This window comes from Vidua macroura, chromosome 5, assembly GCF_024509145.1.
Source record: "Vidua macroura isolate BioBank_ID:100142 chromosome 5, ASM2450914v1, whole genome shotgun sequence".
In the NCBI taxonomy this organism is placed as follows: Eukaryota; Metazoa; Chordata; class Aves; order Passeriformes; family Viduidae; genus Vidua; species Vidua macroura.
Window position 1 is genome coordinate 7,635,189 of NC_071575.1, and position 243,793 is coordinate 7,878,981.

A 243,793-nucleotide genomic window follows, 5' to 3' on the forward strand; every position below is an offset into this window, starting at 1 on the left:
CATAATCACAGGATGAGCTCTTCTAGTTGACAACTGCTCTGCAAGCCAATTACTAGAGAGCAACCTCATTGTTTTCAGACTAGGGGGGCAATAGAGCTTACTGGGTTTGTGCACATCTGTACACTTGCAAAACTACTCATCCAAATAACCAGAAGACCTAGTTAATAAAAGTCAACTACTATAGCCACTGAAAGAACAATTCCCCTTCTGTGTCACAGAACCTAAATTCAAGTATTTGTTGCAAAATGATACCTCTAGCCCTTTGTAATTCTGAATATCTCTTTAAAGTGCTCCTAAGTGATGGTGGTGCTTTGGGTCTGGTAGTCAGTGGGAGACAGAACACTTTTATTTGTGTTTTATGGGATATACAACAAAATGACCATTAGCTCTCTGGGAGTGGGTGGCAAGCTAGGAATTAAGTAATGACTCCTAAAGCAACAGGAGTGACAAACCAGAGTAAAGAATTGGTGCAAGCTGTTGTGATGTGTCTGAATGACTTGGACAGCTTCAAAGTTGGAGTTGACAGATGATTGGCTTTAATTAACACTGATCAAAAAGCAGGACTGGTGCTTGGAAAGCAGTGCCAGACTTTCCGACGCTCCTGTGAAGGAAGTGCTGACCCAGTGTCCTTTTTCCTGGTGTTACCAATGTCTCAGACCTCCAGCTGCAACCTGCTTGAGTGACAGCTCCCACAAGTCTGGACAAACTTGCAGTCTACATGTGTGATGCTGGTTTGTGGTGCTCTGGCCTTCATGAATAACACGGTCTTTCTTTTCTAGTTCTTCTTCTTCCTTTTTGTGATCTTTGCCCTTGAAATTGCTGCTGGGATCTGGGGATTTTCAAATAAAGAAAAGGTAGGTTGCTCTTAAAAGTAGGGAGTGGTGGGATGCTGGAACAGGTTTCCCAGAGAATCTGTAGCTGCTCCATCCCTGGAAGTGTCCAAGGCTGGGTTGGACTGGGCTCTGAGCAGCCTGGTCTCGTGGAAGGTGTCCCTGCCCATGGCAGAGGGGCAGAACTTGGGTGATCTTGGAAGCTCCTTTCTGACCCCAAACACTCCATGATTCTATGAATGTGCCCACAGTCAGCAATCTGCTGACATCTGTACTCTAGTACAAGTCAAATCCTTACTTCCCAGGAAATTTCAGGGAGAGGAAAAAGGCTGATTCAAGCAAAACAACACAAAAAATCTAACTGTAATATTTAAGCACGAGACTGTAGCAGGGAAGCCAAGAGTCCAAGAGGCTGTTGCATGCTAGAGGTGCCCTCCAGAGAGTACCTGACCAAGCTGTGAGGTGAAGCAGGCTGGCCGGGAGGCTTTACCACTTCCAGAGAGGAGCTGGATCAGCTGACAGCTGAGTATATCTGCACCTGAAGCATTACTGATGTGGCCTCTCCCTCCCAAGCAGTCAAGATTCTGTCCTGTTTCAAAATCACATGCCTGGTGACCAGGGTTGCTTTTCTGCTCACATTGTATTAGACAATGGGGAAATATAGAAACTTCTGGAGTATAGTAGAATAGGGAATATTTTTGGGCAGTCAATGGGCAAAGACTTGGTTCTCTCACTTCTCTTAGAAGGTCAGAGATTTGGAAGGGAAAACAGTCTTACCTGTTTAGGTGTGGCTATTAAAGTAAGTGTACAGTTATTTCTCACCTGAAACAGGTGAGCCTTCTGTCCACCCTCTATTTGTACATGGGAGGAGAATGGGTGTTGTAGGCTGCAGGAGTTTTGATGACTGGCTTGCTGAAAGCAAGTTTTTCATAATTAATGCAAGGTACAACACTAACACAGCATCAATACACAACTCTTTGCTTTTCCTTAGATTACTGATGAGTTAAAGGAGTTCTACATGGACACCTACAGAAAGAGAGTTCAGCCAGGTGCCAGAGACACCCTGAAAGCATTTCAGTTCGCTGTAAGTATATGGTTCTGCTTAACCTGGACAGGAATGCAGCTGCTCCTTACACTGTTCTTCATGCCACCTAGTCCCCTGTACAATTTTTTTACTCGTTAGAAGAAACCAAAGATTGCAGAGAAGTTTTTGTGTAGTATAAATGAATTCAGGATGCCTTTTTTTTTTTGTCCCTCTGAAGTGTCTAGAACTAGTTCTTGTTTTTCTAGAACTCAGCAGCAGGCTGGGAAACCATGAATCTGTGCTACTGAGCTACTGGCACCCTAGTATGCACACGTGCATATCTGTGAGGGGTTCAGCCTTGTGTCTGTAAGGAGCACAGGCTGTTGCCAAAATGATTCTGTGTGTACTTAAAGAGATATAGCTCTTCATTTCAGAACCTTCTCCTTTAATTTAATAAAGGCTTGTTAAAATTAGGTTTATAAGCAGTCATGTTGACAGGACTTGGTCTGTAATAAAAGCTAACGTAAATTATTTATTCCTCTTTTTTTTACCAGATTATTGAAGAAAAATAAGGATTGTTTAACCTGGGTCTCTTTTTGTGTTTTCTGTTGCAGCTAAACTGCTGTGGCCTTACTGGAGCTATAGAGCAGCAGTACATGGACACCTGTCCAGCAAAGACACTGTCTGAGTCATTCTCTATGAAGGTAAAGCTTGAAATAATTCACCATCAGCTCTGCCCAGTGGGTAGAGTGAGAAACATACTTCAGGAAACCCTCCCAGTCCGTGGGAAATGCCCATGTGTGTGGCAGTCTTTGTCTGTGATCAGGCTGGTTGTGGAAAACAAACCCACCGTTACCATGGAAAGAACAAGCAGGAAGTCTGACCTTGTTCAGGAAATGTGCAGTCTATGTGTCACAGACTCACTGCTGGGGTGGGCAGTGGAAGATCAAAAGTTTGCCTAAAAAAGACCCCTCACAGTGCCTTGAGAGCTCTGTTCTCCTCAGTGCATCTTCCTGGTGCTTGCTGGGAGCTGTCAGCTTCCTCCTGGTTAGGGAGAAGTAGAGCTTGGGGTGGGAGCAAGTCTAAAGCTTCAGCAAGGACAGGGATGGGGGTAAGGTGTTGGTAGCCTGTTCAGGTGAGTTGGTGACTGTGAAGGCAATTCTGTGAATCAGGTTGCCCTGCTGGAGTATTGCTGCAGAGGTGCCTGTGTACCACAAATAACAGGAGAAAACAGCTTTTGTAATTTGTTGACTTCATCTTGTGATGCCTATTCCCAATTGTAGAAAAACAGTGGATAGATTACAAGATCAAAGGGATGTAATGGAGCGTGCCTCTAAGAAGCAGTGCTGTGTTGGCATTCTGATTGAACTGACTCATTCTTACCAGTATATCCCTTTAATCTCAGATTCAGTCTTTCTTTCTAGACTGGATAAGGAACAACAACAGAAAAAGGTAGCTTTCAGCAGCTCACTGATGTTTGCTGCTGGAACAAGCAGAACAGAAGCTGGGATGAGACTTTGACCATCTTCTAGGCTCTTAAAGATTTATACCCCTGTAGAAGTGCCTTGTGCTTTTTATTGGCCAGCATGTGTCTGTTCTGGGGAAATGACTATACTTTTTTTTTTTAGTTGCAAGGGTAATTCTTTGTCCTGGGAGCATTAAACTGGCCCCTCTATGGATCTGCCCATAGCCTAGGGTATCCTGATATTCCCATGTACTGTGGGCTCATGAGGTGTCTGCAAAATTACAGTAGCAATTGGCAATATCAAGAGTGGCTTTAAATCTCTTTTGATATGGGATGAGCAATGCATCAGCTGAAGTGCTGACAGCCAGTAGTAACAAGCCAAGCCTGATAAACTGCATGTTCAGATTGAGAGGGGAATCCTGCTGTAGTCAAGGTGCTGTTAACAAGTCTGAGGTACTTGAAGAGTAGATTTAAACTTCTCTACCAACTCTTGTGTAGGACCATCCCTGGCTCTTTTTAAGGATGCAACAGTAAAGGCCTGATCAAAGCAGCTTTTAAAAGATGAGTCTTCAAATGAACCTTGTGTGTGTAAAACACTGATGAAGCATCTGTTCCATTTCAGTCCTGCCCTGATGCCATTGATTATGTCTTCAAATCCAAATTCAACGTCATTGGAGCAGTTGGCCTTGGCATTGCTGTAATGATGGTGAGTTTCCAGATTATTTAAAGGGTGCTTAGAGGATACACAGAGCAGAAGTCTTGTAGGGCAGTGCCTAGCCCTGCAGCCCACAAGGCCATTCTGCTGAGGACAAGTCCCAGCAGGATCAGGGTGTGTGCAGGGCCCTGAGGCAGTGCAAGGCTGGGATGTCTCAGGCCTCCCTGCTTCTGCTTTGGATTAGGATCTGCCTCCTTGCACTTTTAGCAATGGTGAAATCTTATCAGTGATGTGTGCATATATGGAGTGAAGATCTATTGATCATGTTGCTGGCCCACATCTTAATCCTAATACCTGTTGGGGATTCTTCTTCTCTTTCCTTTACAACAATTACAGGCTCTGCTAGAGGGCTGAAATAACAGGGCTGATAAAAAAACTTGCCCTTGCGTTTGACCTCTCTGGAGAAAAGCACATGCTGGGATGATCAAAGCTTTCTTAGGAGATATGGCAGTGGTTTACAGCTGCTGTGCTGAGCCAAGGCCAGAAGTTGGACTTGAAGATCCTTGTGGGTCCCTTCCAACTTAACATAATCTGTTTTCAAGTACTGAGGTGAATGGGATTCCTGGGAATGAACTTTGGGGATTGGGAGGTGGGGAATGGCAGAGTAAAGTGTAAAAATACAGAATAAATGTGACCTCTGGGCTGTGAAGAGCAGCTTGTCCTCATGCTGATAAAAGCACAGGCTTTATCATGCTTCGCTTTCCTGATTTCTAATCCGTTTGCTTTCTTTGCAGATTGTTGGCATGATATTCAGTATGGTTCTGTGCTGTGCCATCCGCAGGGAAAGGGAGATGGTCTAAGAGCTGCAAACCCAAGAGTCCTGCACTATAAAAATCCTCACCATTAACTTTTGCGTTCTGAGAGCATTTCTAAAATGTTATATATTTGTTACCTTTTTAATGCTTTATTTGGTACTGATGTAGGTTTGCTTTTTACGTTACAGGTTAAAACGATAAAGGTTTATCTGACTCAAGACAAACATTGTACATAAAATATCTGACTTTCTTGAAACTTAACATAATTTGGATGTAATTTATGTTGGAGACAATTTGATACTTAATAAAGAGTAAGATGTATTGTTTGTGGGGGAGAGGAGATGTTGCTATGTTGATTAATCCCACTGTTTGATGCATAGCAAGGAGTTGAAGTTGCACAACATGTTAAGTGTTTTTGGGATAAAGCAGGAAAGCACTCCTCTGCCAATGTCCCCGTGTTGGAAGGGAATGGGAGATGCTGTCAGAGCATGTCAGGGAAGGTGTGGTCATTTCTCTTTCCTTGGTGTGTGTGAATGAAGGCAGGTCTTAAGTAGATTCCTAAAATGTCACTGCTGTAACACTTACTGTCACCTCCCTGGAGGGTGGCAGAGGCTGGCTGTCACACAGGTGATGTGCAGGCAGTGGTAGCTCAATGCAGCCAGGCTGAGCTCTGCCTTGGGGCCAGCTGGGCTTCCTGACATCAGCCTGTCTGCTGCCACAACTGTCCCCTGGCACCTGGCATGGCCTTGGGCCCTTGGCAGGGCACATTGCCTAGTGAATGCTCAGGATTTTTTCACTGGCTGGCTTGGGGCTTTGTTTCCCTAAAGCCAGTGAGATGCAGTCTCAAGGGCTTACAACACGTGCCAAATCTCAGGTTTCCAAGTGGAATAAACCTAAGTTGCATGAGCAGTTGTGTCCAGCTCTGCAGTTGCAGAGTTGAGACTGTCCTGTTTCAGTTTAAATATGGGTATGGGAGAGAGCAGAGACACCAGTGTGGAACCCTTAGCCTAAGGAATTACCAAGTTGTCCAGTATTTCTACTTTAAATGGCTTTTAAGTGGTTTTTTTCTCTCTAAAATACTTCCTGGTGGGGGGTACCTATGGGCTTACCAGCAGGTTGATGTGCTGTTCCTGTACCTGGTGCTTGCTTACTGTACAATCTCATCTGTGTTCTTGGAAGCTTCTGGTCTCTGTCCTTGGGGTAATACAAATGTCTGAGTTGTCCTTGCTTGTTCCCCTCTTTCTCCAAGGAGGTTGGTATTTATTATGAGAAATAACAGAATTGGTGGGTGTCAGGCTCTGCTGATACATGAATGTATTGTCACCTTTGTGTTACCCACTGTCACTTGTCTAAGGGAACCATGCAGCTCTCCTCTGTAACACATTGCACTGTTCTGTGTTCATGGGCCTTCTTTAAAAAAAAAAAAAATTCAAAAAAGTCAAATGGTAATCATGCTTTTGTGTGTCTTGCAGAGACTGAAATTGTTCCAGAAAGGAGCTGATCTAATTTTCTTTTGTGGCTATATGTGACAGCCTGGAGGGGAAAATCTCACATGGGAATTTGAGGGCAGCCATGTCCCCACTGAGCTCTTGCAGAACTGAGAAGTAGCATTTTTGTCAGCTGAGTAAATCTGGGGATGAGAATGAACCTGGCACCTGGAAGAGCTGGAGTGAATCACTGTGAACCATTAGGAAAGTTTACTGCTGACTGTTTACTTCTTGTTCACAGAATCATTTAGGTTGGAAAAGGCCTCCAAGATCATTGAGACCAACCTTTGACCAATCACCCCCTTGTTAACCACACCAGGGTGTTAGGTCCAGTTGTTCCTTGGACACCTCCAGGGATGGGAACACCACTCTTCCCTGGATAGGCCCTTCCAGTGACTAATCACCCTTTCAGTGAAATTCCTCCTGATGTCCAACCTGACCCTCCGCTGGCACAGCTTGAGGCTGTTTCCTCTTGTCCTGTCCTGGTTCCCTGGGAGCAGAGCCTGATCCCCCCCCAGCTGTCCCCTCCTGTCAGGGAGTTGTGAAGAGCCACAAGGTCCCTCCTGAGCCTCCTTTTCTCCAGGCTGAGCACCCCCCCCCAGCTCCCTCTGTTGCCCCTCATCAGAGTTCTGTTCCAGACCATTCCCCAACTCTTTTGCCCTTCCTGGACATGCTGCAGCACCCCAATATCTTTATTGAACTGAGGGGCCCAAAATGGATGTGGGATTTGAAGTGCCAAGTACAGAGGGAAAATCACTGCCTTGGTTCTGCTGGCCACACTTTTTGATGCTGGTGCATGTGTTCAGATGGCCAATATCTGCTGTGGCTGAAGTCCAGCAGCTTTTGGCAGAGTCCAGGAAATTCCAGCAAGTTGTAACCAGGGGGAAGAGAACTCAGCTGTAGGCTCAGCACCCCAGATCATGAGGTTTGGGCAGTGGCTGCAGAGGCAGCTCTTGAGCTGGCATCCAGGTCAGCTGAAGATCCAGAAATGAATACCTGCCCCTGTTCTTGTCTTCCACAGAAGATGGGGAGGGGTTTCCTGGGATTTAGTCTTTAGCTTGCAGTGCTGCTGCCTTCCCCACAGTGTTTATGCCACACTCTGCCTCTTTGATACCCACCCTCAATCCACATGTGGTTTTTAAGTGCTATTAGCCTGATCTTTTACCCTTCTTTTGAACATCTCCTGCATGTGGGTTGGTGTTTTCTGAGGAATCAACAGATGGGTAAGTCTTACTTTACATGAGAGGGAAGAGCTGATCTTTATTACTCAAGTATTACTTTAATTAAAAACGTGGATTACAGATGCAAAACCTGGTTGCACTCAGCCTCAGACCTGCAGGCTAGTCTAGAATGAGTACTGCTTCAGTAATGAATATTGATGAGTTACACGTCAAGTTTCACCTTCTGTGAGTGATTGTGGTGAAATTTCCTGAAGAACTGGGATCTAAAGAATGGCAGCCCTAAAAATCTGAGTGTGTGGCACTGACTAAGCAGGGAGCAAGTTCCTGTCTTTGAATTAGGTCAGGAGCAGAATGTGATTTGTAAGGTTAATACAGAGAGGCAAAAGGGGCAAAAAGAGATTGTTCTGGAAAACAGGAATGGGGGATTACAATATTGAAGGGGAAACTGCTTAGGACAGTGTTGGAGCTGTGGCAGGAGTGGCTGAGTGGTGAAATATTTGTGGAGGGAGGGAGAGAAGGATCCCTCTGAGGAATACATCTGCTCAGATTCAGAGGGTCAGCAGAGAAGCAAGTATTGATGCTGGGAAAAAAAAGAAGGAGCAGGGAAAAATTATTCTAGAGATGGCATGTCTTTTGGGAGGAAAAGATAGGATGGAGGAAAACATGCAAAAGTAAAACACTTTGTCTTTTCCATGTCATCCTTCCCCATCAGTAAACAAAGGTGCAGCTATGTTAAGACCTTAAAGCCTGCCAGGAATGTGAGAAACCACTCCAGAAAGAAAGAGGGCTTAAGCAGCTTTGTTTCCAAACAAAAGCAGATTTTTCCTTTACACACAGGTGCTGCTAATTCTTTGTTGTAAATCTGCTTAAAATAGCTGTGGTTTATGGCCAGATGTGACATTGTATGTTACAGTATCTATGGGATGTGTTTGTGGATAGCAAAGAGCTGTGGGATATGAGCAATCCTGGTCTAGATATTTTCTTGGATTTGGATGGTAGAAGAGGTAACTGGTATTGTAATTCCTGTAAAGGACTAACACTGCCTGTAAGTCTGTTAAATCATGAAATCACAGAATGGTTTGGAGTGGAAGGGACCTTAAACATCATCTCCTTCCAACCCCCCTGCCATGGGCAGGGACAGCTTCTGCTATCCCAGGTTCCTCAGAGCCCCATCCAGCCTGGCCTTGGACACTTCCAGGAACGGGAATTGCTCCGAGGCTGCTCTCAGCTGTGCCCCTTGGCTGCTGGGAGGAAAAGAAGAACAAATAAAACCAAACCACTAAAAGATGTGGCTATGTATTTGTTGTAACAGCACCGTGCAGAATATGGGAGTTTGTACTGGGAAACAGCCGGAACAAACAAGCTTAAGAAAGTAAGTGTTTGACTAAGGGGAAGTACATAGCAGTGAAGTCCTGAAGAAGGCTGTATTTGGTTATCTACAAAGTAATTTTGCCAGAAGAAAGATTTTTAGACTTACTTTGGAAAACTGGAGCTAGCCTGCCTCAGGAATGGAAGGAGTCTCAAGCTTGCTGCATGGTCAGCTCTGTGAGAAGTGTACCAAGGTAGGGAGAGCCTGGTTTTCCTGAGGGACAGAGTTTATTGCTGGGAAATGTCTTCCTCTACAATGGAGTTGGGAAAGTCATCTGTGGTACAGCACATTGTCATTTTACAGCAGCCCTGGCACATGAGCACCATAATTGAGTACAGGGAAAATATGACAGTGGGCCCATGAAGTGGGGAAAGGGTGTGGGAAGCAGCTGGCTAGAGTGGAAGGAGAGGGGTGGGCCTGACACATTGGGAGGGTTGGAATAAATGCTTTCCTCTTGTACACTTCAAAAATTTAAATCCCTATGTTTCAGCAATTAACAGTCTTACTCATAGAGGGTGTAGAGATGTGTTTGCAGAAAGGGAGGATGCCATTACCTGCAGGATGACTTCCAAAAGAGCTCCTAAAGGAATTGCTCCAGTCAGAAAGAAAAGCCTGGATTTATTTGACAGGCTCTCTAAGTCATGACTATACTTCTCCCTTTCCACCCACCAAGAGAAAAGAATAGCAAGTACTTGCAGACAGTTTTTTAGGAACTGCCTGTACCTCTCCACAATTTTTCTTCAGATGAATCTCCAAGCCCAAGCAAACCTTGCAGAAGGTGGATTCAGAGCAATTGTCCTGGAGGGGGGGAAAAGCAGTGAGGCCTAAAATCCCAGTGATAAATGCGAGGCAGGCACCATTTCCATGGGGGATGTGCCTGAAGTTCAGGCTGAGCCCTGCCCTGTTCTCTTGCAGGTATTTGCAAGCCTCTGCTGCCCAGCCAGCATGCATCTGCAGGCAGGGATTAACACACTGCCAAGGCTCCCTCCAACTGCTCCAGCATCTTTTTCATCCTGAACTGCCTGAGAGGGACTTGGGAGTCCTATGAGGGATGTCCCATGGGGACCAGTGCCTGCTGTCCCTGGTGAGAGAAGCTGCTCCAGCTGCAGAGCACAAGCACAGCCCAAGCTGGAGTTTGTTGGGTTTCTATGTTTAGGGGGTGGTTTATGCTTATGGCCACCGTATAATTATGATTATAAAACAGCCACCTCTTCAGTTTCTGCCTCTTGGCAGCTCTCAGGAAATGACCTAATTTGAACTGCCAGCAGTGAGGACCTTGAACCCTATCAAAAGTCACTTTTAACTGAACCTAGAACCTCTAGACATTTGCCAGACACTGCTGGCAGTGACAAAAATAGTTAAGTGATTTTTCCACTGCTGAACACAGGCTTCCACATGCGTGGCTCCCACAGAATGAATCCACAAGGCAGCCATTCATGGCATGCTGAATGCCTCCTCTTCTCTCACTGCCGATTTTGGGATCAATAGAAATTCAGGCTGGGGCTGAGAACTGACCTTTTACACCTTGTTCTTACGCTTGCCTTTAGTCCTTGGCACTGGGCGGCTGCTCTTCTGCTCTGCCCCACCAGCACCACCCCTCCCTTTCCAACACCAGCAGGGCAGGTCCTGCTGGTTGAAAGGAGCTGCCATCTCCAGCTGCTGCTCCATGGCTGTGTGTGAGGAAAGAGCAGGGTGGAGGAGAGCTGGAGAAGCTGCACCACGGGACAGGTTTTTCAGCTTCGGGCTGGCTGCGCCTCCAGCTTACGCCGGCATCGCCTCTGCTTGTGGAGAGCTGGGGCAGCCCTTTCCAGACCCACAGGCTCACCTCAGCTGCAGGTCTGTAATTAAACAAAAAAACAAAACAGCTTTAAATATCCTGGCAGTGGAGATGCAGGGCAGAGTGAGTTCTCAGCAGGGACTTTGACATGGCCATAGCTCAGGGGATGTCCCACCATCGTCAGCAGCACAGCAGAGGAGACGTGAGGCCAGCATTCAGCAAGTCAGGATTCATGGCTTGGTCCACTTGCACAGTGTGAGTGCAAACAGATGGGGAAGGCTGCAGTGGGTGTTCAAAAAAGCTCCTCTTCTTTTGTGGGATTAGCCACTCCTTTGCAGCTCTCTCTTACTTTATGCTGTGTGGGGCAGAATGCAGAAAAATCAGAGGTGCCATATGGTCTGTCACTGTTTTCAGGTAGAAGCCACATAGCTGTGCTGTGCCATGGGAGGGGGGGGGGGTGGCTGCTCCACAGGTGGGGAATGGCTTTATTTGCATTTATTTGCAGAGTTTGAGGGACAGCTGCTTATCCTGATTTTTAATACAAGGGGATTCTGCCCTTACAGGGTGGCTGCTTTGTAGCATGGGGCCATTCTGATTTGTACACCCTCAATCATTAACATCACTGGACCACCAAGTAAAGAAAATTATTTTCATTGTGGTTTTACTCCTATTTTCCTTCTTTTTAAAAGTTTCCTGGAAGACCTATAAACATTCAGCCGTTAGGTGAGGCACAGAAAGGGACTTCTTCCCCTCACACACAGTCTGTGGCTGAAGGTTTGTGCATGGTGTGCACATCAAAAATGCTCTAGAAAAGAAACCAGGGCGGCAAATATGGTGCAAATAGATGGAAGAGGGAAGACTGAGTCAAATCACCTCCCTCCTGATTGTGCAGATCATGTTTTGATGGCAAGTGTGTGAGGTGAATGAGTGAGGCCTTTCCTCCTGTTCATACCAGGGTCAGCCATGAAGTCAGAGCAGGTTACTCAGGGCTGCACCTAACCCGAGCTTGAAAAGCACTGAGGATGGAAACTGCACAATCTCCTGGTCCTCTACTGGGCTGGTGTCCTGAGGAGAAAGTTTCTCCTCCTGAGTTTGAACTTCTTGGGTTTCAACCCATGCCTCTTGTCTTGCCATGGTGAGCAGCCTGGCTCTTTTTGGTTGTCTCCCCGCAGCTACTGGAAGGCTGCCATGAGCCCCCTCCCAGCCAAACCCCCTCTTTTTCAGGCTGGACAAGCCCTGTAGCTTGATCATGCTAATGCAGCCCAGGCTCTCATCACTGCCTGGTGGCCCATTAGTAGCCAAGGTCAGAAGAACTTTATCAGGGGAAAACAATATGCAGTTCCTTTGGTGTTTTATGGCTTGGTGAAGGAGAGTGTGTCCTCTTCCAGCACTTAATTGTGGAAAAAGAAACAAAATTGAAGGTAAAAATGGGGCAGGAAAGCTGAGCAACCAGCAAACACCACTTGGCAGGTTGTTCCCATCAAGGACTGCTGATCCCACGTGCCAAGGTTCCCTACACAGAGGGAGCTGCTACTCCTTGCTCCACCCTTGGCTTGGCACTGCAATTAGGAAAAGCTGATTTTTGCTGCCACCAGTTCCCCTTCCTGAGCCTGTTAGTGCTCAGTCTCGTGAGCTGCCACCTCTGTTTTTCCAGCCCTGTAGACACAAGTGACCACATCCCTTCCCAGAACAGCAAACCCCTTGTTCACTGCTGATGGCACCTCCTCCCTTGGGCCTGCTGGCAAAGCTCCCATCTCACTCCTGGGGAAGATTTCTATTAAACAGTGTAGGTTTTCCATCTATAAATGGTTTGTTTTACAATCTAAGTCACATTTATCTGTAAAATTAGCCCTGCAGCTGGTCCTAGCAGTTCCTCCCTGCTTTTTGTGATGGGACTGTTGTCAGCACCTCATTGTTTCCAGAGTTCAAGTATCTGGGCTAAGACTTTCGCTGCTGCCTTCCTCAAGGTGAGTGGAGGAATTTTTTTTTTTTTTTTTTAATGTACTGAAGTATCTTTGGTTACTGCCAAAATTATTTTAGCAGAAAAATGTTGTTTTGCCTGTACTTAAAAAAAAAAAAAAAAAAAAAAGCATCAGCCATTTAACTTGAAGCTCAGCCTCTGTTTTGGAAGCAGTGCCTGAGAGTTGTGGATGATTTCTGCCTTTTGTTAGAGAGGTGCCTATGGCTTTTTAGAAAGGAAGTGTGAGCTTCTGGGAAACACCTTCATCCATACAGTCCTCATTGACCAGGAGGGGAAGTCACTAAAATACCTGGGCACCTAAGCTTGTCCTCAAGAGCTTCCCCTGCAGTCAGCCTCCAGGCCCTGGAATGTGCAGATAGTCATCAGGCTCTGCCTGGGAACAGGAGCTGCTCCCTCATGCAAAACAAATCTCCTGAGCCTGGTCAGAGCTGAGTGGCTCTTGCCTCAGGCTTGCCCCCAGGAGGAGATGCCCTCACCTGCCTCCCTGGGAAGGTCTCCCTGTGTAGGAAGGTGCTTCCTCGATGCTTATGGACAGCTATGGACTTGCCTGGAGGATGGGATGTGGTGTAGATGCTCGAGGCAGGTTTGTTCAAGGACATGGCAGGAGGAAGTGCATTTTATAGAGCAGATTCCCCTTGTCTGCCCAGGGAATGCATCCCCCTCACCCTCTCTACATGAGCACCCAAATTCCTTCTCCATGTGCAATCAGTGGAGGAGACCAGGCTTTTCTTCCTTTTTCACAAGGCTCTGGTTCACCCAGGTGTCCTGCACACCTCCGCTATCAGCTTTCTGTGGGACACTGTGATGAGCAACAACCTGAAAGCTCCAGACCTGGCACAGCCCAACAAGCAGGAGGCCCTGTGGAACAAATCTATGAATTCAAGGAAGAGATAAAACAGTTTTGTGATGAAAGTACATTGATGTTGTCCTGCTTCAGGCCCGAAGCGATCTGAGGCAAGTCAGAGGTTCTAGAGCTAAAAATAGTGTTTACTTACCAGATCAAATGTGCATAGGCACAAAAGAAGCTGAATAAGAAAAAAAAAAAAAAAAAGTTGTACCTTCCTAGCAACCTTTCCTAATTTTTGAATTATTGACTGATTTTCTGCATTTTTTGAAGTGAAACATTTACACTTTTCAAAGTGCTGTTTTAACCTCTAAAAAATGGCTGTGCTAGGGCTTCCTGTCACTTCCTGCTCCATGGAAAGTCTCTAAGTTGGGTTTTGTTTGCTGCCTGCCAGCTCTGTTCCAAGATATTTTCCATTTTGCATGCAACTGCCAGTAAAAAAAAGTCCCAGAGAATTCCACGCGTGCCTCTGCACCTCTCCAGATAACAGCTCCTTTTTATGTTAGTGCAACTATGTTGGAGCTAATTTTGTGCAAATACCTTTGAGGCCAAAATGTGCTCCTGAACCAGAAACTCAACTGAGTTGGTGCAGTGTGGGCTCAAGAGTTCCTCACTCATTTTCCTCTGGCTAGGTCGGGTTTTGCAGATCCAAGAAGTTAAACAATTCTTATTTTAGTATTTTATTTAGCAGCATCACATTTATACAGTCACTTTTCAGAGCAGAATAAGGAATTCCCTCTTTTCTTCTTCTTCCTCCTCCTCCTATTTTTTTTCCTGTGCTTACAGTCCCTGAACCAGGGCAGGATGGAGGGTGTTGGTCTGGCACTTCATTGACCAAGAGTTTTGCCCATGGGAGGAGTCCTGCCACCAGCCTGGAACCTGCTCAGGCTCCAGAGTACACACGCCTAAAAACAGCTTGCACTAAAGCCAAGCCTGATGAAGAAGCCATTGCCAAAAACAGCAAAAAGATTCCTTAAATCCCTGTAGAACTCAGCAACCTTCCTCCAGCCTGGAGAGCAGCACCTCTGTGCTCTGTGTTTTCACAGATGCAATCACCTTCTTCTGCAATGCCAGACGTGCTGCTGGAGACTCTGGCTCACAGCAGCCAAGCAGAGGAACGATGTCACTGAAGTCTGCACCCACACCTCCACAGAATCCCAGGATGGCTCAGGCTGGAAGGGACCACAGTGGGGCAGCTGGTCCCAACTCCTTACTCCAGCAGGGCCATCCCAGAGCAAAGGACACAGGATTGTGTCCAGCTGGTTCTGGAAAATCCCCAAGTGAGGAGACTCCACACCCTCTCTGGACAATCTGTTCAGTGCTCGGGCACTGCCCAGGGAAGAAGTTCTGCCTCCTGCCCAGGTGGAACCTCCTGGGATCAGTCCCTGCCCGTTCCTCTGGTGCCATTGCTGGGCCCCCGGAGCAGAGCCTGGGCCCTGCTCGGAGCCCTCCCTGCACACAGGGACACCCAGGCCTGAGGGCCCCTCTCAGCTGGGGCTCCTCTCGAGGCTGGACAGCCCCAGCTCCCTCAGCCTTTCCCTGCCAGAGATGCTCCAGGCCCTAAATCATCTCCGCAGCCTCCGCTGGCCCCGCTCCGGGAGCTCCATGGCCCTGCTGTGCTGAGGAGCCCAGAGCTGGACACAGCTCTGCAGATGTGCCCAGGGCAAAGCAGAGGGGCAGGATCACCCCTGACCAGCTCTTCCCAATGCACCCAAAGTTGCGTGTCCTGTCCATCCACCCAGGGAGGCTCAGTGTAGCTCAGCCTTGGGGCACAAATTTTTTAATTGCACAAGGAATTGTCAGAGAGAACTAAACCCATTCCTGCAATTCCTAATTTGTACCATCTTTGACCAGCCACATACTTCCCACTTCACCCTCACCTTTACCCAGTTGCTTCTTAGCCACAGTACAGAGAGAGATACATATTCCTTCAATTACTCACTCTTCCCCAATAGAGAGACTCTCCCATGGGAGCAGCTCAGCACCGAGGGGCAAGTCTCACCTATAGGGAGGCAGGTAAATGGGGATTCCCTTTCCATTTCCTCCCTTTGTGCAGACAGAGTTTAAAACAGTGTTTACAATCAGTGGGATGACTCAGGAAAGCAGCTCTGGCAGGGTGGGGAGCCTAATTTGGAAAAAAAAAAAAGGCAATGACTTGTGCTTTATGATACATTGGCTGATATTCAGCCATCAGTACACAAAGGGCTTTTCTTCCTGAGCCATTAGCTAAATGAATCAGCAGAGATTTCCAGCAGTGTTTCTCCCAGCAGAGTCCCATCTCCTGTTCTCTGCAGGCTGGGAGGGCACTCTGCCACTGCAGGGACAAACAGGACACAAACAGGAAGGTGTCTTTTCAAAATGTGAGGTTACTGTAAAAATAAATCATGACTCTTCTGCGGAGAGCAGCAAACACAAATTATGGGAAATATTTTCAGCCTTTGCCATTGCAAAGGGAGCGAATGTAAACAGCCCAGCTGGCACAGCAGGCTGACACCAGCTGTGGGATGGCTCACAGCCCTGCAGCTCCAAGGCTGCCACAGTATTCCCAGTGTTCCCAGTGCTGTGGTGAGGAGAGGACAGCCCCCTGTGCTCCCCAGGGCTCTGCTCCAACCAGCCCAGCACACCCACAGCAGGGCCCAGACTTCTGGTGGGGATCTCCCCTGTGAGGGTCTCCAAATAATCTTAATTTCAGTTCCTTTGTTCCCAACAGAGGCTGAATGACACAGCTGTCCAGAAGTCATTGGAGCACCTTCACTATGGAGACAGGCTGGTAAAACTGGGGCTTTTCAGCCTGCAGAAGGGAAGGTTGGTGTGTGGATACCTCACAGAACCTTCCAGTAACTGAAGGGGCTACAGGGAAGCTGGAGGAGGACTTTCCATCAGGAGCTGTAGTGAAAGGGCAAGGGGAATGGCTTCAAACTGACACAGAGTAGGTTTAGATGGGATATCAGGAAGAAATTCTTCCCTGTGAGGGTGCTGAGGCCCTGGCACAGGTTGCCCAGAGAAGCCCCATCCCTGGAAGTATTCCAGGCCAGGCTGGATGGGGCTTGGAGCGACCTGGGACAGTGGAAGGTGTCCCTGCCCTTGGCAGGGGAATGGAAAGAGATGATCTCTAAGATCCCTTCTGACACAAACTCTTCCATGTTTCTGCGATTCTAAGGCTCCCAAGGCACCAGGAAGGTTTTGGGCACCTTCTGGAGCCTTGTGTGCTGCAAGGAAGAGGCTGTGCCCAAGCCCCCAGGCAGGCAGGTGGGATTGACATGGGAACATGCAAGTCTGCCTCCTCACACTCCCAAAAAAGCAAAAAAAGAAAACAACACCCAGCTTCCCAAAGCAGCTGGGTTGAGATGTGACTTCCCTGCTAAAGCTGAGAAAGGCAAGGATGAAATCATCTTCCCACTGAAGAAAGGGAGATTGGTTCCCCTCCCCAAAAACCATGGTGAGGCTTTTATCTGTCACAGCAGGGAGTGCTGAAGGATCTGGGTTCTCTCTCTGCCCCAGCACCAGATGGTGAGATGGACCCAAGTGGCACTTTGCTCCAAATCCCTGAAAACAATCAAGGCACTAATTTCTCCACCTTGTTTAAAGTACTGTAAAAACCTATAATGAGCACAGAGGGCACAAGAAGTATCCCAAGGGGATGGCTTCTATCCTGTATATAACTGGAACTTTTAAACTCCTGGCTATTTACAGCTGCCTTGCTGTAAAATCAAACACTTCTCAGCAGTTCTTTTCTCCAGCAACACCCCTTAGGAAACAGCTATCACAGCCCTGGGCTCTGAAAAGCTGTTGCCTTAATGTTCAAAATTACCAACTCCTTTTTCTGATGGATCAGGCCGATGTGGGATGTGGGATACACAAGACCAGGAATGTATCCCTGAAGCTGGTTTGATGACTGAGCCGTGCAGGCTCACCTGGCAGATGCATTATCAGTGCTGAAGGTGTGATTATCATTAAGCTAAATGAGGTTTCACAGGTGTTTCCATGCTCAGCACTTATCTGTGGAGATGGAGGGCACTGGCAGGTGATTGATTTGGGTTTGGTTTGGTTTGTGGGGGTTTTAATGTGTTCTGCTTAGCACAGCTTCATGAAGGGAAATCAAGATTTACCACCCAACAACAGATGATTGTCTCATCTGATTTGTAGCAATCTTTATAATAAATGCAAAAAATCATTCCTGCTGTTGAACTAAATTAATGCTGATACTTCCTATTGTATCCCACCTTACAGAAACTAAGAGGCCTGTAAGAAAAGGTTTCTCTTTTTTGCTCTTGTAAAACTGAAGAGTTAGTTCACATGAGTTCATGTACTTTCATCACATAAAACAGGACTTGTTTGTAGAAAATAGTGTCTTTTTGCTGGCCAAGGCACACAGGAAAACGTTAATATACCAAATTTACCTGGTTACATATCAGCTATTTAGAAGTGGCAGAAATTTAAAAATTAATTATGCTAAAATATGCAAATAGGGGATAGATACGCACATATGTGCACTGTCATATGAACAGCCACAATGTGGGCAACTGGACAAAACCTCACCATGCTTTTCTTCTGTGAAAGTAAGTTTGTGACAATACCCTCACTCCCATTTCCAGTCTTACAGCCACGGTACTTCATGAGTCCAACAGAAATACATCTACAATCTGCCCTGTCAGCTCGAAAAACAACTCAAAAAACCCCAGCAACAGTTGGTAACACACACAGCTTTCTCTATTTGCACCAAGTCTGACTCACTTCAAAATCCTGACTGCTTGGCACTTCCAGTTCAAACGACGATACAGAGGCAAAACAATTCTCCACACTTCAAAGGAGGTTCCAGTCATGGAATTCCGCCACGGAATTTGGAATTTTGATCCTGCTCGCCCTAACACAATGAGCCTTCTTGAGACTTAACATGAAAAGGGAATAGCTAATGAAAGCACCCATGGTGTCTTGTCCAACACACACCTAATTGCACTACAAATTGCAGCAGGGAGAACAGCACGAGGAGCCTGGAATGCTGGGATTCCAAGAGGCCAGTGCAGCGTGGATTGCAGATGCAATAGGGAGGATCATAGGAGGATGGAAGGCTCTTCACCTTGGTGGGACACCTGCCACATGGTCAAGGGCTGTCACTGCCTCTTCCAGAGGCAGCACTGGGAAAAAAATCCTGCCTGTGGTTAACTCTGGTTTGGCTCCAAAGCCAGCAGGAGCACAGAGAGGATGAATCTGGCTGTCCGTGTACTCTCAGGTACCCACCCTTTCCTCCTCTTCCTGATAGGAAAGAAATCACCATTCAAACGTCCAAGCCAATTGTACCTGGCAAGTTTAATGTATGAGCATGGAAATAAAACAGACCATTCCCAGAAAAGTTTATGTTTTACCCAAAAGCTTAAACGCAAAGGATTGGCCATTTCAAAAACTTCACTGTGCTCATTCACTCCCCAAACCTTTTGAGATTGCAGCACATAAAACTCGGTGCTTAGTGTCACATTTGGATTGGGGATGCTGTAGACAGATGATGTAACCTGGGGTGGGGACTGCCACCAGACCAGATACCAAAAGCCTATTTCTGAAAATGTGCATTTCTCAAAAAGCTCACTGAATTATTTTCTTCTTCATTCTAGGAGAAGGGGCAGGTAGGGCCAAATAAGCTGGCATTTTGTTGGTTTTCCTCCTCTTCCAAACCTGGAAGGGCTGGTTTGGGATCCAGGCAAGATTCCCAGCCACTCCTCACTATGATGAATTTTGTTGTCGTCACCAGGAACAGCTTTCAGATTTGTAACTGCAATGAAAACTCCTATTCACACCTCTTGGAAATATTGGTTTAGGCTGTTCAGCTGAGGATGAGTGAAACAAGTGTGAACGAATGCACATTCCCAACCATTCTCAGCTTATTACAGGCAAGAACTAACTTGTGCTGTAAGAAATAGAAATTCTGGAATAGCCACCAAAGCTGTAGACTCAAAATCTGTTCCTGTCTAAACTGCTTAGTCTTTCAGTAGTGTTCAGCCACTGCCAGACATAAACCAGTGTTTTACAGGAGGAAGAAAAAGGAGAGGAGCTGCAGCATCCAGCTCCTGCCAGACACTCCACGGCCAGACTGCAGAAGAACTGAAACAATAGGCATTACCAGGTCTTATTTCACAAGGTACAAGAGGGACACCCACGTCACAGTAAATATAAAAATGATTTGGGCATTGTCTGTGTCTAAAAGCCAGTGGAAAGACTCAGGGTTAAACACAGCAAGTAACAAAGGAAATGCATGGCCCTCTTCCTACAACACAATGGTCCTTCTTCACAACAGAGCCTGACATCCATTTTAGCCACTCATATTACACATCCTACACATCCAGGTGGGTACAGCTCCTCTGGGAAGCACAGTGCCTGGGGACTGCAGCTCTCAGAATGAACAATCTCTTCACTGGAGTCCTCTGCTGCTTACCACTGATTTTAGAGACACATTTCATTTGTTTCCCAGGCAAAGCAGGAGGCAAGAGGATCAAGCCAAGTTCAAATGGATCAATTCAAATGGGATGCTAAAGCAATTAATAATAGACAGGGTTACACTGCCAGCATTTGTGGTTACAGTCTTGCTGCTGTTTATTGTTATAGTTTTACAACAAAAATAGTTTTTTTAGAAGTAGTTCAAGGCAAGCACCAAATCACTGGTGGACTTCCAACGACACTTTTTTTGCTGTCTGAAGTCCCAGTTGCTGGAGTTTCTCCTCCTGTTTTGCATATATCTTATTCCTCCTGGTTTATCTTCCTGTGTATTCCAGGACAGCAGTCAGACCTTCTGACACTTGCATGATCTGGAATTTTCACCCATGGGACTCTGGTTCCTGCATCAGTTCTCTCCTCTCAGAGGGCTGGTCAAGATTAGAATTTGTTAAGAAGGATAAAGCCAGGAGATTTGCAAAAAAAAAAAAAAAAAAAAAAAAAAAAGCTTTTATTGAGTGAAATATCCCTGCTTCTTTCTTCAGCAAGAAAATAATCATGGTAACAAGAAAAAAAATACAACCAAAAAAAGAAAAGAAAAAAGTGCATCTGTTGCAAATAATATTATCCTTGTCTCTTTTTGACTCTTGTTTTGCAGAATTTAAAATACAATTTTTCCTCTTCCTTTTTTTCTCAGAGTGCAGCATCAGTCATTAGTTTCTTCTTTAGTTTCTGAAAAAAAACCCCAGATTCATAAGAAAATGTGACACAAAATACCTTGAATTTTTCAAATGTTTTATATCTCAAAATTAGATATGCACTGCCCACAAAGACACCCTTTCAAAGAATATTTATGTAATATGACACCTTTCAACAATTCTAGAGTAAGGTAATTCTGTTTCCAAGATAAAAGCCTAAGAATCCAAACAGAAAACCCTTCCTTCCCCTTCTCCCTTCTTGGTGAAGATTTGCCTTGAAGAGAAGTGTTCATGCCTCTGGAAGTCTTAGAAATAATCAGTTCTGTGTAGCCATACGGCTCACAACAGATGATGTTTGAGAAAATACAGAACTTTTCTGTCCCCATTTCAAAAAACAGATGGATCTAAGAGCTAGGTATAGGAAAGGTGTAGCATCATGGGAACTGTCTCAGGCAGCAGCTCACAAAAAACAGTTCACACCACAGTTTCTATCCTTCATTCAGGGGAGCTACTGCTGTCTTAGAACTCTTTCCCCTCCTCCTTCTCCAAGAAAACATTTAGCTGGTTACCAACAGTAGTCTCTCCTTTCTTGCTGCTGCTCTCTAAGTCCTCTTTTTCAGCGAGTGCTGCCAACTCTGGCTCTGTTTGGTAGCTCTGGTAGGAACTTTGCTCTGGTGGTGTCACTCTCTTTTGTTTTCCAGTCTGTGGCATGGATTCCAGTACTGTTCCATTGGCCACTTGAAGGAGATATGGCTCTGTGAAGTACTGCCCTCCTGCCATGCTAGAAAAAGGCATTTGGGAATGCAACTGATTGGAGAAAGGAGCTCCCTGCATGCAGAAATCACTCCAGGGCACAGCTGGATAGGCAGGGATGTCTGCTGAGGGAAAAGCCACCAAGAAAAGAAGAATAATGAAAATAATGGAAGCATGTCTATGTACAAGATCTGTGTGTTGTGCTTTACTCAGTGCACACACAGCACTACTGTGCAGCAGACACCACACACAGAGCAAGGATCACTTTGCTTTTTACACTGCAGTGTATTTAACCAAAACATGGTTCTTAGGAAGAAAAGCTTACAAAGTTCATAGCATTGTTATAATCTAAAAAAAATCCATGCCACTCAGCACTGATCCTGAGGGTATGTAATGACAGCAGAGACATCCCCCCGTTTTTTTTTCCAGTCCCATTTTCCAAGTTAGCTCTGCCAGGCATAAGATGGATACTTAATCTTCACTTTCATTTATAAAAGCTATAAACCAGGCATGTTTTGTTAATTAATATCCATAATTCAACTAAGCTGCTCACTTGCTTATGTGCTGATGTAAGACTCACAGTTGTGCACTAATAGACTGGTTTCCAGCCCTGCACTTTGGGAATCCTGGAACCTTTTCAGGAAGAAATTCTTCCCTTGTGAGGGTGGTATGGCACTGGAACCCAGAGGAGTTGTGGCTGCCTCATTCCTGGAAGTGTTCAAGGCCAGGTTGGATGGGGCTCTGAGCAACCTGGGATAGTGTAAGGTGTCCCTGTCCATAGGAGAGGGTTGGAACTGGATGAGCCTTAAGGTCCCTTCCAAACCAAGCCATTCCAGGATTCTATGATTCTGTGAACTTGGTCATCCCCACTGCATAACAGAAAAGCCATTCACTGCTGACTGTGTTCTGGACAAAAGTATGGAGTAAGAGAATATAAACTCTGCCTCTGTTCCTTCGACAACCTTCCAACTTCACCAGCTTGCACTTTTACACACCCCTTGATGCTCATACAACATGCCCCAAGGAATGCAACACACACTTGGGCATCAAGCTAGAAACACATTTCATTTCATGCAGTCTGGGGCACAGCCCTCTCATTATTTCTGGCACTTCAGACTAAAAAACCACAGAAAATAATAATTATACCTTGGAACTAGAGCAGGCAGCAGGGCCAAGTGTGTTAGATAGCATGGGTGCTGCCAATCTGAACAATGTCAGCTCTGAAGAGTGGGGACGGGAGCCAGCTCGCAGCCTGATGTGAGTCAGACTGAGTCACTCTTCCCTCCCTGACAAGGTCCACAGAACTGGTACAAAAGCAGCAGCAGCATCTGTGGGCTAAAACTCTTTCCTCCCTCATGTCTTAAGACAAGGGATGGAGCTTTTGGAGCGTGACCTTAATTTAACAAACCTGTCAGTCCAAATGAATTAACTACAACGGTTTGTCATTTGGTAATACTTGGGCTTGAATAACTTCAAAATACAAAGTCCAGACACAAAACAAGGAGATCAACAATGCCATTTTTACCTAGGAGGGGTTTTTTTTGGAAAATTATGCTGGAGTGCCTTCATCTCAGTGCTGTTGCAAACTCAAGTCAGAGGAGGAATCTATGTCCATACTCTGTTATGTCTCTCTCTTCTTTTGCACTACCCTGAGATACATAACATGATTTCAAACTGGTTTCTGCAGAAGCCAAACAGTGAAGGCTGTTTTTCCTCACTACCTCCAACTATCCCATCTGCTGTGGCACCTTTTCCACTTTGCACCCTTAACTCCCACCACATGCAACGAAGGGATGTTCGTGTACACAACAGGACACTCCTGGAAAGCAAAAGTTACTTCTCCAGTCCAGCCAAAACCTCTGCACTATCTGACACATTCACATTTTATGCTCCTCCTGACATGTGCAGTCTGGGTAATAGTAACTTTTGATTCAAATGAACAGGTTACTCAGTACTTAAAAAAAAAAAAACAAGCATACAAGGAAATTAAGTGAGAAAAATGGGCACATCTATAGATTTGTGCAGGCATGTGGACCATTCCTTCTTTTTGTCACAGTCATCAGTGAACCCACTGATCATGCTGAATGTTTCAGGGTATTATTTAGTTACTCCAGAGGAGCGAGGTGCCAAAACAACTCAGAACTTTACCTGAATTGCCACTTGGTTGCTGTGGCATGACTGGTCCCTCCGTGTGGTTTTGTACATAGCCTTGTGTGGCTCCATAGGTTATGGCTCCACTGTTGCCAGGTAAGTCAGGGAAAGCTGGATGGGATTCCAGGGGTGTTGGAGGAGGAAGGTGGTCCCTGGAGAACATATTGCTGGCCAGGTGACCTTGGTGACACAACTGGGAGAGCTGATAGATTCCCCCCTGGCTGCTGTACTGACAGTAGGTGGTCTCCAGGTTGTCTGCAGGCTCCAGCTGCTCCGGATAAGGGCAGGAAACTGGTGAACTGAAGCTGCAGAGAGCAAGGAGAGAGGCAACCCAGAGACTGAAGGAGGGTCAACAGCTACACCAACCTGTCCAATTAACAACTGTTTTATTGCCAACCCTTCCTCCCAAATGGCAGGCACAGGACAATGACAACAAAAGCCACTTGAGCGAAGTGCTTTCACAGCAGGATTCTTGAACAATGGGTATTAGTAAGGGATTATCTTCTAACTCTCCAAAGCAGCCCCAAACCATGAACACCCTCACTTTCACTTGACAGGCATGCAATTCTGAGAGCACTCCGAGTACAGGTATCACCTGTCTCATAGCAGGCACCCTGTCCTATTATGCACATTATACAGCTTTTCATACTCCCTTTAAAGGATATTCTCACATCTGCCTCTCCCTCTTCATTAACGCTCCCACCTAATTCCCCATCCCCTGTCCCACATTCACGCTCCCAAGGCTTCTCCCAGGGGCTGCTTTTTTCATCTCTCTCAAAGACACTCGCATCTGCCCCTACCCTTGATTCTGGACGCCGTAAGGGAAGGCTTCCCTGAAGCCATTTTCCTGGCTGGCCAAGCTGCATTCACTGCTGGGTGTGTCCAGCATCAGGGGACCAATGTGGCTGTGGGGGTCGAAGGCCAGGCTGAGCGCCAGGCTGGCCCTGCGGATGGGAGGAGGGCTGGGAAAATTAGGGAAGCACTCCGCGCCGCCGCTGGAGTTGAAGTGCAGCTGCGGCAGCGCCTTGCTCTGAGCTTGCGCTTCACAGGGTGCCACCATTCCTGCCACCGAGGAGGCTGTGAATAAAACAGAGACTGTCACACCGGGAATCTGCAGGAGCAGGCAGAGGGAATGACAAGAGGAGCAGGACAGAAAAGCAATATGCCAGTCAAAGAGTGGATGTTACTGATGGGAATAAAAGTAAATGAGTACCAGCACTGCTGTTGAGAAGCAAAAGGGAGTAGTAGCAAGCTCTCTGGAACACAGGATGTTTATTGGGTAAATAAAATTACCTTTGTGATTTCAGTCTCTGCATACTATCTTTATCCAGCTCTCAAGAAGGCAGCCAAATGAGGCAAAGTACTTCTTGGAAAAGAGCCAGGAACAATCCCCCAGTCATCTTCCATTTCTACTGTCCTCTGGGAGGAGTGTGCTGCACAGATCATCCTTTAGAAAAAATGAACTGTGCTTTGAAAGAAACAAAGCTGTGCCTTTACAAATCCACTCTCTAGGCTGTTTTGAAACACATTTTCACTCTTGGTTTGGCCTCTGATGAGTCATGCCAAAAACAAAAATTAAAAATGTAGAGATGGCAGCTGAAGGTCCTTGGGAAAAAGAAGGTGGGAGATGGGAAAGGCAACCAACACTTTTTGGTTGGTAGAATCTTCAGTCTCCTCAGTCACTGCTGGAAAAGGAGAGAGGCACAGTTTCCTACAGAACAGCCTCTGTGGAAAGACACAATAGAGGAAATCAAATATCAGAATCAGGTATGCTGGTGATCCAGAGTAACAATTATACACGAAGCTCAGGAAGCTTGGGCATGGTGCAAGAAAATGAGCTTCTCTCTTATGGCAATTAGCAAATGGTTTCTCTCTTCACAAATGCAACCATCATGTGTGCAGGAAGCTGCAATTTCTCCAGTCTAGCTAGGCTGAACCAGCTCAAGGATGAGGAAGAGAAGAGAAAATATCACCAGCTGCTCAGGTGAAGCTCTCCCACACATGGCAAAGCTTTCAGGGAAAGTCTGTGGCTGCACTTCACCCTTGCAGGCATGGAGAGTAACATTAAATGCACTCCACCAGGTGTGACTCAAAGGCCTTAAACACAAACATAAAGATGCCACAACAAGTATTAGCAGCCTTTAGAGAACTTTGGAATGCATGTCCATAAAGCTGATGAGGAGTTTCCACTTCAATATCTTGCAGCACTGTTTCTCAGATTGCCCAGTGTGCTGGGCAGTTTTGTGCCTCCTATTGCATCTTCCCACATTCTGTTTTTTTCCAACTCTCTGCAGCCATGGAGAGAAGGAATCAAATGTTTCAATGAAAACTTTTCAAGTTTTAAACAGCCTTGATTTTAGGCTCAGTCAGAAAACTGAAGCAAAATCTAGGATGGCATCTCTAAAGCATTCACTTACCCAGGCAGTTCTCAGTGGTTTATTTTTTCTGTTTGAACACATTATTTATCCATGCCAGGCAGCATCTCGGATGTACCTGTTGCATTCCTGGGTTTTGGCTTGGCCAGAAATGAAACTGAAGATCTCTTGATTTTTTTAAAACCCTTCGTTAGAACTGCTTGTCCTGACCACTGTGCCTCAGAATGTTCACACAAACGTTATGGAACAGCAGCCATGGGTGGCACAACTTACCTGAAAAGCAGTCAATATCCAGGTAAAGCTCCAGTTCAGTAATGACAGCTGTTCTGCAGATGGCCCTGCTCTTCCTCAGGATGAACACAAGCAGCCCAGGAAATCACTTCTAAACCCACTTCCATACCTACTAAGAATAATTTAAATTTTTAAAAATATTTGCATCACTTAGTGCAGGTAATTTGTGGATCATGGCAATAGGATCCCCAGGCACTGAGACTGTGAGACAGCACCCTCGATCTCCAAAGAGCTGGTTCAGCCTTTTCTAAAGTCTCCTCTGCTTCTCTGTCCTTTCAAAGAGACACTGACATTTTGTCTTCCAAATAAAGTCACAAATGCAGTAAGAAGAAACAATTCCCAGAGAAATCATATCTGCTGAATCTGACATATCTACAGAAGATTCCAGAGTTGTTCCATGAAGTATTCTGACCCCTGGTTTGACATAATGCTTACATTGTACAATTCTTTGGCTCTTCCTGATGCTGATGTAGAGAGAGAGAGAGAACCTCAGAAGGCTTTCCAGTGAACAAGGGAATGTAACAGTAGGATTTTTAGTTCTTGCTTCCATTACTTCTGGGTTCTCAGTCCATGAGACAACTTTGGGAATTTCTGGAGAGCAATTTAATCATTTACACCTTCAGATCTCTGAACCAGTCCTGGCACTACACTTGACTTAACTCTAGAATGGTTATTCTGTTTCCAGCCTTTACTGGAATCAAGGGCCATCACAAAGCTTTTGATAGATTCATCCTCATCTTGAACTTATGAGAGAAGAAATTTGTTCAAAATTTGTTGGAAAGCCAGAGTCCTATAAGTGAAGTCATTAGAGCTTGTAATTTATTTACTGTTCTTTGACAAGCCATATCCAGCTTCATCCAATTGCTCCCAAGATTTCCATTACAATCCCATCTTTGCCAGTGAATTTAATCACTTTGCTATTTGCTTAAGTTACGTGCACAGGCTGGGCTCCTGACAGGTGTCCTCAGCAAGGCAAACACATGAAACAAAGGATTTCCTGCAAAAGCACCAGTGGGGCAGAAAAATTTCCTCCCACAAACCAGAGGCACAGAAAGGAACTTTTCTTTCTAACTTTACTTAACTCTAAAGAAAACATAAGCCAGTGAATCACAGATACATATGTATCAGTAAGAAATCTCAGAAGACCAAGAAAAGCTTCAAATAATTGCCAAATCAGAAGCCATAACTGCCAGCAAGGTAACACTCATCTCAAATACAACTCACTGACATTTTAAATCAGCTTGTTTGGAGAACTGGTAAAAACAGTGGGACATTAAAAAAAAAAAAAAACAAACCCACATACCAACAGTCAGAAGTGCTGGATAGAGCAAGGAAAAACAATGGAAATTGCAGCACTGAAAACTCTGCAAAGGTCTCATGCACTGAAGTAATTTTCTTGTCCTGCTTAAAGTGATTAAAAAAGAAAGCACCTGAATAGCCACTCCAGCAGGTCACACTCTGTGGGCCCAACTGCACCACAATGCAGAAATCAGAGGCTTTTGCTGAAACCATCCATGAACTGTTTCCACAAGGGACACTATTAAGCAATTGGTTTTGCCTCGTAAATTGATAACCTTTTTCATTCATCTGTTTCCTCTTTTGTTTTGCACCTGTTAATTTGGATTTTATCCTATCCAAGTTTTGTCTCCTTCATTTTCTGAGATACTCTAATGAAGAAAGCAGGCAGTCCATGGGTGGCCCTATTTCTAGGCAAGCTTTTTGTCTGAACAGATTCAAGTCACGTTGACTTTCATTTTCCTTCTGTTTCATTTTTTGCTTTTATTTTTAAAGAGAAGAAGTCTGACTTTGCAATGGTAAACAACAACAAAAAAGTGAGTTTCATTCCTCACAGCTGTGTTATCCTGCACCTAGTAAGGCAAAACTGCAACTGGAGCTTTCCAGGTGATTGTGCCATGCAGATCTCTCTTCTACAAGGAGTCTCTACAAGTAATATCAGTCTTCTCTCTCAGAGAGGACACTTGCCCTTTTTCTTCCTTACGCATTGCACCAAGAATTCAGATGGGACCTTTCTTTCCTATCAGAAAGAATTGCTTGTGTTTTCCACATGGAGAGCTGCATCCCAGTGTGCAGATCACCCAGAAAGAAATGGATCAATGCAAGCAGAGGACAAGATCATGTCCCTGAATTAAACTATTTCTCTGACAGACATTATCTATCAGGGCAAATAGCTTCAAGCTGAGAGAGAGTAGGTTTAGGTTGGATAATAGAAGGAAACTCTTCCCTGTGAGGCCCTGGCACAGGTTGCCCAGAGAAGCTATGGCTGTCCCATCCCTGGCAGTGTTTCAGGCCAGGTTGGATGGGGTTCTGAGCAACCTGGGATAGTGGAAGGTGCCCTTGCCCATGGCAGGAGGGATGCAATGAGGTTATATTTAAGGTCCCTTTCAACCCAAATCATTCTGTGATTCCCTGATATTCTCTCCTGACTAAACAGTGTGTCAGCAGAGGTACTTTAGGAACTGGGAGAGGTTCCTAAGACATAAAAATCAGAGGATACTTGGTTTGTTTCCTTTAAACAAATTGTTTCACAAAACCTTAGTTTCTATCCAATTAAATACAGGGCTCAACAGACTTCACCACTTCATCACTCTGAAAGCAATTAATTACTCAAACACTTTGACCATATTTAGTCTGTTGCAAGAAGTGGAAAAACTGGAACTGACTGAACTACAGTTAAAAAGGTCATTGGATTGACTAAAGGAGTCCTTGCCTTGAGAGGATGACAGGCAAATTTAAATGACAGAAGTACTAGATTAGGTTATAAAGAAAGTATCTCAATTACATTCTTTTAGCAACACATGAAGCATTCTAAGCTTACACTTGCTTTCCACCATACCAAAATACCTTTAAGGTAAAAGCACTATTAAACAATTTGAGTAATTCTTAGAAAATGAGTTGCAGGAACTGGCCTTAATACTGACAACTAAATACTGATATATTTAGAATACAATGAGAGGACAGCCATAATGGCATGAAATTCCAAAGAATTAATTACGCTGGGAAGCAGGAAAACACGCACAGCAGTACCACATGTCAGCACATCTACTGCTTGGGATATCCATCCCTAAGGAAGTGGTGGAGTCCTCATCACTTTGGAAATCTTCTCATGTTATGCCAACTTGGAAACACAAACGTATCTAGGAAATGCTTTAGGGAGCACTCCTGACTCTAGGGAATGCTCTTGGACTGCACACATCAATAAACAATTAGACAAATCCTCTCTCTTTCATTGCCATCAATCTTTTAACAGAGCTCGGGTGGAAAACTGGTTGAACAGCACAACCTACTGACTTAAAACTCCACTGCAACAGTGATTAAATTCAGCCCTCAGCTTCGGAGCTCAGCTACTCTCACTCCCTCAAGGTCTTGCACAAAATGGAAACCTGCCCTACCTGGAGAAGGCAAGGAAGCCCCTTTGGATGTTTTAAGGTGTGGAGTACCTGATGGAGCCTTTAAAACACCAGCAGTTCACAGAGTGCACCTTCCTTACGTGGTTCACTTGGCTCAGGCTGTAACCAGAATGTTTCCATCTAAACCAGAATATGGGGAGTGTGTATCTGCCACGGAGAACATCAGAACCAGAACAACACTCCCCATATCCTTCACAGGAGCAGGACCAGTGACAAACAGATGTTATGGAAGAATGCCCTGCTCAGTTATCCTTATGAAGTTCTACTCAGAATTCCTTGCCAGCTTGTGCTAGGACAGAAACAAGGACTGCAACTCTGTCTCCAGAACTAGCACAGAGGCACCACCAGCTGGTACATAACTGGTAGAGACTCAATCAGCAGTGAGCTGCCATACCTACCATCATAGAATCATTGGAAGAGACCTTAAGGACCACCTCATTCCACCCTCCTGCCATGGCCATGGACACCTTCCACCTTTTTCCCAAGGACCTGAGCCCAGGTGGCTCAGAGCCCCATCCAACCTGGCCTTGGACACTGCCAGGGATGTGGCATCCATAGCAACTCTGTGCCAGTGCCTCACCACCCTTGCAGGAAAGGATTTCTTCCTAATATCTAACCTAAATTTCCCCTCTTTCAGTTTGAAGCCATTCCCTCTTGTCCCACCACTACAGTGCCTGATGAAGAGTCCCTCTGCAGCTTCCCTGTAGGCCCCTTCAAATACTGGAAGGTTCCTCTGAGGTCTCCACAAAACATTTTCTCCCTCAGGCAGAACAGCCCCAACTTTCTCAGCCTGTGGAGTGACGTGGTGTCACTTTTTGCACTGATGGCATAAGGCTCTGACATGGCCTTTCCTAAAGCCTTTGGGAACCTCCCAGCTCCACCAGCTAATGCTGCAACTGTGCAAAACACACATGCTGGTCGGGGTCTCACCTGAGGCAGAGGTGGGTGATGCAGGGTGTGTGCTGAGTAGGCTGGAGGAGTTCCCAGCTCCAGGGTCTCCTCCCAGCACACCAGGCTGGTCTCCAGCAGCATCAGGCAATGGAGGCACGGGCAGAGGAGGTGACCTGCAGCAGACACAGAGGACAAGGCAGGGCATTATGACCAGTCATGCACTCCTCTACCTGACAAGGGGCAGATCCTACATCACCAGCAGGTGCAAAAGGAAAGCACTGGCTATCTACAAGTGCAAGGAATGCTGTATCAAAACTCTTTGGGGAAGCAGCCCCAGGTCACTTGAATAGGAGAGGCAGCAGGAACACTGCAATGAAGTAAGGTGCTCTCCAATCTTCCACTTTAATTTCTCCTCTTCCACTTAATTTTTCCTCTTTCCATTCTGTTTTCTTCATAAGAAGAGACTCACTCCAGATTGCCACAAACACATCCCTGTGGAGATCGATTTCTCCCCTCACACATTCACCATCCCTTGAAAGACCATCTACCCTCTTACATATTCCCTTTCCCCCTATTAATATCCTCTGCTCACATATGAAAAGTGCTACCTTGGATTTCTTCAAAGAAGTCCATGACTTTCTAAGACTGATCTAAGCAAGCAGCATTTCCATCAACAAGTGAAAAATCCATGGAAATGGAAAGTAGTGGTGGGAGAACTGGGTTAAAAGAATCCCCAAGGACAACCAAAGCACCTGGCTGATGCATTCACAGAAACTAAAAATGAAGAGATGATTCCATAAACTTTTCCATCTCATCTCTTGCTCTTTACATGACTTCAGCCAGAGCAATTTAAATTGTTTTATTTCAAAATTAATTTGATTAATCTGTGTTGCAGGTTAATCAAAAGGACTTTTAAGAGGGTCCATCACAATTTGCCCAGAAATCTGACAGGCTACCTAGGTCCTACTCAATGCTCAGCTGTTCACTGTTAAAAGGTGAAGGGGAAATGGCAAAAGAAAATATTTCATTTCTTAGGTATCAATTTTGGAAAAATGAGAAAACAGAGTAAGTTCCTTACCCATAGCCCTCTGATCCAAAGGGGACTGACAGAGCTGATGATGCTGGATATTTTCTGTTGCCTTTTATACTCAACTTCTGCAATTTCCGCCATTTTGCTCTGCGATTCTGAAACCAGACCTGAAAAATGGGAAGAAAGGAATGCATTCAGGAAAGAAGCCATCTAGACATGGGGACACTGACAATGTCCCAGTCCCTGCCCATCCCTTTTCTGCACAGAACCCACAGGCAGCACTGTCCCCCAGCAGGCATTACCAGGATACGCTGTGGTGTCACACCAACCACAGCTGCAATCTCTCTCCTCTTCTCATTGTCAGGATAGTGGTCTTCCTGGAACATCTTCTCCAGCTCTTCTACTTGCTCTAGAAATGATGCATTATCCAAAGAGAGGGAGATGGAAAGTATGTGACAAGAAAATAAGAAAAAAAAATTAAAAAGAGAGGGAAACAGAAAAAAAAAAAAAAAGAACATTTCACTATACTAGAAATACACGAGTAAAAAATGATTTTTAAAAAATAAACCACAAAAATCAACAAAAATCTTCTTCGGCTGTTTCAAAAGCAAAGAGCATTGCTAGTGATGCTTCAAATGAAAGACACTCAGCAGCTTTTATAAGTGGAAGTGTTCACACACCTAATGGTATGGAGTGCAGTACAATACCAGTTAGAGCAGATCAGCACTGGGAAGGGAACACCAAGTGCCACTGGCACTGCCAATGTCACTGTGTGCCCTGGGATCTACCTGTACTATAGAAGGTGCGGGGTTTCTTCTTGACAGGTAAGGATTTTTTTCCCTTGGCCACATCACAGCTGCCTCTGGACTCCAGGACTGAAGAGCCCTTGTAGGAATTCTGAGCTGCAGCGCTGGCTGGAGCACCTTTGGATTGGTGAGGGGCCAGGCCGATCTCCTCCTGCCTGCAGGGAGCTCCAGCCACTCCACTGGATGCTTGCTTAGTATTTTCCTTCTTTGCCTCCGTTTCAGTCTCAGCAGGGCAGTAAGTCTCAGAGTGCTCTTGTGACCCTGACTGACCTGTGGGCTCCTGTGCTAATCCAACCTTCGTGTCACCGCAGAAATCCGATGGTTGCTCACATGCCGAGGCAAAGTCGTGCTGGCCATCAAGGACAACGGAGCCTTTGGAAGATGACCCAGTTGCCTGCAGGGTGCTGCATCCCCCATCTTCTTTCACCTTCTTTACAGAGCTATTCCTATCTTCTAGTCCCAAGTTATCCTCAACTATTTCTTGTCTGACTGTGCCTGGGAATGCAGGCAGCACACTGCTCCCTGCACCGTGGTCACCAACAGCATCAGCATCCACCACAAGGTGCTCTGTATTCAGCAGCATGTTCTCCATCTCATCCTGGCACTCTGCAAGGCAAAAATGGGGGGAAAAAAACCCAAACCCCACTCCACATGCCCGTTGCCTAAGCTGGATGTGCCTGGATTGGGAGTTTCAGTTATGGGGGAAGGAAAAGCCCACACAACAAAACCCAACAGTGACAAGAACCAGAGAGCTCAAAATAAAGACAGGTACTGCCAGGAAAGCAACAGCAAAGAACCTGATATGGTCAATATGGAGATATTCAAATGTGTGATGAGAAAAGCCTCATTTTAAAAGCAAACTGTAAACTACAGAAGAGGGTCATTCCAGACACAGAGAACAAAGGGAACCTTGCATATTACGAATACAGTAGTGGGAAAACAGCCTCAGGGATAATACAGGTCTCTGGAATAAGCAAAAGAACAAAAATCAATGACCCGACAAGATCCTGTCATCTTATTAAAATTAGCGAAAGAAAGACAGAAGCAAAATTCTACTGTGTCAGCAGGGATTACCTGACAAACGTCATCACTTTTTTACTTTTGTAGAGTTCTATCATACCAAAGCTGGCCAAGCAAAATACCATTAATTGTACAAACTTCTAATAACTGCCTTAAATTCTTTCTCTGCAGCTTCAGCCACATTTCTGTGTAACACTTTTACAAGATAGGGAGTGAAATAGGGGGATAAGGACAAAATTAGGTACAGAAGTCCAACTAAGTTTAACAAAACCCACAAACTGTGTTACAATAAGACAGACTAAATAGTAGAAGACAGGTCAGAAAGAACACAGCAAGAGAAATAATTAAAATAGGCAACAGAATAATACAGAAGCCTTATAATTTCCCAGCTGGCACATACATTTCCAAATAAAAAGTTCCAAAAATCTCCCAATTGGTTCAGAATGTGCGAGTCTGTGTGATTTCTGCTACCTAAATTTTTTTAAAAAGTGATTGTTTCATAAGAATAGGAAGTCAAATAATAAACCCAAACCCATGTATTTTGAGCAGACTGTTGGCAGCATTTCAATAGCAGATGACAACAGAGAAACTAGATAGTTTAATTTTTTGGGGAAAAATATAAAAATAATTTCATTTCACTGTGCTCTGCTTTTGATATATATTAATGCAATGCCAAAATAAAGGATTTGCTTCTGCCTTGATGTCTCTTTCTGAAAAAAACTGTTAATCAAGGAGGAGCCCCACAATTCCAAGCAGACAAGAGAAATTTCACAGAAGTATGAGGGGATGGCAGGCTGCTCTGAGAGCATCTAATTGGCTTTTTGTAGGACTAAGAGAACCAAATTAGTTGTAGAGGAAAGAAACAAAAGCAGGCAACTATGCAGCTATAACAATTTGATCTTGTTAAGCAGCAACAAGTTTCCATTGCAGTTAAATGAGATGAAATATCCTGATAGGGAGGGTCAAGAACTCAATGAGGAAGATGACATCTCTGGTCTATATAATTCCTTTTTCTACCATCCTCCTGGTTGCATCTGAGCTTATCTCACTCACTATGTAAAAAAAGAGTATTTTCACATTATTTGAGCAGGGCTTTTATTTGTTTCTATGCAAACCCCAGTATGTGTTTACACCACAAAATAAGCGTCCAAATCTTATGTGGGTACCTTGTATCTGTAGAACAAATGGACACCTGGGAGTTTAATAATCTTTACAGAAATAGTCCTCCAAGTGAAAGTAAACTGCCGTGTTTTATTTCTAGAACAGATAGCAAAGACCTCACAACCATTTGGGACTGCCAGGGAAAAGAGCTGAAATGAAAACCAAGTTTGGAGAGAAAGACAGGCCTTCCTGGTAACAAAGGGAGTTATGAAACCACTCCTTTCCCCCATCATTAAGAGAACAGACTGAGCATCACTTTGTCCCACTTTTAGGAAAACAGAACCTTAAGCAGAAGGGATTTTAACAAGTGGGAACATCAGGAATAGGTATTCTGGAACACCTGGTGCACTTGCAGCAAGCCAAGCCCCCTTTTCCATCTCACAGCCACCTCCTTAGACATTCCTCGGAAAAAAGCCAACCACTTGAACCTAAACGTTTTTAGGGTTGTTTGGGGCATTTGGTACAAAGCCACCTGAACACACAAATGGCAGGGGAAAAGGAACAGCCTCCGAGGTCCCGCCACACACGGAGGGCGAAAACTGGACAGCGGGGGAAGGTGCAAGTGAGAAACCCCGAGGCAGCGGGAGCCGCTCTGTGTGACACAAAGACAAGACCCCGTGCCCCTGCCCAGGTGCTTTTACGAGCAGGGGACACGAGGGCCGGGGAATCCATCATTCCCAGCCGCGAGGCCCAGGACATGGAAGGCTAATGAGCGCCCAGATAACATCGCTGAGGAGCGATTATCCTCCCCCAGGGCTGCTCATTAGCCTCATTGCCGGGTGCCTCCCCCCGGTCATTAAGGCGAGCCGGCATCACTCATGCCCCCCTGCCCTCATCCACACCCTTACCACAGCCCATTCCAAGCCCTCCGGCCGCCCGCTCCAGCTGCCGCTCCTCGTCCGCCCCGTCCATGCCGGCTCCTTGGCGAGCCCCTCGGCCCCGGCCCGGTTAATGCCCCGCCCGGCGGCCCGTCCTGCCCGGCCCCGGCCGCCTCATCAAGGGCACCTGGGCACAGCGCGGGACGCCGCCCTGCACCCGCAGGAACCGCGCTGGGCCCCTGTCCCCCACACGGAATGGTCCAGCCTCGGTGAGGATATCGGGAAGAACGCTCCCCGTGAGGAGATGGCTGAAATGTCGCCGTGTGCGCTTTGGTGTTGCAAAGCTGGTCACCCGTGGATGAGGGGAACCTCGTTGTCAGGAGTGCTAGACCCAGTTCTGGGCTCCTCAGTACGAGGAGGACAAGGAGCTACTACTGGAGAGGGTCCTGTGAAAGGAAACAAAGATGATGAGGAGTCTGGAATGTTACAAGGAGAGACTGTTCTGGCTGCGGAAGACTGAGAGGGAATCTTACAATCCATATAAATAATCTTTAATGGGTAGCATGAGGATGGTGCCAGACTCTTTTCAGTTGTGGCCAGCAACTGGACAAGGAGCAATAGCCATGAGCTAAACCACAAAAAGTTTAATCTCAACGTGAGGAAGACCTTTATTCTGTAGAGAATGGCAGAGCACTAGAACAGCTGCCTGGGAGGGAATGGAGTTTCCTTCTCTGGGGATATTCCAAACTCATCTGGACATGTTCCTTTGTCACCTGCCCTGACTAGACCATCTCTAGAGATGCCTCCCAGCCCTAAGAATTCTGTGATTCTGCTCTTTTCCTGTGGCCTGGCAGGAAGACATTTGTTTTATGTGTTCAGCAGCGGGGGCTGCAAGGAATAAATGGCGCTTCCTGACTTTTGGGTGCTGTAATTTGTGTCCTTTCAATGCTTAACAATTTTTAGTAAAAAGAAAGCTCCTAAGAGAACAGCACCAGTCAGTGCTTGCATGAAGAATGAGACTTGTGTTCTGATGCACCAAAACAGAACATCCTTCATCCTCCTCCTGTATATTGGCTCATCGTCGTGTTGCTGGCACAGCACTGATCTCCTCTGGATTCAAAATTCCTGTCTTTATTTCAAGGTCCACTTTCGGCTTCTAAGGCTTTGCTTCTGCACATGCTTCCACCAAGAGTCATTTCATCAGGTTAAACAAGTGTAAGCTGAAAGACCTGTGCCAACATTTTGGAGCCAGTATAATTGGTCTAACAGTGCACCGGGTTCAGCTATCAGCTGCAAGAAGTTGGGGCTAAAATGGCATTTAATTTGTTAACAGGATTCAGCTGACAAGACACAACATCTTGGAGGGTCATGGGACCTCTTCAATATTAGAAAAAAATGCAAATGCAAAAATCACTATCTGCTTTAAAAGTTGTTTCTGAGCAAGGTTGTGTTTATTTACAGAACTCTGGTCCTAATATCACCTTTTTTGTGAAAATAATAACTGTGGAGAATGCTTTCATTTATTTTCCTTGAGCAGGGACCAACGCAGGGACCAACACAGGTCTCCAGCACTAGGAGTTTTTGGGGTTTTTTTGAGCCATACATATATGTGTATATTTATATATATATATATATATATATATATATATATATTAAAAACCACATTATATATATACACTTATATATATATTAAACTACTTTATACTTATATGTATTTTAAACTACATGTCTAAATGTCAGCAGTCATAAAATTTGATTTTCAAACATACACCCTGACTTCTCAGCTTCTCAGCAAAACTTTTTAAATGCAGCTCATGCTTGTACTTCATTGCTGTCATTTTCACAAAAAGAAATTAGTGTAACTGCCCTCTGAGGGTTGTCTTTAATTATTTCTTTTTTTCAGAAATCCTGAATTTCTTTTGTCCAGATACACTTTGTATCAGTCTCCACAGGTTCCTGGGGAAGATACAGTGGCACCTCTCACAGAATCTTTGCAAATAGCAGTAAAGTGTTGGGATTTGCATGACATACCCTATGCTTCTGTTTAATATTGATTTTCTGATAAATCAGGTAATCCACATTAGATAATGTGGGGAGAAATTGTGACACAATTAAGACTGTCAGAGTACACAGTAGGCGCTTTGCTAACTTGATTCCTGTATTGTGAACGTGCATTTGGGAGGGATATTGTACTAGTGTTAAGTTTGTACAAATCAAAGATATGTCAATCAGTTTCAAAAAGCACTTCAGCGTAGATTTGTTTGTGGATTTTGATGGCAGGATGGTGCTGGGGCTAACAGTTTAACTAAATAGTGAGAAGTTGAGACCTGCCTGAAATGTAAGAAATCAAAGTAACCCGGGGTATGAGCACTTGTTCTTAGAAGTGTAAGCTGACCTTTAAATGCTCTTCAACATACAAAGGCCTGACTTGAGGAAATAAAGGCTGTACCTGTGACAGGGACAAGTTAACCTTTGATCCAACTAGTTAAAAAGTATAGAAGTGCTGTCAGTCATGACAACAGTACCCTTGAAGTTTCCTATGTCAAGTGGAATTTTAACAACATATGGAATTAAGCATATATTAATGCTTAATTATGCTAAGCATAATTAGGCATGAATATATGCCAAATTCTGTACAGGAGGCTCTAATGAACAATCTGCCTGCTTGCTTTCAAGAGCAGAAGTTGAAAGAGTAAAGAACTCTCAACCTGAGTTGTTGAACAAGGTGACTTCTAATTTAGAATGGGGATATGTACGGCTGGCTCCTCCTGGAAGAAGCTGAAGTGGATGTGGGATGCCTCAACTGTCTGTGTGAGATGACCTTACACAGACATGCATGGCATCATTCTGTGTCCCACCTGAGACACTGACAATCCTGGGGACTTGGAACTGCTTAAATTCATGACAGCCTAGGACAAGCAGGCATTTGGGATATCTGGATATTTTGGGTCTTGTGGAGGATTATAACCCTTCTTGTGTGAGTCTGAAGTAGAGCTCTGCTTTGGCTCTTAGTTCAGGACCAACCCCAGTCCTTCTTGGGGGAGGGAAAAAAAAAGTGTCAGATTGTTGTCTGACCATAGATTAAAAGTTGAATGAGTGGGTCCTGTCTTTCTGCTCTAGTGGGCTGGACTCCCATTTTCTGTAGTTCATCCCTTCAGCTTACCTTCAGTTATGGATGACTAACACCACTGTGGAAGAGCTGCAGCATCAGCTCTCTAAGGCTGGGGATAATACTGAAGAACCTTAAGGCTGGATAAACCCAGCTTTCCTCACTGCCTCTGCTAAAGAGAACTCTTTGTACTTAACAGTCACTTAGAAAGGAAAATTATAGCAAAAAAATACTGAATGTATATTCAGTAAATTAAATTACTTACATTCAATAGGAAAACCTAAGTAGCAAGGCAAGCAAAAAGCTTTTTAACTGGAGAAGTGCATGAGTTTATTAGGACTAAAAGCAACTTTTTTCTTTTAATCCAGCTAAAATTATTGATATAAATAGGCCATAATAAGCTATTCTAGATACAATGTAAGTGGGATTTAAAGGCAGAATGTTACAAAGACAGAAAGCTGGAAATACACAGGTAACTAATTCTTCAAATATATTAAATGCAAGAGGCTACACGTGGCTGTCTTTGGTGTATTGATTCTTAAACTTGATCTTGCATTGACTGAGCTGAACACTTTAACACAGAAACAGTATTTTACAGTTGAAGGCATATCCTCAAACAGACAGGTTTTGCACAAATGCATGTAAACTGGACTTAAAACCAGAGAGTCCTTAAAAAGAACAAAGACCCTGCTGCATATTTTGACTTTATCTACAGTGGCTAAATATCTCAGTGTTCTCCATAAGTGTGCAAAATGGTGCATGCAATACCACATCAGCAATCAGAGTAAGAGCAGCAGTAAAGTGCCACTTCATTGCATGTGCCTAGTCCTGGTTATTCTGTATGGGGCGTGTACCAACATGAAATATAAAACTTTGTCAAAAGTCACTGATCTTCCAGGGGGAGGCAGAGTAAAAAAAAAAAAAGGTCAGTTCAGATGGCTTGGTGGGATGCTTGATCAGAAGAGACGTGACCTTTGTGAAGCAAAGTCCTTAGCATGATACCTCTTACGTGAGGGAAATCATCACAGCAGCTTCTGAAAACTCTGCATAATTCCAACAGATTTTGTAATGCTGTCAAGGACTCTTAACAGCATTTGGGTACAATGAAATATTTGCCTATCTAAACCCCAGTAGACTTGCATGATCTATTACATAAACTGCCCTAAATGGAAATTACACTATGGAGATCAAATGCCATGAAGGTATCCAGAGGATATTCAAAGGGAATATTCTCCTCAGCTCTGTTGTGCTTTGCACTTAGCACCTTCCTTCTCTGGAACTTGAAGCTCTCAGGGCTGCTAATACTAGTGAATTTAGCCTCACAACATGCAGTGAGGTAGGTAAGTTTACCCCCATTTTGCAGATGGCAAAACTGAGGCAGAACTCTGAAGTGACTTGCATAAGGTCCTGCAACTTGTCAGTGGCAAAACCAGGAATATGCTTTCAGAAGTCCAGACCCGAGACCTCTGTCCTATTTAAGTCCCTCCCTACTACCACAAAGCAAGCAATACATGCAATCTTTATCCCTCCTCTTGCTGCCGTAGTCCTGCTGACACAGAGGAAGCTTTTCCTGATTGAATTCCCGCTTTCTTTGGCAAAAAGCACCCGGTCCTGTCAAAGTGCTGTGTATTATGCTCTTCACAGAGGCATTTCTTCTGAGGCACGATAGAAAAGCCATGGTATCCCCATGGCAGGGAGACTGTACAGGTCCAAACAGAGTCTTATTTCTTGCAGAAAACCTGCTGCTTGGCATTCTTCACCCGTTGCTCCTCCTTCAGGTTCTTCTGCCGCACGTGTTTGCTGGAGATGTTTTCCACGTGTTCTGAGGGGAACCAGCCTCTCTCCCGGTCTGAGAGTTTTACTCCTTCTATCCACCCTGTGGTGTGGGGAAAAGCACAACATGAGGCAAAAGTCATATATTTTTTTTCACTGTTTCCCATAAAAAAGCCCCCTCCAAAAAGACCCTAAGAACAAAGGAAAAGATCCCCTTTCAGCTTCCAAATAAAGCATCCTGAAGAAGATGAAGAATCCCTCTGTCCTCTCAATCCTACAGTTTAAGACAGGCACTGTTCGTTCTGCTCACCATCATTGCTGTACTGCATAACCATGATGATATCTGCCTTCTCCAAAGCCAGCTCATCATTTTCCCGAGCCTTGTAAGTCTTTATGCACTGAACCTGAGGTGCATCTGAAGGGGAGGAAAGATCACATTGATATATTGGAAAGCAACAGTAAACCTGTGGGCATCAGCTCCCGAGGAGGTGAAGAGTAAGGAGCTGCCCAAATAAAAAGCAGAGAACTGGAAGGGACACTGCAGGTCCTCATCTAAAACAAAGTGTTAAAACATGTAAAATAACTGGCAGTACCCTGCATTGAGGGAAAACCCATGAGTATGTTCTTTATCTACAAAACCCCAAGTATTCTGCCTTGGAATCCTTCTGGGGTGTCCCACCTCACAGTGCCAGCCCGCCCCCATTGCTGCAGCAGGGGAGCAGTCTCACCAGGGCATTCCAGGAGGTCCGGTTCTCCCCGCGGAGGAGCCAAAGCAGAGATCCACCTCAGCTTCTCACTGCTGGAAAACAACACAGAACAGGTATCAGCATTCAGTGTGAGCAACAGCAGTCTGGTGACTGAAATGGGGTGGGGTGGAGGGTGTTTGTTCACACAAAGGGAAGCAGAGAAAGGAGGTGGGAAAAGGCAAACATTCCCATTTTTGGAGGCTGATGGTATGACATAATGTGGTGGTATTGTATCAAGCAGCTATGATGAGAGAGCAGGAAGGTGTTTCACAAGGAAATAGTTATAGCAAGAGGATGCTTTTCAAGACCTCTGCTCAGCAGTTGCATTTAGTATTTCAGCATTTGAGTAGCTGAGGGACAACCATCAGGCTACTAGGAGGTGTCTGGCCATGGTAACGGGATATACCAGAGGTAAACTTGAGCTCTTACTGTGTCTCTGTCCGAAACAAGAACTCCACTCTTTTTCCCTGGTTGTTCTGAAGCAGAAAGAGACGGAACAGATTCTTGTTGGCCCCGTGGAGTTTCATCTCGCACTTCTCCCCGCGCACGTATGAGAAAGCAGCGTGGTCAAACACAACAAAACGTCCACCCCTGGAGGTCAAGAGGAGGAACAAAACAAGGTGTGAGTTTTAAGGTGATGAGGGTTACATAGTGAGTCATGTAGTCTGCAGGAAAGCAAAAAGCTTTTAATGAGTCTTTGTCTGCTTCAGACATCCTAAGCAGTGCTCTTGTCAGAAGTCTCAGAAGACCAGAGAAGAAAGGATTTAAAAATGAAAAGGGTAGAAATATTCTGTCCTGTCAGAATTTTGTTTGGTAGCTTACAGCTTAAAAACAAACCCACCACCCTCAAAACCCCAACACAACTAACTAACAGCTCTTGACAAACCAGTGATTTGCACATTCACTAGTCCTTATACTGTGCTTTAGGAAGAAATTATTTACCAATAAAACTAGAATAAATGGTTACTGTTCAAGTGTTTCACATTGTAGAGATGCAAAGGCAGAAGAGAAGTGTTGTGCTAGGGACCACAAGGTATGTTTTTGTATTACAATACGTAATTAAGAGTTGGGACTATCAATTTCCATATACTTGCATGATACTCACATCAGGTCGGGACAGGAGAGTGACTTGACAAAGGCTGCCACTTGCTGGCAGGCAGAGGGAAAGGACTCTGTCATCAAAGCACAGACACCAAAAGAGACAGGTATTTTAGAAGGGGCAGCAAGAATTGTGTTGAAGCACTCACTCCTTGGGCCGAGACAGGAGCAGACAGTCATTGAAAAGGTGCAGGTAGATGGGCCGGGTCGTGACTTTCCATTTTGGACTCAGGTTGTTGAAGTCCAGTGCTGTCAATTCACCACACTTCACAAGTCGCCTCGACTGTGAGATGAGTGGGAATATCTGCAAGACAAAAATAAATATTTATGCACAAGAAAAAGGGTCCCTGTGAGTTTTGGATTTGCATTTCTGCCTTTCTCTTGAGGAACTGTGCTTTCAGTTCTCCAGCTGGAGAGGTGTAAGTCATGGCAGGCACCTTCATGAGAAGGCTGACATGAATGATTGGGCAAGGGAAGCACTGATGTAGAGCTGGCCTGTGGATGATGTTCTGGTTCAACAGCTGTGTGTATATCTGAGAGGAGAACAAAAAGTGGCTTTGTGGGGAAAGACAAAAAATACATTAGGGTAGAGCAAGGCCCAGGAAATGGATGAGCTCACCTTACACTCAAATTCAATCTTCTGGCTGAGGTAGATCAGCTCTTCAGTGCTCTTCATGCGCTGGACATTCTCATTGCAATCCTTGATGAGCTGCAGAGGAAAACAGATGAGCAGTGAGGTGGGAGCAGAACTGCATGGTGGGATCAGTACTACTCCCAGGAGCCCCTCAGCATAAGTGACAAATTCCTTAGGCATCCTCCTGCAAAAAAAAAGTATATATTACAATCAGAGAATATTCTGAGCTAGAAGGCACACACAAGGATCATTGAGTCCAACTCCTGGCCCTGCACAAATGCTCCAACAATCCCACCCTGTACCTGAGAGCACTGTCCAAATGTGCCTGGAGCTCTGGCAGCCTTGGGGCCATGACCATTCCCTAGGGAGCATGGGCAGTGCCCCAGCACCCTCTGGGGGAAGAACTTTTGCCTGATATCCAACCTAACCCTCCCACGACACAGCTCCAGCCATTCTCCGGGTCCTGTCCCTGGTCACACAGAGCAGAGATCAGAGCTGCCCCTCCTCTTCCCCTTGTGAGGAAGCTGCAGAACTGCTGTGAGCTCTGGCCTCAGTCTCCTCTTCTCCAGCTGGACAGACCAAGTGACATCAGCCACTCCTTTTGTCTTCACGTCCAGGCCCTTCATCATCCTTGTGGCTCTCCTTTGGAAGGTCAAATCATCACTAGACAGAACAATCCACCTTTGGAAGCTGTACAAATTTTAGATAACCATTTGTCCCAGAAAACTTTAAACCTTTTCTCTATAATAAAACAGGATAAGAGGAAGGGATGCAATAGAGTAATGCTATGGAGTTTTTTAAAGCAACATTTTCTTGCAGGGGCAAGGGTGGGAGTTGATGACTAATTAGAGACAATGGTAAGGCTGCAGAAAGGGTAGGCACCTTTACCTTTTCAAGTGCATCATAGGCCTGTGTTGCTTGCACTTCCTCCTCAGACTTGGGCCGAGTTCTTTTCAGGATATTCTGTGTGAGAAAAGATTATTTTCATGAGGCAAACAGGGAAAGGTGGACATTGCCACCACTGAAGAGTTCAATAAATAATAAAGCAGAAGTAGCTGATGACATGTGGAGACAAGAAAGCCAAAAAATTGAGATGCAGAATGTCACTGTTAAGTCATACTGACCATACTGTAAATCTAAATTGTATTAATTATCACATAGAAGTTACATGGCATAGGAAGCAACCACTAGTTAAACCACAAATGGATGTATGAACAGAAGAGAATTGTCTTTTTCTCCTATTAAAAAGAAGCTCAAATAATCAAAAAGAAGAATTTCATAGAAACAGCTCAAATTAATTCTTTAGGGACTGCCTGATTCCCTGTCTGGATGGCTCTTTATCAGTCAACTTTGCAGGCAAAGCATAGACACAGACTGTCTTCTAGAGGGCAGCCAAGGAACCCTTGCTTTGTTTTCCTAGCAGGAAGCCAGAAAGTTCAATAAAATGTAAATCAGCATGTTCTGAGAAGACTCCATAAATTCTTTACTGGGGTACAATTAAAGTAGTGTCACAACAAAGCCCTAAATGATTCACCAACAGCAATACCTCACACAGTGCCACATCCATCGTTTCCTGAACACCTCCAGGGATGGGGACTGCATCATGCCCCTGGGCTGCCCCCAGCCCAATGCCTCCCAACTCATTCTGGGAAGAAATTCCTCCTGATGTTCAACCTGAACCTTCCCTAATACAGCTTGAGGCCATTTCCTCTTGTCCTGTCCCTGTTCCCTGGGAGCAGAGCCTGACCTCCCGCCGGCTGCACCATCCTGTCAGGGAGTTGTGGAGAGCCAGAAGGTCCCCCCTGAGCCTCCTTTTCTCAACTGAGCCCCTTTCCCAACTCCCTCAGCTGCTTCCAGACACAGCTTTAGGCAAACTTGAGGGAAGGCAGAATCACCAGAGTTACCTGTAGGAGGAGTTTGAGTCGAGTGATGCGCTGGAAGGGGAGGATGAGGAAGGATTTAAGTGAGAGGCGCTGGCACACTGGATCACTTTCCAGTCTCTCCAGGACTTGCTGGAACCCTGCATTTCCATTTCTGTGTGAGTGACAAAGAAAAAAAAAGACATCCAGGTATCAGAGTAAATAAATAACCTTTGCAGTATCAGATTTCAGGGAATGCTGGAGTACTCCCAACAGTCAGGTTTTGTCCCTGGAGCAACAGGCGTCAAGAAACTGCATCGCTCTGCTGCTGAAGAGCAACTATGGGTTTCTAACAGCTACAGGATGGCAGTACAGCTGTTATTATCTCTCTCCTCTTTCCACAGGTCTCTGGAGTAAAAGCCAGAAGTAACATCTACATTTCAACTCCCTCTATCAGCAGTGCTCCTTTCATGGGGACAGTGGTGGTTTGCACTCTGGTTCTCAGTGACCAAGACTGAAAACCATTATCCAGGACAGTCATTTTTGCTCTCTTCAGTAGAGGGCAGACAGAGAACAGCCTGCAACAAGATCAGATATTACATATTATTTTCCTCTCCAATGCTATGGGAGAGAAGCCTGCAGGAGCTCTGTCCTGACGTCCCAAATGACACTGAATTGAAGAAGGTTCTTCTGGGGGCGTAGCAAGAGCACTGCTCAACAGCCCATTCCTGCATATTCCCCATTGTTTGAAAGAGTCCATATCCATGGAAATAAGGAGAAGAAGGGTGCAGCAAATGAGAAAAACTTACAGGAGCCTCTGGAAGGTTTGTTCCTGATATGTCTGGTTTGTCACATATGGCAGATACACCCGGCGGAAGTCGGGGGCGTGTTTCAGAGCCACGTCACACACACGGAAGGTGAACATGTCCTCTTCAAATTTCTCCTCCAAGTCAAAGAGGAAACTGCAGCACATGGATGTGGTGCCAAAAAAGGAGAGGGAAATATCAGTGTCATTTAGTCTTCTAAAACCCTGACAGCCCACAGACAAGCAGAAGACAGCTCTTTCGTTCTAGAGAGAGTGTAATATCTGGATAATGACAATATAGGGCTTGGTATCAGCAAGGAAAAAGCAGAGGCAAAAGACCTCTGTTCTTGAGAGGTCAGGCATGGTCAGGAAAGCTGAAAACTAAGACCTCACCAGAATAATCTTGCTGGTAGAAATGGAAAAGGTAGCAGCAAACCTTACCAGCTTAGTGACTTATGTAGTCAAGCCTTGCAGGAGGAAAAGCAGAACAGAATCCTACAACATACAGGATTCCTTGCATGTGGGGTCACGTCCACATTTCATGAATTACGCTCTATTGATTCACATTAGTTTCTGCCAAGTGATGGTTGTAACTTACTGCTTTCCCTTTTTTTCCCCCCCACTTTTCATCGGGGCTCATGCAGCTGCTCCTTTTGTCTTGTATTTGGCAGAAGCTTGGGGTTTGGGTTGGGGTCTAGTTAGTCAAGTTTAATTGTAGTTGAAAGCAGTAGCACAAGGCTACATAACCATTTGGATCCCCTGCAGTGTGCTCTGTGCACAACTGAGCCATAATATCTGGGATTTAACACCAGAATTCACGCTGCCCTGTCACCTTAAAAGGTGAATATTCCTTTCCAGGCATTGTTGGTGTGTCATCACTAGGTGCTGTATCTGCCTTGAACAGTGAACATGCAGAAGAGGAGTGAGAAACGTTCCTGATGGAAGCACCATGTGCCTGTTAGACCTGGAAGCAAAGGGCCACGTCTCACCTGGCGCTGACATCGCGCACATCGGAGAGGCGGGAGAAGAGCCACTGGCGCTCCTGGTTGGTGAGCATCGCCTGGAGCTCTGCCGAGCGCTGGAAGTGATCCACTGCCACATTCAAACTGCGCAGGTAGGAAGCCTCAGATATTATCAGCTCAAACTTGGCCTTGGGAGAGAAAACAAGGAAGCACAGCATCAGTACACTGTGCAAGTCTGTGAGGAATCTTACAGAGAAGAGACAGGGCAAAGCAGGAAATCCTCCCAGCACATCTTGCAAGGACGTGTGTAATTACAGAAGAGAGGCTTTAGAAAGGAAGGGCAAGCATGCTATTATAGACTTTCTTTAAAAAACAGACTTGTGGTATGACTTAAAAATAGCTACTTGCTCTCATTTTACTTTTTACTTCCCCTCAACACCACTTACACAAGCTCCCATAAAGTCCAGCATCCGTACCACACACCTTTTCTCCTTCATCACGCTTCCCATGCCATCGTTTTCACCTCTTTCTCTGGGTTCTCCTGTCCACTTCTCAGATCCTCTCATTTTCTTTACCCAGTTTCTCTGTACCATTGTGCTGAAGCCATACATCTCAGCCCTGCAGCTCACACAAGTCAATTTGCTAAACTCATATTCTAACACAGAAAATAGAATTTACTGTGGTTTTATTAGCATTTCTCACAAGCTTATGTATGGGAGAATGCTGCAAATCTTCTACTTTTGCACACCCTTTTGCATTGAGTATACTCAAAACTCCTTATCTTGTTCCCACTTTTCCTCATGTCTGTTTTCTTGGAGTTATTTATACAGTGCAGAATCCATCCTTCAATGCTGCTTTTCTCTAAAATTCAGCATTTCAGCATTGCTGTACTTCACACCCCATGCTGCTTTCAGGGGTAGAGATGACCTCTGCCTCAACCACCTGCATTCCCACATCACAGATTTTGCTCTCTGCTTTAACCCCTCTTCCAGAGACTCTTTCTTGACTACAAGATCACCCATTTACTGTGTCACATCTGCCCCTTACCTCTTGCAGCCTCTGGTCCTCACGGGACATGTTAAGCAGCATTCTGCTGCCCCGTATCACGGGGATGTCCTGCCAGAGGGATGCGTTAGATGAGACTGACAGACGTTGCAAATATGAGTCCTGGGGAGACAGTACTTTCCTCCGTAGCCTCGGGGAACTTGGGAAACTTGACTCTATATCCTCTGGATAATCCACTCTCTTCTGGCTTTGGATGGCCTTGTTCAGAGCCACATCACTGTACTCCTGATACAGCAATCTTGCTGTGGAGAAAGACACATATATTTATCTTTTCTATAGTAGCAACTCACCCTCTGCTTCAACCTGGAGAAAACTCTGCCCCGGACTGGGACAGTCAAATTCAGGCAAAGCTCACCAGCTGCCCGAGTGTACTGCAGGATTCCAGCTGCTTTCCCTGCTCTCTAACACTACACCCTCACAACCACCACGTGGCAGGAGTCCCTCTCCTTTTTGCTCACTGCAAGGATGAGAGATGCTGGCAGAGAGGGGACTGCCACAGCACCCCAGGCAGGAGGTACTTACAGGAGTTGATCAGTTTGGAGTGCCGGCGCTTGAAGTTCTCTGTTGTGTCTGCAGGTTTCTTCTCTCTGCCAGGGAATAAGGATTTCAAAACACAGAGTGAGCAAAGGGCACAGCACCAGAGATGGCTTGTCCAAACCTTAGAATCTGCTCTGCCACAACAGGGAGCTCTTCTTTTCCAACAAGCTCAAGCTCCACTTGTGTCAAGCTTTACTTGACACAAAGGGAAAAGTTTGACTTAATGGAAAGGCTGTCCTGAAGGCACAGAAAGACCTCTGTTGCAGTAGGGTCCTCCTCAAGAGAGCATAGACTGAAACACAGGCCTAGGGCATTTAATTAAAGTTTTCCACTCTTTATCATCATCTTTGATAACTCAGAAACAATGGAGGTGTCTGTGCTGCACAGGGATTGGGGCAAATTCTAAGGGTCTTTGAGAGACTCACCGCATTATAACTGTTTCTGAGCTGACTGGTGGTTCCCTGTGTGCCTTGTGAGCTTCTTCCTCTGAAGGAACAGAAGAAACCTCTGCATAGAAGACAATTGGAAAGTAAACACATCAGTCAATTTTTAGACTTAATCTACAATCCAAATGACACACAGATACCACTTACCTATACCCCACCTAAGTGGCAATCTTGAGCTGGAGTACAGGTGCCCTCATGGCATTTATTTCTGGGTCAGAAACATTCTAGTTTTAATAATCCTTGACATTACTTACACTTTACATGTGTTAGCCACATTTATTTTTCACACAAAGAAAAAGGTGACATTTTAGGCAGTGACAGTAACTCTTAAGAGCTTCCCTCTCCAGTTATGCAAGCAAAGACATTGCCTGTGTGCCCTGTTTGGTGCTGTCCTTACACTTTCAGCTACTAGGGCCAGGCATCAGGAGATCAGTGGAGCCAAAGTGTAAAATTGGAGAAGTCCTTTTGGTTTGTGAGGGATTTAATCAAATAAGGTGTGAAGAAATTCCAAATCTGAAATAACTGGAAGCAGAAAAAGGAAGAAAGCCCAAAGACTGAGCTGCAGTTATGGATAAGGGGAAAGACAATACTATTGTCTTGAATATTCTAAATTTTGGAATCAAGAAATTACAGGTGAAACATATGAACAAATCTTGAGATTCAAGTTCTGCCAAACCTTTTTACTCCCTTCCATATCACATTCCTTTTCCTCTGTGCCAAAAATATCAGAGCATGTTTCAGAGCTTCAAAAATAGATTAAAGTAAGAACTAAAAAGAAGCAATTATTTAAAGTTCACATAAGATATAGTAAAGAACAGACACACATCCTGATAGCAAGTACTGCTGAATGAGCTGCATTACAGAAGATGCATGTTTTCCACTTGTGACATCAGTGATTTGACTTCTGTGCAAGCTGGGACCTTGGGTTTGACAAATTTCCATTCTTATCTGAACTCTCAAATCTTGTGCTCACAGGAAAATCATCTTTTTTAGAAGGTCAAGTGGGAACCTAAAAGTGCCAGTTGCAAAATAAGGGGAGGCAGCAAATAAACAACTGATAAGAGATATGGGCTACTGAGGGTGTATGCATGGCTCTTCTTTACTGCCTCGGGGATCCATGAAGTAAGTTTATTGTTGCAGGTATTAGTGTGGAATGAGAAGACTGAGCCCCAGACTACATCCCTACTCAAGGGAACAAGCAGGATACACAGGGCAGCAGAGAGGAAGGAGGGGACAGCTGGAAAGGGAAGCTTGGGGCAGGATAGGAGAGGGCTGTAGGGTTGGAGCAGGGAGTATCACCAGAAAGGCACAAGAGCCATGCTAAGCTCTCAGCTCTCATGCCTCTCCATTACACTGTCTATTTAATTTAATCCTGCTTCTTGATAACTGTTCTAAGTTGGAGGGAGGAAGGAGGAAGGGAAATGGAAGAGAGGACTCACGCTGCAAGATGTCTGGTGGTACTGACATCCTCTTCAGGCCCTGACGGTGCCAGTCCTTGGTTTTTACTCGGCTTTTAATTGGGTTTTCTTGATTGGCTGCTGGGTCCTGCACAGCTACCCCAATAGTTTTTTTGTCTGGCCAACTTGATGATTTTTCCAAGGGTGCATGTTTGGCCCTTTCTGCCTTTGGCTGGTGTTCTCCTTCCAGCCTTTGCCTGACCCTCCTCTCACCTTCTGTTTTCTCTGTGACTGCCAGTGGAGCCTGGATGTTCTTTGTGTCCCCACTGAAGCTACCTGTGGGCTGCTCCCATCGCAGCTCCTCGTCCTGGCAGGTTGTTCTGGTGGTTGGTGGCGACGGAGGGCTGAGCTGGAGGAAGTGGATAGGATTGGTGAATGCAAGCATTGGAAGGAGCTGTGGAGAGTCTCTGCTTTTGGAGTCTGGGGATGTTATCAGGCCTTCCAACGAGGGCCAAGAAGGGTGGTCAGGTGAGGATTTTCCACTCTCTATATCCATATGGGGATCTGCTGTTTCAGGGCTGGTGTCAGAGCAGCCAACCAACATTTCATTTCCAAGAGCCAAAAAACTTTTGGTCACCAAACTGACCCCTGAGTCATCGGAAGTCTCTGTATCATGGGGATCTGCGTCACCAAGATCCCACTCTCCACTCACTGGAACAAGGTCGTCTCTCTCTGCTAGACTTTCTCCATCAGAAGCAGAGGCCACGGAGTTGGCATCAGATGCAGAGGTGGCAGTTCGGAGAGGATGGCTTGGAGGAGGGTGAAAGGCTCTCAGCTTACCATCATCCATCCCACAGCTGAGGGGGGGCCTGGAGTGCGGTCTAGGAGCCAGCAGCTGGTAACCTTCAGGGGCTGGAGGTGGAACAACGTGATTTGCATGGAGTGCAGGGGCCTGAGCTTGACTGGGCCTTTGGACATGGGAAGGAGGATGAGGAAGCTGTTTGGCATCAGACTCAGACACCAGAGGTAGGCTTGAGTGGGACACAGGGGACAGAGGTTGTCCTTGCTGGTTCACAGCAAGGACCATATCATCTTCGGAGGGCCACGTTAGGGTGCTCAGCACACTGGAAATTCTGGATCCAGGCTCTTTTTGGTATAAACTGCAGTCAGGCTCATCAAATAAAGGCACTTGTGTTTTACGATCCGCATTTGCTGCCGTTTCTTTTCCTTGTATAATGGCACTTTTTTGGGGAGAACTTTGCTGAATTGTCTCAGGGTGGCTCAGGGGAGTGGAAGTCCTTCCTGGTGTTTGAGATGCTTCCAGAGGCCCTACAATACTAGCCACAGACCTCCTATCCCTAGGAAAGCTCCCTTGCAGAGGAAGGGAGCTCGTGTACATTACAGAGAAAGAAGATGAGCCACTAGGGTCCTCATGAAAGCCTTCCTCAGAAGTAAGGAGTTCATGGGAAGTCTTGGCCTCCCTTGCACCTGTCCTTACAACAGTTTCTGCTGGTGTTGGGTCCCACCCTTGTGCAGGAGCAGCTTGATTGGGTGGCTTCCCTGCAGAGTCTGGCAGCTCATTCAGGCTGGTGCCAGGACAGTGTTCAGGGGTCACAGAGGCTATTCTGGCACCCTCCTGCTCTGGAACAGACGCTGATACCGCTGAGGTGATCTCTGAGGGGGAAGCTGGAATGAGGTCCCAAAGCTCAGCTTTTCCTGTTATAGGATGAAGATCTATAAGATCAGGTGGCTCCAAGTGACTGGTAGCAGAGGAAGGATGTGCTGGAACAAGGGCCTCTGGGTTCTCTGCGCTAAAAGGTGCTGTTACCCCTTCACAGAGTGATGCAGCATCTCTTTTATCAAACCTCTGGACAGCTTTTCCATGACCATCACTGTGCTCATTCTCCCTGCCCAGTTGTGTCTTATCATCCCAGTGAGCTTCTCCAATATCCTGACCACGGATGGAAAAGTGGCCAGAGTCCTCCAGGTCTTCTGCTTGGTCAGAGACATGGCACATGTGTGGAGTTTCCCCCCCTGGGTTCTGGTTTTTTGAGGACAGAGGTTCGACTGCAGGTGGCTGACATCCAGAACCTTCTTCTGTGACATGAGCTTTCAGCAGCACGTCCTCACCAGGATGCTGATCCACAGAGACAGGTTCCCCAGGAGGAAATGCTGATCCTGTTTGCTCAGACAAAGAACCATACTCCAAAACACATGCATCCAAATTATGCCTGGGAACAGAAGGTATCTCTGACCCAAAAGCTGATGACAGAGCCTCTGGTTTCAAGTCTTCCCCCAGTCTGAGCTCTTCCCTCTGCAGTTGCTCCTGCTCATTTTGTTCCTTGTTTTTCTGATCTTTGAGCTCCAAAGGTTTGCCTTCTTCTGGCAGATTCTGCTCTTTGCACTCTTCCTCCTCCTCTTCTTGCTGAAATTCAGATGCTGCCTCCTCCCAGGCTGGCTCCTTATGCTGTGAAGCATTCACTTCCTCTGTCCTTTTAGCAGTACTCTTTCCTTGGAAAGCACTCTCTGCTGAAGGGGCAGGTCTGCCCTCAGTTTCTCTGTGATCATCTTCTAGATTAAGGCATTTGGAAGCAGATGAGTTCTCTTCAGGAACCATTCCCTGGTCTTTGACCATGCTGGTATTCCTTGTTTCACCAGCTGAGGTGTTTCCCTCTCGTAGTGAACTCATTTGGCTGTCACATGTTAAGGTGGAAGAAAACTGATGGGAAGAGGAAGATTCTGTATTCTTTTCCAAACCCTGGGGTGCTCTTAAGCTTTCCTGAACATCTTCAGAAGTGTAAGGTTTAGCTGTGTCTTCTACTGCTCCCTCTGAGGTAGGCTGCTCATCAGGTGCTGGTGCCAACTTTTTGGTGCTTTGCTCCTGCTCTGCACCAGCATCAACCTCCTGCAAAGAATCCTTGGAGATGTTATCCAGAAAGGGTTCAGCCTTATAATGCCCTTCTGAAACAGTTTTACACACCAAAAAGCACTTAGGTGTCTCTCTCTGAGAGGAAATGGCATCAGCCAAAGGGGATTTTGTTTGCTGAGGGTCTGAGCCATGAAAAGCCAGTTCTGCCCGGAACTGAGGAAACTCAGTGCTGAGCTTCACAGCCTGCAGGACGGGGCTGCCAGGGGCTGGCTCATCCTGGACTCTGCTGTGAGAGGAAGGGTCCTGGTTGCTTTCCAGGTCAACCAGTTCCAATTGCTTAAGTTTCAGAGAATAATCCAGTCCACCCTCCTCTAAAAGCATTTCTCCTTCCAGTTCTGAGAGTCCCTTTTGAGGCTCTGTATCCCCTTGGCCTTGTTCCAGTCCTGCTGGCACTTTTTGCATAGGGTTAGAGGGTCTGCCCAGCATCTCTGCTGCTTTCCCTGGAGCAGCAAGGCAGTCCTTGGGCGTGTTGAGCTCTGCTCCCTTTGCAGAGTTAGATGGGCTGGTGCTCATTTCAGCTGCTGTGTGAGTGGCATGATGCTCTCCTTCCACAGCTGAAGAATCCCAGGCTTCCCCAGGGATGCTGCTGGCTCCTGGGGGAGTGGTACCTCCTTCGCTGGTTTCTTCAGACTCCATCAGTGACACATCCTGCTGAAGAAAAATGTATTTTTCTGTTACTACTTCACAAGGATACGATGGATCTAATTCACTGCTTCTACTGCAGGTGAAAAAAAACAAAAAACAAAACCAACAGCACATACATAGTGGGTGATAAGAGCTGGGAAACAAACACAAAGACTGAGAACAGGCAAACACCACATGTAAGCTTGAAGTATGAGAGTAACACCAAAATAAGCCCACTGGTGTCTCTTTAGTTTCATATGCAAATGCAGAAAGTGACTTTGGTCGAAGAGCAGAGCTGCTGAGCTCTCTGCAATGGCCACAGGGCAACTTATGGAAAGTGGTGTCCATGGCTGGTTTTCTCAGACCCAAAAGGGGGTACCAGAAGGCATCCAGAGAACAAGAAAATTTTCAAAAATCTCCATTGATTTTCATGGGGCAAGGTGGGCAAATACTCCTGGCCTCTTCTAGCTGAGTTTAAAAAGTTCTCTCTGATTTTTGTCTGTTCTTTGGCTCTCTCTGCGGATCTCTATGTAGGTCTGGAACTCATTGCAAAATGATCACAGAAATTAATTAACAAAACATAGGAACATAAGAATTTGATTAACAGGTAACTAGGACATGACACAAGACACAAGCTATTTGAAGGCTGTAAACCACATGGGTTGAGAGGAATAGCTCTGGTATGTGTGGACTAATCTACAGACTATAAAGAGAAACTACGTCATCATTTAGTCTACTCTTTTAGGGAGGGAGAAAGGAAAAAAAAAACCATCTCATGATTGTTGGACAGTTTCCCAAAGGATATAGTGGAATTTCCCATCCACTATTGCATTTGAAGTTCAGACATGACAAAGCACTAGGGAATGACAAAGCACTAGCACATTTGGGGTATGTCTGTTCAAAGGACAGAAGAATCTGATTGACCACTTTTATCTCTTTGTCTTCTACCATGACCCACAAACCCTACCTGGAAAAAACCTGAGAAAGAGGCAAACTGTTGTGGCTCCCTCTCTTTTCTTCTATGGTGACTTCCTTGTGCTAGAGTGGCTCTGTAGTCACAAGTAGCAGCCTCTGATCCCACACAGAAAGTAAAAGCAGTAAGGGCATAATTACATCTGAACTAATTGTCCCAGTTAGCTCCATGGCCAGGGCACGCCTGGCCTGAAAGCTGGTTTAGCTTCTGTTTTCCCTTGCGTCAAGTGAAACAAAACACCTGCTCTGAAGGCAAGGAGCGCATGATCTGGAGTTAGAACTGAAGCATTTATACACCTTCATAACAGAATTGTATTGTCATCACAGAATGGTTTGGGTTGGAGGGGGCATTAAAGATCACCCAGATCCAAGGCCCTGCCATGGGCAGGGGCACCTTCCACTATCCAAGGTTGTTTAGAGCTCCTGAGCAAAACGTGGCCTTGAACATTTCCAGGGATGGGGCAGCCACAGCTTCTCTGGGCAACCTGTACCAGTGCTGTATACCCTCATATTAAAGGATTTCTTCCCAATATCAAATCTAAATCTCTCCTCTTTTGGTTTAAAACATATCCCCCTTGTCCTATGACTACCTGCCCATATAAAAAGTAGCTCTCCCTATTTCTATACACCCCTTTTAAGTACTGGAAGGCTGAAATGGGGTCCCTGGAGTCTTCCCTTCTCCAGGCTGAACAGCCTCAATTCTAAAAAAAATTCAGAAAATAATTGAGTTAGTTAATTGATTTTAACTCATCAGCTAACTACTTCCTGTGTATGTTTTCTCATGTAATCTTTAATTTTTGTTTATAGTGAAAAAACAGTCTTTCTTGCAAAACCAGGGGTTTTCAGCAATTTGGATTTTCCCTCCCAAGCACTGAGTAGTTGTAATAGCTGTAATTTTAACAACCAGTTTGTTTCAAAGAGGTAGGTCCATTCAGGGAGTTCCCACGGAGTTTCCAGCTGCTGTCAGCTGCTACTAAACTACCTGGATGCTGCTAAACTGTCTTTTCAAAGGTTCCACATCAGATCACTCTTGTGCTACACTGCTCTTTGCTCTCCTGGCTACCCCATCTGAGTCTACTCAGCTCCAGGCCTAGAAAAGTACTACTTCTCACACCTAATACAGACAGTCTTCAAAAACAGGCTCCCCAAGAGCAGAGAGACTGTTTAGGGAGACATAAGCTGCTGGTTAAGGAAGATTTACTATTACTAAAGGTAGGATGGCTCATAAAGATCTGAATAGTAAAGTGCTCAAATGCAATCCCACACTTTGTCAGGGGAAGAACACTTGCTCACTGTGCTGTTTCACAGATGTACACAGCCCTCAATTTCCTCTTATTAAGCTCAAAATGCCAGTTTCTACCTCCATGGCACTGTTGCAAGGGATTTGGACAGGTGAAAGGACGAGTTTAAAACTGCATTTGGAGCAGTTCCATGATGATACTGGGAGGCAGAATAGAGGGAGGTGCACAGCACATCAACACTGGAAGCTGCCAAGTGAGATTTGTCTCATCATATTACTGCCAGGTGTTTTGCACACCTCAGGGAGAGCAAGAGAGGAGCTTTGAGAAGTGAGGCAGGAGAAGGAGCAGGCAAACTTTCTGCAGAGACAGGAGGGGAGGACTTATGCATCTTGCCAGGGAAACTGTTAACCTCCAGGTTGAAGGCTGGGTGCACCATAGTAGAAGACACATGTCTGCAATAAGAATTTCATTGAGATGGAAAGGGAAATAATAAAACAAGACTGACAGCACCTGTAGTCTTTGCATGCAGAGCAGCTATGTACAAGAGCCCAGCAATTACCAGAAGAGAATGTCTGTGGAGCACTGTCATGTTAAACTCCCAGTGCAGGTCTGCTCCATCAGAGGTGGGCCCAGGAGACCCCCAAGAGCTCAGCTACCCAAAGCAAACTTTCAATTAGCATTTTCAGCAGGGCCAATAATATGACAGAGCAGCAGCACACAGGACCTATCTAGCCTCTGCCAGTAGGCAGGATATATAAACTCTCAAAGATAATTCACTGTTTCCCCTTTTGGGGCTTACTGATCTTTCACATCTCTCACTGGATCAGATGATCAGCTGGCTGTCACTCCCTCATATGCTCTGTCTTTGAAACAAGGTAAACCGATGTTCCCTGTTGAGATAAAGGCACGCAGGCTCTTCTCTAGAGAGGACCTAGAAACACCAGACTTCAGCTGCCATGCACTCAGCTTTTAGGTGATTCTGGGTGCACAGAACCCCTCCAAGCTGGAACAGTGAGAGGGAGCAGCTGGGCACATGCCAGCACGAAAACAGAGGGGCAATGCTTGGACCTGCTGCAGCCCAGGCACAATATCTGAGAGGAGAAGGGTGAAGGAGGTGGCCTGGTGAGCAACAAAAGGACAGCAGTGAAAGCATGAGGGCACAATCCATCCACAGCTTTCCCAGAATACAAAAGGCAATGTGAATGTCGTACTTCCTTCCACTGTGGGTTAATTCACCTGGACGGAGATGACAAACACTTCTGGTTTTAAATAGAAAGTACCTCACCTTCCCTCCCCCCCTCCTCCAACAAAGAAGAAAGGAGCAATAACAAGTACTATCAAGCACAGACAAGCCCTTCAGCTAGCCAGGAAGCAAGGCTACACACAAGTGCAGCCCTGAGATCCTCCTCCTCCCAACGCGGGGAGAGACGGAGCTTTCTGGCCGCCACCTCGGCCCTCCCCGCGCGGTGCCGGGTGCCGCCCTCGGCCCCGCTCCCCGTCCTGCTCCCCTGCCGCGGGCCTTGGGGCAGCCCACACGCCCGGGCTGCTGCGAACGCGCTCCCGGCAGAGAAACTCCTGCCCTGCGACGCGGGGATGGAGCTGCTCCGGCCCAGCTGCCGCCCTGAGCTTCTGGCAGCGAGAGGAGAAAGGCGTTCCCAGCAATGTTTGAGCGGCACGGGCGAGGACACCCTTCTTCCTCATTGAAACAAAGGGTTTCCCAAGTAGTCCCTAGTTTGGGCTTATCCTTGCTGGTGCAGCCACAATCTGGTGTAGAAATGCGAAAGCTGGCTTTAAGGACTTCAGCTCAGGCAGGAAAGAGTTTCGTGTTTGGCTCTAACAAGCCGCCAAAAAAACAACAAGGCTGCCCTGAACCTTTTCCTGCTATCTCAGCTTGGTTTAATCAGCTTGGTCACACAGTTCAGGTACACTTTACAAGGAGCTGAAAGAGGGGAAATTTAGGTTAGATATTAGAAAGGAATTCTTCCCTGTAAGAGTGGTGAGGCTCTGGAACAGGTTGCCCAGAGATGTGGCTGCCCCATCCCTGGCAGTGTTCCAGGCCAGGTTGGATGGGGCTCTGAGCAACCTGGGATAGTGGAAGGTGTCCCTGCCCACAGCAGATGGTTATCTTTAAGGTCACTTCCAACTCCTTATCATTCTATGATTTGAATCAGCTCAGAGCCAGCCCTTCTCCTTACAAAATCCAGAGCTCCGTGTGCAGTACAGCACCATCTCTCCCAGGAAGCCACACATTGGACTTCAGTTAGGTGAGACACCCAGGAAACTGAACACAAAGCCTGCCCTGCCACAAGCCTCAATTTTTATATTTTCCTCAGCTAGTCCTGCCATGCTTAGGCTGGTTTCCTACATGTCCACATGAGAGATTCCCACTGCCCATATTCCCCTGCAAAGAAACAGTCACCAATTTTCACACACCACCCTGGGCTGCTCTATCGCTGTACAACCCATCAAGGGAGGTGAAGGAGGCTGGTCAAAACTCTTGAGCTCAGGAAGAGATAACACAGGGTGCTAGAGATAAGAAGGAAGGAGGGAAATAATGTAATGTGGAGTCAGCTTTGAGGGCATGGAGGAAAAGATTTAGATGGAAAAGCAAGGTGATCTAAAAAAGCAAAATAATGTAGAGCCTACTGCTGTGCTACACAGTACTGGTAATGTTCTGGGAACCAGGAGCTGCCTCAGGTGTCTTAGGCAGGGGAGAACAAAACACAGCTGCCATTAGCACCTGAACTCCTGGAAAATGCATCTGAGCTGCTACTGAAGCTTGAGAAACAAAAGTGAGACCTCCCAGTCACACCAGTGTAGAGTGTTTGCCCAAGTTTTAACACACCCAGTTGCAGCTTTCACTTGTCATAGGCACGCTCAAGATACACTGAGACTATTAATTATCTAATGACTCACTGAGGGGAAAAAAAGAACAGGATACTTTTCCATACTTTTCTTACATTGGTTGCTATTTAAGTAGATTATAATACTTAATGCTAACAAAAAAAAAAAAAAGTGTCAGAGAAACATAATTTTGGGTTGAACACAATTTCATCTTGGAAATTGCTACTGAACATTTGGCAAACAGCAAGTGATGAATGTGGCTTGGATTGTACATTGCACTTCCCAGAGATGCAATAAAAGTGATTCATTCTTAAGATAAAATGGGTCACCTGTAAAGCAAAAAAAAACCAGCTCACTCTAAGCAGAGGTTAAGTTTATATTCATAAAAGTAATGGGTAAGCCTTTATATTCTGCAGTTTTCTAATACGACAATAAACAAGAATAGTGTGTGATTCTCACTGCTAGAGCTCAGTAGAAAGATAATTGACACTGCTTGGTGAACAGCAGAATTCCCACAGAGGAAGTAATGTATTGAGTCACTGCAAGTTGCTCTGTGCAGGCCTCTCCACAAACTCTGGGGATGGAGACACAAGTGACAGAAACATGGGGAGCACAGAAGAAGGCAAGAACTTCCCAAATTACTTTCCCCATGATATTTTATGCAGAGGTGGCTGCTAGCAGCATGCTGTACACATTCCTAGATGGCATGTCTGCCATGAACCCCAGGAGTTCCCAGTTCCTCTTTGAGCAGGATGATTCAGGACCTTCATGGGACAGAATTTCCAATTAGAGGCAGAAATCTCAGAGTCTCTCACTATGCTATGGATGCATGAGCCAGAATCCCACACTGCTGGTTTTGAGTCTCAGATTAAAGAAGGCTCATGTTTGCACCAAACCATTCTGACAGATGCAAATGCCCTTAAGACATCAAAGGACCTGGAAACACACTTGAAAGCTTGGCCTTGCGCAGCCGGGCCATTTGTGTTACCTGTACCCGTTCTGAGCACAGTCAAGCTACAGACAGATAAGGATGAACAATATTCAGCAAATTGAAGTGGGACAAACTGTCCTGCCCTGCAGAGAGGCCCTCCAAAGTTACCCTGTCTGATGCAAACAGGTAATAGAACCTCTTTCACAGCCAGATCAAGTTCCATCTGGAAAATTGTCAGATTTCTGGTAGCTGTCAGAGCCCCACAGAAGATAAAGCTGGAACATTTTAGCAGTGTGGGATGACTGACAAGCTAAACACCAATATATATATATATACACCCAGCCATAAATATACTGGCAAAATCCTGCTTTTGTATCAATAGGTAAAGCACACCCTATACAACTAAAAAAAAATGCTAAAATACCCATAAAACTGCACTTTCCAGGGTAGTGATAGCACAGTGTTATCAGCCATAACAACAGCAGAAAACTGTCATTTTCTGGCTTCAATATTGTACCATCAATTGGAAAGAACAATAAAAAAATGTCGGATTCAGAATCCCATGAAATAGCAACCACAACAACAAAATCACACATTTATCCTTGTGCTGTGCCCTCAGAATGCATGTTTTCAGCCTTAGCTCCTCATATCAGTTTTAATTACCTTATGACTCCAGCAATGAGATTTATTTTTAAAAGTTATGAGATTTGTATCACAATCAAATCACAAAAATACTTGGCAATACCGTAGCAGTGATGGAGCTTTGTACTGAAAATTGTAGCTAAAGAAAAAAAAAAAAATCCATCCAAAAGGGATGTAGGGATGTATGTGGGAAAAACAGGTTTTGGTACAACCCTCCCCTAACCCAGCTTTTCAGGGAACAAATCATTTTTTCCTTGGAAATTTAACTGGTGTCTTTAGATTGAAGAAGCTACCACGAGACAAGTTTGGTATTGGAAGCAAAAAGTATTAGTTATAAATGAAATGTTATAAGAAATGTAAATGTGGGAAACCACCAGCAAGGACCCCTTCCCTCTCCCTCGTGGAAAAATAGCTTCACACACCCAAAGCCACAGGAATTGTGTGGGTGCTGAATAGGAAGGTACTAATGCGAACACACGGAAAACTTGTTGTTCCTCACAGTCTAGGGCTTGTATGGCCAACTGGCACAGGTTTATTGTGCACATCACAACATTTTCTGTTTCTCATACAGTCCCACTTCCTAGAATCATGTGGTTATGTGAGAGCTTTGGCTTACAATTAAGAAAAAATGGATGTATGGCCTTTACTGGGCATGGAAAAGGCCAGAAAAACTAAGTATGACTCAACAATTAAATCTCGCTGTCTGGGTTCATCTTAATTTCTTAATCCTAAACCTTAATTTGTAACTAAGGAGAGGAAGGGCAACTCCCCATTCCCTCTCTGCCTGATCCCTGTTTTTCAAAGACTGGGACTCATGACAATGCCAAATATTTAGGCCTGATGCAGTGAGTTACATGAGCTACCAGAAGCTAAAAAAAAGGCAGTGAAATACACTGTGATATAACTGGGTTAACAAAGATTGATAATCAAATTTGTCAGGCCAAATTTAGGTATTTGCAGATATCCTGCAAAGCTCATTTGTTTATATTCCACTCCTTAAAAAAAAAAAAAAAAAAAAAAAGGAAAAAAGCAAAAGGAGAGTTTCTTCAATTCCTTCCACTGCTGACTGTACAAAACTATCCCACACCACTTGGATCTCAATAAATCTCAATTAAGACCTGACATGGAACCCTGAAAATCCAGAACAGACCAATTTACTATGCATCCAGGTTGCTGCCAACATCTCCCTCGTGCCAGTGCACACATGACCATGTATGAGCCATCCCAGGGAGTTGTCGAGCCAAAAAAAAGCAACAACCCAGGAGCAGAGTGATGTGAGCAGCCATAAAGGTATGACACAGGAGAAAAGGTAAGTAAGTAAAGGCAAATCTGACAGCCTCCTGCAGTAGTTGTATATGGAATCAGAGAATGGTTTGGGTAGGAAAGGTCTTTAAAGCCCATCTCATTCCCACCCCCTGCCATGGGCAGGGACACCTTCCACTATCCCAGGTTGCTCAGAGCCCCATCCAACCTGGCCTGGAACACTGCCAGGGATGGGGCAGCCACAACTTCTCTGGGCAGCCTGTGCCAGGGCATCACCACCTTCACAAGGAAGAATTTCTTCCTGATATCCCATCTAAACCTACTTTTGAAGCCATTCCCCCTTGTCCTGTCACTCCAGGCCCTTGTCAAAAGTCTCTCTCCATCTTTCCTGTGGGCTCCCTTCAGGTACTGGAAGGCCACAATGAGGTCACCCCAAAGCCTTCTCTTCTCCAGGCTGAACAATCCCAATTCCCTCAGCATGTCCTCATATCAGAAGTCCTCAATCTAGAAGGTCCATGTCCTGCATGTGCTGGGACCCCAGAGCAGCTGTACAAGCTGCACAAGAGGACAAGAACACAGGGCTGGGCAGCAAAGGAGGAGCAGGAAAGCAGAAACCTGGACTTAGCCCTACGTTCTGGTGAAACCACACCCAGGATCCACAGGCCTGTCCCTGCCTCTCCAGCGTAGGTGTCTCTCCAGGTGTGACTGCCAAGCACTCCGCACACAGAGCCAGGTGCTCCCTCGGCAGCCCAGGCACAGCAGCAGCAGGAGAGCATGGGGTTTTGCACCCTCAGTCCTGGCCCTCTGCTAGGAACACATCTGCTGCCCTCCCAGGTGAGAAGTGGGCACCAGGGGAAGCAGGATCCACAACCATTTCCAAATGAGCCATTGTTTTTATGGTTTAATGTTTCCTTGTCTCGTTATTGCCACTGACTGTGCCATTCCGGTGAACTCACAGCCAGCCTTCTCCCCATAGGAAAGGGCTGGCTCTGAGGGGATGTTGCATGGAAGAGAGGTGAATTAGGAGACAGCTCCTGTGACCAACTCTGAAAACAAGTAACAACATGTAGGAAATCCTTGGAAAAGCCCTGGAAACCTCCTCAAACCATCTGCAAAGTCTACAAGGGAAATACTCCAAAGGGAAGGGAAGGGGAAGACATTCTTGTGACCTTGTCTTTCAGATCAAGCTGTGAAAAGTTGTATAAATGAGGGGTTTAAATGCTGTAACTGATATACATCAGTCTTAGAAAATGCTTTTTATAACCAGCTTTACCAATTCGTACTACCTTATTTCAAAGTTTATAGTAGTAATTACAGCCCATAGATGTTGTAGTTAAGATTTAGCATTAGTTCCTAATACTGTCATTAACACAGCATATTATAAAAATTAAAAAAAAAACAAAAAAAACCCGTAGAAACGTAGAGCCCTACAGGCACAATCTTTAAAAAATTAAGAAACAGCACACACAGATGAACAATGCTGACATTCTCTGTTTCAGTATTATTTCCCCTTCTTCATCAATGCGGAAAATGACATCCACGTACTTTCATGTTCAGTACACCTCCAAGCGTGGATTAATTTAAAGCATTCATTTTATACCACCTCAGAAATATTACTAATATTTCTTTGATGCATTAATATCGAAGTAGTGACCCTTGAAGGGAGAACAGCGTGCTCTGACTCCATGTTGTAGAAGGCTGAATAAATTGCCTTTATTAAGCTAAATTATATTACATTAATACTATACTATACTAGAACTACATCATACTAAAAAGATACTAAAGAAAACCCATGACTGTCTCCAGACAGTCATGACACAGTTTTGACTTAATTGGTTAATCAATCTAAACAACCATCACCGGTGTCCAATTAACAAATCACTCTTTGGTAAACAATCTCCATAACACATTCCACATGTACCAAACAACAGGAGCGGTGAATAGAGATAAGAATTGTTTTCTTCTTTCTTTGAGCTTTTTCACTACATCTCGCAACTTCCCAGGAAAAACCCTGGGAGAGAGAATCATGTCCCTCTCTGTTCAGAGAATGTGAATACCACACATTAATTAAAATATTGTTTCCCATTTTAATAATTAAACAAGTTTCAATGCATAAGGAACAACTAGAGATATTTTCATCCTTCCTCCCTCCATTTTCATTTTTCTGCATATGAATGAAGGAGCAGAGTCCATTTCCCACCACCACCCTTGCAGAGTCTCTAAAATCGCACTCCTTGATGGCTTCATGATCTTCAGATATTAGCTGAGCAATCAGGATCATAAGATTGCCCTTTGGGAGTCTTTCAAGACATCAACTCTGTATCTTCTTGACTGGCCTACGGCTTCCTTTTGCTCAGCCCTGTGGCATGTAACACCACCTCTCTCTTTCCCCTCCCAGGTCCCACCTTATCAGATGGCAATGCTGAGGAGTAAAATATGGTCTGTGTGCCTCAAATTCACCTCAAACTCCTGAATTCAGTGTGGCAGTGAGAAATCAAGAGGATGAGGCAACTTAACAGTGGCCTGTGAGTAACAGTGGAAAATCGAGCCGATAACATTTCCTTCACCTCTTTTATGACATGGTCACAAAACGACAGCTCTGACTGAGGAATGCAAAGTCCTCGCGTCCCCCGGCCTACGCAGGCGTGCATGGCATATTCTAATTGGACTGGTGCATACCTTCCCATCCATGAGAGACTTCCCCTGGGAAGCCATAGGCACCAGGCAAATGAAATCGGAGACTCAGCGCCTTCCCATTACCTGCAACACGCTTTGATCTGTGGGGCATAAATAAACACGTAAATGTCCCATCTCTGCCAAGGTCAATGAGATGCAGCAGAGTTCCTTCAGTCACCTAAAGGAGTTCATTGGACTTGGGATGGGGCAAATTGCTTTGCTGTGCTTAAAAAAAAAAAACCTGGATGGATGTAACAGCCAAGGGTATGATGTGGTGTGACCACTGTAGTTTGGGAAAGCTAAGACAAATGGACACCCTGAAGGGTGAAGGGTTGGAATTGTCAGTGGACCATGCCCAAAAAGGAGGGATGAGCCAGAGCTCTCCTTCTTGAAATCCTCTTCCCAAACACCTTCCTGTATGGAAAATTTGGTCTAACCTTTGCCAGAGTGATGCACCTGAGGAACCCAGCTTTCAGCACAGATGTTTGCTGCCTATTACTGAAGCCAGCACCTCACTTCTTCCACTTGTGCCAGCGAAGGTGCATTTACAGCTATCCCCACAGCAGGACACGAAGCATTGCTGCTTTTGATGCAAACATGGGGAATACTCCAGCATTCCAAACCTTTGGCTATTCCTGCACTTGCCCTATAACAGAAGGTGGCAAAGATGCACCCTGCTGTTTTAAGTCTTGCCCCTCCTCACGGCTAGCGCTTATGAGCAGTTAAACATGGGTGCAGTCACTAGAAATTTCAAACCAGTGGGGCCCACAGAGGATAGCTGTTATCACCAGTAACATAATCCAGGCTGGAAGGGGAACACACATTAGGATACCAGGAGCTCTCCTTCCTGTGCCCCACTGCAGTCATTCACTAAAAGGAGTCTCTACAGAAGACTTAGATTGTAACCGGTTTTGGTGTATTTTTAGGGCAACCAAGAATGGCCCATCCAGCAGAATTTCCAAATCTGAATTCTCGCTGTTTGCAATAGTTTCTGCCTGTCTGAGGGTCATCTGTGCAGCTGGGGTAATAGCAAACCCTCCTACCTCTCAGCCATACTCTGAGGATTATGCAGGGAGTGGCCGCTCAGTGTACTGAATATGCAAAGGCCTGTTATAAACCTCGTATCTGATTGCGACCATAAGCAAAGTCTTATTTAAGCAATCCCTTCCCCAACAAAAATATATCAGCTGCTCACTCTGTTCTTTCCTTCCGTGTCTTCTTGCCTCCAAGTTCTTCCAGATAACAAAACACATTACTAAGATATTTTCCTTTTGTGCTGTAAAGTTGTTTACTACAAATAATAGAGATTTTTCCCACAATGTAGTGTACATACTTAGTTGTTTTGGCTCATTCTGGTATCGCACTTATACTGGAGGAGTCTCACTGCCCAGTCAGTGAAAGCCCCACTCCCATAATCTCACACATGTCAGATATTCACATTCCAATAGACGTATCTAATAGATATGTCTATTTCTCACTGTGCTCACATTCATGGGAGACCCCTTCTCCAATTCCATCAATTTTATCAACTTAGCACAGAGAGCATCAGTTATTTCTTGCTCCCACTAAACACAAAACCATATTTCTCTACCAAACCATAGTTTAAAACCAAGCTGGTGTTTTTGCACATGCTTTGCTTGACACTTCTGTATTTGTCTCCCACATCAGTTAATACCTTTTCTCGCCTTTCAGTGCACTTTGTTCATTCTTTTTACCAGACACAACAAAACCTTTTACAATTCCACCTTTTAAATTAAGCTTTCAAAGGCAACATTCTAGTAAAACACAATTATGATACATTTCAGGGCAGATTTGCTTCCATACTGCCTTGCTGAACGTGAGATTTCTGATCACGCCAGTTTTCACTGCATACAGAACGCAGCACATCTTGCCTTTTCTTGTTCTGGTCTCTTTTAAAGTCATGACTATGACTGTCAGAGTCAGAATCAATCCATTTTCCCCCTTTTACACTCAGATGCTTATTTTCATGTCCGATATCACTGTTACCACCTACTCAACAACTGGATAGGCAAAAATGATGCTGGTAGGGAATGAAGGAAGAAATGTCTGTGGTTCATCTGGATAACACCCATTGGGCCATTCAGCTGTCATGATTCTTCTAGACACACAGACACAATTTTTAGCTGCTTTTCACAGCCCTGACCCTCCCTTGTGACAGAGCACACACTACAATGACATAACTTGCATGCCTGGCCTTGCTGTTCCAGGATAAGACACACATTTCATTGCTCCAGCATACCTCCAAATTGCTCATCTTCCTCTCTCTGCCCTCTCCGAAATGAAACAGCTCAGTTCACTCATTGTGCAGGGGCAAAAGACAAGGTGAACTGTAGGAGTGATGTGAGAGGACAACTGCCTTCCCAGATGACACCAAAACAAGCAGTGTTCACCCTGTGCTTACAGGAACACCCTACAGCCTCCCTTTCAGCCTTCCCCACATGCCCTGACAGAATATTCCCTCTTCCCAGCTGTGCCCAGGGATGAGAAGAGAGTGACAGTACAGTCATGTATTCCCTATACACATCACCAGCTGCTATTAAGAAATTACTGGGTGACTTGAGGGGTAAACCCATCTCCCTCAATCACTTGCACATTTAAGAAAACATGCCACAACCTGTAATTTGTTGTAAAAATATGGGATGGTCCCACTTCCCTTTACCTGTCTCCCCACATCATCCTCTCTCTGCCCCATGTTTTGTCACAGCACAGAATCATGACAGGGCTGTGTGCTGTACTGCAGCCTTGCCAGTGCTGCCCATCCTGAAATTCTGCTTGCCTGTACTTGGGACATGTCTGTCCAGGAGAAAACACCTTGCCTCAGAGTTGGGACTTCAGTGATCCTTGTGGGTGCCTTCCAAATCAGGATATTCTACAGTCTTGTGGGGAGGAGGAGAGAAAGGAGAGAAAAGTACACCATTCTCAAAGCACTCTAAGGCCTACCACCTCTATTGTATCCAGACTCGAGCCTGGAATATCTTCATGTGCAAAGCAAGTCACAGAAAAAGAGAACAAACAATGAGAAGAGTTACTTGGGCGATGAGCCATACCAACCATCAGGACCGAATCCTCACTGTTCTAAATACTGTACAATGTTCCTGTCCTGAAGAGCTGGCAGCATACTCAGAACACCCTTTCTCCCCTACATCCATCAAGAGAATGGAAATAGACACCTTCACAACTTCACCAGCAGCCTAGCAACCCTCACCTGTAAAACCAGACTGGATCTCGGAGCACCTCAGAAAGGAGAGTGACTCAAATGTTGCAGATGGATTACATTTCATAGTCTAGAGTTACCCTTGGATGCCTGCACTATGGAATACCTACAGGAAAACTTCTGCATCTAAACTTAGGCTTAATCCAAGGATTTAGCCTGGAACCCAGACCCACTAAAGACATCTGATGCTACAGCATCAGAGCTTTGCTAGGCACTGCTTTGGCATCTTTTTCCTGTGAAAGCTATACTCTTCCCAAGTTTCCATGAGCCCATCATCACAGACAGCAATCTGCAGTGAAGATTTAAAAACCCAAGTAAGATTTAAGCTATTCAAACAATCTGTGTAGGCATTTTTGATCATTATACTTGTGAAGGTGAGTGTAAAGCACATGTACCATATAACTTACCTTTAACTAGTAATCTGTAACATCCTGATTTTTTGCAGCTGCCCAGCAAGATCACAGGCAAAACATTTTCTTCTACTCCTCCCAACAGTGCCTTTGGGCACTGCTTAACACTTTGTGCACCTTTTTCTATTATCAAGTGAATATGCAAGTGTAGCCATGGCAGCCAGTTTGTGGCAGATGTGAACAAGGACTATGTCCAACTAGTTACAGGTCTGCTTGTAACCCACACTGGTGTCCCCTGATTATCCCTGGGCTTCTGCAACCTGAACAAATCATGCCCTAACATGACCAGGATCCTAATCCCCTCCCCTGCCTCCAGAGGGGTGTATTTTGGATTCATAAAATCTACTGCTGGATTCGTTGATGAAGCAGGAGCTTTCCCTCCCCTCACCTCCTCCAGTCACACCCTGGGTCTGCTCACCAGTACACAGCTCTGCTCTGCCCATGGAGGGGATCACCCAGCTCATGGATCCCACTGGGCACCACTCCAGCCTGGCCCTGGTGGAGATTTGGGAATTTCTGTGTATGATCAGCATTAGGAACCGCAGTGCTTAATGACTCCGAGCACCAGCAAGGCCATGGGCAGTCAATCTCACACACTGAGCCCCTGCCTGCAGCTGGGTGTTCAATCTGAGATCACAAAAAGGTGGTTTGGTGTCCAAATGTCACAGACTTCTCTGTGACACTGCAAAAAGGATATGTTTTCAGGAAGGGAATTTGTGGCCATCTCTGCTTTAATGCAGTATTCTCCCAGCAGCAGGTTCCTGTGCTTCCTCCTACCTCAGTTCCCTCCTTGTGTACTTTCCAATTACAGTTTCTTCAGCCACTCCTCCTCAACCTCTCCTAGCATCAGAACACCCTCTATTTTGTATACATTTACGTATGTGTGTCTATTTATCTACGTACATTTGTACACATGTCATGGTAATCACCTTCCCTCTTCTAAATTTTTCCCACTATCAAAACCAATAGCCCTCCCCCTGACCTTGCACTGAACTTGTACTAAAGTCATGGGAATTTCTTCTTCAACTTCATGTCACTTTTAATCCAACCCCATGAGGTCAAAAACAAGTCCCCACCACAGGCTCTGTTCCTCATCCTGCAGTGTTCTGCATGGGACTTGAAGGAATGGTGTCTAAAAAAATAGATGGGGAATGGATTTTGTCTCAGCAAGCCAATTCCACTCAAAGGGCAAGAGAGCTGGAGTCACTTGTTAACGGAAGAGACGAGATTAATGAAGCTTTCCCAAAAGGGCACCCCACCTTGCTCAGCACTGAGAACTCACATCTAGAATGCATGAATGCATTAACTTAGAACTTTGCTGCACCACTGAACCCTTCATAGGTAGCAGTGTGTCACAGCCAAGGCTCAGATCATCTTCTTACACTAAATGCTCTTTCCCACACAAGAAATTTCAACATGCACTTCTTGACCAAAGACATAAAAGCAGCTGACCTAAACCCACTCTTGTCTAAACCCAGTTCTTCCAAGCCACACAAGAGAGTTAACCTGCACTACTGAGTAAGTCAGGGCAGCTGCTCTCACGTGTCAGCTGCAGAGGGAGGGCAAAAAGATACACTGCCTTCTGTGAAGATTTAAAGGTAAGGCGTGCTTGTGACAACTCCTAGTTTCACCAACTCTTCAGCTTGCCAAAAGGAGTTCCATCCTCTGCCCTTTCTCTCCTGGTGGCAGAGGTGCATGTGTGGTCTCACAACAAACCGCAGCAAAGAACCAGCAGAGATGACAACAGGCAGGCATGACGGCTTCTTTCAACAGCAGTGCCCGCTGAGAGGATTTGTGCAACCACAGCCTGTTTATCCAAGCACAGAAATGTAAGAACTAAATGTGTGATTCCCTCTGGCATCTAATCCTGCTGTTGGAAGCAGTGGTCCTTCACCACATTTCTCATGCCCAGTGTCACACTACACTTCTTCAGCAATCTCTCTGGCCACAAGGCAGGCTGATGCAACTTCTATACTGTTTTTCTGTAGGGAGGGGGGAGCAGTGACTGGACTGATCTGAGGCCACTAGGTCACCAGAGCTGATCCAAGGGAAGCAGCAGGAGCTTGCAGTCAGGACTGGATGGGAACTGGATCGTTCCTTCAGCAGGAGCCTTTTGTGCTGCTGGGCTGCTCATCATGTGAAGCCCAGATCCAAGCAACACAAGTTATTCAATCACAGTTCCCAGGAAGCCCTGCCTGCAGAAAGACACCAGGTCAGGCACTCTCCATCACTGCTCTAAACTACGCTGATCACCCAGACTTCACCTCCACGGCTGCCTCTTCCCAGAAGGAAGAGCTCAGCACAGCTATCAGCCACGGGTTTGCAGTACAACAGACCATCTTTTAGCTGGAACGTGTCATCCTGGCAGCAACAGGCTTTCATGTCAACCTGGCATGAAAACTTGTAGCAAGACGTTGTGGTTAGGACCCAGGCTGGACAGATGGAGATAAGAAATTAGTGAGGGTAATCAGCCATTGGAATAATTTACCCGGGGAACCAGTGCAGCCTATCACTTAATATCTTGAAATCAAGACTGGGTACTTTTCTAGTAGAATTTCGGATTCGATGCAGTGATAACCAGCTGGGAATGTAAATACCTGCCAGGGGTCGGGTGAAGGTATCTGTCCCCAGTTGGCTGATACTCTGAACATCAACTGTGTGATTACCTCAGGAAAGAGGGAAATGACCTCTCTGTAGAGCCCAAGCATCAAAACAATAGAGCACAACTGCATTTGCACTGAAGTCATTTCTGAGTACTTCATTAAGAGATTCAACAGGAGTTCAGTGAGGAGCTGCAAAGCGGAAAGGAATTGCAAAACTTCCGAGGCATGACTACTGAAATAAACTAGCTGTGGATAATTTAGCCAAACAGTAACTAAGCAAACAACATCAACTGGAAAGATACCAGATGACAGAAAGCACAGTAAACACTTATAATCAAACATCCTTGGAAAAAAATGTGATTCCAATTAAGAATTGGAAATCCCTTGTGGGCTGTTCCTTAAATTTTGCCTGGGATAACTATGGAGAGTGAATGTAATATGAATACAAACTAATTAAATAAAACAGCCCACTTTAAACAAGACTCCAAAGTAGATTACATTAAAAAGAAAAAAAAATCATCAGAAACTATAGCATAATTTGACTCTTTCCTGCTAGAAAGCACATAAGAGTACCATAAGAAAGGATAAGATTCAAGAGAACAAACACAAGAACATCCATCTAAAGTTAGCAGAACAAAAAAAAAAAAAAAAAAGGCCTGCAGAAGAGACTTACCGTCAAAATCTACCAGGATGCACAAGAAGTTCCCAGAGGAAGTATCTGTGTTCCACTATTTCAGAGAGCAGGAGCACCAACCTCAAGCCCAGTCGCCCGCTGTCACAAGCAACTGGACCATATAACCGCACTGAGATTTACCCAGACCACAAGGCTGCTGTACAGGCAGCACAGGACAAATGCCACCCTCAATCACCACCTGGCAAAACAAGGTTCTACACAGAAGCCAGCTGAACTCTTCCTAACATTAACAAAAACTAAGAAGAACTCACATTTGTTACAACTTCAGGTCTGATTATGGATGCCTCCTCCTTGCCCAATTCAGGTGCAGTTCTGAAATCTGGGTCACTCATACATTATTCCTCCAAACCAAGCCACCTCCCTTCGGTGCAATCCTTTAAAAGGACTCTGCCCTTATCCAAGCCATCTCCAAGTCATTTAGGCTATGAGAAACTCCAAAATACCAAGGAATCAGGTCACAAAACTTCCAACAACACATTACACATGTGGCTTGGTCCAGGAGGAACAGGCACCCAGCTCCAGGAGAAGCCAACACGAGCATCCATATCCAGCAGCGCCCTGGCAAAGTCTGCAACAAGTGAACACCGATAAACTGAGCTCAGACCTCTGACATCATAATTCCTACCAGATTTGATGCAGTCTTAGCCAATATCTGGGAATAAACGAAGCATCGAGCAACGGCAAGCATGGGTGCTGGGAGGACGATGGGTCAGGTGAGAGCCGTGGGAGCTCCGAATCCCCCCCTGGCAGGTTGGCTGGGGCGCTGGGGTTGCCATCGGAGCTGCTGCGGTGGCCGGGGCTGCGGGAATGAGGCAGGAAGCGAGCAGCAGGCAAGGATCTCGCCTTTCGTTCCTCTGCCTTCCCTCCGTGACAGGCCATAAAAGTCACGAGGCAAGGAGGAAAACAAGGAGGTGTCCAGAGTTCAAGCACAGCACCTCCGCGACTCCCGGGCCGCAGCTCCCGGCGGGAGCTGAAAACCCGGCGAACACCGTGGGATCTCGCTCCTGCGTGGGAGGCACCATTTCTGCGGGAAGAGGCTCCTGCTGCTGCTTGGCAGCCGAGCCTGGGACCGGGCCTGCGCTCCGGGCCCTCCCTGCTGCCGGCAGCGGGCGGGGGAGCGGGGGGCGGCGGGCGGGACGGGCGCCGCCGTCGGGGCGCGGAGCCCCCGCCAAGGATACGGCCCCCAGCCAAGGATGCGGCCCCCGGGGCTGCCCCGGGCCGGGCGGATCGGAGCCCCCTTCGCTAACCCCTCGGGGGGCACTGGCGCTCCCGCGGCGGCCGCGAATCCGCGGGGCTCCGCGCCTCGATGGCGCCCGCACCGCGCACCCGCACCGGGCCCGCCGCGGGAGGAGCGACGTTCGCCTTCCCCGGAGATCCCTCCTCCCGTCCCCCTCGGGTCCTAAAATGGTGGGTCGGCCGCCCTCCCTCCCCTTCCTTCTCCCCCTGGTCCCGTCCTCCCCCACAACCCCCGCTCCCGGAGCCCGCCCGGCCCCGCGGGGCAGCCGCCCCTCCGTCCGTCCCGGCCCGGGCTCCGCGGGGATCCGGCGCCAGGCCCGCGCCTCTCCCGGGAATACGGCAACGGCGATCCCGGGAATACAGCAACGCCTCTCCCGGGAATATGGCAACGCCGCCCCCGGCGGCCGCCCTTACCTGCGCCGGGCTCACATCGCGGGGCCGGGGCCGGCAGTGCCCCCCCCGGCGCCCCTCGGCCGCCGCCTCGCCGCCGCCCTGCGCGGGGCCGCAGGTATGTCATGAGTGCCGAGCGCGGCTCCAGGTGAGCCGGGCACACCTACAGGAAGGCAGGCGGGCCGCCCTGATTGGCGTGCGGGGCCGGCGGCCGCGCTCCGACGGCACCGCGGCGGGGCAGGGCAGGGCAGGGCGGCCGCAGGGCCGCGGCAGACACGGCGGCTCTGGCCCCGCTCCTGGCCCCGGCCGGCCGCTGCTCCTGACGCGTCCGAGCGGAAGGTATTTTCCTTAATTTTTTTTTTTAATTTTATTTTTTTTTTTATAAATTAAGTAGTAAGAATACGGGTGAAGGTCCTATAGAGGGAAAGCCATACGAGGAGCGGCTGAAGTCGCTCGGTTTGTTCAGCCTGGAGGAGACCGAGGTCAGAGCTCACAGCAGCTCTGCAGCTTCCTCACAAGGAGGAGGGGCAGGCCCTGAGCTCTGCTCTCTGTGACCGGGGACAGGACCCAGGGAACGGCTGGAGCTGGGTCAGGGGAGGGTTAGGGTGGATTTTAGGAAATGTTCTTCAGCCAGAGGGTGGTCGGGCAGTGGTCACAGAACCCAGCCTGCCAGAGCTCCGGGAGCGTTTGGACAGTGCTCTCGGGTACAGGGTGGGATTGCTGCGGTGTCCTGTGCAGGGCCAGGAGTTGGGCTGGATGATCCTTGTGGGTCCCTTTCAGTTCCAGACTTCCTGTGATTCTGCAGTAACTGTGTCCCTCTCAGGTTTGGACACAGCACTTGTTTGCTTTGCCTCTGGAGTGCACCTGACCCACCAGCCCAGGTCTCTGGACCAGTTTAGGACTCAGAGGTGCTTTTTATTTTTTAAGCTTCCTTCATTATCTGAGTCTCTTGTTTTCCTACTCCTTAACTTCACATGCATGAGCCCTTTGTGTTTCCCCCCAGCAGGCAGCTGGGGGTTCAAGGAAAAGTGTTGGATTGTCCTAGGCTTTATAGGATTACAAGATCCCAGGCAGGATTACATCCAAGATCATCAAATAAATGTAAATTAATGAAACACCTGAATTCAGAAGAAATTGGCCAGGCCATGGGTAGAAAAACTCTGTAGTCTGCATTAAAAAGCTGAGTCCACAGCTACAATTCCTGGGATTTCTGTCTCTTGTAAGTACACAGGTGCTTAAAGGGATACAGGATTTATGTGAGGGTGCACTTTGCCATGGTGTATTATATAGGTCTTTGCTCACCAAAATCACAAAGTGTGCAAAGAATTATCTTAGACAGGTGGCTGAGGAAGGCGTTACCTATATTATATATTCTGTCTCTTCAAATTGATATCTAGAGTTGTCTCTTTGCTAAGTCTGCTTTTTTCTCCTAATCATTTCCTGAGGCTTACAGGTGTGTATCCTCCAGGATGTGCTCTGAAGATTTCAGCAAAAGAGAAAGAAGGAGCTTGGCTCAACCAGAGAAACCCTGCAGCCCACACCCAGGCAATCCTGAACCCTCCCTTGCCTGCGAGACCCATGCGGAGTCTCCCAGGCAGGAAAACTCCCCTCAGAAGTGGCACACTGAGAACTCTCCCCAGCCAGCCACAGAATCATCCTTGTGCCTGCTGCTGCCTTCTGATTCAATTGCTCCTTTCATTCGTTTGTGTGGGTGCCTTTTTTCAGCAGAGTGGATCAGCTCCCGCAGCTGAGATTCCCATTCCACATCACTGCATTTACAGTCAGATGCAAGGAAAGGGATGCTTCAAATTCCCAGGAGCTGACTCTGGATCATGTCTCTCTTAGTTTGTTGTCAGACCTCTGGGACATTATATAAATAGCTAGTGCATCTTCCCACTGCATTTTCTAAGTTCCTAGCAGCTGGCAGCGGGTTGGTTGGTCATCCTGACTGGAAAACTGCTCCTCTTCTATCCAGAAAAGGGCAACTTATTGTCTGAGATGGGCATAACCTCTCCCCCTGTCCTTGGCACCTCCAGAAGCTGCAGAGGCAGTTTTCTGTTTGATTTTGTGAATCATATCTTGAGATACCTTGCTTTCTCTGCCTGCTGCACAGAGTTTGAGTGCCTGAACACATCTGGAACCCAGCAGAGCGTGAGCAGGAGAGAGCTTGTCCCATGCTGTGAGTATCCCACGTGGATCGGGCTGCACTGTCTCTTAGCCCACCAAACTCTGGGCTGCAGCAGCTGAGTATGCCCCTTTCCCTTCAAGGACATACCTCCTTGGTGTGTATACATATAGATATATATCCCTGGATATATATCCCTGGTATGTCCCTTCACTGCAAAGAGGCCCAGCAGTGCCAAGAGCAGGCCCCTGTACCCTGAAGTGCTCCTGCTTCCTGCAGTGCCTTGTGCTATGTCGGGCTGAGGGGCAGCTGGGACATTAACCTCCCACTCCGACATCCTCCTCGTAAACATCCCGTCCCACTCAAGTCCTGTGCTGTCACATCCTCTCTGCTCTGCCCAGACGCTATTCTGGGTTTAGTTCTATATGCAGAGCACACAGCTGGGCCAAAATCCAGGCAGGCAGCAGGACAGAACAGTAACTTGGTTCAGCTGCTGACATATTACAAGTACTGCAGAGGAGGAGAGTTGTTTAAAGGTCTTCTTAGAACTAAAATCATCTTCTTGAGCCCTCCTTGGAAAGCCAGTTTGCTCCCCTAGATGTGTTCAGCAGCTGTACCTTACTCCAAGCAGATGCAAACATGTGCATATGGCATGAAAAACCTTGGTAATAATGGAAGGGAGCAGAACAGAGAGCTTGGAAACTGCAGCACAGTAAGTTTACACAAGCAGCACGTACAACACCCATCCCCGGTGAGTCAGTCCTGGCCGTTTCCTTCATTTCCTCCAAGGCTCGCTGTGAACATCCAGCAGTAGCGGCCCTTCTGAAATCCAGTCATCTCCTTTCCTGCCTCTTGTTTACAGCTTTCCTTCAGCAGGGAGCAGAGTCCCAGCCTCCAGCACTACATTTTCACTGCAGCAGGCTGAGAGAAGTGCAGACCCCCCCCTGGCCTCAGCTCAGCTTTGGTACCACAGTGCTCTTGTTGCTTTTGTGGGTGCCAGCACCCTCTTGATCTACAGCAGGTGCTGAGGCAAGAGAGGAAAAAGTGTCACAGTTGCACAATAGGACTTTTTTTTTTAAATCTTGAATGCAGCTTTATCATTGACAGAGGTTCTTTATCCCTACAGCCATACCTTTGGATTCAATCTGGTAGGGTAGAAAGAATGCAGTGGGGGATCAGGTTGTTTTAAGTGTGCTAATCATCCCTCAGAGATATGGGTTGGAGCTTCCCTGCTTCGGATTGAGGTGTATCTCATGCTCTGATTTCCCCACATGACAGCAGCTAGGGAGGAGGACTATTTTTAGCTTTTGTTTCTTGGTTTGTTTACAGGAAGTTCTTCATTTGTGGGCGTGAGCTTGGGTCTGTCTTAGTCTGAGAATCCACTTCAGTGCTAGTTGTGGATGCAGTTACAAGGGTGAACTGCTGCTGTTGTCTGGAAGAGGCATCATTTATCCCAGGTGTTCAAGAAACTATGGGCTTCACACAGACAAATACTGATTTCTGGGATATTTCCTGAAATTTGTTCAAGGAGATGTCCAGGCAGCTGTGACAGAAAAGTTGAGGAAAATACAGAACTGGGAAATTCTTTTGGGTGATATGGATAGAAATGCTTTTCTGTGTGAAACTAATTATAAATCTACATTGCTGCCATAACCTGAGTTAATAACAATAGCTCTGAGACAAAACCCATATTGTCAAAGAAATGAACATCCCAAGACAAGAACAGACCTAAATGGGCTTCCCCCATTTCCTTCTCAAGTGCCTTCTCCTGGGAATTCCAAATAGCCTGCAGCCAACAAGTGACCTAGATACAATGCTTTGTCTGCTCTTATGGAGTAAAACCAGGAGCGAAATAATCCACCCAAATTATATATCTTTATAATCCTTATTCAACTTCATCCAGGTTTGTTTTTTTTTTTCCATACAAAAAGCAGTAAGAATTGTTTGTACAAATGGATGCCTGCATATGAACCATAAAGGGATAATTTTTTGTCATGATGAATTATATACCAGTTACAGTGAAGGTGTACATTGGCTGGATTAAGTGTGAATGGCCCATTTCATGTGTTGTACAAATTTTTTCCAAAATAATTGCAGTGCCTGGCCTGATGTGCATGTCAGGCCATTGTCCTACACAGCTAAATTCCCTTTTTTTAACAGGGTCTGCCAGGAAAATTTAAACAAATGGACAAGGCTGCAGACTGTCTTGAGACAAAGGCTACTCTTAGGGGCATGACAGTAAGGGATGGTCTGGAGAGTCCCTGCCTGTCAGCCATGAAAGGTGGTAAAAGGATGTTTTTATTTGCACACATTCTGTAGCCTGACATTGCCCAACAGTTCACTTGATTATAAGCTCCTGCCTGTTCTAAAAGGGATGAGGTGGTTCTGAACTTGTGGATGTCGGCCTGGGGGAGGCTGATGTGCTTTCCCAGCTCGGTTTATAGCTGGGAAATCTTTCTTGATATCTTGAAATCTATCTTGATATCTTTTTCTTTTTTGATATCAAAATGACTGCTCATGTCACAGCTTCAGAACAGTGTAGGCTGCACATGTGCAAATGTTGGTTTCGTTGACCTTCCCTGATTTGGATGGAATTGAGGGTAGGAGTGGCCAGCCTCAAACAGCAAAAGCAGGCATTATTGCCTCAGATGTTACTTTGGTTTTGCCAAGGATGTAAAAAACGTCAGCTAGGCAGAAGGGAAGACAAACTACTGCTCAAAGCATAGCTACAAACCAAAGAAAGAAATCCCCACAATGTATCTCCTGCTCAAGATTTCACATAAACAACTGCAGCAAAACATGACTGAAAACTTCACATCTACTTGCTTATATACTGTTTTTCAAAAGACAGAAGGAAATAGCTTGAAAGTTAGTCCAATTCCATTAAAATCCTTTTATTTGGAATTAATAAAATATGGATTCCTTTCACAAGAAAGAAGCTCCTTTGAATAAATATTGGGGGGAAATTGAGCTGTGCTACAGGGGTTATAGTCTCTGAAGCAGTTACCACCCTTTAATGGTGCATACTGTGGTTAAAGCAACCTGTTTTCTGCTCACCAGTAGCATTTGGCAACTAAGTGATGGAATTCTCAGTGGAACATTTTTAGGAGGATTTCCCTCAGCCAAACTTGCAAAAATTGCATTTGATATACATAATGCAGTATAACATCACATTCTTTTCTTCCTGTTGAATATATGGCTTTTTAAGCCCTATTCCCACCTGATTAATATACGGAGATTTATATGGGAGTGTCCGTGCAGGTAAATAACACAAACTTGAATTTAAAGGGTTTTTTTTTTTGAAAATATATGGTGCAGGGAAAGGGTGGTTTATGAGCAAGAACATTAATGAGTGTATTTTTCGTACTTTACACTCAATGTCAGCAGTGTGTTTTACTGAACAAAATTATTGCAGTAATTTTTGGTCTGGAGACCACACATATCAGGAGGTCCATGGGCTACCTGAGGAGGATCCATAAAAGATACTGAGGAAACACAAGGCAATACCCATAAACAAGGATCCAAAAAAAAATAAAAGCAGGTTGAAAAACCCCAGTGCTTCATACTATTAAGATGCCTCCAAAAGGGCAGAAAGACATGGAGAAAAAAAAAAGTGTACTGGGGGAATGAGTAGTCAGACAAAGAGGAAGATAGGAAAGCTTTTAGTGGGCTTTGGCTTTTCTCCATCATCCAAAGTTTTAATTTTTGGTAATCCAGGATCACAACATTGATACATCCAGAAATACCACACACAAATTTTGGAAAATCTTAATGAGAACTGGTTATGCAAACATTTCCAAACAGCTGTTCTTTTACAGCAGTCAATGTAGGCAATTCCAAGTTCAGTTCCAATTTCAAGGAAATCTTTGGGCTTATCGTTTTTCTGCCCTGAGATGCTCCATGCAAAGCATACCCCAAGTTGCTTGTTCCTGGCAGGTGCCTTTCCCAGACTGAAATCCCCAGTTGCAGCTCAAACAGAGCCTTTGGGAGGCAGCTTTTGGTTTCCTGTGGCACTTTCCTTTTCTGTGTTGTGGGAATCTGAACTCAAAAAACTGGATTTTCCCCTAAATCCTTCTGTGATTCTTCTGTTGCAGCTAAATCCTTGTGCAAATCTGAAGCAGAGCCTTCATGCTGCAGTAAATTGTTGCCCAGCCCATGCTGCCTTTCACATCCATTTGCAGGTAATAGCTGGATTGGGGTCTCAGCCTTACCTGCACCTCACTGATGTTTCCCTTCCTTCCTTAGCAATGAGAAAGAGCCTAAAGAGAGAGGATCCAGGATAATGAGCATTGTCTGCTTTTCCCCTTTGAGAAGTCCTGGAGAACATTACTGGGACTCTTAAAATACTTCTACTTCATTTGGAAATGCTAAAGCAAGAACTTCATCAGTCTTCCTGTGTACTTTTATATATGGGTGATGGCAATAACTTCAGTTGGGCTGGTGGGGGTGAGACTCAAAGGCTTCTGTAGAAATGATTCTGAACAAATCAGTCCACTCGCTACCGGAACATCTAGAACATTTCATTGTGCCTTTCTGTTCCTTTCACATTCAGGTAGGCCACTTACCCTGTGGTCATTTCTTCAGGCTTTCTGCTCCAGCTATGAACTCTAGAAATAAATTACTGTAAGGGAAAGGTGGAATATGGACAAAGTCATACCACTGCAGATACTCTTATTCTAGTCCAGACATGCTGAAATAGTTGGGACCTCTACAAAACTGAGCATGGAGAGTAAAAATGAAAGCAGCATGCTGCCTTCAAGGGGCCTGCCAAATATTCCTCTGGTTTCAGCTGAAAGGGAGATGTGGCTGTATGGGAGCTGCATGTGTGCAGGCTTTTCTACATGCAGGCAGCTGCAGTACCTGAGTGAGTGCAGCCAGGTGGGAGGATGATACTCAGCAGCTTTGCCTCATGCTCAGAACAAATGCCTCTGCCCCAGGCCCATCCTGCCCACCCCTCTGCACTCGGAAACCATGGTGCCAGGAAGTCACTTCTTCCTAGCTGAGATCCTCATATGATTATGTCCATTTAAGTGTTGTTGCTTGTGGTGTAGGTCAGTAGTAATGACTCAGGCCAGCCCTTCAGTTTCCTTCCTCTTGCTGGCTAGACACAAAATCCAGCCCACAAATTAATCTGCCCCATTCGGCAGTAAAGAGGATCGATCCCCTGTTCATTAAAAAAATTGCATACAGAAGTCCTTAGTTTGTATTAAGGTCCTCTTCAGTAACTGTGAAATCAAGCCCCTAAAAGTTCGGAAATCCCAAATTCTTCCTGCATTCCAGATTTATGTTTGGGATTTTTGTTCCAGTTCTCTTGGTGGACAGAATTACACATAGTAGTGTAGCTTTTAACCCAATAAACACAGTAATTCTTCATCATCTTAGTTTTTGTAGAGGAGGATAAACAAAGCTGAAATGTACTTCCTTCTCTGTTCAGTGTCTTTGTACAAGTCCTGGAGGTGGAGATCTCCAAGCTGGATGTGTGATAGTGTAGTGCCCCCTCATGGGAAGGTGTTCCTGATGCTGATTCCTGACTGCATCCAGGTGAGAAAATGTGAGCCCAAACAGCAGTTTGCTGTGCTTGCTCCTCTATGTTGGTTGTTGTCACACCAGCAGGTTTAGAGAGCAACTTCTCTTTTCCTCCCTCGGGTAGTTTTTGTTTTGGGCACTGGATTACTGTTAAGGCTTTCTGTCAGAATGTTCAAGAAATGTCCACCATTTTATTATAGTTTCACCTTCTTGAAAAATAAAATCTCTGAGATTTTAGGCACCCAGAGGTGGTGCCTTTCCTGGAGGCCCTGAACTTACATAACATGAGTCCTGTAATTAGATAACCAATCTCATAATAGAAAAATGAGCACATATTCCTGAATCACCTCCATGATGTTGGCCTGTTGTTAACTGAGAGAGGATTCCCTGTGCCACTCACTCCCCTCAGTTCTGCAAAAAGCAACCTTTCCATAGATGGATTATAATGATGGATGTGAGCTTCACAGAAATAAAATCATGCACACAGGGTGGGGAAGCATTGTTTGTTTGGAGTTCTGATGCTGTTGTTGGAAGGGCAGACTGAAGCAGGATTGTTTCCTATGAGCAAAGGCACGTTTTTCATGAATTGAGCTTTTGTTCTTGAAACACAAAAAGGGCCTTTTTTGTGATTCACATTGTGTGATATTTTCACACAATGTTTCCTTTGCATTTAGTTAAGAACATCACAAGAATAATCCTGCAAATAAAACATAAAAGCAGAATGACCCTATAAAAAGAGTGGGGTTTCTGCCTCAGCAAAAAACTTGCTGCATTACTGTGGAGGCTCAGGGTGTAAAGTGGCTGTGGTGGGAGCCACATCCTTGTCCTGTGGTCAACATGCATTGGCACAGACTCTTTCTCTTCTGACATTTTCACACCGCCTGAGACAGGTGAGTTGAAGTCCTCAAGGAATCAGAAAATAAAGAAACAAAGACCAAAAGGTTGTTTAAAAGGTGCCTTGTCACAACCATATGAGGCCCATCATCTTAGTAGGGTGCTCACATCCAACCCCTGCTACCCCTGTGTCCTGGAGCACTGTCACATTGTCCTCTGTGGTCTGGGGGTTGTGCCTCATACTCCCTGCAGGATTCCCTGCAGTGGCTTGGATATCTGTGCCTTTATCTCACCTCTGGTGCTGGAATGCCTTCCTGGCACGTCTCACTGAGCACATTTCTTTGAGGGGCTGGTTTCCTGCTGAGGTGCTTTCACTGATCTGAGTAAGGAAGGGGTGAATCCTGGCTCCAGCTCTTCTCACTGGGAGCAGACAGATCAGGCTTTTTCCTGGGATCAACCAGTGGATTCTGAGTCAGGTCAGAATTCCCATCAAAACCCTTTCCACATACATGCCCTATGGGAATCTGCCCAGATTGCTGCAGCTTAGATACCCATTCATCAACTCAAAAAAACCCTAATTCTATGTCCTTTAGGTACTCCATTACAATAAGATGTCCTGGTGGCCTGAATTACTCCTGACAGACTGTGAAGGTCAGAATGACTCTCTATCTTGGGAGTATTCTTTGCAGTGGATCCCAAAAGAACCATATGGTCTGCGTTTTCTTCCAGTGCCTGGGTTTTCTTCCAGTGCCTTATGGCCTTATATCATCAAATGGTGGAGAGATGACTCTGTGGTCTTGCTGTGTGACTGGCCCAGCCCACAGACATTTCAACAGGAGTAAAAGTGCTCCACAGAATATAAAGTAGCTGGTGCTTCTTTATGTGGGAGCAGGATATAACAGAGGAGAAAGGTTGGTTGCAGGAAGGAGGTGCCATGGGACAGAAATAGCACTAAAAGGTCTTGGCAGCATTTACCTGCTCAACAACTGCAGGTTTCTTTGAGAGGAAAGATCAAAGTTTTCTATCCAAATAATGTTTTGAATTTGAATGCCTGCATTGAAATCAGGATTTGTAAATCTATAGTAGCTTTGTTATCCAAATGCAATACTTTACTCACCAGCCATATGTTTAATGATCCATGTGACATGCATGGGTGGTTTTTAGTTTATTTTTGAAAAGGGTAGATGGATTTTTGCTTTCAAAAGGCTAGCTTGGGGAATAGCTTGGCAGTTCATCCTCTACTGAGAGAGCATGGTGATGTCTGGTTAACTTCTGGTGCAGGGGGTTTCACAACCTCCCAGAAAATATTTTCCAGCTCTGGCTTACACAGAGAAAGTTTTTGCAACATCTGATCTTGTTCTTTTCTCCTGTCTTCTTTTCTTTCCTGGAAATTAAGTTGGTTAGATCTTATCTCTGTCCTTCCAGCAGTGTAACACTGCCTCCCTTAACAGCAACCTCTCATGTACTGCAACTGCACTATCATGTCTTGCCCTATTTCCAGCCTTCTCCTCTAGACTCAATAAACCCAGTTTCCTGCTTTCTTCCCAGAGGTTGTTTTCCAAACCTCTTATCGCTGCAGATGTGTTCCCACACCCAGCCTACACCAGCCTGGCTGTTTGCTGTTCCCTGTCCCGTGCCAGTGCTGGCTTCTTGCTGCTCCCTGGCTGTGTTCTGCTGCAGCCCCTTCCCTGTTCCCAGTGGCTTTCCGCGGTGGGGTTGGCCAGGATTCCTGCGTGGGTGTAGGGGCCCTGCTGGGCCAGGTGCAGGGAGCAGGTGCCAGGCCCCCAGGCCCTGCTGAGCACAGGAACCGGCATGTGCAGCTCACTTCTTGTGCATCCCAGCCCTGCCAGGAAACCGGAGTCCCTGTGGCGCTTTGGGGCTTTGTCCTCAATTCCCAGGTTTGGGAATGTCACCAGCTCTCTCCTCAGGGACTTCAGATTACAGCATCAGAGAATGGTTTGGGTTGGAAGGGGCATTAAAGGCTCATCTCATTCCAACCTCCTGCTATGGGCAGGGACACCTTCCACTATCCCAGGTTGCTCAGAGCCCCATCCACCCTGGCTTTGAACAGTTCCAGAGATGGGGCAGCCACAGCTTCTGTGCCAGGGCCTCACCACCCTCACAGGAAAGAATTTCTTCCTCATACTTAATCTAAACCTACCCTCTGTCAGTGTGAAGCCATTCTCCCTTGTCCTGTCACTCCAGGCCCTTGTCAATTGTCTCCATCTTGTCTCCTCTGCATATTGAAAGGCCACATAAGGTCTCCCTGGAGCCTTCTCCAGGCTGAACAACCCCAACTCTCTAGGCCTGTCCTCATAGGAGAAGTTAATTTCTGATTTATTTCTGGTAATCTGCTTTAGAGACTCTCCTAGAGGGAAGAGGTTCCCATTTTCTAAGGAGTGTGAGCATTTCAGGAGCTCCTGAGGAGGAAGGGCTGCCAAAGAACAGGTGTAAATAATCTCCTTCATTTTAGGAGCACCAGCTTCCAGGATCAGTTGGAGTTATGTAGCCTCCTTGTCTCAGCTATTCAGTGAAATCATGGTCACGTGCAGTGTTACAACACCAAATCCTTCCCAGTCTAAAGAACACAAACAGTATCTAGAGAGCTTGTTATTACCAATAGTCTAATTAATACTTTATTATAAAATTGGCACATTCATCTGTCATTTATTTCACTCTCTTCCCAACACCCTTCTCCCCCAGATTATCCTTATATCATTCCCATGTTCCAAACAGATTCGGTGACCCCAAAGCAGCTATTTTATTCCTACTCCCTGGACAAGATACCACTTAAAATGCCTAAGAGCATGGACAAGGCAGGTTCTCCCTGCTGATCCTCCCATGGGGATGCCAGTAAGAGCTCTCTAGTGCACCTGGCCACTGATCCCTGGCTACCAGGAGCATTGTTCCCTGGCTGCAGGAACATTGACCCCTGGATGTAGGAACCTGCTCATCTCTGATTCCTCTAAATGCTTGTATTTGATTGAAATAAGACAGTTGGTTCCTAATGGGCAGCTGACAGTGGGATAAAAAAAGCTGTATTCCTTCAAAAACTAGAGGAAAAAACCATCCCCAAGCCTGTCAAAACTACACCATGTAATTAATCCCCAAATCTGAAAATATGTATTAAAATCAAAGAGAGCTTCTGAACTGTCTTTGATTTTGAAACTTCTTGGGAGAAATGGACACTGTTAGGTGGTGCTTCATCTGACCTGTTTTAGGTGTCTACCTTTAAGAATCATGCCCTAGAAAGGCTGCTTCAATATTTGAAAAAGGGGGTTTCCTTGTTTTGTTTGATGATCTATTCTCAGTTTGTTATTACTTATAATATTTTACCATTTTTTTTAATACTCAGTTAATCTTTGCTCAGGACAAGGATGGGCTGATAATATCTCTTTCTCTGAGAACTGTGGTTTCAAAAAATCAGCAGTTTCACTCCTGTGATTTTGCAGTTTGTCTTCTGGAAGGGATGTGTGGAATAGAAACAGTGAAGTCGTAAGACCAGAGAAGACAGAAGCCCAGAGGGGGAAAAGGTGAGCAAGTCAGAATCTGAAACAACAGAGTCAGGAAACGCAGATGATGTGGTTTCTCTAAAAAGCTTGTTGGTTCAGTTAGAGGAAAAGGGAATTTGTATATGTATAGCTGTAGTTTTGCTAACTGTATATGAAAAAGGGAGATAAATTTATTGCACACACTATCCAATGTCATTATATTAGATATTATACAATACCAGGATATACTGTTAGATATTTTGTATGTGTGTGTATGTCCTGTTGTAGATTCCAAATCTATGTGCAGAGCAGCTTTACAGAAAAGGGCCTGTGTGTGGAAAGTGGTGGAATAATTGATTTTTTTCTTACATCCAGTGATCCAGCTTTTTTAAGTTGCTGAGACAACTCTAACCCTTCAATATAGCTAAGAAACACCTGCAGATAGGACCTCACTTAAGGGATGGTCCACTAATGTAAAGTTTTATTCAGCGAGACATAGACTTGAGCTCTAATTCATGTTCCTGTGGTTGTCTCCCAACCCTAGGCCAGGTTTAGAGGTTCTTCATCACAGATATTTTATTCTCTGTGCTTTATTTGCTTTTGCCTCCCACTGAGCCTTTGTCAAGAGCAACTAATGAGCTGTATTTAGTGTTCTTTTTAATGTATAAGCTCTTATGAAAGCTGCATTTTAAAGTAGAAATGTGTTCATAAACTTTATATGTGAAAAGGGTGATAGACTGAGGGATAAAAGTAATTTCGTTGGGCAGAAGTTAATTCACAGTAGATGAACATGCTGTTATTCAAAGTAAACAGCATCCAGGCTATTCATAGAATGGCATTTGTCTTCAGTAAATATTTTACATAATACATGCAAGTTATTCATGGAATGGCATTCATTTCTCATAGAAGTTTTATGTAATGCTGGCCACTTGGGACTCCCAGGAATTAAAGATTTGATAACAACATGGTCTCTCATCTTATTTTCCTTGATTTTGATCTCAGAGCTACAAAAGTGGTTGTAATGTGAGGGTTTTGTTTTTTTTTTTTTTTAATTCCAGACCCCCTGAACATTTCCAGTCAACTGCTGTACATGCAGGCATACTAATAAACCTTTGCTTTCCTCTGTGGCCTCTCACAGATCACTCGGTATTTGTCTTAATGCCCTCCTCCAAAAAATAAGCAGCTTGTACATTGGGAATTTGTGATGTGTCTGTGATGACTTCAGTTTTGGGAGGTATGGGATGCTATTTTAAAGCATAACTTAACTGGGAGGGCTTTCTTTGTTGCAGGTACTGATGACAAATTCCCCTGCAGGCTCAGACATTAATCCTCTGGAAAAGTGAGTGTCAGGAGCCTGGTTATGGAGCCATGGGGCCATTTATGGACAGCCTTTGCTGGAGGTGGGTGTGGGCCACAGCAAACTTCAGCCAGGAGATACTTTGCCTACTGAGTCATGGCACTAAATGTGCTTTTTACAATTATTAACAGTGAAATTCAGTGGAAGAATGAATCAGGTCATTGGTATTTAGTCTGAACCAGAGTTGTGAAACTTCAGGTGACTGTGCAGGAGGGAGGTTGCCATGATGATGTGCATCATCCATGGAAAACATATCCTTGTGCTTACACCTTTCCTTGTATTTCTTCTTGCTTATGTAAAAAAACTGTAGGTATAATCACCTGAAAGATTGAAAGGCTTTTAAAAATTTCCTAAATGAAATTGCTGCTTGTCATCCCTGGATGCAATTCTGAGATAAAAAAAGTGCCAGTATTTGCACAGCTTTGTAGAATTTCCTAGGACAATCCCAAAATAAGTGGTGAAGTGGTGGCTTTGTCCAGATTTTTAGAGTGCTGCTGCAGTCATGGTCATCATAAAGAAAGGAAAAGACACAAATGGACCATGCAAAGTAAGATGATTTCTGGTTGGACTTAATGACCTTAAAGGTGCTTTCCAACTTAAAGGATTCTGAGTAGTTTTGTTTGACCTCATTGTGGCCTTCCACAATGAGGGATCTGAAGGGAGCCTACAGAAAACATGGAGAGAGACTATTTACAAGGGCCTGGAGTGACAGGACAAGGGGGAATGGCTTCACACTGACAGAGAGGAGGTTTAGGTTGGATATTGGGAAGAAATTCTTCCATGTGAGGGTGGTGAGGTTCTGGCACAAGTTTCCCAGAGCAGCTGTGGCTGCCCCATCCCTGGAACTGTTCAAGGCCAGGATGGATGGGGCTCTGAGAAACGTGGGATAGTGGAAGGTGTCCCTGCCCATGCAGGGGGGTTGGAACCAGATGACCTTTAGAAGTTCCTTCCAACCTAAACCATTCTAGTCTGTGAATCCTTTCTGTACTTCTGCCTTTGGATGGAACAAAGTCGTCATGGAACAACATCCCCACCATTCCCTGCCCACAGCAGCAGTTGGTCAGGCACCAAGGAGCATGTCACATGCCTCAGTAAGTGATTTTAATTGACTAAATAGATTTTTTTGCTTCTGAATAAATCTCTAAATTTTTAATTATGCTTTCCATCTTTGTGTCAGAATCACTGTCTGTTGGTACTGGCCAGTATTTAGCATGTGTCTCATGGTTTTTGACCACTATAAACACATTTTGTACACTTCTGGGTAGCTGCTTATGGTTGGTGTCCTGGCAAATTTTGGTCTCTGCAGGACTTGACCTTTAAATGTGCCGGCTGGCCAAACTACAACAGGCAAGGGAGCTGTGAGGAACCCTGGCTGCTTTGCCTGCCAGCAGACTTGTTCAGGCTCCCTGCATTCAGCTTGCCTTGATTCATGCAGCAAGGGGCAGCTATACCAGGCACAGGGCCATTTCCTTTCTGTGGCACAGACTTGGGAAGTTCCCTAGGCTTTGTTGCTTACACAAGAAGTAAAACAGGGAGCTGTAGAGAAGTTTAAATAACTGCTGCCAGGCATTTAGAGCAATCATTCATGATTGTGGTTTCCCATTTGGTACCAGTGATGATTAAACTCAGCTAAGCCTCTCCTCTGTTTCCCTCAAACATTTTCCTCCTGTAACACTGACACAGCTGTTTGTGTGTCCATACAGATTGGATTGGATTGGATTGGATTGGATTGGATCAGGAACTGATCCAGCTAAAAATAACCAAGGGTAGACTGGGAAACCATTACTTTTCAGACACTGAAATTTCAATCTGCATCCTCCTGCAGCTGCACACAGAGCTGCACTGACACCACAAACAGAGCTCAGGAGGAAGTGACCACAATTACACACAGAAGAGGAGATGAGGCTTTTGGAAGTAAAGAAGGTGGAACCAGAGCTCCAATGGGATGAGCAGAGTAGTAAAACCTGGCAGCTCCACTCCTCAGAGGTACTTAGCAAGAGATAAGCACTAATTCCAGCTATGTGACGTCCACTTGGAAGAGATGCCTAAACTGAGCCTCTTCTGAGGATACTCCTTGTGTGCAAAAAAGGGCACATTTCTGTTCAATGCCTTTGTTCTGTTTTCTCTTAACTCCCTGCTGCTCCCCCCAGGCTCCTGTTTGATGGCATGGATTGCATGGTGGCATTACCAACTTGAGGAATCCCGAGATGTTTGTTACCACCTGCCAACACTGCAATTTTCCCTCACTTGTGCCAGCCTTGCTGTTTGTGGAGGTGTGCTGAGCACTGGGTCAGGGAAGCAATCCAAATTAAAAATAACCCAGTGCCATGGCTGGGGGTGGCAAGAGCTTTAGCCCTCCAGGATAATCTGCAGTCACAAATCAGCAAGAGCTGCTTGCCATTTCAGATGCCATGAAAGCCCAGCCTCAGAGATACCTATTTAATACAAGGAATATGGATCTTCCAGCGAGTGAAGGAGCCTGGGGAATGAGGAGGCAGGAATCCTTTGCCCATGTTCATAAGGGACACAAGAGCAAACCTCAGTGTGCCCAGATGGCAGCACAAAACATCTTCACACAGGCTTTGTTTCAGCAGTCCTTCACATGATGCTTTTGGAACAAAAGTTAGTGGCAGTGTGTGCCATTCCACTGATGGATGTTCTTTATTCTCTGGATTAGGGAGAAAGCTACATGGATTTTTAAGGGTACTGCAAATATGGGGGCTGTGCTATCACCAAGAAAGGGAATAAAAGAGCCTTCTTCACAGACAGCTTCATGGTACAGAGTGAAGTAACAATTCGTGGATGCATTCCAGAAGAGGATGTATTCCTTTTCTCCACTCTAGAGAAACAATGCCACTGCTGTAATGCACCAGCACTAACATTCATGATCACACCAGCAGTGACATCACTGTCACCTACTGACAGACTTGGAGGAAGCATCTGTAATTAGTCATTCTCTCTTGTATTCCAAGCCATGTCTGGTTTTCTTCTGGCATCTCTCTTCAGTTCATGGTTCATGGCTCCTGGGTTGAGTTTTTTTAAGTACCAGTCATTTCCTTTTTCTTTCCCTCCTGCTTCTGACTTGGCACTTCAGCTCTGCTCTCCCCAGGAATGTTCCTGCTGGGAGGTGACTGACTTGAGCACTGATGGCAAAGGTGGTGAATCCAGAGACTCAGAGCCTGAGGAGTTTCAGGTTCTTCTCAGGTTACATTTCTAGAGAAAGGAACTCACTTTGTCTCCACATGCATTCGTGGCTCTGGTCACAGCGAGGAGGAAGATGCAGGTGAAACTCACACTCACATCGGCAGCTGCATCCCAAATTAGCCAAAGGAAAGCAAGTGCCTGAAGCTTAGGGCAGGATGTGGCTGCCCTGAGGCAAACCCTGAGTGCTTTCACAGCAAGCCCTGTCCTCAGGACAGCCCTGACAGGTAACATCAAGGCTGACCATGCCAGGGAACTTGGATTCAAGGGTCAAGACCAAATACCATCATGTTTTACTGTCTTCTTTCACCTCTCTAAAAATATAAGGAGTTGTGTTCATTGATCTTAATTCTTCCTTCTCTAGACACAGGGAAAATGTTCAGTTTCAGCCCCTTGATTCCTGCATTCCCATTGCTGCTTCCCTTCTCCCAATAATTTTAAAATACCTTTTTTTTTGGTAAAGCATCTTGTGGTTCCTGTTTTACCCTACGTTCCCATAAAGGCTTGATCATATGTCCAAAGAATTGAGAAGATGCTTGAAATCCCTCTAATGTGTACTATATGTAAACTCTGTTTTTCCTTTTTTGCTTGGTATTTCTGCCTGAAGGCATCAGGAGAAATCCAAAGGTCATCTGTTAAAGAAATCAGGCAAGAAAAAAAAGCAATTGACCAGCAAAGAGGCACCTTCTTAAGCTCAGGTGCAGAGCTGTGGGAAGAAACTTCCCAGTCCCTGTACTGGAAAAGATCTGCTAAGGCTGGGAAAAGGGACATGGAAGGACACACACAGGCCTGTCAAAAGCGCTGCCATCTGTAAAAGCAGATGTGAGCTTGGATGGACTCTGGGGTAAGCAGGGCAGGGCTGCCCTTTTGCGTGGGGAGACACTGACAGAACAGGGATGGACACAGAGAAGTCTCCTCTTGGTTCTGTGCTTGAAGATGGGAAAGCACAAACATCTCAGCCACAGGCAGGCAGAGTCCAGCAGCATTGTGGGAAGCTCAGCTGGAGGGAGAGACAGCAGAAAATGGCCCAAGGCAACACACAAGCAGCAGGGCAACTGTAAGAGCTCTGGAAAGCAAAAAATAAGCAAGTCCAGGGATTCCCCCCATGAGGGATCAATGGGGTGTCTGGAAAGTTGTGACCCTTCTTCCACGCAGCTTTTATCACCCCCAAATTACATTTTCCCAGCAGCTTCAGGAAGTCCAACCCTCCCCCAGTCTTCCTAGTTGTTCATCCCATTTCAATCCCTTCTGCTCTCCCTTCCCCTCACATGGTGGCCTGGTTCAGCCATTCATCACTACAATGGCAAAATACTTTGGGACACCTTGACTTTGGCTCTGTTGCCTCTTCTGGCCTCCCTTCGCTCAATCTTCTGAAATTTCCTCTAGTTCCTTTTTTTTCAAGAGTTGGGGGCTTCTGCTGATGTGTCTCTGGCTATTCAGACCAGTGTTGCTGAGGTGAAGAAGAAACAGAGCCTGAAAGAAAAGTCTCCTATGCTTGCAGGGACACTTTTGTTTGTTATATCTCAAAAAAATATTTTAGAGAATAGGCATAGAATACTTCTAAAAATTTACTGAACACACAAAACACAGTCCAAGATTAAAAGAAATCTGTTTTTCCAGTCACAATGAAGCAAATAGTGGCAAATAGAGCAAAGAGAGCAAATAGTGGCAAAGAGAGCAAATAGTATTTCAGTCATTACTATTACATGTATATTTTTCCTAGCAGTGGACTGGAAAACTGGACCCCATATAACCCAAGTGGCACTGAGAAAACAACCTCCTCAGAACCAGGCTCTTCTACCAGCAGGATGGTGTGTCACTGCAGAGAAAAAAAGACAAACCACTTTCCCTTATAAAGGAATGGTGAGCACTGAGTACCCTCCTCTGGCATTTCAGATTCTTTCAGAAATGGGAGAAAATTAAGACCAATTCCAAGAATGTCCCTCAGCTCCAGATTCTTGGGCTGAGAAACTGATGGGAAACTCACTCTGGGGAAAAGAAAAAGCAAGCAAGAAAGGGAGGGAAAGGAATGATAAAAAGAAGGGAAGGGAGAGAGAGGGGGGAGAGTCAGGATAACAGCACCAGGGTGACAGATTTTATTTCAGAGATGTCATTCATCCATTTCTCTCTCTCAGGTATTTCTCAAGTGCCACAGTCCCACTGCAGGATCTGAGCACTGTTAGCACAACAGAAATTTACAGTATTCTACATCCCACAGCTGGCAGGAGGATTTGGGCACCAGCTGTCTGACATGGAGTGTGCTAGGGATGCTCTGCTGAAATTAAAGAGTAGCTAATTGGCTTTTTCCAGTAGCCTCCCACTGGTCCTGAGGGAGGAGGTGGCTGGTAGAGAAGCCAGTGAGGTGGCTGCTGTCAAAGTGAACCTTCTGATTCTTTCCTTGTTGCACATCCCCAGTATGTTCTGAATTTGTCTTATGAGTTCATGCTGCCCACAAAGTGATTAAATCCCAGGAAGAAGAGGAACATAGCCTGTAACTTCTGCAGCAGGGTTTCAGATTCTCCTCTCAAGCTACATGACCACATAAAGGGCAAACAGGCCAGGGGAAATTAATTATTTCAGCCAAGTGACACTGAAGAGGCAAAACTAACAGTGGTTGTGGAAAGGAACTCCAGAAATGTTCCTAGGCTGGTGAGCAATCCCAACCTAGCTGCTAGGGAACAGCTGTGAACCCTAAGGCCACTTTCATCTGGCATAGTTCAAAATAAATTAGTAAAGATCTTAGAAATAAATCCATGTCAATCCTTTTAATTTATAGAGCATTGCTAAGTATACACAGCACTTCACAAAGCATGGGGAAAGGAAAATAAATGCCATGAGGGTTGATGTGAAGGGGCAGACACCTGTCATGAGGAAGGGTGAGAAAACACCTGCACCTTGGCCACGTGGCAAATGGCATCTGATTCTGGGATACCTATCTACATCTGGCATACCAGGGAAAGAGGATGGCTGGGCTTTGGGATGCAGAACTACCCCCCTGGAACCCCCTGCACAATTCCAGTCCATGCTGAGGGTGTGTTGGGGGGAGGTGACTGAAAAGCACAGTGTGGGCCAAGGGCATCACCGTGTCCAGCTGTCTGGAATCCAGGGGACCTGGTGTGGTCACACCCTTGTCCCCCCACCTTGTACCTCAGGCCGGGACCAGGAGCTGCACCTTGGCTCATGCCCAGACCACACCCAGGGATGCTGCCAGCACCCGTGCCCCTCTGGTGTGACATAAGGAGAAGTTGTGACTGAAGCCCTTAACGCAGTGGCAGCACCTGAAAGGTTTCTCCCCCAGTGAGCGAGAGCAGAGCCGTCACTCAAGCAGGTCCCACCGCTGGCTCGCTGCTGCCCCACAGCATCCCTGCTCCTCTGAAGCCTTTCTGGGATCGAGTCTCCGGGAGAAGGGACACGTTCCCGTCACAGCTTGGAGGAGAAGCTGCCCTCATGAGAAAGTCCCCACAGAGCTCTGCTGGCCCCGTCCCGTCCCGCTTTAACACGGGTTAAAGACGAAATTGTTACTCTTTCATTCCTCTGACACCATTTAAATGGCTTCCATTTAAAATGGGAAATCTCTGCTTTCAAGTATAATTAGTCTCTAAACCCAGGTTATCTTCTATCTGCTGTTCTTACTCAATTTCTGCTAAATCAAACTTTATTGACTAGACTTGTTGGGGAAGGGCTATTTATGATTTTGTTTATGTTTAAAGTAACTAATTAAGTGCTATTGATTTAAAGCATCTGTGCGTGGATTTAATTCCTGTGTCTGCTGTACAATGCAAAATATCCACAGTATTTATTAAGGTTTCCAGAGAATTTAGGGGGGTACCAGCACATTAAATAACGTGGGGCTTTCAGAGGGAGGATGGGCACAGAGGATGCCTGTGATAGTTTGATTTCTTGCTTTCATACCTGCCAGGGAACTTCTTGGATTTAGTTCTTTCTTCAAACCCAGCAGCAAAGCTGTGACCGCTGTACAAATTTTCCTGAATGACAAACATAGGGTGAATATTTTGAGTCTCTTTGGTTTTGTGCAGCGTTCCCTGGTTTTTGCTCCTGGGGGCATCCCAGCAGCACCACTGGAGCTTATGTTGTGCTGATACTCACCATAGCTTTTGAAGTCTTTTCCTCAGTCTCTGCTTCCAATGATAGATTCTCCATTCCTGTAAGTGTGGTCTACCATCACAAAGAATTAAATCCTCTGCCTCTGAAAAATTCACTTCATTATCCTTCCTTGAAAAACAAGAAAATCCTCAAAACCAGGGAGCCTGCCGACGTGCAAAATGCATCTACAATATACTACCCAAACCAAAATGCATGGAGTAAAAATAAACGTGGTAAATCAAGCTTTAATCCCAGTCTTAGACCCCTTTGATGCTTTTCCAATTGTTTGTTCACCCCAAGTTTGCAAGTGTTTCCAGGAAGCATTCATTCCAATAGCCATATTGTGTGTAACCATGCTTTGTGCCATTCCTTCATTTCCTTGGGAATATGGTGGGCTCTCTTTTGTCCTGAAGATTTTGGAAAGCTGAAATTTGGGCCATATTCAATGACAAAAAGGCAAAACCATGCAATAAATCATGCTAGAGTTTATTCGCTATGAAAGTGCTTCCCATTTGAGGGAATTGCCTTAATGCTGCTCTAGACTGAAAGTTGTTTGTGATAGGAAATGCTGTTTCACTTTGTATTTGTACAATATCTAAGTGCAGCTGCCTCTGCCCAGTTCAAGGTCCCTAAGAAGCTGCTATTGCATAAATAAAACATAGTTTTAGATCCCCACCTGCTGGGGTTTTTGCATATTGCTGCTAAAATTAGACTGAACTACTGAATTTGAGAGGAAAAAGTTATTTTGGCCATAACTCCTGCTTGTAAAGGAAAGAAAGAACTGTATATAATATTCAAGCTGATGGATTTTTATCCTCTGGTGACCATGCCATTGAGATCTTGGGCACATTCCCAATAGCTCTGCTGAGATGGAAAAGCAGCCACTTTGGCCTGGGTTGGAAGGGTCCTCAAAGATCATCTAGATCCTGCCACAGGATCCTCATCAGGGAAGACAAGCTGCAACACAGCCTTGTCTCTGCTCTGTTTAAGCTCTGTGTAAGCGAGGGGCAAACGTGCAGCTCCTTCCCTTGCTACTGTTTCAAGTTTTATGATTTGGCTGAATTTTTCAGAGATTAACAAGAGAAGGGGATGATGAATTGGAACCAAGGCTGCCTAAAGAAACAGCAACATATCCACTCTCTGAGTTGGAATCCCTGCGCAACCAATTTGACAAAGTGCTTGTTCCACAACAACCTCTTATTAAAACTGAACGAGGATTTGGAAGATGAAACATCTCAAATTACACAAAGGCAACTGAATTGTCTAAACTGAGAAGGGAATATAGCTGGGAATGTGCTGAATTTATCTGGAACTGAGTGTCGCATTACCATCCATAGTGCCTTATCCTCCACAGAGGAGGCACAAGCTAAGACAAAAGAACTAAGTGATCAAGCTGGAGAATTATTTCAGTCTATGCAACCACAAGCCTGGTTTGATGGATTAGAACCTGGATCATGGGTTACTACCCTGCTAAAGCCTTTAGGGCTTACAGGCCAGAGAAAATGGTTAGCATGAGTTGGAATTGCAATTGTCACTGGAGTTTATTTTTAAATGTTGGCATTAGCCTAGTTAAGTGCATGATAACATGCTTATTTACCCTTGGCATTTTCTACTTTTCTATTTTCTCTCTTCCTTTCCTCCCTCATGAAGAAAAACATAGGTGAATGAATGCTTGGATCCCAACATTTAATCTCATTTGTGTTTTAATCTCGCTTTTACATGTGTTGAGAACCTAACTCCTTTCAACAGCTGTGGATTCAGGCAAAACTTGCCTTTTTCTCCCCAAGAGAGTACCAGAAAACCCCAAAACTGATGCAGAGTGGATGTGTCTTCCCCATCACCACTAATGAATGATTATTTCCCGCCCAAAAAATTCTGCACTGAAGACCTTTGTAACTTTTTGAATTAATTAATATCTTTTGTGCAACCACATCACAAAAACCACAATGTAACTTAGCTGAAATAATTATCCTTATTTTACATGATTAAGAAATCAGGATCCAATCCAGATTAACAAGGCTAAAAACCTTTAAGGACTGCTGGACCACCAGCCACATCAATTTTTAAATTTATGGATCCACATTAAGACCTCCTAAATGTCACCCAGGATTAATATTTCACATTGGCTGTCTCTTTTTCCAGAGCTCTCTTGCCATAATAAATTGTGTGATTAAGGTGTAATATGGGGTTAAGTGTTAGTTCTTTTTTTTAATTATTCTACCTGTTGACCTCCAGAGAGCTAACTGCTTCAGAAACTTCCACTCACAACAGAAACACCTCAATTACCTGAGTGCATAATTTCTTCAGATGCACTTTAATCAGCAAACTTTTTCAAAATTCTCTCCTGCTGTCAGCTTAGTAAGAACTTCATGAGTTATTTTATTTTTCTCTGATGAGAAGAAAATGCTTCTGAAGACTAGAGAGGTTAAAAGCAAAATTGGGCAAGTTAGTGCCAGTTTTACATATCTGGAATTCCAGCTGCTTCTCAAAAAATTGGTCTCAATTTCCTGTATTTCAGATCATTATTTCTTATACTTGTACCATTCCATTGTTGTTATTATTATTATTCAAAGAGAAGCAAATGGAGCCAGGACACCTCCAGATTTGTGATCAGCAGAGAAAGGGAAAACCCAGACAAAAGCTGCCAGGACCAACAGCTCTGGCTGGCCTTGGACTCCCAGGGGCCACCTCTATGTCATATTTTAGGAAGGACAAAAACTCACCAAAGATTCATTTCTAACAGGAGTGGAATGTTTTAATAATGAACACCATAAACCCAACTGAAATACAAACTACAACCATTGATTTCATGAGGGAATTCTGCTTTATGCAGAATGACATTAAACATGAAAAAAAGTTATGAACAGTACCCCTGAGTTTCCAGGATTCCAAAGTGCTCAACTGATGGAAATTACAGTTCAAAGATACCAGCACAAAATCACAGTGAAGGGATGCCCTTTAAGGCCTGTTCACATGGCTTAAATTAATATCCTGATGAACTAAGACTAATCCAAAATGCCACACAGCAGAAACAAGTGTGTGATTCTCACAGTCTGTAGTCACACAGCAGAAGTGACATACCTGACCAGTTTTAGCTTTGGGACAGACTGTGACATTCTGTCAACAAGAAGAAGACTTGTTAAGAGAACCAGTGTTTCCCATCCCTAAAATCTAAACCTTATTTCATTAATTACAAGGAGTGCATCCTTTTAACAAGGTAACATAAAAAACACAACTACAAACCACAAAACCAACCATGCACAAACACAGCATCAGTTCAAGAGAAAGACTTTCTGGCAAAGGTACAAGCCCAAAGTTTTTTTATCCCAGTTCAAGGGTAAAGGAACTTTTTTTTGCACTTTTGAAGCTTAAAGTTCTGAGACTGCCCCAAGTCTGTCACTGATGGAACAAGGTAGACCAGACCAACACGTCTTAAAACTCTGCACTTTCCAACCCTGACAGGCCCATTGTCAGAGTCCTACAGGGAACAAAAGAAAAGAAAAAAAAGTTGCTTCCTCTGCTGTTTTCACAAGATGACGCACCCGAGCCTCTCAGAGTTCATTATTTGCCCTACTCCTACCCCTAATTAATACGTAACAGGCAAAACCACATAATAATCCAAATAGGTTATGACAAAGTAAACCCAGGCTCAACTGAGTTCACCTCTGAACAAAAGAAGGTGAACTTTTATTGCCCTATAAACCAATTTGGCTTTTCCTCATGAACTTTTGGTAAGCAAGGTAGACCTGAAAGGTGGTATTTTGTTCAGGGTTTTTTTTGTTTGTGTTTTCAGTTAGGGTTTTTTTTTTGGGTGGTGGTGGGAGGGTTGTTTGTTTTAAACAAAAAGCAGAAAGTATTTTTTTCTGTTTTGAGCAGTACTGCTGGCCTGAGAATCAGCTGAGTCAAGGACACCTAATTTAAAGACTTCCTAAAGGAAGGTAGCTTTTGCAAACAGATGCTGGGAACAGGGGTGCTGTTAAACTGAACATCTTTACATAAGCATCTTGCTTCCCTCTATATAAATCAGACTTAACAGGAGATACTTAAATCATCCCTGAGGACTTCATCATTAGTTTCAACTCATTAGGAGAGGTACAATTGCCCAAGTACATGCTGAAAGACATACCAGGTAAGAAATACACCCAAGTTTGATGAATTATCTTGTATATGAATGTTGCACTTCAGTGCATCCCAGTGATAACGATCTCTTGAGCTGCCTCAAAAAAGGTCATTCCTGGCCAAAATCCCTGCAGGCTCCAGGGCAGGGATTTGATCAACTGCTGCTTGTTAATGCATCTGAGTGTACAGTCAGCACCTTCACAGGTACAACAACTGCAACAGCACAGCCCAGAGGTCACCTGCCCCAAGTGACAGAATGGTCCAGAAGAGTCACAGATGTTTACACTGGACACGTTCACAGCACAATGCTGAGCAAGCTGCAGAAGCCACAGGATCTCGAGAGATGGGGAGCTGAGGTGCAGGCAGAGCTCCAGAGGCAGATGAAAGGGATAAGGCACTGGCACCTTCACAGGAGAGGAGACTGCTGGGATTAAAAAGGGGGCAAGAAATGGACGCTGCAGCAGCCGCCTGCTGTCCTAGCAGGAGTCCTAAGCTATAAACATTGGAATTCAGGAGAGCATTGCCTGGGAGCAGTGTATTCAGTTGCTTCTGAATTTCCTGAAGCACCTGCAGCTGACTTCGCTGATTCAGGAGAAGCATATCCATGTTTTCCCTCATTTTCTTCACTGTACAAAGAGAAGGGAATGTTAATGCCTGCTATGTAAAACCACGAGGCAGTTCAGAAGTCTTTTTCTACTTACACTCTTCAGAAACAAGATTCCAGTGATCCATCTCACTTTCCTCTGCATCACACCTTTGCTCTTTCTGATGCAGAGATGTAAATTCAGGTTGATTTGCATCTAAAAGGAAGACACTGCAAGTCAAAAGTTGCAAGGTCTGCATTCCAAACATAGCAGCTCAGCAACAACCCTTCCTCTCATCCACATCTTAAAATTCAAACTTAATTCAAGTCACACGGTGGTCCAAAATCAAAGATTAGATAAATAAACGATTTTTTTTTTTTTGAGGAGGGGGCACAGAGAAAGGAGGAAGCAAAGCTGAAGCAAGGGATCTGCTAAGGAAAGGGGAAATTGAGATTTAGTAAAAATATGTTTGTGTTTGCACACTTTCTTTAGACATAGGTACAGTGTTAGACTAATCTGATACTACTCAGTGTCCAACTGAAAGGGCAAAAATGAAACTTTTCTTCAGGAATTATAAACTCTTCCATCTGAAGAAAAAAACAAGGTTTAGGAGTGTAAGGTTCCATGCTTATGGTTCTTAGGCCACCCCTCTGTATCTATGGACTGAGAAGCCTCAAACCCTACATTAAGAATTCAGTTTTGCCAGTCCATCACAAACCTGATTATAACTTCATCATTATTCCCATTGTTAAGGTGAAAGGCTCGGTTTTTTTTTTTTTTTCCCAGAAGAAACAAACAAACAAAACCAAGTAAAACAACTCCAAACAAACCAACCACAAAAACCCAAGAAAAACCTCACACACAAAACACCTGCTTCTCATGTCAACACCCACAACAATCTGTGGGTGTCTAGGCAAGACCCAAGATGAAAACTTAAAATATTTTTGACCAAGGATAAAGGGACTTCCCATGTAAATGTACAACAGCAGGGAGAAACACCCCACAATGCCAGTTTTTATCCCTGAGTTTCAGGTCATTACTAGAACACAAAATATCCAGAAAGCTCCCTAGTTGAAACAATCCCTTTGTCTGTCAGTCTGTGCTGTGCTGAGAATATTCCAGAGGCTTCCCACTGTAGACAACAACAATATCCACATATAACAAAATTGGCTGCTAGAGATGACCAAGGCACTGTTTACAGCCTTTTGCAAGTCAAAATTCCTTACATCTCCCTAAGCCTAGGGTTTTGGTGGCTGAGCACTTCTGAAGATCTAAGGCTAGACATCAGGCAACATTATGAAGCAGGAATTAGTGAGATCTTTATTATTAGTGGGATCTGAGAGCTTTGGGGAGTCTAAAGTGTCAGGCAAAACTTCAGCTTTTCCAAGTAACTTCCTCAGATGGCAGAGATAAATATTAAGAGATGGGGGGAAAAAAAGTAACAACCAACCCCCAACGCTCATATTCACAGCAGAGAGGGAGAATTGTTTAGGAAGAAACAGAGACCAGAATATTTCATGTATCCCCTGAGATTTTGTATAACTTGAAATAAACACAATTCAGTTACCTGCTGTGTGTTCACTGGGTCTCTCTCTCAGATGTTGGTGTCTGATGAAGTTTGAGCTCACACTGAAGCTATTTCCATGCTCTGAATGCCTACAGGACTTCTCATCTGCATGGACTCTCTGATGCTGCAGCAGAGCTGTGTTCCCACTGAAGTTCTTTCTGCATATGGTGCAGGAAAATACTTTCTTTTTCAGATGGGTTTTGTGGTGAGCAAGGAGGCTTGAGGCACGGCTGAAGGTTTTCTCACACTCCTTGCACTTGTAAGGCCTCTCCCCTGTATGGACTCTCTGGTGAGCCACCAGGTTGGCCTTCCTGCTGAAGCTCTTCCCACATTCTGCACACACAAACACCTTTTCTCTTGTGTGGATTTGCAGGTGGGTCAGAAGCCTGCAGTGCCCCTTGAAGCCCTTCCCACATTCTGGACACTTGAAGGGTTTCTCTTCACAGTGCAGTTTCTGGCCATCAGTGCCAAGGATGACTTTCCTGGAGTCAGTCTCTTTATGAGGGGAAAAATCACAGGCTGTGCCCCTCTCTGGGCTCTGGGCTTCAAGTACCTGAGGCAGCTCCTCTTGCTTTAGGTTTTCAGGAAAGCCTTTCTCCTCCTCACTGTCCCCCAAAACGCAGTCCCCTGATGGAGTAAGAGACCCATCTTAACACTCCTCTTTCCCTGAGACAGATAGGCTTTGTAAATAGAGATAGTTCTTTGTAAAATAACTCAATTTCTCAGGCCTACCTTCAGCTTACACCAGATTCCCTTTTCCCAAAGAGGAATGGAAATTCTAAAGACTGAGACAAGAAGGGGGAGGAAAATGGCAAAGGGAAGAAGAGAAAGGTAAGAAATGTTCCTCTTCTCTTCCTTCCTCTCCCCGTTTCCTGGTACTTCCCTTCAGAGAATGGCAAAACAAAGACTGCCAAGATGAAGGAAAGAAAGGAATATGCTGAAGCATCTCACCCATCCCAAATATCTACTTTTAGCTATTTGTTCCTACAGACTTAGCTCAAAAGGCTTCCAGCCTGCTAAATTATCATTAACACACTGTTTCAAAGCTGGGCATTTGGGTGGGGATCTTTCAGCACAAAAGAACCCATGCAACCTTCACTAGGCAAGGCCAGCAGGGAGATTTGGGCTGATTCTCACTTGTGCTAGTTCCTATTTACCAGAACTGATTAAATGATGTGTTAAATGATGTGTTTTGTAGGTTGGCACACCAGGTTTTTTTTTCTCTATCACAACAATAGTTGTAAGTACTATAAGGATACTATATATTTATGAATCAGAAGTCAAAAGGCTCTTTATTGATAAAAAAAAAAAAATCAGCTAATTCCCAATAACTATTACGATCTCTTTTCATGGCTAGATCTAACACAACATTTACTTTCCTTGCAATGACAAGCCAAATAAATTGCATTCTGACAAAACACACCAGAAACATTTACAGCTGTTCAGCATTAACAGAATTATAAGGATCATCTAATAAACACTTAGCCAAGGTTGATTTTTGCAAGCAACTTCAGGTGTTTACTACTAATTCAAGCAAAGGATTTAGGAATTAACATCTCTGATATAGCATTGAAATAGTACTTACACATTTAACACACAAAAAAGTTTGTTTAATCCACTAACAAAACCGAACCAAGCTTTCTACATTCAAGATAAAACTCTGCAGGGCAATTTCAGTCTTACCTCTATGATGCAAAGAATAAAATTCTTAAGTAACATGTCCTTGAAGAGGCAAAATGCTGTGTTTACATGGACACAGCTACCAACATCTAAATAGCAGCAACAAAATAAGCAAACCTGCTGAGAGAGGGAGTTCTCTCTCTTGTATCAAGGAATTACACCCAGGAAGAGCTTTCTCCCAGAGGGATGAAGAAGGCTCTCTCTGGCAGGAGCCCTCATTCCTGACCCTTCAACCACAAGGCTGATTGTTCCCCGAGAGCCTTCCAGGTCCCTGACAGTGGCAGGGAACCACGGAACCCTCCATTCCCACACACACCCAGAGCTGGGCACTCACACACTTTGGATTTAGCTCCACAACTCCCTCAGACCCTCCTCACCCGTGAGAAACCCTGGAAAAGAGGGGTGTGCTGGCTGCCCATCACTCCTAATGAATTGTCTTATTTTAGAAGAGGTGCTGGAAAACCGCAGCAGAAAGAAACTCAGAAGACCACTGCAGCCTTGCCTCGGCCCGGCATGGCATCCCGGGGATGCAATGCTGGCACCACGCTTCCCTGCGGGACTTAACTAGCAAGAGTTTACACCTCACCTGGATATCCTGCTGCATCACTCCTCCCGGGGCTCTGGAAAATGGAAAATATGGACTCCATTGCTGGCTCCATCTACAAGAGGAGAGGACAAGGAGCGTGAAACCTTTCGCAGCAGATGGGAGCAGAAGGGGAGGGGCAGGCGCTGGTACAGCACACTTTGGCAGGGCCCGGCCTAGGAGGCGCAAACCTGCCCAAGCCACCGAGGCCCCCGGGACAAAGAGGGCAGCCCTGCACAGAAACCCGAAGCTGGGCGAGCCGTGAGCTTCATCCAGAAACCAGCGCGATAGGGAGCGCCTGTCCCTAAGCTCGGTCTCCCTGGGAAGCACGGAGCAGCCCTCGAGCTGCGGGGCCCTCTCACCCACCGCACCTCGTGTTTCCTGCCACGCTTTAATCCCCTCCCGCGGGGCCGCTTCGCCCTCCCCCGAGCCCCGGGCCTGCTCTGCCGGGCCCTCGCCTCGCCCCGGCCCCGCCGGCTCTTCCCGGCACAGCCCAGCGCTCCTGCCCGGGGCCGAGACCCGGCCGGGCGGTCAGTGCCGCTCCCCTCAGCCCGCGGGAGCACCGGGCGCTCCTCGGGCTCGCCCTCCGGCATCGCCAGCCGCTGGAAGTGCGGCGGGAGCTCTTCCTGTGCTCCCCACCCCGCGCTCCGGCCACATTGGCTCGCTGGGCTCCCCCGCACGGAGCTCCGCGTCCCCGCTGGGCAGCACAGGGCTGGGCTGGCAGGGGTGCAGCTTGGCAGGGTGAGTCACGGAATGGCCATCGTCCTACCCCTCTGCTCAAGCGGCGTCATCCCAGAGCACACAGCATGGCACCTGGATGGTTCCGGAATGCCCCCGGCGAGGGAGCCTCCGCAGCCTCTCCGTGCAGTCCGGTGGCAGTGTTAGGAATAAGGTGGAGTGATGAGCCCGTGCAGATGAGGAGGGGTTATTAAATATGGTGGTGGCTTAGGTTGCAGTGCGAGATGTGAGCAGGGCTGTGTGTGCTATCGCTGTCCAAGTGGGCAGTTAGCTGCTGTTAATGGGCCATCGAGTCTCACTGCAGCAGTGATCAAATTACATCATCCCATTGGGAGAGGCTCTGCCCAGGGGAAGGAACCAAGCATTCCTACCTGGATGGAACCCCACAGGCAATGTTTTCCCACTGGATTCCCAGAGGAGCAGCCTTCTTTCCCGCTGCATTCCCAGAGGAAGACCAGGCCCATCTACACCACCACTGGATCTTCAGAGGAAAACTCCACCCTTCTGCAGGGTCACTGCTCCAACAGAACCACAGCTGACACTGCAGGAGGACTGCAGCCACCACTGAATGGGACTGCTACCAACACCCTGACCCACAGGGTGTCATGTCGTATTCTGACTCTGACAGTGTTGTTTTGTGTTACTGCATTTTTATTTTATTTTCCTAATAAAGAACTGTAATTCCTACTCCCATATATTTGCCTGGGAGACCCTTAATTTCAAAATTATAATAATTTGGAGGGAGGGGGTTTACATTTTCCATTTCAAGAGAGGCTCCTGCCTTCCTTAGCTGACACCTGTCTTTTCAAACCTTTTTTCTGTTCTCCCTTCAATCCTCCCCTTCCCTTTGTGTGCTTGCAACCTGTGCCAGGACCTCATCACCCTCACAGGGAAGAATTTCTTTCCGATATCCAATCTAAACCTGCTGTCTGTCAGTGTGAAGCCATTGCCCCTTGTCCTGTCATTCCAGGTCCTTGTCCAGAGTCTCTCCATCTTTCCTGCAGTCTCCCTTTAGGCCCTGGAAGGTCACAGTGAGGTCACCCCATATGTTCACTCCTCCAGGCTGAACAATCTCAATTCTCTTTAGTGTTTTCTCATAGAAGAGGTGCTCTAAATTTATTTAGGGAACGTTAAATATCTGGGTATTAACAGATCCTAGGGACTCTGAGAGATAAGAAACTCCTAAGACAGCAAGACCTGTGGGCCAGTGCTGGCTTTCCAGCTGTGTCCGTTTGGCTCACTGCAGTTGTTAATAAAGGATTGTGGAGGGACTCACAGTCCTTATTTCCCAGCTCCAGAAGCTCTCCTTTGCTGTGCCAGCCCTTTTCTGCCCTGTGGGATCATGGCTGCTCCTTTCAGACCTTCTCTCTGCTCACGCACACACCAGGGCCATGGAGCAGCTCTTTGACGGGGATATCCTGCAGCTAAGGGCACAGCTTTAAGTCCCATGTGCTTTCAGTGGCAGCCACTCATTGGTGCTGCACTAAACTAAGGCAATTCTTTCGTTTAACTTCTGGTTTTCAGGCAATTTCCCCTTATTTGTCAGGATTAATTTTGGTTTGGGAAGAGCTGGATTCCATGATCCTTGCGGGTCCCTCCCAATTCGGGATAGTCTGTATTCGATGATGTGACCTTGTTTTATGGCAGTCTCAGGTGCTGCTCATTGAGCAGGTTGAGCTTTTCCCTTTCTGCAGGTGTGTGCTTTGGAGGATAGAGGTGTCCCATCCACAATAACAGCCAGTATTTTGCAATAAAACAGGATTATTTTCCCTGGCCTTCAGAGTCCATGATATAGATGTGAATGAGCTTGTTGCATTAGATGCTGCTGGTTGTCAATAGACCTTTATGGTCTATTAATAATAGACCAATAGTCTATTAATAATAGACTAATAAATCACATTCCAGCAAGGTCTGTTCTTCCCTGCAAGGAAAAATGGAAGCCTGGATTAACTGACTTTAACGTATTAGAAGTTGGTGTAATATTAATATTCCTACTATCTAAATGAATCTGGCCTATAGACACTGAAGTGATGAGTGTCACAGAAAAATTAATTAAGAAATGAATGATTTTCTTGGCCCAGCAGAGCTTGAACTGTGTGACATGATAGCTTGTAAGACCACTAGGTAATAGAGGTGCAAAAAAGATTGTGAAGAGTTTTCTCACTCATCCCTCAAGTTCACTAAAGAAAGCAGTGGGTCTTCATGCAAAAATAGTGTGCAAGTAATAAAAGAGCCTGTTATAATACATGAGTAGGTTAGAACACATTGCTATGGCATTTTATAATTTAAAATTCTTGAGTTTGGGAAACTAATAATAATTTATATAAAATTCTTTCAAGGTTGTATATCAAATTAGACAAGTCCATGTTAGATGTCCATGCAAGTATTTTTAATTTGAAAGACCTCATTTTCACTAACTTAAGTAGGAGCCTTGGGTTTCAATTTAATAGGAATATTCTAATTAGCCCTGTCCCTTGCACTGTCCACAACCTTCCCACCTTGAGGTCAAGGTTTTAAAGAGCCTACTCTCTATCCCAGCATTCAGATCCTTAATAAATCTGTTTAATCCTCTCATCTGGGGTTACACATAATATAATTTCCCAGTTTAACACTGAATTGCAAGTAAGTATTGTGATTTTCTGTCAGGTTTTGCATTAATTTTGCAGTGTTCTTGCCTCAGCTTATTAGTGAGAATGATCATGTGAGATAAAAACCTTTTAAAGCACAGACTGTATGCCATCTCCAACTCCTCTGCTTTTAACAATGCCTCTCATTCTATTGTAAGAGAAAATTTGATGTGACATAATTTGCCTTTGGAATTCCACACTATTATTCTTTTCCTTTTTAACTACTGTGTGACTGCTGAGTATTGTTCTTGTACTGAAGTCAGGCTCACTAAAAATAGTTCCCATGTTTCTTGTCCTCTTGTATTTCCTTTGTGTTTCCTTTGTCTTCTCCAATCTTGTCCATCTTTCCTGAGCTCTTCAGGATATCTACCAGCCTACCTCAGCTTGCTCCAGCCTATAGGTGACATAAAAAAATCTAAATTAAGTGCTCGGTAACCTCTTCTCTGTCTGCTCTGAGTTCTTACCCTTTTGATGCTGATCTTCTGTTTATTACATAAATTATGCTAATCTTCCTAGACACAGATTTTTTTTTTCTTTGTCGTCTTCCAGTCAATAACATTATAGAATGTTTTTGGACTGTTCTGTGTCCCAGTTACTTAGTTGCTTAGCTGTGCTTTATTTATTTCTTTTTTTAATACATTATTTTATGTAATCTGACCTACTTGTCACCTCTGTGCCATTCCTGTTCATGATTTCCAACCAGTAGGGAAATTTATGGTTTGTCAGATTTACTCTCTTAACCTTTTTTCCCCTTTATCTACTTGGAGACAGTACATTCTTTAGCAATTCCTTAAAGGACATTTAAGTGCCCATCTTCCCACAGGCTGTTCTCCAGGGGATTTATCTGCCTTGGGATCTTACTGCTGGTTCTCTGAGAGGACAGACACCCGATTTCTGGAAATACAGTCCTTTCTTTTGTGGTGGGTATTCAGTTCTCACCATCTCTTCAGCAGAAGTGAGGAACAGGATTTTGACTTGCTTTTCGTGCCCTGGGGTAGTGGATGTTGCCTGGGATCTTTTTTCTCAGTATTTTACCTCACTTCTAAATCCTTGTATTTCACAGTTATCACATGATCACTGATGTTGGAATAGACCTCCAAGGAAATAAGCAGAACTTATCAATGTTTCAAATCCATATTCATCACAGGACACAGCACTTCCAAATAAAATTCCAAATGCTGTAATAGAGCATTTTAAACAAAAACTTCTCAGCAGATAAATTCTTGCTTTACATACCAAAATATATTTACCATTTTGTATTGCTCATTGACTGATTTTATGCTTTATAAGGCTAAACAGTATCTTAATTAGAAGAAATACTAATAGAAGATAGTTGGCATTTACTGCATGTTAAATTCTAGCTAAATCATTTGCTTGCTTTCACATTCTTATTGTCAGTAATTATGAAAATGAAGACTAGGAAAACTATTTTTTTTTTCTGGAAATATTAATCTCACCCTAATGCCAAAGATTAAAGAATGAATAAAATAATGTAACTGTTGCTTTTATTACCCCACCACTGGGATTGTCATCTATCAGATGCCTAAACTCACATCCTCTCTCCCAGCTCTGACTGCAGAGTGCCAAACTTGTGCCTTACTTGCCTTTTCAAGCTAATTTACCTCATTAGTCTGTTCACTGCTGAATTTGCCCTTGCTGACTCAATCTTACCTGGCAGCCCTTTGTTTATCAATAAAGCTTTCCCAGAGGTGTTAAGTGGTAGCAAACTTCCCACAGGCAGCTGACATTTCTCTTTCCCCAGACCAATTGTCAGCCTCGGCTGGGGGGGAAGTAACAAAATGTGCTAAAATGACCAATAATCATGGATTGTGGAGAGGACACAATTTCGCCTTAAACTCAGTGTTGCATAAACACGGTCATTGTTGAACAGGTTAATGCTGTTCACACTTTCAAGCAGCCAGTTTTATTTATTACTCTGCTATTACAGTTGTGTTTTTACTGTCTGTAGTTTTAAATTTTTCGTTTGTTCCTCAAGTTCCACAATGCCTCAATTTTCAAAAGCCTGAGGCAAAGAGAAAGATACATTTAAATTCACCTGCCTCTCTCTGCAAGATCGTGCCATGCTATAAACCTTCTATTACTTGCTGGTCAAAAGCTAACTGCCAGAGGCACTGGGGTACTTGCCCGAATTCTGGGGGCTCTTCAGTGTCTTGCACAGCAAATACTCGTTGACAAAGGACAGTGGCAAAGGATCTGTGTTATCAGTAGCAAAATACCAGTCTTTGTGTGCCTCAGATCTTGCCTATTTACTGATCCAAATACAGTTACAACCTCTTTCTACAAACATTTTTGCTGGCATTTTCACCAGCCCTGATTTCTCTGGCCAGTTTATATAGGTTTAATCCAATGAATTATGTTTCATTAATCAAGGAACACCAAGGTGTTCTCTGGAGTGGTTATGAACCGGAGAGGAGGAGCTTGCAGTGAGAACTGATTCAGAAATACAGAAGTCAGGACACAGGCTGAGGTGGGAATTCCTGTTTGAAAGCCCTCTGCAAAGCTCTCACCATACCTTGTTCAGGGAAAAGATGGATCACATTGGCAGCTCCAGAGCTATTGTCTTGATCCCCTCTTGCCTACTCTTAACAGAAGATGCATTTTGTTGCTGTGGTTTTTACATCTGGGGCTGGGTGATACCTGCTGCTTCCCTGGAAGGAGCAAGTCACCTCTGAGACTGCAGTGCAGGCAGCTGCAGGAATTTGTATCATCGAGGCACCTGTGACAAGAGAAGTAGATGAGCGTGTGGCCTTCTCCTGACTCTGGATGGGCTCTGGGTTAATTCAGCTTCCTCTGCTGTGGTATCCATTCCATTGGTAGGGCATGAGTCCAGAAATCCAGCTTTTCCACAGCACATTTCACAGCCAAATAATCCTGTGAGTTAGGAACTGGGACCTGTGCGCTCAGTTCTTAATGAACACCAGGTTGTCCTTAGCTGAGGGAGATGGGGAAAATTGAAAATTGCCTGGGATGCCTTCCCTTGAGGCCTGGTGCTTATTCTGTGTGACCTGTGGTGTTATCAGCTAAGGATTTATCCTACTTTACATCATTTCCCCCCCCCCCCCCATTTCTGCTTCCCTTAAAATATGAAAATGAATGCAATTTTCCTCATTTATTTATTATTTGCCTTGATAATACTGGGCAATTAGAATGTCAGAAGAAAAGCTTTAAATATTGAAGACTGCAGGTTGACCTTAAAATCTGTTCCTTGAAAAGAATTCGAACTTTCTTGCTGATGGCTTTAATTCATTGATGCATCTCAATGGAAAATTGATTTTTTCTTTTCCTTCATAAAGATCACATTTACATATAAAAAATGGAAAATTATATTTTAAGGAAAGATTTGCTAACAAAATGAAAGTGGCATCTTTGATGTATGCCCTGGGTTTCAGGATTAGAAATAATTTTCATTAAGCAAAGGGTCATGATAATGCTGTTTCTTTTCCGCTCATTGAAGTCTGCTATATTGCAAGGAAGTGAGAGATAATTACTAGATATCATCTACTCTTGCCTGACAGAAAACTAACATAATGAGGTGAGGTCTCTATACTTAAAAACTAGAAATTTGGGATAATATACTCAGGTACAAATGGGATGTTGTTCGGGGGAGTTGGCTGGGTTACTCCCAATTTTCCTTTGCTGCAGGCCTGTCCCTCTGAGTTTCCACAGGACACTCATCACAGCAGGACCTTTCAGTCTTCTGTATCGGGGTTCGAAGTCTCACTACTGCAGCCTTTAAAATTTGTTTCTCTCCTGTAGGTGGGGCTGCCGTTCCACCGACAGCTGTGCTGCAGATGTGGGCAGATGTGCTGGAGAGGCAGCCTCTGCTCAACTGCAATGGCCAGCAAGCAACCACCTCCTCTAGAAAACCAAGCAATGCAAAGTGACCATAGCTTTAAAATATTTTGTTTTATTAAATGTTTCAAATAACATAAACATCATATTAACAATTTTATGGCTGAGATTCACGCAATTTGTGGTTTGACCATTTTATCTGATTTGAGAGCTCAAAAGGTTACGCCTTAAGATTAGAAACTCTGTAATTAAGATTTATAACAGGAAGTTGTCTTGCAGCTAACAAGAGGATAGAAATAGCAGATAGAACCGTAGAAACTCTGGACAGTGGGAGAGTACATATTTTACTATAAACTGGGGTCTGCCAAGATCATGTAAGGACAAGAAACCTTTTGTAAGTGGCTTCATGTTCATCTGAAAAAACAATTCGTAGTTGGCTTTTAAGCAATAGAGAAAAGGGGATAGTACATCTTTAATTACTCCCCAAATACGCTTTATTTTCTGGATTTTTAATTCTCTCTAAGTAAATCTGTACCACCTTCACACCAGTATTTAGCACCATGTAGTGAAGTGTTCACCACTTACCTTCTGGAGAATGTTATTTGCTCTTGTGCTAGAATAAGGGGTCCAATTGTACTAAAGTTGTACTGAAAGTTCATCCTTGCTTTCAGCAGTAGAACGTCAATGCTGGAAGAGCAACAGCATGCTTTCAACCATGAAGCTGTAGCTTATTTACAAACAAAAGGATGCCCCCCTCCCTCTTTTCCCAGTTGTTTATTCATGATAATGACTCGATTAACAGCTACAGGTTAGGTTCCCTTTACACTGGAAACGAGTGTATGTTTTAGTTGCTTTGTGGTAAACTGAAGTGGAAAAGGGCACTCCAAACAAGCACAGCCTGGCATTTCAGGATGAGCTCCACTGCTTTTACCATGTTGTCTGGTGCTGGAAGATGCAGCTGTACACACAGGCAGATGTACTGATGTTTCCTTAGAAAATGTAAAAGAACACATTTCTGCAGGAGGTGGGTAATGGGCCAACAATCTGTGATTTATCAGTGGTTCTGTTACCGCTCCCTCCCTACTGTGGAAAAATTGTTTCTTAGCATGGAACAGAGGAGGGTGGAGGGGTAAGAAATTAATTTTTTTTAGTAACAGGCATGCTAAAGATAAACAGCTTTGGTTGTTGTTCAAAAGGGAGTTAAAACACAGATTAACTGTAGGGGTTTGTTTGTTTGTTTTGTTATCGCTATTTAATTTTAAAAAGATACTTGTTAATTGCAAGGTTCTGCCCATTGCTGATGGTGAAATGATATTCAGTATTTTCTTTCAGGTATCTTCCCCAAGGCTTGGGTTTCTTCAGAGCACAAAGAAATCCACTGAGGAGCACAAAGTAAACCATTGAACATCAGCCACTGCTTGAGGTGAAAACAAGTTCTTATGCCCAGCTCCCCATGATGACAGTCACAACTGGCACTCAAGGGCCACTGCAACACATCAGCCCCTGCACTGAGGCTTTCTGAAACATGTCTGTGCTTCAGACAATCAGCTGGAAACATCTCAGGCCACAAGAAAATGGATTAAAGATTCAAGTTGCCCTTCATGTTACGTGTGTGTTAAAACAAACTAACAGCTTGATCCTCCCCAGGCAAGGCCAGAGCTCTGGAGCCAGCTGCTGGCAATGCTGTGTGAGCTATGAAAGGTCTTCAGAAGAGCAGACACCATCTGCAACAGCTCTGGTTTTCCAACCCAAACAACTCCTGCTGTTTTTTCGGGGCTGAGTGGCTTTTCTGTGCCTGTTTCCTTCAGCAAAACACTGAAGAGCCTTAAAATGTCACACCACCACTATTCTGAGTGCAGCACCTTTTTGTGCATTCAGAAAACCAGGTCTGGATATGCTCAGAGGAGCAAAAAATACACCTCAGACTTGGGAAAATACAGCCTGTGCACACAACTGTGAATGCCTACAGGCATATTGTGAGGAATTCCTGGCAAGAATAGGGAAGGGGAAGAAAAGGTGGGGCACTTTGCTCTCAGGAGAGCTGACTGATGTTGTAGCAGCTTTAACTTTTCTGAGACCCAAGCCTTTTTCTATCATGTGCACAGCTCAAGACTTATGATCCCCTTTAGTGTTGCTTCTCTTTGTCCATAAGGCAGGCAGTTAAAAAGACTTTCAGGATAAGTGTTGAAATTATTTCCTGATGTTTGAGTGGAAGTTTGTTTCAAAATGATCTACAGTTTTGGTTTGCTTTGTGTTTTAGCCTTTCCTATGAGGACTGCAAGCTGCCTAATGACCAGATGATGTAACTGAGGGAATGCACTCTTCCTGGAAGAATCCCTGCAGCAACCTGCCTCAGCCCCACCAAGGTAGCAAAGTACAATGCCACAACCTTCTCCAAAATATTGCTGTGGAAGCGCTGGACAGGGAACACTGGTCCCCAGCCCCTGAATGCACAGCTCCAGGTTTCCCAGGTGGTGACACCTTGCACAGCATGCCCTGAAGCTGGAGAACACGCGCCCAACAACCAGTTCCACTGCAGGAAGCACATTTCCAAGGCAAGAGCTTCAAAATTTCTATCTTTGTAAACTGGGTGCTTGACCTATTTAAGCACAGATCAAAAGCAGTGTGTGACAAACACAGAGGTCTGTGGCAGGCAATGCCAGAGCCCTGCCATCCTGGACACCACATTTCTGGTCAGGTTCTGCTGCAGGCACCCTTTGGCAATTGCTTGGAATCAGACCTCTGGGGTGTACAAGGCAAGATTAATGCCTTGAACCTATAGAAAGATTTCTGAACCAGCCTGAAGTGCTCAGATATAAATACACTGACATAATCTGCTCTTACCTTCACTAGCAAAACCAAGTATAATTTTTGAGGAATGCCAGGTTTGTAAATTCTCTGCTCTTCTCAGTTCACAAAAGAGCAACTGTGTCACTTTGTTGTGTTTTTTTTGTATAGCATTACTTTTTCAGGCACGACACAAGATTAGAGAAACTGGGTGCTGCATTGAAGACTGATCATCTTAAAAGTGCTTATTCAGTGTTATCTGAATAAATAATATTTCGGTGTAAGATCTGACTCTGAAAATCTGACAAGGCAGTAAGTTTGTTGCTGTTGTTGCACCAGCTACTTTCAAGAAGGCGCTCCCTCTCTGCCCCCACAGGAATTTACAATTTACAAGAAACAAGGATCTCCAACAGCCATGAGCATTGGGAAGGTCCTTGAGGAATCTTCTTGTCAAAGATTCTTCTTGTCCAAGAATCACAGAGCTGCTTAGGTCAGAAAAGACCTCTAAGATCATTAAATCCAACATTTAACATATTCTCAAGAAAAACAAGTTTCAGAATTTTTAATGCCTCCTGACAGGAATGGCAGCAGAACAGGCCTAATGATGTTTCCTCCATGTGTGTCTTTACACTTTCTTTGCCACTGGAAATTATCAACTGCAAAGTGATTTAGCTGTAATGAAAGCTCAGTATCAGGCTGGTTTTGAGCTACAGGGAGAGAGATTTTCTCAAGGGGAAAAAAAGACCCATACTTCAAAAATAATGACAGGTTTCTGCATTCTTACTCCTATTTTTATGAAGTCTTCTCTTCATTCTCAGGGTTAATACAACAATTTTCAAGACCCCAAAAATGTCCCAAACAAATGTGATAAATGCAAGACCAGGAATTTTTAATAGACTGAAACCTTAACCACAGGGAGAAAAGAAGACCTCTCTGTAAGAAAGCAGATTGTGAGTGAGCAGAGTTAACACAGGTGCACAAATTCTATGTGTGTCTTCAGGTATGGCTTGAAAGCATCAGTCCTCAGCAGCAATACAAGACAAGATCTGAAAACTGTTCTGTGTGTTCACTGGCCTCATGTGACTGATGTTTCCCCCTCCTAAGTTTTGAAAAACTGAGAAGGTATAATCTTGTTTTTTTTTCAGTAAGGTACCATTTCACTGAATGAGAATGAACAAACAGCTGCTTTAGGAAGACCTCTTACAGGTTAATTTCCTCAGCTGGGTCTTCTCTGGTGGCATCCTTGTCTTCCAAGGTCGTGCTTTGAATTTACCTCTTTTGGGGAAGAAGATGGGATTAAGATAGCCTAGGAGTAGTACATGGGAAGACAATGACTTTGGTTAATCCTTACTCTTGCACATCAGACTTTAGATAAGGGGTCCCAGCTTGACTTGTTCCTAAAGCTTCAGTTATGGCTTTAAAAATTGGCCTGGTCCTATGGAAGAAAGACCATGTATTAAAGCATTAGTTAAAATTAAACAGGTGAGCATGTAACAGTGTACAATAAGTGCCAGCTGCTGTTGGAGGGAGTGGATTTTTCTGCTACTTTCAGACCCCAATGCCCACAGTTGCTGATTAGAGGAGATGGAGGTCCTTCTGGAAGAGGCTGGTTGCTGATGGATGGCTTCAGTGTCTGAGGGTGCTGGATGCCCTGAAGTAGGACAGGAACTTGTAGCAGAGGCTCACCACAAAGTACCAGATGTTTCGAGCCATCTGCGACCTCGCGATGAAGATGCGCCAGATGATCACGAGGAGGGTGGTGTTGAATGCGTATCGGATGTTCCTCAGCCTGGGAAAGAGGCATCTTATCAAGAAACACACAAACAACGAGAAGCTCACCAGCCCCCAGCATGTCCTACAGGTAATTCAGGAATAAATCCTATTTACAAGTGGACCTTGGGCTTTTTTCATTCCTGTTTTAGTGGAGATGCTGTGCTGGAGTCCTTGGTCTTGCCAAGGACTGTGCTGAAGCGGGAGCACAGTGAATAGTTCATGGTGTAGGTGGAATAGCTGTACTGGAATTCACTCTTGCTCTGTACTCTCATTTCAAACCAGAGCGAAGTCATATGGAGAGGTTTTTCTTTAGGACAGTCTGTGTCCAATACTTTCTGCTTTGGTTTCATATATCTCTCACTTTGCAGGATTTGGGGCAGGCTAGAGAATCTGACAGGAGTTGACAAGCAAGGTTCTCTTATTTGGGTGAAGCCCTGTCTTTATAGTTGTGAAGTTACACAATGATCATAAATGGTCTTCACTGTTGCAATACTGCAGCACTGGCATATTTTATTTTTTATTTTTTGGGGCAAACATTGAAATCAATTTCAATGGTATTACTGAATTTTTCAGATTTTAATGATCCCGTCTTCTTTCTGTCAAGCAAAAGTTTCTGCAGTTCTCTAATTCTCATTTTCCCAGTGCTTGACCAAGGTCTAAAGACCTCAAGACTTGTTTCATTTTTGTAAGAGCCCTTTTAAGGTAAACTTTTATCACTGCATCACAGTCCACGGTCTGAGGCAGTCAGCAGTCCATTCCTGAGGTCCCTATAAACTTCCTAAAAATGATCCATGAATGATGAACTTGTTTAGTTCATGATGAACTAATGATGAACTTGTTTAGTTCATCATTTAGTTCATCATTAATTTTGCTATGGCAAATGATCCCCTTATTCTATGTTTGTAAATACTGACAAAGTGCTGTGGTAAGAAGTAAGTTATTTATCTCCATTTTAATCAATAATAATTTTGCAATGTAGCTAGACTTATTTTCCCCAAAGGTAGCCAGGAGCTCTTCTCTTTGTCCCTGGGTGTGACTTACTTGCGTAGATGCTGCTTCGCTGCTGGAATTCCAGCCATGTCCTCGTTTAGCAAGTACTTCTTAGCACCTATGCAGTAGCTCTCGATGTACTCTGACCAGTGCAGCTGGCGAACATCAAAGTTGTATAACTGGGATTTAAAGACAAACAGTGAAAGCTGAACACCGGAGTTCAAAACCAGTTCACTTGAAGCATCAATTCTTCATTGATCTCTGCTCCTGACAAGGCCCTCTCTCTGAAATTCTCAAAGCCACTGAGCTCCCAAGCACTGCCAGACTGTGTTTCACAGCTGCTGATTAATGAATGTCCCACCCAGCTGGGAATCTGGGCAAAGCAAGCAGAAATGTAGTGCTAGCTGGTAGAAAATAAAGGTGTTTATCTTTCAGGTGGCAACTTTTCCATTAATACATGTATTTATACACACACACACACACACACACACAGAGAGAGACAGAATCATGGAAGAAAAATGGCATTCCACACAGACAAACAGATTCAAATAAAACCTCCATGCAGTTTTAATGTGTCACTAAAATGATGTGTAAATAAATTAACTGGACATTGAGTCAACAGGTGCCTCTGCATCAGTGTTACTCTCAGCTGTGCTGCATTCTCTTTTTGCAGCTAGATCAACAGAAGTCCAGGAAATGGATCACTTTGGTGTTTGGCATAAACAAAATCTTGTTGCAGAGCCAACTACCCCAGTTCATTTTTGGTGCTCATACTGGACAAATTGTTAGCAAGCTCTCAGGCAGCTGTCTCTTGGAGCAAAGAAAGGCTTTGTAGAGAGGAAGAAGTTTTCACAGAATAGGTTGGGTTGTCAGTGACCTGAAAACATTCTCCTGTTATAAATGGAAAGTTCCTGAAATAAATAATTTCAGACTAAAATCAATTCCAACCATCTATATATCATTTAAAAGCTCCACAATACCCCAAAAATAATTGCTGCAGATGAACAGAATCTGAGATTAGCAACCCATATTCAAGACATATTTACCTTTCTGTCCTCTGTGTTAAGGTGACTCATTAACATATTCATATTATCTGAAGACCAGCTCCAGGACTGGGTGGAGAAATACTGCAGGAGTGTCATAGACTTGTGCAGCCGATTGATAATCTTCATCATTCTGAAACAAAGGGGCAGCATCAGAGGTGAGCATCAGAGGTGAGCAGGAAGTCTGACTTTATGTAGAAGCTGCTGGCTTGTGTTTCCACCAATCCAGGTGAATAAACATTCCAATTCCTCCTGAGCACTGCCCTGCTACTCACTAGGCTGAGAACTTGCCCAGCAAGTCCCATCTGCTCCAGCTGAGCTCGATCCTAGAGCTACCCAGTTTTTATTGTTGGCTCCAACACGGGAGCCAACATCATTGCCACTGATGTCCAACTCACTGGTCTGACCTAAGCAAGGGCTGGAAGCTGCATATACCTCATGTTCCACCACTGTGGAGGGAAGAGCCCATCTGAGCTGGCATGAACTCTGCACCACAAGGGTACAGTGCTGCTGTTCCCAAGGTGGGTACTTCTCTTTCTGCCACAGGAATTTTCTTCTGCTCCCAAGCCTGAGTTGTGTACTGAAGCAAGGCTCTGATTTTTGGCATTAGCTCCAGTATTTGGTGACCACATCTGCAGTATGGACACTGAGCTCAGCAGTCATTTGCTCAACTTCAGTTTTCAGACAGAACCAAACAATCAGAGAGTAGTTTGGATTGGAAGGGAGCTTAAAGATCATCTTGTTCCAACCCCTGCCATGGGCAGGGACACCTTCCACTAGCCCAGGTTGCTCCAAGCCCCATCCAATCTGGCCTGGAACACTTCCAGTGCTGGGGCAGCCACAGCTTCTCTGGGTAACCTATGCCAGGGCCTCACCACCCTCACAGGGAAAAATTTCCTTCTATATAATCTAAATGTACTTTTTTTCAGTTTGCAACCACTCCCCCCTATCCTATGATTATGCTCCATAAGAGTCCCTCCTCCTCTTTCCCACTGGTCTGCTTGAAGTACTGAAAAACTGATACCAGGTCTCCCATGTGCCTTTTCTTCTCCAGTCTCAACAGTCCTGGCTCTCCCAACCTGTCCTCATAAGGAGAGGTGCTCCAGCCCTCTGACCACCTTTATGGCCCTGCTCCGGACCTGCTCCAACAGCTCCAAGTCTTTGCTGTCTTGTTTCAAAGGCATAACTGCTTAAGGACTTAGGAAATGTAGACTTAGGTCCTCTGATGTGACTTTGCTTTTTCTTACTAATTGTTTTATACAAAAGTGGATGACAGTAATGCTGTCCTACCCTGCAGGATTATTTTAGTTGTCCCAGTGGTCATGAGTAAAAAAGGCCTCTGGCAGTTGCTTTAAAGTGTGATATACAGGGCTCGGTCAATTCTGAGAAGACACCACATCCTCTCAGAGTGGGTAAGGTCAAGAGAAAGTATTAAAAGGCTGATTTTTGTGGAAAACAGAGCTGTTTTCATGCAAAATATTGTGCTGCCCAGGGGGTAACACAGTTTCTGTGACAAATAAAAGGTGGCAGTCTGTGGAGAATGGTGCCAGGATGGCCTCTCCCTGCGCAGACGTGACTGCCACCACGATAAGCACTCAGCACAGCACAGCAAGACACAATGAGTCCATCAGCTCACAGCAGAACTGTGCAGCTGACCCAAAGCAACTGGAAAGAACACTAAAACCTCAGACAGGCACTCCTTCTTAAAGTAGCTTTCATTTTAGAAGCAAAGCAGACCATCAGATTAAACAAGCCTTCATTCTGAATAATTATGTGCATGTCAACTGAATGCAGTTTATCTGAACTGCTTTAAAATTATTTCAGATTAATCCTCCTGTGTAGGGCAAGCACCATGGGGCAAAGCTTTGTGAATATTTTAATACATTTTAGGAACTTGGGAAAAAGAAATGCAGCTAAATTGGAAAGATCTGAAGCTGCCCCTCAAGCTGACTCCCCGAAATCTTTAAAGTGCTTAGGACTAATGGAAACTTAGAGAAAAAAAAAAGAAAGGATAAGAGAACCTTTAGTATGTGGAAAAAAATCTTCCCTTTGAGGGCGGAGTGGCCCTGGCAAAAGTTGCCCAGAGCAGCTGTGGCTGCCCCATCCCTGGAAGTGTCCAAGACCAGGTTGGATGGGGCTCTAAGCAACCTGGAATAGTGGAAGGTGTCCCTGCCCGTGGCAGGGGTGAAACTAGAGGATCTTAAAGCTTCCTCCCAGCCCAAACCAGTCTGTGATTCTATGATCTGAAGAGGTGTGTGTGAAAACTGTGTTTCATGTCAACTGTCTGAGCTCAGTTGATGTGACTACATTCAAAATACTGACTAATGATTTGCATGAAGGAAAGGTCTTCTGCAAAAACATCAACTGAGTAGAAACATGGCAAAGATTTCTTACAGGAAATCTCATTTTCCACTGTGGAGGAACTGAGAGGAATAAATTGAGTATTAGCTCTCACTGTGGCCACACTTCAGACATGCATTTTGTCTTCTAGAAAACGGTTTACAACAATGATTTCTTTATTTGCTGCCATACAGAGCCTTGCATGAGCAGATCCTCAGGTGAGACAGGATTGCCCCAGGAGACTACTAAGGGTATAAAACCACATTATGCTCTAAGTCATGGATGGATGTGCAGTACTCACAGGAAACCACTTAGGGCAGTTTTGCTTGATATCTGGAAATTTATGTGAAATGAGCTTACACCTAAAAAGACTTCTTTTTTTTATTTCATGTGGTTTACTGCCCTTAGACCGTAAAGGTCTGATATTCAGGTATCTGGGAAAAGAAGAAACGATGAGCTGCTACTGTACTTTCTACCACATTGCAGCAATACTTGGATGAGCTGAAGTAGTGTGTAAAAAGAAAAGGAGAATTTTATTAAAAAAAAGGAAGACTTGGAGAACCCCCAACTTCACTGGTGAGCCATTTTTGCTGAGGCTGCAAATCTTAAAGTTCAGAAGATCATGCTGAGTTCTGTTTGACATTTAACTGCAGCATTGCAGGCAGTGTCCACTGGTTAATTATGCCAATCAGCTTCATGAAAAGAAATGTCAATTGTAGTGGCAGTGCCAAGATCTTACTGCTGCCCATTTCATCAAAGATTGGGGATTCCAGCCTAATTTTCAGTTTACCTCTATTTCTAGGGTAGTTCTTTCTTCCTGGATAACTGGAAGTCTTTTTATGGATCAATCTGCCTCCGAAGCAGAATGTCAGGGATAAATCAGAGCAGCTGACATCAACCCAGCGCTGGCATCCTTTTCTCACACTGCACAACAAATCCTCCTCTGTGGTGGCAGGGAGTAAAGGAGGAAAATGTCTGGAGTAACGTTACTTACAAGAGGATTCCTTCCACATGGGACATGGATATTGCTGTTCCTCCAAGCCATACCATTGCCAGGGCTCAAATACCACCCATAATGGTGAACTGCCCTCCTAAATAGAATTAGAATTTAATCATACTCAGAAATGATTGCTTCCTAGATTTCAGACCACTGCTGGAAACATCTACTTAGGCATCTAATTCATGGGGGAAAAAACACAATAGCTGGTATGTTCTAAACCTTGCCAGACTCAAGTCCATATGCAAGCTCATGCCAGATAGGTGTGATCCCACTGGAAAGCTGAAGTGGTAGAGATCTGGATGTAGAGAAGACAGAAGACTACCAGTCCTCCTCTGCCTTGGGAACCTCTGAAGTGTGTAAGACTGAGTTCAAAAGATGTGCTGTTCTCCAGGTGGTGGGAAGGGTGCGAACCGTAGGCTGTGCTTAACTACAGCCACGCATTTCCTCATTTTCCTCAAGCGAAGGAGACAGGAAGACGCTCAAGGACTCCAGTTCTCATCACTGGTTCAAGCTCTGCTCTCCACAGGAGTGGCAGGAATGCAGGAGGCTGAGAGCACCATTCCTTACCTGGGCTTTCTCCCCGTGAGCCTCATGTACAGGTCGTAGAGGATGGCAGGTGCCTTGTGGCTGACAGTGATCCAGTACTGGTTTATCAAGTAGCTGGAGGTCATGTGAGCATTGGGTGTTCGGAAGGCCTGCTCCAGGGGGTTCCTTTTGAACGTGGACATGACGTACTGCCCTGCAAGGGAACAGGCATTTTTCACTGGCAATCACTCACTCCCAGCTGGGCTGGAAGCACGGTGCAGCACAGCCCAAGTTGTGTTTCACACCTCTAGCCCTCCGCTCTCTGAATTGTGTCACCAGAGCTTGGACCAGGTTGCCCCTTCTGCCATGAAAATTGACTCCATCTATTGCCTGTTTGAAACCTGATCCTACTCCACACTTCACATTGGCAGACAAAAACCTCCTTGTCAAAGCACCTAAACATAAAGGAGGAAAAGCAGGCAGCTCTAAGAGCTTCAAGGAGCTGCAGTTCTGCTTTCACCTGCAGCAGATGTAGAAGAAATTGTTAAGTGCTAACATTTAATTAGATCACTGAAAGCAAACTTTGATCTGCTAGCATAAAATAAAAATTACATTTCTAATTTTCAGTCAGATTTTCCAGTGAGCTGATGTCTGAGTTAGTCTGTTGCTTACACAGGGTGATAGCTTTAAATGACTTCATTATATCCTTTCAAACCACATCTGACCCACACCACCAAATGTCTGCCTGTTTTCAGAAGACCTCTGGTTGCTCTAAGGCAGCAAACTGTCTTGCATTCTTAACTCAAAAAGAAATGATAGGGTGGGAATCTTCCCTTCCCTTTGCATGTTAAGGCACAAAATACACTGGGTCTGATTCTGAGCTCTGGCAATGGCACAGTGCCACAAAGTGGTTTCTAGATGTGCATATCTGGGACATTTGCATACTGCAGAGGCTTAATAGAACTGCAGTAGTTGAGGGTAAGGCTATCATCCTAGGGACTGATAAACAGATGGTGCTCCTACTCCTGAGCACCAGCAAGCTCAAGAAAGAAGAATATGTGGGCTTTTTTCACTTTCTAAAAAATTGATTTGAGAGTTAACGACATCAATCTGTGCTCATATTATCATTTAGTCTCTAAGCTTATGTTACAAATAGAAAATCAGAGGAGAATTTGCAAGCCACAAGAAACATCCAGATCATCCTCAGATAAGCAGATTCCAATTGTAATGTTCAGACAGGACTCTCCAGTGTCTGTGCTCAGCTCATTACTGCACTTCAAGTAGTGACTTTTGCTGTACTTCTACTAAGAACCCCAAACCAGAAATTTGTCACCTCTAGGAGCTACTGCAACGACTTAGTGAGTGGGTGGTATCTCCCTTCCAACCTCAACAAAAAAATGCAACAGCAAATCCTACAACTCAAAGGCAGGTTCTGCAGGGGGAGAATTGGACACAGGTCTCACCCAGGTAGACTAACAAGAATAAATTGAACTTAATTTTTGCCATGCTGAACACCATCTCCAGCCTGTTTTACTGTTTAGTTTTGAAGAGAAACTGCAAAATGTACTTCACAAAGTCAGACTAACCAGATTCTCATTGCAGCAAAGCAGAGTATGCTTCTTCAGAGAAAAATTTAGTTGTTTGACCACATCTTTGGAAAAGCAGACGAAGTACTGAGAAAGTAAGGGAAAACAAAAACCCCAAGGCATAGCATTATTTGGAAAAGAAATAAATCAGTTAAGGTCCCTTTTAACATTAGGAGATTTTATCTGTGTCTGAGGAGCTTTAGAATGAACTGCCTTGCAATGGGTGTTTAAGCATGAAGTCTCTTCTAGATCTCTTTCTCCTCCCTCCCTCCTTCCAAGCTCATCACTCACAGTGCACTCAAAGCATCACCATCTCCACCACTTCTGTTCCCAACCCTTGGTATCCTAATCCAGCTTCAATTTCTCTGTTTGATCTTTCTCCCCTTGAAAAATCCCTGCTTCCTTGTGTACACCTGTCACTCCTATGGCAGGTCCTGCTGTCACCTGGCCTAACCAGGTAGCCCAGGCCCATCCCTCTGCAAACCCCAGGTTTGCTTTCCACTAAAATGCTTAGTCCCATGCCAGGTGACTCCCATTTCCCTCCCTGGTTTCTCAGCAGCTTCCAGACACTCAGGACCATCCTAATGACCAGTCACACACACACACTCCTTGAACAGAATTATGTCTATTTACCAAAAAGAAATTGGTAGGAGTCTGAAAGAGGATTCAGACTGGATGCCTGCAGTCATAACACTGTGATGCAGTAAATCTTTCCCAAACTAATTTCTTCAGCCATGCAACATTTTTGAAGGCAAAATTTTGCACTTTAATACTCCATCCTAATTCTCTGCAGCATGCTGCTCTCAGGAAAACTGTGGCTACAACGTGGGGTAGAAAGAGCTTCATAGTGTCACCCAAGGAGAAAATTTTGCCTTCAGTTCCACCACACAGCTCAGCTGCTCATGGAAGCTGCATGAGCATTTCATGGCTAATTCCACAGTTATTAAGCAGAGGAACAGAATAAAATCAATGACAATGAACTAAATACATTGCTGTTTTCATCAGTAAATTTACACTGAAAAAGGGTTAACACCACTCAGAAAGTGGTGCTATGGTGGCTTTTGCTGAAGTAGCAGCCTGTGAAGAGCTCTGCATTCACTCCTGTGAAAAAGCCACAGAAGATCTTGACTAACCACAACATTTCATCTATCATTAAAAGAAAAAAAAAAAAAAAAAAAAAGGAGCTTGATGTGATGTCCTCAGCACTCAGCCAATTGCTGAAACCCCTTCCCTGCTAGGCCACGTGATCAAATATCATGGTTAAGACATTTACTCTGTAAATGCAATTATGGTCTCATTCTCTGCTGACTTAGTTTGCCGTGTAAATACAGTAAGGGGAAAAGCAAAGGCTGAGAGATGGAGTAGCCAGCCTCCTGTATATAAAGCACAAAGGTATGAATGCAGGGGTAACAGAAAGTAAACCAGGCACAGTACATCTGTCCATGACTGTACTAACTGTACACAGTATTTCACAGTACACAGCTGAGACAAATTTTGCTGCTTGGCTTCAGCATGAGTTTTTCCCTTCAAGGGCGTCAGGATCTGTCTCCCTTTCTTTCACCCCTGCCTTGGAATTACATCCACTTGAAGAAAAGTCAGCCATGAAAATAATTTTTTTCCCCCACAGAACTCATGATCAAAATACAAACTGTTCTTGAAGCCCACGTGTCATCTCAACATTTTCCTCCTCAAGTGCACACCTCTTATTTCTGTTCAGAATTTTCTGATGGACAAGAAAGATCACTTTAATATCACAGAATCCTAGAATGGTTTGGTTTAGAAGTACCCTTTACCTCACAGGACCCTCACCCAAAATGCAGTTTGAATGGCAGACACAGAATGCCACCTAAATTGTGGAAACTAATTCTTCAAAGTGTAAGGAACACTATGGATGTTCTCCATTTAAATGAGACCTTACCCATTTCTCCCCAGAAGAAAGGGTTGATTCCCCCTGTTGTGCAGTTGTACACCAACAGGTTTTTTGGTCTGGAAAACAGAAAGGAATATTATTTTGAGATGTGAAGAAAAACTATTTCTTAGGGATGAGATTACAAAATCAATCCATTTCAAGTAAATTCCCAGTTTAATACCAAACAAAGCTTGCATTTTTTGGTGTGAAACTAAACATGGATCACACATTTTTTATTTCTTCCTTCAACATAAATCAAGAATTAATCAAACCATTTTCTTGACCTAAGCCTGCCTTGCCAAGGGTGTCAAGTGATTAAATCAATACAGCATTTTTCTTACTGTATACTTGAAAACTACACAGTTTTGATTTGGTGGATTTCTTAATAATGCTTTGAGAGGAAAGCTGGTGAGCTGCTCTTCAAGGTCCTTTTAGGATCCATATTTAGCTCACTGGATGTAGCTCTACCCTCAGCTCAGAGGGCTTACTCTGTCTTTCAAAGTAAAACACTTCTGCCTTTTATTTGCCTGGGTTTGATTTCTCAGAGTTGCATAAACCTCCAGAATAATTCATGTGGTTTATTCTCTGTACTCCTACCTAATGAATTAAAGGCCAGGCCAAAGATTCACAGGAAAATACCTTAAATCCTTAGTATCACTTCTACATACTCTTCTCAACAATGCAAAGTAGGGAGATTTTTTTAGATCATATAACCTATAAGCCCATAATATCTTTACATTGTGCAGTGTTTCCCAAGGAAAACACACAGAGCTTTTTTACCAAGAAAACTCCAGAAGACATTTGAAAAGCAACTCAATGAAAAGGAGGCCCAAAAACCACTGCTGCAAAACTCTTGGCCTTCAGAAGAATGACTTCTGAGAGACAAGAAACAGGTCTCACCCGTAGCTGTAGAGATTTCCTAACTCTAAACCCTGCCTTTATTGCGTCTCCTACGCTCTCAGTCCTTGCCCACCCACAGGGAGACAACACCAATCAGAAAATCAATCAACCAGCCTCTTGCACTGGCTTTTAATCAGCTCCTGGTTCCCTTTAAAGTGCTGGTGCAGGGAGCAAATATTCCAGGTGTGTGGCCAAAGAGGAATGCTACGAAGAGGGATGCCCTCCCACCTGTGCACGGCCGTGTACCACCCGGCTGCCAGAGTCAGGTTGATGGCGACGTCGACGGGAATCATGTCTGCCACCGCTTCGTTGTTGGCGATGACGGTCCGCAGGATCCCTTTGCCTGCCTGTGGGACAGGGAGACAGGGAAACAGTCACCCACTCCAGCCTGGGCTGAGATTTAACTGGCAGGACTCCAGCAGCGTGCACTGGGTCAGCACCGTAGCAAGTTTTTTCTGTTGCAGATTATTTGGTTTCTGTGACAACAAAGACGGATCTCCCATGGATCCTGCTGCCCTGCATTTCCAGAGGACGCCTGGAAACATGATGATGTCTGTGCTGTGTACAACAAGAAAAGCTTGGACTCTTAATTTAACTCAATAGGAAAGAAAATACCCAAGGAGAGAAATGTATCTGAATTTGCTGCTGTAAAGTGCATGCCTGAAAGTTACATTTTCTCATATGACACAGGCAGACAGAGGTCTTAAGTATACCTCAGAGACTGCAGTCACTTTGGAAATGACACCTGTAGGATTTTTGAAAAGTTGACTACCTTTCTTTTGGATGTATTCACATTCTCCTCTTTTCCAAAGCTGTCTGTTAAGCACAAAGATACAAAGGATGGCCCCTGCCTTGACGAGCACATCACCCACCAAAACTCAGTAAAGGGAATCAGTGCAAATACAAAGTACTGACAACCAAAAAAAAGAAATAGGCAAGAACAAAACATTTTCATTGCTTTAGTAGAAAGTGCATTTTTCAGGGGATCAGGCTCCCCAGAATATGTACATTTAACCTGAATGCTTATCAGTGGGTTTCCATGATGACCAAAGAGGCTTTGGAGGTTCCACAGGAGAGATATGCAACAACATGGCAGACTGGATTAGAGAGGACAAGGCAAAATACAGAAAGGTGAGGGTGAAATGGGGTGAAGAAATTTACTTGGTGTGTCACGGATGAGGGCTCAACAGAGCACCTAAGAGAAGAAACCCTACATGGCAGAGTCATGGCTGCAATCAGGTTCTTTCTTGTGTGGGAAACAATGGAGTGAAGCTGAGGAATCAGGGAAAAATCTGAGAGGATAAAAGTGCTGGCGAAGCAAGGAAGGATAAAAGCTCTTGTAATTCAGATCTGTGCAAAAGCAGAGGGAAGGGCTGAATGAAGGAGCAAAAGAACATCTGCTACAGATCCATCAATATTTAAAAGGTGGGGCAAAGGAAATGTTATCGCTTCTCTTAAATTATTTTCCTACAATCTGAAACTTAAATTTCATTATACAATAGATTAAATTTTTCTACAGCAACTAAACAGGAAGTGCCTAGTTGTGGAAAACCCCTTGCCTGAAATCTGAGGAGAGAAAAAAAGTAATTAAAAAAGCATTTAAGACTTGCTATTAACTTGTAAAGCACATAGCATTGTCTAGTGGATTTTAAGGGACACTGTATCCCCTCTTTGGCAGGTGTTTATCTTTTGGGGTCTTTTTGGTGGCTTTTCTCCTCCTCCTTTCCCCATCTGCAATCAGATGTGTTTGTTGCATTTCACAGTTTGCAAGTAAGGGAGTAACACTTCTGACTGATTTAATTTTCAGGAACTAGGACTTCTGAGCAGTCCCATCTCATCCTTGGTGCATCAGTCAGAGGGATCACAGACTCTGACACACACAACAGTGCAAGATTCCCTACATGGCTCACTCCATCCTCCTCAAACCTGTGTCATGCATTGAATTCTGCTGCCCTAAGCTGAACCATGGTTAGGCTCAGACACTAAAGCTTCAACTTGCAACATCACTATGATTTCCTTTGTGTTCTTACTACTGGGTTTTTTCAAAGGGAAAAAAAAGGGAGAAGGAAACAAAGGAGGCAACCAAACTCAGCTCTGAATTTTCCACTTCTATGAACACATGCTCACTAGAGACTACTGTGTGATTAACTATCACATTTTCACACTAAAAAACTTTCTGAGGTCTTCCAAATGAGGATGTTTGATGGATCTGCTGCAAAATGTGTTCAGAGCAGCATGTGATGGTCATACACACATGAATGGTTTCAAGATTTCCTATGTTTTGCATGTAACAAAGGCTTGAGGTTTAAGTTTTTAGGTTACTTTTTACATCAAAAATGGTTCAGTGGCACTTCCATCAGGTATGGCTTGGTTTCTATTTACAGATACTGACATTTTTCTCTTTAGTGAAATAGAAGCTACTGCAAAGTGAAGCCTCCAAAATAATTTCCTGGCCAGAGTCTGATGTTTCTGGACAGCCTCTCAGCTGAGGTGCTTTCAGGCCAGTCACTGTCCAGATCACAAATTAAACCAGTTGTACCCTACAGCTTCACTGCCTTGCAGGGAGGAAGGTCTTTGCATGTAATAAGGCATTTGTCTTAATTAAGACAAAATGCCTTAATTACACTCCAGCAGAAATGTAATTAATTTCATTTTGTTCCTCAATCAACAAACACAGCTCCCCACAGCAGCTGGAGCAACTTTAGGCAAAAGAAACATAATTAGATTATCAAGAACAACTTGGACTCCCATATTTCATGAATATTTAAAAGAAATGTGTCTATTTATGGAATGAAATGATCAGACTCAAACACTGCAACTGAGGAAAGAAGTCTTTGCAAGAACTGAAGTCCAGATTCTGTCCAAGTGACATCAAAGACCATCGGACCCAAATCTGAATCTGAGGGATGTTCTCCCTATAGGATGAGCTTGGTTAGAAGTTGAAAGTAAGTATTTTGGTAGGGAGGGACACTTCAAATGCACAAAACCAAATAATGAAAACCACTTCCCTTTTGCTTTTTTCAACACTTAATTAAAGCAAATAAAGCTACTCATCTAATAATCACAGTTTAAAATACATTTGGCCAGGAGAGCTGGCTGTACTGACACAACTTTCAGGTAATCAAACTGATGCATCACTCAGATGTTTAAGGGTTTATTTTCAAACAACTCCCCACATTCAAGAACATTAATTCATGTACTTATTAATTCCCCCTTTCAGAAGAAAAAAGTCTCTTGGGTCCCTAACAATAAACACTCTTCCCTTCCGGAAAACATTCCAAACAACTTTGTCTCTACACCCTGCATCCTTGTAATTTTTTTTTGTCTTTTTGTTGGCCAACTCTCAATGTAGTTACAGACCACATTTCATCACCCAAGAGCTCAGTGTAGATGACACAAATTTCATAGTCTCTTCTACTATACTGAAAAACCTCAGAGCTTCAAACCTGGACCAAAAAATACCACCTCTTTTTCAAATCTCAGCGCAAGTCTAATCTTTTTGTATAAAAAAAAAAGCCATTTCCCACAGTGACCCTAGAATCTCATAATCTTTGCTCTTCATGGAGCTAACTTGGATCTAAAGATACAGGCTGCATCTGCATGCAAAACCTGGCCCACAGTTTCTTGCAAACCAGTTCTGGATAAATGGTGTGACAGACATAATTGAAAGTTATGATTTAAAAAAAAAAAAAAAAAAAAAATCAAAAAAAGTCCAAAATAAAATTCATGTCATTACAAAAGGTAGAATCTGACACATGAAAATGTAAGAAGTGCATCTGCAAAATTAAGGAATTGCAAAGCATTCCCTGATCTTGATAACATCATGAAAGAACCCAGAGACCAGCACAAGATCCTGGGACTAGAGCAGAGAGGCAGTACAAGCTTCTTGAGTTGTCACTAAGGAATAGAAATATTCTTTTTTTTAAAGAAACTGTGACATGATTAGAAGTCAGTAATTTGTGAACAAAAATTGAATGCCTGTGAAATGTACAGATGGGGCTCACATGAAAGCATTATTTGTCCTGTGCATTCCATAACTGTAAGTTTCTATTTATGCTCTACTTCAGATATAAATGAACTTTTTTAACAAGATCGTATTTGGATTTTATTCTGCTCTCCTATGATTGCAGATCACTAATCCTTTTATACACTGCAGCACGCTGATTAGAACATAGTTTTGACAAAGTAATGAAGCTGGACATACACGAACATAAATATCTGCCCAGAGCTATACAGCACTATGGACTAACAGAGAGACCTAAGACAGTGATTTGAGTTCAGAAAAAAAAAAAATTAAGGCAGGAGAAAAAGTATGCAGCTTTACTCCTTTAATATATTAATTGTAATGATTATTTTCATCTTACAGGGAATATTTTATCAAGTTAGGAAAAAATATAGTGAATTGTCCATGTGACTGGCAGAGTCTGAATCAATAATACACATTATTTAGGTGTAGTCTGTACAGGGAGAAATCCTGTACGAAGCAGTGGCAAGTGGGAGCCAGAATCTTTGGTATTGTGGAAGTATAACAAGTTATAGCAGTAGATTTGGAAACAATACACACAGAGACAAATGGAATGATAAATGCTGCTGCCTTGTATTGACAGTGTGGTAACCTGGCCTGGAAAATAAAGTTGTGTTCAAAGATTCAAACTGTGACACCCATGAATTACCCTCATTTCAAGGATACATCTTTTGCCTTTTCTTTGAAAATCTGGCTGAATGTGTCCAAACCTTTAGTTTTTTCAGAGTTTTTAGGAACTGCAATTCACGTTTTAGCAAACTAGCAACACGAATAGTCTCTCAATGTCCTTTTTTGAGCTTAACACAAAAAGACCATCCTCTGGGTCCTACCAGCTGACAGATGTGTGACAAGTGGGTGACATCTTTCTCCCAGACTCAGAAAACTCCTGTGGCCCTTTACTGCACACAGTTTCCAAGTGGGGCTGTAGAGTAACATCAGAATTGCTATTTTAGTAACTCAAACTCCACTCTAAGGGAAGCTTAAATAGTAACCAGACGTACCGCAATAAATATTCCGCTGGTCCCATTGAAGTTGTCAATCCAACCCTGTGGAAAAGAAGAATGATTAGTGTTCCTTTCAATGATGTATTGCTTAGACAAGCTTCTAAATGATGACAGTGGTGTGGTGTGGTGTAGACAAAGAAGGAAGGAGACACCAGTTTAGATGGATGCCAGCCCATCTAGGACAGCTGCCAGGATGTCAACCAGTACCAGGGGATGAACTGCAATTTACTCATCAACAACAGAATCTAGGTTTGTTCTTAGAAACCACTTCTTCCCTATTCCCTAGCCTCGGGAATAAAATCTGGTTTTAAACACCACAGTGTCTTGGTGCTGCCACACTTGCTGAGAAAAGCTGGACTGATATTTACCCTTGACAGACAACATGCATCTGTCACCAAGGGTGATTTGGTCACTCCAGCTAATTTCTAAAGCAAGGAAGAATAAAACCCCAAAACCAAACCACAACACTCCTTTTGAATCCCATCCCACTTCAGGTCAGGGAAGCTGCCACTTGTGGGAGCTGGAGTTCAGAGCAGTGATGAGCTGTTTGACCTGGAACACGCTGTGACACCAAACAGAACTCTTTGTCTTTCCAAGATGGGGAGCTTGGCCCAGAGCCTTGGCTGTATCTCAGCCATCTCTGGCACACTTCAGGCTGCATGAAAGCCAAAGGTGACTTTGTGCTGCCTTTCCAATTTGGCTGCAATGTTAGGGCACGTTATTCCTATTGGTATATTTAGCTTAATGAATTATCTCATTCCTAAGTACAGCTGCATTTAATTACAGAGTGCCTGACATTTGTACCTCAACCGCAATGCACCAGGAGTACAACTGACCCTCAGATCCCATGTTTTGACCACAGAAACTCCCCTGCTGTGCCTGAATGGACAACCAATTGCAAATCCAGCATTCTGCACCATAACTATCCCAGCTCTTGTTATTATTGCTTAAATGTGGTCTTTTCACAGGAGTTCTAAGGTGCTGAAGAAGGCTTGATGTTCTACTCCAGCATGGGATCTCCACCTCTTCCACACATCTCCCTGTGAACTGTGGACACCTGTTTCTCAAGACATTGCTACAAGGAGGGACAGATTCCTGACAGTACCACAGCTCCAGTTGCATCCAAAGGCTCTTGATTAGGAATTGTGTATTCATGCTTACTGGGAAAGGCTCATGCCAGCTGGCTCCCACGATGGATGGCCTGATGATAGCAATGTTCAAGTTTCCTTTCTCTTGCTGAATCAGGTACTCTGACAAGGCTTTGGTGTAGGTATAAGTGTTGGGCCACTCCCCAAGCAGCTTCGGTGTGATGTCTTGAATTATAGATTCATCCAACCACCTACAAGTAACAAGGAGAACATCATCATCCACCATGCAAGGAGAGAAAAAGATTCAGGCAAAACAGACCAGTGAGACAGAAATCCTCACCTGAAACAGAGGATAAGCCAGTCAAAGATATTTAAGGTTTGGATTTAAAACTGCTCTGTGGGAGAAAGTTACTTTTGTCTTCAAGGTGCAAAATAAACCCTGGTGAGCTTCATGCTACAATGCCCCGCTGCAATTCAGGTACCTCTAACAAACTCACTTCAGAGCAATCTCTTGCATGGGTAATGCTTCACTGCAATCTGTAACATAAATATTGCCATGGTCTACAGCCTGATGGAGCTCTCCCAGCTAGGAGAGTACTTATTAATTCCCCCTGGCAGTTCTCATGCTTAGCCAACACAGTCCCTGTATACTCCCAGATATGTTTCAGGATATTCCTGGTAACCTTGAATTAGCAAGTCACACACAAAGGTAATGACACAAAGGTAACAACACAAAGGTCTCAAAAGCTGGAAAAACATCCTACAGGGATATTATTCCAGCAGTGGATTTCCATAATTTGCAGTGTTAGATGCTCCTTCTAGCAGGCTTACCACAGGTTTGTTCACACAGGAAACTGCTGGTGCTTAAAAAAAAACAACCAAAACCAAACCACCAAAAAAACCCAAAAGAACCCAAGTTGGTTTTTATTTTTTGAAGGTATTCAAGAATCTAATCCATGAGAAGCAGTTATGCAGATAGCTTTTAAAAAGCAGCCCTTACCACCATGGAGCTGCAGGAAGGGCCTAACACCCAAAGGCTCTTCCCTGGCACAGCACCAGGACCTCATAGGTCCTGCCAGCATCTGGGTGTAAAGGACAAGAACTGGCTGTGCTTCCAGAGCCCTCGCTGCCAGTCCCTGACAGGCTCCCAGCAGCCTGGTGTTACACCACAGAATCAAAGATTAGCTCCTATAATCCAATTTGTAATTAAGTCAACAGATTTACAGTTCAGTCTGAAGGCGTGGACTCTTCCCAGGGGCACTGCAAGGATACTGCTTCCTGCAGATCCTCAATTCACCCCTCCTTGTCTTGAATTTCAGAAAAAGGCAGAGGTCAAGGGCAGAGAAATATGATGCCGACTGCCACACCTGAAAAATTGCTTGATCCTGTCAACTTTTCAAAGATGTGGTGGCTCAGGTGGCACAGCACTTTTCAGATGACTCTCATTGGGCACAGATGGGAAATGGTTGTATGAGAAAGCACTGATTCACGGGGGGGGGGGGGAGATGCAACAAATCTCTCAGTTTTGGAATGCATTAAAAATCTGACAATTTGTAGTATATAGGAATTTTTTCTTTAAATAAAAAAGTGCTATGGAGGCACAAACACCTTCCTTTGCAAGCCTGGCTGGTCCTGTGCAGCAGAAACAAGGCAGAAGAAAGCATTTAAACATAAAATATGAACTATACAGAGGTTACAAGCAGCACATAGTATTGACATAATTTGCAAAGCTGCTTAGGCAGCCATTGAACCTCAGAGTCTCAGCTAAACTGCTACTGTTTGAATCTGTGGAGTAGCTAATTACCAAGAGGAGATGGCTATTTCTGCAGAGCCTGGAGGAAGATTAAGTTCATTTGGGAACTCTGGTTAAGCTATGTGCAAGTCTTTTTCCCCTTCTCTTTTGATTTTTCAAATTTTCATAATAAGCACAAAGCAAAGACAGGTGTAGATGTACGAGCAGAGGTAATTTCCCCTTGCCCTCATCCTTCCAGAGAGGTCTCTGCATTACCTGAGCACCTGTCCCAAGGGCACCAGCCTGCCAGGTGATTTGATGGACCAATATTCCCATCAGGGAGGCAGAGCTGACACTTCAGCAAGGAGAACTGCTCTGTGACCTATTTGAAAGATTCTGGAATGCTAACTCACAAAAGCTGCTGCTTCTGTGAGTTGGCAGAACTTCACTGCTGCATCTGCCCCTTCCAAGCGAACAATGCAAATTAAACAATTAATAACTTCTCCATTATATGCACCAAATTACTCTGCCACAGGAAAACAAACCTTTCTGTGTTAATGGCTTTGCATTAGTAAAACTCTTTCTTGTAAGCAATGATGGATCTGTATTTTCTGCAATAACCAACCCACAGCTTCAGCCAAGATTTTGCTGTGTGCTGTGTTCCTTACCTCAGCACACCCTTCAAAGCTGATTTCCTTCAGCTTTAGATTAAGGCAAACCATGCTTGATGCAGCAGATTATATGTTTCCCCTATTGGCCTGGCAGCACTTAGAAGTGTGACTTTTGGTTTACACAGCTTAAACCTCGGGGTTTACTTGCAGGTTAAATACCAGAATAGTGAAAGAGCAAGATGTAACAGGAGGAGAAGAGCAGAAGAAGAAAAAGCTGGGAGTCCTCCTTGAGATTTGAAGTGAATAAGTAATCATAAGCATGTATCAAGTGCATGGCCAAAAGCACTGTTAAATGGATCTGTTATTGCATCCAGTTGTTCAATTATTCCTCTTAAAGCACTTGCAAGAGCAAGACCTTAAGACAAGGGTTGGCTGTGAAAGGAATCTTCCACAGCTGGCTGATGCAAAAGATAATCTGTATCTCTCCCCATTTTTGAAGGCAGTTTATATTTCCATGTCTGCGTCCCCTTCCTCCTCTTCAAAGGTAAAATTCTGATACCTGTCACTCCCCTCCCTCTGAAACCTTCTGTACCCTGATATCCACACGCTATTTCTTTCTCTTACATGGCAAATATTAAAGGTGCATCTCAAACATCATCCCCTCTGCTGCATTTTCAAGCTATGATATATATATATACACATAAATTCTTAGTGTTTTATAAGAAGCAGCTGAAATAACAATTTCTGAGCCAAGCCCTTCTCCACATTTCTGACTAGCAATCAGACCTGTACTGCAGTCTTTTTTTAAATCTGAGCCATCAACACTAATTGTTTTCAGAGTTGCAAGTGATGGTAAGCTTTTTGGGACTGTGAAATGGAATCTTGACAGTGATGAACACCAAAGGACATAAAACTGAGTCTGTGGGCAAAAAGATGACAGAGCAGCTTCACTTTTAGGGAAAAGCAGTCTATCAGAACTGGTGTTATAAGTTGCTGAGCTCAGAACTGGCAACTGTAGCTCAGCAAAAGCTCTTGAATCACAGCAGACAGCTCTGAAACCTCCATGTCAGTGTACTTGCAGCAGGCAAAAAAAAAAAAAAAAATCAATGAAATGCTGGCCATCATCAGGTACTCAGAATGAGACCAGTGGTGCAATTTTGAAGCTATTTAAATAAAACTTTGACTGGGAGTACTGCATGAAGTTCTGTCTGACCCCCAAACCTCAGGGAGGGAGTAGAGTTTAAGAACAGGTAGAGAGGAAGGACAACTAACATCAGCACCAAGACAGATCCATCAGCACATGAGGAGACAGTAAAAAGGCTTAGACTCTTCAGGTTTCTGTGAGGGGAACAGAAAGGAGTATCCAGGCTGGTGCAGTTACCCTAAATAGCATCTCTCAGTGACAGTCTTGAGGGCAAGATACTGGGCCAGGGAGCCCATTGCTCTAATGCACTAAGACATTTCTCAAGTTGTTTATCATGTTCCACTTACTGCATAAATGATAAATGATTGATGACTACTGGCTGGAAGTAAACATATCCAAGAATATGGGCTACTAGAGAAATTCAAATAGAAAAACTAGTTTGTACTAAGTTTTCTGGAGTAGTGCTTAGACAGTTAAATTATTTCTTAAGAGAAGCATTTTTTATTAAAAAAAATCAGTGGTTCTCTTAGTGGGCATTAATTAATTTCATCTTTCTAATTCCTAATCTTCCCATTACCCTAAATCAAGAAGAATAAAGATTTTATACCAGCTCTTTGTGTTAACAGATCACAGATCAGTTGCTTATATCACCCACTAGAAAATGAATGAAAACACATTAACAGTTGTGGGAAAAATTTTTAAGGAGAATGTCTCCTAGGACCTTTATCAGCTGATTTTGTTATTCTTTCTAATTATTCTTTATTTTGGTAAATTCTTTTAACCAAGCTTTTTTTGGTGTTTCATCAAAGCCCTTATTCCTGTCCAGATTGAGAGGACATTGCCTCATGCTGTACCAGGAGAGGTTCAGGTGGAAATCAGGAAGATTTTCTTCACTGAAAAGGTGGCCAGGCATTGGAAGGGGCTACCCAAGGATGTGGTGGAGTCACCGATTTATAAGTGTTCAAAACCCACCAGTATGTGGCACTGTGCTCTGGTTCATTTAACAAGGTGGTGATCAGTCAAAGCTTGGACTTGGTGATCTTAGAGGTCTTTTCCAAACTAAATGATTCATACTGAACTGTCTAAAAAAGCCTGTTTCTTACTCATCCCCATATAACTCCAGTTAAATACCACAGGATTTCTGAAAGAAATGGAAACAACGTTGGGAAGCTGAAAAGATAAAAGAAAAAAGGTGTATGGAAAAAAATCAGTTCTTATAAGGCTGACTGTTACAGAAAGCAGCAATTCCATTCCTGGCAGAAAATGCACTCCTGCAGAAATTAATATTGGACTCTCATGAAATCAAAGTCTTTAAAAAACCACAAAGAAACAGAAGTAACAGCACCTCTGACAGATTCTGTGAACAGCTCCCAAGTCTGCCACAGGATGAAGGGAAGCCAGCACTGGAAGGGGCAGTGTGGTTCCTACTTACTCTACTAAATCGAAGAGCTTCTGGGGCTCGGCTGGGGGTGGGTAGATGATCTCCTCAATGCATTTCCGGATGCAGTTTGCATAGGCAGTGGAGATGTGGATGAAGGCCTCGAGGTTCCGCATCTGCCGGGCCAGCTCGAGGAGCCGCTGCGTGCCCATCACGTTCAGCTGCAGGGCATGTCTAAGGAACACAGGGGGAACAAGCAAAAGGCTTTTCAGTGGGAAGAACGTATAAAGGCTGAGCTTTATCCAAGCCTCTTCATGGAAAGGGAAGTCAGGGAGAGCAGAGGGCACGGTGGAGCAAAAAGTGTCACTGAAATGCAAATGTGAAACCAGCTTTTAAAGCAATGCTGTTGGATTTGCTGTTCTGGACACTGAATGTCTCTCAAATATTTTTACTTAATTTGAAGGGTCACAAGTAAGATTTCACTAACATCTCTAAATGTGACATGTTGGCCACCCTTCCCTGGAACATGTGTTTCTAGGCACGGTGGTTCCTATGGTACACATTCAGTGCTCTCTGGAGGGACCACTGCTAAACCAGAAGAACGCACAGTTTCAGAAAGCAGGAAAGGGTCATTAGGCCCAGAAAAACAGATTCACAGCATCACAGAATGGCCTGGCTTGGAAGGGACCTTAAAGATTGTCCAGTCCCACTCCCTTGCCATGGGCAGGGACACCTTCCACTATCCCAGGCTGCTCAGAGCCCCATCCAACCTGGCCTTGAACACTTCCAGGGATGGGGCAGCCACAGCTTCTCTGGGCAACCTGTGCCAGGGCCTCAGGACCCTTAAAGTAAGAGATTTCCTCCTAATATCTAATCTAAACCTACTCTCATTCGGTTTGAAGCTACTCATAATCAAAGAAGACCATTAGAGATAACAGCTTAAGTTCCCAAGGAATGGAGATGAGAGGTGATAAGCATAAGAGAAAGAATGTCCTGGTTAGCAAGGCTGACCTTCAAGCACTCAGCATAGCTAGAAATTGTCCTAGAGACAATCTGCAACACATCTCAACCAGCAGACTCTGTTGCATGGTTTGTACTGGAACAGAGACACGTTCCTTCACAGAAGGGACTTAGGAATATGCAATCTGCTCAGCCCAGGAGTAGAAGCTTTCAAAGACATGTACTATGTTAGGAATTATGCCATCAAGCACAGTGTACACTAAAAAAACTTAATTATGTTGAAGAGAAAATGTAAATAGTCCAAAGGAATGAAAACATCAACTGAAGTGTATAATCAATATTTGGATCACTGTGTCTAAAGCTAGAGATACCTTTCTTTTTACATGCTGCTATTAAAGTGAAGCATTTTCTGTAGATTTCTATTTTCTCCTGCCCTTCTAGCAGGATGAATACTTCTACCTGAGCTACCCTTCAGACAAAACTTACTTTTCCATGCACATTTCTGTTTGACTGCATCCCTCCTGAGAAGCAATGAACAGAACTGTGCTCATAATACAGGCCTAGCATGGATTTCTGCTGAGTTGCTCAGAGTTCCTTTAGCCATCAAAGGGAATATCATCTAACCCTGGCAGTTTGTTGATTGCTTTGTCATTCTTTATTTTTTTTCTATTTCTATTAAACCACCATCTATTAATATTTCAATATTACACAATTTCTGAGATTTCTGCCCTCAAGAGTTCCATCTGGAGAATTCCCTAAATGTACTGCATGTTGATGTCAATAATTAATTTAGTATCTCCACTGCTGCTTCTCCAGTGTCTTCACAGCAATGCTTTTGCCCCCTTCCTTATCTATTTGCTTTACATATTCCGTTGTAATCTTGGAGCTTCTGCCACATTGAAAAAATAATTTTATTTGTGTTATCATCAAGTTGCTGCTCAAAATTCTTAACTAAGCAGCAATATTGTGCTTTCACATTTAACTTGCTAAAACTTTTACCCATCTATTTTATTATTCAGTCAGGAAAAATTTTGAGTTGAAGAACTTCTCATATTTTGCCTTCTAATCATCATTTTCCTTGTTCTGTTAGAGAGATTTTGACAGATCACATACAATCAATCTTTAGTTTCTCCACTGCCTGTAAGCTGATGACCTTTTAAACTTTTAGCTTCTTTCTGGCTATCCTCTATATTAAAAATGTGGTTTCCCTTTGATGTTTCATGCCACTGAGACTTATTTTTAAAGTGGGTTCATTTGTGCATTGATTTAAGAACATTTGTGGCTACTTACATATTGGCTCAAGATCACATCAAGAGCTGCTTTCTTTCTGGTGTTTCTCTAATTAGTTGTTCTAAAAAGCAAATATTTATGGTGGACATAGTGGATATCTCTTTAGCCTATGAGCAAATAAAGATTGATATTACGAATTGTGTTTTCTACTATGACAGCTTTAGTGCTTTTTCAAAAGACTATAGGATCTGGCAATGCAGATCATCCACCTCGGTTTGTTGAAACGGATAATCTGCACAGAAGCATTTACACATCTAATCTTGTTTCAGTGGCTCATTTCTGCTGGTATTTCTAAATGGAAAAGCCTGCCTGGACAGGCACTCCCAAGGGAACTCCTTCAGAAACCGAGCACTTATTGCAAACAGTTAATTACAGCAAGAGCTGGGTGTTTTAAAGGTTGTGATGGGCTGTTTTCTCAAACCACAGCTAATTTTCCTCTCCAGTTACTCAGTGACAAAGAAAGGCCATTAACAACACCAGCTTTAGAGACCACACAACAGTTTCACTTCAAGCTCTCTGCAGCTCTGCCAAAACATCTCCCTGATGACCTAAACCACACTTTTCCCCACCCCAGTTTTAGGTCATACTTAACTCCCTTACAGTATTACAACCCAATCCTGCACTTCTTCCTTCTGTTCCCGTGGGACTGTGCCAAGACAGTTCCCTTTTGACACACACACACAGAGACACACACACACACGGCATTTTCAGAGCACACCACCCCTTCCATGTTCAGCACAGAACCATGGGGAGCATGAGGAACATGGAAGGGGGAATCAGCACTGCAGCCATGGAAGGGATGCTCTGGGCAGTGCCATGGTGCACCCTGACCCCGCTCAGGAAACACAGAAAAGCAGGACGTACTTGAGGGGCTCGTCAAAGCGAACTGTGGCTGCACAGTGGAAGACAACATTGACCCGGGTCAGAAGCTCCTCCTCATCTTCAGCACTGATGGCCAGCTTGGGCTGAGTGAGCTCAGCATTAATAGGCTTAATCTTCTCGTGGAAATTAGGGCAATCTTCTCGGACCCTGTCAAAGACCTTGAAGCACAAACAGAGAAAGATCAGGTACCGAATTAGGCTGCTGAGATCGCTTTGATTAGCAGCCAGTCTGATTACATCAATCAATGCAACTGGCACAAAAGAGAATTCCTGTCTGGGGCCACACAGGTGAGATGATAAAATAGTCCATTCACTTGTTCCCTCCCAAGGGAGACAGAACAAAAATATAGCTCATAAAGCATTGCTCTGAGAAGATTAATGAATCTTCTCTGCCACCACTCATTTCCTCAGACAGCCACCAAAATTCCTCTGTGTCCACATCTGCAACCACTTGCTACTTGACCTCGAGGGCTGCCTGTAGGACCAAAACAGGAGCTAAAGAGCAAGAGGGCAGGGTTTGGAGTGGGAAAGCCTGTGCAGCTTTACCCAGGCTAGATGGTTCTACAAAGGATTTGCAGAGAGGAGGGAAACTGGGAGGGAAACTGTTGCTCCTCCTCCTCCTTTGCTGTTCCTTGTCTACTGCCACTCTTTGCTCATGTCAGAGGAGTCCAGTGGGGACCTGCTTTTGGGATGGAAGGATGGGGTATCCCAGTAATCCCCACTGCTGCAGCTGCTGAGTGTCACCAGCAGTTTTGCATAACTGAACATGTGTGGAGCTGGTTGGCGTCTCAAGCCATCTTCCAGCCCTTTTTTTCCTACAAGTATGATCCCTAGCTCTCTCCAAGACACATTTCTGCATAATTATATTTGAGCCATTTCAACTGAATTAATAGAAACTGTTAAGTACCAAAAGATCCTTCCCTCTTTTTTTTTTTTTTTTTTGGAGGAGGGGTGTGGAGTAAAGTGACATTGTGAAAGGTAGAAAGAATCAATAGAATAGAATGGCTGTGGGATCTGAAGAGGTATTATCTAGATTCCAAAGGATAATCACACCTCCAAGGTAACAAGTCTACTGTCAGGAACACCTAATACTGAGAGAGATTACTGAGGGATACAAAGGATGAATCACACCACCTTTGGACACCTTTAAGAGCTGTCTAGATCAGCAGTGCCAGGAAAGGCAGGGAACAGCTGAACCTGCCTTGGGGAAGGAGGACAGACCAGCTGACTCTTCAGTAGCTCTGTGTTTTTGGGCTGTTTCCCCTCTGTAGCCTACACACCAGTATCACTGAGGCGTTTGAAAATATCATTACTACTATGGCCTCTTGTTTTCTTAAGAGTTTCTTCTGCATTTCACATGCCCGGGGCTCATGTACAAGCAGAAATTGTGTGACATAAATTAAACACGCTAAGAGACACATGAAAGATGAAATTTATCCTAATAGCAGTATTTTTTTTTTGTTTGACCAAGGGATTATCATATTTCCGCTTATCTGATAAGCAAATCTAGATAAACCTTGAGGTTCTTAGGGATAAAGAGGTGATAAAAGAATCACTAGCCTTCTCCATAATGCACTGCACTCTATACTTATTTAAAATTGCCACACAGCTGCACATCCTTCATAAACATGAAACTTCAGCCCAAGTTAGGACAAGACAAAACCATTTCACTGTTCTCAGCTGCACCTGAGTGCACACATCTTTCATCAGTGTGGCTAGGCCAGAAAATAGATCTCTAGAGAGAGTTATTAATGGGCAAAGGTGTTGCTGAGAGCTGGCTGGACTGTAGGAACTGAATTCCCAGGCACCGACAGCCCTAATGTCTGCAAAAAGCTTGTTTTCTAACCAGATTCTACACTGGCTCTTCAAACATGCATCATCTCCTGAGAGATGACAGCAAACCCTAATGGGACACAAAATAGAAAGGTTTCTCAGAGAACACATGTGAGACCAAAGCTATCTTGTGGGACTCTCAGAAATATTCGTTTGCATTTGTTCTGTTGCAAAGAGAGCGCAAAATGCCATGAAATGAGAGTTATTTTCTTCTTGTTTGGCATAAATAATGCAAAGGCAGAGAAAGAATAAACCAGCCCTTTGTCAATTTCTGTCACGGCATATAAAGTAAGAGTAGTATTTCCGCAGTGCCAGCCTTGGCCAGCTAAATTCTTCCTACATCTCCTCCTGATACTCCCACTGCAGATAACATCCCCTTCGGCTTCTGTGCCTGCTGCTGCCACATGGCACTCAGCTGCTGCAGCTTTTCATCCCCTCCAATGATTCACTGCATTCCTCTGAAGGATGAAGGCAATTTCCAAATGCAAGCACACAAGTCAGCGCACTGCTTTGGAAACCTTCTGCACCACAGGAACATTCAGTACACTGTCACCATTAAATCAGATAACAGCAGCAGCTGTTTAATCGAAGTCTGCTGCTTCTTTTATGGAAGCTGAAGGGTTCAGACTTGTCAGTGCTTTACAGGGAAATGAGGGAAGATTTAAAGGCAAAATAAATGCAGCTTATTTTATACTGCTTCATGCAGTTCAAGGAGTACTTATTATAAAGATGATGCTTAGTCTGAAGGTAAATTGTAATTGCATCTCTAAATTCTGATGAACTCGCCAAGAGCATAAATGATAAATCCCCAGTAACTGTGTAAGGCCCAAGGATGTTCTTTTTAGAAGCCATATGCAAATATAAAACACAGTCAGTGCACTGGCCTGATGTACTGTTGAAATTACATGTAAAGGCTGGCCAGGTCAGCAGCACTTCTGAAGGGCTACAAGGATTGCCACAAAATCAGTGAAGAGAAAGGAAAGGCCTTTGACTTCAAGCTGTCCAACATCAATGAAACGGAGGGAAATCAGTAATAACATTACCCTGATTTCAGTGCCTTTTTGAGCATCCCCTTGCTGCTATTCCCATTTTTAACCTCAAAATAGAGGTAAGTTCAGCAGGGGCTCTGCTGCCCCTCAACAGAGGGGAGAGTTTCTTACTCTCATTTTATAATCAGGCAATTCCTATTTATAATACTAATCAAATCTCTGTGTTTTCACTATACATTGTCAAAAATGTGTAAACAGGACATCTGGAATTTCTCCCAACATTCTAGTTGAGTGTGTCTGATGGACACTTTACCTATTCCTGCCCTTCTAAGCTCTGACCTCCCTTTCCAAAGGACATCTGCAGCTCTTGGTGTTCCCTGCTCTTGCTTTGAAGCATATAATAATTCAGAGAGATTTCTGCTTACCAATCCTTCAATCAGAAATTTTTCCATGCCACAAAGACACAAAAACCTCAAAGAAAGGGCAAATTGCACATCTATGGAACAGCACAGCTGAAAAATAAAGGAGCCAGCGAGCAGTGCAAAATGCCAAAGGCTTTGCATCTTCCTCAGGAGGCACTTTCAGTGAAGCAAATACAAAGTAATGAGAAGTGCAGTGCCTAAGCCATGGTCCACTTTAAAAAAAAGAGCTTGCACAAGTTCAGTCTTGTCAAAGCCTTCTCAACGGCCTGGGTAGTCCTTTTTTTTTTTGGACAGTACTCCTGGATCTCCCTCTACCCCACTGCACTGGTGGGCAGTGGTGACTGACCCAGAAAACATCAGGTTTTTAAATGTGGCCAAGATTGGCAGCCTTTTTTCCTCAGGTGTGTTTAACAGGTGCCAGGAAATCAGGCTTCTCTAGGAGGATTTGTAATTTACATTACAACATGAACATTTCAAGGCATTACTGTATGACAGCCTTTAAAGTGCAGAAAATCCAGAGAATTTCCACAAAATGGAACTCATAAATGGCAAACCAATGAGAACATTAAGGTTGAGAGAGCTCAATTAAAAAAAAAAAAAGTACCCAAAGCTTCCACTTCTCATATAAAGAAATGGAAGGGATTGCTTAGCATGATTCAGGAGAATATAGGTAAGAATTGCTCCTTGTGAAGGAAATATATAATTTATCCTAAGAGAGACACACGTCAAGGGCAAAAATTTCTTTAAAGAAAAAGGTATTCACTGGCTGTATAGAGCAATTTTAAACCCAGGGTGTTTGAAATCCCTCTTCTGAAAAGAGCAGTGGTGTACAAATGCAGGGGAACAGCCTATATATAAATATACAAAATAACACCCCCCAGGGTATGCATCCATCCCCCAGTAATTTCAATGACAGCATCATAATTATACAAGTGATCACCACAAATTTAAATTATTGAAGGCACCAAAGTCATGCAAATAACTCTCAAAAAACACCTGATCTCTGCAGTTTAGTCCTGCTAAAAGGGTTTATCAGACTTGTGTTTGCCATTGATAAAATCCTCCAAGACATTTAAGGAAGGAAGGTACACCACTGTTTTAGAATTGCCATTGTAGCAAATTTGAGATGCAACTGGGCAGCTTCAAAGTAATTAGCCAGCAATTAATCTTTAGCCTGGTAGATTTCCAGCAATAAACACCAGGATTATTCAGTCAAGAAATGTGTGAAAATCAGATCAGGGAGCTTTAATTGGGACAGAGCCTTTTCTTCCCCCCTTTTTTGCATTCCCTGCCTCATTTCCTCTTCAGAAAATTGCTTTTAAGTACAGTTCTTCTCAAGGCAAATAAAGCATAATTCATCTCATCAGTGGGAAAGCAGGCAGCAGAGAGTTCCTCATTACAGAAAAACAAATGGCTTATGCTTCAATCCAGAGCTATTACTTTCCCCTGAGCAGTGCTAATGTAGTGGAAATACAGGACCCATCACCAACTCCTAGTAAACAAAACAGCTGATTACTTAAAAATGAAGACTACAGAAACAAAGTAAAGGACAGAAAGTTTCAATAAAGGTCAGCTAAGACTAATACGTATATCCAGCTATTTGGGATGTGGTTTTGAATAGCCAGCTCCCTTGAAAATTGGCTGCTGACCAAGCCTGCTGTTTTCTAGCAAGAATACTCGAATTACACAGCAGCGAATCTGGAACACTTTCCAAGTCAGACACTGTGGACAGGAGCATGAGGGATTTGAGAGACATGGAAAAGCTTTCCATGGTCTCTAGTGCTATCTTATATGTGGGTGGACGAGTCGTGGATAGAACAAGGAGTTTTCTGATGTTTACCACAGATGATCTTGGTGCCTCTGGGTGGAACTTTGAGATCAGCATCCGTGTTTGATGGGGAAGAATGTAAGTGCAGGGAAGGAGATCAACACTTGGAGCTTTTCCTACAGGAACCACTGAAAATGTTTCTTCCCACTCATTTCCTAGGACTGGTTTCCTTCTCACCCTTCTCCATAACTATGCTCCAATGAGGCCATGGGTCAACAGGAGTCAACTGCCAAAGCATGTCAGCAGTCCCAGCTGGAGTCAGATCCCTGTGCCCTTGCTCAGTTCCTGCTTTGCAGAATTGATTACCACTGGCTTTGAGAATCACTGTATGGACTTGGAAATATCAGTAAGTATAAAGTTATCCAGACACAGGATCTTTATCTGCTTTTCCATACCCATTGCCTTTAATCACAGATCTTCAAAGTTTCACTGCCAGATTTGCTTGGACACCCAGGAACTTCAAGAGTGTTTGTTGAATTCCTGAGGATAACCAGCCAGGACTAAGGGCTGTATCAAACACAGACTCCTACTTTTTGGAGATGTTGTTAGAAATTACCAAGAAAGACTTGGGAAGATATTTAAAGAAATTACCAAAATCTACTTTCTAATTTGAGAGCATATTGTCTGTCACACAGACACAGAGGAGGCAGCACTGTATAAAACACAGTGCTGGGATGCAATTCCAAATTTTGCTTCAAGGATAAAACATCTGAGCCATTCAGCTCCTAGACAAATCTTAAGATGCAGTCTTCTGAACTTGGGTCCCTCTAGAGAGCTCCTCCAAAGGAATGGCAGCCTAGGGTGGGTGTCTTGCACTTCCTCACCCTGCTCTTTTCTGAGGCAGAAAGCACAGACCGTCACCATTAAGAGAACTGGGGTAATGTGGGCACTAAAGTGCACCTTAATTACAAGGGTAAAGGGAGCTAAAAATCCTTCCATGTCACACACAGCAGAAGCTGAACAAATAAAGAAAAATGCATCAAATATTTAAAGCTACTCAAATAAAAGACAGAAATTCTTCAAACATTGCAATGAGAGGGCACTCAAGTGTAGAGAGCTGAACACCTGGGAAATGAGTACAGTAGAATAGTAATTCACTCTTCTAGAATGAACTGTGCTAGAAGATTACCAGAAAAAAGAACAAGTCACTGGTCACAAGTGAGGAGTTAGCCTGGAATTAGGGCTTTTCCCAACAGATATCCTACCTGTGGCCATGATGTCTTGGAAGGTAAGAAAGCTTTCTGGCATGAGTGCAAGCCACTTCCTGCCAGCTGGTCTCAGTGACTGAAATTCATGCTAAGAATATTGAATTTATGGATGCATCAAACAGTACAATCAATTAAAGATGGAAGTTTTGCAGGAGGTTCCTGGAATGCGTTGATGAGAACTTCCTTCTCTAGGTGATAGAGGAGCCAATGAGGAGAGGTGCTGTGTTGGACCTTGTTCTCAGCAACCTCTTGTTCTCATCAGATGGGATTTTCTTGGAAATTCCTCCCTGTGAGGGTGGTGAGGCTCTGGCACAGGTTGGACAGAGCTTGCAGCAAGCTGGTACAGTGGAAGGTCCATGGCACGGAGTGGAACTGGATGATTTTTATGGTCCCTTCCAACCGAAACCATTCAATGATTTTATGATTTACCTAGGACAATTTCTCATTTCAGCATTTTTCTTCTGTGCTCGCATCTGACACAAATATTTTGGCCTTCTTATGTCATCCCACATATATTTTGTTATCTTCATCATGACAACATCATTTTTTGAGGGGTGCTTAAAAGAAAAGCCCTCAGTTTGGGTACCCCAGCCTGTTAAATACCTGTCTTTTTTCCTTCCTATCCCTTAAGTTGGACCATATTCCCACAGTCAGGCTACAGGCAGCACACACAGTGAGAAAACAAATGGGAAAATCCCTGAGAGATTATCAGAAGCTAATGCAATTTAGAAGACTGATAGGAAGAGCAGGGACACTACTAGAAGTGAGGGTGCTTGTGAACAAGAGACCAACCCAGTGAAGAAGAAAACAGTTGATGCTCTAAGAAAACATCTAAGAAAGGATGTCTTAATCATTGTAAACTGATTTTCTGTAGTGTCACTATTCCAAGCAAGCAAGGAAGTAAGACAGTTACAAGTCATCCTTGATTTCCATCCAAGGAAGCTTCAGCTTAGGGAAATTAAAACTTCTTTAAGAAGATAGAACCATCTGTCCAAATAGAGCCAGCTACTTACAGCACAGTCCGGCTCTGCAAGTACCCCTGCTACTGGAGACAAACTGTAACCAATGCCTCTGATAATGGCCAGTTCTCAGAAGAATCCATAGAAACATTTTGGATATAGTTGCAGAAGCCCCTCTAGAATCAGAGCTCAAACCTTTTCTCTGAATCCAACCTCTTTGGATGTTATTCAAAATATGGACTTATTTTTAACAATGCTTGGCTCAATTAGTTCTGCCTATAAAGAACATTCTTAAAATTCACTAATTCCTGGCCATGGGTAAAAAAACAAAACAAAACAAAGTTATTTAAAAAACCAATTCCACTGAATTTTGTCAAATTATTTGGATGTAATGAAAAGACAGAGTTGTCCCAGGAAGTCTGTAGCAGCCTTTTGGCATGCAGACTCCCTTTTCCAGTCACTTGGGTCTCATCAAGCAGGAGGTGTTGTCTTGTTTCACAACAAAGATACCTGTTGTCAGGAGGGCCATTTCCCGTCAGCCTGCGATAGTAACACGTCTGCCAGGAGCAGATGTCGCTCATTTCCCCGTACAAAGATCAGAGCGTTGCCACAGATGGCTCAGCTACACCCTCTGAAGTGTTTCTGCTTCTCCTGCCATTGCAGTTGCACCCCCCTAGAATGTTCTGACAGGCCTGATGGTAAAAGACAAGTCAGATGATGTTTCACACACCTGGCAAGACTGCTCCTCTTTAAGTCAGGGAAAGACAAGTTTTGTCTGCAGTCAGGTAGGACTTTTATCTGTGTTTTGTTGGTTTTTTTGGTGTGTTTTTTTCTGGTTTTTTGTTTGTTTTTTTTTTTTTTTTTTTTTTTTAACAAGCAAGAAATCTAATTATTTTAGTATGGAAAGAAACACACACACATTTTAAACAGGATTCAGAAAGCCATACCAAGTGTCCTTCAGCCAGGCTCAGGTTTTAGCTTGCTTTGGTACCTCAGAGACTACTGAAGGGTAATCAAGAAGCCGAACTTCTCATCTCTGGCACTCTACTAATTCTTCCAGCTAAAGCCAGAATATTAAGGCTTTCTGAGCACAGGATTTGTGGCTCGAGACATCTTTCGCACTTACATGCATTTTTCAATACATCTATCAAGAGAAAAGTTACTTTTCTCTGCAAGTATATTTTCAACTCATACTGCTTCCAAGGGAGATCAAAGAGGATAATCCATGTAAGCTGAACTGGAATTCATGCTTGCTGCCTTTAGCTTCCAGCTCTAGGTTGCACTTACTAATTTTATGTTACACAGTCCATACAAGGCAGAAAAGTGAATACTTGGGCTAATTATGCTTCAGGTGTAACAAATCACTTGGCCATGTGTCACCAGAAAGAGCAATGTTTCCAACCAGGTTAAACTGTGCAGGGCCAGGAGTTGGATTTGATGATCTTGTGAGCCCTTTCCAACTTGGGGAATTCTATGATTCTATGAACAACAAAAAGCTGTTTGTACACAAAAGCCTCCCCATCTGTCTGAGCAGGGATTACCAGTAATGAGCCTGTGTCCTTGGCTGTGGTCCCACGAGGTTATAAATTCTTTTAATGCTTTAATCTACTAGTGAAAAAAAATGTGGCAAAAAGAGTGGAGGAGAAACAAACAGAACATACCCCAACCAACCATCCTGAGGTACTGAAATGCACCTCTCAGCCCACACAAGTAAAAAATACACAATGTTTGCAAATGCTACTTGCATGAGGCTATCCTATATATCCTAACTATGTATTTAAATGAGGGAAGTACAGGTCACTTCTCCACCTGTCCTGCTACCATCAGTAGAGGCAGCCTATTGGTTTTCCAGATTCCCAGGGGAAAAAAACCATCCCAGTACTTAAAGATCTGCCCCAAACTACATGGTTGTAAAGTTAGGATCTCTAGAGCATACAGTACAGCTACCACAGTGTGATAAGGTGTATGCAGAAGGTCCTGATGGAGCACCAAGAAATGCTTCTCCTGAGAATGAGGAAAGCCATTACAACAGCTCAAGGACAACAAGCTGCAGGAGCACAAAAACAGAGTGTGACAAATGGGCTACTCTGGTGCTGTGTTATGCAGGCTATGCACAAGAGGAGAAACTTCTTGTGTTTAATTAGAAGTGGGTAGAAGAGTCAAGAATAAAATAAAATTGTCTTAGTGAGTGAATATGGTAAACAATATGATGCCAGCACAAACTGGATGCTGGCAGGGGAGTTTTGTGGTGCAAAGTCTTCAAAGTCACCTGTACCCAGGCAACCATGTAAGTAAAACTATAGAAATCAAGACTGCCTGAAGAACAGCACTGAAAACAATCCACCAAACTGGAGTACGAATACAGCAGCAATGGGACCAACTGGGAGAAAAAGTAACTGGTGACAGATTGTCTGTTTGAGAGGATTTCGGATAGAGAAAGTGATGTGCAAACGTGGTCCAAAATCCAAGCATCCAAAAATAGAAAATAGGAAGATATAAAGATATAAAAAAGGAGGACATGATTTTTGGTGGGTTGTTTTTTTTTGTTTTTGTTTTTGTTTTTTTGTTTTTGTTTTGGGGTTGTTTTGTTTTTTTTTTTTTGGTTGTTGTTGTTGTTGTTTTTTTTTGTTTTCTTCTGGAGTGTGGACACCTACAAATGGTGATGAATTCAACCCACAGTGATGTCAAAAAGACCCCTACTGGATAACCTGCTGGAGTTGTCATCATGTCTTCATCTGAAAGGAGCTGGTGTGAGACAGTGGAGAAAGGAGGAGTAGAGTTGAAGTGGTTAAGGAGATAGAGTTATAACTCAGCAGGAGCTCAATGTGATTCATAATAATTGAAATTATAATTAGTAGCTTTATAGTTGTGTGTGCTTTTAGATTAGGTATCATTTAATTGCTGTATTGGTCTCTTCACAGTGTATTGCTTAATTTAGCATCATCATGATCTCTTAATTCAGGTTATGTCTCAAACCTGGACCTCGAAGGGCAGAGCCAGGCTCATAAGGTAACCTATAGCCCATAAGGTAACCTGCTTTGGCTCACCAGCCTGAAAGACCAGCTCTATCCTTCAATCAACAGGGACAGCCTTCATCCCACCTCCAGATGGATGCTCAGCCTCACACCCAGCCAGTCTCAGTCTCCATCCTCCCACCAAATCACACCTGCAATTCCAAAGCACTCGTAACAGAATGAGAAAACACTAATCTCAGTGTTCTCAGATTTTCTGTGCTCAGCTCATGACATTTCTGCTTCTCACACTTGTACAGGAAAATGACAAGCCCACTAGTGTGTTTTGATTGAAGAGAGATTCTGGAATTGTTTTGTGGTGTCATCCCTGTCAGCCTGAGGGAACCATGACAGCACAAACACATCTTCACTGCTGAAGTCATAATTGTGATGGGAGGACTCTCATACTCCACTGGGCCTCCACCTTCCTCTGCGCTTTTCTTTTGCAGAACCCATTTTTGGCGTTGCCATACCACTGAATCTCCACCTCTCTGGGACCCTTTGTACCACCCACAAGTCAGGATCTCCTGAGCAGCTGTATGGGTGCCCAAGCAAGAAAGGAGAAATACTGCTGTGCTGCAGCTGCAGAAAATGACCTCTGAAGTGGCACGTGCCCCAGTGGTGAATGTGTATTTTGTATTCTCCAGCAGTATCCGAGTCAATGGCCAAGTATCTCACAAACAGATTGCTCTAACTGCACAGATATGCTGCTTTTAGACTCTTTTTCACAGCAAAAAGGTTTTAGCTCACCAGGTCAGCAGAATTATGACAAAAGGACAAGGAACATCCTAGTCCATGCCATTTTCCTTATGTGAAACATTTTATAGCAACTCACCCCTTTCAAATGAAAGGCATTCAGTTTTGGCATCTTCTCTCCAGGGATAATAGCACAGCTATTATCTCCCCATCATTTGCCCAATTCATCACTCAGAGCATTTCAATTTTGTCTAATTCAGAGAGAGTAAAAATGTACTAAACCAAGAATATCTTCTTCCTTTTTACACTGGAAGAGATGACTCTCCAAAACACTGTGCTTCCTTCCCTCCCACATGCCTAAAAGCATCTCTTGAAAAGGTTCAATTTATGTAATAATATCTGATCATCACTCTCTGAACCAAGAAAAATAAAACAACGCTGGAGCTATCTGTCTCCTATAGGGTATGAAGATCAGTGGTGTGCCACCATAAAAACAGCAGCTCAGGAGATCATCTCCAAGATTAAAGCCCGATTCCAGAAGGATGCCAAGCTATATTCAGCATTGCAGCCATGGAAATCTGCATTTGCTTGCATGTTGCTCAAAAGACCTTGCCAGTTTAGGTATGATTTTACCAGGACAGATTCAATTTCTGAAACATTATTGCTGGATGTTTTGTACTTAAGGATAGCCCTTAGCCCTGCAGTTTAATATCCGTTATTGTAGCTAAGAATGGTTTACAGCATTTAGAGTAATTTATTTTAAAAATGGACATTTTTACTGTAATGCCAAAGGGAAGGAGAATTTAAGTCTCAGACTGCTTAGCACTGCTTCTATAAAACCAAGTGAAATTCTGCCTTGTCTGCTACATTTTTAGCAGCAGAGTATCCTGGACTACTGGTTAACATAAGAGGTTGAGAATTCCCTACTACACTGCAGTCAGCCCTAAAAAAGTTTGCCATAGATATTGACTTCTAAATAATCTCCTCTGAGCTAACAGACCTAAAATTGCATTTCAATCAATGTAGCAACCAAAGAAGTCCTGAAAAAATACTGCCATATAAGAAAGGGCCACTCCATTGAACTACTTTAAGATGTCATGCTGGTAAAATTGAGATGCTAACTCCCAGCTGGTGGGATTGTTAAACACCCTGAAAATGAAACATCAGCATATCAAATGGCTGACAAGGAGCTCTTAAGAGATTACTCACGACTGAGCAGTAGCCCACAGTCCTGGGTACTTCTTTTGAAGAGGAAAACCTGTTTCATGGGGAGAGACTTTAATCCACACTCTCAGACATTGTTCAGTATTGGTCAGGAAAGTCATTATCTGCACCAATAATTAAACCATGACCTTTAAGGGATAAGTGTGTTTTTATCAACATTAGTGGACTTAAATGAGCTTAAGGGAAGAATTTGTCCAACTGTACATATTGGTGGGTCTTCCATCCTTGATGGTTTCCATCTGAAAGCAGACAGACACAAATGTGTGGATGCAAAGTTTCTCCTAGTGCAGAATTATTTGTTTTCATTCTGAGTTTTGAGTGTCTGGTTTTCTGGACTCTTGTGCTTAATCATAAATACATTAGCCTTTGAAAAAGAAACAGCTTAGAGAATCCCTTCCATAAGAGAGCTATTAAAAAGCAATTTCTTTACCAGGGAGAAATACCGCTGTCAAGCGTACAACAGACAACCTTCCTTCATCGTTCATTTTTGCACTTGTATTATGGTTATTTTTCCTATTTCTGCTCATCAGCAAATCAGCTTGATAGATTAATTCTTTTTTGAGAGTCGGTCTTAGTCACTGGAGTCTGTTCACCAAGAACCATCTGTTCCCCAAGATCTCCCTCCCACACACCATGGCAGAATTACGCCTACAACCAGTTTCTTCTATTAGGAAAGAAATGACTGTAACAAGCTGGGTGACATGAGTCCCCAGGGAGACAACACACGAACTCGTAACTGTGTTCATTATAATTATAAAGCAATACCCATTGCTCAAGGACTGACTCTGGAAGATAAGTGAACCCGTGAAATCCATTTCCTCCCACTCTCTTGCTAAAATACCAAAAGGTCAAGACCTGTCCAAGAAGTGGGAATGGGGAAAGACTGGATGATGTCATGGCCACCCTTCTTCCCCTTCCACAGCCGGGGCCCCAATTTCATGGAGTGTGTTTAAATGGGAGTTAGGGGTGATGCTCCTCAAATTCCTTCCTCTGCCTCCAACCTTTTCACAATCATGCAGAAGTCTCCTAATCTTTCTGACTCCAACTCATCCCATCTACCTTACCTAAGTGACTGGGAGAGTTTAATCAGATTAAACTGAATGAGCTAACAGATCTATTATGAAGGGATCACCTCACATCAAATCCATGACATCTGCCAAGCAACAGCAATGAAGTGGAAGCCCCATCCCAAGTGCAGGACACAGACATGCAGAAGCTGGACTGTAGCCTGTGCCAGGCATTCCAAGACCAGGATCAAGTGCACCCCTGGGTAGCTGTCACCTTCGCTTCTGTCACTCAAATTGCCAAATTGCAGTGGAGGAGAGAGTGAGTAAATGGATGCCTTACCTTCCACAGAAAATACTCTCTCCTGGGAAGAACTGAGAAAGGCAATTGCTGTTTTCAGGTTAAAGACAGCACTTCTCTTCCCTCTCACCTATACAACATTTTCCCTTAGTCCCTAAAGTGACCTGCTGAACCAACTCCCTCGAGGTGTGCTGTTGGCCTCAGAGAAAATCTCATCTCTTTTAACAAAACATTAATCTGTTCAGAAGAGAAATGTCATTCCTTGCCACTTCCTCTTTTCAGTGCTGCAGCCCTGAAGTCCTGGCAACTTCCCAGTTCATGGGCTCAGCTGTGCCTTTGGAGCTGGAATCCATCTAGCCTTGCTGGCAGAACAAAAATTAACGAAAAGAAGGGAAAAGGACCGGTGACTTAATTAAATGCAGCTCCTGTCAGAGGACGGGAGCACAAAAGCAGGTGTAGCCAGAGAAATTATCCAGGGGCACAAGAACTATCACACAGGAGCAAAGCAAAGATGTATTTGATTTGAGCCACCATCTGACAAGAGCTATAAAAAATGTTTCAAAGAAAAATGTAATTCAACAAATTACATCCTCCCAGTCAGGTCTTATTGTGGTTTACAGAAGGAAGGGAGTGGTTTAAGTGTTTAATTTACAACATTATCTTTATATATATATTAAAATATGTACTTTTAGCCATACAAATGTTTAGTACAGCCTAAAGCCTCATTTCATTGACTAAACATCATACATAATTAATTTAAAAATCTAGCTATTATTTAGTAAAATACTCTTTCCTTCTTCAGCACTGAATTACTTTCACTGAACATTGCCTTTCCTGGACACTGGCTTATCTTACTTCGGGTTTATTTATTTTTAGCACAGATATCTCTCACCACTCTGGTTTCATGTTCTGCTGATTCCTCTGATGCCAGGGATTTGAACATCTATTAGTACCTGAACAATCTGCAGACAAGCACAGAAAGCTGACTGCTTTCCTAGAGAGCACCTGCATTCCAAGGAACTCACTGCTTCCATGGGTGCACACAGAAAGCAAACTGAAAAAGGATGGTCTCAAAGTTCTATCAAGTGACCAGGGAATGACACTGATTAAATGTCCCTCAACCTCCAGATTAGATATTAGGCAGAAGAGAGAGAAGGGTAGCTAAAGGTCTCCAGACATGTATTTTGGATTTCAAATAGTTTTTTTTTTTATCAAATATTCCATTAATACCTATGACATAATCTTCTTCATCAGTAAGTTCTTTATAAAGAAGAGCCACATAATTTTTCACAGGAAGAAAGAGACACATAGATTTGAAGTCACTTACCCAAGGCCACACAAGTGGAAGGAGACCCTAGCTATTTTAAAGACCTTTAGGAGGCAATATGCTTTCCTTAACCAAATGCTTCTCTCCTGAGAGCTGCCTTTTGAGGGTCAAATTAACACCAAAATTTTGGCACTAACTCAAAGCCTGATCTATGCTTAAAAAAAAAAAAAAAAGAGCAGCACGTGTTTAGGCTTGGGAATATTATCTCTCTGTAACTGGATAATAAATTTTGTTTAAGAAAGGCAAGATTCATTGGGGTGAATAGTAGAAAATTTGGGTAACAGACTTGAATGCCAGCCCCAGAGAGTACCTACCAGCCCTGGGAAAAGATGAAGTTAACTGGAGATTGCCTCTTGCCGCCAAGCAGGCTGGGAACATCACTCTTTCCAGCTCCAAGCTTACTAAGAAAGGATACAAATAACTGCTTTGCTCTTCATGCCTTTCCTACCCACCATAAATTGCTTTTGATCTGTTCTAATCAGGGGCTAACATTTATCTGGAGTAAACTGCCCAGTCGCAGCAATCCTGATGTGTCCATGGAGTTAACATGGATAAGAAACACAGAAATTGCCATTTGATGATCAGGGGCTTTCATCTGAACCAAAGGAAAGCAGTAAAACCTGTCCTCAGAGGACACATCTGAGAGGGACTAAGGAGTGGGTGACGCGTGACTAAAGCAGACACTGGTAAATGGAAAAAATTCATGGATAGCGACTAAGGTAGAAAATCAAAATAATCTTCTCTGCAAGGCACAGATGAGCACAGAGGAAGCTGTATCAACTCTTGTTTGATGCAGCACAGACCCCAAATCAGTGCTGAAATGGTACATGAAAAACACAGACAGAAAGAGTCACAGATCTCAAAAGCACCTATTCCAGAGCTTCTCATAGAGTCCATTTTGTGCAGATGGAGGGGTAACACACAACTGGATGAAGTTAAACATGTAATACTGCTATAAACAGCAGCAGGGAGCGATGCCTCGGGATTGCTGGTGCTTGTTTTTCCATGTCTGCTTCTGCAGGAGGTTAATTTTTATCACAGACATAAGCACGGCTTTAGTTTAGCCACATCTTTGGGCCTCTAGCACAAAAAATGTTTGGTCTTACAATAGTTTCTCAGTCATCCCCTGCTCTTATTCCAAATAAACAATCCATCACATTCTCTAAAATCTGGATCCTCCCAGGAAAATCAACATTACATTTAATTTTGACAAATTACATACCAGTGCATTTCTTCTGCAACTGATTCTATCCAGCACAACGGGTAATTTCACAGCATGTATTTTTTGTGTAAAAGTTGGGACTTCTACATGAATTATTTGCTTTCTCCTACTCTTACTAGAGAAATGTTCACCTTTCAATCAAAACCAACCTACAGATCCACAGGAGCACAGAAACATATCCCATGTGCACCTACTTCAGGTTATGCCCTGCTATTTAAAATACACAATGGCACACATGGAGAGTTAATATCACATACAACTGGCTTCTCAGTTAAATGGAAAATTTAACATGAGAGAATATGGTTTTCAGCCCAGTTTCCTAGGAAACATTTCCATCTACTATTGGTGGAGGCTACAGGTTGACTGTCAAGCCCATGATTTCCTTTGTTCCCAGTCCATCCGTTTGATTTCTTTTATCATTTGGTCTTCCCTACTGAAATACATCAATTTCAGGGGGAAAAGTTCCTAAATACATGCAAAATAACCAGTATTTCCCAAACAGCCTCCCTGAAAGAGAGACACAAAGTGATTAAAGAAGAATAAATGAAATGAAGTTACTTGAATTAATTTAAAACGTGATATCCAGATTTGTATATGTTGAGTCTGCACAATGTTGGTAAATATCTGCTAGAGATAATCTACAATTTTACTATTTATCCCTAACAAACAGATGGGCTTCCACACTACCATTTACAAGAGTATAAACACATTCTGAAAACAAAAATGAAACAAGGAAGAATTTAGGAATATGTGCACTGGTTTTTAACCAAATGTGCCGTTACTTAGATGAGATTTTATAACCCTTTAGAACACCTGCATTTTCTAAAATTAAAGCATTACAGACAACAAGGACTGCAGAAAATCTGTCCTGAATGACACTTCTCTTTGAAAACAAGAGACAAAACACACTGGAGTATGTACAGGAGAGAAAACAGGTTCCAGCCCCAGAGACAGGCACTGACCTGGCACAGTGCCTTAGTCTGGAACCTTCCTGGCTTTATTTCTCACCAAAAAAAGTGATTGCTCCAAAGAAAGAGAAAACAGCTGGGTATTTTCAAGCATGCAGAAATTAATGAAATTATGCAGACTCAAAGATATATCACTGCTTCTGTTGTCACTTACATTTCTGCTCGCTCTTTCTTTGTGTCTTGGCAGGGAAAAATATGGACAACTGTGGTGGTTCCCTTCTTCTTCCCTGGTGGAAGGAGATTGGATCCTTCCCTTCTTCCCAGGACATTCACATGAGCTCAGACTGCAGTATTTTTGCAGCTCCTCTACCTGTTCCAAACCCACTGTAGTGGGAGGCAGCTGGCATAGCTCTTTTTAAGGATACTATTAATAGCATCCTTCAGACACCAGAGAGAATTCCTAGGAGCTATTCCATTTATGCCTATGGAATGCCCAATCTCCTTCCTCAGCTGTTTCAGTCAAAAAAAATGGGCATACAAGCAGGTACTGCTCTTGTGGAGGTTTTTTGTTTAACAGACAACATTTCCAGTGTCTCTCCATCGTACTTTAAGGACTCCTTCAGCTCATGAAGCCAGTAATGATTAAGGCAATCAGGAGCAGAGATTAAAGACTGTGCTTTATGTTAATAAATGGGTGATGACCCAGGCCTAATAACTTCAAAACTGGAGCAAGACCTGCCCTGCTTGTGTAGAAAGTACAAACACCAATGCTGCTACAAGTTGAACCTGCCCTTATGAAATGGCCTCCTTGATTCCCACAGAGCAACACTTACTCCATGAATTTTCCCTTTAGATGTCCGTAATTTAGGATTACATGGATAAAGGTGAAACTTTTCCAATCATGTCATTGAAACAGGAATGCCAGAACACCGTAAGGGCTCACCTTTGCCTCCTGAGCTAAACTACCTGAAGATATTACATCATTATGAAAAAACTGTGGGTAGCACAAGAGCAGTATAATTTTTTGGTACTAATCAACACTGAAATTGTTGGAGAAATAAAAAGCTGTCATTTCACTTAAAGCCTGCGGCAAATTTTGCCTAGTTGATAGTGAACATCACAAAGGTTAATTAACTGTATGCATTTCCGTTCTTAGCACGACACACCTTCTATCCAAGGATGTGAATATATTTGCAGTGTACCTCAGGACATGGAGTATGTCCATCAACGTATTCCACTGTTTATTTATGGTTAATATTTTACAGCAATAAACATTATATATGTTCCTATTGGATTAGGTAACAATCTGAGGCCAATACCTTCCCTTTTGAGGCTCCCCATAAAATGATAACCTTTGAAACACATCAGCTGCCTGATGTAAAAACTGAGAATTGTCTCCATCAAACAACTCAATAACTGATCCATATCTTTATGACTACAACTTCTCATTATGGAGATACAGATACCACCTAAACCACTTCAGTAAGACACAAGCAGATGTGGGGTTAGCTCAGCATATCAACACACTGATATGAAGAAGTTCTGTTGGGAAGTCTTCCCAGCTGGACAAGTCCCAAACCACAGACTATTTTGCTGGTTGGTATCCAAGGGCTCTGTGGCTAATATTCCTGCAGTGTACTTCAGCTATGAACTGGAAGAGAAGCACAGAGAAAACACAAGAAAAGAAGAATAAATAGTTAATCCTATCTGGGGAAAGGGCAGGCACTCAGGAACAAGAGGCTTGTATTATGCTGAGAGGCAGCAAAGATATACAGAGGGGTAGGGAATAAAGAACTTTGCTTCCTAAAAGGAGATGACCTTTAAGATCACCTGGTTTAGTGAAAGGCATCTCAGCATGGCAGAGGGCTGGAATGAGATGAGCTTGAAGGTCCCTTCGAACCCAAACCATCCCATGATGCGAAGATGGGACTGAGCAGATCATGGTTCAAGGATCTGCAGATCATTTAACAGATATGAGCAGCAGAGCTGCACACTGGATTTGGGGCAGAGCTGACTTGGAAAAGATGCAGCTAGAATTGCCTCAGATTGAGTGATGTTCTGATGAAAACCTTCCCTGGAGATTTCTGGGGTTAGTGGAAGGTGGGGAAATGGGTTGCTAGGCCCCAAGGCAGCAAATCTTGTCTGTCAGAAAGAAATGGAAGAAGTGATAGGAGAAGGGCAGACAGAATGATCATCCAAGCTTCAAAAGGAAGGGCTGAAGGGCAGAATTTTGGAAGGATGACAAAATGATTCACTGCTTCCATGCCCTATGGAAGCTCAAGGTCTCCATGCTGCTAAGAATGGTTACTGTCCTCTCACTCAATGCACTGGGCACATAAAAAATCTGACAGGGAAGAATCTAATTACCATTCCCTAAAGGCTCAGAGACTCTCCATTGATAAAACTCCATCAAAATCATACAGGCACAACATTAACAATTCTGAATTGCAGCAAACTTGATTTATTCTGCATTCCTTTCCTGTTCAGGCTGCAGTGCAGAATCCTGATGCCCTTTGGACATCCCAGCCCATTGCCTTTGATCAGTTTATATTTCTGCCCACCATGAAACAGAAACAAGCAAAATCAGTACTCAGGATTTGTGGAGACAATAATTTTTTAAAGGATCAGGTTTAATGGGTTAAAAATATTACAATGAGACTCATATCTACATGCCACAATGTATTTTTAGCACATATAAGCCTTCACATACAAGAATTTCCCCCCCTCTGAAATTCCATGCCTTGATCTCTTGTGCATCCTTTCTTAATGTAAATCCTTTAAATAGATTAGATTTAAAGAACTACTTATTTGATGCTAGGAAGAGATGCTAAAGCAATATTTTGGCAGGTGTTTATGAAGTGATTAAAATCTCCTATTTATTCTACACAGATATAAAAATAGATGGCCATTTATTTTGCTAAGTGATATGAAATGGTAAGGACTAGAACTTTAAATTGGTGGAAAGACAGAAATCAGAACCTGATGGTCCTTTCTTCATCAGACAAAGCAAGAGCCCCATGCAGAGAAAATCCCATCCTTGAGGAACCTGTATGGTGACAACATGAAGGACATGGATGAATCAAAAAGGATGGAGAAGAAGAAGAGAGTCTTATCTCTCGGTCTTTTGAGCAAGCCTGTATTTCCCCTGCTTATCTTTCTGGATCACTCCCAGTGATGTTATACCTCCCACTCCAAATTCTTATCTACAATACAGCTTTCCTCTGCAGGCTATTTGTATGTTTCACCACACTTATTATGACATTAATAGTTTAATGGACATTTATTTCTTCTTCTCTGCCCTTTCTGTAAAATAAACCAAACAAAACTCCAAACAAACGAACACATACCCCTTAAAACAAACCAACCAAACAAAAAACCCCAAACCTATGTCAGCTTTTCTAGTACCTTAACACCAATAAAATAGCAAACCCTATTTTCACAGGGGAAACCCTTGGGTGTCTCAGAGAAGGCACGTCCTGGGTTTAGGCCTTACCTCTCAAAAAGATGCATCACTTTCCCGACACCACATGTGGAGAGAATGTGACATGGGAAGTAGTCAAGTGACAATGACATTTTACAAGAAGAAGTTACAAGCCTCACCTCCATGTTCTTAGAAACTTGGGTAACTTGGATAGTGTACCTGGAAAGCTGAGCTGCACCTTGGGCATGAAGTTTGGTAGAGAAACCAGCTGCCAAGAGCATATTTGAACAAGCAGTCACATGAATGGGCTCTCAAACACATCTCTGGCAGCACAATGTGGAATTTTCTGGCTGTGTTAGAACTTCTACCCACAGCAGGGGAATAGATTTCACAGCTTAGTATTCTAGCTAGGGAAGATGAACCCTGCTCTTACAGGTCTTTGGATTAAAAGAAATCAGGACTCATGAGACACAAGCTCCTTGCTTGCTTTCTGCTGATACAGGTCAAATAAACCTTGCTCCAGGAAAATGCCTAAGTAGGTATTTTATTTAAACACATTTGTTGAAATGGGAACTCACTGCAGATTTTGTATGTGCTTCTGACACACTGCATCTGTAAGCTGCACATCTGGTTTATCCCACATTAAAAGAGGGAAAACAATTTTCATTTTTTTTTTTTGATAGAAGGGGTAACTGATTAATCTAGATATTTAAACAGTTGTCCTGAAGGAAGAATATGAGATTTTCATGTATTTCATATCTTCTCAAGTCCTTCTTCAGCTTTCTCATGGGCCTCCTTTAGGCACAGGAAGGGCTATGTCCTTCCTAACCTGCTCCCTGGGTGGTTGAAATCCCCCATGAGGACCAGGGACTGTGAACATGAATATTAAATGCTGCAAATTGCACTGCCTCTGTTTTAATCCCTTTGCTGTCAGCCACTCACTTGCTTCACTATCATCAAGTGCTGTAATTCCTGTGACTTAAAACACCCCACCAGGACATGCTGAAGCAGCTGGAAGAACTTATCTCACTAAGGTTTGTTCAGGGAGTGACCTCTGGAACACAAAACTTCCTTGTAATGAACACTGCCCAGCAGAGGCAGAACAGTAAAAGCCAAAGGACATATAAAAAGACTAGGAAACCTACCAGCACTCAGGAGCTCAGAAATCCAGATCCTGTTTCCCTTCTCTAGCTTCCTAAGTTAGATATCACTTCACAGCACTGCCAGTTACCAGCAGAGCCTGTGGCATAAAGAATGCACTACAACCTGGGAGATTTTTTCCTTTTTTACAGTACTAAACAGGATAAGTTCCCAGACAAACCCTTAGGGAATTCTGCTTGTAAGTGACCTCCAGGCAAAGCATGAACCATTAAACCCTTGCAGTCTGAATATCCAGCCAAGTCTCTTTTCCCCCACCTTGACTGTACCATCCTTATCTGCGTGTTGGCAATCTGATGGAGACAATGCTGAAAGCTTTGCCATTGACAAGGTAAATGATGCCCATGGCTTTCCCTTCATCCACAGATTCAGTCATTTTATGCCAGGACCCGACTGGTCCAGCTAAGTGTACCAAGGGTAAATCATAAAATCATGGAAGAGTTTAGGTCGGAAGCGACTTTAAAAATCAGGGATCCAGGGGCAGCCATAGCTTCTCTGGACTACCTGTGCCAGGGCCTCACCACCCTAAAAAGGAAGAATTTCTTTCCAATATCCAATCTAAATCTATTCTGTTTCAGTTTGAAACCATTCCCCCTTGTCCTGTCACTCCAGGACCTTGTCAATAGAGTCTCTCCATCTTTTTTGCAGGCTCCCTTCAGGTACTGGAAGGCTGCAATTAAGTCACCTCTTTTCCAAATCCATGCTGACCTTCAAGTCACATCCTTTTCCTTCACATATCTAGAAATGCGTCAAGAAAATTCACACCATGATTTCCTTTTTCAGGGACAGGAGTGAAACTGCCTGGTCTGCAGCTGCCTGAATTGTCCCTCTTGCCCCTTCTGACAAAAGGTGAAGCAGTTGCCCTTTTTTTCAGCCATTAGAGTTCTCTAGAACGTAGAAATCCTGAAGGCTTCTGAAATAAATGGAATACATAGTTCTTCGTGCTCTCTTTACCCCCCTGGCAAAGAAATTTGAACAAGCAGTCACATGAATGGGCTCTCAAACACATCTCTGGCAGCACAACGTGGAATTCTCTGGCTGTGTTAGAGCTTCTACCCACAGCATGGGAATAGATTTCACAGCTTAGTATTCTAGCTAGGGAAGATGAACCCTGCTCTTACAGGTCTTTGGATTAAAAGAAATCAGGACTCATGAGACACAAGCTCCTTGCTTGCTTTCTGCTGATACAGGTCAAATTAAATAAAACTGCAAAATGTACCCACACACAGAGTTCTAGTCAAGTCAGCTTCCTGGAGACCAAAGCAAGGGCAGCAGCTTGGGAACTGCCCACATTCAATGGGGAGTCAACCATCAGGGAGACAGCGTGCCTCTAGGCATGGATCCAGCACAGTAAGGAGCACATCAGCTTTCTGAACAGGTTACTGCCTTTCTGCAAGCAACCTCCCCAGGCAGAAATCCAGACATTAAAATGTTTTTCCCTCCTCCACCATTGAGAGTTTTGTCATGCTCTGTATGGAAATGTCCTTTCCAGTGCTGAAATTATCTGTGGGTGGATACTTCAGGCAGTTAATTCCTTGGGTGTGGGCACACATACAATGCTAGCACAGTTGCATTCACCTGGTCTTCTGACACGTGAGCTTATCACTTGAAGAATTAGATAAGCCCTTTTCTTACCCTCCTGCATCCCTATTGTTGTGTTCTCACAGCCTGCTTTATACCTAAACATCTTGAATAATGAGTGAGGTACTTCTAAAAAAGGTTTAAAGAGGTCAGACTGAGAGCTGTTACAGAAAATATCATGAAACTTTCGAGTGGAGGTGTAATTACCCTTACTTACAGTGTGTGTGTGTCTTAGCAGATTTTGATACATCTTTAATAAATAAAACATCAATATACACTTCAGGCAAGTACAGAGCTCTCTGGACACCCTAATTTTTCACGATGCATTCACTAAAAAAAAAAAAGAGAACCTAAATAACTTATTCTTGCTTCATCCAAAGGGGAAATTTTCAATGTCGTGGAAAAAACTGGCAACTGACTAGAAATTTTTGCTGAAATTTAGAGCTCTAGCTCTGCAATTATAAAAATAAAAACTGAAGTATTTTTAAAGGTAAATTGTTACTTTGGAAGAGTATTTTGGGGTTTGGGGATTTCTTTCCCCTCTTTTTAGGGTCCTGGGGTTGGAGGTCTACCAAAGCAGTCAAGGTAATTCAAGAAAAAAGTCCATTTTGCTTGTCCTTACCCATATTTTCTTTGTCAAAAATACATGTGCGAGGCATTTTTTTCCCCTCCCAACTAGGAAGATACTGACTGTTCATTGTAAACATTTTATTATACACAACTGTAATCTCAGTAATGCCCAGGTTGGAGCCAGATCCAGGCTCCTGTTTTGCTGAACTCAGCAGCAGATTGAAGGCTTGAAAATACATTTTAATGTTTTGCAGATACAAAACCAAAATAAGAGACCTTTGTTCCTAAACTAAGCTATGAAATCCCACTTTTAGGATGAGATGGCAACACAAGGAGACAACTATCAGAATAGACAAGACAGATGAGAAGAAGACACAAAATAATGGAGATCAAAAGTACACACACACTTAGTTATCAAAGGTTTGTTTGGTTTTTAAACAAGCCACAAGTCAGTGCTTGTTTTTGTTATTCATATTTGCTATTTCTACTGCAGCAGTGCCCATAAGTCCCATCCAGACATCCCACACTCAGTCCCTGCTTTTAAATTTTGATGCAATCAGACACTGACTATCCCAAAGCTTCATGTATGGAGGAGATCACTCTAAGTTTTCTCTCTCAATTAAATCATAAATAATAAGCCACACACTCGGCAAAACTCACCCAATTCAGACTGTAATAACACGAGGCAAGTTTCTGTTAACTCTTCAGTGGCATCCACTTTAACACAATCTCCTTGAATTTAGGATAAAACAGACCCAAACAGCAGCACAAGACTGATGCACCACCGAAGACACACTGACCTTCTTCAATGTAAACAAGTGAAAGCTTTTAGTAACTGAGGGTCAAAAACCAGTCTAGTGATAATTTTCAACAGAGTGAATAAAGCATGCCTTGATTTAAAAACTATTTAGCTAGACTAGCAACCCTTTCCCTTCGCCAACTCCAAATCAAACACAAATCAGGCCAGAACAGCAGGCTCTGGACAACCACCTCCACAGTCCAGAGTGCAGCAGTGAATCATCCCTGTTCCCAGAATTAATAGGGTTTCCCTCTGCAGAGTCAGACCAGCTCATTCTGGGAGTCTGGCTGCAGTCAGTTTGTGCTGTTCACAGTGACAGCATCGTTCACATTTAACTACGAATGGAAGAGCTGTTTCATTTCAAGAAGCAAAATTAATTTACAACACTAATAATACTCTCGCTCCCAGCTCCCTTAAAAGAAAACAAAAAGCCTAATACAAGCCCCCAGAAAATTACTAAAGCCCAGTTTTCAGGCTTGGGTTCCTTGGCACAATTTAAGACATTTTGATTTATGTATGCAATGATGCGAGTCAGAACCTCACAGTTTTTTAAAGCAATCTCCCTATATATTTGGCGGTTCTTATGGCTCTGGTAAATATAATAAAAATAGCAGGTTGGATTTGCCAGAGTAAACTGCAGTCAAAGGTGACCTCCAGACAACTTTTAAGCTGTGTGATCCTCTGGAGGACGGATTTTAGGATCAATTGTGGGACACCCAGAAGATCAAAAACTCTGGATTGTGAATATCAAGATGCACCCCTGTGTCACAAGCGCGAGCTCTCTGAGAGGCCCAAAGGATCAGAGTACTCCCCCCACTTCTCCCCAGTATTTCAACAACTTTGTTTATCCGTGTACTAGCCACGGATCAGGTTTTGAAAGGGAAGTAAAAACAGAAGTTTAAAGGTTCTGCCCCACTATCTTTAGGATTTCTCCTTAAACTGCTGTGTTTTGTTGACAACAAAATTTATTTCTTTGCAGAGTGTCTCACTCAACCCACTACATAGGTTCTTCTGACAAAATTGGTCTTAGGCTTCATTATTCAGTCACAGTCTGCTGCCACAGAAGAAAAAATACTGGTAAAGAAGGCCAGAGTTCAATTTAGAAAAACAGAAAAGCTTTCTTTAAGAAAAAAAATGGAAGAAACGGCTGAGGATAGAATGGAATAAAATCAAGACACGAAGGATAAAATTTAAGTTAATCTGAGTTAACTTTACATTGTGTTGAATGACCAAATAGCCAGTTCTGCTCTTCGGGTGCTGACTGATGGCTCCATTGCCAACCCACTGCAGAAGAAGATGAGCCTGTGCTCTTAGCTATGATTTGCAGGTCCTCAGAGGGTGTCTGAGGTCAGCTGTCCTCATTCAGCCCCAATTCCAAGCAGAGAACCCGCGCCCACAGATGAGCTGTGGTACACGAGCAGCTCCGCCGGTGTCCACAGCGGTTCTGAAGTGCAACAGTCCAAAAAGGAATTCTGCCAACTCGTACACATCAAGAGCCAAGTCCCAGGCTCCAGCAAAATGACAAACATTGTTTAAAAACATGTTTGCTGAAGGCCTTGTTGGTGAACGGGTCACTTGGCAAAACTGTGAACACAAGGCATGCTGTGCAGCTGCCTAAAAGCTCAGCTCTCCTCTGTGTCTGAGCAAAACCAGGATCCAGGAGAAATCGGCAGCTTACAAAGGATGCCCAACAGGACCTCTCTAATGATGTTGCTCCGTGGCCTTGCTGCCAGCAAAAGCTGCTGGGAAATGGCTCTGATTTCTGCTACTGATGTAAAACTCTCAAGCCTGCATAGGAGAGCTTTTCTCTTCAATGCTCTTTGCTCTTTTCCCTTCCTCTTTGAAAATGCCATGCTGAACTCCTCCATCCCTCTTAGCACACTCCCCCACTTCCTTGACTTTTTCCCTTTAGGATATGTAGACAGCAATGGTGGTGATGCTAAAAGTTTTCTCCTGGCAAGGAGACCTGGAAAGGTGAAACTTTCCAGATGGAGAGATCTCCGATTTGCATAAAAGTAAATTTTGTGCATTAGAGGATCTAAAGCTTCCCTTTAGTCATATGAAAAAAAAATCTGACATAAGGATACTATTTCCATCTCCAACTTGATACACAAGGCTGAGTTCAGATGCAGTCAAATGGGAAAAGAGGTAGATGAAAGCAGTGCCAATAAAGGTGGATGGTCAGCACTACCAATAAAACAATTACTTCTTGGGTTTAGTAGCTTGCAAACCCAGAAACTGTCTAGCTTGCTTATGCTCCAAGGCTGGACTCAGACAGTATTGGTTTCCCAGATTTAGAAGAGTGATGAACTGCGTTTCCATCTTGGTACCAAACACTTTTCCCTGTGTTTAAGTTGCTATCATCTGAAGTTGAAATACTGGCAGGGAAATCAAACTCATACATGTAATTATCCAGAACAAAAAGAAAATCACTAAAATGCTGAAGAATTAAAAGGATAGCTTTTAAACTACTTATTTGGGCCCATCACCTCTTTGAAATCTACCTTTCAGGAGATATTCAACCAAAGCTAAATGAAGGTACCAAGAGAAATTCCACTGATTCCAGGAACTGGGCCTTGGCTGCAAACCAGAAAGTACACAGGCAGAAATGCAAATTCAAGCAATGTTATAAAGATCCTATAAAGCTGTGACTCAAGTGCAATCTTAGTTTGCTAACTTCCTTATGAGATTCCCTCTTTCTTCTGTATGACACCCTTGCACATTGAAGAAAAAATATTGTGAAGTTACAGGCTGTAAGTGTCTCAAAATATCACTGCTTATGGAGCACTACAAATGCATTTCATTTTACAGATGGCAGTAAATGCAGCTTAACCACAACCTCTACACTGTTACTGGCAAGAGAAAATCTTATTGTTGATGTTTTTTTTTTAATTGCATCATTCTTAAGGTACTGCCTGCTCATTTGCTTCAAGGGCTGAACTTTTATGTTGTCATTTATCAGCTGGCAGAATTTTCACTAACACACAAATCTCTTGGGATACCCACCACTAAATAAAACAAAAATGGTTAGCTTGAAAGACGGTGCCCTTATGCATATGTGTGCATTTGTGTCTATATAAATGTGTATGTGTTAATTGGGCTGCAGAGCACAATTTTGTGCTAGCTGCATAAAAAGCTTGCCCATAACATTCCTTGGACAAAAGGAGGTGTCTGACCATAAGAGTTCTCAGACAGCAGCATACCATTAACCACAGTATCTTTACAGATTTAGCAGAATAACTGAAATTAATATTTAAACATGTGCATCTCTCTTGCAAAATCAAAATCTTATGTGAAACTGAGAAAATTCTCCTTTGTTTTCAGCTTTTTTTAAACTTTACTGCATGAGCAGCATATGCATTAGCATACAATTGGCTATAGGGATTTTTCTGGAATGCTTCTATTTGTGGCTCTGTATTCTCCCGTGGAGGTGTTGCTGTTTAGATCACCATCTACTTGACATAATGAAGTGATTTTAAGAGGAAAAAAAGCCCAGGCAAACAAAAAAAACCCTTCTGAAATCGGATTGATTTATCGTGATTCCAGACCAGGCCACAAAAAAGTTGCATGAAACCAAGAATTAAAGATAAAAGTGAGGGGCAGCTTTTACAGATTGCTCTGCAGGTGGTGGGTATGTGTGTAGAATGACTTGAAGACAGAAACCATTAACCCCCCTTACTGTTGCAGCTGAGCAAGTAGGCACAGAGAAAGCTGAGCTGCACAAAAAGATCTTGCTTTACCCTTCATATGAGATACAATTTCTGTACACACACCTTGCAAGGATCAAGACTCTGATGAGCTGGCAGCTGCTGCCAGGCAGGTGACCCCTGGTAGATGTTGGACTACCCTGATTCATGCTGGGTTTCTCTTTCCAGGGGAAGATGAGGAAACTGATGTGTCAGATTTTGACACCAAAACACTTTTTCTTCACAGAATGATGAACACACTTGAAATGAACTGAGAAGCATCTTTGCTTTCAATGACTTACTAATTTCAGAGTAATCCACCTCATTTCTACAGTTTCATATCCTACTGTGCTCGTTTTATCTTATGTCATTTAAGCATTCTTAATTTCTTTGTGATTTACTGCGTACCTTTGTACAACTGGAGGAAACTGAAAACTGCACTCTATTTTAAAAGAAATGATTTACTACTGTGAATACCCACAGGAGCAGAAGGACTGAAGACAGTTTGCAAAGATGGAGCATTACACTGTGACCTCTCCTTGACAGCAATAAAACTGAGGTTTGAATTCTGTACCATCTGGCAGAGCTTGTGACCTGGAGACAAATGGCATCCCCAAGGTTTGCCTGGGTTTCAGCAGCATTGCTTCTTTTAATAAAAGACAATGTACAACACCATTAGGTCATAATCCTTCCTAGAGCTTCCAATACTTCAAGTTCTGCTTTCAAGGGGCCAGATCAGCATGAACCATGCTGATAATACCACAGAACTGCATCTCTAAGTGATCAGAGACTGATGTTTCAGGGAGAGAGTCATGCAGGAGTACAAGGAGAAGCCATGTAATAGAAGAGACACAGCTTCTTGCAGTCAGAGATGCCTTTGGGAAGGGTCTAGAGCACAAGTCTTAGGAGTGGCTTAGAGAGCTGGGGTTGTTTAGCCTGGAAAAAAGAAGGCTCAGGGGGTATCTCATGGCTCTCTACAACTACCTGAAAGGAGGTTTTAAAAAAGTCTCTTCTCCCAGGTAACAAGTGATAGAATGGAAAGGCAACGGTCTCAAGCTGTGTCAGGGAAGGGTTACATTGCATATCAGGAAAAAAATTTTCACCAAATGGTTATCAAGCATTGAAACAGGCTGGGTGTGGTTGAGTCAGCACTCATGGAGGTATTTGTAAGATGTGAAGATGTGATGCTTAAGGACATGGTTTAGTGGTGGACTTGGGAGTTCTGGATTAACAGCTGGATTGATCATCAGAGTTTTTGCCAAGATAACTGATTCTATGACTCTATTATTCTATAACTCATTTGTTCTTCAAACACTCAAAGATAAAAATATATTATTTCAGTCTTGGCCTTGAATACTTCAAGGGATGGGGCACGTACAGAATCAGATAATCAGTTAGGCTGGAAAAGATCTCTGAGATCATCAAGTCCAACATACGACCTAACACCACCATGTTCCATGAACCTAAAAACTTCATTAACCCTGATCCAAGTACAAGCCCCTCTACAGGGGCCACAGCAGATTTCAGGGATGCTGTTCCAGATGGAGTGACACTGCACTGGTTTGGCATGGAGAGCCTTTATTGCTTATGGTGATGAGTGAGTGGGCAAAGTCATACGAAGTAGGGAAAGATAAATCTGGAACGATTTGTTGTAATTTACAGGACCTTACTGGATGTTTACTGATAAACACAGCACACTTCACGAGGAAATACTGAAGAGATAAGTGTCTGATAGCATTGTCCATCCCACTGTGCAGCTCCAGACAAAGCTTTGCAGGGAAGAGAAGGTCTATCTGTAGCATGCACTTTAACTAGAAGGGTTAACTGTGGTTGGATGACAGGAAAAAGCAGCAGCATTTTACAGTCACACCCAATTCCCATTTTCAGCAGCCTCATTCACAGCCTCCCCATTTTCTCTCTGAATTATCAGAGACATTAATAAGAGATTTTTCCACTCTCCACTTTGTCTGATCTTTCTAATTAGGAACACTGAACAAATATATCTGAGAAACAGCCTGGCAGCAGCAAGTGGCCTTGGTTCACTGCATGCAGGGCATGGAAAATGTTCTGCTCTCCCAGGGACAACAGGAAAGCTACAGTGACTCAGCATTAGCCCAGTAACTGCTCTCCAGGGAATCCAAGACAACCCTTCCAAGCATTCCTGCCTATTTCTGTGCACAGAGGGATCAGACAGCAAAAAATGCCCCTTGAAGCAATTCCCTACCTCTGATAAAGACACATCTTCCATCAACTAATGATTATACAGCCCTGTCAGGCTTTGCCTCACAATCCACATCTCTGGCTACATCCAGGCAGCAGCCCATAGTGAAATCAGGTTTTTTTGTGGAACAGCTGTGCTCTATGCAAGGCAGACATGGCATTTCATTAAGCACAGGGTAATAGCTTGATTCCCTTAGGGACTTGCTGCTGGAAAATAGAACATCTCCTTTCATAAATAGGCAAGGTCACCATGCTTGTTTTGGATTTGATGCTGAGATAATTGAGTATCTGTTCATTATACACTGAATATTAATGTCCTAATGCACCTGCATGTAAAACTAATTTTACTAAGGAAAGCAGCCTTATATTAAATTTCAATGCCTATTCAGCTACAGAATGCAGTCAAAGAATTCTGATTTATGCCCAGACTATTTTCTGTATTTTACTTTCCATCTTGGGTTCAGAAGTTGAAAAATTCCAAGTAACCAACTGTTGAAAAGCACAAACTAAGTTATTTTGCCAATCACACTGTATCACCCTTTTCTAACCCACAACTGCTCTTCTATTTAACAGGAGTCATCTTCCAGCAGATTCACATGTACACACTGTGAAGAAGACAGGGCACAAATGTGACACCTCAGTGTTTAAAGCCCTGTAGATATAATGATAAAAGCCACACAAATTTCACAGAGATATATGAAAAGGGATCAAAATTCCAGGCAAGTTCTTTCAAAAAATTTCTAAGTACTACCAAAAATCAGGAGTCCCCAAAGGATCTTACCTGAAGAACCTAAACATTATGCAACTAATTTTAACCAATCTGTTTCACTTTGATTTTACTTCATCCCAAATACTCATTTTATCTCTTTGCTTAGAATATTTAGAAGCTGGCAACCTGTATTTCTCTGCTCCTTTGGTTCCTGGAATACTTCCTTTCTGGATGTGCAAACAAGAAAATCCAGAAGACAATACTAGGTCAAAGCTAAATGCAAAGGAAGAAGGAGTTACTTGCAAAGTGAATGTGTCATGCATGGGTCAGTAGAGAAGATTAGACAGGGTAGGATATGAAAGAAGAAATAAAGTATGTTCTCCTAAACCTACAAATACTATTCTGCATTAAATCAGTAGTTTGTGGGGAAAAGGAATAATTATTCACTAGAGTTTAGAAATTATAAAGGTACACATAAATAGCACACATAAATAAGAGAAAGGATTTTATTCTGAAGCTCCCTGTGCTTACTCCAATATATCTCATCAGAGATCATAATGAGAAATTTCAACTGCAAATCTTGCCTGAAGATTTGGAACAAAGTTTTGCTGCATTTTTATTTGTTATATACCTCAGGGATTTCCTAAACAGTAAATGAAAGGGCAGTCTCTAGATTGTGATCAACTAGAAAAGATCTGCAAAAAAGTTAAGAATAATGTTTCCTGCCCTCCTCATCTGTCATTAAATTAATATCTAGTGGAATTAACAGTTTCATTTTTAGAAAAAAAAAATCTCCAAGGGTATCAACATTTGTACGTGGCAAACACCTTTGAGGAGTAGGGTTTATGCCTTAGGCAAGGATTTTTGAGTAATTAAAAAACGATCGGCATCAGAAAGTCACCTTTTTCCTTGAGAGGACCTGGATGACTTGTGAAAGTTTTTTTTTCTTCCCAAGGCTGCAGCAGCCTAACTCAGAGCTCTGCCTTCTCCTTTTGTTCATCTGAAACACAGTGGAGCAGGCTGCCAAAAGTTCAAGGAGAGGTTATCAGGTCCTGTTTGCTGTTGGCAAGTCTAAAACTGCTGACACATGCTAGGAAGAAAAATGGGTACATCTAATACAGCTGCAACAATAAAACAGCTACTAGGGAACCCCACCTAGAGCTAATAATACCTCCAAGTTGTGCTGCCCAACTGAAGAGATAAGCCAGAAGCATTTATACATAAAATACAAACAAACCTTACAGAAGTCTTGCAAAAATCTACTAATGTGACTGTTTCCTTTTATATTATTCACAATTTTTCCTGAATATGAAAACAATCTACCCTCTGTTAAAAACACACCAAAACCAAACGAGCTCTGTTCTTGGACATACGTTAAGATTTTCCTAGCTTGATGCCTCAAAACATTAAAAGGAAAAAAGCATCTTTTCTGCCAGACCTACTTGTGTCCAAGTCACCTATTTTACCTGTAACTTCTGCAGAAGGAGAAGGAATCTTCCAGTCAAGTCTTGTTCAAACTTTTAGACCAATACTCCATAAAGATATGTTGACATTTCTCAGGTTAATTGCAAGTAATTCCTTGCCTGCTAGGGCCAGATCTGTCCCTTCCTCTCATTTCACATCAGCTATGTACAAATTCAGACTAGTATTAGGCATGAGCTTGAACTCTGGCATTTGTCATAGCTGGAGGAGTCTGAGCAAGTTCACAACCTCACCACTGGCTTAAGATCCAGAGGATATTGAGAATCTTGAGAGCCTCAGGCCAAGTCAGTGTCTCCTTACAAATGTTTACATTAAATACAGCAAAGGGCTTTGACATCCTTCTTGCCACTAGAGATTTTTTCACTGGGATGGCAAACTAAACAGGATCAAGACACATGGGTGGAGGTCATGCAAAAAGGGAAGTAAAAAGATTATATCATTACAGTGTAAAATGCTGTGGCACCCATCAAAATCAGACATATACAGGTTTAGGTACAATGCTTTTGGCTGTTTGTCTTAGACACAGCAAAAATACACAGCTGTTACAGCAGAAGTCAGCATTTTGCTCCTCATTAACTGAGTAAAACAGAAGCCCTTTGCTTCACCCAGCTAAATGGATTTCAGATTAGATTCCAGAATAAACCATATGAACTTACCTTACATTTCAACATGTTGGCCACTCTCTCTTGCATTGACTGTCCAGCCTTTGGCCTGACAAGAATATAAACTGCTTTCACTTCAGGGCTGGAGCGCAGAAGTTTTTCCACCAGTACTTTGCCCATGAAACCTGTAGCTCCTGTGATAAGTACAGTCTTTCCATTGTAATAAGCTGAGACTGAAGACATGGTGCTTTCTTGTTCTGTCCCTTCCTGCAGCAGGTACCTGAGAAAATGCAGAAATAAAGCTTTAAAGGCTTTTGGGATAACCTTTTAAGTCACCTATGTCAACTCAAATTAGTTCAGTCAATGGCAATTTTTAAAATGTTTTTATTGCGAAAATAAATCACAAAAATCTGAGAAGCTTAAAAAAATCAAGCTCAGCCTTATCCTCCACGTGACACCACAGCTGCACACAGAGGTCAAACACAGCTTGTGCTGTCCAAGGCTCCCAGCAGGAGATGCTCACTGCAGTGCTGAACAGTGTTTATCTACTACTGTGTAGCTACTGTGAAGTGGCAGCCATGAAGATATGCAGCTATCCCTACAAGACAAAGGAGAAAGAGATTTCCTCACAAACACTGCTGTGTTTTCCACTTCAATTCCACTGTGCCTGCAGCATTCCTTGTCAGCCATCACTCATCAACATTCTCAGTCTTTTCCTGTTGCCTTGGCTTGGAATAACACCATGAAGAAAACTCTTCTTCATGGAAGACAGTGTAGTGACACTGCTCTGCACAACTGCAATACCACATGAAGCTCGCCACCCTTCCTGAGCTGTTATGGCCAGAATTTATCCCAGTTCACTCTAAGGAGTGTAGACGTGATAGGCTCCCCTTTGGAGATCCATTGACATGGATCCCAGACTCCCACATGACGTGTCCCAGTTAAATATTTTAATTAGATGCAATGGTTTCAGGCCTGAATGTTCCCAGCCATCCTGATTCAAACTCTTAAGTTGATTAAATGCAAACAAAGCTGGACTGAATCCTCTTAGAAAAGACCTTCTTCCCCTATTAGACTAACAGAGGCAAAACAACCATCTTTGAAGTGGGGCAGATCACAGCAAAACACACACTGCAAGGAAAAGGCTCATGAAAAATACCAGTAAATGTTTTGACAAAAGCCTACTCAATTTGAAACAAAGAGAAACAAGAATAGTAGAATGTTGTCAATCATGTACTCAAGAACCAGAACGATGACCTTCAAGTATCCCAGAAAAACTCCTCCTCCAGCAGAAACTTCAGAGACACAAACTAGGGAGTCAAGTCTAACAAAATATTACTTTTCTGTCCCAGTGCTGCCTGGGACCACAGCACTCAGAATCAAACAAACTAAAATCCCCAGATTTCTTTATCCACAACAAATCATCAGGTGTAGAATCCAGTTTAGAAAGTGGGTCAAGCAGAATAACATCTCAGGGACACTATTTTACAAACTAATAGCTGTGGGTATTCTGGCTTAGGGAATTTGGTTATTAGCCTACTTTCAGATGTCGTCAAGATTGTAACTTAGATGAATACAGAAGGCTCATCGAGGTCTATTAAAAATCTGTTCTTATTAAAGAGCTGGACACTTGGGAAGTTAAACCAACAGGTTAAAACTGCTGGATAATTAACTTATTTATAACAAAATGTCACATCTTGTTCTGGTTCAGAAAAACTGACTCATACTGGAAGACAGGAATTTGCAGAGCCTGGAAGTGTGTGAAAAGTGTGTAGGGCCAGAAGAAGGTTGTAGTTTAGCTAGATGAAGGCAAAAGATCTCAGAAACTTGACATGACACATGCCCTGCGATGTAGAAAAATGAAGGAGAGAAGTCCTCCAGTCACTAGAGGCCATACTAATCGCAGTGAACAACAGGAAACAAAAAGATAAAATATAAGGACCACTTCCAGCCACTGGATACTTGCTTTGAATTCGTATCCAGAAAATCGTATCTGCACAACAAATGGTACATTTATAGAGTAGTTAGCACAACAAACTTGGAGATTACCAGAGGAGTTACTCTCCTTCCCACACTGCAGAAATAGAGAGCATTTCCAACCCGCATCGCTAAGCATTGCTGCTTTGCCTTAAGAGTTGTAGACTACTGCACAAATAACCGTGAAAGGCTTCCACGTGTAGACATCAATTTATTATGTTGTTCCATTTGGGTTCCCTGCTTCAGTTATCTAAAAAGGGCTTCATTTCTTGTGGCCAGATGTTCAATGCCTGCTAGAATAGTAAAGTAAATAAATCACACTACTTTGAAGTGTCCCTGTAATTAACCATGCAGCCATGTTTCATTAAGCATTTCTGACAAGGACTACATGCACATAACTGACAGTTCTTCTCCATCTAGTCTGAGACCATTCCAAAAAAACCCAAAAATTTAATCTCCCAAGCCATTCCTGTATGATGAAAATGGAAGTACCAAACATAGCAATTCAAAAAACAAACTTTCAAGGCAATCTACTGGTACTCTTGATCACTGGCTTATCCTCCTAGGGTTAAAAGAAAAGGGAAGAAAAATCCCAACTTCCTATTTTCCACAATAAAGCAGTCCAAGTTAGGCAGCCTAAGAGTTAGTAGGGCAAATTTCAGAGTTGGATCCAGTTACTCAGCCTCATTCACAATAAAAAGCCACGAAGAATGAGATGGTGTTTGCCTGTTATGGGAGCAGATTCATGTCTCTTTGCAGTACATTTATTTTTCTATTTCCTAAGTGAGCTTCAGAAGAAATTATAAAAATCTTGTACCCATCTGATGTCATGTTAATTATCAGGAAAGAAAATATGTGGATTTGTTTAATACACACAAACAAATTCATATTTTGAGATCATGATACAAAAGTCAGAATGATGCAATTTGGTATGTTCAGACAGATCCCTGAATCTCCACTGTTCAAGCAAATTTAAAGAGGCTTTTATTGCATTCCAGGCTCAAAGGCAGATTCCAGTTTATATTCAGGATTGATAAGATATTTTCCTTTCAACTTAATCTTGAATTTTTTTATTTTGTACTACTATTTTTGATTTTTTTTATATTCTTAAGAGTGTGATTGATTTTTCTGTTTTCATTGATTTTGCTAGGCCTTTGTAAAGGAGGTACTGAAGAACATACGGAGATTTTAAGGAACCAGAGGATTTCTGAGGTCAAAGTGTGTGACCCAAGTAATGCCTGCTGACCTGACCCTTTGGAGGTCTACTTCAAAGTGGGGAGAAATACGTCCATACCGTTTTGGCTTTTTGCACTCAAACTGTTTCCTGCAGAAGGTCATATTTGGCCTTTCATCTTAAGGAATAAATAGCCAATACTGAGCACTGACTATTTTCCAGTCAATTAAACTACAAGGCATTAAGTGCCTGGTAGAACTACTTGAACTATGGTCAGAAGTTGCAGGGAGACAACACTTAGTGAGGTAAAGAAGGATAAAGATTATTTCATAGGCTGAGGTTCCTGGCTCTTCCAAATCTGACTGGAGGTGAGAAAGCCACTGAATTGTGGAGAAAAGCCCATGCAAGAGCTTCCTGAAGCCCAGTTCAAGTGACTATTATATAGGCAACTCAGATGCTTCAAGCACTAACTGGAGCAGGAAAGTAATCTCTGATGCCACCTGAATTACTGAGGGCAGCATCTTTGCAGCAGCACAAATCTCTCTGATGCTGACTCATCTCCAGCCAGAGCATGAAAAACCCACGAGCCAGGAATCCCACTGAGCACTTCTGCAGACACAAGTACACAAGCTGCTCTGAGGGTACTGCTGCCTCTCAGTCTCCTCTGGATCAAACAGAAAGGACGAGCTACAGTGCTGCGTTACAAACAAAGCCATGATCCTGTGCCAAAGGACAAGCAAAGGGAAAGGTGGGAATCCGAATCCTACCAACCTAATACTTCCCTCCTGCAAAAGACAATCCTTGTATCCTCAGCTGAAAAGCACAGGAGAACTTCCCCCACCAAGAGCAGATACAACTGAGCTGATATTTAACAGAACAACTACTCCACATCCTCAGCTTTCATGTATTTTGGTGATGCCAAATCCGCATCCAGATTGCAATGATGTGACGCAGAGAGTCGGCTGCTACCAGAGCCACAGTGGTGGGAAGGGAAACGTGGACCTGAACCTCACTGAGCAATGGAGGTGGACTGGAAGAGGTGAATATTTCAGTATGGCTTGGATCACTGCCCTGTTCAAACAGGACAGCAGCCATTTCAGAATCTTATCTGTTGAGATATTTTTCTTTTCAACTTGACTGCATAAAATGGAAAAAAAAAATTCGCTTTGTGCAAGAGCAAAGGACTATATGCCTACAAATGTATATTCAGATTCAAAAATGGTCTCTCTGATGTCTCCTTGTTTTGATGAGCTTTTTCTTGCACAACTTTACGCAGGGATGTAATTTCCATAAAGAAGAGGATCAGCCTCTTCAGACAAGTCTTTCAGACATCATATTCAACATAATGAACCAGCTTCAACCAAAATTACACTTAATGACAAGCAGTAAGTTTTAGAAAAAAACTACATACAGCAAGAGTCCTTTAAGACAAAATGATTTTTGGCCACTTTCTGAAAATAATTTTTTCCTCTTGGGTGAAAATATCCAATCATACATAAGGCAGTTTTCTTTAATCAGGATTCTAGAAGAGTTATAATTAATCTGGAACACATAGAGAAAGAAAAATTCCTGTTGCTTCAGAGAACATGTATAGCTGAGGTCAGAAAAAGCAATATAAAGTGGGCACAGACTATTTCAGTCTCATCAATTTACTTCCTCAGTCTATTAATTATTTTATGAGTTTTAAATGGACTGAACACTGGGGATGCCTGAACAATACATCTTCATAAAATTATTTTCTCTTTTACATTTTGTTCCAGGATGTATTACAGAGACTCTCCAAAGTAGGCAAGTAATTGTAATACATAAAAGCAATCATTTCCAATACATGTTTTTTGCCTGAAAGCATTTATTTCTTGTTTAATCATCAGAAAATAAATACACACCATGTATGCTAGAAATAGCTGAAATAGTGACTTGTTTTACATCATACTGACTTAACTCCTGGCTCCTCAGTAACAGCAGGAGAAGGTCACTTAGCTCCTTTAATTTCATTTTCTGGACCAAACTCACGACCAGAAAGTTCCAGTGCAATGACCAACGTTTCAACAAGGATTAACGTGAATTAACTTAGATTTGAGCCTTTGGATTTAAAATATTTCCTGCATTTTCAGTAAGAAACAACAGTGAATCAGAGCAGAAAATAGCTGTAGTTCAACACTGCACACCATTTGTGACAACAGCGATGCTGACACAAACAAGCAGAAAGTACCAGCAAGGAGGCACTGAAGTTACATAATGCATTACCAAAGGTCTTTAGGCACAGAGAGATTTGTGTAGCCTATAAAGTCAGGGAGATTTTACTGGTGGCAGAAAATGAAGCAAAGAGGATGATAAAATGGCTGTTCTACAGAAAAATTAAGAGTTCCTTATGGTTTGTTGAACTTCCACAGTTATTTAATGTCACCTAACAGCAACAATAAAGATAAAACTCCTCTCACTTAGCTACAGAATTAAAAGGAAGGTCATAATCTACCCTTTGTACAGGCACTATAGAAGCTAATGCAGCATAAAGAAATAAAACCCTGCAATTCAAAGATGGGCACATTTACACCCAGACTGAACTCCTGATGATAATCCTCTTTGCAAAAGAGATTTTGCTTCAAGCAATTTACAACAAATATAAATGTTGCTGTTAGAAGCCTGAAGGTTAAATCACTTTTCTCTAGCTAATACATTTCAAATCATTTTTTGTTTGCCAACAGGAGCAATTCAAATCCGTAACAGTATCCCCAAGAAGCAACACGCAAGGAGAAACTCATTGCTCCCGGAAACCCTTCATGGCTTGAAAAACCACACCAGTTTCGCAATCCATTTTAATTTATAGCAGTTAAATCTAAAGAGACAGGGAAGTGTGACAGCATAATTAAGAGCTGGAGACAACAAGCAGCATGCACAGCCGGATCCTGCAAACTGCTGAACGCTACATGACAGGCAGACAGACATGAAAATTTCTGGGAATTGTGGCTGCTGGGACAAAGACCTGCCCCCAAGACAGATGTGGGCAAAAGCTGGAACTTCCAGATTGCTTAAGCATTATCTACACAGCTTCACAAATGTTCTGACCTTCCCAAGTAGTACAAACTGTTTGACCACTACAAAGAAATAGAGAAAAAAGAAGAAAACAGAAGGGCCACTGATGCAACACAATGCAGGAGGAGATTCTTGATTTTTTAGTGAAACCTATTTAGTCTCAATCAGTCTCACTATGTTTTTTTCTCCAAAATTAAGGAAAACAGGCCTGCAACATTTTAAAGCTGAGACAAGGCAATGGTGTTCAGGACATACCTACATGTGTCCTGTAGGATTTTAAAGAACAAATATTTTTCAGTAGCCCAAATATCAATGCATTCTGCCTCAACCCTATTTAATTATCCATCTGGTAAGAAGAGCAGCTACCAGAGACTTCAAAGGTGCAGCTTCTGCAGGCCCCTTTCTGCATCACATAATCCAGTATATGTATCCACTGTCCCCCTTTTTTAAAGCTAGCTGTTGCAAAGCCATTGAGCAGGTTACAGGATCAAAGCATAGATCAGAACTAGAAGGGGTTTTTTGCTTTGCCTCAAGCATAATTAAAGGCAGACATCCTACATCAGAGCTTTTCTGCAGGCAATCCTTTCCCTTATCATTCCCCAATTCACACTTCACAGCCACTTTCCTCTTGCTGTTCCTCTTAGGATCTCTACAACCAGCAGTCCTGTCGCAAAACCCTAAATCAAAACCCCTGCCATACCCACTGCACACCAATCACTCTGCATCCCAGCACTGCACAAGGGAGGTCTCAGTGAAGTCAGGAGTTAACTCTGTGTGATAACAGGCTTGTCTGGCAAATTAATTTTATTTTAGACATCTCAGTTGGTAACTTCTTATTAGGATCTAGCAGCTAACATATTAACAAAGATTTTCTGTCCTTTTCCACTACTCATCCTTGTCCCCCATCAAAAATAATGGCACCAGCATTTATTACATCTGTGATTTTTTTTCCCCCTGAAATGATTATCAAGCATTGGAATAGGCTTCCCAGGGAAGTGGTGGAGTCACCAACTCTGGAGGTGTTTGAAGATGTGTAGATGTGGCACTTGGGGACACAGTTAAGCAGTGGACTTGGCAGTGTTAGAAGCATAGAATCACAGAATGGCTTGGGTTGGGAGGAACCTTACAGACCATGCCATTCCAACCTTCTGCCATGGGCAGGGACACCTTCCACTAGCCCAGGTTGCTCACAGCCCCATCCAACCTGGCCTTGGGCATTTCCAGGGATGGGGCAGCCACAGCTTCTCTGGTGAACCTGTGCCAGGACCTCACCACCCTCACAGGGAACAATTTCTTGCTAACATCCCATCTAAACCTACTCTCTGTCAGCCTAAGGCCATTTCCCCTTGTCACTATCTACCCACGTGAAAAGTCCCCCTCCAGGCTTCTTATAGGCCTTCTTCATGTACTAAAAAGCAGCTTTAAGGTCACTCCAGAGCCTCCTCTCCTCCAGGCTGAACCATCCCAATTCTCTCAGCCTTTCCTCACAGCAGAGCTGCTCCATCCCTCTGATCATCTTGGTGCCTGTTGTGTACTGGCTCCAGCAGCTCCCTGTCCTTCCTGTGCTGGGCCCAGGGCTGGAGGAAGCTCTGCAGGGGGGTCTCACCTGAGCAGGGCAGAGGGGCAGAATCCCCCCCTCCCCTCCCCTGCTGCCCACGTTGGGGGCTCAGCCCAGCACAGGGGTGGGGTCACTGCCCACTCGCACACTGCAGAGACACATTGAGCTCTGCAGCCACCAACACCCTCCAGTCTCTCTCTCCAGTGGTCTTTAAGGTCTTTTTCAACCTAAATGATTCTGTGGCTGAGCCAGTTTAAGAATACTCACATGCAATTTGAGGGTAACCAGTGGCTGAGGTGTTTCGGTGGGTTTTTTTCCCAAGCCCCACTTTTCCAAAAGTCCAACTAGCACAGCTGCTCTGAAAGACAGCAGCTGCAGGATTGCTACCTCCCCACCAATTTCCACATTCCAGCACTCATAGAAAACTATCCCATAATGGCACCAAAAAGGACTGGGTGCCTAAGAACTGCCTACATTTCTATAACAATGGAAATGAAGTGGTGATTGACAGCAGCAGTGCAAATACTTATGTGATTTCAGCAACCACGTTCTTCACAAAGGCACTGTCATGATATAAAGAAGAATGGTCTAAGATCACTCAACATTTAGAGTCAACAGCAATATTGATCCAAGTAAACCAATATCACTGATCATTATCTAATAAGTAAATTTATGCCATGGAATGCTGAAGAGACTGCCTTCCTGAGACTTTCTCTACTGTCACTTCATCCAGAGCTCCTGTCAGGTAAATATACAAGCACAACACTCCAAAGTCTTAATGAAATCAATTGAAACTGAATTTCTATGCTTTCATAAGAAAACCTAAAAAAAAAAAAAAAAAAAACAAAAAAAGAAGAAACTGAGGACAACGTACAGGAATATGGTAAAAATGATGACCCTCCTAATGACCATGCTTTTAAAAACAAACAATTATCTAAGCCATAACTTTTCTATTTTTACAACTTTTTTCCCCACAGCTATGTCCAGTGGAATATGTAAATAGAAAATTCAAGTAGCTTTGTACTCCAATGCAGATACATCACTAAAAGTGTATATTTTTGTTTATATTAAGCTTCAAAACAAATGCAAAATAATATTTAGGTGAATAATACAAGCTGAAAGAAAGCAAGACAGCTGTAGGGATTCAAACATACATGTATTTACCATTCCCAGTTTCTGATGCCCACAGAGTACCCCAGTTCAGTCTGTCCAGATTTCCCAGAGCATAAAGTCTTTCACTGGAGCCTTTTCTTTAGGAATATGTGTGTTCTTGTGCAGTACATGCATAGCACACTGTTTTTAGGTTATAGACAAAAATCTGCCCACTGCTTTTTTCCTTGAGCCTCATCGATTTTTGGGTCATCAAGACCTCAGTGGCAGTGGCTATGGAATACCTCACACTGTGAACTTTTGTAAGCTGTAACAGGGCAAATAATCCTTTTCCTCTATCCCTCCATAACATCTGAATTTGTTCATACTTTCCTTGTAAGACAGAGGAAACTTATCAGCTGAGAAGCTCTTGGCATGTTGTGAGAGAAATGTCTTGATGAGTTCAGATAATACAGTAGCTGTGGTGACTGCACTAAGAAGTTTTGCAGTCCTGTAACAGCAAGCTAAAATGACATTTCACACCTTAGCTCTCAGATCTAACAGAGTAGAAAAAATTACCTGCTGTGTTCAGGCACAGATTTAAGCTTAACTAAGTAACTGTAATTATTTTTCTTTCCAATAGGAAGCCAAGCTCAGCAGTCTGAGTAGTTTTATACTGGGGTTTCATTACGAATTACAGTCTAGAACCCTACTCTTGTCTTGGAGCTGAAAGACAAAAATGCTTGAAATATTTCCCACCAAGAAGAGTCTTAGAAGGATGACCAGATGAATGTGAGAATCTATACTATTAATTTCATAGCAAAGTATATATATAGACATATACTTTCAAAGCCAAATATTTAAGATTCCTGCATGTTGGGTTTTTTTTAACTGACCTGAAAGAGAACATTATCAATGGAAAGACAACAGTTTTGCCTTTTCCCTCATCATTGACCCAAACCTCAGGCTGAATACAAACAAAAAGAATTTTTTTTTTTCCCCCCACATTTCTCTATCTTTTAGGCTTTGAGTATTTGATAGCACCTGGCAAAGTTGTTCTGTCCAGAGCATGACTGAACCCTTCAGGAGCAGGGAAGAAGTGTGACCATAGCCTACTTAATTTCAGGAAATCCACAGGGAATTTTACACTGGTTATTGCACACTGCTAGCTGGCTAATTCTGCAGCAAGCTGGGAAATCAGCACTTGTGACCAGGTCTCCAGTAACTCCCTGTATCCCCTGTTTTGCTGAAGACAATTCTGGCACTACTGGAATCAGAATCCCAACACACTGACAGATTTGCTGTTGGAGTCTTTGGCACTGGAATAACGAGGCAGCACAAGGTGCAAAGGCAAGCTCCAGTAGCAGACCTGAAGCAGGTCCAGCCTGGTTGTTGCTTTGTCATGACTCTTACTGTGCAGATATGATGGACTGACAAACACCTCATTCCCCCCTTGGAAAAGCAAGAAATCACAGTGAGGAGAATCTAGGAAGCTGCTTCCTCCCACAAGGATCCAGAGTAGGAGTGTTGGTAAAGGGTAATGGAGACAATGGTATGGGGCTTGTGGGCTTCTGGAGAGATGCAGCAGAAGAAGAAAAAGACAGCAGTAAAAAAAAAATAGACTTTCTATGTATAATGGAGAAAAATTAGAAAGTGTACAAGTTCTTAAGATATGAGCCAGTGAGACACAAGGCATGTCCCAGATTTTGCATATTTCTACCTCCCATTATACCTCACCACTCTGGGTAGACTTTTCCCACTGCTTTGTCTGACTGTCCCTGTCTGGATGCGCTCCCAACCTCTTTAATCCTTGATATAGTGCTTCTAGCAAGAGAACCATGGAGTTACATGCACAGATGATCCCTGCTGCTTCTCCTGAGGATGTGGGATAGCTCAGGGCCAAGGGAATAAAAGCTTAAGAGATGACATGCCCAGCGAGACTACTGGCTTCACCTCAGCTCCTTTCAACAGCAAACATTATCCTAAGAGTTTGCAAGTTTTGTTTTCCACTGGGCTCTCAAGCACAGCATGCAGGCAGGCCTTATTCTCTGGAAACTGTGACAGGGAATAGAGAATCATCCCAACTAAGCCAGAACCTTCACTGGCCAATGAAAGCAAACCAGGTATTAAGAGAAAGCGCCAAGGTAGCTGCTAGGATTTCCAGAGTAAAGACTGAGTAAACTACTGTTTGATCAAAGTGGAAAACTGAAGGAAACCCACTGAGCATGGTGAACATGTCTTGGATGCTGTGACTGCAAAATGTACCTTAAAAAAAGAAAAAGAAAGACCAGCAGAGAGGAGAGTTTGTAGAACTCTGATTAGTATCTGAGTCAGGGTGTTTTGGGAGAACTTTCCATTCAGCTTCTACCAGGAGGCACCTCATAGTGAACTGGGAGTGCCAATCCAAGAGATCTCCTCACCATGCTACATCCAGAATTACCTACACCAGCTTCAAACTTCAAGTAGTTCTGAGATCTCTAAACACACGGAGCCAAACTACTCCTGGGAAATATCCTGGCAATCTGCAACATGGATGAAGTGGAAAAGGAGCTCTCCCAGAAAACAGTTTCCTCAACACCAAGCCCAATAGATGAACAAAATTAAAAAACACATATAAGGGTCTCCTCACATGCTTTGGAAAATCCACCCTTCTCATGGAATTTGCCAACTGGCCTGCTGTGGATAGCTGCAACACAGTCAGCTAGCATGGGTGCTGATCAAAGCAGGCTTTGGTCAAGCAGGACAGAGTTCAATAGGAAATGGACCCAGAGCCTCTCATTTCTTGGCATCTGACAGCCACTGCCATAATATTTTATGACAGATTTTTTAAATTTTTGACAGATTCTAAAGAAGGTATCAACAAAACACAGAAATGGTGTTATTTGCACTTATAAATGTATTAACACCTCTTCTTCTAACCCCATCAGCTCTTCCCTTATTTGAAACTCAGCTAGGAGTATGCAGAACTCATTCTACTGAGAACATTTTCACAAAATCTTTCACCAGTAACACAGCAATGTTTATCCCTTCTTCCTGCTGCTAAAAATGCTTTGTTAAATGCAGGACTGTATTTGTGCAAACCTTGTTTTATACACTTTAATTAATGATCTCTGAAATACCCCAGAGAAACAATGTAAACAAGTATTTTATTACTCCCATTATCAGAAACACAGCCATTTAAGGGGCTGGTAATGAATTAATGATGCAGTGCCAACCAAACATCTTCTTGGTGTTTTGGAGAGCTGTATTTAATTCCTTGAGATTCTTTAGGTCACATTACACATTACAACAGGGATCAGAATCAACATCCATTTCACAAGTGAAAGAGCACAACAGCAAGAAACACCATATATGCTGTAAGATACATTGATTTCATCAAAGTAGTTGTTACAGTATTACAATTTCATCTTTATCGACCACATATGTTAATTTTAAGAAGTATTTTGTTGTTGTTGTTGTGGTTCTTGATGGGTTCTGGTTTGCTGCTAGATTTTTTTTTTGCCATGCAGTGACAAGAGCAAAAAGACAAAACTGTGGATTCAGGAGGGAAATTATAACTATAGGTGGAAGAAGCCAAACTTAGAAGACCAAAATTATATCCTTCAAATTAGATTTTCTCACGAACTGCAGGGAAAATATACGTCTACAATCTCCTTGGTTTCTGTGGAAGACAGGCAGCACAGCCTGCAGATTTTTCTGCCCTAAGTTCTCCAAGAAACACAAACATTTACTCTTCAGATAAAGAGAAAAGAGCAGGAAGAGGAAACTAAAGAGAATTCCCTGGAGTTAGTGAAAGCTACATTAAGGAATTTTTCCTCTTCACATCAGCAGCTCTGAATAATGAGGCAGCAGAGCACTTTGCAGCACTGGGAGCCTTTGAAACACTTCTCCAGAAAGAAGAGACAATAAAATGTCAAAAGAAAATGCCTATTGGCTGGCACAGTGAAAACTTTTCCTCCTTTTGCACATAAAGGGACCAATTCTTTTCTCCCCCTTTTCTCCAATATTTAGAAGACAAGCTGATGAGAGATGACAAGGCACATTTACAGAAGTTCAAAAACAGCCAGCAATGGATAAAACATAAGTGCAGCATCAGAAAAGGATGGTCAGACTATACCAATGTCATCTAACACATTCCCTGTGCACTGAAATTCAAGCCGGGAATCGAAAGAAGAAATTCAATGATGATTTGGTTCTAAACATCTGAGAAAAGTCTGAATTAAGTTTAAAGTACTTGAATAATCCTGTTGTAATCAGTGCCAGATTCAAGTTAGTGTACAGGTTTGCCTTAATCACAAACTTCCTTCTCACCCTTAAGGAGCTCTGCATTCAAAATTTCCATGTTCTTATAGAGAATAAAGGCTTTTTAATTAGTTTTTAATATATTTAACAATATATTAATTATATGATAAAGAAAAATATCCACAAAGTTTGCTGCTGGCTCCCCCACCCTTCAATCTCATCCTAGCCTGATCTATAAAACAAAGAATAAACAAAATAAAGAAATCCTTCTTATTTCTAGTAAAGTTGACTCAGTTTCAATTTTGAGATGATTTTAAACCTGAAAATGAGGTATGTGTGCCGACTTCAGAGGCCTCAGGAAGCCCAATCCCATGGAACAATCCAGTGTCAATCCCTGCAGCCTATCTAGTGGTAGTGCCTCTGGAGGGACTAGTATGTGCATGCCCTGAAAACTCACAGGACCACACAAAGTTGGTATATTTGCATAAGCTTCATGGACCACAGAGAGGTACCAAAACAAATATCCCTCCTGATTATTCTCTTTTTTAAGCCCCTTCCATTCTTGCAGGGACGGGAAATTGCTATGTGCTGAAGTGAAGATATTTAGGACCCATCCAAAGGGAACGATTTATCCTTATCATTTGAGAAAAAATAATTTACTACTCAATTTTTCTAAGTAATTTTTATTTTTCCAAGAAATTATGCTCTCTAACTTTTGTATGACCTCATGATCCTGTAGACAAAGCCCAGTCTGAAGACAGAAATATCAAGCAAATGGTACTAGCTCTGAAGCACTAGCTCCATCACAAGAAAACATGCAAAGCAGGCACATTCTATCTAAACCTCTCTGTTCAGTATATTTTAAACTTTGATATTCAGAATAAGCCACGTCTCTCTCTCTTAATTAATTTGTGCCAAACAGAAATACAAAAGACCTGCATCTTAAGCCAGGTCTATTAGCTCCCTGGATCTCTGCAATCACAGGATCAGTCTGTCCTCAGCCCAAACTCTGGAGATGCTGTGAAAATAAACATTAAGTGACTCGGTGTAGCAACTTTTACAAATCCCTGCTTCTCTGAACAGCAGCCAAAAGGCTTGTGCTGGTGTCACCAACTGAATTATTGTCCACATTCTCCAAGCCTTGTGACATTTGTTGGCCATCCCTCATCTTGGATTTCTTCCTGCTAATCTTAGATCCAGATTAGAATCCTATTAGGAAGGGCTGACATGAGGTACACAGAGATTGCCAGGCTGAAAAGTTGCTGCCAAAATACACAGCTCAGCTGGGCAAGGACATTAGAAGTAGCATGTAACCCCACTAGGCTTGCCACAAGAAAGAAAAAAGGTTTGTTATTAACAGCCAAAACATACACTGACCTTGACAGAGCAGTCTTCAAGGCAGGATACTTGGTGCAATACAGAGACATTAACTAAAATCTGCACACAGATTAGGGCTCCCACTCAACTACACCTCTTAGGAAAGTAGTAGGTGTTAGTACATGGTAGCAGCAACAGTATTTTTTCTACTGTTTAACAGCATAAAACAACTTTTCTGTTGACATGAGAGCAAAGAAAAAACAAAGCGGGAGAGGTGTTTCACTCTGGTCAAAATTTTAGTTCCTGAAATCTCTGTAGCACAAAGTGCTATTTTAGGAACAACATATTTCCCTCCCCCTCACCCCCTTCCAACCCTGCCAGTACAAAACAGCCTGAAACTCAGCGTATTTGGCTTCCTGAAATTTTTTCCTGGCTGAGTACTCATAGCCCACAGAGATACTCTGTTAAAATTGTTGCCAATTCTCTTTCTTGACCCCTTTCCAACAGAATGAGAAGAGAAAAAAAGGTGGCAGTCAGAGAAACAGTAGAACCCAAGTATGCCTGTTTTATCTGAAAGGTGTTTGAAGCCACAATAAACAGTGCATCAAGGTGGCCTTAATTTGCACTGGAAGCCAGTGTAGGTTTTGGGAGACTGCCACCACATCCCTCCTCTTTGATCTTATACTGAACACAGTCCAAGAAACCTGGATTTTAACAACTGAATGGCAGAGATATCCTGCAAGGAAGACAGTCCTTAATGACCAGAAGGGAAAGAAATCACGTCTGGGAATGCAGCTTGAGTCTTTTGATAGAAGGAAGTTTAAGCATAGATACAGGAAGGAGATGGTAGGTGATCTGTGCTGGGAGAAAAAAAAAATCTTGTTTAGATGATACTTACTCAGGAATTATTTGATCTAGCTGTAATCTCCTAGAAACACAGGATAAAATGGTTGCTGTCAATACATACAAACTGAGGGGCTGAAGAATAAATGCAATAGAGTGATCCTGTGTATCCCAACTTCAAAGAATATAAAGAGATCAAGTCTAAAGAGACTGGATGATCCATTTCTTACAAAATAAAGCCAGGCATTTTTGTAGATTTTCAAGCCCTTCAGTAAACTTCAGCATTCAAATTCAGGTTAGAAAGTCACAGTGTTTAGCAGGACAGAAAGAATTTAATGTAAGTATTTCAGAGAACAAGTAGATCATCTTAGAAACAGTGACAGAAGATGAAAACAATTACCTATGACCTAGAAGTCAAATTATGAACTCAAGGAAGAGTAGAAGAAAGACACCTTTGCACTGCCAGGCTTCCCAGCTGGCTGTGGGATTGCCAGGTGCCAAACACTCCATAAAAGCTATTAGCAGCTCTAATCACCATACCAAGCAGCAATGCCCACAGATGACAATGAAATTCTTAGATCATCTTTTACATGACAGAAAAATTTTCTAATAGCAGGTTGATTCTTCCAGATTTAGACTACCTGTAGTTTGCCCAAGACAGAGCCTGGGCAAATTAATTTATTAAATGTGTACATTCATAAGCCTTAATTTCAATTCTCTTCAGCTCTGACAACAAGCATAAGACAATCAATGCAGTGTATTCACAAGGGAAACTCATCCCAATTATCTGCTGCTCTCTTTTACGAAACCCAAAATGCACTATGCTTAAACACAGAGGGTTTGGCAGTAGCTTTAAGGTTTTCTAGAAATTCTTACCTTTAGCAACTCAGACCATGTTTTTCTTGTCCCTTTAAATGTGCAGGAAGAAATCTTGTGGGATCACGTTGTGAATTAAACAAACACACTGAACTGTTTTATGATGTGGCTTGAGAAAGAGCTGTGTCAGCACTGCTGAGGGTGTTGTGAAGCAGCAGTGGGATGAGAGGCAGGGACAGTAAAGACCCAGAATTTGCTGGTCCTGTATCACTGCCAAAGTTTTCCCACAGTGAAACACTGGCCTCCCAGCAAGAACATTTCATGCACCTTTTTTCAGCAAGTACTCCAGCATAACTACTTGACAATCATAACAGATACAATAACTTTCCCCAGGATTTGCATGATGCCTCAAATAATTTTGACTACCTCTCCATCTCCTCGTGAATATTTTGCCAATGCTCTGCTAATTTTCCTTCAAACACTTCCTTCTCTTTCCCCTTATTTACAGAATCATAATTTTGTTCAGAATGGAAAAGACCTTTAAGTCCAACCTGCAGTTTTGTCTTCTGAACTGGGAAACTTATGGTAGGAACAGATCCTCTATGGCCACAAAGCAAGAAGGAATAGAAGAAATCCCTCATAACTACCATCAGCCTAAATCCATCCCTTCTATGAGAGGGTCACAGCTAGTAGTGGAGAAGTGAAGGATCACTTAAAAGGGAAAATCCCAGTCCAACATTGAAGAGGAAGTCTAATATCACTTATAGGGCAAGGATTTGGGAACATGACTCACCTGAAAAAATCAGCTATCACCAAACTTTATCTGCAAGCAGTTAGTTTAGTCCAGAAAGTCAGCCAAACTTTCAGGTAACATGGGAACATTTATTGCATAGTGTGGGGATCAGCTAGCCCCTCCTTTCTGTTTGCTGTGAGGGAGGTACTGGGAGGTTTGCAGTACAAGCCATTAGTTATTAGGAAATAAAACAGCTCTAAGGACACAGGCAATCATGGCACACCATGTAATCATGATGCACCACAAAACACACAAAAAGAATTGCAATATCTACAGACAAGGTGACACTACAGGCCAGGTGAGCTTTTTGTTTGACAGCTATTTCTAGAAGACATACCCTGCTCTTTCCACAATAGGTTTAGCATTTTTTCAATTTCAGCTGAATTGAAAGGTAAGTCACTTTATCACAGAACAACTCCAGCATAGCTCAGGTTTCAGCCTGCGAGAGCAGAACTACTGTGCACACAATATAATCTATTAAGACAATTTTACACTCCTTTCCTAATGCCTAGGAAAAAACAGCCCCTTTACTCCAGAGTTTATTTTACCTTTCCTTTCGCTGAAATAGCCTAATATGATACTTTCATGTTCTTCTCGACATATCAGAGCAAACAGATCTCAGGCTGTAAGTCTTCCCTGTGCCCTATCTCAGAGCAAAATCATTCAGTTCAGCAAGAAAGCAGAAGAAACCTGGGATAAAAATAAAAATTACTTTCTCTCCCCATAGAGAATATACTTACCTCAGCTGTATCCAATATATTTTCTTGAAAAGCATTGTAAAGTCCAAGTGAAAAAATATATGTTTTACTCATGCAACTTGCCCTCCCACTAACAAAGGACCATATTGACACAGCCAAGATATTAAGAAGAGCTTGCTGCTGTTAAGTAAGGACCTTAAACCAAAATCCCAAGCAAACAGACTGAGCAGCCTTTAACCTCCTACTGAAACAAGTCTCCCTTGACTCCCAGGGCATTGTTGTAGGGAGGAAGGTGGAAGAGAAGGGCATGAAACACCTTGAAAAGAAAGATCAGTGATCTCTACCCTGTGTCTCTTGCCTGCTGGCATCAGTGCAGGGAACCTCCTTGCACTGAGCGCCAGCAAAGGGCCCTTGTTTCCAAGGAGGCTTCCAAGATCTGCTGGAATGCTGGACCACCCAAACACAGCTGTGGATTGAGGGACCAGCCCTGAGCTGCCTGCACTTCACTATTCCCTACCCACTGAAACTTCCATTTCCCTTTCAAGAGTCACTTTAGCCCACATGCTAAAAACGAATCAAGTAACAGTTTGATTATCTTTGCAGCATGACAGCTCAAATGAGCTAATGGGGGTTTTTTTTCCCCCCCTTTATTGTGACTACTAGGGCAGGTGTTTTCGAGACTCTCAATGAAGAGAGAAATTTGTGTGAGCTCCTATGGAGGCCTTTTCTCCCTGAAAAAATACATAAAGAGCATCCCAATTAAATTCTATTTCACATGATAAATACCCCTTTCACAGAAGTATTTGTTGCAGAATAACAGCTGATGGTTGTTGTACAGCCAATGGATGAAGCACACCTGCTGATCTGGAGATCTTCATGGCAAAGATGAATTAAACATGAACTTTATAAAGGGTTGCATAAATGTCCTGCTCTTCTCTATCATTACAGAACCTACTTGTCACCTCAATAAGCTTCCAGAAACAATATACTTTACTTTCCTTTTTCTACCTAGAACACCACATGTATCATAGTTTTCCTTTGAGAGCACACACCACCTTCCTCCTTTTCTTACACACGACATGACAACATTCCCCCTTTGTCACAACCTACAATCCATCATCACTATCAACCGTGCTTCCTGACAGGCTGTATCTCCCAACAGAGACACCCTCATGCAAAATCCTGGCATGTGCTGTTCCTCCACTCTGCCACTGCCCTCTGGATGCAGAGCAGGAGGTGCATCAATATCACTCACGAGGGCAACATGCTTGGTCAGTGACCCCAGCTCAACAGTGATCAATGTAGATATCTCTGAATTGCCATTCCCAGGACTCACTCAAAGTGGTGGGGGAAGACAAGACGTCAAAATTGTTCCTTAAAAAAACCCCACACCATCCTTTTGAAAAACAAGATTTGTCATAATCCTCCATTCCAGCACAGAAATTAGAATTATTTTTCTTTTTTAATTCCTATCCAACATAAAGATAAATGCTGAAGTCAGAAGGATTCCCTGAGGGAAGGAAACACCAAGTTTTAAATCAGCTCTGGTTATTCCTCCTCCTCGTTTCTTCTCAATCAGTGCTTGCTATGTCTTCTACTATTAAACTGTTTCTCATTTACCTTTCCCAGTCAAATCTTTTTAAGCTGTTCCTTAAAAACTCTCACAGATTTGCTGACTTTATCAGAGTGAGATGAGGCACAGAATTACAGTCCTCCCTCACAGGGAAGCATCACAATGACTTTGCCTAAACACATGAAACTATATTGGGTTAATCTCCATTTCATATTTCAGCAGCCTGGGGGCTTCTCCTGCCTGTTCACCACAGAGCAGCATCTGCCTTCTTCTCAGCCCTCCTCGCTCCCCACTATCATGCCACAAAGGTGGACTTCATCTTATTACCTTCTGTGAATCCTTAATTTCTTTGGACTGCCTGTGTAGAAAGTAAAAATTGTCTTAGGCTGCTCATAAAACCCATTCTGTCACAGTGGGACATCACCAGTTACACAGGCAGGAGAATCGTAGGGCAGGACATGCTGCAGGCACTGCACAATCACAGAAGGAAAAGCAGTCAGAACTGCAAAGATATTAAGGTAGAAGTCTTCATCTTGGAAGTAAAAAAAAACCCAACCAAACCTTCACAAGCTTTTTAAAACCACTTCAGGTTTCCTGCAACTTGAAGGTCGAATGAGACTCTCCATTTTTCAAGTCCATTTTTTGCTTTAGATCAACTCCACACAGAAATCTCTGTATTTAAAATATGACATTTTAAATTTTTATGCAGTATGTGAAAGTACTTGAAATGGGTCTTCTTTTTCTAATTATCACTCTTTTGTTCTTTCTCCATTTTGCCTTCTCCTTCCCTTTGTTTATGCACTGTGGCAAATCACATCCTAAACTCCAGTATAATGAAACCTTTGAAAAAATCTGAAGTAACAGCTGGTTTTTTCCACTAGGAGGGGAATAAGTCATTATTTGCAAAAATACCAAACACTGATGCATGGTATGTGAGAAAACCAGTCTTTTTTTACTTAGTTAGTCTTTAGTTTTTAGTTAGTCCTTTTTTTTTGGCTGCTAAATTACCAAAGTCTTGATGTCCATTCACAGGTATTTGGATAGGAACTGTAACTTCAGTAGAGGAAATTCTCTTAATTTCCGCTACATTTGTGTAGAAAATACAAATTTCTAAGTCTGCACTCTAGATTTCTCAGGGGTCTGTGTCTCATAGAGGAATCTGCTGGAGAAAAGTGTTACCCTGGTACAGGAAGATGGAGTGTGGCACTGGTTGGGAAGCATCCAAGGGGCCTGAATGAATTTGTTGATGGCATTGAAAGTAAACAATCTGGTATTTTGGGAATGCCATGGAGACTGAGAGCAGACCCACGGACAATAAAACACATACGTCAAGACCATCTTCAGGATGGGTAAGGAGAAAGAAACTTTCAGAGGTGGAAGATGAACCATTCTGTGTTTCTGTGTTACATATTATCTGATTGTAACCACATTTCATAGCACTTTTTCTTCGAAAAAGACAAGGAAGAAGAAAAACACATAAAAGGGGAGAGGGGAGCTGAAGTTTAGTTTCTTTTCTGGGCTGGCATTCAGTTTTGCTTGCTGTAAATGGTATGCTGGCCTCTGGTATATCTCCAAATACAGGCCTTGAAAACAGCCTTCATTAGCACTAATGAAGATGATAAAAAAATAAAACTCAATACAAATAATCCTGTAGCTTAGGCAAAAACAACTTAGCCATTACAGACAGACATAAACACAGATAATTTTCCCAAGCTAAATAAAGAACTCTATTCAGAAAGAAATAAAAATACTTACAAAACCACTGAGCTTCCCAGAGTTATGCAACTTCTCTGTAGGTTTTTTTGGGTTTTTTTTGTTTGGTTTTTTGTTTTTTGTTTTTTTGTTTGTTTGTTTGTTTGTTTGTTTTTTGTGTTTTTTTTTTGTTTTGGTTTGGTTTGGTTTTTTTGTGTGTGTGTGTACTAATCAAACACCTGGATTCTGAGTATGACAATTTCTGGTTTTGAACAATAGATTACCATGGAGCCCAATAATTATTTTGGCCAGAAAGGCTTTCCTGAGATGTCTCAAGTCTCCTGCCTCAACCTGCTCCCCAGGAAACAATTCCTTTTCATCAAGGGAACACTGTCTGCTTAATGACAACCAAAACCAAATGTTTTTATCTTTCCCACACTGGGAAAGCCTCCAAATAGCTACTGAATGACTAAAACCAGGGAGTGTCCAAGCAGGGAGACTGATTCAGGAAAAAAGGCTTTGTCTCTGCTCTCTGGAAGCCACGGCCTTCGAGCTGGCTTATTCTACTCCTCTCACCCTGGGAGCAGATTTTTACACCTTTCTGAACTGTTCTTTTATCAGAATGAAAACTCCAAACGTAATCTTACTACGCCAGTGATATTTCCATGAAGGTTTCTGTGGGAAGCTGGGATGAGCAGTGGCTCTGTTCCATGCACAGCCAAGTGCTCTTCCTGCTGGCTGCTGCTGTCACTCAGGGTCAGTAATGTGAACAGCCTAAAGACAGCAAAAGGAACAACGGAAAGAGACTCTGACTCTCCTTGTTGGACACCCCTCTTTCTGCCCACTGAAAATATGAGGAGCAAGAAGTATTTGACCCTTAACTTTGAGGTCTCAGATGCAAGAGCAGAGTGACTACATAATACTACTTTACTGTTAACTGACACAAGCCCCAAAAAGGGCCAAAAAGTGAAAACAGTACAAAAAGTAAGAAATAAATCAGCACCTAGAGCAGAGAAATTATTAGAGATGAATGAGTGTTTCAGATATCATATAAATAAAAGAAAATGTTTAATTAAAGATGTTCTGGTGTGTCAACAAAACAAAAGCAAAAAGGTATTGGTCAGGAAGTTGTTTTTTGAGAGGGTGTCTTGAGAAGTTCTTTAAGGGAAAATATTTTCCTGACTACCAAAAGATAAATAAATTTTGTCTTTGTTTTGTGAAATATTTCTTACTTGTCTTCATCACTCTGTCTTTCCATGATGCTTGTGCTGCCCTTTTTCTCCTTTTCTGCAGATCTCTTTCCTTCTCCCCTGAGTGCTTTTTCCCTTAGCTCTGAAATATTTCACTTTTTAAAGACATATAGAGGATCTGCTGCTTCCCTAGAGCATTCCCAGAGGCAGCTGTTAAGGACTTTCAATGTAATGATGTTTCCTAGGTCATCCACCTCACCTGGCCTTTTCTACTTTTCTTAAGTCAAACCAGAAAAGATGTAACATTTAAAAGCTCTGTAAAGTGGAAAGCCTGCATGGCTAAAACTTAGAATTCTTGGATTCTCTGTAGAAGACTGCAGAGAAATGATACCATAACATAGCTGCCCAAACAGCTATGGTAGATTTGAATTAATTTACTTTAAAATGTATGAAATGCATCTTTGCTGCTAAGTGAGTTATTTCATATCACCCTGCAGCTTTTGATTTTCACCCTCTGACTTTCCCACATAAAAGCACAGTTAAGGAATAAGGGAAGGTATGTCCATCTACTTTCAGAACTGTTAAAGGTGCAGGACAGCTGGTAGTATTTATTCCAATATGCACTGTAATAATTAAACTTCATGATAGGGCTTTTGGTTCTGGTAGACTAGACCCAACAACAACTGGACTATATTTCTAGTCACTGCACTCCTGGACAACCTTTCCCAAAGTCAAATCCAAAAAAGCTTTATGATTTTTACTAACTTCTCCCACATATTATTCTTTTCTAATCTAAGCCAAGCATAGCAGTTTCCAGCTCACTGCATCATTGTAAGGTGGAGAAATAGTGCTGTATATAATTTATATTTCTTAATCTAATAGAAGAGTAAGGAATTTGATCAAAGGAGACAAAAATCACATGGGGAAAAAAAAAGAGCAGAAAAGATCTGCTCTGGTGGATTTCATTCTTCTACAGTGTTCATTCAGTGCTCAGTAATTCAGGCTGGAATATGGATGCACCTGGGTTTGGGTGCATTCTCTCTGACTTAATAGGAACACTGTAAAGCAAGCAACTTCTAACAAACGGTATGCAAAACAATTTTAGTTGCTGCCCAGTTATGAGAAAAACCTTGTTCTTAGCTGCTCACATAAAGAAACTGAAAACAGCTGTTGGAGTTGCTGAAGATGCTGAGCAATTGTTGAGCGAAGTTGTTACGGCAATTGACAAAAATCAGACTGCATCCTGCAGGCTGGGGCTGTGGCAGGGAGGTTTGGAGGTTTGGGCTGGATATCAGGGAAAGGTTCTTCCCCCAGAGGGTGCCGGGCACTGCCCAGGCTCCCCAGGGAATGGTCACGGCCCCAAGGCTGCCAGAGCTCCAAGAGTGTTTGGACAACACTCTCAGGCACAGGGTGGGATTGTTGGGATGTCTGTGCAGGGATAGGAGTTGGACTGGATGGTCCTTGTGGGTCCCTTCCAACTCTGGATATTCTACAATTCTATAGTCCTAAGGAGGGATTCCAGAGAAAACTGAAGGAGGAACAAATCTGGAGTGAGAAGCAGAGGACGAGGCACTGTTGACAGAGCAGTTTAACACACCAGCTGTGTCCCCCAGAGAGCTGTGAACAGAGTGTGCAGAAGGTCACGTGGCAAGAGGAGAAAAAAGGGGAGGGTGACTATGAGTGCAGCCAGAGCTTGCTGAGGACTAAAAGCAGCTCGTGGGTTAAGGGAGGACAAGTAAAGGCACTGACCTCTGAGGAGTTTTCAGAAAAGAAAAGCCATTTTCTGTGCACTTGAAATACTGATTTTCTAATTGTACCAGAATAACCAGTTAAAGAGCCTGTCCTGCAAAGTTAATAACCTCAAAGGATATCATTAGCACCCAGCTTCTAAGCATGTTAGATCACTCTGGAGGCACGAAAATGGAATAGGGTGATAGCATGACTCATGACTTTCCACTATTAGGTATGACAATTCTGTAGCTGTAGAGGCTGAGACTCGCATAACCTCCTTCTTCCAAACCCAAAACTGAAAGAGCCAAAATTGCCAGTGCAGCTGCACACTGTGTGAACTGGTTTGTCCATTCTTTCACCAAAACCACAGTTAGTTTAGCCAAGTAACAACAGAAATCACTGTTAAAAGTGCAACCTACACTTCATCATCATCTGAAACAGGATTTCCTCACTTGTTCTGGTTAACGTGCCACAGACAGAATTACGCTTCAATCCATCTTAAAAAAAAAAAACCCTTATCTGCAGCTCTTCCTACCCAAAGAGGCTCTTGGTACTCCCAGAGAGCTGGTACACAAACAGATTGCATCTAACTTAAGAGCAGCAAAATAAAAATCTGTATATCTTAAAAACAGTATTAAAACACACTGACATCACAATGATGTTTCTTTCATATCACTCACACAGCATCAAATCTGTTCTTAGGCTGCCTCTCTCTGCAGTGAGGGATGATGGGATGAATCTGGCTGAGTGTTGGGAAGGGAAGCTTGCTGTGCAGAACTAAGCACTGATACTGCATTAAGTCCAGGGAGGGGGCAGGAAGCATGGAAGGGTGAGGAACATGGGATACCTGCTGGGGAGACACATAACAGACAGAAATTAAGTGGTTAACACCATTCACCTGGAAACTAGATTACTTAGATTTAAAAATCCTGACATTTACTGCCAGTGAAGCTGCTCTGGAGGCACCAAACTCCTCCCAGAGCCAAGCTACAGGCAGGTCTAGGAACACTTCTGATTCAGTAAGTCCAGCTAATCCAAGCCTAGATTTACAGGCCTTCTAATTCACAAGTCAGAAAGGCATCTAGTCAGAAATAGAATTTGCTGGATAATCACTGGCAGAACCTGTACAAGCCTCAGACTGTCTTCACTTGCACTGAGAAACCAGGCTTTTTCTCTGTCACCAAGTATATACTAAAAATACTGGTTTTAATCTTTTGGCACTGTCATGGGAACATTTTTCTTTAAGGCCTAGTTTGTTTATGGTTTTATATGGGAACAGTTACGTATGGAGCTCTTTGAAAATCCTGATACAATATAAATATTTAATCCTTAACTAAATCCATTGGACCTTGCTCCTCTCTTCTCAAGCTTTGAACAGAAATTACAATGTTCTGCTGTAAATTCCTAAGAAAACAAAGGAGCTCCTCCACAGGCCAGGTGTTCAGCAAGCACGTTCAAAGACAGCAATACACACTGATATGAGCAGAGGTTACACCCACTCACAGACACCCATGGGACTCAGGGGATGAGAGCTGGAGTCAAAATTCATTGCAAAGGTTTGGGTGGCAGCAGCATGTTTAAGTCAGTGAGGTATTGCTTTTACAACTACTTTCAGACACACACAATGAAGTTAGCTTTTAAAGAAATACTTCAAATGTTGGAAAGCTTAGAAATTGACTTATTTCATAACGGTGCAATATTTACCATTTCAATGTCATCTGGGCATATATTCTCAATCTTCCATTGAACTTTTCTACTCCAAACATCACTACACAGTAAAATACTCATTACTTCATTAAAATAATCTTCTTGCTGTGTCTAGAAAGGGAAAGAATTAGGATAAAATCCTATGACATGCCAATCACTTTCAATTATTTCATAGCTGGGTGCTTTTTGTATTTCTCACTGATTGAATTAGAACAGTAAAAGTAACTTTATGAAGTTTTCCATTCTCAAAATATATTGATTTCTCTGACATGAAAATCAGAGCTATTAAACATAGTGATCTGACGTACTCTCCATTCAGAGGAGCTTTCCAAACTTGTTTGTGCAAAGAAACATCTGTTCAGGCAGGGCAGCTTTCCAAATTTGCTCATCTATCTGGCTGCCCTAACAGCTACGTTGCCATCCGCCACCTGCCACCAAAGCTGCAAATGACCAGGAAGTTCATGAGGGAAAATAGTTTCTTATCTTACAGCCACTCATGGACAACTCTCAACTGTAACTGCAAATATAAGTAATGCTTTCTTTCCCAGTCCCAGAGGGTAAAAGACACAAAACCTGAAAAATCTTGGCTCCAATGCAGACATTGGCAAAGGACTGCTCCTTCCAACAGATCCGAGGACTCAGGCCCTAACTCCACAGCCACCTGACCATCCCGTCACCATCGCAGACACCTCCTCATTTTATCACAACAGCCTGGAAAAAGAAGGCGTGGATTTGCCTATTTTCAATTGCAACAGTCATCTAATTGGGAGATGACTTGAAATCTTTGTTGCCCAAGACATCTTATGTGGCACGGAAGGTGCTACCTCCTTCTCTTCATCAAGAGAACGAGGTAACACCCTCATCTCCCCCTTGGTCCAGGGGCCTTCCCTCCATGCACATCTTTGCTCCTGTCAGAGGATGCACCTGTTTTGTGGACCACCAGCTGCACTCTTCAGAAATCTGATGTCACCAAAAGTGACTGAATTACTGCTATTCTCTGCCATGAACCTCTCCCATCCCTCCCAGAGCAGGGTAAGGCACAGACCACGTCACTGCGTGGGAGTGACCATCGTGTTGACCATTGGGTCACTGGCCAGTTTTAAAATCTTTCACACAAATACAAATTAATTCAATCTGTCCCCTTGCTGCTGGCAGCCCTGCCTCCTCTGACTGCATACATGTAATCTTCCTCCTTCTCTTCCAAATAATAGGCCATTTTTATTTGCTTCAGCTCAAAACGTGGTGGGGTGTGGAGCAGAAGTAGCAAGAAGCACCCAGGAGTTCTGGGTGACTGCAGAGCCAAGAAGGAAAGCACAAAGCTCTCTGGCAGTGAACAATGAATATTCTAAAATATTTCTAGATTACAGGAAGAAAAGAAAAAAGAGTGATGAAAGCTGACCTTGCTTCTTCAACTGAATCAGCAGATTGCAGCTAGAGAGGAGGGGCATGTTTGTTTTCGAAACAATAAAACACAACAAGACACATCATTCTGCAACTACCATTCTTAACAGCACTCTTCACACAATGCTCTTCTGTCACGCACTAAAATTAGATCCTTTGTTTTTACTAATAAATAACCAAAACACCAGTGTAAGAAAACAACAAACCAACCCCCCCAAAAAAATCCCTTCTTCCCACAACAAAACAAAAATGCCCGAAGGCAATCCCAATATTGTCAGTACTCTAAAGACATGATACACCCACAAAAGCAAAACAGATAGAGATGTGCTTACCAAACTCATCTGTAGCATCCAAACCACCAGCCAAGGGGAGAACATCCTGAAATCACCCTGAAGCAGCAGAGGACTGCAGGGACAACCTGGTCTAGCTGTGAGCAAGCTGCTTCCAGCACCAGGAGTGCTAAAATCCCCTCCAGACAGCACTGCTCCTCAATTAATTAACACTGCTCCCTTAACCCACGTGTCAGCCAACACTCTGGATGCCCCTTGAAGCTCTCAGCTCACACCATGCCCCTGTGCTGCCAGACTAAAGTGCCTCACAGATGTGCCCTTAGCTGACATAACCTCTTAGCCCTCTTTTTTTTTTTTAACATCTCCTTCTATCAGCAATCTCCTTGCAAAAGGGAAAGACAGCACAAGCAAAAGTAACAGGCTTGGAGCAAACTCATCCTGCTGCTTGCCCCAAGCCAAGCAGAGCAGTGGATTTGAATGCTGGGGCAGGCATTTTGGATCTGCGTGAGGAAGAACTCCAGGTGCCAAGCAAACAGATGTGATTTGAAAGAGAGAACACAAATACAAGTATGTGCAACATTTAGGGCTGCAGAAGACTTAAGGGTTGTGGGCAGTACCTTCCTATTTTGACCATTTTACATTCAGGGAAACAGGTCTTTGCAACACAGAGACAATTCCTCTTCCTCACCAGGAAGACTTTGACTAGATGAAGCTGTTATAGTATAAAGAATTCAAATCAGAATTCATGCCTCGGGCATTTCCTGTGCCTGTTGATTGTCAGCTTGCCCTATTCACCAGCAACATCAAAGAGCAAAGTTCTGTAAAGACAACTTAAAAAAACCATTAACACACCAAAAAACCACCCCAAAACTTGTCAGATTCTGCAGGGAACTTGTCAAGGCAGTAAGGGGAGGGGGGGGGGGGGTTTCCTCCTCTTTGCCTTGTCAGAACATATTTTGTCAGCAATTCAGAGAAAGTTTAAATAACAAAACTTTTTTGCTTTGTCACAACTTAGTTTGGATCAATGTTCTGATGAGGAAGAGTGTGTGACTACAGGAGTAAATTCTGCCTACTAGAAGTCCTTCCACATGGGTACCATGGCAATGAGATAGCAACCTAAGATTCTCCCAAGGAGAACAAATGCAGCTTGGTTAGGAGAAATGCAACCAAGAGGAAAGATCAAATCCATAGCATTACTATTATTAGAAATTGCCAAACAACTGAGTTTTACTCAGTGCTGGTACATAAAGGGTTTTGAAAAACATGTTATTTCCTTTCTCAAAGTCTATGATATTTTTAGATAAATCTATTAGAATTTTAGTGGTTTTCTCATAACAAAATGCAAGGTAGAAGGCTTGTTTCATTTCTGGAATATACATTTAGGAGTTTTCTTATGCTAAAGGCTGCACTCCACTTGGCAGCAGTGTGAGAAGTTAGCGTGTTAAGCCTAAGATAATGTCTACTGTCTTATCAAGGGCATGGTGACAAGAGGCTGTAAAGCTTGTCATTACAGGTCAGCCCTCATCCTGAGCTGTCCCAAACTTGATCCACCTGGAATCAGGTATCTCAGCTATTGTGTCTTATCTAGATGGATAAAATCTGATTTTGGCTAAAGAGACTAAAGTGCTTTGAACCCAGTGCAAACTGATACTTCACCAAAACTGACCTAGGACCTTCTTCCTAGTTTGATTCCTTCAACAGGAACCAGCACTCTCCTGATAAGAGAGCAGGAGGAATCCCAAGCAAAAGTGAGAAGGAGATGAAGTTTTGCAAGAAAAAAGGGTGTAGGAGCAGGAAGGCATCTGTGATGCACTTTGTAATGAAACATCACTGAGGTGCAGGAAGTGAGACATATGCTCCAATTCCCAGCTGCTTGACAAACGCCTTTCCAGCCCTGAGGCTTTGGACTGTTCCAAAAGTAGCTGGCTGGCAATATAGGAAGTTCTCCTAAGGTGAGGAGAATTTTTCCAGGAGTGACCAAAGACTAGAACTGATGCTTCCTTATTACCTGCTGAGAAGAGTCAGGTCTACAGTCTTCATTTAATGCAAAATCTGGGTGATGTGTTTACTAGAGCAACCACAGCATTGTCCTGGTGTGGAAGGAAGACAGCCCAACACGTAATGCTCCCACAAGACTTGGTATCTGCTCCTCGAGTAGAAATTGAGAGGCAAACCAGAGAAAATCTTAGTCACAATCTCACTTGCAAATCCAAGACATACAAGCAACTGAATTGTCACTGCTGTCTCTGTAAAATGAACAGGTATATGTCATAGGTTTAGTATTTCAGGGTGATGAGGAGACTTTCAAAAGGATAGAGAACCATTACTGTTTTATTTCAAAATTTAGAAAGTGAAACAGCTTTGCTTTAAGTATTATCACTTTGGTTTATCACTTGAGGAGAGGTGGGCTGACAACCTGGGCAGATTAACCAGAACAGTTTTCCTCCTCAAATTCACAGGCCAGTAATTTTTCCTCTCTGACAGCACTGAATTCTAATGGCAAATAATCCTTACCCAACAACTGCACCTTCACCTGTGTTATCTGCCCAGTGATGGCCTGTTTTCTTTCATGTTTCAAAATACTGCAGAAAACAAATTAGTCCTTGCTTAGGAAAGAAAAAGAGAAAGAGAACTTTTAGAAGGAGCTTCTTTTTGTTCTCTCCAGCTCCCACCTGCACCACAGACAAAATTCAGGAGCATAACTGGGGAAGCTGGCCCAGAATGAGGGAAAGAAATGTTTCCAGCCATCCACATCTGAATTGCAATGTGCTCCCCTCCTCCTCCTCGCCAGATGGGTGTGAAAAAATCAAAACGTGGACTAACTGCTCAGATTCTAGCTTCTCTCTCCCAGTCCACAAAGGAATGCAGCCTCTTTGTTTATCTCCAGGCTTTTCTCACCTGCCAGTGCACGTCTTGTGGTGTAGCAAGGTGGAGGACAGTTAATAAATGCACAATTATCTGCAATCTTTGCAAAATGCTATCAAGAGTAGGCCTCTCCCTTTCTGTACCTCCTATGTTAATGAAACATTTGGTTAACCAATGGAAAATTTAGAAACTATACAACTGCTTGTGCTATTTTAGCTTCTTGGAATAACAAGATTATATCTGTGCCTTCAAAACTAGTTTAAGACCGAAGAGACTCCAAAGATGCAACAATTTTAATAGCAATTTTAAAAATCCTCTTCACTCCAAGAATATTATTCTTAAGTATCATTAATACAGCCTCAGTGACATTTCCTGTTGGACACAAACCAGAGAAAAGGACAAGACTCCCCTCCACTGGAACAAGATGAAGTGTTACAGGTAGCTATCCACAGACACTCATTTTGCCTTTTACACCGCAGCTCGTGACTGCACGTGCCACAGAAGAAACTCCTTTTTCGTGTATCTTTCACCAACAAGGATGTTGAAAGATGAACTATCTGCTCCCAATTGTTATATTGCTCAAATTCTCTTAGCCTCCTACGAGAGAAGTCTAGGAGAATTGGGATTGCTCAGCCTGGAGAAGAGAAGGCTTTGGGGTGACCTCAGTGGAGCCTTCTGGTACCTGAAGGAGACTGCAGGAATAGATGGAGGGAGACTATTGACAAGGGCCTGGAGTGACAGGACAAGGGGGAATAGCTTCAAAATGACAGAGAATAGGTTTAGATGAGACAGTAAGAAAAAATTCTTCCCTGTGAGGTTGATGAGGCCCTGGAAGAGAAGCTGAGGCTGCCCCATCCCTGGAAATGTTCAAGGCCAGGCTGGTGGGGCTTGGAGAACCTGGTTTAGTGGAAGGTGTCCCTGCCCATGGCAGGGGATTGGAACAAAATGATCTTTAAAGTCTTTTCCAACCAAAACCATTCTATGATTCTTTAGTTCCACATCCAGTATCTAAGAAGCATCTGCTGAGTAAAGCAGATGGCTGGCTAGAGACCCTCAGAATAATACAATAATACAATACAGAATAATACAAGAGTTCTCCCAACAGTGTTTTCCTCACTTGGCATACAGACCTCCACAACCTAGATTTGGGAACAAGAGCAGCATCTCCCCAGGAGGCTGCAGAAAGAAGGGACTGCTGGAAGCAGGTTCCCTGGTTGCACTGCTTCTCCATGCCATCACACCTTTGACGCAACCTGTCCAAACCCTTCACATTACATGAGCATGGGAACGATTGTGACACTGCCCTCAAAAGGCACAGAGAGTACTCCAGAGCTCACCTGCAGTTCATGTAACTTGTTTGGTCTGCACATATCTTGCAGTCTTTGTTACATCCTCCAGTGTTTCACAGGCACCCCAAATTATGTTAGGAACTTTGCCTTATCATGGGCGTGTGCTGCTGCACCCACAGGATGTGGACAGACAGAAAGGCTTTTTTTTTTTTTTCTCCAAGCAGTCCCAAGGTGGGCTGAATCCATGCATCAGCGTCTTTCTAATGTAGTTTATAGTGCACTGGCCAGTGAAGACATCCTTGTCTTGCTGGTGTGCAAGGGTGAGCAGTTTCTTTCTGACAGCTACATATAGATCACTTTCTCTCTTCATGGAAAAGCAAGATAACAAACCCCTGTGTCACACAAGGATTGCAGTTCCTATTCAAGAGCTGCCTTGGGGCTCTTGCCTCAAGGAACAGCTGTTACCTTCACCTACTCTAGCAGGCCTCTGTACTGCAGAATTCGCTTGGCAAAAGGAAGGCACTGTGGCATGGAAAATGTAAGCAACCAGTACATCAAAGCTGCAGATTACCATTTTGAGGCCAATACAATGGCTGTGATGATAGCAGCTGATAAAGCAAGAGTGGTAAAACCATGCGTAGCAACCAGGGAGTCTTATGGAAGGGCGGATGATGATGAGATGAAGTGTTTATCACTTTGTTATTGCTGTTGCCTGACATCAGGATGGAAATAAGGGTGGAAGAATACGTGACAGTATTTGATACAAGATGCATAGCCCTTCCCACTTTACAGCCCCAACAAACTGAATTTTTAATTACAGTCTTACTACTAGATTGATCAGATTGGAGAGGAAGAAGAAAAAGGGTTGGCGGGCAGAGGTTTTCATACTAACATATATCTACTGATATTTTACAAAAAAAGGACAGAAAACAACAGGAAAAAATATCAACTAAGTGCACAGTGTTCATTAACCATAAAGGTGGTTTTTCTAAATGAGGACCTTTAACTTGTAGCTCTGTCTCAGAAGAAACAGAAACAATGCACAGCTCCAACCTTGTTGCTACTAAATTTTTCAGTGATTTAAGAAGCTCCCCTTGGTATTCCTACAGCTTGGTATTCTGTAGGCATTTGGGCTTCTGTGCCCAAAAGGTGCAATTCTCAGTCTAAGAATCCATACAAATCTAAAAAAAAAAAGGAGGTCACATCATGACTGGCAAAAAACAACCTGGCGTTGATAAAAATCAGAAAAACAGTGTTTTTCATTCTGTTAATCTATTTCAGAAAGTTTACCTGCTTGGTTGAGAAAGCTACAGAAAACCCTGTTTTCCAATTCACATCACCAAATTGCAGCCATAGGCCCAGAACTCATTATTTAAGTCTGCATCAACAAAAATAAATGAAACAGTTCTTGACCAAAAAAAGCCCAACTGCTTAAAGCAGTACCTGCAAGGAAGGAAATTTTGACAGTGAAAGTATGCATATATGCATATCTGGAAGAAAATATATTCCAATTAGTTCTACTTGACACATTATGGCAGGAACAATAATTTATGTATGGCAGTTTTGTAATTCATTATGTCTACCTATTTGACACACCCAGTGTGACAGAGTATCATGTGAACTTTTATAATAAGCTACCTGGGAAAAAAAAACAACATACCTCTAAATATCATGCATGTATTTGTAATCTTCTTTTGCTGACAGGAAAACATGCATGGAAACGAAAAATTTTTCAATATTTGCTATGAAAAATTTAAAAAGAGGCACAAGCTAGCAATCTATAATACATCATCTTCAGCTTATTTTAGGATATTGGAGTAGAGGGGGAAGCAGAGGAAAAACTTTTTGTAGCTCTCATTTATAGAAAATGTGGCATTACATAAAAAGCCAATCACATCAGAATTGCTTCTATCTCTCAGATACCTTGAAATGCTTCTAGGAAGCCACATTAAGAGTTATTTTAAAGAAAGATTTATGACGTGTTAAAAACTTCTAAATAAGCTTCCTACTCTTCCATGGTAGTTCTATGAAACATCAGTAAACAGCATTGAGCAAATGCCTCCAGCTATCCCTGTCTGAAAGCTTTGTAGCTTTCATCTTTCCAGCACCTGTGGAAAAGGAACTTCGTCTTTCTCCAAAGTTTAAAAAGCCCTCACTCCTTTTCCCTTCCCGCAGGTGGATTGGTGATAGAAACAGCTAAATTCTTACCATCTCCAGCTCATAAATTTGTTATGTGCACATACTGCACGTGAACGACAATAAAACCCCAAGTAGTAGCACTTGACCTGCAAAATCAGTGGCTTTGAAGTAAGGAGAGCCAGGAAAGGAGCAGCTGCTCAGTTTTCTCTGCTGGAAATCACTCTTTGCATAGTTTACAATAAAGTTGTTCTTATCCTGACACTATCAAATTAGCAGGCAACAAACACTATTCTTTCTGAATATCTCTCTTCTGGTTTCCTGCCACTGATCCAGGTCCTGGATTGTGGCCACAGACAGACTCCTGTGGGGGTCTATGAATCACTGCCAAAATCTGCAGGTTGAAGAGACAGAGAGAGAGATATTGTAATACAGGTAATATATTGGAATGCCCACAAAGATATTGTAATTTCCACAAATAAAAAAAGGTTCAGAAACACTGCTTATGCCAAGTCCACCAATTCACTGCTTGGGAAAGGAAGGGATTCATAGTGTGCACCACACCAAGTGCTGAGACTGGAAAGCAGGGAGAGTAACATCAAGTCCCAAGCTGAAGATTTTACAGATGCTGGTACCTTCTGCTATTTTTCATGCCATCCTAGCTTGGGGCACTATGAAACACATAAAACAGTCATTAAGTTAAGCAGATGACAAGTCTTGCTACTTATCTGAATTTTCCATGTCTTTGCCCTTAGGTTTGATGTTGTAATGCAAGACTGCTCTTGTGTTACCACTCCTATATACTCTTATCTAAACCTAGCCTCATCCCTTGAAGCTTCCATGTTGGCATTTATTAATAAATAAAGAAAATACTCTATTTTTTCTATATTGGTAGATAGCTTAAAAAAATATATAAAATCAAACAGAGTTTAAGATGAAAGAAAAACTCCCAGAAAGTCAAACAAATAGCTACCATTATATATAAACACAGTCATCTTTTTAGGCTCTCTGAGAGAGAGGTCACAACAACCTTGACGTATTTGTACCACTGAGACACAAGATGAAGATCCTGCCGTGTTCCTGTTGTCACAAGGGGTCTACTTCTCTTTGAGCCTGTCATGCTGGGATGCTGCATACACATTAAGAACTATGGCTTTCCACCAGAAAGGTAGAATACCATGTCTGCTAGAAGTCAGGGCAGTTATTACCATGTAATGCTTAGTTAAAAAAAAAAAAAAAAAAAACAACAGAAAGAAAAAAATATTCCTTCTCTTCTTTCCTCTTCCTTTCTGTAGTGAAAATTCTTCAAAAGATGGTAAAAGAAGGCATTCTTGTTCATCTTTCCTTATGCTTATCAGTACAAACAAGATAATCCCTTAGTAAATAAATAAAACGTTTCAGGAAACATATGACATACAAAAAATATGGAACAAACCCAAATGGAAAAAGGTGTATGCACCTTTTCTAGTTTATTCACCTTTGACTTCGCAGCAAGTACATTTCCATCCCTGAGATCTGCTAGAGGGCAGAACATGTGGGAGGATAGTGGGACAATTAAAGTTTTATCGGGATTTTAAAAAAGAGAGACAAAGTAGTATGCATGAAAAAAGACAAAAGTAGTAAGTCAGCCTGAACACAGAGTCATGATTGTACTGTGGTTAAGAGGTGCATTTATCACTAATTCCAAAGATCATTAATTTTAACAACTGTTCAACTGAGCCAAAACCCTTTAGAGTTAAAAAAAGGTTAGTGCCCTGGCAGGGATGTAAAAAAAAAATCCCACCTTCCATCCTCTTACAGGTGTTAGACAAATCAGGAAAGAGGTGCTTATCTTATATGCAGGGCACATACACATTGTATGGTCATAAACTCACAGAATAGTTTGGGCTGGAAGAGACCTTAAGCCCATCTCATTCCAATCCCCTGCCATGGGCAGGGACACCTTCCACTAGCCCAGGTTGCTCAGAGACACATCCAGCCTGGCCTTGGACACTGCCAGGGATGGGGCAGCCACAGCTGCTCTGTGAAACCTGTGCCAGGACCTCAGCACCCTCACAGGGAACAATTTCTTCCTGATATCCAATCTAAACCTGCTCTCTGGAAGAGTGAAGCCATTGCCCCTTGTCAAGAGTCTCTCTCCATCTTTCCTGTGGGCTCCCTTCAGGCACTGTGAGGCCACAATGAGGTCACCTCAAAGCCTTCCCTTCTCCAGGCTGAACAATCCCAATTCCCTCAGCCTTTCCTCACAGCAGAGTTGCCCCATCCCTCTGGTCACTGTGGTCCCTCCTCTGGACTTGCACCAACAGGTCCATATCCTTCCTGTGCTGGGGATCCCATATTCTCTATTCAAGTTTGCAGCACTACTGTGCTCCTGTTGGTGGATAGTCAGTAATTTTTAGACTTCCTTAATTATTTGTAATTACTATTTTTATCAGTATTGGTATTCAAAGATGCTACTGCATTCAAATATGCTACTGCATATTCACAGCAAGATGCAAGAAACACACAGCAGCTCTTGGCTGCAGTGTCCTTCCAGGAAGACTAACACAGCTCCAGAAGTAAAACAACCCCCACAATCCTTTTAAATAGTTGAAAAAGGACAACAATAACCAAAAAAAAATTCTTAAATTATGCCAAAACCTGTAATTTCAGCTTTTGACACCATGCCCTTCCTATGAGAAAACCACAAATATCTTTAATGCACAGGCCAAATATCATCAGGAATGACCCTCACAGCTCTCTGCTCCAGAGAGCCTTGAGGGTTGAGGTCACAGCCTCCCATGAGCTGAGGCTCCCAGAGTTTTATCCCTTTCCCTCTCCATGACAAACACCTTATTGTCCTGGGCCAGGCGCTGCCCACAGAGCAGCAGTGTTCAGGCGCTGCGGATCCTTCCGAGGCAGGCAGGAATTGTGCCACAGCACAACATTTGCAAAAGTTGTTTTATCGGAACTTTTCCAACTAGATCTGATTAGCAGATCCCCTTCTGCCATATATGTAAATGGATTGGCTGAAGCCGTAAAACACAGCGCCTGGGTGCCTGGCCAAATGTCAGAATAGTTTCAAAGGCACAATTTTGAATAACAAATTGGTTGGTTTGTTTTGATTCTCCCTGGCACTTACGGGGAGCAGGTCTTGGTCAAATAAAATGCATGACAAGAAAATTGTCCAATGTTCATAAATTCAGAAACAGTTCAGAGTTAAAACACAGAAAGACAGCATGACAAACCAAGTTAATATATTCTCAAAGCAGCCTTGAAAACTAACTTTCCTAAGAAATTTTTCCTTCTGCACAGTTCCACTCAGAATTAGCAAAATACAAATTCCTAACTTTTCTATTGCTATTCTGAGCCTGACTTGTGAAATGAATTTTGAACAGTAGCTTTAAAAAACTTTTGAGTTATCTGAAAGGAAGCCTGTTAGAGAGATGACTATGTTCCATAATGGTATTAGGTTTTAGCTGTTCTCATGAATCAAAGAAATGGTACCAGGAGTGCTTGGCTCCAAAGCCAGTTAGAAATTATGGAGATGGTGCTGCCCTTTCCAATTTTCAAATGCACATTTATCAGGTCATCTGGGCCTCTTACACTCTAGCAAAGCTTTAATTCTAAAAGATACAGACATACAGCTTAGTGGAAGTGGCATCTCCAGTCTCTGTTTCCTTATCTTCTCAAAAACAGCTTTGAGAGTTAAGCACATGGATTTTGCAGAGTGCTGCACTCTCATCCCCCATTTTTATCAGCTGTTCAGCTTTGAATAGCAGTTTGGTATTTGTCGTGTCAGCAGTACTGCCCTCCAGGAGCTGCATCCCCAGCCAAACCTCAAAAGAAAGAATCACTTCTTGGCATAGGCAGCTCCTCACAAGCTGCTCTGCTTCCTGCCAACCACTTTGGGTTGAGGCTTAGCTTCCAGCACCCAGCCACAGAAGATGCTACCAACAGGAGCACAACTGATGCTCTCAACCCACCCAGTTCCTCTAATCTCAGAGCAGTATCCAGAAATAGCTGCAAAGATCTGCAGTGGCTTAGAAGAGCCACTTGTGCTCTGGCAGGATTTTTAGGGCACAACTGGAAGGCATCTTCTCACAGTGAGAACTTTTGCCTCGGAGAGAAATGCTCAGTGGAAGCTGGCTCTTTTAACATCATTCCAAGATGTGGTCTGTGGCACCTGAGTTTAGCAGCTCCACAAGCATGAAGCAGAAATTCCAGAAGCAGAAATTCCTCTTGGCTGTCAAGTATTTGTTTGACTCAGATCACACTGAAGCACGTTTAGCATGACTGGGATAAAAGAGGTTTTACTTTAATGTACTGCTTAGCAGGGGGGAAAAAACCCTATAAACAACCAAGAAGCCAACCACATCCAAAACTAGATTTAATTGCAAATTAGCAAGGACAATTGAGTAGCACTTAATGCAGGCACAAATCAAGAGAGGAGATTCAATGGTTCACCAGAGATTCCCCAAGATACATAATTTTGTAATTAACGACACTGTTTTCTGTACTTTAGGGTGCAATGTGTATCACTCCTCCTGGAATGAAACACGGGTTTTGTTTTGTGGATTTAAGCACATTGTTGACCACAACTAGAAGAAAAGAAATTATGCATTTATATGTCATCTAAATTAATGTTTTTTTGAGAATCCTTTCAAATCTCCCAATTACCAAATCAAGTCTGGTAAAGTAATTCAAGCAAGCTATAGGCCATACCTACATAACAACATTTCTTAGAGTAAAACCAAACCAAACCAGAAAAACCTCATCATCAGGTCAAATAACTCTGTTTCCACTGGAAGATCCCCTCAGGAGCAAAATGGTGAGCAGGAGCAAGCTTCTCTCAGAAAGGCTGGCAAAGGCTTTGGGGCATGAAGTGCACGGAGTCTTCCAAGCACATCATGAAGTTGGTAAGCTCAGCACTAATAAAAGCTCACACAAGTAGAAGATGAAGAAATAAGGCAATTTATATAAGGATAAAGCCCTCAGTGGTCTATGTTTTGAGTAGTACTGAATTTCCACAGCTGCTGCACCAAAAAGCAGCATCCCTCAGCCAGCTTGGCCATTTCTTCTTTCTCCCAGGAGTGTGTGTCCTCTAATTATTTCTGGGCAGACTGCAATAATCTGTAAGACAGGTGATGTTATACATAGCTGCTGTAAATGCTCCTTAACTGTCAGGATGGCTTTTCACTTCAACTACTATTTTCTGAACTCATTTATTTTAAAAGAAACAGTAAAATCTGAATTTCTTACATCTAGAATTCATGCTAGAGTGTATTTTTTTAAGCTTTCTATGAGCATAAACAGGTTATTTAAAAAACATTACAGAAATTAGTCTGTTCTTAGGAAACCTCTTGAAAACAATTACAGAGAAATTTCGTAACACTAATTTTAGGAGTATACTCTGCTTGCTTGACTATGTCTCATAAATTAGAAATGGGTTTTATTGGCCTCAGCTGAAAACTGGTAAGAGTTTCATAATGAATGAGCTTGTAAGAGAATTACAAGGACATAATGTATGCCATAACACAGTAAAGAATAAGACAGGCTGACCGCATTAAAGTCATGAATTTGTAAAGTATTCCGGTTCAGGACAGCATCTGAAGCACTTTTTTTCAACTGGACACAAATGATAATGTTCTAAAAGCTTACCACTTCAAAGAGACTTAGGACTATCTCTACCTATTTAGGTAACAGGACTTAAGCTGAATATGAACCACAGAAGACACAAAATATTCAAAAGCCCAAGATGCTTAAATGCAAAATATTAAGAAATAAAATATAACACTGCCTTTAACTCTTATGATAATTCACACCTTAAGTGAACTTCAGATCTTTGCACTTCACTATCAGATGCAGACTGTAAGTACCTGCACAAGTCTCAATGAAAAGGACACTCATTGGATTGTTTTGTTGTTATGCATGCCACATTTCTTTTCCCTTCCTGCTGATGAACACCCATCTGCTTTCACTTAGAGGAAACTTGTCAGACAGCAAAATTAAAATGTTCCAAAATATTTAATTTCACTTGGCCTGTGGCAAATAGTCAAAAGAAAGATTACAGCACTACCTGCCCATCCAAATTTGCAACTAAAAACCATTACACTCTATGATACTTTTAATGAAAATTAAAATGCAAGTGAGTTGTTTTGTAAATCAAAATGCTACACATTAGATGTGGAAGTCCTTGGAACAGAGACAATAAACATTCCCTACTCAAGGGAACAAAAATCAACATGGAGATGCTTATGTATAAGACTGCTAGATCGTAAAGTTCACCATGACTGCATTAAAACATAATTCCAGGAGCTCTAACATTAATTAAGATTGAATCACCAGCAGCTAAATGTTGTTTATTAGATAATAAAACTGCACAATGCCCACAATCCCACACATAAAGCCACATGAAGTTAATCTGGTTTGAAATGGTAACTACCCAGACTAAATTTGTTAAAAGGTGTTTGGAGATACACTACTAAAATCTGAAGTTTACAGATTATTGCCATGTGAGGCTGGGGGAAAACTTGTTTTACTTCCCTTTCCATCTTCAGCAATATCAAAAGACAGGCCAAAAACAAAAAGTGAGGAAAACAAGGGGCTGCAAGATAACTGATAAATTAAAATTCTTGCTCATGCATGAACCAATTGGTTCTCTTGTCACCCCTTTCTACTTTTAAAAGACAAGCACCCAAAGTCTAGGGAGGAAAAAAGCACTTGACTGCATATCACCAAAATTTGGTATTCTGGTAAAAGCTTTGAGCAGAAAACCATGGACACAAAGCACACTGTGCTCAAACAAAACAAGGTGCTTAAATGTCCCTAAACCAAACAAACCAGAGAGATCAAACTGAAACTTACAGAGTTCAGCCAGACCTTGTCACGATCTTTGTGGGTGAGCTGTGATTGTATTTTGCATCAAGAAGAACAGAGAAGATTAAAACAGTTACATTTTCTGGTAAGTTTTGTACCCATAACACAACAATTTTTGCAATAAGTAAATCCTTATGTGATTTTAGTGGCTTCTTCCTTCAACTAAGTAAGCAACTAAGTTACTGCCCTGCTCGTAAGCAAATAGAATCGACAGCTTATGAATGGAGAAAGTTGAATTTAGAAGAACCAGCAGACATCATCCAACACATCACATACTGGTTTTGGCTGTAGCTAAAATCTTTTATAGACTATGCCCATATTACAGTACTCCCATTCTTAGCAATACCAGAACAATACTTGCAGTAATATTTTTGTTAAACAGCCAGCTCCTGGACACCGGGATTACAGGTGAATTTTGCTCTTCTAGCCTCAGTTTTTGCAGTGAGAAGACTAAAGCTTAGGAATGCAAACAGATTTGCTCATTTGTCCAAGTATTTTCTTATTTAGTGCTTTCTCAAGGTTTTTGAGCACAAGATTTATGTTTCCTGAATAGCCAAGCTTGGCAAAACTAGTGCCATTTAAGGATAACAGAATCTAAGGAAAGTCATCCCTGAAGCTAAATCAAAGTGTCTATGAGTCAGGCACAAAGGAAGGGTTCCAAGGTTATACACTCCCAACTCATTGCTCAGTTTATAGGCTTCATTGAACAAAACTAAATTTACAGCGGGCAAATTTAAAAAGGAAAGTGACAGTTCACTGCACAGTTGTATTTACATAGGATTTTGTAACACATTTAGCAAGAAAATGAAGCATTTTCAACAACTTAAAAAAACCTAGAGTAATACAGTTGACAAGTCTCATACCTGAATGAAAACCATTTAGTTGAGTCATTTAATAAACTTACATTCAGCATGATAATGCATTTCCCTTTCAGTCTGCAGCAGACAGGAACTAACGGTCTCTGGCATTTGGAGGATATACAAGGCAGTTTTGAGGTATTAGATCTACCCCAGTAACTACCATGAAGGACATTATACTCCCTTTACTGAGCCTTTGAATTATTCTGGTTCATAAAAACACGCTGAATGCCTTCACAATTATGAGATTTACTAAGACAGTATAACACAGAAAACCAAAGAAAGCTTTGCCTTCAGACTTGGCCAAACTGCTTCTGCAGTTTGTAGCACTTGCAGCATGCAGACTCACTCCATCCCATGGCAGGAGGCCACAGAAATGCAGACTGCTGCTCTGGTAATGCCTTGTGATTTGGGTTTTTGCTGTTGCTTAGCAGTTATGAAAACAATCCACTTGACAAGGTCAGAATTCATGACAAAGAAGTGTGGCGAGCAGAGCAAAACTTACATAGAGAGTCCTATCTTTTAATGTGCCAGCTAAGGCCTTAAAAAGAAAGTTGCTGTAGTCATGATATTAAGGTTGCAAATAATGTATTCCCTAGTACAAAATCAGTACAAAACCTTGACGCTTTTTTGTTCCCCTAAGTTATCCCACACTGACGCACAAAAAAAAGATTTCTGCTGGTTACCAAGTTCTCTGCAATTCTAGTTTACTTAAACACCTTTTTTAACCATGAAAAATGTAAACCAAAAGTCTTCAGTGACCATAAACTAATGCACATCACTCATTCTGATGGAATTCCATTGCAGATCAAATAAATAATAATAATAATCTAAAAACAACACCAAAATATTAAATTACACCATCCAAGTTATTCCAGTACAAACAGGAAAGACATACTCCGCACTAGCATAGTGGAAAGAAGAAAGAAGTGATAGATCAGGGTTTTGAGGGCACATGTTAAGCTTTCAGGTCATGAAGAAAGTGAGCATTCCATACTCAATAGCTTACAGGTAGGTTTGGCTGGGAGGCAAAACCTGGCTTGCAGCACAGTCCCATATAACACTGCCTCTCCAACTCTACCAATTCACCATCAGCAGTAGCCTGGAGCCAGAGAGAAGTCATCCACAAAGACAGAATTTTAGAGAAGAGAAGCCAATGAACTGAGTCTTACATGTGAAACATGAGACTCATCAGGCCTGTGTCAGAAGTGGCTCACAGCTTTTGGGTCCCACATTCACATGTAAAAAGTTCTGCCTACAAATGCCATGTTATACTTTGTAATCTCATGCTAGTGTTCATATAAAATTTCCATTAGGAACAGCATTCCAGAATCAGAAGAGACTGTATGCTTGTCATATGTATAAGTTCATGCTGACTCCTGGGTTAAGTAGCTTGTAACCAGCTAAACTACAAGATTTAGAGGCTCTGGTGTGTTTCCAATAATTCTCAGGTGGCCACATGGTGATGACACTAGTCACACATCAAACAGCTTTGTTTTAAACATGTTTGGGATCAAAAAAAATCATCTGTGCAATGTGATGCTCCCTGATGATAAAGCTTTAGCCATATGCTTCACTCCTTCTCTCTACTGACACAAGTGATTTTACCTCTACCCTATGTGTTTTTATGGCATAACAATAATCTCTTCACTCCTTTCGGATTAGGGCACCAAGCACCCAAAGAAAGGTATTAGCAGGGCTCTTCTGCAGGGGCAATTTCAGGAGAGAGGCAACTAAGTTACAACCTGAGGTAGAGATGAGTCTGTTTTCAGAACTCACTGAAAAATAAAGAGAAGTGGTGGGATCACGTTAACACTGTGACTTTGGTACAAGGGGCCCAAAACCACTTCTCACTTCTATGGAAACAAAGGCCCTTCAGTAAACTGTACTTGTATCACACCTCAAGAGCCCTGAATCTCTCAAATAAAATCCAGTCTAAAGTCTAAGCACAAAGTGGAATTTAAAATTAACAAGCCACTTACTACATGACAAATAGAACCAAGAAATACAGGTAACACTACAATTTATTTCAAAGCTATGTGACTGCAAACTCAGCTCAGAATTCCCAGCTGGGCTGCTCAGAGAAGAGCAAGCAGATCATATCCAAGAAACAAAAACTGATTTATGCTTTTGTTTTCATAACAGTGACCCCTCAGTTTCTTGAGCAAAATGCAATTACACATGATTGATTGCACTCTTACCTTAGCTGCTGTCACTCTGCAGTTCTTAAGTTCATTTCATAAATGCTCTTGCATAACCTATGGGCTTTAACCAGAATCAGGTTTGTATATTCTAATTCCTATGTGCTTGTGGGTTTATGCATGTAGTCTAACAATGAGATTTGCTGGCTGCAGTCACACAGTTCACTTTCAGGCAGGGTACCCAAGAAGACAGGTACTGTCCCATCCTGTCTTCTTAGATACCCCTTGAGCATACCCTTAGTTCTGACTGCTGCTCCTACTTCTGGACTGAAAACAAAAATGAACAAGCACATATTCCTAATACATGAATAATGTGATTTACATAAGAAATGTTTACCTTTGAAAAATCTTTGAAATATATTTTCAAGGTGTTCCACATGTAAATAATGTCCCTTTTTTTTGTATACCTCCTCCGAGATCTATACTAGGTCATAATTAGCCCCCCAATATAGCCAGCAGAGGCAGAGACATTCCTAACAAGAACCTTTCCAGTAAAACAGCCACAGTGAACACTGAATTAAGCTACAATAAACATATTAAATCTAGAAACTGAAAAATTGTGTTCACATCCAAAAACAACTTACTGAAAAACTGAATTCCTAAAAATAAAATTATTTTGTTGAAATGAAAATTGAAGCTTGGTAGGGGATGAACAGGAAAAGCAATTATTTTTCATTTGACATTAGTAGTTCATTGTTAAACACGGATATAATTTACTACATATAAGATCAATGGCAACTTTCATAATTACAGTCATGGCTTGGAGGGATAGAGGGAAATGTTGCTATAGCAATACCAACCATAAGAAGAAAATCCACATCTACTCAGAGCAGCATTTCTACATTGCATTGTTTTCACAGCAAAGCCCTTCAGCACAGAAGAGTGCAGTAAATCAAGAGTAACACCAATTTTCACCACACAGACATAGTCTGGGCAAGTATTTCACAGAAATATCCTGAATACGGAAATGATGACCACACATCAAGTAAGATTTTGTTCAGTTTAGTACTTTCATTCAGTACATGCCAATTAAAGTCAAGAGTTTAAATCCAGGCTTTCCTAAGCCAACAGTGTTTATCTGAGAGTCAGATAAAACACGAAGGATGACCAACATACCATTGCAACACCTTTTCCTGGCCAGCCTCAAGGGAGGGAATTCCCACGCACAGGCTTCTGGCAATGGGACTTGGCTGTGGGTTTGGGGAACCAGGACTTTGGGTGTTTCTTTCTAGCTTGTCAAAGGTTGACCCCATTCTGTCTGTCTCCACTCCTACCCTGGATTACAGATAAAATCATGCTTCCAATTATCTTGGCTTTTTAGCTGACTACTTTTTCACTTTTCCATTAGTTGGGCTCGTCAATTAAATGTTGCAGCATTCGCAATCAATCACAGTCAGATTTAAAACCAGGATCAACTCAATTGAAAACAATCATCAACAGCGACCTGTGAAAACAGTTCTATTATGATCCTGACAGCTGATTTTCTCACGTGTCTTTCTCTTACTTTTGACAAATTAAATTTCAAAAACAGATTTCTATACATTTCTACAGTTCCTAGAACACCTACAAAGAGAGAAGCAATGATTGCAGTACACATAATGCTCAGTAAATAATTCAAATTAAATAATTCTGATGAAGTACAAATTACCTGGCTTCCTATGTCATGTGGACATTGTGGTGTTTATTCCTAAGGCGTGTCAAAAGAGAAGAAAATTTGAAAATGGCTAGGCAATATAAACCCATATCTCACACAGAGTTAAGGACTCCTAGTACATGGATACATTTCAAGTTGATAGTAAGGAGGAAATCTTTATAGAAGGACTTCCATTGTCTACCATTTCAGGTTCACCCTCACAGATACAGGAATGTCACAGCTGCACAAAATTGTTCCTCTGCATTGCTCATCCCTGATGTCCTAGACAGAATCACAGAAAAACACAAAGAACTCTGCTGCAGTTCTTTGTAGATCAGCAGTTTGATTCTCTGCTTGGAGAAGGACTCTCATCAGTACTAGATGAGGTCTGCCACATGAGGTCCAGCTGAGTCTCAAAATCACCCAAGGAAAGACTTCACCACCTCTCTGGGTGGCATTTTAAAATTCTTGTGCTACTCAGTGGTGAAAAACGTTTTCCTAATAACCAGTCTGAACTGATAATGGCCAGTCTAAGGTGCAATTTGTGACAGTTGTTCCTTGTTTTAATGATCTGCCACAAACAAGAGTTCATTTCCACAGTCATCAGAACTTGTCCTCAAGAAGCTACAGGCTTCTGGGCCCCTTTGCCACTTCCTTTGGGCAGACTGAAACAGCCCAAGGACCCTAATCTCTCCTCATTACTTATGGTTCCTATGGCTCAGAATCACCTTGTTAATCCTCTCTCCATTTTCTAAACATCATGCTTTTCATTTGAGGAACCTCAGGACCAACTGAAGAACCAGAGTACTCAGCAATGCTGAGAAGGACAATTATTCCCCAGATCTGCTGTCCATGGAGACCTGTGGTAGATAGGGACAGGCGAACGGAAGATCTCGGGATGTGACGGAAAGCTAGACCCTTCCCCCCTTCTTCCTGCTATAGTTAATCAATTACCCCTAAAGCATGCAGCCCCTCCTAAACCCAGTAGTTTTCCACTCCTTACTAACCCCAACCAGACCCACCATCCCCTTCTGACGTAGTGAAGCCCCCTTGACTATTTAACCCCATGAGATAAGATAATAAACGCCATTTGACCATCCACCACATTGGTGTCTGTGCATGTCAGTGGACCGAGTGATCCGGGCGAGGCCGGGTTGCCGTGCTGTGTCTTGAACCAGGTCGCCAGCCTTCTCATCAGAAGGCGACAGAGACCACCATGCTGTTTGCCTTATTTGCAATGAAAATGCATCACTAACTCATTTCTGACTTGGTAGCAATCATCACATCCCATAGCTTTCCCACAAATGTTCTCTTCAGCCAGCTGCCTCCCAGGCTACGTTGCTGCAAGGAGTTGATCTGCATGAGCACAGAACTTCATGCTTATTCTCACTGAACTTCAAGAGCTTTCTGTTAGCCAAATCTCAGGCTTCCTAAGACCCAGCTGAATTGAATTTCTACCACTTCACGCACTGAACTCTCTCTCGTGCCAATTTCATGTGATCTATAACTTTTCTCTGGGTGCATTCCATCCCACCATCTAAGTAATTAACAGAGAGGTGACATCACTGTCCCAACCCCTCACAGACCACCTGTTATTTGTCTCCAGTGAGACACTGAGCCATGGAAGACTACACTTTGAACTCCAATATCCACGCAATTTTCAATTAATCTAACAATCTATATACTTCCTCAGTGAGCGATGATAACAAAAACTGGAATCAGAGAGTCACAGGATGGTTTGGGCTGGAAGGCCCTTAAAGATCAGCCAGTTCCAACCTCCCCTGCCATGGGCAGAGACACCTTCTACTAGATCAGGTTGGTAAAAGTTCCATCGCTGGATTGGGCATTCACAACTTCTCTGGGCAACCTGTGCCAGTGACTCACCACTCTCACAGCAAAGAATTTACCCACCAGTATGCCCACATCTACACATCTGGTCATTTATTCACAAAAGGCATTTAGGTTCATCAAATACTTCTTGCCCCTGGTGCATTTGGGTCAACTATTATTATCTTCTCATTCTTCTCACATTTGAAAACAAATTCCCTGAAGACATGATATATAACATTTCTAGGGATTGAAGAAGGCCGACTAGCCCTGAGCTACCCTTCTTTCTCTCCTTAAAAAGATGGGTGTAATAAATAATGCCTTTCCCTAGTTTTCAGGAACCTCTCCAATATATTTTCATGGAGAATTGCAACAGCAGAATTGCAATTGCATCACCTAAGTCTTTCAGCATCCTAGCATCAATCCCACCCGGCCTGATAGATTTGAACATAGCCAGCTTTTAAAAATAGTTCTGAGTAGTAAAATATTCTGTTTCCTGTGCTGCACTGCTTATTTAAGTTCTCCTAGGCAAGCTTTGCTTTTGTACACAACTGTGTTTGGAACAAGAACATATCATGACTTTTGCCTCGTGGGACAAACTGCAAGACAGGGCACCTCTTGCCCATGCACTCAATCCCACACTGCTTGGGCTCTGAGGACACAGCATTTATCCCCACCTCACCCTTATAAAACTGGAGAGGGCTCTGTCCTCAAGCTCTCTGAGCAGCTATCTACCAAAAAGTGCTTCTCACAACTAGCCAGTGAAATTAAAGAGAAGAGAACCCAAATATTCAGAGTACTAGCCTCAATATACTGATTAAGGGAGAAGAATAGAGAGCCAAGAAATACCCACAGCACAAAGAAAACTTTCAACCTTTCCCTTAATAGTATCTCCAACATAACTGGAGGAATGAAGAAAAAGAGTAACTCACCTTTCTGACACATGAAATTAAACTTACTGAACAGGACTAAAATGACTAGATTCCACATGGATTCTGCTAGGATGTGGTTCCTCCAGGGGAACAGCAGAGACACAGTGAGACTCCCCTTCACTGACATTAAAGAATCTCACTGTTGCCTTGACAGATCTCCCAGGCTACCTTCCTGAATGCTCAGTGCAAGATTGCTACCTACCTTTTCCTCTGCCTTTACCAGAGACCTGCAATCCGCTGCAACCTCGTCACTACTTGTTTCCGAGTTGAGAAACAGGAGGACCCAAATGCTGTCTAATGGCAGCATTTCCAGAGGTCTTCAGACAAAGCCCTCTGTGCAGATGCCAATTCTCAGTGCTCAGAACATAAGAATGGAAGCTGTTTCCACTCTATGCTGTTTTTGAACACTACTCCCTACTCCATGTGTTAAGACAACACATACACTCTGCTACAGAATCCCAGGATGGCTCAGGCTGGAAGGGACCACAGTGGGTCACCAGTCCCACCTCCCTGCTCCAGCAGGGCCATCCCAGAGCAAAGGACACAGGATTGTGTCCAGAGGGGTCTGGGATATCCCCAGTGAGGAGACTCCACACCCTCTCTGGACAATCTGTTCAGGGCTCGGGCACTGCCCAGGGAAGAAGTTCTGCCTCCTGCCCAGGTGGAACCTCCTGGGATCAGTCCCTGCCCATTCCTCTGGTGCCATTGCTGGGCCCCCGGAGCAGAGCCTGGGCCCTGCTCAGAGCCCTCCCTGCACACAGGGACACCCAGGCCTGAGGGCCCCTCTCAGCTGGGGCTCCTCTCGAGGCTGGACAGCCCCAGCTCCCTCAGCCTTTCCCTGCCAGAGATGCTCCAGGCCCTAAATCATCTCCGCAGCCTCCGCTGGCCCCGCTCCAGGAGCTCCATGGCCCTGCTGTGCTGAGGAGCCCAGAGCTGGACACAGCACTGTAGATGTGCCACACAGGGCAAAGCAGAGTTAAATCTCATGATCTTTGTAACAGTGAAGTTTGAAAAAAGGGTAAAGCACTGCCTTGCTCCTCTTCATTCAGCCTATGTCATGCCGGCAGACCTCTGTATCTGACTTCAAATCGACCATGTTTACCTGATTTTCACATACTTCGCACCACTTATCATCACTCGTGTGCTCTGCTACATTCCCTTTGCTTTCCAGTACTAATGCCACACTCTTACAAAGAAAATGCACATTTCCAATGAGCGTGTGAGTAAACACAAAGTGCAAATTTAATAGGACCACTAAAATCAATGTTTTCTGGCAGACAACCTTCTCAAGAGTATAGAGACATTACTTGTGGCCCGGCATATCTTCTTCTTGTAGTATAAAGTCCTGGTGGAGAAATATTAGTAGAATTTTCATGCTTATGCTAAAACATCAGAAGATATGTTCCCCTGCTAACACTACACCAGATATTTATTTTCATTAAAGAAATTATTTAATCAATGAAGAAACACTCAAAACAAAACAAACAAGGAGTTCTATAGTTGTAGGCTTACAACTTATGAATAGGAGGACAATGAAAACAGAAAATTGATATATTTTACCTAACAGTGCACTCAGTACTCTGTTAGGGTAAATTTCCATAAAGTATGCAAAACACGGCATTTTAAAAAGCTAAGGCAATGAAATATGACCTTTTCATCATGGAATTAGTTATCCTTACTGTATTTTCCTGGCCTTGATCTTCCTGAAGTTTCAAAAGAATTATCAAATAGATGCAATATCTCTATTAGTGCAAGTGGAGCTTTCTTGTTTGCTAAGATTTTTGCACAGCACTGTACAGAATAGAAACCCATCTACCTATGGAACACTCCAGTGAAAATTTGTAAATCATTTAAAAGAAGCTGCTGCTAGTAATTATGAGCACCTTAGATAAAAAGCATCTCTGAACAAGATATTTTGGGCACTATACTTTGCATGGAAAGGACATAAAGTTGCACATAGCAGGGAAGATTTTTGAAGTCTAAAAGACAGAAAAAAAAAGAAAAAGTAAGTGCAAGGAAGTGCCCATTTTATTTTATAAATGAGTCAGCAGTACTGGGTGGTATTTTTACATAGCTGCATGGAGCAAAGCACCAAATGCTGCCAACGCTACTCTAGAGTGGTAATATAGACAACACACTGAAAATTATATGTTAAGAGTAAAAATCCATATGAGGACTTGCATGCATTTCACAAAACCAAATCCTACCGTCTTAATTTCAACAATCAGATGTAATAAATTCAGCTTACCTTTCTTACCCAGGAGACAAAGTACAAGTTACATGCTCTGTATCTAGGAATGCTATGAGACCTACTTCTAGAATTTCACTTTTTATTTAAGGGCTCACAGTCACAATCACATTAGTCACACTCAGTGTAGGCGTATGTAGAAACTAAGAGAACTACTCTCTTTGAAAGCACCCTGTCATTTAATGACTTACAGTATTGTGACTGTTTTAACATTTTGAACACATGAACCTCAGATCAGAAACAAGTTCCTATGAAGGGCTCCAGATCACCTTACTTCATCTTGCAGAACAAGATTTACCTAGGCTGCCAGGGAAATTAAATGTTAGTGACAAGCAGAGAAGTTGGGTTTTGATAAATGCAGATTATGTCACTTCAGAAGGCAAGAACTTCCCCATCTTCAAGGATGTAATCTATGGTCAGCAATGGAACCTCTGGCATTGTGTATTATTTTTTTCTTTTTTTCAACATGCTTATCTAATTTTTAACATTAAATACCAACAGCTAGATGTGCCAACCTATAACCTTTAAGACTGGAAGTTTAAAATCATATTGAATGTCGAGAGCAAAGCAACCTGTCCTCCTGTGTACATCAGTATCCTGGGCTGGGGGAATTCTGGCCTTCCAGAAAAGGTGACAAATGTGTTCAATATTAATGCAACTTCAGCCTGTTGGTGATTCACCAGCAGAGGGGTGACTACTGAAACACAAATATTCATTACTTGAAAACCCATACTGCAGTAAATGTAGCACTGACAGACAAAAGTTTCCAAGAGGAACCTGAGAATTAAGACATACACCCCCTGTCCAAGTGGAATAGTATGAGCAGCTAATGCCTCTGTAGGCTGTGATTGACTTGCTGTCAGATCACAGTTTAGTTGGTTCAACAGTATTACTGTGTTGGCAGAGTCCAGAGATCTCATCTTTAAAATATGGGTGGGTTGTCATCACATCATCTTGGAAGCACACACCTCCACCTTCTCCTCGGTCTGCTTGCTGGGAACTCTTTGTGGACAAGTTTATCAGCTGTAAGCAATGCCTTATCAGTTCTTGAAAAACCCTGAGCCAGCCAAAGCAATAGACTTTCCCCTCGGTGGAAAATTCAGTGTTCCCAATGGCAGAAACACAATCTCAGCTGTATAGGGGCCAACACAAACATCCAGCAGAAAAAAATGCTGGGCCAAAACACCTGAGGCCCCATGGATGGAACATTCCAGTACCAGGAACTAATACTTCTCCATAAATCAGCTGATTTGGACCGTGTAGCAAACAGCAGAATGCCAGATTTGAGGTAGGTGCCTGTAAAGCACTGATTTTAGTGTGAATACAGACAGCTTTAGAACATGGAAGAGATTAGTTCAATTCTACTCCTAGTCAACGAGATTAATACACAGCTAGCAGTCTGCCTGACACTACAGAGGAGTGAGGGGTCAGGGACAAAGGTGAAGGGATACACCTCCAGCAGGAAATGAGGCTTTGTGGTCACAGCCTGAGCTCTCTCACCTTAGTGAAGTGGCAGCAGAACGAGGCGAAGAACAAACCAAAATGCCTGGGAAAGGACACAGAGATTAGGAAATACGGGAAATGAAAAAGTATTAATTGAGAAGTGAATCAAGGATCCAGCATTTCCTATCAAACCACTATGTTATTTAGGGTACCCTGAAACCTTAAATTCAAGTATAGCAGAAACCCACCAGCTGCTTTGAGGATGCACAGGACAAGGCAGTAGCCACTGAACATAAATGTAAGAATAAAGAAAAATTAAAACCATAACTAGACACTGTTATGGCAAATGTTACTGGTTATCTGCAGAACCTGAGCTGGCAGGTTTGAGTACTGCATCTAGGTGCAAGATTTGATGGTTATTTTGCTACACACAACAGAGCATGGTATAAACACCCTGGTACACCCTGGGGCTTGTCACCCTCTCCTCTCTGCAAGTGTCATCAACTTTATTTCAGACGCAAAGAAAGGCATGAAGAAATGCAGAGGGGATCACTGACATTTTGTTACATACTAGGAATCTATTGCTCTGGATTGTCTAATGAAGATAGAGCAGCAATAAGGATTCAAAGGAGGTCACTGGTAGAAACCAGTGTCATTCAATGTCTGCAATATCTTGACCTGGGATTTCACTTCTTCATGCAGCAGGGCTCCACAGGGAAGTAGAAGCAGAACCACATCAAAGCAATCATGTACATTACTGGAGAAAGGATCACAGGGGATGTAAAGAGCTAGGCTGAGAAGTTCCAGCTGCAGTCACAGGAATAAAGAAGAATCTACTGCACACATTGCATGGTTATCAGAGCTCTGAGGCTGCAAAAACAGATCTTTTATCACAAAAGCAAGCAGATTGTTTCTTTGCAGTCTGCAAGGTTGTAAGTAGAGCACCAAGGATGCAGTTATACAGGCTGAGGGTTAACTAAGAGTGTAATTCTGTCACATTCAATTTAGGAATGTGAATACATTGCATATGAATTTGGGTGTCCTACTAATGGCCTGGGGAGCAATAGCCTTAGCATCTTCAAAAAATTTTTGTCCAACAAAGGAGTTGAGTCCTTTACAGCAATGACATTTAATTCAATAGCCAAAGGCAATCTAGAAGCAGTCCTGGACTGCTAAACTTAAAGCTAGAAGCAATGAATAAGCTGATGTCAGTATATGCAATAGTTTTGCTAAGGGCTTCTTCTATAACAAAATTTCACCCTCAAAATTGTCCTTAAAATTAGGTTTAAACAGAATCATGCCATGCATTTCAGACCAACAGATAACAAAAATAGAAGAGCTCTGTGAGCATGTACTACATCAGAAAGTGCTTTAGGTCAAGAAGGCAAGTCCCTTTATCTCTCTCCCCCCCACTCTCCCTCACAACAGAGCACTTCTGAAACTCCTCCATTATATACCCACAGCTCAAGCATGGAACTGGAGAAGAAACCTATTCATTTCTGTCCTTACAGAGAAAGATTTTAAAAGCAAATGCCCAACATGACCACATGTTAGTGAATAAGCAGTGACAGGTGGTAAAAGCAGATGGTTTTGAAAAGATTTGCAGCAGTCCCTGGCTCCATCATCCCAGAAGCTCCACAGGGTACTGGCAGAAGAAGTGGTGTCTTTCCTTTTCTTTTCCTTCCTTAGTCCAGAAAACCAGCAGCTGATCTTGCTGGTTGCCATGAAGGCAGGAAAGGACAGGCAAAACTCACTCATGCTCTTCATCCCACCTCCAAACTGCTTTTGCCTCTCTGCAGAAACCCAACCGAACACAAGCCACTGCTCTAGGCTGAGCAGCTGGGTGCCCACCTGACATGAGACACAAACCCACCCCCGTGTTTGCTGGTCCCAGCCAGGATCAGAGTGGGCAGAGCTCCTGGGTTTGGCAGTCACTCACCAACAGACCGTGACCACTTTGCTTCTGACCACACCAGAGGATGGCACCTAAGAGAGCATCACAGCATGCTCCAGTGCTGAACCCCAGCACACACACCCGCCCGCAGGCCAGAGCCCTGCTCAAAGCACCAGCACCTGCTTCTGAAGGCCCTAGTGATGAAGGAGGCATTTCAGATGCTGCAACCCCACACAGCTAGACTCTGGCAAACTGTGAATGACTTCACTTACAGAGCGATATGGCAATGGGAGCAAAGCTCACGGAAGCACGGCTATTCACACTACACCTCAAAACTGAGAAAGTGGGCAAAAAAAAACATTATTTCATGTGTAAACAACAGCAGTGACAGAAAAAGGTATTTCCAATGAGTGTCATGTGTTTGGCCAAAGCAATGTTGATGGCTACAGGTGCAACCTTCTCCAAGTTACTGCTACTTGCGCTCAGGGAGCAGGGACCCACTAATGACAAAGAGACCTTGCGAGCGTCATGCTGTCATTTTGGGCACGCTGCCTCAGCTGGAGCACAGCACCAGCTCCAGTCAGCTGTAACTCTCCTCTGAGCTATCACTGCTAAACACCTTATCACACCTAAAATGATGACTCGGACCATTTCTTATTCTGCCAATGAATCATTACATGGTGCCACCTCTGGCTACTATCAAAATCGCCTGTAACCATCTCAGCCGTTAACTCCCCAGTACACCCACTCCAATGAACCTTTTAGAACACTGCTCTACTCTGTTAATACCCACATATTTTGTGAGTAAATTAAGAATCTCTCAGCATTTACTAAAGTGCAGAGTAGGAACTACACGCCTAGTACTGTTCCTACACAGCATCTCCATTTTTCATATTTTCCTCAGAAAGAGGAGTGATTGGCTCGATATCAACATAACACTTATTCTTGCTTTACAGTTCTTAAAACAATACAACTGCATAGCTTTGTAAGAACCTTTTTCTTCTTGTTTATCCCACTGTTTACAAAATTGCAGTCAATTAAAGTTTTCATAATTTCACCCACAATATCAAGGTGGTTTCTGAAGGAATATTCTAGAGAGGGTTGTAACACAACAGTGTAATTATATTCAGCAGCCCTCAAATAAGAAAAGGCCTTTTTGAACCATCTATAGCAAAATAATCCCCCTTATTTACATTAAGTCAGGGAACCTTTCTTTCCTTCCAACAATTAGGTTTATGGCTTCTTTCAGGAAGGTAAAACAGAAAACAAACAAAAAGAAGCTGTCCGTCCAGCCAGTCCCAGTTTTATACAGCATTGCAAAACAGTACTGGAAACTACAGTCTGCTATAAGGTAAGCACAAGCCATTCATAACTGGAATCAAAACCTTGTATTTGTTTATGGTAAAATTGCCTCTTACCTTTGAACACAATAAAATATAGGTCTGGGCTTGGACAAAGGCACAGCCAGGCCAAAAGATGGCTTTAGAAATTATATTGTAAGCATCCAGGTTTGTGACCAGTCCTGCCATTCTTGAATGCATTAATCAGTCATCAAGTTTATATTTTTTCTGTTATCCCCACAAGACAACCACCTGCTACACAAAGCGGATATGGAAGATGGATACTGGTATAGAGGGTTAAAAATTAATTGAAGTATGGGGAAAACCTATTATAACCATATTTTATGGGTACAGATGCACCACAATTACATTGTGGAAGGAGAAAACTTTGGAGTCAAACACACCAGCATATTTTCGAGGCACAAGATACCTTTTTCTTTGAGCATGGGTGGAAGAACAGAGCCCCATGCTATTTCCAGCCACTTGAAACTCCCTAAGCAGGGGTACACACAAAGAGAAACAGATTCAAGCAACTCTTGCAAAACACAGCTAATATAAGCTTAGAACAGAACACAATTATAACTGAATTACACGTATTTTTGCCAAACCTTCAATATGCCTCATGCTTTAACAACAAATGTAGCCACAGATTTGAGGGAGAAATGGTTTTTAGTAATTATCAACAGAACATTAATTACATACGTACTATTATTATTTCACTATGCAAAGACCTAGTTTGATGTCATTTTAATGCTGCATGTCATGCAAAGACAGCTAAAGAAAGCCTTAAAGCACTATGAAAATAAGAATATTAAAAAAACCCCCAAAAAACGCCACAGACAAAACATCTGCCTCAGATGGCATTTAAAAATGGGAAACACAGGCTTACCATTAAAAAACTGAATGGAAAAGAACAAGCATCTGCTATAGTGTTATCTTGAAGGACATAAAGGTTCCTCTTTGACTCAGTTCATCAGACCCTTGAAGGGTACGTCTACACAAGTGACTGGAGATAGGCAGGCACCTCTTCTCCTTCTCCAAACTGGCCAGATAGGTCAAATTAAATCCAGAGGCCGTGCAGAAGCATCAGCACAGCACCAAGCGAGCTGATGAGGCTGAACGTCCCCTGCTGCGAGGAGGAGCAGCGCGCTCTTCCCCCAAGAGCACGATCTCCGTCGGTTCCTTGCCGTGTTTTAGTCAGGCGTTGAGTCACACCCAGGAATTCATCCAACTCAAAACCAGGCCAAGAGCAACAACAAGAGCAGATTTGCATTTGGCCAGGAGTAATGGCCCCATCCCAAGCGGGAGGCCGGGAATGCGCAGCCAGAGGTGAGGCAGGCTGGCAGGCTGACCCCCTGGTCAGGCAGGAGCCCACATTTAGGGAGCGAGGTTCGGGGAGTGCCAGCACAGCTCCACACGGGCACAGGTGAAGAGCTCCCAAACGAGGCCTGCCCTTGTGAAATAGCTGCCTGAGCCAGGGAAGTCAACATCCTTCAGATTATCCTTATTTCCAGACATCTGGTGATGCCCGACTTTCCATGACCCACTCCTAATAATTTAGAAAACTTTAATCTCGCTGGATAATATTCAAACTTCCATTTCTTAAGCCTCTTTTGTGGACTCAGGACCCTTAGGGAAACAGAATGCTATAATTTTTCATAGTGATAATGCAAAATAATGCATTATGATAGGACAATGCTAATATTATCCCCTGCAGCTGTTATTCCCAATATTTTCTTCCAAACACAGCAAAACCAAAAAACATAATAAGGTAAGCAACAGTCCCCAGATTAGTCAGGTACTCATCAGTTTTCTCCACCCCATTGAGTTGCTTACATGATCTGTAAAAATAACTTGCTATGGCAGAAAAACCTGGCAAACTCTTCAGAACTAGGAGCTTTCCATGTGAAATGTATGGAAAAAAAAAAGGTTTTTTCCAGTGACAGTCTAATTCTGCAGGCTGCTCCTCTGGAGCAAGGATCTACACTCCGCCACGGGACTCAAAATCATCAGTATCCAGAAGATTTCTGAAGACAATGACCACTTGTTTGTGTTCTCCACTGCACCATGCAGACAAATGAGACTTTCTGTGCCTTTGGTCAAATTGCCAACAGTCCCTGTCACAATCCTTCTGCCCTGTCATCATCCATGTTCCTCTCACTGCCAAGCACTCCTACACCTTCCCAAGATTCAGGTTTGTCAGACCTGAACTGACTTTGGGAAAGGTACAAGAGGCTTATCAGTCAAAGCTACTTCCTGTAACAGAGCCACAAACTTTGTGCCTCTGTTAACAGGCCACTTCCTATTACTTTTCTAACAGTTGATCTCTAGACATTTTTTTCCCAGCTCACATACTATGGGTTCTATTTACTCAGCCTTTTCTCATATGGTCTTCAAGATGTTTTAAAACTACATTTCCCCACCACTAATTTAAACAAGCCTTGACAGGGATTAAACTTGAATCCTGAATTGGAAGAACTGAAGAATTTGCAGCTTTGTTACAATATCAGATGCATCCTCAAACGTACTCTAAATATAGTAAAAGGCTGGCCTAAATCTGCTATTCCTTCATGTTTAATTAATGTACCTTTGAGTGAATGCATTCCCACCCCCCTCAATTTTCTCATCCCCAATGTACTGAAATTTATGGTGACTTTAACTTCGACAAACACCCCAAAACACAAAGGAAATGTTTTAAAACATTACAGTTATGCAGAAGCAAGATGTCAGAACAACACAATAGATCTAGAGGTTAAAGCACTACATTGCAGCAGGGATTTTACAACTTCACTAAAACAACTATCAATTTTTAAACTGTGTAGTTCCTTCAAACAGAAGATGAGTCTCTAACTCAGTAATGAACAGAACTTGGACTTTTCTAGTCAAGAACATTACACAGGAGCAGGAAACTATGATGCTTTTGACACATCAGTGCAAATCAAAATAAACTCTAGTAGCAAATCTCTGTGCCACCAGCTTCTTAACAAGTGGGGATAAAGGTTCCCAGAATGCCAGCATGCACAGAAAGTTACACTCTAAACTAAGAAGCCAAAACAATGTGAGCTTTGGTATTGAAAGTTTCTGAAAGGCCTTGCATTTTGTTATGTTTCTGGGATCATCTAGTAGTTCAACCATACACTTGTTTTAATACAAATTCAAGTGAACCAGGATTAGAGCTGATATGGATTTTGAAACACTTTTTTCTAGCCTAAAAATGACCTTTAGCGATAGCAAACTCTCAGTCTAAATAAAGATGCAAAACTAGCCTTTTGCTTTTGACTGAAATTATAGTGCAATATTTCTGGGTAAACTCCCATTTAGTTTTACTGCTTCCTCCCCCCACCCCCAAGATAATGGTCTGTCATTAGTTATTTGTTTCTCCAGCTATGCCCTTAAAAGGCTCCAAGGCAAACATGAACAAACAAATTGTTCTGAGCAACATATACAGTATAACCCTTATACTGTAAAGGACTGTATAAGACAAGACAAGGTCACATGTCTCTCGTTTCCAGAGAACCGAGTATATCCTCACAGGATCCTGTACCAAAATTTGTGCTTGTGGTGCCCTGCGGGTTGGGGGGGGTAGCAGGGATATCCAGTCATTGCCCAATCAAGGGAGAGAAAACATCACCAAGGCTCTGAGTAAGACTCTTTCCTCATATGATTAAAACTCTATCACCATATAACACCACACTTCCATAAAAAAAAAAAAAAACAAACACAAACAAAAACAAAAAAACAACGTATGGGCCTAACAGCAGAAAAACAAAAAGGCAACGCTCCCCCAAAATTAGATGAGCCCTTCCTTTATTTTGAACAGCATCGCACTGACGATTTACCCCCACCCGCAGCCAACCCTGCGGCGAGGCAGGGCGGGAGCCGCTCGCCACATCCTCTCCTCATTCACAGGGTCGCACCCCGGCGTCAACTCACCCAAGGAAGAGCCGAAGCACCGGCGGGGCCGGGGCCCCGCTGCCCCCGGGGCACCGGCAGGGGCCCGACCCGGCCGCTCCCGACCCCCCAGCCGGGGTACCTGCCCGGCACGGCCCCGCCGGAGCCTCCCGGCCCCGCTGCAGCCGGCCCGGCCCCGCCGCCTCCCGGGCATCCTCCCTTCTCCAGCGTCGCGTCCTCCTCTCCCTCGCCCCCACACCACCTTCTACCTTCTTGGTTGTCTTTGGGTTTTTTTCTTTGCTTCCCTCCGCCGTGCCCAAGCGGGTTGTTACCTTCAACTGCCGCTTTTCCAACCAATTCCTGTTTCCAAATCGCTGCCCCCCACCTTCCCCAGCATGCAAGCAACTCCCGGCAAAGAAGAGGCAGAGGAAAAGAGAAAAAAACAAGGAAGAAAAAAAAAAAAACAAAGAAAAAAAACACAAACAAAACCTACCCAAATAAAATTAACAAACCTCTCGTGGTGCTCCGGGTGTGACAGTGTGTATCCGGCCGGGGGAGGGAGGCGGGCAGCAGCAGCGCCTGCCCCGCTGCTCCGAGCCGGACCGGGGGAGGATGCGCGCCCGCCCGGGGCGCGGACGGGGACCGGCCGGCTCAGCGCCGCGGGCTCTGCAGCAGGAGCCGCCGGGCACTGCCGGGGCGGGAGAGCGGGCCCCCTCCCGGCAGCGCTCGGGCCCGCCTGTGCCCGTGAACCCCCGCCTCAGGCCGCCCCTTCCTCCGCGGCCGCCGCCAGCGTCCCCCCGCAGCCGTGGGGCACGGGCGCGTTCGGCGGCCCGGCCGCTCCCCGCCCTGGCCGTGCCGCAGGGGGTGCGGGCACGCCGCGCCAGCCCTGCAGGAACCAGCAAGGCAGGCAAGAAAAGCTCCCTCTCTCCCTTCCCTTCTCCCTCCCGGAGGGCTCCCGTCCTTACCGGGCTGCCGGGGCTCCTCTACCGCCTCCGGGCTCGCTGGGGCCGGAGCGAGTGGCGGCGGCTCCTCCTCAGCGCCTCCCCGAGCCCCTTCCCCACCCTCGTCCTCCCCCGCTCCGCCTGCGCCGGCGTGAGCCGGCGGCCGGGAATGCGGGAAGCGCGGTCGGGCTGCGCTGGAGCCCCGCAGGCTCCCTCCAGCAGGGGAGGGCGAGGGACCCCCAAAAGCTCCTAAATCCATGGTGAAGGGGCAGGGCGAGTAGTCCCTCGGGTGTCCTCCAAGGTTATTACAGCTCCTTACTCTCTTCAGCTTACAGCAGAATTTACGGCTGCGATTAAAATGGTTAGGAAGAATGTTGTGCACAGAAGCAGAGTTATAAAATAGGCATATTAAGTTAATTACACAATTTGTCTTATAAGCGTTAGGAGAAAACCGAGATATGCAGCATACCTGCTCAGCCTGGAATAGCTGCTTTTAACACTAATATTCATTCTCTCTCTTCAGCAATAGAAGATACACCCTCAGATCTTTTCAACTCAGCATCAGAATCAGCAAGATGTGACGTTTTTATAGCCTCATATCACACTTGCAGCATGGATGAGCATTAATTAATCTTACGAGGTTGTGTTTATTTCATTATTTCCTTCCACTTATTAGTACTGGGGAAAAGCCAGCCCGGGAGAGGTTGGGTAAGCTGCTCACTGATGAGTGAATCGGTATGAGAGCTATTAGCAGAACACCCCACGCAAAGGGATTAAGTACTGCACCCACAGCTGCAGCTCCCCCACCTCTAGCTCCTTGCTTGGGGAGCTTATCGGCTACAGGTGCCTGCCACTTTCACATGAGACCTACAGGTGCCTGTTGGCACATCTGGGCACGATCTAAGGCTAGGTGGAATCTCCAAAGCCTCCATGTGACACAGGACATAGGGCTCTATGACCCAGGCGGACCACAAAAATCCCGCCAGGACACAAGGTCTGTGTCACCTGCGCTCTACATTACACCTATGGCTTGGAGTGGGGCCATACAGAGCTGAGCAGGCAATTCATCCCACAGAAATGGGTGGGATGTAGAGAACCTTGCCTTCATAATTCATACAGATGGAAGAAAATCTTCTGCCTTCTCCAATACCCAAGTGCTGTCACAAACGTTTGGAGCACTCAACAGGAGAGAGGAAGCTCTGTTTCAATTTCATTTTCGCATTTGCAGAGAAAAACAACCTACAGCTTCTTTTACAGTTGGGCTCTGTGATCTTAAGGGTCTTTTCCAACCTCAGTGATTCTGTGATTCCAGCAAAGGAGTTTCAGATTTCATTCACTGGAAGTGTATCAGGAGGAAACTTGCAAGGAAAGAAACCACAGGAAGTGGTTCTACCGGAGGAGGCCCCAGCTGTCTGCAGAAAGTGACTGATGGTTGCTGGGATGGTTCTGAGTCGAGAGAGTTTTGGTTGCCTGCACCACAGGCATATTCCTCAACATAAACATCTGCCTTGACAGGCTGGCCAGGCCTCTGTCGAGACTGAAAAGGCCATGCCTGAACTGATGGTGACTGTTTGACACCAAAATGAGGAACAAGTAGACAAAGATGTGGCTTAAAAGAATAGTCAGTGAGGGATGGTTTTGTTCAAGGACCATGATCTTGGACTTTGAAAACAAACCAGAAGGAAAGTTTTTGGGAAGCCCAGAATGAGAGAGAACTATTGTATTATCTTTCAGGACACTGAATAGAGAGCTTGATAAGCATCAGTTCCTTCAGAAACTCTTCCAAGAGACATTGTATAGGAGACATACAAATCTGCAAACTTAGCGAAAATCCTTTGGGAAATTTCCAAAAAGCAGGCAGGCTAGAAGAACAGTTCCCAGCTAAGAACTACTTAGGACATTAAATTGCTCGCATGTCAGAGTTGGTTCATGACTGCTTCCTAGAAATCTCTAAGAAGAAAAAAAATGCTGAGAGCATAATTTGATTGAGGAAATGAAGAAACAACAGGGAATTGCACCAACCTGAGGAGGCTGCCCTTTGAACCCAGGAAATGAAGGTAGCAGTGAAGATCTCAAATGTGTCAAGGGCTGGGGAGATTGTGGAGGCTTCAGCTCGAGAAGCAATAATAATCTGTCTGAAGTCTTGTGGGAGTTTGTAGGAAAAAAGTGTTACATGCTTTTTTGGAATGAGATGGACAAGGATGAACTGCGTGAGAAGAGCACAGAGTCAAAACATCTGCAGTTTCCTCTAAGGAGGACTGCAAGTAGTTTCATACACTGGGAAATATGCTATGGGTCCTCACTCTGGAGCTTTTTTTTTTTCTGGGTTGATTTTATTTCATTTAATTAAAAGATAAGCTTTCCTTAGCTCCTTCCCAGATGTCAGTTTTTCTCTGAATTCTTGCCAATGCAAGCAATTCAATCTTGGTGAGGCACTCACTCTGAGCAAAGCAATCATTTATCCATTAAGCATCCAGAGGGGAAAAGAAATATAACAGAAAACATGCAAAAGTAATTAACCTTGGCTTTTCCCCCAGAAATTTCTACCTGTATCTTTACAAAGTAGCAGCTTGACCTATGAGATTTCTGTTTCTTTGAGGCTGACCGAAAAAAAAAAAAAAAAAACACCAACCAAAAAAAACCAAACCAAAACAACCCACCAAAAAAACAAAGGTCAAATGCAATAACTCTTAAGTTTATTTTGAGCAGAAAATAATGTCTCTATTAAAATGATTTTTACTTACCACCCACTCCTACTTATGGCTGCCCAGCTTCAACAGTCTGGGGAGTTGAATTGAAATCTTTTCTACATAATGCTTGTTTAGCAACAGAATGTTAAAGGGACACCTGTTATCTCTATGGCTCCCAATACCCATTTCTTATATTTCTGATTTAGCAAGTCAGCTTGCCCTGTAACCTTTTCTCCAATGTGGTTGTTTCTCTGGATTTGGAAAGGGTATATCTTCTGCAGTTTTTAGATGCCCCTGGCTAAATGATTCCATGATTTTATAATACAGACCAAGTGAAGGAAATGGAAACATAATGGAAGATGTTGATGATTTTTGAATCATCTATTAGACAAATACTAAAATTCTGACTAATGGAGTAACATATATTGAAGAGTCATAAAGGAGTCAAACTCTGAACAGAATATTAATTGCCACATATTGCAAACATGTTTTAAAAAATCATTTTGCTACTGATGAATATTTATTTCTTTTTCCTTGTGAGAGGGAGGGAATTAATTAAGTAGTGTTGCATTTATTTTCTTAATACAAGGAATTCACATTTCACAGTTTCACTTCTTTTCCAATGATGTGTTAGCTTTCAGCCAAGGCACAGGTGAAGATTAGGGACTCTGAGAAGAAAAGTTAAAAATTAAGCCTACAATTAATGCAATTAATATTTAAAAGTAAGAAGATGTTGTCAGATTAACAGATCTTGTCATCTGTCAGCCTGATCAAGTTGTATCAAACTTGCTGTTTATGATGAAGGAAAATCATAGCTACGCATGGAAAGCTGCCAACGAGATTTTGGACAGGTTGATTTCTTAAATAACAGTAATTTAACCCACTTAAAGCTTCCTCATGTGAACCTAATACCTGAGGAGAAAGAGAAGGTGGCAAGTTGTTGAGTACAAATTAAAAACAAAGACAAATGTTGATTTTTTTAAAAAAAGGATCCTACTAGTGCAGGTGTGCACAGAAGCGGTCGGGCTCTGCTCCCATGGAACAAGGGACAGGCAAGAGGAAAAACCCTCAAGTTGCACCAGGGGAAGTTTAGACTGGATAAGAGGGAAAATTTCCTCACTGAAATGGTTATCAAGCATTGGCACAGGCTGCCCAGGGCTGTGGTGGAGTCACCTTCCCAGAAGTGTTAAAAAAATGTAGATGTGGCACTTGAGGACATTCATTAGTGGTGGACTTTGACAGTGCTGGGTTAGGGGTTGGACTTAATGATCTTTACAGGTCCTTTCCAACCAAAACGATTCCGTAATTCTGTGATTTGAAATTTGTTGCCGCTCTTCACCAATTAAGTGGCAGCACTGAGTACTGAGTAACCAGCAGTGAAATGTCATAGTGCTGCACATAATTAGTTAAATATCTTATGTTTGCAGGTCAAATTATGCCTAAACAAATAACAGTTTGTGCATGTCTGAAGTGCCTCACATCTCAAAATGCCAAGCCACTTTGCATTGACTGATTGATGCCAGACACAAATAGGCTCCTTGTCACACAAGCCTTAATCTTGCTTTTTTTAACTATAGACCTTACAATGTTTGTACTGTAATCTTTCAACTTTTTAATGGGAATTGAAAGGTAGATTGGTTATTTCCTTATTGGCTGATCTCTAAACCTGTAAATCTACACCTGTGAGCAGTTTTCTGCTATGGCAAATTTTTTATTATTTTGATCTAAATCCAAAACAGTTCAGTCTGGAAATCAGGACAGAAATGTGAGCTGACAACATCACAGTATTTCCTGTATTTAAGAAATGAAACTGAGCTTCCAAAACGTTACAGAAGTCGGGGAAAAACCCAGTTCTGGGGTATGCATTTAGAAGACTTTTTCATTTTATTGGATTTTCCCATCCTGGAATACAATTAGAGAAATCGTACCATGAGAGAATACCAAGTAGTATTTTGCAGAAAGTCAGAAGTGCACACTACATTGTCTGAAGGCACTCGACGTTTTTATATGAGATCATGCTATCCATTATTCCTACTGACATCTGGTCTATGATATTCCAGATATTCCTCAAGAATACTAGAGAAAATGCAGACACCTTGACAACTCCTCTAAAGAAAGCACAAACCCAGTTTATTCATAAAATTACTACAGAATATTGTATCGTCATAATAATCAGCTACAATATTCAGGTTGTTATTTCTACATCTCATTTGGTAGTATTAACTTTTTACAAGTGCAGATATTTTGTCTTTTTTGGAGTTGAAAGGCTCTTCCTTCAGGTATTTTCAATTCCTTACTGACATTTCTTCCTGATACAGTCCTTGCTATAAACTGTCTTTGCATGAGTAGGGAGTTTCAGCATTTCAGCAAGAGATTCACAGTGTGGCAGATTCTTAGTAGACCATTACAAGCAGATTTAAACACCAAATGGCTGGTAAATATTATTAATTAATTATTAATTTTTGGGCTCCAAAACACTTAAAAAGTTCCAGAACAAATGACTGTGCCATGATTTACTACACAGGAGTTCACCTATCCCTGACCACTGCCCACCTTCTAGAAGCACAGGCTGTGTGATCTCAGCAAGCTTTGAAAGAAGATTTTTTTTTCTGGAGTTTTTTTTTACATCTTGTGCAATGTAAGAAGAGGCTGAAGTGAAATTGAGACAGTGACAGTGAGAGAGAAAGAGAATCAAGAGAAAAAACAACAACATGGAAAATAACCTCAAGCTATAATATTGTAAAGTCAGAAGTCAACTCAGCAAGGATTAGGATAATCCTGTTTAAATAGCACAGGGCAATAGTTTCCCAATGGATTATCAGCTGCCCAGCAAGCAGGCCCAACATCGATGTGCATGGGGCTTTTAGGAAAGGCAGGACCTGGGAGGTAGCCTTCTCAAGAAGATTTAAAGAATTCCTTTGCCTCTGGAGACCTCTTTTCCCAGCATTTGCCCAATCTAATTCATCAGGAAGAACAAAGACAGGAATATGTTTGAGCAGATCACCATCCTTCTGTTAAAAAGTAATCTAAATGAGTGAAAAGATGTGTGTATTTTATAAAAGCTGCACTTCCCGACATCCGCAGGCTGTGTGGAGAACTTAACAAAATAGAACCCTGTAATAGCAAATGATTCAACCTAAGGAATCAAATTTTCAGGCAGCCTAAATTGCCCTGATGAGCTTCCTTCAAGCATTGTTTCCACTGAAGGAAGATATTCAGATCACAGTAAACACAGCTGAACTAAGATAGCCATAGTTTGACAAAAAGGAACCTTAAATTACTCATTATGCAGGAGAGCAGAAATGAGTTGTCAGAAAAAATCAGGATCAGAGGTTTTTCAGTTTTCAATTTTTCAGAATTCAAAAGAACCCTCGGCTATTTTAGCTATTCCTCTTTCAAAGGGCTCTGATTGTGAACTGGCAAAAATAAAAATGAGGACCACAACAAAAAGAAGACACCACATGCAACTGAGAAAAAGATCAGAGAGCTCAAGTACCTGTTGTAATCTGGGCAGTTGGACTAAGATGTTGAAAGATGACTGGATGGTTTTTTTTGTCCTTTCAACTACCACATAACAGCAACACTGTGAAAAAAGAATATGTGTAAAAACATTTAAACACAGACACGACCTTCTGAGTACAAAGAGATAATAGCTAGATATTAATATTTATTTCTCACATGGGACCCAGGATCTATTTTCTTTTAGTCTGGTAGGAATGTTTTCATCATATCAACAAATCATTATTTTGCCTTCAGAAAATCTCCCTGATAGCTTACAATGATAGTCCATTTCAAACAGGCTGCTTCATTCTCTTCTATGCTGCTGTATTTAGCTACTACAGCATGGCATGACCTGGCGTAGCCAATACTGCATTTATAAACAATAACAATTTATTGAAGCATGAGATGAGGTTATTCATTTCTATCTCAGGCCACCATGTGCACACATAAGGAACAGAGAACTGAGCCCAAAATACCTCAGAAGGTCATGTGTGTGTGTTTGTGTGTGTGTATTTTCAGCAATTCCATTGTCTACTAAATCCTTCCACCTCTTCAGCTTCCAGTGATGTGATCAGGTGGGCGATGAGCTTGGTTGCTCAAGCCCTCGTTTTGACTACCCTGTGTTGAAATATTCTGCCAACAGAAGCTGATAGGATGGCACATCCAGTCCAGCCCTGTGGGCAGTACAGCAAGGTACTTCCATAAAGCCATTTTCAGAAGGCAAGAAGAGAGAAATGCATCAACCTCCTCTATGCATAAATACTCTCTTAGCAAATTCTTTTTGGGCAGCCAGGATGTTTGACTCCTCTACTGGAAACACCTTCACTGATAATTGTGGTGATTGTCAGGCTCTACCATTTTGACTCTGCAAGCATGGCCCTCAGAAGATTTCTGAGTAGGTAAATCTGGATTGAGTTTTAGCACTTAAAAATGTAAAAAAAAAAATTCAAAGAAAAATAAAACAAAAAGGAACTCCAAGGTGCTTGTGTGATTTTGTGATTGGTCACTGAGAATGCTAATTTTTCTCATATGAAAAGTTATTTGTTTGTGTGAAAAAGAAAGTTTGAGAGAATGGTAAATTTGCTTGTCTAGCATTATAAAGAAGGGCAGAGAGAGGAAATTAACTTTCAGAAATTACAAATAACAAGTATAGAAAGCAATGAAACCAACAAAGCCATAATCTTCTACTGATTTCATTACTCGTAGTTTAAAAAAAATTATAAAGAAAAATTGTATTTGAAATTAAACTTTAAGAAGATTTGTTGTTGCTTGTAGCTCTTTTTGAGTTTAGATGTCCTTATATAATGTATTCTAGACAGCAGAGGCAATTTCAGCAATCTGGGCTTTTTGAAGGATTACTTTTCCTGCTTCTGAATTAACTTGAGTAAAAAGATCAGATTTCATAGCAAAGATTAATATATGTCCAAATTTTGGGAGGGGAGACAGCGCTGGAGCTGAATTATTCCATCATGTCCAAGAGGATGCTTGGAGAAAAAAAATAAAAATCACCAAAACCTCCAGGAAACACTGTTTGTGTGTGGAGTAGGAAAGGTGAAGGCTTAGTTTAATTAAAAGATTTAATGGGGGGAGAGGTTGAAGAGACCCACAGAAGATGTTAGGCAGCACCAGAGATGCCTGGTGGATTTCTGGATTATCTGACATGGACAGAGCATCCCATCTCTATCCACCCCTTTTTCAAACAACACCTAGGCTGAGCTTTGCAATACATGGCTTAGAAACTGCCCCCCTTGAGACCTGCAATGCAGAAAGCTGAGTGCTCTCCTTGCTGAAGTTATGAGGTCTGATGCAAAAAGGAGAGTTATTTATCATCCAGCTTTGAAAGAAGCTGGAGAAAACAATTCCCTCCCCCTTTCCCTTCAGATGGAAAATGCATTGCATGATTCACCCTCCCTGTTTAGAGCGGTTTGGATCTGAAGGCAGAGAGGTTGAAGAAAAGAGAAATGGGTGTTGAGCGACCTCACAGGTGTCACTCAAACCCTTCTTGTAGCAGCCAGCTCTGAGTCTTCAGGACAAATGCAAATGTCTGACATTTATTGGACCTGCAAAGTTGTTTAAAAAGCATTGTTTGCATGTTCATCAACATTAGGCAGAAGAGAAGGGAAGGGAAGTCCTAATGGAGGCAGGATGACAGCTTTCCACCCTGAGGGGGAGAGTTACTTGGCAGCAGGAGCCTCTCTTTTGCTGAACTCCTTGCAATCCTCATCCATACCAATCATCTGGCTTTGAAACCTCCAGTCATCATTATTCACTCTATTCCTAGCGTGACATTTTCTTCAGCAGAATTTCATATGGCTTCTGTGGCATGTTATTGTTTCTTTTGTGAATGTTAAGATTTTCCTAAAGGAAATGGAGGAAAATAAAAAAATAAATAAATTAAAAAAAAAAAAATGAACAATTTAACTCCTGAGGAAAACAGACAGGAATAAAACAAACAAAAATAAATCAATTAAAACAGCTCTATATTCTAGATTTTAAAATTTAAAAAATTTCTTCATCTACTTTACTAAAAGATTATCCTAGCATTTTGAAATGTTAATATTGGAGGAGTAGAGAATTAGTATCATGTTGACAATGGAAGACATGGGTAACTGAGAGAGAAGTTGTTAAGATGCTTCATATGTTATTTGTCTTTCTTCATTCATACCACTTTCAAGATTGAATTTGCATGCAAAAAACAATCCCACTGCTAAACTCTTACTATTACCATTGCTTCAGTAAAAATGTGAAAGTCCAGGGGACATATGTGGAATATGTGGCTTCTGAGAAAAAAGAAAGAGCACTCCTGCCATGACTTTAAACTGCAGTGAAAATATATACTGTCTATTAATCACTGCAAAGTTCCAAGACATTTGTAAAAGAGATCTAAAACCTTCTGCATATAAAGCAGCATTATTCATTGTTCTACAGAAAAGCAAACATGCATGTACACAACACTGACTTGTAATTGTGCAGCATTAACTCTGTTTGGTAAGGACTCTGCCAGAATCAGTTCCCTGGGGGAGATGTACCTCTCAAGCCTTCTGCTCTTTCCAAAGCAGCACTTCTGACAGGGGATGGGGTATTTCTTTCTCAGGTGATGTGCTGCCAGTGTTTGGGGCTGCAAAATGGCACTGACTTCATGCTGTGATGAAAATATACCCTTGGGGGTTTGTGTGCTGACATAATGAACTACTCCTAATATGTACTGTCTATTACCCAAAGCTTTGATCATTCTTGAGCACAGAAGAAGCTTTTACATGGTGAATGACGAGGCAAAGTACCCAGTTGTTTATTTTTTTACTGTTGTACATTAACTGTGATCACTTTGTTTTATTCAAACCTCAGTTTCTCCCAATAGAAAGTGAATATATTAAAATCTGTCAGCCTCATAAATATGGCAGGAGGACTAATCAATCTGCTTTTACAGGAATCCTGAGAGACGAGGAATTTTTATAACTGTTTACTTCCAGAAAGTTTTTCTTCTTCATCTGCCTACCATTTTTCAAATATGTTGCTCTAGCTTTCCAGAAACATTTATTTTAAGCTACAGATCATTTAAAGCAGAGGAAAGTTCTAAAAATACTCTCAATGTGTGAATATAGTCACTCAAAGTTTGTTTTCTTAGCTGTATTGACTAAAGCCATAGCACTTCAGAAATGATGTAAAAATAAACATGAAGACTTGTAGACATTTTCCTGACATTTTCCTGACATGCACTTTTCCTGACAAATAAAAACTGTGAGCCTTTACCAGTGTATTAGGTAACAGTTTAATATATGAGGATGTAAAGGTCTGTTGGATCAAGGTCCACATTCTTTTTGAAAACAGATGTTGCTATAAATAACTAAGACTCTCTCCATCTTGTAAGAAGTAAATCTGTGCGTATATCCAAGCAAACAGATTTTCAGCTTTTTGCAAAAAGTGTGAAAAATCTTGTTTATATCATTCTGAAATCCCAAGGAATTTGCCCAGGAGACAGTATATCTTTGTGGAAATGCACATCCCAGCAGGGCCCTAAGGAAAGGTAGGTAAAAATTGTCTTATGATTTCAGTGGAAATATTAACAAAAGCTAAATCTTGAACATGACTTTTAGAACTAGGACTTTGAAATCTCTGCCTAGTGGTAGCTTTGGCAGCTTGAAAAAGGAGACAGCTTATAAAAACTGCTTCAAACTCATTGTTAAATGTATCAAGGAAAAATATGTACATCAATTAAATAAATTTTTAAAAAGAGGCTTGAAAAACCATCATTGGGCACAAGATGCCCAAATATCTTGATAACAGGCCCCAAATAAAGAAGCTTTTGAAATCTTGCTGTGAGTTCAAGGGAACAGTTAGCAGAGCAAATTGAAAACACCACTTGAGGGATGATGTTTAGCCATACATTTTGGCAGCTTCTAACTACCACAAACTGCATCACATTCTCAGAGTCTAATTTAATATTTTGGGCTGGAGCATCTTCTGCCCTTGGAGCCCCATTATTATGTATTCTGTAAGAAAGGCACTTTCCTTCTCTGGACTAATATTTTAATGGGTTTTATTCCTAATTGTTCTGCTTGTTGCTGTGAGTTAGATTGCCTGGCAGCAAAATTTGTGTGACTCAATCATTTGTATATACTAAACAGAGATGGAGAGAGGGGAAGGAAGTAGCATGAATAAAATATTAAAAAAAAAATGCATTGCTTTGTCTGACCTGCTTTAAATGCCAGATTAATGTCTGCTTGATTTAGTTTTGGGGTTTTTTTCTCCCTTGTTCATCTAAGAAATGGTTTCATAGTACTGTGTTGAACACAGTTTAATTTTACCACTAAAGCCCTGGATGCCAATAGGGGTTATTAGTACGATGACATGAGCTCTAAAAGCTCAATAGCTTGAACACAAATCTTTTTAAAGAGAAAAGATTTCATGTGCATCGCTCCTGAATCAATTCAACTCTAAAGCACCTTCTCTAAATTGGAATATGTTTCCTATTAATTTCTTGAGCTATTGTGTTTAAATAAAAGCCTCCTCATGGTCCATTTAGTTTTACTACCTGTACTTTAACCACTGGACCAAGGAACACAAAGACTTGGGAGTCATGATGCCTGCTCCCTGTACCCAGCTCTGTCATTCTCCTAGCACTCCCAGCTGTTTCAATTTCCTCAGCAGAGAGGGAAGAGGTGATAAAATTTTCAGATATTTAAAGCAATTTATACCAACTCTGTACCTGTTATTAAATTCTAAAAGGTTGGCTTGTACTTTATCTCTTATAATAAATTCCAGTGCAGGAACATTTTCCAAATGATAAAGTTATTGCATCCCTTCTTTTAGAAAAAAAGCCAGATGGGATCCCATCCTGACATCTTCTTTTGCCCAGAGAAGCTGTGGCTGCCCCATCCCTGGAAGTGTTCCAGGCCAGGTTGGATGGGGCTTGGAGCAACCTGGGATAGTGGAAGGTGTCCCTGCCCACGCCAGGGGGTGGAACAAGATGAGCTTTAAGGTCTCTTTCAATAGAATATGGTTCTATTATATAATTTAGCTATAAAATAAAATAGAGCACTCGACAGAGATTCATTAGTAGAACTGGTTGAAATTTGCATTTCTATTTTTTGGTTAAGTTTTGAAATTTGTCTTTGTTTAAATGATGAATGCAAATCAGTTTGTGGAACCAGTTTTCCTTTGGTTTTGTTTTTCAGAGCTCAGAAAATGTCACTGAAGAAAATTGCTTTGGGGAATTTGCCATTTTTAAATTTTACATTGAAATATGAAGTGTCAACCAGAACACGGCATTAAAAAAAAAAGTATTATTTAGTGATTTTTCACTACTAACAATAACAACATTAGAGTAATAGTGCTGCCAGTAGTCTACTTTAGTATGAAATAAAACATTTGAGTGTTTTTAAAGTATTATGGACACTTGTTTCTTAATGAGAACTGAGATTTCTTAAGTAAATTTGACTGGGTGTTACTTGTGTTATTACAGCATAAATGTTCAAGTATTTGCGGGGGGGATATTTCACCCAGTACAAATTAGCTACTGTATTTAATAATCTTGTGAAGGAAAGTTATATTTTAGTATTGTAAGAAGACACTGAAATCATGCAATACATCATGAATTTACAAATTGTGCAAAAAATAAAACCCCATGCTTAAGCACCAAAGCTATTTGTAGACAACTTTTGAATAAACACTTTTTATCTGATTTTCCCAATCCTCTTGAACCACTCTGATCATTCATCCCTTTCTCTCCTTGTTTAGAGAGTTTCTTTAGCTGGGGTGCATGGCATTGTCACCCAGATTCACACATGAGATTGTCAGATGTGCCTAAATAAGAAAGCAGTAACACAAGTTGGAGTCCTGGCCTCCGTCTGCAGCCACCTGATCTCATCTCCAAATGTCCCTTCAGTTACTCCTGATGCCTCTTAACACACACTGACTTTGCAAGGAAATAAATTTGTCACTTACAGAACACTGAGGAAACAGTGAGGTCACCTTAACTACACAGATCTCTGAGGGAGTTGAGGTACTTAAAATGTGTTGTAAAAAAATGACAAGAGCACAGCTCACCCAAGTGCTTGTGTGTCTGATCTGAGTAAGGCCAGATGAAAGAGAACAAACAAATGAGAAAAACAGAGTAGGATAACCCTCCTCTCTGCCAGTATTAATTAGATGAACGAGAATTTGCACTGAGATAATCTGTGAGCATGTTGTTCATTCTCAGGAAAGAAAGATGGTGGTCATATGGGGGTTGTGTATGTGTATTAAATTTCTGTGCACATTGTGATTAGAGTGAATGATTAGGACAGTAATTAATACAGCTAGGCTTCCTCCTCCTCCTCCTCCTCCAATGGGCAGCTTCAGCCAGAGCAAATCTGTCTTCACAGAGCCCTTCTGCTGTCCCTGAAAAGAGGGAGGCTCATCCAGGGTCTGACACAGCACATGCCTTCAGTCTTAAAATGCACACTGGGACAACTTCTTCATTTTTCCTCAACCATAAAGCAATAATCCTTTATTCCACGGGTGCTGCAAGGTGTACCTCAGAGCAGCAAACCTTTTCACAATGTATTTGAATTCAGCTTACAGGATTTTTCACCTGCAGTAAGAGATTGTTAAGGACTGCAACGAAAAAAAATTGAAAATCACTGCTCTGGATGCAACCTAATAAGATTGTCCTAGAGGATCTAAAGTTAGATGCTGTGAAAAACCCTTATATGCTGTTTTCCATTTTCAAAGCTGTGCAAATGTGAGATTTAATCCACTGAACGAGCTCTGTGAAAAC

The 243,793-nt window shown here is 43.1% G+C and overlaps 6 protein-coding genes across 18 annotated transcripts in view; 2 read left to right on the forward strand and 4 right to left on the reverse strand.

Moving 5' to 3' along the window:
• The window catches only part of CD9 (CD9 molecule), a 19,266-nt gene extending 14,151 nt beyond the window's left edge, over positions 1 to 5,115 (forward strand). Inside the window, exons 4-8 of the mRNA XM_053978542.1 lie at positions 780 to 854; positions 1,822 to 1,914; positions 2,469 to 2,558; positions 3,942 to 4,025; positions 4,769 to 5,115. Coding sequence (XP_053834517.1) covers positions 780 to 854; positions 1,822 to 1,914; positions 2,469 to 2,558; positions 3,942 to 4,025; positions 4,769 to 4,834 — 408 coding nt within the window. The 3' untranslated portion in view covers positions 4,835 to 5,115. The remainder of the gene's footprint in view (positions 1 to 779; positions 855 to 1,821; positions 1,915 to 2,468; positions 2,559 to 3,941; positions 4,026 to 4,768) is intronic.
• A 15,900-nt stretch (positions 5,116 to 21,015) lies between these two features.
• NOBOX (NOBOX oogenesis homeobox) lies at positions 21,016 to 36,589 on the reverse strand. The gene is made up of 8 exons (XM_053978048.1): positions 35,301 to 36,589; positions 32,254 to 32,877; positions 31,768 to 31,874; positions 31,514 to 31,632; positions 30,475 to 30,608; positions 24,251 to 24,527; positions 23,448 to 23,755; positions 21,016 to 21,421 (listed from the first exon to the last, which is right to left on the reverse strand). Exons 1-8 carry the CDS (start codon positions 35,362 to 35,364, stop codon positions 21,066 to 21,068), a joined length of 1,989 nt encoding a protein of 662 aa, XP_053834023.1. The 5' UTR covers positions 35,365 to 36,589; the 3' UTR covers positions 21,016 to 21,065.
• A 2,083-nt stretch (positions 36,590 to 38,672) lies between these two features.
• ARHGEF5 (Rho guanine nucleotide exchange factor 5) lies at positions 38,673 to 72,500 on the reverse strand. Of its 3 annotated transcripts, none has more exons than XM_053977674.1 (15): positions 72,416 to 72,500; positions 49,744 to 53,281; positions 48,284 to 48,365; positions 47,844 to 47,908; positions 47,304 to 47,563; positions 46,284 to 46,444; positions 45,299 to 45,451; positions 44,535 to 44,664; positions 43,519 to 43,593; positions 42,616 to 42,705; positions 42,146 to 42,300; positions 41,328 to 41,489; positions 40,881 to 40,951; positions 40,463 to 40,567; positions 38,673 to 40,255 (listed from the first exon to the last, which is right to left on the reverse strand). In XM_053977674.1, the coding sequence occupies exons 2-15, from the start codon at positions 53,264 to 53,266 to the stop codon at positions 40,101 to 40,103; spliced, it is 5,187 nt and encodes a 1,728-aa protein (XP_053833649.1). In that variant the 5' UTR covers positions 53,267 to 53,281; positions 72,416 to 72,500; the 3' UTR covers positions 38,673 to 40,100. The 3 variants fall into 3 exon arrangements, with proteins under 3 accessions (XP_053833649.1, XP_053833648.1, XP_053833647.1); XM_053977673.1 differs by lacking the exon at positions 72,416 to 72,500 and adding an exon at positions 71,391 to 71,429; XM_053977672.1 differs by lacking the exon at positions 72,416 to 72,500 and adding an exon at positions 70,745 to 70,831.
• On the forward strand, positions 72,068 to 91,675 carry LOC128807350 (translation initiation factor IF-2-like). Of its 6 annotated transcripts, none has more exons than XM_053977676.1 (9): positions 72,068 to 72,509; positions 73,172 to 73,299; positions 73,398 to 73,492; positions 78,611 to 78,697; positions 79,951 to 80,057; positions 84,329 to 84,409; positions 85,657 to 85,767; positions 87,550 to 87,710; positions 90,649 to 91,675. In XM_053977676.1, the coding sequence occupies exons 1-6, from the start codon at positions 72,072 to 72,074 to the stop codon at positions 84,356 to 84,358; spliced, it is 885 nt and encodes a 294-aa protein (XP_053833651.1). In that variant the 5' UTR covers positions 72,068 to 72,071; the 3' UTR covers positions 84,359 to 84,409; positions 85,657 to 85,767; positions 87,550 to 87,710; positions 90,649 to 91,675. The 6 variants fall into 6 exon arrangements, with proteins under 6 accessions (XP_053833651.1, XP_053833653.1, XP_053833652.1 ...); XM_053977678.1 differs by lacking the exon at positions 90,649 to 91,675 and adding an exon at positions 81,223 to 81,352 and having other exon boundaries at positions 87,550 to 89,425; XM_053977677.1 differs by lacking the exons at positions 87,550 to 87,710; positions 90,649 to 91,675 and adding an exon at positions 87,428 to 87,449.
• Positions 91,676 to 97,286: 5,611 nt separating this feature from the next.
• LOC128808219 (zinc finger protein 572-like) lies at positions 97,287 to 102,979 on the reverse strand. Of its 2 annotated transcripts, none has more exons than XM_053979074.1 (5): positions 102,672 to 102,979; positions 101,566 to 101,638; positions 99,300 to 99,926; positions 97,850 to 97,948; positions 97,287 to 97,774 (listed from the first exon to the last, which is right to left on the reverse strand). In XM_053979074.1, the coding sequence occupies exons 1-5, from the start codon at positions 102,762 to 102,764 to the stop codon at positions 97,419 to 97,421; spliced, it is 1,248 nt and encodes a 415-aa protein (XP_053835049.1). In that variant the 5' UTR covers positions 102,765 to 102,979; the 3' UTR covers positions 97,287 to 97,418. The 2 variants fall into 2 exon arrangements, with proteins under 2 accessions (XP_053835049.1, XP_053835050.1); XM_053979075.1 differs by having other exon boundaries at positions 102,332 to 102,979.
• Positions 102,980 to 108,835: 5,856 nt separating this feature from the next.
• LOC128807399 (fatty acyl-CoA reductase 1-like) lies at positions 108,836 to 230,433 on the reverse strand. 5 transcript variants are annotated; one of them, XM_053977783.1, is made up of 12 exons: positions 230,369 to 230,433; positions 170,920 to 171,145; positions 137,689 to 137,864; positions 134,629 to 134,808; positions 129,783 to 129,960; positions 128,619 to 128,663; positions 123,822 to 123,940; positions 122,703 to 122,770; positions 119,241 to 119,412; positions 115,337 to 115,466; positions 114,342 to 114,469; positions 108,836 to 113,316 (listed from the first exon to the last, which is right to left on the reverse strand). In XM_053977783.1, exons 2-12 carry the CDS (start codon positions 171,106 to 171,108, stop codon positions 113,154 to 113,156), a joined length of 1,548 nt encoding a protein of 515 aa, XP_053833758.1. In that variant the 5' UTR covers positions 171,109 to 171,145; positions 230,369 to 230,433; the 3' UTR covers positions 108,836 to 113,153. The 5 variants fall into 5 exon arrangements, with proteins under 5 accessions (XP_053833758.1, XP_053833760.1, XP_053833761.1 ...); XM_053977785.1 differs by lacking the exon at positions 230,369 to 230,433 and adding an exon at positions 229,916 to 230,041; XM_053977786.1 differs by lacking the exon at positions 230,369 to 230,433 and adding an exon at positions 229,897 to 230,020.
• Between the last annotated feature and the right edge of the window lie 13,360 nt (positions 230,434 to 243,793).

Coding starts and splice junctions, on each gene's coding strand:
- NOBOX (XM_053978048.1), bottom strand. CDS start 35,364: ATGGACGGGGCGGACGAGGAGCGGCAGCTGGAGCGGGCGGCCGGAGGG. Junction 31,633..31,767: donor TGACACCACAGCGTATCCTG/GTAATGCCTGCT, acceptor CCCATTTTTCAG/GTCTGGTTTCAGAATCGCAG. Junction 23,756..24,250: donor TACGGCGTCCAGAATCAAGG/GTAGGGGCAGAT, acceptor TGCTCTCTGCAG/CTTCAGTTCACCAGTTTCCT.
- ARHGEF5 (XM_053977674.1), bottom strand. CDS start 53,266: ATGGAGTCTGAAGAAACCAGCGAAGGAGGTACCACTCCCCCAGGAGCC. Junction 45,452..46,283: donor GTGCGCGATGTCAGCGCCAG/GTGAGACGTGGC, acceptor CATGTGCTGCAG/TTTCCTCTTTGACTTGGAGG. Junction 42,301..42,615: donor AGATTGAATTTGAGTGTAAG/GTGAGCTCATCC, acceptor TTTGTCTTGCAG/ATATTCCCACTCATCTCACA.
- LOC128807350 (XM_053977676.1), top strand. CDS start 72,072: ATGGCGCCCGCACCGCGCACCCGCACCGGGCCCGCCGCGGGAGGAGCG. Junction 72,510..73,171: donor CGCCCTGCGCGGGGCCGCAG/GTATGTCATGAG, acceptor GGTCCCTTTCAG/TTCCAGACTTCCTGTGATTC. Junction 80,058..84,328: donor TGATTCCTGACTGCATCCAG/GTGAGAAAATGT, acceptor GTGATTTTGCAG/TTTGTCTTCTGGAAGGGATG.
- LOC128808219 (XM_053979074.1), bottom strand. CDS start 102,764: ATGGGCCTGGTCTTCCTCTGGGAATGCAGCGGGAAAGAAGGCTGCTCC. Junction 99,927..101,565: donor TGATGCAGCAGGATATCCAG/GTGAGGTGTAAA, acceptor TTACTCCATCAG/GGGACTGCGTTTTGGGGGAC. Junction 97,775..97,849: donor GAATCTTGTTTCTGAAGAGT/GTAAGTAGAAAA, acceptor CTCTTTGTACAG/TGAAGAAAATGAGGGAAAAC.
- LOC128807399 (XM_053977783.1), bottom strand. CDS start 171,108: ATGTCTTCAGTCTCAGCTTATTACAATGGAAAGACTGTACTTATCACA. Junction 129,961..134,628: donor AAGCTCTTCGATTTAGTAGA/GTAAGTAGGAAC, acceptor TGTTACTTGTAG/GTGGTTGGATGAATCTATAA. Junction 113,317..114,341: donor GCGAAGCAGCATCTACGCAA/GTAAGTCACACC, acceptor CCTCTTTCCCAG/GCTGAGGAACATCCGATACG.